This window comes from Nyctereutes procyonoides, unplaced genomic scaffold (assembly GCF_905146905.1).
Source record: "Nyctereutes procyonoides isolate TBG_1078 unplaced genomic scaffold, NYPRO_anot_genome, whole genome shotgun sequence".
NCBI lineage: Eukaryota > Metazoa > Chordata > Mammalia > Carnivora > Canidae > Nyctereutes > Nyctereutes procyonoides.
In genome coordinates this window covers 12080457-12324249 of record NW_026575046.1, presented here as the reverse complement: position 1 = coordinate 12324249, position 243793 = coordinate 12080457, and the positions used below count along the sequence as shown (strand labels likewise).

The window sequence follows — 243793 nt, the reverse complement described above, 5'->3', positions numbered from 1 at the left end:
AGTGACCCTCTGTGTTCTGGTGCCCTGTGACTTTTCCAAGCTTCTTCCCCTTCGAGGGAGCCTCAGCTAAGATCGGTGGCATTGCTTAAACATCCCTCTCTCTTCTTTCTTTCCCCTGCTATTCTTCTTTATTTCTTATCTCCCTTTATCTCAGTCCTATGAATTCCTAAACCTCCCACACACTCCTCCACCTGGGCAGAAACAGTTTCTTCTTCCTGTGAACATTTGCATCTCTCCCTCTCTGAAGACATCTCCCCACCACCTTCTGGTGGACACTATAGTTAGGAGTTTGTGGCAGCCCTTCCTCCTGGACCATGAACTTCTGAGGAGAAGGGAAAATATATCTATTTGTCTTACTGTAGAATATTTCATGGCACACAGTGGATTGCCTACTACTGAACAAATGAATGAATTAATGAAAGTCTCCTTTGCAAAGCTATGAATTCTCTCAGTTAAAAAGTTATGAAACAGCCTCTGTAAAAATTGGAGAATAGGAGACAGCTTAAAAGAGAGCAAGCATATGAAATATTATAGCTCTGAATATGCTAAAAACATTTTATTTACTCATAGTATCAGAATTCTGGAAGGATTTTATCCTTATTTCCCTCTGGTCTGGCTCTTGCTTTTTCTTTTTTAAATCAGAGATCCATAGTTTTTTTTGTTTTTTTTTCTATGGGAGTGAAATAAAGGATGGAGATTTGAGATGGGCAAAAATATAGAACTGTCTTTTTTTATCTAAAGCAATTACCATGAGGAAAAACAGCTTTCTTCTTAATACAGCAATTCCATAAATAACAGTAAAATTCTTGATGCCCCAGCAGTAAGGAGTCTGCAGGGCAGCACCAATGATGTATATTGCTGGCTGGGAGAAACTATTGTTTACAAGCTAATTATCGTATAACAAGTTGGCTTTAGTTAGCTATTTGAGAGGTTCAAACAGCAGATTTGGAAAGATAAAGTGTGTATCGGCAGGTACATTTTTTTGAAATCTCTGATTAAAAACAATAGCTTGAGAGAATTGGAAAAAAACAACTTAGAAAAAAACAGTTTATTAAGTAATATCATATAAATAACTTGTTACAAAAATTGATTTGCAAAAGGCATATTTACTCTTTGTGAGAAATCACTTTTTAAATTGCATTCTTTTCAAATTTATAGTCTAAGAAAACAAAGGAAAATAAAAGAAGCCATTTCAAGGAGCGTGTATTTGCCATTTGACTACACAAAAGGCCCGGCCACACTGCGCTTGAAGGTAATCATCTTACCTCTCCTTCTAATACAGGAAGCTTTCTCATGTAAACTGTGAAGTTATGAAAATCTCCCCAACTAGAAATGTTGATGAAAGCTGAGCAGTGGTGGTTTCTCTCAGGTGTTCTCATCGCCAGATATAGGCGATACTGAGAAAAACTGTGTGACTGAGCATTCCAGCCAGTAAATCTTCAAGGGTGGCATCAGCTTCAATTTATACTTGGGAGTATTTTTAATTAAAAACAATCAATACCAAAAAGCTTTTATTTTCTGGATTTAAAATCACAAATTACAGTAGGAGAATGCCAAATTGCCTTAGCTTGGTACTACTGAAGACGCACGTAGCATTTATTATAAGGCCTATTCTTATGCAGTTTACTTTCAAAGCAATGAAAATAATCACAAACAAAACAATATGGTGGTTTTGAAGTGTTCCTATGTTTTTGTTTTTTTTTTTTCCGAGAGCAGATCGGTTTGTTTGCTACACAGCATTCCCCCTGAATGCCTAGCAATTCTATACATCTGATTCCTTAATAAACACTAAACTAATAGATCATAGAAAACTAAAAGCTTATAGAAGGTGCCTCTAGACATATTTACATAAATAACATAGTCTCGCAAGAAAGACCAAGATCTCATTATAGTGGAATGCTTTTTCCACAACGCTGGGTCCATGCCTCATTTGTCAAATTAACCCCATTTGAAGAGAAATTTGAGTTTGTGGTCCATGGGTTTAAAAAAAAAAATGGAATTAAGCAACTTGTAAAAGCTCTTTTGAAATTAATCTAATAACCCAGTGGCTCTCAGGCTAAGTGCCTCGGTCCTGTCTGAAATACAGTGGGTAATAGGCTTTGTTTCCATTTGACCTCCTTTTGGCACTTTCATCTGCTGGCTTCTGTCGGACTAACGTTCCCCCCAAATTAAAAAACGAAAATGCATCATAAATAAGGTATTACAAAATGGGGAGTAGATTAAAGATCGTCTCAGCAATGCTTAAATTAAATTGACGATGCAGAGACCATAAACTTCTGGCTTTAAAAATGAGCTATTTCTTTATTGACTTTTAACAAGTGTGTGAGTCAATGTCTTTCCTTTCTAAGAGGGTTTTCTTTTGCACATTGAATATGATCAGGGTCTGATGATTTTTGGTAGAGAATTGCCCCTTTAGAAAACTATTCCATAAAGATGCCAAAGGGAGATGAAAAATGCTGCAAACGTAATAGTCACTGAACTTTTAAGGTGACCATACTGTAATTCTGTATTCTCTGGAAAAGAAAGCTGCTTGTTGGACTTTGGAAAATAGTTCGTCTTCCTGAAGGTCTGTACACTAAGTCTTACTCTTTCCACTTTTATAATCTGATAAAGGAGGCTGGGTTTTAGTGTTAAATGTAAATGCTTGGCTGTTTAATCCCCTGTCACAATTCAAAAAAGATTTCATCTAGATGAAATCATAAAAAATAAAATTACACTAAAATGATCCTTTTTAATAGGATATCTTTCAAAATAGTGGGGCATCATGACTTTCTAGAGTGTTCTTCCAAAGTAATTATATTGCTTCAAAACTAGTGACTAGGGTAAGATCATTGATTTGGTGGTTTGGTTCCTGGGGAAGATGAATTTGGGTGATTTAAATAGTTTGTGTCCACGAATCAACTCTGTTTTTCCCTTTCAACTGCATACTTTTATGGCCCTCAAGTATGTAGAATTGAGGAATTCTTAATTCTTAGTTTATACATGATCATCTGCAATGAAATGCCCGTTTCAAGGCAAAGTGTTTGATGGAAGGTATTGCTCGGTAAATCAGGACATCTAATATTTATGTACTTAGAAATGAAAGTAATGGAAATTTTCTGAAGTTAATTTGGTTTCGTATAATTTGGATGCTTCCAAGATAGAGATTCAACTTTTAAAGAATTTTTGTACAACTTTTTTGAAGCTAAAAATGAACACTAAGCCAACATTTTTTTTTAATGAGTTAAAATTGAATTGCCAGGTTTTGTTACATTTGAAAATGGAGTCAATTTGTATCTGAAACTCCCTGTATGCAACTAAACTTAAAGCTAAGAAAGCTCTGTAAAAAAAAAAAAAACAAAAACATTTATTTACTGTGCTCAGAGCTCCTGTCAGATGGTTCCATGGAACCATCTTTTCTTCCATTTGATTTCATTTTTTTATTTGGGGACAAATGTTTAGGTCTTTCAGCAGAAAGTGGCTATGAAGTGAAGAGGTTGTAAACTTATGCACGATAGCTTAACATTTAAAAAATCGCAGCTTGTTTTAGGGAGCATCTTGAAGAAACTCTCCCCTTTGAATGAAAGGGAAAAAATTTCAGAAGGGCCTCAGAGTCCTTGAAGCAATCCACTAAAGTGATCTGCTTATAATTAATGAATTTTAGTTTCTTATTTACCAAAGCAGATATTAAATTTTACCTCTTCCCATTTTCCCTCCATCCTTCTTGTCACTAACATCTGATATCAGGACGGGGACTTTGTGAAAACTGAGCCAAAAACTATTTTTTTTTTCGCTCCAGTAATCATTCATGTTGACTGGGGTCTTTGACTCAATATCTTGGTGAGAAGGAAGTGAGACCCACACAGAATGATGGAAGTATGGCTCTCATGATCTCCAGGATATCAGAGAGTTTTAATTATAGGAAAAATACTTATAGGACCTTGTACTAGTCTTAAATTGTCCAATTTCTTAGAGATTCACTTCATCATCAGGTTTTGTGGCAAGAGATTAGGCAGTTATTTCAAATATTTAGTCATATTAACTTGTTCTTGGTCCACTGTACCATCTTCAAGATGGGATAATATACCCTGCCAATTATATCTTGAATTCCATTACAGAACTGCTTACTTTCACTTACGGGGAAAGAATAAACCTTACCCTTAAACAGTGGAAGTTGCTAGTGTCGACCCTCAGACATTCCAATTAACCCAAAAGTTCAAAAGGAAGACTTCTGATGATACCTCTCTTTTTACAGTACTATCTTTCTTGATTCAATTTATTACATGACATGAAACATAAGGACAGAGAGCTCTTTAGTTTTACAGTAAGTCGTGTGATTAAGGTGGTTTTCTATTGCTATAAATAACTAGCTCTTACTAATTAACTTCCCTAAGCTATCTTTTTTGCAACACTTAACTGTGACTAAGATATTCATTATAGTGAAACCCTCCTGTAGTATTTTGTTTGCATTCCTGCATGTGTAGGAAGAACTAGCAAAAGTAAACCCTGAAAACATGAAATACTTGTTAGTATGTATACAGGGAAGTCTGTTATAAAAGAGGAAACCATTCGGTAAACGCAGGGAAGAATATGGTCGTAAAACCTTTTCACTCTAATTGAGTGACCCAAAAGACTACATTTCTCTTATTTTGAAAGTGCCGTCTTTACTTCCTGGGTAACACACCTATTTAAAACTTAATACAAGTGTGTTTCCAAATAGAAGGTATGTGCTCATATGACAGGATCTCCAAATGGAAATGACATTAAGATTATCTGTAGGAAATTAACATTAATTGAAAATAAATCCCTAAGACTAATAATTGAAGTCAGCATATTCTTAAGTACATAATTGTGTGTGTGTGTGTGTGTGTGTGTGTGTGTGTATATATATACACACAGAGCCTGGGTTTGGGTTTTTTTTTTTTAAAGTTTTCAAGACAACTATGTTTTCATTACAGTACTTTGGAAATTTCTGATGATTGAACAATGTAGGATTCTAATGATACAAATCATTAGAACAGCCATATGAAATAAATGACTTGAACCTGCCAAAAGGATTAGTTCAGTTCAGTTGGGTCCTCTGGATAATAACTATGATGCTAATTGCATACTTAGAGAAATAATAGATTGGATGGACTGTACATTACTTTTCCGTTGCAGTATGAGACCACTACTTTATCATTAGTTGAAAGACAAGGATGGCAGGGTGGCCATAGCAACAAAGTTAAAAACAATGAGAAAATATTAATGCTTTTGAAAGTCAACTATCATTTTAATACAATCTTAAACACTCTTACTGGAGAGAATCAAATTTGTCCCTATGTAAGCGTCTTCCAAACATGTAATATGTAGTTTTGCACTATGATCTCAACAATATATCTAGATCATGTCATATAAATATATAGATGTTCCCAGATGTGGAGGACAGGATATCAAGTTCAAGTGTGGCCGGCTCTCATTTCCCCATTAAACTCTGAGGGCGGGATTTGAGTTTTATTTAATCTATCTTTACTAATGCAACTTAATTGTGTACGAAGTATCTGAAGAATATGGATTATTGTACGTCACGCTGCTACTTTCAAGTATATTAGAGTAATACTGACAACAACTACAGACGAGGAGTTAAAATTTGTCTCAGAAGAGTTCCTTCAAGAATTTTTAACAATTAGACTTATTTGTAATTAGCCTACTGATGGTTGAAATAATTTTGAGTGATCTGTGGTACTTTTGGTGGCCCGAACTTTAAAATACGCCAAATATTTCCTTCGTTAACATCATTAGCTGTTTTCCCTTTCTCTTTATATGGTGCAAGGGCAAACTTTTGCAGGTGTCGTATATAACAAAGTATGAGTTAGTGGCAAGGAATGAGGTACTACTACATTTTGTTTGCTTGCTGTTTTTGAACGTCGCCATTTAATTTGCTTGCAGTCCTAAAGAGGACCAAGAGTCCTAAAACGTCGGTGGACTGGATGTTTGCAATAGTCGTCGGTGCCAGATAAAGTTCCTGAAGAACAAAACAGGACGGGCAAATGCCATCGTAAATCCTTTGCAACACAGCCCCAGTACACAGCCACATTCGGGGCATTCATCTCCTTGTGAGCTGGTGCACCAGGGCAGGGCCAACCTGGCCGGTGCTCCCCGCTCGCTTCTCTGTCCGAAACTGTACCTTGACCGTCGGAGCAGGCCCCTTGCCTCATGGCGCTGGCACGCGGAGTGTGCAGTCAGAGCAGCCTGCTGGCCTGGGCCCGCGGAGCGTGCAGGGGCCCAGGCCGGGGACGGCGAGCGTGTTCCAAACTCGCCCTAGGAGAGCCCGGGAAGGAAGGGTCCGACTCCTGGTTGTCTCTCCTCCTCCAGCACGGGCCGGTCGGGCCGGTCGGGCCGGTCGGGCCGACGGGCGTGGTCAGGCGGGTGCGCTAGAAAAGTAAACCTATGCCTCTGGGAAGCTCATAAAAGTGTGCTAGAAAAAGGTTGTCTAACGTGGGGCGCGCACGGGCCGCGGCCGCTGACGCCGGGGCCGGCAGCCGCGCGGGCCCCGCAGGGCCAGGGCCAGGGCCAGGGCCAGGGCCAGGGCCAGGGCCAGGGCCAGGGCCGAGCAGCGGGGCCGCCGCGGGCCACCTGGGGCGTCCTGCGGGGCGCAGGGGCCGCGCACTAGGAGTCCCGGTCGCCGTCCGCGGCCCCGTACAGGTCCGCCAGCTTGCGGAACCGCGGGCCCCACTCGCGCAGGTAGTCGTAGCTCTGGTCGCTGTCCGTGGTGGCGGACTCCAGCGAGCTGAGCGAGGCGGCCGCCGAGCCCGCGCCCTCGTAGGCGTAGGTGGCCAGCGAGTCGTAGGGCGGCGCCGCGGGGTCCCGGTCGTGCTCCTGCAGCCGCTGGCGGAGGAAGTCCCGCACGTCCGTGCTGGCGGGGGCCGCGGGCGCGCGCCGGGCCGGGAGCAGCGCCTCGGGCGCCACGTCCCTGCGCAGCTGGCTGTCCTCCAGCGCCGCGGGGTTGCGCAGGGTGCCGATGTCGAAGGCCTGGGTGTCCTCCTCCCCGCCGCCCTCGTCGTTGTAGCTCACGATGTTGTCCCTGATGTCCTCCTTGGACATGATCAGCGGTTCTTTCTTGCGCTGCCGCCTCAGAGCTGCAAACAGCACCACCGTCACTGGGGGCACAGAGAGCAGAGCGGGAGGGAGTTAAGGCCCGCGACAGGCACCGCGAGCCCGGCCAGCGCGCACCCCGGGGGCACCCGGTGCACACCCCGGAGGCGCTGCAAGCCCCAGGGGCACCCGGTGCACACCTTCGGGGCGCTGCACACCCCGGGGGCACCCGGTGCACACCCCGGAGGCGCTGCAATCCCGGGGGCACCCAGTGCACACCTTCGGGGCGCTGCAACCCCGGGGGCACCCAGTGCACACCTTCGGGGCGCTGCACACCCCGGGGGCACCCAGTGCAACCCCGGGGGCACCCAGTGCACACCCCGGAGGCGCTGCAACCCCGGGGGCACCCAGTGCACACCCCGGGGGCACCCGGTGCACACCTTCGGGGCGCTGCACACCCCGGGGGCACCCGGTGCACACCCCGGAGGCGCTGCAACCCCGGGGGCACCCGGTGCACACCCCGGGGGCACCCGGTGCACACCTTCGGGGCGCTGCAACCCCGGGGGCACCCAGTGCACACCCCGGGGGCACCCAGTGCACACCCCGGAGGCGCTGCAACCCCGGGGGCACCCAGTGCACACCCCGGGGGCACCCGGTGCACACCTTCGGGGCGCTGCACACCCCGGGGGCACCCAGTGCACACCTTCGGGGCGCTGCACACCCCGCGCCCACCCGCGCTCAACCCAGGAGCCTCCCCCCCCCCCCCCGCCCCAACGCGGGGCAAATATCTGCAAGAAAGTTACGATTTAACTAGAGGATGAACCACATTGAAACACATTCCCAGGTTGTCAGGACTTAGTTCCCTTTGGCTCTGAAACGGCAAACTAGTTTCAAAGGAAGGGAAGAAGAACAAAATGACAATAATGATCATAAAAAGGCTCAAACGCAGCGAGAGTGCAAATTATGCTGAACACCTAAAATGCTCTGAAACTGCTTACAAGCACAAGGCTGGCACCTTCGGGATGTGTTGAAGGTTTGCATAACTCCGCAGCTAAAATAACTTTTGCACCATGCCTCCCTTTTTTAAAATTTTTTTTTCCCTGAGATAACTGTAAAATTAGATTAAAACCCAAAGTAGAGATGTGAATGTCTGCACGCCTTTCTACATGGAAGAAACACTATTGCAGATAATACCTGGAGAGGCCCAGGTACAGTTCAGAAAGCCATTCTGACCTTCAAGATCAGCCCACTTGAAAGGGGGCAGGTCCTAAGACACGCAGGCACCAGGCACCAGCTTGTTTCTGTTGTAGCCAAACAAACACATGTAAGAGGGAACTTTAAAAAAGAAAAAAAAAAAGAATCTTTCAAAGGTTCACATTCTCCAAGTTTGTTGCCTGGAATGTTTGTTCTTTTGATTTTTTTCTCTTCCCCCTCCCCCCCAACTCAAATTAGAGGCCCAACAAGAATTGTGTTTAAATAACTCCTGATGGTTTTTCACAGCTGGCTGGGTCAAATGCAGTTGGCTTCCTGTAGAGAGACGCATCTACGAATGGACATAAGGGTGGGGAAATAAAAGCATAGCGACAGCTTAGAGAGGAAACAGCCATGCAGGGCAGAAAATGCGCCGTTAAACTGGGTTGGTCCAGGGCTGTTTAGTACAGGAAGTACTAGTAACTGTTTTTACTTTCTCATCCATGTCATGGTCCTGATTTTATGAGCCATAAAAATGGAAACACTGTAGTAAGAGTTACAGAATAATGTCTTTTGGTGGATATGTATATCTACCTATATAATGATGGATATATCCATACCCATATATATCTATATATTAAAATTTCAAGTGTTAATAGTATTAATAATAATTATCTATTGAGAGAGTTCTGTGTGCCAAGCACTGTGCTAAGTGCTCTATATACTGAATCTCATTTAATTATCACAGCAGACCTACAAAGTAGGTATCATCATTTTATTATATATGTTATATATTATATAATATAGTAACCATCTTTCATAGGAGAAATTGAGTTTTAGAGATGTCACATATACAAACAATTGAAATCCAAGTCAGACTAAAAAGCCAACACTCTTAATCACCATGTGTTAAAGCATGTTTGGATTATAGACTACTTTTAAAGGATATCCAATGTTGCCATTTCAAGTGCGTGGTTGTATAACATACCGTACACATCCTCTCTTGCTGCCAAAGAGCATCCTCATGCCTCATTTGTCCCAGCCATTCAGGGCATTTATATATTTATTTATTCACTAAATATTTATGTAGTTCTTACTCTGTCTGTGCCAGGGGCAGTTCTAGGCACTATCAATGGAAAACATTAATCAGGAGGTGGGCAGGAGCGGTGGGGGTGGTAGACAGAGACAAATAATGTGTATAATAAATAAGGAAATTATTAGAAGGTGATATGTATACCATAAACAAAAAGTAGAGCAGAGGAAGGAAGATAAAGAGTGCTTCTGTGTATGAGTGAGGGACTGTATATGTTTTTTAGGAGGAGATTGCATCATTGAGGAAGTGACATATGAGCAAAGGTGTGGGGAGTTATTCAAGGAGCTGTCGGGTGAAATGGACAGAGCTAGAAGAAAGGCCCTGAGATGGGAGGGTTCCTGGAGTGCTTGACAAACAGCCAAGAGATGCTACAGCTGGACCACAGGGAGCCCTGGTCAGGGGACAGGAAGGGAATAGGGAAAAGCCATGTATTTTGGGGCTTGGAAGCTGTAGGTCTTCATTTTACCCTGAGATATGGGTGGGTGGGTGGAAAACTGCAGGGCTTTGGGTGGAGGGAAGCTTAATAACCTATTCTTTATGGTGGATTCCAGTGTGACCAATGAGAAGGATTTGCAAAACAGAGGACTGTCACTAAGGATGGCCTCTGGAGTTAGTGAATAGAATCAAGATGACTGTCTCTCAAAGCATTAAACCCTATGTACAATGGTTCATACCATCATTTAAGGCAAGATAGCGGCATTTATCACTTCCTAATTCTGCCCCAGTTTAAGTTATCTGTATCTTTTGTTTTAGTCCTTTGCACACCCGAGAAAGTGTAATAATGTCTAGAAGAGAGAGGGCACATTGGATAATTCAAAGGCATTCATTCACTGCCTAATTCCTAATTCCCCTACAGCTACAACTGCCTGTATCTTTTCTTTTTAGCCCAATGTACATCTGAACAGAAATTCTAGAAGGGAGATCTTTCTTAAAGCTAACTTTTATAGACTTGAAGAAATGAGTTCTAAGCACATGGAACAACAACAACAGAAATACATTCTGAGAAAGTAATAGCTTTCTTCCCAGTAACTGATCTCTTCCCTTTTCTCTACCCGCTGAGGCCAGAGGACAGCAGTGAGATTTGGGGTGAGGGATGCTTGGACCAATTTGTGCTCAAATCCCATTGTAAAGTTAGAAGAGAGCAAGGCATTTGAAATCAGGCTGCCTAGGCTCCCTTAAAGAATTTGACCCTTTTAAGTCTTGTTTCTTTCTGTAAAAGAGAGGCAATAACACAGTGCCCCATGTTGTCATCAGGAATGAGTTAGTAGGGCAGCCCCGGTGGCCTAGTGATTTAGTGCCACCTCCAGCCTGGGGTGTGATCTTGGGGACCCAGGATCGAGTCCCACGTCAGGCTCCCAGCATGGAGCCTGCTTCTCCCTCTGCCTGTGTCTCGGCCTCTCTCTGTGTCTGTAATGAATAAATAAATAAAAAATCTTAAAAAAAAGGAATGAGTTAGTAAATGTGAAAGTTTTGTAGATTCTTAAAGCACCATAGAGACACGAGATGTAGTAGTTGTTTTCACTGTGGTTTTATTTTTGTAAATAAAACAAGAGATGCCACATGATCCACTTTATTGACTGCAGATTTCCTCCTATATCCGTGTGGCTTTCCTTCTCTTACAAAAATCTCAGGTTTGCTTCCACCTTCTTCAATTGTTTCATTTTCAGTTCGGGCTCTCTTTCAGCCTGGAAATTGCCCTGCCTTCTGTAAGCTCACAAAGAAAGTAGAGTGCAGTGTGGAAGCACCAAGGCTCAGGGGGAGAAGACCTGGGTTTGGAACTTTGTTCTACCACCTGTTGGCTGTATGACTTGACTACATACATGACTGCACATCTTGGAGCCTTGGTTTTCTTATTGGAGATGCAGATACATGTATACCAGATGGTTCTGAGGGTTAAATGAGAAGAACAGTTGTGAAGCATCTTGGCCAGTGTGTAGCCCACAGTATTAGTCTAGTAAAGGGTCAGTCCCATTTAGCTCCTTTTTAAATAGGTACAGAATTCCAAAGAGACTAGAACTGATGTAGGGAGCATGGAGACAAGTTAGGAGTAACTTAGTTACTCCTTAGTTAGGAGACAGGGAATTTATTAGAGGAAGAAAATGATAAAGAGAGGATAAAGGGAGTTGGTGAGGAGGAAAAAAAAAAACTGGGTGGTGGTGGTGGTGGTGGTGGTGGAGAAAATGGGTGAACGATGAAGGAAAGGAAGCATCACCTCTTTGAGATGAGAGTCAGCTCGCCTTCTACAGACCACAGAAGAGTCCATGGAATTCTCACTGACTACAGCCCTGCCAATTCAGCCCTTCTAAAAACAACCTTTTTTTTTTTTCTAATCAAAAAGAATATTCATATCCTCCTCTTCCAAAACAATTTTTACAGACTCACACCATTAGAAACACTGATTTGTCTTTGCATACTGTCAGCTTTTATTTATCCTCATATCTTAAAATACTTTTCCCCAAATTTTCGTTGACAAAGAGAATCACAGTTTTGTAGTTTAAGTTTCAAGACTTATAATTAGCAAAATTGATATGGAATGTGAAGCTCTTAAGCAGGGATCCCTAGGCATTCTCTTCTTGGAGAAATGTAGGTCTTGTACTCTTTATTCTTCTCAAAAGTCGCTATACTGTCATTTTTAAAAAAAGGTTTCTCCCTTGTGCAGTCCAGGTTGACGCTTAACTTCGTACCTTTCTTCCCCTTGCGTAGGCAAGCTTACTTTGATTTTTGGAAAGACTGAATTAACTAGCATTTGATTTCTTAGTTCACAACAGTCAATGGCCTATTGAGCATTTTGAGCCCAACCTGTGTATTTAATTCATGGGCTGGGGGAAAAAAATTTCATTTGAATCATTGCTGGACCTCGGTTTTTACTTTGATTGCATTCATTTCCTTTAGGTCTCAGATTTATTTCCTCAGTCACAGAAGTTGTTTATTATTCAGTCTGAGAAATAATAGACATTGTGTATGTGGCAATCAGGGAGCAATGCTAAGAAGGTAGTTATTCAAATGGGTAGAACAAAGCAAGTTGGCTGGGTGGAAGAAAATTTGATCGCTTTTTATTTCCTTATATGAGAGAGAAAAAGTCATCACATTTCTCTTTCCACTTTCCCATTGATCTTTAAACTTTACCTTCTTAGAAAGGGCCATCACCACACCCTCCATGCCAGATGACTTTCTCTCTTTAAAATTTAACAATATTTGCCAGGTTAAATAGTAAACAACAAATGAAATGAAAAGGGCATATTGACGGTGCCCTCAAGTCCCCCTGGGACTCATTCCCAGTCTGCCAGACGAGAGATTCTTTTAGTGGAATGATTCCCTGGGTAGGTAAAGACATGGGCAGGTTTCACATCTGTTCATCCTCTAAAGCTATTTTCAAGCAAAAACTAGTTCATGAGTGAACAAAACAAATTCTCAGCATATAACTCTACTCACCTAGATTGGGCTGTATGCCTTAATGGGGGAGGCGGATAAATCTAGAGTGTCACAGTAACAGTGTGTGCCCCTCAGCATGGGGAGATAGGATGCAGGGAGAAGCAGTTTACCTAGTAGGGTCACGATGCACAGAAGGATGGCAACCAGAGCCCCCGTGCTCAGTCCCGTGGGGTGGATGAGGGCCTCCGCGTGGCAGGACTGCATGTTCCCATGGTGGTCACATGCACAGACCCGGACAGTCACTGTCCCAGTGCTGCTTTGGACTGGGTAGTCGTTGTCTGAAATGACCACAGGCAGGAGATAGGTGCTCATCTCGTGTCTGTTATAGCCATTTTTCCGAGTTAAGATTCCTGCTGTGTTATCTGGAACCAGAAAGCAAAGTGGTGAATGTTATGTTCGTACCACATCATGGATTGGAACAATTGCGATGCTAATAGATAGACAGAGGTATAGATGTATCGACAGAGATGATCACTTGGACTCACCTTTGTTGTCTTGAATGGTAAAGTTTGAGCCACTGGCTGCTTCAGGGGCCAAAGAGAATGAGAACTGGTGCCCGCTGTAAGGGTCGTCTTTGTCAATGGCTCGTAGGGTCTGAATCAACTAAAATCAAAACCATAAAGCTGCTATAAAGTTTGGCTAACTCAAAAGTGTTCCTTACGGTTTTGCAGCAAATTGCTTGAGTAAATGATTTCTAATTTTAACTTAAAAACAATAGCCTCTAGAGAATTTTCAACGAATCTGCTTTACGCGATGAACTGACGGGTTTGAAACAGAGCTAGGAATAATGCTTTGTTATGGGCTGTCCTGGGTCCTGTAGGATGTTTAGCAGCAAGCCTGACCTCCTCCCACTACATACCAGTCGCACTTTACACTTTGTGACGATCAAAAATGCCCCCAAACATTGCCAAATGTCCCCTGGGGGCAAAATCATGGGAGGTGGGAAACACTGCCCTAGAGTAATACAAAGCTATAAAATATCACAATGATTTACGATAACATTTCAGCTAAAAAAAATCCAGGCATTCTTTGGGCGCAGCCTGTTTAGAAATGCAGTCTTGACAAATATGTAAGCCATTGACTTGCATAAAAGCTAAAAGAAAGTTTGCACATAAAATACAAGTTCAGCTTCCCTCTTTCACATGTACTTTAACAGTGCCCTTCTATTTCGACAAACTGTAACATAATTTTTATATCGCTGGCAGAAAAGACCTACTTCAGGTAGGGACAAATGTATAAAACAGGAAAACATTCATGAATTTGTATTACTTGTACAGATGGGCAATATAAATAAGTGAAACTATGAATTATAGGCAATTGTAAAATATGTTCTGGTTATTGCTTTCCAGTGTATATGGTAATTAAAAGTATCTGCTCACCAATTAAGATTTTTCCAATAAAGCTGTGACTAATCTATTTTAATGAAAACCTAAGACTGATTTGAATCAGCCTCAGTCTCTGAGAATGATGAACTTCCAGTTCTTAAAAACTATTTGTTCTCTTATGCAAGTTAAATATTCATTCTGGCCCTTATTTATAGTATTAATTTTGTTAGCATTTGCTTCATAGATAATTTAAAACTCACCCTCAGCTCTGCGTATTAGAAGATCTAAATTAATCTGACTAAATTAATTTACTTTTTTTTTTTAATGAAACTCACCTGATCTGCTTTTGCTTTCTCACAGACGAAGGTTTCATAGAATTCAGCAAATTCTGGGGCATTGTCATTGACATCTAGAACTTTTATATATAGAGGGACTCGGCTGCTTTGCTTCGGATTATCTGCAACATGTCAAAAAGAAATGGGCATTTATATATTGATCACCAATCCCCTTTAAGATAATAGTCACTCACTCCTTTCATACACAGTTTCCCCAAGGCTGCTCTGAGTACCACACGGCATTGTGTACCAACTTAGCCACAAAAAAGAATTAGGTACTTCTGGGGTTATATACACTTGCTGGAAATACCTGGGAGACAAAGCTACTTGTGTCAGTGTAGTGCTATTTTGTATAGCAAACCCCGGAGTCACAGAAAATGAAGAAAAGCTATCTAGGAAAGGCAGTTTAGAGGCAGATTTTAAGAGAAGCCAAAGAAGCAGGGAGATGGGGAAAATTTGGACAAGAGAAAGAGCAAGGGGAAATGAAAGAAACCAACTGGTTGTTTTGGCCTTAGTTCTTTGGTTTTTATGCTGAATACAAGCTAGATATGGGGCTCAGCCCTTTGCTATACTATCCTATTTAATCCTTGCAAACTTTTGAGGTAAATACAGTTATTGCCCCTACTGTATAGATGAGGAAACTGAAGCACAGATCTGTTAGGTAAGTTGTTCATCTTCTCAGAGATGATAAATAAGAAGTAGAACTTAGATTTCAACTTAGGTCTGTCTGACTCCAAGGCCCCAGGTGTTCATCCAGGATAATGAGAGAGCAGCATCTGTGTTTGAAGATGAGGGGTGGGGTGGGGTGTAAATGAGTATTTTGGGTAGTGTGGATGACAGATTCCTGGTCTGAGAATCAGGAGTTGGAATCTCTGAGCTCAGCGCTCTTCATTCACTTCACTTATACATCTGTTTGTTCACATCATAAATATTTAGTGAGCATCTAGTGTCTAATATATGCCAGCCACTCTTTGGGGTGCTGGGACACGTGGGGAACATGACAAAGATCCTGCATCTCAGAGCTTTATTCTACTGGGGGCAGACAAGCTGTAAACACATAAATATATAATGCATGAGATGGTAAATGCTGTGGAGAAATTAAACAGAGAAAGGGACTGGAGAGAGGTGGAGGTGCTACTTTGAGTGGGATGACCACTCGGGCTCATCTGATGGGATGCCATTTGTACAGAGACACAAATAAAGAGAAGAATTAAGCCATGTGACTATTTCTGGCTCTCCACATAGAGGGAACAGCAAGTGCCAAGGCCCTGGGATGGGAGTAGGCTGGTTTTATGTAAGCTCTGGGCTTCTGTTGCATCAAAGATAGTTAAGAAGTTTAGACAATAAGATTCTTAAGCTCCTTTGCCTCTAAAATGTTGCTCACATTATTCTTCCAAAGTTAGAGCTGCCGAAGAGGAAGTTTTAAAAGGTCTTTATCGCTAGTAATTTCAAATATATCACAGAAACATTAAATCTTAAAAAAAAATTTTTAGGCACAAAGCTTAAAATACACACAAAATGACTATTTCAATAAAATATAAAATTTCATGATGTTATAAAAAATGGTCCTTTTCAATGTGAAAAATGATTTTGTGATTTTAAAGCTTTAAGTATGCTCTGTCATTGGTATCTGCATTAGTCCCTCCACATAAATTCTGAAGAGCAAATTCCTACCTAACAAATTTGTAATTAGGAGTTCTTAATGCTATCACAAAGCGATGCTTCATTTTGTCCATATTGGTTATTTATTATTCTACTCAATATTCTTCAGACATTTCAAATCTCATGAGTAATGTTGACAAAGAATACTACTGTAATATACCATTAGATATGGAATATTTCACACTAGATACCCAACTGAGCTAAAAATATTTGAACTTTTAAAATCAAAATCAAACAAAAACTAAAAAATGAGCTATAATTTGGAAGCCTATTTTTAAACATTTAAATGTTATTTTAAAAATACTTTTTCTTTCATGTACTTAGGCCTACACATTGTGTTTACATTACACAATTTTCTCTGTGTATAATCATTTTATTTGAAGCATTCATTTGGCACTATTTTTCTTTGCCTTCAATTTCATGGGGACTTCCATAAAATTCGCTCTAAACATTTTATTGATTACTTGGTGGTTTGGATTGCTCACTTTGGTGTACAGTGGAAAAGCAAAAAATTATATCTCTTACTTTTGTAATGATTTTGAAATAGAAATTCTGTAGAAAGCTGGAGGATAGATCTCTGAAAGACTTCTAAGTAATGCCTACATTTTTAAATGTATTTAATTCCCCTCCCCTCCCAATTCTAACCATGAGCCCATGTTTTTCAGCTTCTTCTGTGGTGTTCTGATTTATAAAGCTTTGTGGAATCAAATCCAGTATGTACCAATTCAACCTCATTTGAGAGATGGATTCTCATTTCATTATTTGTGAATAACAGGTCATCCATAGGTACCTCTGCATTTGTGAATGAGTTAACACATGCCTAGAAGAAACATTACTGCAAATCGTTATGGGGCTCTTTCCTTCAATATGTATCGAGTAGGCTATCAGTACATGGTGATGAATTTCAGCCTTGCTTCACCCCGCCCTTGCCGGGACACTCACTCCGTCAATTGGGGGACAGTTGCAGTGTGAGGTTAAACTTACTGATCTCTGTTGCTATCACTGTAATGTTGTGCCACAGCAATGTTTCTCGGTCAAGAAGTTTCGACGTAAAAATTGAACCATTTCCAGAATCAATGTTGAATATTCTGTCCATATCTGTGTGTCGATCAACAGAATACCTAAAAATGCAGAGTACAATTTAGAATGGTTTTCTTTTCTTTTTAAAATGAAATATAGTTGACACACAGTTACCTTAGTTTCAGGTGTACAGCATAATGATTTGGCAAGTCTACATGTTTGCTATGCTCACCACAAGTGTAGCTACCATCTGTCCCCATACAATGCCAGAAAGGTTTTCTTTGTATTTGTTATTCTCACATCCTAAAACTATTTCCAGAATGCCTGTTACATGATTTTTTTTTCTACTTGTAGCACATATTGCATATCTATAAGTTAATATTAAGCAAAATATTCTGGGAAATTCTTTACAATTGAGGTCCTAATGGTAAACCCATTAGACAAGTTCCACGAGTTTGAGAATCACCAATAAAGTTTCTTTTATAGGTAATTTGTATCAAGTGTATATAGTAATGGTCACATATTAACTCAAATTTCTAGAACCTTAGAACTTTAATGTGTACACAAGTGTTTATGTACATAAGTAGGGTTATTGTCTAGTTTTCTGTTATTCACTTTATTTTTAAAATCATTATGTAGAAAGAAGCAAAAACTGGCTAGTGTGGCTGCAGTTAGTGAGGTTGGAAAAGGGAGAGAGATAATGAGGTTGGGAGGGACCTGAGTGGCTCAGTGGTTGAGTGTCTGCTTTGGCTCAGGTCGTGATTCTGGGGTCCTGGGATCAAGTCCCACAGGGAGCCTGCTTCTCCCTCTATCGGAGTCTCTGTCTCTCATGAATAAATAAAGAAAATGTTAAAAAAAAAAAGAATGAAAATGAGATTGGGGAGAGATTCAGAGTCTGGACTGTAGAAGAATGGGCTGACCATGGCAAGGAGTTGAAGTTTGTTCCAAGAGCAATGTGAATCTACAGTGGATTTTAAGCAGGGGAATGTTCCAATCTAAGTCACGTTTAGCAAAGATCACTGGTTTGAATTGAGGAGAATGGTTGGTTGGTGTGACCACACACTGATAGAAGAGAAGAACAGAATTTGGGGAAGATCCTAAGTTTCCATTTTGATATATTGAAGCTGATGTGTCCAAGGAAAGTCCGGGAAGGAAAAGATCTGGATTGACAACTTAGATTTCTCATTTGATTGTTTAGGAAGAAGAGGTCTAGGGAACAGAGAAAAACATTAAGGACCTGATCACTTAAAAGATGATGGGAAAATGGAGACCCACAGTGCCCAAAGCAGTGCCCAGAGCAGAGTAGGCACTTGATAACTATTTAAGGAGTTTTGAGAATTCAAAGAAAACTGAGAGGTGTCTTAGAATTCAAAGGAAGACAGAGTTTTCAACACCGAAATTGATGGAAGACTAGGAGAGTTTGAGAAATGTTATTTTCCTTATACATTTATTACCAATTTTTGGAATAGCTATATATGGGGAAAATATGTTTGCACTCTATTTTATGTAGGGGACATTAAAGAGAAAACTCAGGAGACATTTGATATGTTAAGGTCATTAGAGGAAAAAAATTGCTCATTTCAGCTGGAGTCTCAAAATTTATGTCATGATGGGAGATTTAAAAATGTTGGCTCAGTAGAAATACAATTAAGTAAATGACCTAACTAGTCATATACATGTAGACTTATTATGAATGCTATAAGAAAAATAAGCACATTACTAACTTGTAATAAATAGTGTACCATGTTCAAGGTTTTATTTCAATTGATTATTTTGCTTTAAAATGTAACTGGTAAAAAAAATAAAACTGGTAACTGGTAAATTATAATAAATATATTTTATTATTTGTATTTATAAAATATAAATATATCATAAATAATATATATTTTATATAATATATTATATTGTAATAAAATATATTTTTGTCATCTATCAGGGCAAAATAAAATATATATTTGATTATTGGAGGCTATTTGAACCTGATATTAAAGAGAATTAAGAAGTTCAAAGAAATATATTGGGCAGCTCTGGTGGCTTAGCAGTTTAGTGCTGTCTTTGGCCCAGGGTGTGATCCTGGAAACCCAGGATCGAGTCCCACGTTGGGCTCCCTGCATAGAGCCAACTTCTCCCTCTGCCTGTGTCTCTGCCTCTCTCTCTCTGTATCTCTCATGAATAAATAAATAAAATCTTAGAAAAAAAAGGATATATATGTATATATCTCAAGTTAGGTTACAATTTTAATTTTAGTTTATGTAAACCTAATATTATTATTAAGGGTTCATCTCCTGCAGATAAAACAGCTATTATTTTTGCCATTTATGTCATGAATCGACGTTTATTAAGAATTTAGGCAACTCATTGAACTTGATCACCTGCCTTCATTTTTAACTTGAGAATGATAAATATTTATAGCACATAACTAACTACCCCAAAAGAAATCTCAATATTCATAGATGTTGCAAGAAATTTAATAATTGCTACAAATATTTTTTTCCCTCATGGAAAAGTTCAAGCTTAAGATGTGCTGCTTCCTGCCTTTATAAGCTGTTACAATTATATACAGCAGTAATCTTTTCTTGTTCTTTGTTTTCTTCCTGCTATAATTTTAAGTTTTACAAGTAATCATATTTTCCTGTTTAAGCCTTTGAAATAAAGAGTATGGGGTGAGGAATTTTTAGTTGAAGCCAGCTTTTGATTTTAAAGAGAAAGTAACTATTTAGGAAATACCAAAATTGTACCTGAGTATTTCCCTTAATTGGGAGATTTAAAAATTAATAGGAAATTTCAGATGTTTACATTGTTTAGGAAAGATGTTTGCACATGAAGCCTTATCTGTTTTTTGTTTTTCTTTCCAAAGTCATTTCAATTCATATCTAGTATATTTACCGCCCAGTCACATTAATTGTGGTCATAACAGATAAGGAACAAGGTAATCAATCTTAAGATGATTATAGCAGATTATTTTGCTAGGTAGCTCTCCCCCCCCCACCCAGAAATTTATTATATTCTGTGATTCAATAATTTGTCTTCTAATGTAGCCTCTCAAGTCAGGGAGATTTGTGGGTCATGAAAGGAAGTATGTTTGCAAATAATTTTTCATAATGTCTATTCAGAGTGACATTTTATAAGACTCTTTCATGGAAGTCAAGGGCATTTGTGATAAAGTTACTTGAAGAAAATTATTTTATGTAATTAAAGAATTAAATATTTGTGTCTGCATAACAATACATCAATGTTCTGGGAAAGATTATCTAGTATTAATTATGTACTTAACATATTGTCTAGTACCTAATTGTTCAATATTTACATCTTGGATAACCAAAAACTATGTGTGGATGAACTTTCCCAATATAAGAATCACGTTTGTCCTAAAAAAAGGGCTCATTGGAATACAATTTATATACCAATATCCCTTATTAGTATTTTTATCCTTAAATCTATATCTACATATGAAATCCATATGTACCAAGAAAAGGCTGGCATAAAAAACTTCAAAATTAGCTGACAGCCAACCCAGTCTGACAAGCTAACTACTTCTTTTAATAAAACATAAAATAATGCAGTGGTATTCAGTATAAAAAATAAAATAGACAAAAATGTAGCCTGAATTCCCAGGAGGCATTATCTCTTTCAATTAAAAACATGTTGATTGATTAAAGAGGAAACAAAGCTCATATTTATATAAACTTCCAGCATTAACACTTTTAAATTGGTCTTGACATTGACTTGCTAAGATTTTTTTTTCTCCATACACTTAGGACAAACTTCAAGTGAGAGAATCATTGTGAAAGTACTTAAAATTATTTGTGTTGCACAACAAAGTCTGTTATTCATTTTCCTTATTAATAATATTAAATGTATATGGAAGAACACTTGATCCATGGAGCTTACATGTGGCCGCTTTGGGTTGACCATAGTCCAGTTCAAGGAGTCTATAGATATTCCAGTAGAATGATAAAACAACAGAGTCTATTTTCCCAATGATTTTAAACTATTCCCTGAGAATAAGCCAGCCATTTTTGTGTTTTAGATGTGGGACTTGCCATCAAGTTTCATTTGAACAAAGAGCTTATGGCTGAAAAGTTAGAAAATGATTGCCTTAGAACCTCTAACTCTTTTTATCTGCAATAATATTCTTCATGCGGCAGCCAGTGTGATCCTCTTAAAAAGTAGTTTTAGATTAGGTAATACTCCTTTTCAAAGCTTTGCAGTGGCTTCCTACCTCAGTCAAATAAAATCCAGTCTTTACCAAGAGCTACAAATGCCCACAGGACCTGCCACACTCACCACCATACCTCCCTTTTGCCTCCTACCTTACCAACCACTCCCCGCCTTGCTTATTCTTTTCTAGGTAAGCCTCCTTGCTACTCCTTCATGCCAAGCAAGCTCTGCTATCAGACCTTACCCTTTCCCCCCCCTTCTTGGAATGTTCTCTCAGGCATCATAGTGGTTCATGCCTTCAATGTTTACTCAGATGAATTCCTACCAAGGGCAGGCCTGATTACGTTATGTCAAATGGTACCCCATTTCCATGGTATGGACACCCTTTGTTTCCATATTCTGTCCTATTTTACTGCTTGCAATGTATTTTATCTGAAATACTGCATATTTGTTGCTGGCCTATTTCTGTCTGCCACAATAAGAAAGTAAGCTTCATGAGATCAGGACTTGATACTGTTCTCTGTTAGATCTCTAAAGCCTAGAGCATAACTGGCATATGGCAGGTGCCCTGATTGGAATTTATCCATGGGCTCACTGGCAAGAGTTCTGCTAGCTTGTCAGTCTGCTGCCCCCCCCCCTTTTTTTAATGGGGGCAATTGATACAATGATATTTTGATTTAGCAGTTTTCTCATCTAGTCAACTAAACTACTGACTCAAGGCTGGAAGTTGTTGACTCCGGCGCTTTCATGATAAAATTCTAGAATACTAAAGCATCTATGGGTTCAAAGAGCAATGAGGTTTTCTTGCAGTGTGATTTACAGCTAAGGTATAAGGAAAATAGAGCTTGCTTACACAGTATAAATTATGATTCAGCTCTATTAATTTCCCCAGGATTTCACAGACATAATCATGAAATGGTTCTTATTTTTATCCATGTCTGAAAAAGAAAAAAATTACGCATCCAAATGGAGCATAATTCTGCCTGTAAGTGTTACATGAGAGGTTCTTGCAAACTTGAGAAACAGACTCTCAGCTCTGTGTCTTGTTTGTTAAAAATCACAGAGCTCTCTCCATGTCACTCTTTGACAAATCTAAGACCTTAGAGAAAAATTCCAGGCCATTCTGTTGTATTTCCTTATACCATTTTTATGTGAGTAGTAAACTCCTATAGATCATTTTGTGTTTCCCCCTCAAACTTTGTGTTTTTTAGATTCACACTGCTGCCAAAATAATGTTTATGTTGAGCAAGGAGAGTGAAGATGCTGTTTAGAGTAGTTTTTCAGGAAGACACAAGTGTTTCGTTGGAAAAAAGGATTAATTTTCTAACTTGTAGATGATACTTGCACAGCAAGTGGCTAAAGCTTATGAAAGAGACGTGTCGCAGAAGTGTGCTTACTTGACAGGATTCCTGGCAGCATCTGGATCTTGGGCTGTGACTGAGCCTATTGTTGTGTTTATCTGAGCATCTTCTCTTATTTGTAGGATGTAGGCCAGTTTGCTGAAGACGGGAGGCTCATCCACATCTTCCACCATAATTCTGACTGTAGCCACATCTTTGAACGGACCCAGGTAGAGAAAGCGGGGTTCAACATGAGGATTGGAGGCTTCCACTTTGAGGGTGTACACTTTCTTCTTTTCAAAGTCTAAGAGCTTGAGGTGGGTAGGAGAAAGAGACATATTTGAAGCAACCAAGACACACAGAAAGACAACACATGAGCCATTTTTAGTGCAAATCCCACGGGTAAATGAATATGACTGTATTGCTTAGAGACATCACCCCGTAGTGTGATATTGGGCAAAGGCATGGGAGTTCAGATACTACACCATCCTGATGAAAAATGTGGGCTGAAACTGTTGCCTTACAGGTGGGTGCAAGGGTGCAAGGTATCATGCATGGACAAGGAAGGGAACCTGCAAGGGAATCTCATAAGATCTCCTTTAAACATTTTTTTTTTTTTAAGATTTTATTTACTTATTCATGAGACAGAGAGAGGCAGAGACACAGGCAGAGGGAGAAGCAGACTCCATGCAGGGAGCCCAACGTGGGACTCGATCCCGGGTCTCCAGGATCACACCCTGGGCTGAAGGTGGCGCTAAACCACTGAGTCACCAGGGCTCCCCTTAAGATCTCCTTTAAAAGGTTCTTGTAGGGACGCCTGGGTGGTTCAGTGGCCTTCGGCTCAGGGCATGATCCTGGGGTCCTGGGATCAAGGCCTTCATCAGGCTCCCTGCATGGAGCCTGCTTCTCCCTCTGCCTGTGTCTCTGCCTCTCTCTGTATCTCTCATAAATAAATAAATAAAATCTTTTTTTTTTTAAATTTGCTATGTGGAGGATTTTTTTATTTTTTTTTTAATTTTTATTTATTTATGATAGTCACACAGAGAGAGAGGCAGAGACACAGGCAGGCAGAGGGAGAAGCAGGCTCCATGCACCGGGAACCCGATGTGGGATTCGATCCCGGGTTTCCAGGATCACGCCCTGGGCCAAAGGCAGGTGCTAAACTGCTGCGCCACCCAGGGTTCCCAATAAATAAAATCTTAAAAAAAAAAAAAGTTCTTGTATTTGGAGGGAGCCATGTCAGGGTCAAGTTGGCAGATACATAGTATGTTATTCTGTGTCATATGCTGATACGTAGTATGTTATTCTGTGTCATATCTGGCTGTAATTGAACACTTAATGAGTGTTTAAAAATTTGCTAGTATATGGACCCCACCCCGGATCATTAAACTAAAATATCTGCAGTGGGGGTGGAAATCTATACCTTCAAATACCTCCCTGAATGATTCTGATGCGCACCCAGAATAGAGAACCACATGTTTGTACCATGACCCCCTCTTCCTCATTGAGATAAAATAGATTTAATATGGTTTTGGTTTTTTGTGGGTTTTTTTTGCATGTGCATGAGTTGATAAAATATTCCAAATGATATCCTGATAAGGGCATTGGGCTAATTACTTGCCAACGAAAGTAATGATCATTGCTGTCAGAGGTCTTTAGGAAAAGTATCTCTACTTCTGGAGACATAGTGAACCCAAATGTTTATTGCTGACTTTTAGTTTTAGATGATGATATGACAAGGCTCACTAGAAACACAATTAATCAAGGCATTAGTGAATGTGATTTAGTCGGCTAGGCAAAATTTCAGTTTGAATCTGATAAGGCACTAAGAAAATTAAAAAGGTTAATGCACACTAATGGGCTTCCTAATTATATTATAGTATAAAACATTGGTCTGAGTGTCGCTTAAACATGTTTTATTGTGTTTCCAGGTATTGAGACATGTAATCCAAAGTTTAAGAGGAAAGAATTTTCTTGTTATTTATGTCCACCTATGCTTATATTTACCAGCAAAGATAACAGTGTGCTAAAGGAGAGAGAAAATATTATACCACACATGATAACAGTGCAGTGATTAAAAAAAAGTGACCAAAATTAATATATTTTTATATTGAGTAAATATTTATATTGAAGCACACAGTTTATTGGTTTTAAATTTTTTTCACACTTCTGTGTACTGCTCCGTGGTGCTAGATAAATTTGAGGAGTAAATAGTGAATGAGTACATAGGGCAAAAATTGGAATTCAGAAATTAAACAAAAATGATTATTGTTGTTCTAAAAAGTAGCTACAGAGCTCATTGGAAATTTGTGTTAATTTATTTTTGTGGTCTTTTTATAGCCTCTCTCTCTCTAATTCAGGCCATCTTTATCACTGCTTGTGTTACTCTCTTCATTCAAAGCATGTAGCAGGATTTATAGCTATACATTTGTTTGTTTGTTAATTTGTTTCCTTGTCTCTTTCTGCCTTAGATTGGCAGCTCTGTGAAACCAGAGGCCATTCTGCTGAAGGTACCATTGTACCTCCAGCATCTAAAATAGTGTCTGGCACACTGTTCATTTATTATTCATTGACAATATTTATTTTATGTACTTTAATATGTATTATTTATATCATTTATTTATACTTATTAGAAGGTTCTTAACATTTATTAAAAGTATGAAATTAATGAATGCATCAGATTCTCAAGGACTTCTAAAAGCCAACCATTAGACTTGGTGTTTAAAAAAAAAATTAGTAACAGAAGAACCTAGAGGAATGTTCATGTGAGGTGTAATTGCCCCACTTACTGGGGGGGGGGCAGAGAAAAGTAAATGTCTCATTTGCATGGTATTTAACAAACAGCATTACCTTTTTGACAGTAATAACCCCTTCCTGGGTTTCCTGGTCGGTGACGACATCAAACATGTCCAGCCCCTCTCCCTCTGTAATGCTGTACTCAATTTCAGCATTTTCTCCCATGTCAGCGTCGCTGGCTTTGATCCTGCCAATTGGTGTACCCGGTGGAGAAGACTCGGGGGTCTTAAACTGGTATGTACCTATTAATCACCAGACAGATACAAGTCAAGCACCGATGAAGGATACTCTATCATAATAAAGACAAAACCTATTTTCTAACAGTTCTTGCAGACATTACTGGGATGCAGGCAGATTGGTACTTTCCTCACAATAATTAATGGTGCTCTAGCCTCCTTACATTCTTACTTTCATGATTGTTCAGAATATTTCTTCTGTCATGACCTGTCTCTTTGCAAATGGAGAACACTTTTCTTGTCCTGTAAATAGGCCTGCAGGCTCACGGTATGATGGCAGGAGAGACTAAGCAGCTAGAGGGAGGTGCAGAAGGTTTCAAAGCCCCCGTTACTCATCTAGCAGAAAGAATGGGGAAGAATTTAACCTGACCTGTGACTGAGCCAATTACGAGATAGTTCTTAAAAGGGTTCTTTTTGTCATTGCTAATAACAACTGAAGGTGAAAATAAATGACAGCGATCTGGAGGGTGTAACCAAGTACTGTCTCTCTCATACAGGGAGCTGGTCTGGCTGTAGTTAGGGATACAGATAGAGGCATGGAGAGAGAAAGCTCCTAATTGTTTCCTTACTAATCCTTTCTTTTACATTTCAATACAGTATTTTTTCTATGCGTAGGTTTCTCCCATTCTTGTATCTGTACTGCTGATTTGAAACCTGTATTTCATAGATGTACATTTTTCCTTTTTTTATGATGCACATTTTTCTGATGTCCTCATGTTGCAAAATGAGTTTAAGGAGACTGTGTGTGGGTTTCAATTTATATATGCCAGACCAGCATGTACTTAGGACAAAAGAGAGAGAGAGAACAAAATTATTTTGGAAAAGACATAGACTATGACGCCACTAGAATATAGTCATGCAGTAGTGTTAATCCATTCAGTAAGCATAGGGCTCATCCTTGGCAAAATGATAACACAAGCCAAGGTTTTCCTCTAGAGTGACTCCCTTCTGCACATTATTCAGCAATGCTCTCGGGCTCTCCAAGCAGAGCAAAGTGAGGGACAGTCCTGTGGTTTTCTAGGTGGTGGCGAATACTTTTATCCTCCCCCAGGGCATTCCCATGTTGGAAAGGAGGTTCCTGGGCAAACCTGATATTGTCATTTCAGGCCTCTGGGGGTGGGGCTGGGAATTTTAGGGCCTGTAAATTCTTTCTCCTACCCATTTAATCAGCTTGATATTCTGTTTTTTGCATTTCACTGTGACTAAGTGCTTGAAAAAAACTAAAAATTCAACAATTTCTTGTTGATCCATGTGTATCTCCATTATAAAAGAAGCCCCTGTTAGCTGACCAACTTTAAAGAAATGCCTTGATTGGGTAAGTGGGCTTTCTTTTTAATGGTGGGCAGCTATTTTCTCCTGGAAGACAGGATTCAGCTAGTTTTCTTAGATCACGGTCAGAAATGAATTTTGTTCCTGGAAGAGATATTATATTACAACCAGTACCCACTTGAAGTACTCTCTATGAAGGGCTCTAGTATACTGCTTGATACAAAGTGGGCATTTAAGAATGTTGTTTTTCCTTCTTTTTTTTCTACGTAGTCATGAGAGTTAATGATTTTAGAGATGACTTTTCATATCTCAATTAACCATAATGTAGAAAACTATTTATGATTACAAATGGATTAAGTACATGACTATTTCCCCAGTTGTATTTTTAGAAACAGTAAAATGATAAATCCTTCCCTTATAAAACTTTGTGAGGATTTAAAAGAGATTACAGGACTGATTAAATTCACAAAACATAAAGTCAGTTTTTTTCTAACTAACACCGCACGCTTGTGTACATATGTTCTGCACAAGCAAATTTATGTCTGTGGTAGTCTTTTTAATAAGGAAAAATAAAACAATTGTGTTGCCTTTACAACAATAACCATAACAGAAATTGCCCATCTAATAAAGGTATGGTTCTTACTAAGGTCACCAATATTGATAATTAATAACAATGGAAAATAAATATCATTCTTAACGTTAGAGTTTTACAAAAGTGCACTGAAGAAGTTCATTCAATCAAATGTTCCTACTCTGGGGAAACCGGGGAGGGTTGTCGTTGACGTCAGTCAGAGTGATGTTCACTGTGGTGGTCCCCGATAATCCCCCCATCTGGCCACCCATATCCTTGGCTTGAATCACCACTTGGTACTGCTCCCTGTTTTCTCGATCCATGTTGAGCAAAGCTGTCTTGATGATGCCTATAGATGTGAAATTCAGAATTAGAAAGGGATGTATTAAAAATACTTTATCAAATTATTTATTTATACAAACATGGTTTGATTGTAGATAGCCTTCATGCTGAAGGAAATTACAACCACATGGGGGAGATAGTCTATTTAAAAAAAAAAAACAAAAAACACCTATCGTACAAGGAGAGTTAAGTGCAAGTCAATTCTACAATGGGATAGATTGTAGGTAGTACAAATATCATGTGTTATAAGATAACATAGCAAAATGTAATTTGGCATGTGGTACAATGTTATCCTCCTATAGCTGCTTGGTAAAAGACATTTAAATGTACCATGAGGAAATTGTTATGCCATTTCTTTGAACTGAGCTTGAGTTTTGCTTTATCGAATCGGCTAATTGCTCATCAACTATACCAACCGTAATGAATGTTGGGAGGATTTTCTTTTTCTTTTTTTGGGGGGGGAGGATTTTCTAAACTACAAAACTATGGTCTTTAGAAAACACAGCATCAGTTCTCCCACAGTTATCATCCTGTATGATCCTAGAGAACTTAAGGTTTCCTAAAGCTGATGTGAGCATTAGTTCAATTGGTCCCAGCAGTGACCAATGTTCTTATGTTGGGTTACATTTATCTCTGTTGTCAGGTAGTTATAAAATAAGTAGTTGAAAGAACTTCTCAAAGTTTGCCTAATCTCTATGTAGGCTTTATACTTAAATTAACAACATTCTTTCAAAAATCTTTATAGGCTTTAAAGTCTTTGAAGGCTTTAAAGGCTTTATAACCTTCTCTGGTAGCACATTCCAGTGCTTAACAACTAATGAAGCTGAAAATATCTTTTTTTTTTTTTAAATTTTAAACATGAGTAGACAACAGGTTAATCTTATTCCTGTAGTCCTGGCTTCAGTGACCATGCAGCTGCACCCCCCTTCTCCAAGGACAGTACTTCTCCATTTAAACACAGGAGATTCCCCTTAGGCTTTTGTCCTTTACATTGGATATTTTTAATTTTTCATCCTTATTGTTTTTCAACTCCACATTTTCTTTTTCCTTAGGATTCTTTCCAAGTTCACTGCACCTCTTAACACATCGATTTCCAACTGGATGTAGTAATCTAGAAAAATTTTGATTTCTACTAACAGTAATGGATGCTTGAAAAATGTACAAAAGGAACCCGACTCCTATTATGGTAGCAAAAATATATGTAGAATTTACTGTACAGCACAGGCAATATTTCCTAAGAAACAATTCATCATAAGATAATATGCCGCTCTGTGGAGAAAATGCAGAAGAATGAGATGTTTAAAAAAAGGAATCCATTAAGGAAACCATTTTGTTGATTAGGATGGTATCAGTGAGGATGAGCTAGACAATGTCATAACAAACCATGCAAAATCTTACTGGCTTAACACAGCTAACATTAATTTTTTGTTCATGCTCTGAGTACACCAGCAAGAAGCTCTGCTAAGGATAACAGACATCCAGGCTGGAGACCAGTGTCAACATTGGTTTCCATTCATGATCTCTGTGGCAGGAGGATAGGAATGTGGATTGTGCACCAGGTCTAAAAGTTCTGCTTGGAATGACTTGAAATACTGCCCAAACAAATCTTGCAGCCATATCTAGCTTCAGAGGAGGAAAAAGAGATACCAAATAACTAGAAAAAGAGGAATTGGAATATTTGTAAATAGCCCTAATGGCTATCAGAAGGGATTGGTCTTTAACCTCAGCCCAAACCAGAAGGAAAAAGAACATTGTAGAAGTTTTTCTGAATCTACCCTATATAAACATAATGGATGAAACATCTATTGTCAGATTTCTTGGTTGAAATTATGTAGATATCATGTTTATAAGTATATTGTCGATATCTGGCAGATGACTAAGAAAATTTAATTACACTGACTTTTTAAATTAAGAAATATGCCAGCTCAGCTGAACATGTTGATTAACATTATAGATTGTAAAAAGAAGATAAAAAAGGAAATCTAACCTGTTTCTGATTCAACTGAAAAATAGGGCTGCCCCTGTAGGATACTATACACAACTTTAGCACTGTTCCCATAAGTTGGATCATCAGCATCAGTTGCAGTGACTTGGACAACAAATGTGCCTGTAATGACAGAAACATGAATTGAAAATGAATTAAGGGTTCGTATGGATCCTTGATGCATAGCCAGAAAGAGAAAGCATGATCTTACTTTTGTACAAAACTCTCACGGCAAGGGAATGGAGAACTTCAGGACAGTATTAGGTTAAATAGCCTTGGATTTCTCTGAAGGAGTGTGATCAACATTTCTAAATGTTGTAAAGGTTAAGTTAAAGAGAAGCATGGGGATGGTCATGACCTTGGGTGGAACCAATACCAATCAATCTCCAAAGGATGAGATTTGATTGGATTCTTGGTACAGTCATCCTTGGAAGTTATCCAGACCTAGTCAGTCAGCATCTTGCATTACTTTGTCTATAGGGATTACTTTTGGGGTTCTTCAATCAGGAAGCCACTTGTTGGGAATTCTGTGTCATAGGTGCTTTTTCTCCTATACTGTAATGTGCTGATCTAGATCCTGTCAGTGCAGCAGCTATTTTGTGACCTCAGAGATGCCTGCCTGAGGACAAAGCTGAGTAGGATACGAAAATTTCAGAGGAATAGTTGAACCCAAACCAAACCATGTCTGAAGCCCACTTTGCTTTTGACTTAAGTATGACTTAAGTCAATAAATACTTGTATTTGTTTAAACTAGTTTATTTGGGTTTTCTGTTACTTGCAAATAAAAGTACCCACTGATAATTCTAGGAGATTGAAAGACCTTAAACCTTAAAAGAGATAGTGTTGGATTAAATTAGAATACTAGAGCATTCGCATCTGGAAACTGTAATTCCAAAAAAAAAAAAAAAAAAAAGCACAAAGAAGGCTATGGTATTTTAGAAAAGCATTCTTGTTTTAAGGACCATTGTCACCTAATGATCATCAATGTATCCATAACCCCCATGAGATTCCACACAAGTTTGTATGTGTATGCTTACATGTATATTTCATTGAAGAGGAGATCTATAGATGTTACCTGATTCTCATGGGGATCTGTAACTTCCAAAAAGGGTAAGACCCTCTGATGAAGATCATTTCATGGCTGACTTTCGATATTCATATCAGAGAAACAGTAAGCTTACTGTTAGAGGTCTCCGGTCCATGGAAAGGGCAGGGAAGGTGCAATCAGGGAATATGGAAGTTTTACATGGCTTTTGTAATAGCTAAACAATCCCATTTGCTGGGCAAGTATATTGTGCTGTGTTTGGGTTGGATGCTCTGGGTTTAGCATGTTGATGCCTGAGATAGATCACCCATCCTTGTAATATGGGAAGGAAGGTGGGGAGAATGAAAGCATTTATATGATTTTAGAGCAAGAGCTAAGAGTAGAAATGAACAAACACCCACATTCTTATTTGACATCAATATTAAGTTTGAATGCTTTAGAATATGATTGTCTGGATTTTAAGCCCCTGTTAGTTGCCAGATATTATACTGGGGCTCTGCACCTGTTTTCTCATTTCATCTTCATGATAATCCTTAGGTGTTGACCTTTATTATTTTTGTACATATGGAACTGAAGCATCGGAGACATCGAGTTGCTGCTTATTAGTAGAGTTTCAAACTCAGGTCTGTTTAACATCAAAGTGCATTTATACCACCCTGTTGCTGTCCCCCAGTCATGATGTCATTTCTTTAAGATGGCTTTTTATATCATAATAATGACATGTTAATTTATGATAATGGTTAATATGAACGTAACTGTGCCTGTGTGCAAATTAGAAAGACTTTCCTTCCTCAAGACACGTTAATTCTAGCTACCCCAAATATTTGTAATACATACTTAATTCTATAATGGCTTCAGAAGTGAATGGCACCCCCATAGTTGTGCAGGGACACCTTGCACATCAAGTTTTGTTTTCTAGAAACTGTTTTTCTGGGTGGTGCTGACGATGAGACTATCTTCCATTAATGCTTCCTGCCTTTTACCGCATAGAGGAAAAATACTTTTTCCTAACAAATCTTCCTTTTAAAATCTTCCTTTTAAAAGAGTTCTAATCCCTCTTTTTTGCTTTGCTGATGGTTTGTGGTTTTTCTGAAAATACAGAGTGGCTTTAATAATGAGATGAGCAACTTCTTGATGAGAAAGATTTAGAGGGTTTACAATAATTTCCATGGATTAGGTTTTTCCAAGTCTTGGAACTGTGACCCAACACGCCTCTGATATCTGACTCATAGAATTATAGAAAAGTTATTATTATGTAATATAGCCCTTCTGAGTTTGATACTGAATGAAAATAAAAATAGCTCTTGGTTCAAGTAGCTTAAAATTTATCAATGTCTCCCATGAAGTATTTTAATGTGGCTAAGACTGATGTCAGTAGGATTTTAAAAAAAAAATTTTTTTAAATTTTTATTTATTTATGATAGTCACACAGATAGAGAAGCAGAGACACAGGCAGAGGGAGAAGCAGGCTCCATACACTGGGAGCCCGACGTGGGATTCGATCCCGGGTCTCCAGGATCACGCCCTGGGCCAAAGGCAGGCGCTAAACTGCTGCGCCACCCAGGGATCCCGGATTTTTTAAAATTTAAATTCTATTGACCTTCTCCCAATTTAAGCAAATTAGAGGCAAACTTTATTAACTTTGAAATTGGTAGAACTGTGCACAAAATATTAATTCACTGTATTAATGTCATGAAAATCTTTTAATATCCATCACTTAATAAAGGATATATCCCCTAGACATCATTATCTGCACATTGTTTATGGATTTTAAAAAAAAATTTTCTTTGGGGCTCTTTCTCAAATACATAGTTAATTAAAGCAACTGTCATTACTCTTGAGTCTGGATTGTAAATTAGGCTTTTGTTTTACACTGGGGAGATCTTCACCTCAGGCCCAGTACCAACATGTGCTAAGAGAGGTGGAGAGGGCTGCTGTCTCTCAGCGTGAGGAGCAGAGTGGGCACTTGGGGGGTAGGAAGTAGATGAGGTGATGTCTTTTTCTTCCTCCTGTTCTTGCCTGCCATTTTTCATCCCTTTATCATTAGAGGAAATGCTATTTTCTTAAAGATAATGATAAAATGAGACTAAAGTAACATTAGGAAACGCAGGTGCACTTACAAAAAGGTCATAAAGGAATTGTTTGAAATATGATAGTTTTAGAATTTAGCATCTAAATTCACTCAGCTCAGCAAATTTCACTCATAGGATCCTTTATTCAGTTGATGTACTAGAGGAGAAACATTGTGTGGTTGAAATTGCATCTCACTCACCAACATCAGACATTTCGGGAACAGTGGCTGTGTAAACATCCTTGGTAAATATTGGTTCATTGTCATTGATGTCATGGATCTTGATGATGAATTCGGATTCAGGCTCCACGGGTCTCCCTGTCCTTCTGTTTATAGCTTGAGCTCGAAGGATGTAAACAGGTTTTTCTTCCCTGTCCAGCCTCTTGGTGGCCTGTATATCCCCTGTGTTTTCATTGATAATGAAGAGATCTCCTGCTCCATCTCCTGAAAGGATATATTTAAGTGATCCATCTCCTCTATCCTGGTCTGAATGTAACTAGTGTAGAAAAAAAAATTAAAGAAAGTAAAAGTCAAGCATGTGATTCTAAACTGTTTGTCTTTATGATGCTTGCTATGTCAACTTTCATTCAATACTTTCTGAGGGATACAGGTTTGGAGGTTTTCTTTTTTCCTTTTACTGTTTAATTAAGCCCTCAATAGTAATGCCATTCATTAAAGAATATGTTTCCTTACAATTATAGAAATTTCCAGAACTGGAACAGAGCTTATAGAAAATTCAGTAATCTTTGTTTTGAAGAAGGGAATTCTAAAGGCCAGAGTAATAGCAATTGACCCAAGGACATATTAGCCTGGTTGGAACGAAACTTTTTTCACTATACTCTTATTTTCATGACAGCATTCAGATTCTACAAGTACACTCTCCTCCTCACTTTTATGTATCTGGACATACAAGAGCAGCGATACGCTCTTGAGGAAAGGATTTTGATTTCTGAAACAGAGACCTGAGTACATTCTGCCTCTATATATTCCTATCTTGGTGAATTTAGGGAAGCTACTCAGTCTCTTTGAGTATGATGGGAGTTTATAATCACTTTTCTGGGAAGATATGATATTTATTTAATTATGCATGAAATTCAACTCAAAGCACTTGAGAAACATCTTAAGTGTTGCCATGAACAGTGCTTTGAAAATCCCTTGGGTAATTTACAAGGTCACTTTGAACAAGAACATTTAATACTCAGAATTTCATTTAATATAGGTGGGGATATTCTAAAAAGTGGAGCCAGACTAAAATGGAATAGTCTGCCTTATGAAGTAGTGGGTTCCCTGCTCCTGAAGGTAATCAAGCAGAGGCTCTGATGAGATTAAGTGTCAATGAAATGGGTCTGGGTTAAAGGTTGAATTAAGCAAATGCTCATATACCATTGAAGTAGAAGCTAATGATTCTATCTTGGATCACTTGCCCACGTTGCCTATCTCAGAGATGGTTTCAAGAGTGTTGAGTTCCTGTTGTGTCCTTAAATCCCCTTTTCTCTATCTAAGCAAAAGTTTAGAAAGTATTTTTCCTAGGTCTTCAGATAAGCTAACCCTATTCACAAATTTGCAGAAGCGAAAATCAAGGAAACTATTTTAAGGTCACAATTATAAGTATCAGCTACATACAGACCAGATAATTTATTGAGAAGGCAGGTAATCCTTAAACCTTATTTTAGCTCTGTCTAAACAGAGTACGGGTTGTGTTACAAGAGCGGCAACACTAGCAACAGGTAAGCAACTGTGTCCTGTTGATTCACACTACACAAAATGCCCAGAGTAGTGTCTTTGAGACATTTGAAAACAGACTCTCAAGCCAAAAAGGGACTCTTAAAATAAGCTCATCCAGTCTTTCTAAAAGTATATTTCACGGACTATCGTTTATACAAAGTGCTAAGGAAGAGGGGTTCTTTGCTCCCATGTTTGGGAAATACTTCATTTTCTATCTTTGTCTTGGGAGTCACCCAGTGTACATTAACATATTAAAGGCAGTGAATGCCTACAGTTTAAAACTGTACTTGATTTTATTTAATCTAGGTTTCCCAACATTCTTGTGTGAAGAAACCTTTTTGGGTGTTGGCATTCCTGAGGACAGTTTTCCAACACACTTTGGGGAATGTGAGCTAACTGAATCCATCATCGTGGAGTCAAGAAAACCAAGGCTCCGGTTTATGGAGTGTTTTCAAAGTCATATACACACCTTGTGTGAAAGTCAGAATATTAGAACTTGAGCACAAGAAGAGGCCCCATAGATTACTCGGTGCAACCTTCTTGTTTTTAGAGATAGGCATACTGTGTCCAATGCCACACAGCTAATGCTGGTTAATAGCAGAGTTTGAGGAAGAGAATATTATTCATACAATTAGTAGCCTTGAAAGCAATTTGGCAGAAATAATGGAAGATAAATGGCAACGGGGAGGGAATTGCTTAGAAGTGAGACAAACGCAATAAGAAATGTAAAACAAAAGAGGACTCCATGATTTGTGTAATGTGATATGCTAAGGCAATGTTGAAACCATGATTACACAGAAAGAGCCACTGGGGAAACTTTACCTCTCAATTGTCAAATTCTAATGACTGAAGAGAGCTCTTAAAAAGCTATTTCATTAAGTCATGAGTAATGAAACCAACATCACTGCCCATTGGATCTGGCTTCCGGGCAGCCATGGTTAGCAAACCTGGCACAGTGCAGGGGGCACCGCACCAGAGTCCCAAATAGGAGTTGTGTTCATTCTCTCTCACTCACCAAGTGTAAGATCATAGCAGAGTCAATTAGCCTCCCTGAGCCAAGATCCTTATCAATAAAATGAGGTTAATAGAAGCACAGGACCAGGCTATCAGGAAGATCTAATTAGAGTCCATGGCCAAATACTATATTAATTCCTATATAAACATGCAGTAAAAGCGCATTTTAAGATATCATTCCTATTAGCCCCTCGTTCGTAATAAGAACGTTTTGGCTCTTATTTTGACTTTGAGAAGTTTGTTGTTGAGAACCCAATTTTACAAACACATGGTATCTCTAAGATAAAATCTGTCATCAAAAGCTAGTATTCTTCTACCGGGTGGCAACTGCTGTCTTCCCATGTGATATATTAGATTCCACCTTCCACAAGATTGTAGACTTCCCTTGGCCGGTTCTTTCATCACTCTCAATATTGTAATTGTTGCAACTTAGTAGGTGAATACCACATCTGGTCACAAGATTTATTCAGGTAAAAGTAATCAGAAACTTATTTTTAGCTGTCAGGAGAGACCATTTCGATGACTTATAGAACAAACATCCGAGACAGTATGAAAGGGCAGTGGAGACACCACCTAAGAGGAGGAACAGGATTGCTCTCCAGATCCCAATTCTGACTTATCAATATTTGAAAACTACTGGGAAAATGCATCTCTTTACTCAGGCATTGTCTGATAATAAAACAGTTTAACCTCATCCCCCTCGAAGTGCAGTGCCTATGTCTGATAGAGTGCAGAGAGCAGAAACCTCCAGAAGCCTTTATGTGTTCTTTCTCCTTCCACTGAATTCCCCTGGGGCCAGTTCTTGTCTCTCTTCTTGGAGAAAAGAGGAAACACAACACATCAGTGCTAGTGAACGTGGTGGTGGCAACCAGAAATTAGGGGTTTATTGAGCACTTAGATTTTAATTGGATTTTTTCTTTTGTGATGTCATTCATCATGGCCACTGTAAAAGGCAGAAGTTAAACAACAACAAATAAAAGGTTGTAGGCTGCCCAAGGCATGTTTTTACTAATTTCAGTTTAATGTGGCTGTTCCATTAAGTTTAATCATCTGGCTCACTTTTAACGATTCACCATCAAGTAAAAATTATCCACTTTCCTCAGAAAGTCACATCTCTTCTGGGGCTGGCAGGACTTTTTACTACTGTACCTGCAACATTTTGTTCCAGAAGGAGCTCGTGGTCTTTGTTTTTCTGTCGATTTATTATTATTTTAAAGTGCAGCACCTTGACAAATAAATACAAGGATTTGGGGTTGTAGACATGGCCCCACGGAGGGTAACACCAAAGCAGTGCCAGCCTCTTCTTACCCGCTACGTGTGCCAGCGCTCATCTGGATTTTGACTCCAATTCAAAAGTGTAACACTAATTGTGCAGGTTTTTCATGGTTTATGAAACTAGCTAATGCTGCCCTAGTCCTCCCATTACCTATGGGTCACCAAATAACTATCTGGCTCAGTAATCAAACTGAATCTTCTAGGCATATGAATCATCGAGACAGAAAACAGTGTAAACCGTAGCTTACCTCTGTGGTGTGCCGGGAGAACTACCCACAACAGCCCGAAAGGGGTTATGTGATTTTTTTTGCTGAAGTAAAAAATTAGATTATGGCTGATAGGCTCATAGAGCGTAGTGCCAATGTTATGTGGCCATTTAAGAAGTGTTAAAGGTTGATAATCAGGTATGTCATAGGGCAATGAGAGAACAGTTGTGAAAAGGTGTCTGAATGGGGCTGAGACAGAGAAAGGAGCTACAGCAGAGAGAGAGAGAACATCTTTCTGCTAAACAGATTGAATATTATTTTAAGTTAAGAAAATAAGTCTACAATCAAGTTAGGACAAACTGAGGCTTCACTGAATTCAATATATACACACACACACACACATATATATTGAGTATATATGTGTATAGTACATACTTCGCTCTCTGCAATGCTAGTGAATATTCTTAATTTTGTGAAGGCTGTAAAGAGCTTATACCAGGAAGAAATTCAGCCTTGCTTGAAGTACATGGTGGGGATTAGAAGTAGGTTCTGTATTAGAGATTCTAGGGTCAGGTAAATAAAAATATCTTTCAATAAAATTTTATGTTACGTACGTGTTTTAATATGCTGAATTTGCATGTTAATGACTTAGTAGGAGTTAACTACTTTATATCTGATGATTGCTTTACAAATTAAAACGCTGATGGCAGCATGTTATTGTGGCAGGTTGCTGGAACTAGTTGGAAATGGGGCAAATTCTCAGGCCCCACCAACATTCCAAATCAGAAGCTCAAGGAGTGTCATCCAGCAATCTGTGTTTTAAGAAGCCCCTCCAGGTAATTCTGATGCGTGTTCAAGTTTGCGGCTGCCTTAACTAGTATAACCACAATAGTTAAAAGCATGGACTTGGGCAAGGGAAAGGAATGGGCGTAGGGGAGCCTGGCTGGCTCAGTCGGTGGAGCATGTGACTCTTGATCTTGGAGTTGTAAGTTTGGGTCCCATGTTGGGTGTAGAGATCACTTAAAAAGATAAAATCTTAAAAAAAAAAGAGATATGGGTGGAAATGCATGCTAGGTACTAGCTGTGTAACTTTGGAGAACTTAGTTAATCTCTCCAAGTCTCAGTTTTCTCATCTCTATGTTAGGAATAATAATGACACTTAGTTTACGGGGACATTGCTCTGAAAATTAATAAAATAACATATGTAAAATGCCTCAAAGGACGGCTCAGAGAAACGCTTCAATAAATCATTTTCACATCATAAACATGAAGTATTCAGAAGGTGGAAAGATTTGGGTCTGAATTCTGACTTTCCTGCTTAATTAACTAAATTAATGACACTAGCTTAGTTTAATTCTGTCATCCATAAGATAGAACTCAGAATAAGGAACATCGCCAGCTATTCCTCCTGTACTTGCTGCTTAACAGTTGGTCACCCTTAAGCCGATGTCTTAGATCCTTGTCTTTCCTCATTTCACATATTTTTCCCCCGATGAGATCATCTCTCTATTTTTCTACATTCAAATATTATCTGTGCGCCCTCCATACCCAAACCTATAGATGACCCCAGGGCAGACCATCTTCTGGAGATCTAGAGTCAAAGATGCATCTGATTTCCAGGTGAGTCTTGTGGACAACTTGTAGACAACTTACACTCAGTACTTCCCAGCTTACTTCATCACCTGCTCTCCGAACCTGCTCCTCTGTCCCATCTCTGTAAAGGCCACCACAGTCATTCTAGACCCTCCCCTCTGCCTCCATCATCCACTTCATTAAGCCACCAAACTCTTGTCAGTTCTACCTCTTGCATCTATCTGGAGTCACCTGCTTGTCTTCATTTCCACCACCCTGGTCCAAGTTACTGCCAGTTCTCCCTGGTCTATCGCAGTGAGGCCCTCCTCACACATACTCTGTCTTGCTTCCTCTCAGTCTATTTTTCTTTTCATAACTGGCCCGACTTAAACAGTAACAACACCAACTCTGAGGATGCCATTCTAATTCAGTCCTCCAGGGTTTTCTCTTTACTCTCAGGCTAAAAGTGCCCAGCCTCACTCCTTAACATGGCCTCCAAAGTCCACAGTGGTCTCTGCCCCTTCACTAGCCTCCTCACCCACCATTCTTTTCCTGACACCCATATTCCAGCATACTCTGCTTCTTCCTGAAGGATACATTGATCTCTTTCATAACTAGGCCTCCTTGCATATGGTCCCCTTGGCATAAAGTCCTTTTGAAGAACTTCACCTGGTTGATCCCACTCCTATATCAGGTCTGCATAATCTCTATCTCCTCAGGAAAGCCTTCCCTAAGCTACTAGTCTAAGTTAGATTCCTCTGCTATACATTCTCAGTTTATTCCCCACTTAGCCATTAGTGGATTCTATCCTTTTGATGACTCGTTTTCATGTTTTAGTCAGTAAATAGCTAGATTGGAAGTTGCGTGAAGGAAGGTACCGAAACTGTCCAGTTCATTTCTATATTCTCAGCACCTGACATACTGGACATTATAGGTCCTCAATAATGAATGATTTTAAAAAATGAATGAATGAATATTGTAAAGATAAAATTCGACAAAATATCAATAACCAATGAAGGTTCTGACATATAGAAAGCAATCAATAAATCTTAGTGTCCTCCATCTCCCCATCTCGCTGGATTTTAGTGTGACTCTATGTACCAAGATTATACATTCCTGAAGTTGCCAGATCACTTAGCAATCACTACCAAACACTAGGCACAAGGTCCAATCTGAGCAGTCTGAGGGAGGAGTTCAAGTTATTGCCTTGAAATCTAAAAAGACTTCTTTAATAATCAATTAAATCTTAGTACAATAATAAAGCTAACATGTATTGGGTTTGGTGAAGAAAGTAGACTAGTTATAAATACAGTGAGTGCCCTGAACATTATAAGTACACTGAGTGTTGGGGCAGAAGTCATCTGTTAAGGGTGAAGGAGCTTCAAGACTTATGGTGCTATATTTCAAATATCCTCCTGTTGTAGAAACTAATGGATAATGAATGGAAAATGCTCCATTTCACAGAAACATTATTCCAATAATAAAACTAATTTAACTTTATGAACCAAGACCATTTGAAAACATATATGGGCCTGAAGAGCTGCATGAGACAGTGAATAAATAAACAACAACAACAACAACAACAAAAAAACGCAGCACACTTGCCTTCTGTAAACTTGCAGTTTGGCTTGGAAGTACTGACTCTGAATAAAAGCAGAAATTAGACACTTGAGTACTCTTATTAAGTATTAGGAATAATAAGATAAGTAAAAAGCTGGAGAATAGCATAGAAGGCACTTCTATATTGGACAAGTTAGAGTCAGGGAACATGTCAACCTTTGATGGTTTATGGAGACTTCCTGGACAAGGTAACATTACTGATGGAAGAGAAATGATTTAGCATCCAGCATGAGCACGTGGCATGGTTTCAAGGCTCAGTGTGGGAGAAAATCAGAGGAGGCTTTGAGAATGTGCCTGGGGTAATAAAAGCAATAAAGTCAGCTAAAATAGAAACACTGCTTCCCTTGAGTTGCTGGGCCACATATTTTCGCACACTGCACTCAGATGTGCAAGGGAAGATGCAGCTTCCTTTTTTTTTTTTTTTCAGTTTATCCCTTAAGCTCTAATCCTATTGAGTATTAGGAACTCAATATTAGGTTGCACATCGAGTCAATAATTTAGTGCAATCCAATAACGTCTACCTGATTCAATAATAGAGTCTCTTTAGATAACTCTTTTAGATAAATCTCAGTCTTTCTGGCTTCTGCTTTCTCCTCTTACCCCTGATCCAGTCCAAGATACCATCTGGGTGTATAAAGAAAAGAGACTCACATGGCCTGTTGTCAGAGGGAAACTTGGGGGCTTTTGGAGTCAAGGGCAGTCCTTGTATTGCCCTCTGGCCCACTGGTTTCTTGGAGATCTCTCTCATCCATTACTTTCCTCAGTGGCATCTGTGTTTTTTGGCAGGTGGAAGCATGATATCAGTTTTCCAAGATCAAAGCTGAGTAGCTCCATCCTGTATGCCTCATTGCCATCAAAAAAGCTCCTGATGTCTGTGACTTCCACTACCCTTGGCTCCAGTGGTCTCAGCTACTGGGTTGCTTTGTCTTTGATAGGTACCATCTATAGGATCATCCATCCCTTCCTTGCCCTGGAGAAGCCTGGGAAGTCTCCTGGGGGCTAAGAGGGGGTTCTCCTTCACCACATGATTGCCCCAAAAGGAAATGGACAAAAACCAGTGTACTTTCACCTTTAACCCATAAACCTGCCACTGCTCCCTGGGGACTTCAGATACATAATCTCAAGGCTATATATAGAAAGGACTTCAGGTCTGTGGAATCCCTCCCTTGATTTTAGAAATAGCAAAATGAGTTTTGGTGACAGGATAGCCAATTCCCAGTATAAAAAATTAAGAAGTCAGTGGGAATGGAATGGAAGCATGACCTGCAGCCAAGAGCCTGGAACCAGTAATTTTTGGTGACTATATTTATAAATGGAATTCATGAGTTTTATTCTAGTTGGTTGGGCCCATCTCATGATACATTAAATGGACTTTGAAAAATATCAAGAAAAATCTCTTTTTCTCTGACAAAACCTAGGATCAAGCTCCATCAAGCTGCCTCCATATCCCATGTTCTTTTTCAGGTGGACTATGTTGCCTTTTTATAATGACCTGAAAAATTATATTCTTCTATACAATATAAATAATTTGATTGATTTTTATAACAGTGGAAATATTTTATCTTTAAAGCATTCTCTTATATGATTCAGCTGTTTGACAACTGGTCTGACTGGGTTTTGGGAAAATAATAACAGCAGACATTTATTAAGCCTATTCTGTGCGCCAGGAAATGTGCTGAACTCATTACATAGATACATAAATTGTTACGCATTATGACACTCTTCATATTTCCTCCTAACTGCTGAGGAAATGGAGGCAAAATAAGAGTTAAGTAATTTCTTAGCATCATACAACCAACGAGCAGTATTTGAGTCCATATGATCTGATACCTCCATGTATTCTGTTAACTACAACACAAATATTATCTCTGAATGTTTGCATTCAGATCTATGAACGTTCATTAAAGGATTACTCTGTACCAAACAATATTTTGTTTATTTTTTAAAATTTTAAAAAAGTATTTCTTTATTTTAGTGGGGGGAGGGGTAGCTATAGAGAGAAACAGACTCCCCACTAAGCACGGAGCTGGACTTGGGGTTCAATCTCATGACCCTGAGCTGAAATCAAGAGTCGGATGCTTAACCGACCGAGCCACCCAGGCCCCTCCCAAACCGTATTTTAAGTGCCGAGTTACAAAGATCTATCTAATTCAGGATTTTCAACCTCTGCATTATTGACATTTTGCGCTGAGTAACTCTTTGTAATAGAACCTATCCTATGCATTATAGGATGTTTAGCAGCATTCCTGGCCCCTACCCACTAGATGCCTGTAGGACTTTTCAAGTTAAGACAATCAAAAATGTCTCCAGATGGTGCCAAATGTCCAGTGGGGGACAAATTGCCTCCATTGAGAACCACTGATTGAATTCTGTTTGTCTATCTATCCATCTGTCTGTAGTCTATTGTCTTTCTATTCTTCCATTTCTTTCTCATTTGTGTACTTTGTAAATTTAAAATACATTCAAATAATACTATACAGATTCTGCATTTGCAGAGATTCTACACGACCCCACTCAATTCAATTTTTATCTTTTGTTAGATTTAATAACCATTGAAACAGACCTTGTGTTATGTGGAGGAGAATTTCTGACAAAGTGCTAAAAGCAAAAGAATTTTAAATCTAAACTCAGGAGAAAATTTTAATTCCCTTGACATTTATCTTTTATACTCAATACCTTGAATTTAATGTCAAAAGTACCAGAGTAACTATAAAATGAACAAAACTTTAGTGCTATAATAGTTGTGGGAGGCAGGATAATAGCTCTCCCAAAGATGTCTATGTCCTAATTTCTGGAACTAGTGACTAAGTTACCTTACCTGGCAAAAAGGACTTTACAGATGTGATGAAGATAAAGGTTTTTACACAGGGAGATTACCCTAGATTATCCAGGCAAGCTTTATAAGGGAAAGAGGTAGGGGAGAGTTAGAGTCAGATGGAAATGTGATGATGGAGCAGAGTTCAGAGTGTGTGTGTGAGACACAGGGACAGACACAGGTAGGCTGCTGACTTTGAAAATGGAGGAGACTATGAACCAAGGAACACAGGCAGCCTCTAGAAGCCCAAAAAGTCAGACAGATGCTCCCAGAAGAACTTCCTGCAGACACCTTGATTTTAGCCCAGTGAAACCCATTTCAGACTTCTCACTTCCAGAATTGTAAGATAATAAGACTGTACTCTTTTAAGCCCTGAGCGTGAGGTAATTTGTTTCAGCAGCCATAGGAAACTAAGGCAGTAGTTCCTTATCCTTGGAATTCAAGGTGGTCTGAACTTGAATGTGTCCTTCAAGAATCACAGCAAAGAGTAAGAACACTCACCTTTGGTGAGCTCTTACTATGTGTCACATACTGCAAGAAAGTGTTGTGTGTTACATCAGTTAATGCTCATGACTCCAGGAGCTAACATTTACTCTCTCCATTTTTTTTTTCTTTAGGAGAAACTGAGGTCAGGGAGGTTAAGTAACTTACCCAAAGTTCAGGGCATGGGCAGGAGGGATACCAAGATCTGCCTGTCTCCAGTGTCTATGCTAATTCACACCAGAGCATACTGCCACACAGCACTCCCCAGGATGATTACAGAGGTTTCTGCATTCATTGTATTTATTATATTAGACCCCAGGCTAAGTTATTTGTAAATTCTATTGGCACAAATGATACAAACTGTAATAGATGTTATTGTTCATTTGGGATTTATCAATTAAACAAATGCCTTTTGGTTTATTCATCACATGAAGTTATTTCCCCAAAAAGGCATTGTTTACTGCCTTTAGCTTGACTCTGGATGGCCAAGGTCTTTGGCAGACTGTGACATTAGTCTCAGCTCTTGCTTAGTCTAACATTTCCATTTTCAAAAAGCCAGTGGTAAATCAAGCTGAGAGCCAGATACCCAGTCAAAAGTTGATTTAGTAAGGCACCGTAACTCACTGGTTACAATCCTACCTTTTTGCCTGATGGTATCATCTCTTTAGTAATTGTCAAATCTAAGGACACATGCCCACACAAAGGTACATGGACGCTCCCTGGGTCCCTTCTCTCTGATTTCCCCTCTCACTCTGACACAAACACTTTGGAAGAAAATATTAAAATATAAATGCAGACATTTGAGACATGATGACTCAAATGGCAGAAATTTCTTAAAAAAGGTTTCTCACTAGCTAATGGACTTTTCCTAAAATGTGTTTTTCTTCAGTGGTAAAAGATATGTAAAATAGAATATTCTTATACTGACTCTTAGAATCTAAAAAGTTCAAGTTACAATTTTTATAAAACAAGTAGTTTGTTTGAGAGAGGGACTATTTCTTGTTCAAATCTTAACTCCCAAGCATCCTGAATGTACTCAATAAATGATGACTAAATGGAATTCTGTAACCTACTCATAAAGTTCTGGTGACTGATTCTAGGAGAGAACATTATAAACACATTCTTTTATTAGTTTTCCTTGCTTGGGAACCAGTTTATAAGTTATGATTTGAACAGTTTCTTTTTCTTTTTTTGTTTTTCTTTCTTCCTTTCCTCCTTCCTTTCTTTCCTTCCTTCACGAGGCCGATGAAACAATCAGTGAAGAGAAATGTGTAGGATCTGGATGGCCAGGCTGGAGACAGTGTTCACAAGTGAGCTAATGCCATGAATTTGAGGGCTCTTCTCATACAGTTCCAACTTCTAAGCAATTATGCTTTTGTTTCATTTGTCCATCATGTCTAAAATACTTTCTGCTACTCCAATAGCTTAATAATGTGGTGTAAGGCAAGAGTATTAGACTCAAACCTATCAAAAACGCTGGACACCAGCCCCAGCTTTGGCACTCTGCAGGTAGTGACACTGGTCTCTTAACCCTTTGGGGACTGTTTTCTCACACCCAAAAGGATTTCATCCTGCTCAACTGGACTTGTGCTTGTGCATTCATTCAAGAACACTTGTACGCAGCAGTTCTTCATAAATCATAGCACCTGATAGAAGTGTAAGAAGACGTTATCACTGCTCTTTATCTCATTACAAATATTCTGGAATACGCTTTGCCTGCCTGGCACTGATTCCTTTTGTGTTGTGTTTTCTATTCTGTCTCTTTATCCCGTACCCTTCCTTTCTTTAGAAATTACTTGATGGTTTGCCATTGTAGTAAAGTTTCAACTGCTGCATTATCATTTTAAAACTGAAGTAAGTGATGTCTAGACTGTGTTGAAAGGGAGATAAAATGGAGTAAAATACTGCCACTCAAGTTGGACCAAGTCACTTAGTTTTCTTGATTTGGCTCTAAAAATATTTTCCTTAAAAAGGAAGGTGGATGGGTGATGACCAACATCAGAGCTTTTGCACAAGATAAATAGCCCCTCCCTTTTTTACTCTTTTTACATAATACCCATAGTTGGGAAGATGGATAGGACACTCACGATACAAATCGTCTCATTACAAAAAGAATTTTTTCCTTTCTTTTTTTTTTTGTCTATATGAGAAGATGAATCCTATCCAAGCCAAACCTCATGTAGTAATAGTTGTTTCACAGCATGTAAATCAAGACATCAGACCTTACACCTGAAACTTAAGTAGTGGTGTATGTCAATTATTTCTCAATGAAAGTGGAGAAAAAAGATACAGTTGGACAAGAAGGTAACTTTTTACAGTCCATTCTGCTTTACTTGACTTCTAAAGTGGAAGTTTGCTTTCCGGAAGGTATTTACCCTCACTGGGAGGTGAGGTGAGGAAGGGGGTGAGGGTGAGGAAGAAGCTGTAGGCTATAGATTAAGTAAGGAAATGAGCCAGTCTCATGCTTCACAATTTGTAGAAAGAAAACAATAAAGCATGCTAAAATTTTGCATGACTGTATGTTAAAGCCGAATTTTTGGGCATCCTTTTTCCTGTTTCTCTTCTGAATTGTGCTCATCTATAAATGGTAGAAAGAGTTAAGATGAGATTATTTTCCAGAAATGATTATTTTTCCTCTGAGAACTCAAAATATGTTGATTGGGAGAACATACAGTTGGTAAAGAAAAGAATTGGTCATTATATAGAATTTTTCTCTTCCTATATTATCACATTTTACCCCATAGTTGATTTTCTGTGTGTGAATCATTGCAATCAACATTTTCAGGTCTTAAATGATTTCTTTTTTGCCAGGCCCTTGAATTGTCTGCACAATGTAGCTTTTCTAGGAATTTTAGGACAAATGTGCTTTCTATTGGTCAACTCTCACTTTTCCCCATTTTGCTTCAAACTTTCTTATACTGAGACCCTAAATGAAGTCTGGTTTTCATTTGTAAAAGTCCTAAAGGAACGAACTTTTATGATATGATATTATTTGCTGTATATTCTCTTTTTATCTTTCTTGTTTATGCACATACAACTGTGTTGTCTTCAGTTTCTCTGGTTTGCACTAAGGTAGCTTGAGCTTTTTCCATTGTATCATAAAATATTTGTGGCATTTTGATGTGAAATTTCCAGAGGTAGCTTCCATGGAAAGACATAATAAATTTAGTTTATATGTTTACTACCTAATATATCCTTGAACTTTAAAGACTTTAGATTTTCAGTTGTCAACCCAGTGACACAAAACACTATCAGTGATATCCATATCAAACTATGCACACCAATAAACTGGGAAACACTTCTAGATTTACATGGCAGGTTTTTATCTCTTTAGTCATTGCAGCTTAATTCAAGTAATATTTGGTTGTTTCCACTGTGCATATCTGTGCCAGGCACTTTTAAGGATACAAAGATGAATAAAACATATAGTCTAGGGTCTTGCAGAGTTTACAAAGATATAAGTATGTGAAGATTCAAATTCAATATCTAAAGTACTAATTGAAAAAGGAGCCCTGGGACCTGACATAAAACACTACTCAATATATTGAAGGTCAGAGTTGAACTTTGAACAAAGAATTAATTATTTTGCTCTTAAAAAGGTGAAGCATTCAGGGCAAGAAATTAAGTCAAGAGTGATTTTCCCTCAGTAAAACTTTGGTTCAATAACACAAGAGATTATGATACTAATTCCAACCTAACAACTTAATTACGATTATTCCAACTTAAAACATGAGTATACCCTAAGTGCAATAGTATAGTCATTTCTTGCATTGTTGGATGCATTCAAGTTTGTATTGAAAAAATAATGAGACCTAATCAGACTTTTACCATTTCATAGCGATTTAAATAATATGAACTCCAAATTGTGCCGTAAGGGGATTATGTTTTAAAATGAAATAAGAAATAGCCTTACTAGGAGGATCTACAAAAGTTACCAGGATCATCAAACAAGGTGAAGAGTAGTGCACATTTTATTTTTAGTTTGGTTGGGATAATAAGGAAGACTTCATATTTTTATACATGCGTAGTTCTGTGAATTGCTGTTCTGAGTCATATCTGCAGCTGCCTTAGCGGCTTGGCACCATCTTCTGGCCCGTGATACTTGACTTCACGGAAGGAGACTGAACACTAGTGCAGTAATCCGCTGGGCACCTTTGCTTCTTCCTTCTCTTCCTTGGTCCCATTCTTTGAAGGCACACTTGATTGCAGGGTGACTTCCCTTCTTAGGTGGTCTTCCCTTTGTGAGTGCCAGACCCCGTTCTAAGCCTTTCTGTGTATTAATTTATTAAATCCTCACCTCAATAACTTTCTTACTCCCTCATGTAACAGTCGAAGAAATGGGGGGCAGGGATGTTAACTACCTTGCCCAGTATTACCCAGGTGGTCATAGTGTAGCTGGGGGCACAGACACAGGCAGCCTCCTTGGCTATTAGTTTAACTCTCTCTAGTGCATAATTGTAGAATGAATGAAAAGCATTTTCTCTCCAAACCTATTAAAAAATGTCGTAGCCGAGATAACTTCTTCAATTGCCTCCTTATCTCCAATTTCTGTGTCCTCTAGTCACCATTAAATCCCACATCCAGCCCCATTCCTGCCCTCAGGTCTTCTGAAACATATCAATTCAAATATTCATAAATTTCACACATCTAGACATTTTAATCTTTCAAAATGCCCCTCTTTAAGAAAAGAGCGTGTATGTATTCTCTGTGAATGGAAAACTGGAAGAAGCTGTGACTATTTTCCTTGTGAAATATTTTGTCATGCTGCTTTTCTTTTTTATTCCAGGTCACATAATTTCAAATTTGATTCCTCACATTGACCTTTGAGAATATCTATTCTTTCTACTTATTTATCAAAATAGCAATAAAAAAAATCTCTGTGTCTTAGGAGAATTCTGTACTTTCTTTCAACCTCTTCTTTAATTCCAGATGGAAAGATAGGTTGCAAGGAATATTGATATATTCAGCATGCTCATGAGGATTGTATCACATTGTCATTTTAATAATTGACAACATAAAAGCTTATAAGAAGGTAGAATTTGCTACTAGCAGACTACATCTACGCAACAAAAGATGCCTTCTTTAGATTCCAGTGACACATTAGCATATCAAGATAATGTCTAAATTTGATGAAGGTTATCAAAGGCAGAACCTCTACCAAAAAAACCCTGTTTATTTTGATAAAACAGGGCAGAGCATAAGGAAGACATCTTTTAATTTTGACGGGAGAGATAAGGCCTTCTGAAAGTTAAACTTCTAACTCTGGTTACAGTATATTCTTGGCTTCTCGTGTTGAAATTAATGTCATTTGAATCAGTGGAGATGAAAAAAAATCAATAAGTCAGGGATATTTATCTGAATTTTGCAATAAAATTTAGCCAAAATGATAATTAAGGATTTTGATTTGAGAAGAAATGTCAACTGGGATGTTGGCATTTTGCATATTTAAATTCCCATCTCCTATGGTGGGCTGATAATATGCCCCCAAAAAAAATTCTGGTGCAATCAAGTATTTGTATTACTTGATAATTGTACAAATAAGGTAATCAGTAAATACTTAGGAATGCCTATGGTATAGATTGGAGGAGATTTGTTATAATGAGCATGTAGAGTGCCTATAACTTTCCAACAACCTTTAGAACTGTTCAGTTTGTGGAGTTAAGAGATAATATAGCTCAGTGGGAACAAAAAGGATCTGACTCCTAAACTCTCTTTTATTCACCTTGATCCCTCCATTTTGTTCAACAAATTGAATTACAAGCAGGAGGATATGGGATTCCACAGACATAAATGACATGGAAGTTGGAGGCTTTGGGGTTGGGTCCTTCTTTGCCTTGCTATATTTTACTTTGTGTGACCTGGGCAATCGAACAGTGTTGCCTTTGGGTTTATGACCAAGGTCAGACATTCTAACCGTTTTGCTCTCCACACGAGCAGCTGTGCAGAGAGGGAACGTTTAAGACTCAGAGAACTGCCGTCACACAGGACATCTTAGCATCAAATAGCAAACTGAAGCTTACGTCATTAAGAAAGGGAACTCAGCTGGCGAGAATGGAAACACAATGAGGATTACTGCCAATACTGGCAGTTGGGAAGTTACTTTTTGAAATATTTCTTTCAAAGTACAGTCGACCAGCCATTCCACGGTCTCTTAAATGCACTAACTAATTGAAATATAAAAATGTTAAGTGGCTGAGCATTAAATTTAAATGATGAAGAAGAAAGATGTGCCCAAGGCACTTGTCCTGACTCAGGGAGAAAAGATTATTGCAGGTCACTGAACCAGAATAGAAGTTTAGAGGTTATCAAGGGAAATAAAAAGAAAAGACACACTTTCACCACGATGACCAAAAAGACTGCTAATTGCATATCTAGTTTTAAAATGCCCACATGTAACTATTTTGAATATCACTGATGTAGTCTGAAAATTAAGATCAAGATAAAGTAAAGGGAATGTGCGTAATCATAACGCAAACATATTTGTGTAGCTCTTTAACATTAGTCTTATTTTTTTTTCCCTTTCTATTTACCCTTGGGTTTCACACATCAGATTCCTAGCAGATATTTCTGGCATTGAGCCACATGCAATCACTGAATGTCAAAGCGTGTTCTAGGAATGGGTTTTCATTCGTGCCTTGCAATGGCTTTGTGAGTAGTGGACGTACAGGGGAAGGACTGTAAGTGAGCAGTTGTGAGGTCAGCCAAGCTCACTGCCAAGTCTAGCAGGCTGAGCACTTAGGCGGAAATACTTGAGTACTCTGAGCCTTGGTTTACTCATCTGTAAAATAGGGATATAAATCATATCTCGGCATTAGTGTTGCTATGAGGATCAATGAGATAAGACACTCGAAGCCTTGAACAGAGTGTCTGGAAAGAAGCAATAATGCTCAGGAAATGTTAGCCATGACAATGCTTTTAATCAGATGCTGCTGTTTGAAGTGACCGTGGTGAAATGACTCTCCGAATCACCCTTCAAATTAGTGCCAGGAGGTTTCTATACTGAAACTTAAGAGGCTCTTTTCAGAAAAAAAAAAAAAAAAAGAAAAGAAAAGAAAAAAAAAAAAGGAATACAAGAAAGCAGTATCTTAAGGATAGCATCTTTTAAGTGGCCTTCCAGGATGAATATCATATTGCTTCGTGTTTACTGAATTCAGACCATGTGATTCAAAGAACAAATAACTGTTCATTCCTAATTTTAACGGGATGTATGGGTGACAACTTTTATTTTTACACGCCGTTAAAACATTACTGTTGGGCAACCCTGTCGGGACCCCTCTCACTTTTGAGAACTTTCTGCTTCTCTGCTTAATAAACTTCTATCGCTTGGCTCAAAAAAAAAAAAAAAAAAAAAAAAAAAAAAAGAAACCAAAAACAAAAACAAAAAACAAAACAAAAAAACCAAACCCACAAAAAAAGCAAAAAACAAAACAAAACAATAAACAAAACAAATTACTGTCTATCCTTTGTTAAGTGGGGTAGACATTAATTTTAAAGACTCAGGAGACAGGCATCTTAGGAGGACGTGTACATTGCAGCCTCAAACAGAACCCAAATTTTCATGTTGTTTAAAGAAAGCACAGGGCAGCCCGGGTTTAGAAGGGAGGTTTAGTGCCTCCCTTCTGCCAGGGGCCTGATCCTGGAGACCTGGGATTGAGTCCCACATTGGGCTCCCTGCACGGAGCCTACTTTTCTCTCTGCCTGTGTCTCTGCCTCTCTCTCTCTCTCTCTCTCTCTGTCTCTCATGAATAAATAAAATCTTAAAAAAAATAAATAAAGAAAGCACAGCATCTATTTTTTTGGGGGAAAACTCCACAAGAGAAAACCATCATCAACTTCCAAAAAGGCAACATCAGAAAACATCTATGAAAATGCACAGTTTGTCAAATGAAAACAGAACTCCTGGTATGCCGGTACAAATAGAAGTATCTCGAATGCTTCTAATGGAGAGTCATCTCATGTATACATATTATGTGGAAAGAGAACAGAGAGAACATTGTAAAGAATAAAACGGAGAAGACCAGGGAATTCCACATTGCTGTGGGCAGTTTAATGAGCATGTGCAAATCTTTTGCCTAAAACTGGGCCAAGGTCTGAGGTTTTCAATATTTTCATCCTTTTTTTTTTTTTTAAGATTTTATTTATTCATGAGAGACACAGAGAGAGAGGGGGGCAGAGCCACAGGCAGAGGGAGAAGCAGGCTCCATGCAGGGAGCCCCACCTGGGACTGGATCCTGCGTCTCCAGGGTCACCACCGAGGCCGAAGGCAGGTGCTCAACCGCTGAGCCCCCCCCCCCCCCAGGCGTGCCTCGTCTTTGTATTAATGATGCCCACATGCCCAGGATCTAGTCTCTATGGACCTACGTTCTTCTTTTGGTATTGAACTTCGTCTCTACCGCAATGATCATCGAGGAACTGCGACACTGGCAGCTGGCAGGGCCCTTCTGCCAATGACGATGCTGCCCCCTTAGTCTTCTAGGAAGTCTACTCAAGCCAAAGGAAACCTGGGCGGATTTCGGATTTCGAACCAGATCCACCGGCCTTCCTGTCCCCCTTGGCGGGAGGGCAGGTGCCTCACCATCGCGGCCCCCCCTATAGGCGGCCGAGTCCATATCAGAATCCTAAACAATGGAAAACCAACCAAGATTCTCTGACGGAGGGAGGCCCCGGCCAAGGCATTAAAAAAAAAAAAAAAAAAAATCAGCGCTTTTGAGGTGTTACTGTGCGCACACACGCTTCACTGGGCCAACTTGTTGAGATGCAGGTTGCAGACCTGGGGTGGGGGCGGGGGTGGGGCTGGGGGTGGGGGCGGGGGCGAGACTCCGCATCGCCGACGCGCTCATCCGGCACCGTCCTCACTCATCAGATACTACGGGGAATCCAGGGGCAGAGGACATCAGCGAAAGGATGACGAGGTCCTTTGAAGTCGCCGAAAGTTGCCCCCAGATGGTCAGGTGTCCGGAGAAAAGAATCCCATCCCTTATCCCAGTCTGCACGTGTATCTGAGTCTTAAGCCCAGGAACTGACCCATACGGGTCAACCCTGCCTCCCTAGCTCGTTCCCTACCTGCCCCCGCCTTGTTGTTGGGGAGGCGCAGAGACTTTGCTCATAAACCAGAATCTGGACGGTCTGCGTCTCACCCGTGAGGGGCCTTCCCCACCCTCGGGCCCAGGAGGTGTACCCCCCCCCCCCCCGCTCCCCTTCCCCCCTCCCTCCCTTTCTCCTCCTCCCTCCCTCGCCCTTCCCCCCTGCCTACCCCTCTCTCTCCTTCCTCCCTCCTTACCTTCACCCCTCTCTCCCCCCTTCCTCCCTCTCCTCCCTCCCCCTCCCTTCTTCCTCCCTCCCCCTTTCCTTCCTCCTTCCCCTTTCCCCCTCCCTCCACCCCCTCCCCTCCCTCCCTCCCTTCTCCCTCCCCTTTCTACCCCCTTCCTCCCCGTCTCTACTACTCTCCCCTTTCCTTCCTTCCTCCCCTTTCCCCCTCCCTGCCCCTTCCCCTCTCCTAACCCCACTCCCTTCTCCCTCCCCCTTCCCCCTCTCCCTTCCCCCCTCCCTATCCCTCTCTCCTTCCTCCCTCCTTACCTTTGCCCCTCTCTACCCCCTCTCTCCTCCCCCCTTTACCTCTTCCCTCCCCCTCCCTCCCTCACCCTCTGCGCTCGCCTCACCGGCCACGGGACCCAGGGACAGCCCGGGGCGCCCAGGGGTCTGGTCGCCTCGCCCCATGTTCTAGGTTGTACGTGTCCCCTGGTCTCTTGGCGCCATCGTCACTCCGGCCTCGGGGGTCCCTCCCTCCCTCTTCCCACCTCAGGCCCCCGCCGCCCTCCTGCACCTGGGGAACCGGGGATCCCTCCTGCACCTGGGGAACCGGGGATCCCTCCTGCACCTCGGGAACCCGGGATCCGCCCTCCTGCACCTGGGGAACCGGGGATCCCTCCTGCACCTCGGGAACCCGGGATCCACCCTCCTGCACCTGGGGAACCCGGGAGCCGCCCTCCTGCACCTCGGGAACCCGGGATCCGCCCTCCTGCACCTCGGGAACCGGGAGCCGCAGCGCAAGGCCCCCCGCCGCCCCCAGGCGCGGCCGCACTTCTCCTCCCTTAGGGCCTCGGGCCCGGGCGCGGGTCAGTCTTCACCTTCTTCGTTCCCGGCCCCAAGGCTAGACTCTGGGGACTGCCACTTAATTCGGTCCACAGCAGGGCTTAAGGTTCCCCTGGCCCCGGGACGCCCCTTCCCGCCGACCGAGCGCGCTGAGCCAAGGGGAGCCCACCGGGCCGGAGGCATTTTCGGATTTCTTTGGATTTCGAGCAAAACAGCGACACTTGGGCTCCGTCGGGCTCCGGGTGGTTCACTGGGTAGTTCACCGTTTCAACAGTAGGTGGTGCTACCTTCCTTTCGGTGATGTCAGCTGTCCCCGGATGCCCCAGAGTGTTTGTGCTAAGCGGGGACAGTGCAAGATCAATGTGGAAAGGAAGTAAGGGGCAGGGTCTACCCTTAGAAGTTGTGCAGTGCCCAGGAGATGCCCGCATCCTGTAAGTAAGGAACTCTGATTATTTCACAATGAGATCAAAATATCGTTTTTTCTGTTAATTGCTGTGTATTCCCCCCCCCCCCCCCCCATAGCTACTTATTTGTTAGAACAAAAATACCTATTAAGTTGTTTGGATCTGTTTCTTGTGTCCTGAGCACCCTGTGAAACCAATTATTCAAATAATAGGGGTACCGTGAACCAAGAATGTTTTGGAACCTCTGCTATAGTCTGATCCTATTTTTTTCTTGTTCTTTTCCAAAAGTTTCTTAACATCAGGTATATGCTTTGTTCCAGATCTACTTAAAAGTAGACCAACCTGTTGCCACATGAGGAACAGACTTTTTTTTTCGGTCTATTTTTAATTAGTAAAAGTATGTTATACTGAAATCCTTTCATGTGTTGATAAAACATAACCCCAAAGGTAGATTTGGGGGGAAATGCCCTGCTAATGGAGCAAGAAAACCTCTTAAACACATCTGACATAGCAATGCTGGGGACCACAGCAACCTCAGTGATTTGCCCTGGCCTTTTTTTCTTTCCCCCCAACAGATATTCTCTTATGTGTCACAAGGAGGTGGAACGAGGTAAGGATGATGGTGAGGTAGGGAAATATGTCTAGCTGCCAAAAGAAATATCCACCTCTGACTAGTTCCGTTGAAGTTGTGATTGGGAAGGGATTTTGCCACCATCCTCTACGTTGCCCACCCACTGAGAGATCCCTTAATTACCTCATTTTACTTCTGCAGTGATATAAAAATCAATATCCCACTTCAATGCATTACAGATAATCATTAATAGAGTGTAGACATGGATTTTGTCACCAATAATAAGAAGATCCTTATGCACCTATGTGCCAGCCACTAGTTCTCTTAGTTTAACGACACTGCGACTCCATGACGTAAGGCACTGCCTCCTGCATCTTCTCGACGAAGAAACTAAAGCCTGGGAAGGTTAACAACCTGGCTGGGGCCACACAAATGGCAGTGCAGTGACGCAGCCTCAGATCTGCTAGAGTCCACAGCTCAAAACTTTTCCCTGTGGCAATATTACCTCTCACAATGATCATGGTAAACTGATTCCTATGCAGTTTCCTCCATTTCGGCTTCTCGCATCCTGAAATATCCTAGCCTTTCTTTAAAAATACGTAGTATTTTTGCTATAAAATGGCATCACGATTTTAGAAGAAAAAAATGGAAAGAAAGGGGAATCGATTACTTAGATAAAGCATTTAAAACGACTTAATCTTCTATGACAATGTTATTTGTACTATAGAAAATGCTTTAAAGATTGCAAGATGATGATGATTATTATTTACAACCATTGCTCTGTTGATATAGTGCTTGCCAGTCAGATTTCACAAGGAAACGGAGTGAGGTACAGGTAAGGGGACTGTCTTTCTCCAGCAGTCACACAGCGTGTGAGTTTCACATCAAACACAAGGCTAAACCCTTGGGGAATCTGTGTTGACGTTCACCCCTTCACTGAATACTTCCTCTCCTACTTTATTCCACATTAATAATTCATCCATTGGAACAATGCCTGGTTACCTCAGCCCAAGCCATGGGTGGCTTTCCTTCATTTATAGTGGTAAATACTTAAAGAGAATATTTGCACCTCCTTATTTAGGGATATCTGATAACAGATTGGAATGTGAACATGCAGCCCTTGGAATCTGCAAAATTTATGCTATTTGCATGATATCCCAACACAGTCGTTTCAAAATCATAGCTGCAATCATAAACAAAGACATTTTATCATTTCTATTATGTTCATCCTCTGTTTACATAAAGGGTATGTGACAATTACATTTCCTATCAATACCATATTGTGGGACACAGAACCCTGCAAAAGTGCAAATCCGTGTCTCTATTTTTTCCCCCATCTTTGCAGTATGCAGATACTCTGCAACAAGAATGTAGCTGATGATAAAATTTCAGTGAAACTCACGATGACAGCCTAACCGAGCTGTTTCCCTGACTCAGCTCCAGTAACCTCGAAGGGCTATGATAAGTGATGCCTCCTCATTCTACTTTCTAGAGTCAATAAAATGGTCAGATGATATTTGGAACTAGCACCTTTACATAACCATTTGTCTCTTTTGTGAACCTTGCCACAATTAAATCACAAGTTCGCGAAATGCCTGGCTCTTGCCAATTATTTGAGACAAGACAAACCCAGCGGCGGTAGCAACAGTAACGGCAACCAAATCTGAGGCAGTGGTGGATTTTGAGGACAAAGGGCTCCGTTTGGTCAGAGAATGGATGGCACTGTCGGGAGCAGTGTTAAGAAGTAGTTAATTTTGAACCTGGCCAAAGGACTGACGCTCAGAATGTTTGCTTTCAGAATGAGAAAAAGGAGCCTTCCTTCCCTTACAGCTTAATCGCTCTATTCCTATTTTTAATACCGTCCTACTTTATAGAATAGCCGGACCACATTTTTCAAGCTAAAGTAAAAATTAAAGGATTTATGATAATCCTATGTGGATGGTTGTGGGCGTTTCTTTTTCAACTGAAGCATTTCTTTCTTTGTCGCATTGCTAACATTTCCCAGCTTCTTGCTACAGTCTTCTTCCCGAAACTACTCAAGTGAAGGGGAAAAAAAAAAGGTCTTACCAGATAAGCAACAATTCTTACTGTATTGGGGGAACAGTTCACATCCTCCCCATCTATTTATTAGGAGTAACTTCTTCAGGCTTTAAAACCAGAACGTCAAAGCGCCCAATGGAATCCTACCTTGCCCACATACTGATAATCGGATCCCGTATATTCCTCCAGGAGAAAGAACTGATTCCACATCCAGCTCCTTTTCGAACGGTTCAGCTCATTTTTGCTGTTTCCAGAGAGCTCCAGGGCCCGTTTCTTTGCCGGGAAACCACTAGTCCTCTTGGATAACGGGGTTGAGAAAGTTGGGTAGGGCTGACCAACCCAAAAGAGTAGCAAGAAGTACCGGTAAGTTCTCATTCTGATGACACAGTCCAGTCTCTGGGTAGTGGGTACCCTGCTCCTTGAATGTCTTTTTTCACTGCACTGTTTCCAGCATCATTCCTCCTTTCTTCCTTAATGTTCTTTGCTTGGCTCTCAGAGGATATCTGGAAAGAATAATAACATATCAAACATTTTTAGAGATGCTTAAAATTCAGTGTTAGAGCAAATAAGCTCTGGAAAAAGAGGACAGAAATTTGAATAGCAAAACAACAAAAATAAGTTGGCTATCAATTTTGAAGTGAGGAAACCGTTCTTTCAGATATGCTAAATGGAAGGCATGTGCCGAGTCGGAAGCTGCTGCTTTCCTTTCTCCTTTTCTATCACTTAAAAATCCTATTTTAAGGCATAGCGTTGCTGTAGGTCAACATGCCAGAGTCGATTATTTCACTACTCTTTTTCCTCTCGCGTATGTGGGCCGAGATCTAGTTAGAAGGAACGAGTCTGTGTTTCTGATTCCATTTGCATATTTATCCCCATGAACAAGTCTGAGGCAAAGAATATCACAGACAATTTCGGTTCGATTGAAAGTGGATAACGTTGAAGTTTCACTAGAGTGTACTGAGTACCTGTGATGCATCAGCCTAAGTCAAGACAGAGCCTGTTCTTCAGACTCTTGGCTTCAGAGATGTGTTGGGTGGGAATACACCGGCCTGTAGGGTCTATCCCAGATCAAGTAAGGTTGGAAAAAAAAAAAAAAAAACAAAACCACACACCATCTTCTCTTCGGAATGCATGCTAGCATACTGAAGTTTCTGAAGGAAAGTTTTATAACAATGATGCAAGCCTCCATTTAATAAAGGGTTTCCCAAACTTGACCAGGAGGCTTTTCTCCCCCTCATATGACCTAATAACACTATAGGATGGGTTACTGAACAACCTATAGAATTTGTATATAGCAGAATATAGGAGTTAAGTGAGCAATTCTGTTTAAGTTTCTGTAGGAAATCCTGGGCTTTCATCTCTAAATTTTACTTGTATCATAAGTCATCAAGGATATATAAAAAAACTAGTCAAATAATTTCTAGGTAATTTTCACAGGTACATTAAATATATGTCTGTATCACAGTGAGGAGAGTCGACTACAAGATCTCCAGAAAAGTCAGCTCTTATACTGGTGTATAATGATTTTCCATGACAAATATTAATTTTCAAGATCATAACCTCGCATTAAAAAAATCCTTGGGGAAAAAAAAATCCTTGGGCCAGACTGTCTAGCAAAGATGTTACAGTGTGGTTTACTATTTCTTGTAATTAGAGCAATACATACCTATATTTCCATCCTAAACTTTTCCACATTTCTTGGAAATCCAACAAATTACTCCTTCATTGTACTATTCGATGTGAGAAAACTATTTTCTTAGATAATACTAGCACTAAAAATGAAGCGCTTAGTAATGTAGAACGTAATAGTAATTAACTTGGTAGCTTCACTGAATAAATGCAGATAAAGAAACCTGTTTTAGGTAATCTGATGAGAATTGTTTTTTTCTCTATGTTTTTTTCTAGTGAACAAAAAAGATTTGTTCACTTGTCTCCTATTATTCTACCAAGTAAATGTATATATGACCAGTGTTCTGATTTTTTTTTTTTTTACTCCAGCAATGAGTAATTATAGTCAACCGAACATGCGGTTTAGTGAAAGCTTTCTATTGGAATATCAGTGAAGAATTTCATGGTGTTCAGCATTTTTAAACCTTTATTCCATTACTATGCATCTTCCTGACAGCAGGCGGGGGGTGGGGGGGGGGAGTTGAAAATTCCACAGGTGAGTAAATGAGTACTGTGACAATTAGTCATCCTGGAAAAATGCCAGGCAATCGTATACTTGTCATTAGATAGCCTTGGTACAGGTGTGGAATAACTGATGATCAATTAGGCCATGACAATTCTTCTCTTCTCCTGGATAGTATATAAAGGGGATTGGGAGAGCATATGGAGAAAAGCCCTCTGAAGACATCTATTCATTTTTAGTAGTAGAGATTACACTGAGGTCGATTCAGTGGAAATTACATTTTTCTTAATTTCTCATATTCTCCATTATTTGCATAGACAAATCCTGCAGTGAAGAATTACATGTCTGCGGCTGCACTCAGTGTGTGCCCCATGGTGCTGGCAGGAAAGAGGGATTCAGAGAATGGAGGTGTCAGCTGTTTAAAAGACAGACTCCTAAAGACCATTTTAAAGAAAAATCGATCCCTGTGGGCGTTGTGTGGAAACTCTACAAGCTGTTGCCACTTGAATATTAAATATTAGTTCTTTTTAATATCACAGATACAAAATGTCAAATATTTCTTTTCTTTTTTTTATTTTCCTTTTCTTTTCTTTCTTTCTTTGTTTCTTTCTTTTTTTGCTTATTTGGTAATGAGCTTTTAAAGTGATGCAAATTTAAGCAGTGTTTCTAAGTGTGTTAGAACATCGAGATTTGCCATCACCCAGCTCATTTTGTATCAGCTTGGCAGGGTGTGTCCTTGTTAAAAACTCAATATGCAAAATTACTAAAATTACTGTGATCCACTCATATTTAGTGTTAGCTTTTTAGAGGGATAGACTTCTGTGTGAAAATCATGGTTTAAAAAACTCCAACGAACTCTGGACTATTGAATGTATAACTTAGCAATTCTTATTTAATACTTCGTGATAGGCAGGATTGCCAGTGGTGAAGATTGTCAGTGCTGGAGCCAGACTGCCTGGGTTTAAATCCAGGCTCCGTTAGTTGCTGTGAACTGCTTAATCTCAACATACCTTAGTTTCTTCTGTAAATGAGGATAATGACAGTGACTACCTCATAGGGTGTTGTAGGGATTAAGTCATCACGCGCACAGCACTTATAACAGTGCCTGGCATTTAGTAAGGTATTAATAGGTATCAGCTGCTATTATTATTATAACTATTGTTATCACTATTGTTATTGTTACTGTGATGCATGAAGAATCCATCTACAGCACACCACAAAAGTCTGCAAAAGATAGCATAGGCTTCCCTCTTCTGCTTGAATATTTTTCTAGAAGCATTTCTGAGCGAGACAAATTATTTTAAAATTAAAAAATAGAAGCACTTTAAAAATCAGAATTATGCCATTTGTTGATCTTTTTCCTCTGTGTAGACTTCAATTCGGGATTTCACAGTCATAGTGTAAAAACAGAGAAGGTGGAAGCTTTATGCCTGCTGGCTGCATGAAGAATGTGGGCAAAAAGGAAAGTTCACTGGAGGATGGATTCATTCATAGAATCTGTGTTTTTTTTCCCTTTCCATTTTGTTATGTTAAGATTTTAAAAATCATCTTTACTTCATTCACATGAAAAAAAAAATCAGAACCATGGGACGCCTGGGTGGCTCAGTGGTTGAGCCTCTGCCTACAGCTCAGGGTGTGATCCTGGAGTCCCAGGATCGAGTCCCACATCGGGCTCCCTGCATGGAGACGACTTCTCTCTCTGCCTATGTCTCTTTCTGTGTCTCTCATGAATAAATAAATAAAATCTTAAAAAATCAGAACCAGTTTCAAGGTAGTAATTTTGACCTTGTAAAAATGGTACTGGACAAATGTGTCTTCTTATAATTAACATGCTGTTATTATTCTAATGCTATATGGGATAAGAATTTGATAAAGTTTAAGTGAATGAGGGATGAATGATGTATATATATTTTAGACTTTACTTAATCTAAAAAATATGATGAAAAAAATATTACAAGCAAAACCTCAGATGCAAAATACAGGATTCTTAGGAGGCAAAATGGCCAGAGGTCAAGGAGGGAAAGGGCCCCGTGTAGCATAACTTTGAGAAATATGGTGAAGCTGCTGAATTCTGAGCAGTCCAAATACAGGGGAACTACATGGCAGGTAGTAATCAACTGTGCTGGGTCATTTTGTGGATGTCAAGAAGTAAATCAAAAGGACAAAGAAGTAGGGCACACATAGACAGTGAATTTTAAAATAGCAGGTGTGGTATTCAATCAGGAAAGAACTAGAAGATTAGAGAGTGGGAGGGGAAAGAACGCAAAACAAAGTGGATATTGGACCTTGACGCCACCATCCCCTCATGGCACTCAGAGCAAGTCATTTAGAAATATCAAAAACTCTATAAAAATAAAACCTGAGCTGCCTAATTGCAGCCTAATGATCATTTAGCAACAGACTTAAAAGATTACTTAATAGATCACACCTCTACTTCTTATTTTCTTTTTTGCTGGCATCTGGCTTTTTGGAGGGAACTTCTGTTTCTTCTAGGCAGTCATTTGTATACTCTGAAATCCGATGTGCAAAAGTGACTGATCCAGAAAAAATAGTTTGCATCTTTACAGTAGCCCCTTTTCAGTGATGTGTAGAAGGTAATTAAGATGTTTATGGATAGGGGGTAAGGCCCACACAGGGTTAATCGCATACTTCGTAACTTTATTTCCCTGGCAGCCAATATGCACATATACTTCCATCTTCACTAGAATACATACATGGTCAAGTCCAGCTCTTTTTTAATCCATGTCATTTAGGAGGAGCCTAGACCTCATTAATTCATGATCTACCAGTTTAGAATATGTGATAATTAATGCAGAAGCTGGGGTAAAGTTTTCCTTTGATTAGCAAAACCTTTTCCCTTAGATTGTTGGAAAGTAACAATGTAAAAATATTTCATAGGGATATATAGAATAAAAAGACAAACTGCAATGTATTCAAGTTCCCTGGAGTACTCTGAAACCACCTTTTATTTGCAAATAATTAATATGCTAATTAGAAAACTTCTCTATTGATTGAATCGCTTCTCTAGTGACTTATGTTTGATAATAGTCTAAATGACTCAACTGTGTTATCTAGGTTTGAGATACTGATTTTATTATACTTTTTACAGACAAACAAATAAGTAAATACTAGGCAGATTTAAAAGCAATATAATTACTTTGAAGTTTTAGAATTCAGATTTAGCATACATTTGTTCTAGTATTCTTGATTAATTCTAATCAGTGCAATGATACTATAATACTATCTAGGCTTACAAATTAAACCAAGCACATTCATTCTTTGGTATGCAGAACTTTAACCTGGGCATTGAAAGCACAGTAAGCATTTAATAAGCAACATTATTAATATACTTTAACCATTTACAATAGTAAGAGAATGTTTTAAAATCTGGTAGGAAATTGTTTCTTCAAATAAATGGTGTTGCATATAAATGCTGTAGGATGGAATTTTTGCATGATGCTGCTCACAAAAAAAATCTCTGAAAATATCGTCTACACAGAAGTCATCCTAACCATTGGCATACCCCATTAATAATATGATGCCCTTATTAAGGGAATATAAGTATTATAATTCTCTTATTAAGTTTTGGTATATTTTCTCACATTATATCATTAAAGAAGTAGAAAACAACTGGTTATTTACAACTTTTGAACATTTCTCATTCCAACTCTAAACCTGAAATTGCTCTAGTCCCACAGTCTTTGGGTGCAGTGGGCATGAAGAAAATATTTACTCCATTAAAACCCAGCAAATTCAAGAAGCAGAACTGTGAAATCAGAGCGAAGCCAAAGGTATACATGCCTTTCTACAAGTAAATCTTTAAAAATATATATGTTCTTTATTCTGAGAGAAGAGTTTTACAATCAAGTTTGTTCAAGATCAATTATCTGATCTTCCAAGAAACTTTGTTTTAAGTAAGTTGCCACCTGCTGTGAATAAAAAATCTATAGAACATGGCTGATCTAGAAGTGGTGGCATAAGGACAGAACCAATTTGCAATTTTTGGTAGAGATTTCACATGAAGTCTTCATTTCTAAACCTCCATTTCATTTTTCTGTAAATGTCAAAGTCACTGTTGAGTAAAATTGGTTCTGTTTCATGTGTGTAATGAACTCCATTGAAATGTGTCAAACAGCTTTGGCATCTCTCATCACGTAGCGTTTCTCTTGTGCCAATGAATCATTATGGCAACAGCCATCAAATGATGCCTGATTTTTTTTTTGTAAATGTTTATATTTGTGGATAATATGCCAATCTGTTTGCAAACTGATGTATTTCCAGATGAAGCTATTTTAACAGTATTACCCTCGTTCTAAAATCATATTCCACACATTGCATTAATGAAGATAAAATCAAATGTGTTACAGCACATAAAATGGTATTTTATGTGTAGTCCAGGCTCAAGGAATATTTGTGGATTGGAGATACTCATTTGGGACAAAAAAAAAAAAAAAAAAAAAAGCAACAATAACAACAACAAAAACCAAAACCCAAAACTTGAATCAGAGAATAAAGATGAAGGTCTTTTTCCACATATTGGGAAAAAATTCCAAAGTATTTTATCATGAGAGAAAGTATCAGAGTGTGGTTAGGAACAGACTCTGGCACGCCACACATTTGCATTAGAAGCTCAACCCTACTCAACACTGGCTGGGGATCAATGCGTGTCTCAATTTGTCTGTCTATAAAATGGAACGATATTAACAGTACCTACCCGATAGGATGGCTGTGAGGATAAAAAGAATGAATTTATGTGAGATCCTAACATTAAGATGGCCAGGATGACCTAAACTGTAAAAAAAAAAAAAAAAAAAGGCCTTAGCAGAGGACACACATTGGCCACCCAAGGCACAGAGTTTGCGTCTTATGTGTTTCTCATTTTGCCTTTCACAATTAAACTGAAATCAGCTATCCATCCTTAAAGATCAGGGCTTGCTCATTTTTGGATCAACTGGAAACATCAGAAGTTCTGGTGACTTTTTTTTTATTTCTGGAGCGGATGGAGCTCCCTCCCAAAGCACTGCAGGTATTTCCCCACCAGTCCCTCATGATGCCATTCAATTGCTCTCTTCATTCCTTTATGCATATTGCCTGGTCCCCGAGGGTGTCTGGGCTTGTGGATGCTGTCTTTTCCCAAAAGATTTACTCAGGGAAACAGAGAAGAGAATGCACTTTACACCTTTAATTAGATAGTCATAGCATGAATTTCAAACAATTTCTGTAGCAAACTATACATCTAGGTTGCAGAAATATGTGAAGGACTTGGTTTCATACTACTTCCTGCTTGTAAGTCAGGCTCCTTGGCAGCTCCACTAATTCTTTTAGATGCATAACCATTTAAGACAATGAAGCTTCGATAAGACTTCAAGATGTCAAAACCCACTGGCACAGTAGTGTGAGTGATTTCAGTGAGTTTGCTCTTTCAAGAGCTCAATGAAAGGGCAGCCTCAGAGTACTGGCTGGGAGCTATGGGCTGGCAGGAGGCTAGGGTTCCTTAGTGGTGTGAGAAGTTCAAAACGATTTAAAATCATTTATTTATTTATTTATTTATTTATTTATTTATTTATTTATTTATTTTCAGATTTAAGTTTATTAAACCCTAAAAGAAGTCACGTGGTTGGGTTTATCAACATGTCATTGCAAAACCTGGCATATCGCAGATGATTTTTAAAGGCTCATTCTGGTACAAAGTGTTATGACAAGCGGAGATGTTGTATTCATTTCTCCTGATACAATGTCTAAGCCTTTTATCACCTACATGAAGTCTAACTCATAAATGATAACACTGGTGAGTCTGCCCTGTTCCATCCCTGACCTTACCCTGTGCCAGCACCATGTTAAACATACCACAAACACGTCTTATTTTAATTCTCATGCCCATTCTGTGAGGTGGGTAATCTTCTTATAATTTCTGCGGATGAGAAACCGAAGCTTGGAGAAATGGAGTGACTGGTTCAAGGTCACACCACGAGTGTGTAATAAAGCGAGGTCTGAGCCTCGGCACCACAACCCTCAGTCCTTGCTCTGAACACACCCTGAGGAGTCACAGCCCAAGATCAGAGCTCAGTGTGGCTGTGACCTTAGACTCGAGTCTTCATGACTTCCCTAAAGTGGTAACAGCAGTCCAGATTTCTAGAGGTAAAAATAGTTGTCACAGATATATAAAGCTTAATAAGAACAAAGGTTTGCTTTGTGCCCTGTAATGGGATAAATGCTCTATCTATATGTAAGTCTTAACAATCCTCTGAGCTGGAGACTGTCTTCCTCTTTTTCTGCCTTAGAGAGGAGAAGTCCAGGTTTAGAGGGACTGGATCCTTTGCCCAAGGGCACGTTAGCTACTGGTTGGCAGAAGCTGGATAAAGCCCAGCTAATCTGGAGGCTCCTTCTTAACTATAACATTCACTGTCTCATTTGTATTTCACTCATGGAAGCAGCATCTAGGTTTTATTTACTCTCATTTCAGACAAAATTTGAACAAATGTATCAGCAGGTTTCTAAATCCCCAACACATTAAAGGGATGGTTTCAGGAGAGCTGGAAGCTGGTGTAGCCATATGAGTAGGAGGGAGCGCTGAAAGGGGCAGAGGGTGGCTGTAAACGGGCAGCAGAACTAGACGAAAGGATGGAGTCAGGGGCTGGCCTGGTGGGTTAGTGATGCTCTGTGTGCCTAGGCCAAGAGCAGCACCTGTGCCCTGTGACCGTAGGTAGGCATTTGTAAAGTAAGGGCTATGGATGAGGGCACAGGTGACCCAGTAGAAGTGCCTGAATTAATGACAGGATGACTCATGGCCATCAGGGTGAGCGTATGAATTCTTCACAGCACTTGTGGGTATTACCGTGTTGCAAATCCAGCAACGAATATTCATAATGATGACCTCGGATCGTTAAGAAAGGGTCCACATTCTCTTTTTTATTTTTGGGTTCACATTGTCTTGAATGTTTGTGAAGGCATAGATCCGTGGAGTTCCTCTGAACCCCATGACTGTCAAAAGTTGTTATGAGGGTATTTAGAAGGGCTGGGTTTTGGGCCTCATTGTTGTTTCTTTCGCTTCCTATTTTATCTCGGGCAAGCTGCTCCATCCCTCTGAGCTTAGGTCTGAAATTAGGGCCGGTGTGCTATCACAGGGTTAGAAGGCATTGTGGTTGGAAGCACAGCCGCTTCACCCATGTGTATCCTGGCGTCAATACTCATTGTCTTGAGTAGTTGTCAAGTGAGTTGACATGATGTGCTTCAACTTTCTCATCTTCAAATTGGGAATAGTAAACTTTGGGGTCTAGGTAGAGGCACTTGATAAAGAGCACCCAAAATTCCAAAGAAATTAAGAAATAAAGCAGTGCTAGATGGGGAGTCAGCTATCACATTTATGACTAAAATAATAAAAGGCAGATTGGAAAGGTAGCTCAGTGTGAGCACAGAGCAGACTTGCTGAGTAACCCCCCCCCCCCCCCGCCACCCTCCGCATTAGTCAGATGCCCTCTGGAGTCAGGGTTACATCTTATTCCACTTTTTCTTTTACAGAAACCCACAGAGTGGCTCCGGTTCTATGGTGCAGAGCCAGAGGGGATGACTTTCTGCTCCCACCTGCGGATGGCTAAGGTACAGAGCCCTGGGGTCTGAAGAAATGATCCCGAGAAATCGGTTTTAATCCTCGCTAATTAAAAAAGATCATTAGAGACATTCGTGATCTTGAGGGCCAGTAAGTCACTTATTAATTACCAACAATTCTTGTATTTAGAGATTTGCTTTTTGGAGTTTACAGCATCACTAAAAGGAAAATGTATGAATAATTTACAGATAGGGAGTTTGAAGCTTCCCTTAAAATATCTTTCACTTCAGGACAATCAATGCATTCCTGCAAAATGAATTCTTTTTCCATCTCTCTTCAGCTTTCCCACTGCGCGGGCGCAGACACACACACACACACACACACACACACACACACACTCACACACACTCACACACACATACATAGTGGGGAGAGGACAGAGGGAGAGAGAGGGCGCGAGCAAGCAAAAAGGGATAATGATCTAGATGTTTTTATGTGCTTTGGACGTTTGCCTGTTAGCACTGAAACTACATGCTATTCTCACCCAGAGGGGTAGCACCATTTACAGAGGTGTAACCCTTTACATCAAGTTATAATGGGAAAAAATAATCGAACCCCGACTTGATGTTTGGGTAGCTTCGCTCATTCAATGAGTTTTATGTAACACTTGGTTTGTAGAGGATTCATAACCTAAATTAGATGCTTCTCATAATATCCTGGTGTAATAACTTAGGAGACATGTAATTAAATAAATACTATATAACAACCTGAAGGGGGTACTGCAACGTTTAGAGGTTTGCTCCCTGAGCCTGACTACAGTGGAAGGAGGTCTGTGCAGGTAATGGCATCTTAACTAATCCCTAATGTTAACTGACCATCAAATTAAGCTTGCACAGACAGGGAGACAATGTGCTTGAATGGGCTGCTGGGTGTTTTATCAATTTTGATTGCCTTTATTTAAAAACTTTAATTAGAACCTCTGTTTACTTGAGTCAAATTGCGCATAAAATATCATGCAAAACATTTTAAAAGGGAGTTTTAATTATACCACTAAAGAAATGCCCTCGTTCAATGTTTACTAAACACTTGCCAGAACGAGTTAATTAATACATGTTTAAATAAGTGAAAGAAGGGAAACAAACAAACAAAAAAAATCACATTCATCTTTTGTCAAGTTTTCCTGCAGTTGTCAAAGAAGTTCAATTTCTAATTTAACAACTGTGCTGTTACAGTGTACATGTGTAATTATAAACAATGGGGCACCAGAATGCGATGAAGGCCGGTGGAAAGCTAATTCCCACTGGAAGTTGTTGTTCAAAATAATTGTGCATTGTTACTTGATGTTCTGCAGTCTGCAGTCATCAAATCAAACACTTTTCGATTTTGTGCATCTATTTATTTACTCCATGGTAGACGATCGGAATGTTCAGATGGTACTAAGGTGGCCTTTTAATTGTTTAAAGCTACAGAAAAATGCTTTTTAATAGAAACAGCATAATGGGCAGACAAAGAAAAAATTTAATAGTATTGAGTTTTTAGTTCCTACTTTAATATACCACCAACTCTTTTACTTTATTTATCTTTTTAGAATCCCAATCTTTCCTGTTACTGTAAACCATGCTTGCGTTAGTAAAGACCGATATGGGAAAGCATTTGATAATTTACTAGAAAAGCCAAATGAAATCAGTCTTTCTGGGATATGCCCTATATTCGTAGCTTTGTGAAAAATCAGAGGAAGTACGCGAAGTAATTTTGAAAATCTTCAGGGATAGAAAATGCACATATCCCATTAATGATCTCTACCATAGTTAAGAAACTTATTCTTTTAAATAGCATAACCCACACTATTATCGTTGACTCCCATATTGCTGAAATGGATCACCAAATTTCTCAAATCCTGTAAGAAGCCACCCTGTGCTCACAGTGTGGGAGATGACAGAGACTTAGGATCAGGTCTCCCTTGGGTGTGTTATTTGAAGTTCCACTGATGGGCCTGGCCAGGCAGTCGAGATGGTTGAATTAAGCCTGACTGGTTTGTTATAAAAATTAAATATGATACAGTATGCAAAACGCTCAGCATGTTGCCATGTAAATGGGCAGTGAATATGAGCTAGCATCCTTTTTGGTAAGCTCACTCATTGCTTACAGAAAGCCAATCTTATGCAGTGCAAGAATGGCACATGTAATAATCTGCAGTCTTTGGGCCATTTAATATTAGTAAAGAGCATGAAGTCAAGATGTCGTAAAAGGCAGCCTACTTAAAAAGCAAAACAAAAAACGTTTTCTTCTATATGTTATTTTTCTTTTAAAGAAGAAAACTTTATTTCTAGGAAGAGGCGTGTTTGATACTTAAACATGCCATTGACTTGCTCTGTAATTTCAGCTGGCAGGGGAAATAGAATGTCCTAATGAATTTTTCCTAATAAAATAAGAACCTGAAGTGCCAGCATGTTTGCTCACCTACTAATTATGAAATGAGTTTCCCTGGATATTAAAACTAAGCCAAAATATAATTTAGTCCTATAAACTACTGTCACACTCAGCTCTAGTTCCATTTGAAGGATTAGAAATTATTTGATTAGCAAATGATTAACGGACTTTAATGTGACTGATTTTTTTCCAAAACATAGTAGAAATTCTTTTTGTAAAATGAATATATGTACATACACATATATGTATAGATGTATACTTAAACACTTTAAAAGTGTCTTTGAGATTTGAGAGTCAAGTGCTTCTGACATCCTGACCTTAGAAGATGTTGCAACTCTGTCACTGATGTGTAATTTATTTCAGATGACTGTAAATAAAAATCAAGTGTCCACGGTTATAAATACTCTAGTTCCACATTTTCTTTTAGCAACAGCAAAAAATTTCAATTAATTGAATCTCAGCCAACTACAAATAATGCCAGAAGTGCAATACTTGGTGCACCAGGTCACGGGCAACCATTAATTAAGATGCAAAGGATCAGCATTAAAGGTCCCCCAATACAGGATTTTTGTCCCAGAATTTTTTTTGATGGGTATGGACTGAAATATCTATAAAATGCAGTTTCAGCTATATGGGAAAAGAGGGAATTGGGTACAATCTTTATTTTGCTTGCTCTGGAATTTTTGATAAAGTTCTGAAGTGTCATTCTTGAAAATGAAGATGAAAATAATCTTACTTAAGGATTTTTATTTATAGAAAAGAAAAGCCCTTAACGTTCCATGTTATCTTTATTTTAAAGGAGCACCGATTCAGTGATTTCCCTTTGGAGAGATGGAGGGGGAAGGCAAAACATCTTTTTGAAATGGTTAAAGCCACCAAATGTTAAATTTGTAAACTATGACATACTTTATTTCGAAATTTTTCCCCAAATCATTTACCAAGAGGCCAATAGAAATTAACTATTTTCAAGAGACAAACTACAATCTGTCATGATATCTAGATTCGGGGTGGGAGGGAGGCAGTGTAAGTGTGTGTGTGTGTGTGTGTGTGTGTGTGTGTTGCTTTCCAGAATGTAGATATTTCATGTTGCTTTATGGTGGTTGAGTTCAAACAAGAAGAATTCTCAGAAAAAGATAAGTACAACTTGTTAGCCTCCAATTTATCACCTACCTATCCAAGATTTAATGGTTGTGTTAACCCGGAGTCTCAAGAATAATTATAGTCTAAAACAAGTCCTTAAAGTAAGGAGATGAAAAGAATCGTATAAAGTGAAGGCTGTCATGAAATAGAAATTGGACAAGCAAGGGAACTTTCATCGTGTTGAGTAAGTACTTTACTATGGGATTCTTTTTTAAATTAAGGTGCCGGGTAAGCTGGGTGAAAATAAAATATGTATGATTAGCAGGGAATACCTGGGCCCAGAGAAGTTGCATAGGAGTGGAAAAAGGACAGAGAGGTGTTTCCCCCCCCTCCAAAGTCATTACCAGCTTAGTTCACAGAAAAGTTATTTCAAATACTTTCTTTGAAAGACTGCTTTGAGGTCTGCTTTTAATTTGAACAGTTAAATATCATATTCATGCCAATGAATCTTTTTCCTCGTTTTAATATCATTAAGAAGAAAGCCTCGCAGGCCAGAGTGAATAGTGTAATTGCTTAAAAGAAGAGATATTTGGCATACATATTTAATTCAGACCTTTAAAACAATTTCCTTATGGTTGGCTAGGTACCTTTGTTTATGTAAGACAGTCTTTTAGTTTTTAAAGTAACTAAACTACATCGAACCATATGGAAAAGTCTCTAAAATAAGATTTTAGCAAAATAATCTCTCACGACTCTTTCTCTGGTTGTATCTGACTTCCCTGGTTATATCTGTTTAGGCTGCAGGTCAGTTTTATAGGATCCTTAATTTTTCTAATACAATTAGAGTAAGCCACACTCTATAAATTTGAAAAACTCCTAAGAGCAAGATAGGAGGCACCACGAAACTTAGGTCATAAATTCTATAAGCAAGTGCTTTGAAATCTCCCATGTCTTGAAATGCTCCCACCAACTGAAGAATATTTGTTTTTGTGAAAACTTTCTAAAAAAATAGAATGAACCGCCACTTTTCATAGCTCAACAGATTGCTGTCTGCACGCACGACATTTCCCACTGCTTATAACTAAAGAGAAATGACTTTGGCACTTTATCTGTTTGATGAAAGACTGTTATTGCAATTGCCCTGTGAGACACCAAGCCACCTGCCACAGCATCCCTGGCTATCTGAGGCAGTCCTCTCCGGTTGGTGTGGGAATAGCAAACCAATATGCCACCAGATAGAAGTAGCCAGAGCATTCCAGCTAAGAGAATGGACTTTGGAATCAGCCAGGTAGACGCTGAAATTTTTATTTACTTACATGACTTTGGACCCGTTAGATAACCTTTTTAAGTTTTAGCCTTTTAACTGTTAAACTGAGAATGATCATGCTCAGGTCCTAGGGTATTAACGTGGGGATGAAATGACAGGGTGTACAGAGGGAGTAGATACACGGTAGCTATTACGAGGTCATATTTGGGTAAAGACCTAAGGGACTGATAGCTTTAGAGATGCTTTGCTTTTCCATCATAACCTTTCAGAGATGGTAGCAACTTGCTCCTCAACCTCCTCTGCAGACATGTACTGAGGAAAGGTCCCTCGGAGGTATGCAGTCAGGACCCAATGTATTCATGTCTTCAACTTTATTTTAAATACTTAAGCATGTTTTGCATTCTACTCAATAATAGATCTAAATTGTTTTCTTACCCAAATTATTATTTGCCCCTCAAATCTTATAAATCCGAGGTTCTGGTGTTACCTTCACACTGTGGCTTTGCCCAGCCTCTGGGACCTTGTGGGGCATGAGAATGGCCGGCCTGGGGCACATAGGAGAAAAATCAGACAACCTAGACTTCTATAAACTCTGCTTTCTAGTGCCCTTGTACCAATGGTAGGTGGAGCTCCCTCCTTCTGACCACTCCATCTCATTCTGAATTGAAACATAGGCAGCGTAGGTTCTCTCTTATGGGATATCCTTGCCACTTTAATGTAAAATTTTGGCTGATTTGGCTGAGAAATAGGTGCATTGGGGTGGGGAAAGGGCATGGTGAGAACAACTTTTCATTTCTTAGTGAAAAAAAAATAAGACCAAGATATTAAATAGTAAAACATATGCCCACTGTACATTGGCCCCTTACCCATCCCTGTTTTGGTGTCCTTTTAGAAAATACTAAGATAGCCTTAGAGTCAGAGGAGTGTCGCTCTAGAAATTATGACATATGCCGAATTTCATCCTCTCGGAAAAACTAGTGGGTAGTTTTACAGATTAAGTGGGAAGGAAGATTAAAAACATGCTTTGGGTGGCTGGCAGTATAGATAACTGAGTCTTTGCTGAGGCTAAATAACATTTCCTGTAAGTAAAAATGGGAGATGAAAATAAATCATAGTTTCATTCATGAATAAATAAATCCTTGTTATAAATTATAAAATCATTGTTTATATTAGTTCTCAACCTTCTGTCACTCTGACAGATTAAACCACTATCCAACTTTTTTTTTCCTTTTTCAAGTTTCGATTTAAATTCCAGTTAGTTAACATATAGTGTAGTATTAGTTTCAGGGTAGAATTTAGTGATTCATCACTTACGTACAACACTCAGTGCTCATCACAACGAGTGCCCTCCTTAATATCCATCACCCATGTAGCCCATCATCCTGCCCACTCCCCCTCCAGTCACCCTCAGTTTGTTCTCTTTAGTTAAGAGGCAGTTTCCTGGCTTTCCTCTCTGTTTCACACACTCCCCCTCTCCCCCCATTTTGTTTTTTAAATTCCACATTTGAGTGAATTTGTATTTATCTCTCTCTGATTGGCTGATTTTGTCTGGCATAATACTCTCTAGCTCCAACCATGTCATTGCAAATGACAAGATCTCATTCTTTTTTAATGGCTGAGTAATATTCCATTGTGTGTGTGTGTGTGTGTGTGTATACCACATTTGCTTTATCCATTCATCAGTTGATGGACATTTGGACCCTTGCCATAAATTGGCTGTTTGTCAACAAAACTAAAAAGCAGCCTATGGAGTAGAAGTGGATATTTGCAAGTGATATACCTGATAAAGGGTTAGTACCCAAAATATATAAAGAATTTATAAAACCGAATACCCACAAAACAAATAATCCAGTTAAAAAATGTACAGAAGACATGAACAGACATTTCTCCAAAGAAGACATACAGGTGGTCAACAGACACATGAAGTGATCACTCATCATCAAGGAAATACAAATCAAATGTACAATGAGATATCACCTCACACCAGTCAGGATGGCTAAAATAAACAAGGAAACAACAGATGTTGGCGAGGATGAAGAGAAAGGGGACCCCTCTTGCGCTGTTGGTGGGAATACAAAGTGGTGCAGCCACTGGAGAAGACAGTATGGAGGTTCCTCAAAAAGGTAAAAATAGAACTTCCCTATTATCCAGCAATTGCACTACTGGGTATTTACCCACAGGATACAAGAATACAGATTTGAAGGGGCATAGGTACCCTGATGTTTAAAACAACTATCCAACTTAAAAATAAAACCCCATAGTGTCCTCTGTGCTCCATCAGCCTTTTTAACCATGTGTTGCTGGGGCATATAGGTTGAAGAAATTATGGAGGTAACAATGGTACTTGTTGACATTGCATCCTGGATAAAGGCCCATAAGGTAGATAGAAGAGAGAGGGAGAGAAAGACAGGAAGAATAAGGGCAAATTTTGTGATGGCTCAACTCACCTCCCGCTGTTTGTTTACATTTTATGCAGTGAAAGTAATATTGACTTGTTGGGGCTTATGACCTATTTGGCCTTTCTTACTTCATAGATGGGCTGTTGTCTCAATTCAGTGACGAGACTGTGTCATACACATGTGAAGATCAAACCAAACTTGTCTTAGTGTAAATCTTCCTTTCTCAGCGCAGGCTTGCTTCCTGCTGGAAGTGTGTGGTGGAGATAGGGACATGGCTCTTCTGCTCCCGGTCTCCCAGCCCCGAGCCCCCAATTCATTAGCTTCAGTGTCTGCCTCCTGTCAGTGTCCAAGGTGCTAGTAGGGAGGAAGGGTAAGGTAATGGGACGGTCGGCCTGTCAAATTGTTCAACCTGATGTTTCTGGGCGGCTCAGGTATATGATTATAATGGACTTTCCTCTTTTGGGGGACTTTGTTGGGCTCCTCAGAGGTCCCTTGCTCCAGGCATATATGGTCTATTCAGGATGGCCTAAAAGGACCATTCACAGCCCTGAACACTTTTACACTCTTCTTGCTGAGGTCACCTTGATCCTCCAGGTAGCTCTATTGTATGGAGCCCAATGACTGTCGCCTCACCAGTTCTTTCCCCTTAGGCTCACATGTATCCCCAGGAAGCACTCACATCCATATCTTGATAAACTCCTTGGCATGACCCAGCTCTGTTGCCTAAAGAGTGAGGCAGCCCCTTCTGAGACCTCAGTTGACAGCCTGCTCTCCCTCCCACCAGCATAAGTCAGGAACTAGCCTTAGCCTTCCTTATGTTTCGCTGCTGCAGGGGCACCTCTTACAACAATCTGGGGGGCCTGGTGGATGTTTCTTTTAATGCCAAAGTCTCTCTTGATTAGGTTTAGGATTGGAAGATGGCAGCCTGTCTTACAAAGGAGGGTGGGGACTCAGGCAACCACAGAATCTGCCAGTAATATCCTGCCAGGCCCTCACTCTGATCCCCTTTTATCTTCTCTCCCTGGTGAGGCTGGCCTTTGAGCCATCTATGAGTTTAGCACCTGATGCGAGTTGAATCCACATCCTTATTGCCCATGTTATCTTGGTAGCTGAGTTTTTACTGGGTCAGGAAGAGTCCTCTTCCTTCCTAGACACAAATCTGGCTTAATTCAGTTAGGAAAAATAAGCAGGCTCTCCGTGATAACTACAATTAAAAAATGTATAAATACGTCATTAAAATTAAGTCACCGCAACACGTTTAACTTCTCTGGCAGGTAACCCAGTACTTAAGAGTTTGATTTGACCATAAAACAAGTCTGCACAAAATCAGTCTGAAACTGTCATAAAAAGAAATGAACTTTAAAACTGTATCAAATTCACATCGTGAACTTTTCCTTTAAAAGTGGTATTTATAGGCTTGGTGCCAACCCTGTAAGTGCCATCTGAGCAAACATTTCCCTTGCACATTTTTGTGAGGTGCCTTTGATTATGTTGAACAGAGGATGGGTAAGATGCTGGTTTGTTTTAAAGTCATGCAGCAGAGCCCCAGGTTTGAGCGTGAGCCGTGGTTACCTCTGGGATTCTAACTGGTCTACGTGTGCCTGGCAGGCCCTTGGGGTCAGCCTGCCCAGAGTCTGTGGGCATGAGACACCGTGATGCCTCCCAGGAGGGAGAGTGTCTTCAGGGAGGCAAGTGTCAAGCAGACAAGCTTAAACCTGTAATGAAGCCTCAGCCATCACACGAGAAGAACGATCCTGAGCACGGCATGATGCTGCCATTTGGATTTGTCCCCTAAGGGACTCAGGTCTGAGTCCTAGGAAGGAGGGAGCTGCGAAGAAACTGAAAGAGCTATTTTCACTAAAATCTTCTGAGACACTGAGGATTTGGATGACCTGAATATCCCCAAACCTCATTTGCCCCTGTGCCTCCCTGGCTAGAAGAAGCAGCAGCTCCTCTGTCTGGTTGAGACTGAAACAATCTTGCCTGAAGACAGCCTAGTAACCCCAAATTGGGATAGTTAGCCTGCAAGGGGATGACAATTCTCCTCATGTCCCCACCTTACCAAGCGTCATTGCCTCTAGACCTGTATCCAGTGGTAGACCTCAGTGGCTTCCATGGGACCAATTACAAAATCAGATCCAGCATAAGAAATCTCTCACAGAAAAGAACTGCAAGATTTTGAGGAATATGTACTTGAATGGATCCTAAGGGTGTTATGGCAGGTAAGGAGGCACACAAGTGTAGATTGGGCCTGTGTGCACTTATCAGATACTCTTGGTTCTCTTTGCTTGGTTGGTTGACTCACAACTGGCTTCAGCAGTTACCAGTGTTGAAAGAAGTTGAAAGGCCAGAGTCACTGGTAAAACACAGTAGAAGGAACCCAAAGATTTAGGGAGATAGGAAGTCAAAATGGATTTGTATTTTGTTACTGTTGATCCTCCTTAACTAGACAGCTTCCCAGCCACCTCCAGCTATCCCGGAAAATTATTCCTTTCCTTAATATATCGAGAAAATATTATACCAGCATTGTTGCAGAGCGCCAAGGAGTTGTTCTCTGTAGGTTGGTGATGCATATGGTGATGCTACTCTTGCCGTAGTGATTATATGCTGCCAGGATGGCAGAGGCAATGCGCAAGAGACAAGGTGGGAATGGCATCATAACAGACACTTGGGCCAGAGTGATGATCAAAGAGGGGTGACCTGCAGAAATCTTTGGTGGTGGCTAAAGGATCATAGAGATCTTAGGACTGAAATAGTTTACTAAGATCTTCCTTGATCTGTAGAGCTGAAAAACTCCAGATTTAGCAAGCAGAGTCACTCCATATAGAGACCAAGCCACGAACAAAATTCTAAGACTTAAGGCAATTCCTAAACCTAGTAACTGTGAAAGAAGAGGTTTGAAATCTTTGAGATCAGGCCTTCTATTGACCCCAGCATTCCCCGAGGGTTCTTGTAGCCATTTACCAGAGTTACTTTGTACAAAGAAAGAGAGAGATCCCAAATTCTTTACACTTTTAGTGGTGGCCTATCTCTGAAATCCCTCTGGCCACAGTATTGCTTTTGGTTTACTTTGTTAGAGAGAGGGGTCTACACTGACTTCCACTTGACTCCTTCTCTTACAATGCTCCCCTTCCAGGAATCAGGGAGCTAATGTAGAGGTTCAGTTCTTGAGTTTCTCTCTTCCAACTATATACTCAGTAACTGAATTGTGGTGGGCATGTGGACACTGGCTCTAAGCTGAAGTTAACACTGGGGTCACGATGTGGGGTTTAACAAAGTCAATGAGAAAGTGGAATTAGCCCACGTTCAGTGGACCCGTTGGGTCCATAGGTCTGGGAACACACACTGTGGTTATTTTCTCAGTGAGAGTAGCAGGTAAACTTGAATCATCCTGCAAACTGATAGGAGTAGAGAGGTTTTGCTGGCCTTGAACTTCTTCAAAGCTTTACAGCTTCAGCAGAGAATGAATTGGAGCATTATGTTGAAATATGGTATATATTGTCAACAAAATCCAAAAAACTCTCTTTCCATTCCGTAAGGAGGACCAGGAAGCATCTTGGTTGCAGTTCAATTCTATCGACTGTCTTCCCTCCAGTCACTTATCCTGGCTGTGGCTCTGCTTTCCCTGCATGCCATGATTCCGCCGCTACCACCGTCACCATCCGTGGACTTACATTGCCGTATTTGCTGTCATCATAGTAATCCACCCAATACTGCTCTGAGTAAGAAACTTCTACAGGAACAACAACAACAACAACAAAAAGCCAAGCGCTGGGTGAATGCCCATGGGATTCTCTGATGGTACCATGTATCTCATTATCCTGAAGCAGCGGGCCTTAAAGAAGGGCGGATTGGCCAATTGAAAACTCCGTTACAGACACAATTGGGAGACATCATTGTGAGACTGGGTTACGTCCTACAGGATGCTCTGATCTAGTGAATAATATAGGGTGGTTTCTCCATAAACAGAATTCCTGGAGTAGGATGATAGCTCTCATTATGATGTCTAAATCTCACTTACATATTATTTTATAATATTTATTATATTTTACAGCCTCACAGATTTGAACTTTGCTGGTTCAAAGATCTCAGGATGCAAAAACAAGTTGCCTCTACTAAGGGACATAATGATAGGTCGATTTAACTGAATGTTGAGACCGCCACCTTGTTATTGGGCTCTATATACCACCGGGCCAACAGGGGAAAAAGATGTCACTGTGTTGTGGGATAATGCCTGATATTCTAGGGGGAAATAGGTTGGTGCTCTTTAAGAGAGGCTTAGAGTGTTCCAGGGATTCTCTTAAATGATCCTCAGTACTGCCATGGAAGGTGGTAAAAGAAGTAAAGGAAGAGTGGAACAACCCTATAGCAGAGACTGTGGTATCACGAGAACACTTTTCCTTTTTCCTCCTAGGCCCTTGGCTAGATTATAGTTTCCAGCCTGCTTTGAAGCTCGATGTGAACATGTGACTGGGATCTTTCAGTGGGTTGTGAGGAAAGCATTATATGCTACTCGCAGGCCTAGCCTATAAAAACCTCCCGTGGGATCTTCTGTGCCCTCTCTCCTCCAAAGCTGAATGCTGAGAATGGAAGGGCTGTAGAGGAGGGCAGAGCTCTAAGATAGAAGGAGCTAAGATACCAGTTGACATCATCATCAGTCCAAGGGCAGTCTCTTTGGACTTTATTTTAAAAAGGAATAAACGTCTTCGGGGTTAAACCAATGAAAATTTCAGATGTATCTGTTATAGCAGCTGGCATTACCCCAACTAAGTACGCATGATTGTCCCATGAGTTAATGGCACACTTCAGAAGAAAGCCTGACCACAGGCCTTTATGCCTGTATTCTACCCAAGGGGAATGCTTTCTGGATGAGGGGATCCAAACAGCAAGAACCACAAGGAGATCTAAACACACTTGGAAGAGGTTGAGCTGGAGTACATCTCTCACCTGAGGAAACTGCAATTGAAGAACCCTTGTTGGACACTTGAAGCACCCCCACTTGGTTCTTATGGGAGAGCTTTATTTGAATGTCTGCCCTACAGACAGTATTGATGGTCAAGGGGCACCGTGGCCAGTAAGACCAGAGATGCATGCTTCATCCATCTCTCTCTTCTCTGCACTCGGTGTTGACGATTGAGAGCCAGAAGACTGGTGAGAATGAGGAGAAAGGAAATAGCTTGGGTCCAACCCATGTTCAGCCTGACTGAGGGCAAAGCAGTAGGAGAGGGGTTGAGGTCAGATTTGATATTGGAGCTTCCGATTGGACAGGACTAGCCCGGACCGTAAAATAGCAAGGCGACCAGAAAGTTATGGAAGGTGCCCAAGATAAATAGGGTGAGGGAGAAAGATTCAAGAGAGCATGAAAGAATGTAGAAATTGAAGAAAAAGAAAATAATTTCCTACTGTTCGACTCTATTAAACACGAGTTAGACTGACGCAATCGTTCCACACTCTCTACTTTGCACTGTGTGTTGCCAGATGAGCGTGGAGAATAATCAGAACGAATCATACCATTATGCTTTCTAATTGTGGGAGAAACTAGTTCATATTAGTAAACAAAAATTGGTGTATTTTTTATCTGGCAGTTGGTGGGCTGAGAAGATTGAGGTTTTCATCAGGGAAAGAGGGAGGGAGGAGTTCTTGATGGAGCGTCATGGGATATAAGGTGAAGGTGTCTTCCATTCAGCATCATATTTTCTACTCTCAGAAAGACCTACATGATCTGGTTGTGTCCTTCCACACTTTATCTCTAAGTGAAGGTCAAGATGCCTCAGGCGCTGATGTTGGTGAATATATTCCCTCACTGCCCTCCCTGAACCATTGTTTCTGGTCTGGCCCACCGCGTTTGCTTCTCCCCCTTTCCTCAGGTTGAAGAAAGAATACACAAAGCTGGCATTTCCTAAAAGAGCATTCCATAGGGCTCTAGTTCCATGGGATGTTTAGAGATGCTGCAGAGGAAAACAGTTCTCTATGATCAGTTCACTTGGGTAAATCTGAATTTAACAAAGGGGAAGAGTGTTTTTCTTTCTTTTTAACCACAGAACTTCTCTCTTAGCCTTTATGAGGCTAACGTGTGTGGTGGAGCCTAGGACAGAGATCCCAAGAGCACCATTTCACGGACTTCTACATCTGGGGACCCCTTTTTTTACCCCAGAGGACTGAATGTTCATCAGCCCATACTTTGAGATCCGCTGCTCCAATTCATTTCCCTTTTTGCAGGAAAATTCACAAGTAATGAATTGATGTGAATAAAAAGAGAAAGGGTGAAATTCTATTCATTTATCTAAGAGACCATTTGAAGAACTGTCTGTGTTAAAATCATGTGCTTTTTTTCCTGAACTAGAGAGAGGGCAGACCGTCCCTTGATAAAGTGAATTTCCAGTGAAACAGGAATGCATGTTTCATCCCAACGCCAAAGAGCTATGGATTCCTCTGTGACTCTTCTAATATATATCTTTTGTGCAGGTGAGTTTTAAAATGAATACTATGCATTTCCCTTGTCAGATTTTTCACTTTTCATCACATGCACCGCCTTTAAACTGCCCATGTGGACAAGAGAAGCAGCACCCGCAAGTCACACATTTTGTTATAATCAGAGCAGACCCTAAATTCACCTTGCTTTAATTTTTAAAAAGAGACTTACTGAGCACGGGGTCTGACGTAGGGCTCGATCTCAAGACCCTGAGATTAGGACCTCAGCCAAAACCAAGAGTTGGATGCTTCATCGACTGTGCCACCCAGGTGCCCCGCACCTTGCTTTTAAAGCTGGGTTTATTAACCATTCATTTATAAATATTTATTTCCATATACTTCAGGGGATGCTCTTCTTTACAATTTCACATCTTTATATCAATGATTTCTGATGAGCTAAATTTTATTTAAAAATTCTGAATATAAGTGGAGTGATCATCTTCTTCTGAAGTAGTATGGGGATTAGAAATATGGATTTGGTAATTACTTAAAATACGGGAGCAATAACTAAGTCAATTCTCATTTTTCAAAAAATAAAATAACTCTGAACTTGGGAGTCAGGAAATCTAGTTTCCATTTCTTCTGTGTTTCTAATAAGTTCTGTGGCCGTTGGTATGTTTCTTTACTTTTCTAGGCCTCAGTTTCTTCGACTGTAAAATACTGGAGATGATATCCTCTAGGGATCTTTCAAGCTACAACATTCTATGATTCTGATACTATTTTTTCCTCCAGATTTCCACATTTAGCAAATTTCAATATGTATCTGTCACTGTGATGCCCTGCAGAGGAACAGTTATGATTTCTAGAACCACAGATCCATGGTATGTTGAAATAGATGACCTAACTGGAAACATCCTACCCCATTATTTTATAAAGGATGGAGCCAGCATGGTTCTTTTAACCATCGGTCAAAAGTGTGTTTGGATGTTTGGCTACTGAAGTATGTCCATTTTTTCCCCCTATATGTAGATAGAGAAATAAATTGGTGGCTCAAAAATCTGACTAACTTTTAACTTTTGAATATGCTACAATGCAATTAAGAACAAAATTAGGGACAAACTGATATATTCATAGCACAGGGAAGGGGCAAAAATTTCTAGAGCTGTGCTGTCCAATACAGGAGCCATTAGTTACATGTGTCCACTGAGCACTTGAGATGTCACTAGTTTGAATTGAGATGTGACTAAAATACATACCAGATTTTGAAGACTTTGGTTAAAAAAAGAGAATAAAATACATCACAATTAATTTTTTAAAAATACTGATTGCATGTTGAAATGATAGTACTTTGGATTAAATAAGTAATCTTATTTGTTTCCTTTTATTTTTTTTTTAAATATGGCTGTTAGAAAACATAAAATTATACATGTGGCTCTTATTATATTTCAGGTGGACAGCACTGTTCTAAGGGATTCTGTTATGCTAATGAAGGGAAAGGTGCTTTAGATACCAACAATGAATTCTACTTTATCCCCATAGAAACATGAATCAATATAAGTAGCTTCACACTTTTAAGTAGGCTCTGTTTCAAATTTTTATGTCACTCTTCTCTCAATTATAATGATTTAAAAAAAATCAAAACATTATTATGAAAGACTGGTTAGTTTCCCAGCTTAGTTCTAAAATTTATTTTACCTTTAATGCAACTAAAATATTACATATAAGTAATGAAAATATTAGGATAGTAAATAAATAAATAAATAAATAAATAAATAAATAAATAAATAAATCTTTGTTGGTTATTTTTTTTAGCTTTTTTAAAATAAGATTTTATTTATTTATTCATGGTGACACAGAGAGAAAGGCAAAGACATAGGCAGAGGGAGAAGCAGGCTCCCTGTGGGAAGCCTGATGTGGGACTTGATTCCAGGACCCCAGGGTCATGACCTGAACCAAAGGGAGACACGCAACCACTGAGCCACCCAGTTAATTGGTTATTTAGGCTGAAATTAATTCTGTTCAGCTGAGAGAGAATACAAGGAGATGGAAAATTTCATCATGGTCCTTCAGAGGACTGTTGGGCATTTTCAGAGATTTAAATCTTTTATGTTTCTCGTTACTTCAACAGTTGCCATTTTTTCTCTTTAAGACATATGTAATTCTTTCACTTCTTTTTTACTTCTTGCCAATAAACAAGTACAGTGATTGTTTTGATATGCAACATTAAAACAAAAGAGAAATAGAGACAGAATTTGGAGAGACTCCTTTCCACTTTCGAAAGGACCAAGGGAGCTTGCTCTGAGGTTGGATGTAAGTAGAACAACTTTGGGGTGTTAAGGTGTGGGGACAGACAGGGGTTGAAAGCCACTCCTCTAGATGGCCTTTCTTTCTTTTGTTTTTTCTTCCCTTTTTCAAGTTTTTATTAAATTCCAGTTAGTTAACACAGTATAATACTGGTTTCAGGATAGAATTTAGTGATTCATCACTTACATAGAATACCCGGTGCTCATCACAACTGTGTATGGCTTTTCTTTAAAATGGTACTTTGCAATGAGTTCATTTCAGTTCTTAATCAATTATGCCTATGTAATGAAGCCTCCATTAAAAAAATCAATTGGTTACTTATTTAAAAAATCAAATACAGGAATATTTGAATAAAGATTCAGGTGGCCCTAAGTTCAGAGTATATCTTTCTCTCTGCCTTCAAGTTTTTAGGGAGGGGAAGAGCCTGAGAAAAGGAAAGAATTAGCACCTATTGAGCACCTTCTCTGTACCAGGCATTGTGCAAGGAGATTGAGAATCTTCGGAATTTTTAACTATTTCAGCAATCCTGCAGGGCAGACATTCTCATCTCCCTTGACTCATGAGGAAACTAAGACTTGGGGGTTTTCTAGAAGTTGCATAAGCTGCTCATGTTTGCACAGTGAGCAAACTGAGAGTCAGAAATGGATTTGGTATCTTGTGCCTTAAGAGCCCATTTAACTTTGTTGCTTCTTCTGCAGAAGAGAAAATGTGAGAGGAAGAACACTGCATGGAAGAGAAGAATTGCAGGTGCGGAACATATTTCACATGCAAAGAAATATCGGGAAAAAAAGGTCGAATCCATTCTTTTACCTCTGTCTCAGGAATGAAAAGTCAATTTTTAATTATATGGGTAAGGTTGACCAGGGGCCAACTTATCAAAAATGCTGAGTTTAGGGTTGGAGATTAAATGTAAAAAAAGGTTCAATTTATTACTGTTTGGAAGAAATAAACATCCGTTTGTAAGAAAGGCTGGAATCTGTCTGCCTCCAGCCTGCCTTCGGCCCTGAGGTGAACAGCATGATCTCTGGGGACAATAAATGAATAGTGAGTGGAGAGCATGATCCAAACTTTCTGCCATATATTCTGAGGTGATATCAAGTGTGGGAAATCATGTGGCTATCACCATCTGCTGACACCATCCTTTTTGGGGGCATAGATGTGCTCGGGTCATATAACATCCTTGGGAGCCTACTGACGGGTCCTTTTTGCCTTGTGATAACAGAGACCCTAAACCCTTGCCTTGATTCATGCCTTTCCAACATGTTTCTGATTGCTAACCATTTATTAAACGTTATTCAATATGTTCACCTACCTTGTTCAGCTGCCTTTAATCCTCTCCAGAACAAGACGAGATTTAAACAAACAAACTGGGTTCATTTATACTTAAACATACTACCTTGCCAAACAGGTATTTTTCTGTGTCTTGAAATATGTAAGATGGCTAAATGGCAATGTATTCTTAAACAATACAAATCTAAGTGGATTTCCTTCGAAAATGAGATAAATTTTGTTCTTTATCATCTTATCAGCATGATTCCACAGTACTCCCCATGCATCTGAAATCACATTGAATAAGGTACTAACTATGATGAAAGACAGTTAGGGGAGAGAACGGTGCACTGGGACCCTCACTCTATTCAGATGTTGGGCACAAATATTGACGTGAAGTCTCAGCCCAGAGAGGCCAGATTTGCAAATCCTGCTTATCAAAACAGGTTTATTGCCAGCACATTCAAGTGTAGATAGAGGACAAAATGACACTAGGAGGCAGGGGGAGAGGGGAGGGGATTCCTTCCAAGCAGAGCCTTTGTCTTTATCCACAAAGTGTCCCAGTAGATGAAAAGCAGCAAGGCTGGCCGAAGAAGCTGGGAGGGGCTATAATGGTGTTTGCGGTTGGACAGAGCATGTGGCCATGAGTTCACCACATGGCTGAGCCTGGGCAGGGTTGTGTGCCCCTGAATACTAAGTAGATCAGATGGAAATTTGCCTCTTTCCCCCCTGCTTCACATCAGCCTCATTCACACTGTGTTCACATCATTTCTTAATTAGGGGAGTATATTATACTTCAATGGGTCATTACAAACTATAACTGAAATAAAGTTGAGTGATTTGTTTCAGTGAAAGACACCTTGATTGAGGTGGTTATTAGTAAACTATAGAGTACAGTGAGGATAATTGGTGTGAGCGCTATCATTATTTAGCAGTGTCTCAAATTTTCCCATTAATTTTCCGACGATTAAAGAAACTACACTTAGCCAATTAAATATAGAAAAGGAAAATCATTTGCCAAAATATAAACTTGCTATTTATACTTAAACCGTTAATAAAATTTATACTTCATAATAAATTGTTACATATTTTAAGACACATGCTTCTTATGCAAAAGCCTGGCAACTGTTTTCTATTGTTCAAAACATGAATGGCAAAAAAAAAATGCTTAGCAATTAAAAGCAAATAAACTGAAAATATCAATTCTGTTAGTATAAACAGTAGGCATAAATTAATACAAATAAGGTAGACTAATGTTGCAAAATGTCAACAGATTCCCTTTTTCTGATCAAAGAAATACAAAACCTGTAAAGCAGGTATTTATAACAAATCTAACATGTAATTTTCTTAATTTTTTAAAATGTCACTAGCGTGTAACTTCTTGCATGTGTTACAGTATCTTCTTGGCCTTTCATTTTGGATTGAAAAAAGAAAATATGTTTGGAAATGAGATTGTCTTTCATTTGTTCCTTGAAAACAAGATATTATTTATTTGGTTTTCATTTCTATAAATAAATTACTCATTTGAGGCTTGTTTCTCTAAAATGAAGGGTTTATGCAATCAGTCATGCATAAAATGTGTTATTTCCCCCACTCAGTCCAGTAGCTGCTTGAGAGAAATTGTATGAGTAGTTAGTTCTCACTGTCATTACAGCAAACCAGAGACAGAGGAAGGGGGGGGGAGAAGAGTAGAAATCAGATACAGGAAAACTCTAAATGTACCATGATGGCAGATAGCAATAAAACTGTCGACTTTGAAATGAAATCACAGGACAATATCTCCTTATGAATATATGAGCACAGAGAAAAGCCACTCAATCACAAAATTATTCTTTTGTTGTTGTTGTCTTTGATACAATGTATTGGCTAAAAAAGTGGAATTTTTCTAACTTTTCAGTAGAGCCAGAATATACTTGTTATGTAACTTCAAAACTATAAAGAGTACATATAACTATAACTATATATGTAGTTATAAATATACATAAAGACAATATATGTGTGTATGCAGGTCTATATACATATGTGGGTATCTCTACGCACACATATATATGTGTATGCATATATGCATGTGTTACAGATCTGTGTGTGTGTGTGTGTGTGTGTATAAAATGTGGGTTAGTCATTGTGATACTGGAGGTCTAAGCAAGAAGGCCTGGGGCCTAGAAGAGAAGACAGGTTTATATGTATAAACTCTGACTGAACACGTGGGGGGTGTTGAGGAGAGGGTTGCCACAGAAGAAGTGAAACAAAGAAGCAGAAATGAAGGAATGCCAATGTTCAGTGATTTATGGTGAGATCCCCAAGCAGACAGGGAACACAAGTGCTGGATGGGAATGTGATTCCCCATCCACTTTCCCTTTGCTTCCAGATAAGATTCTTAATGGCAGACATTAGGAAAATAGCGTCTCAGCTCCTATTATTTGGTGTCATTACTCTGTGGATACTTTCCCATTCTCAACCTGTAATAGTTTTACTATTACTAAGTTTAAAGACGTAATTAGCAGACACATATGCAATCAATATATGTGATAAGACTCTGAAGTCATTACACAATCCATTAAAAAATATAGTCACAGCCCTCGAGTTTTCTCCCAGTGTATAGAAACATACAAATTAAAGCATTTCCTTTTCTGGTATTATTTTAGTATAATCTTTGTGTGTATTTAGAAACCTAACGTATCATAAGTTTTTGTTACAACATCAGACAAGGTAACATTAACAAAGAACAAAAATATACTCTTAAATATAATTATTATTAGATTGGAGGCTTATATTTTTCTAGACTCTATTTTATTTTATTTTTTTAAAGATTTTATTTATTTATTCATGAGAGACACAGAGAGAGAGAGGCAGAGACACAGACAGAGGGAGAAGCAGGCTCCCCGCAGGGAGCCCGATGCGGGACTCAATCCCAGGACCCTGGGATCATGACCTGAGCCAAGGGAGACACTCAGCCACTGAGCCACCCAGGTGCCCCTCCCCTACATCTAGACTTTAAAATATAATATTCTGTCAAAATATTTATTAAGCACACACATAAAAAGAATAGCATTACAAAAAAGAGGTTTTGAGATACTGACTATAACCATAATTTCCCATTTACCTAAAAGCCATCAAAATTGAATTTTATAATTCAATCATTTATTGAGAATTATTTTTGAGTTCTATTATGCCTGTGTAGACACAAAGTCCAACCTTGTGGGGTTTACATTCTGGTGTAGGAGACAGACTATGAACAAGTGGATGGAGGTAAATAACACATTTTGAATCATTGATAAGACCCATAGAGATAAAATGGACAGAATAAAAGGGATACTGAGTTACAGACAGTGAAGGGTGACTATTTCACAAGAGCAAGGAGGGCCTCTTTGTGAAGAAACTGGAATCATGATGAGCCGCTCATGGGAAAAACTGGTGGAAGTTTCTTGTAGAGGAAACAGCAACTGCCATGGCCAGAGGAGGAAACAAAATTCCAAAATTTTAATAAAAAAGGTCACTAGAAGGTGAGATAACCAGAAACTATAATGAGTAACAATAAGTAATAATAAGGAAACAGGATAAGCAGAGTTTGATAATTTTACAACACATTTCTCCTCTCTTCGCTTTTATACTTTAAAAGATTACATTTTTCATATAAAATATACTCCTTAAAATATACAGTCTCTTGAGGTGCCTGGGTGGCTCAGTCAGTTAAGCATCTGCCTTCAGCTCAGGTCACGATCCTGGGGTCCTGGGATCGAGTCACACGTTGGGCTCCTTGCTCAGTGGGGCGCCTACTTCTCCCTCTCCCTCTGACCTTCCCCTCCCCACCCTGCTCATGCTCTCACTCCCTCTCTCTCAAATGAATAAATTAAAAAAATATTCGAAAAAATATAGTCTCTGTATGTTTGCATATATGTATTTAAATGTGTGTGCAGCATGTGCATATATGTGTGTGCACGTATATATATATATATAAATATATCTACGTATGCATGTATGTGTATTTTCATCTGTTCGTTTCATGTTAGGAGGATGGCATAGTGGACTTTGGGTTGCCTGGGTTTGCGTCCTGTCTCTTCTGTGTTCTGGCTCTGTGATCTTTATTTAACTTCTTTGTGCCTTTGTTTGCACATCTGTACCATAGAGATTATTAAAGGACCCGCTTCAGAGGGATGTGGTGAGAATTAAATGAACTAATATATGTAAAGCTCTTAAAACAGTGCCGGGCACATAGTATATGTAGCAATCGCATGACTGCAATATTCAGGATTACTCTGATAATTTCCTCAACAGCTGACATTTTATCCAAATAAGTAGAATATATTGTAACTATTAATTCCAATTTACACTCCCACAGGCAAAATCGAGAGTGAAAGAGCTTGACTTGATATTTCTTCATTGGCCACTCATGTTCATATAGTTGGCAAACTAGTTCAAACTTTATTTTTAGAATATTTCAAGCTTAAAGTGGAAACTTCTTCTGCTTCTAAACTGGGGCAGTTCCATGTTTCTGGCTTGACCAGAAGGTGCAGCCAAACAGGTTTTCTAGAGGGTAAGGGTGCATTAAACATGTGCCCACCTGAGGGAGCTCCAAGATCTCTGCGAAGCCCGCGTCTTAGTTTCTTCAGGCCTGCAACCTGGTGCCCATGACGCTGGGCTTGGGTGACATTCATGGTGGAAGGAAAAATGTGTGCGTCCAGAGTTGAAGTTTGGGGGGAAAAAGAGCCAGGTAATAAAACTGATAATTATTTTTACTGTTTTCCAGTTATGTATTTAATTGAGGGGAACAGAAACACTTTTTTGAGAACTTCAAACAGCTCAGCTAGAAGCACAGGAATTAGCATAAAGTGAAATATTTATGGGAGCTTAATACTGTTTAAGACTCATTTTCTCCTTGCCTTAAGACACGGAGTCAAATTAACCATTTCTAATTAAAGAGTTGGAAACAAAGTAGTGGAAGACCAGAAGTAGAAGCTAAATGGTAATGTCTAAGCTGTGGAAAAGTCATTTGACATAGAGGTCAAGAACAGGAAGATACAAAAGAATTCCTGTAGAACGAGAGAAATAATCAGAGTGATTTAAAAATATATATAATTATGGCAGGCTTGGGATGCCTGGGTGACTCAGCGGATGAGCATCTGCCTTCAGCTCAGGCCATGATCCTGGGGCCTTGGGATCGAGTCCCGCATTGGGCTCCCCACAGGGAGTCTGCTTCTCCCTCTGCCTGTGTCTCTGCCTCTCTCTCTCTGCGTCTCTCATGATAAATAAATGAAATCTTAAAATTATATAATTATGGTAGGCCTACTGCCACTCCTTTCTGCACGAATGTTCTTCCCTTGAGGGCAGAGTTCTAAAACTGGACATGATAATGCCCCTTTGTCTCTCTTTGTTAGTAGTTCAGCTACAAAGGAAGCACACACGCAATATTCAAAACAAAGTGGGGATTGCTTTGAATATGATTTATGGGAATTCTGGACCAAAGGAGCAGCCAATTATTAAGGATACTGAAAAGATAAGAAATTCACCAAATCCAATGACGCAGTCTGGCAGGCTCCAGGCCTCTCTTTCTCTCTCTCTCCTTATTTCTAAACCACTGTATAGATACACAATGATTTACCTAAAATATCAATTTTATGCGTGGATTTTAATTTTTATTGCATCACAAGTAAACTATTAAAAGTTTTTGAACATTTGGCCCTTAAATCACCATAGGCTGTCATCAAAAGATGAAAATAAGGCAATAGAGACTATTACCCAGAAGAAAAGGAAAATATTCATTAGAATATACTTTCAACAAATGAAAACTATAATTAAAATATAATCATGTGATTAGAAATAAATTACAAAGAACATATCATGCTTCTAGCATATTCTCTATATGCTTAGATCTTAAATTTTGAAGTTTGTTTGTCTTAATGTGGCTTTAAGCATTTCATAGAGATTCATATCAATCTTTTCATTCATAGTTCCTGAAATTTCCTACAGTTGTTTCTCCATTAATTAATGTATAACATTTTTACCTGAATGGTATGCTAACTGTATTGTTAAGCTACTTTTGTATACATCTCAAACATTCTGATTTTGACTAAACTGAAAGGATCTGTTGTGCTACTTGGGAACAGAATCAGGATTATCCTGCAGATGGTTTCTTAAATCTTTTTTTTCATAAAAATAATTTCCATTTCTCATGGAGCATTTGCTTCTTTTTGCTTTGCCTATAAGTTTCTCCTCTTGTTTCCATAAGTACATTACCTCATGTCTTAACCACCTTGTGTTGCCTCTTGAAAATGAAACAAGACAGCATGCCTGTCGAGCAAGCCTAATGCTTCTGTAGTCTTTCTTAAAAAATAAATTGGAAGTGTATTTTAACGGTATTTAACGCAAAGAGTTTAATACATACACACAGAGAATGTTTCTCTGGCAAGTGAGTGGAAATGAGCCAGGCTTTTTGGAGATTTTCTCTGTCTGTGATGGCTACACAGACAAGCCTGTGCACAATCTGTTTACACAATATCCGACATCCCTTAGGCACATTCCCTACGTCTTCTTGGAGAAGTTATCAATTGGTCAGACAGGACTTTCTCTCTACATATGTTGAGTTGATCTTTTAATTTGCAATGGAGAGTCTAAATGTTACCCTGAATGAGGACTTCGAGGACTACAGAGGCCCTAGGCTTCGTAACCACTGGTTCTACATTGGGACTTCAGTGCTTTCTGTGTGAGAGAAAAAGCAAATTCTTTTCAACTGGGCTATTCTGCAATGAGTGAGAGGACTGTTATCTTGACTTTGTTGTGGAGACAAGCCACAGTGGCATCAGAGATATAGCATCAGTCAATTAAACTCCAATACAGTGTTAAAAGGATATGGAAGATAGATTTTAATTATGAAACAGATGACACCACTCAATCCTAATTGTCATACCAGGATCCAAGTCAAGGGCCTGTTAATCACCAGCCAGGAGAATGGATAACAAAACATCTTACGTCACCGAGGGCAAAAAGCATCAGGCCATAGTTACACTGCACCTTAAAATATCTACTAGGAACAAAACAACAAAAACAAATAAAAACTTCTCTTTATTTTCTGTAACATTAAGTACTGGGAAATAATTATGCCATTACTAAGATGGTAAGCAATTAAGTTTCTTTCTCATAGTTAATTCTTTCACTAAGAAATCCTTAGGTGAAACTCTGGAGTTTCTTTAATTCTCACAAGTATTTTGAGAGTTATGATTCTTTTTACATCAAAAATTAACCACACTTATTGGTTTAGCCAATAATATCAGGGGAACTAGAGACCTATAAAAGCTTCCAAACTGGCACCAGCCATACACTCATAAGAGCCAAGCTGCCTTAACAACTTGTTACAAATGCCTAACAGCTCCAGAGAGAAAATATTTTCCTGAGCCCACAGTTTCTCATCTGTTTTGCTTTTCCACAAACTTCCCAAAGATACTGGGCAATATGCCTCACTTGCCATACACCAATCTATTTTGGCCAAATATCTAATCTCTAACCAGTATGACGACCAGAAGTTGAGAACAAGAAGTATGCTATATAGAATAGAAAAACACAGGACTTGGGAGTGAAAATGGTTGGTTTTCAGTTCCTGCCTTGACACTTCTTCCTTTTTCACTGAGTAAGACCCTGAACCTTCCTTAGATTCCAGTTTTGGAGATGGAGTAGAGCTCATGGATTGTTGTGTGGGTTAAGAAAGATGATTTGGAAATGCCATACAATTGCTAGTTAGCATTACATGAGACTGGAGCTGTAACATCAGAATGCACAGAACACCTACTAAAGGTCTATCATTAGGTCCTTCTGCATTTTAATGCCCTAGTCGAGGTCTGGTTTTCTCCATGATACACGCAAAGAAGCAATTACAAGGAGATTAAATAACATGCCTAAGATCATACAGCTTTGTTATTGGCAAAACTGGAGTGGGAATCAAGGTTTCTCTAACTCTGGGATTATACTTTTTTCCATTCCTCCCAGTTTGGGATCAAGGTGAATAGTGCTTCCTTCTTTAGCTGATTTAACTCATGAGTCCTGGCAGAGAGAGAATCTATGTTGGCAGAATCATGGCCCCCAACGGTTTCACTTTCCAATCCTCAGAACCTGTGAATATGTTGCTTACGTGGCAAAGAGACTTTGCAGATGTGGTTAAGTTAAGGATCCCGAGATAGGGAGATTTTCTGGATGGGTCCAATGTAATCACAAGGGTCCTTATAAGAGGGAGACAGGAGGGCAGGGGGGACGTGACAGAGAGTCAAAAGTTGGAGAATTTTGAAGGTGCTACACTGAAGGCTTTTAAGTTAGAGGAAGGAGCTCTGAGCCAAGGAATGCTGGTGACCTCTCGAAGTTGAAGAGTTGAGGAAGCGAATCGTCCCCTAGTCTCCAAAAGAAACCAGCCTTACTGACATGACTTCAGTCCAGGGAAATTTCTGATCTTCGAAATTGTAATATAATAAGCTTGTATTGTTTTAAGCCACTGAGTTGTGATAATATTTGTCACAGCAGCAATAGGCAACGAATGCAGGATTCCTATCTTTCCTGGGGCTGTCAAGCTTTGCTTACCTAGATGGAGGGTGGCTTAGCTTGAGTCCCTTACCTCGGGAGGTGGATGGGTCATGGAGGCAGGGCAGTTGATAGGTAAGGAGTGTCTGAGGAGTACAACCACATCTTGTGGCTGGGATGGGACCTATACTTGCCTTAAAAAAAAATAAAGTTGGGGTCGGAAGCCACAGAGATGTAAATTCTGGAGGAAACCTCAGCCTTTGAGGTTTAGCAAGAGGTGAAGGAACCAAGGTGTTGACTTCTGATGTTCTGTTGGGGCAGGGAGGTGGTCTGGTCTGCATTCTAGAACCTTGGGAAAGAGAAAATGCTCCTGCTCCTTAACACATAGACTGGCAACTTCCAAAAATTGTAAAGCACATAGCCTCCAAACACACACACACACAACCACACACACACAATCTATGTACTTCTGTACATAGCATACAGTATATGGTATTGAGCAAACAAAAAATATAAATTGAAAGTATATATGACAAAAATAATTAATACAGAAGTTCAAATATCTTCTTCCCAAACTGCAATAGATTATCTTCCTTGGTCACCATGGAGTGATGTAGAGCATGAGGGAGGTTTCGAAATGTGATTTGATGGGTGGTGGGTGCCCCCTTCATATTTCTCTTTCCTCATCTCTTGCTCGATTTAGTTTAAGAAAGGAGATGAAGATGGAAAGGACTAGAAGAAACCTCCACTATTTTCTGAGTTAGCAGACCCCCTACATAGATTGTGAACTTTGAAGACTGGGGAGTCTTGCTTTAAGGGAAACGTGTCTGCAGGTAATATGCTCTGTTGGGAGAACAGGCACAGTTCCCCAGGAGGAGGACTTTTTAGGCTTTGAAATTATGTAGTTTGAACAGACTCGCCATTTTTTATGAACGTCATGAGATCATATTTCTTCACATTTGATTCTGAGGAGCATACAATACTGCAAAATCCTTAATTAGTTTTACGGAGTGATTTGACTGCATAATAATGAGGATTGTGGGATTTTACCGTTGTCATCTTTCTTCTTCAAAGGACTAATTTTCTGCAACATGTTTGTGGTCCTACACAATTTATGAAAATAATGAAGATAATGAGTTTGTGTCCCTAGTTTGTAAAAGCATTTTACCAGTTCAAGAGGAGGACAAACCAACAGGTCTCCTACCATCAGCCCCACTGCAGGGGGAGGCAGGTCAAGGAGGTGGGCATATGCAGGAAAAAGCAAAAAGAGACTGCAGGTAGGTGAGCTGGGCTTGGGCACACACTTCCCCCAACTTGCTGTGTGAGCAGAATCAAGTTGCACAACCTCTCTGTTGCCTTGGTTTCTTTTCCCAGGAAGGGAAGCATCTGATGAGAAGAGATGATCATTCATACGCCATTCTAAACACTCTATCTTTATATGCTGTTTTTGAGATAGCAGAGTGTATTTTTTTGGTGAAACGAGAATATTTCTTCTCAAATTCTTATATCCAGTGGGCTACTCAAGTATCTCTAAACTGAAAAGTGTTAGTGTTTATTTGAGAAAAAAAAAAATCCCACCTTAGTATAGTAAAGAATTAGGGCAGAACTCAAGAGCTCGGCATTTCTCTTGCTAACATATCTGGAATATAGTGAACAGAGTTGGTATCTGAGATGTGAATCCCGGTCCATCTACTTACGAGCTTATACAACTTTAGCAGAGTTACTTAACCTCTGTACAGGTTCCTTATATCCAACATGGGGAAAATCATACCTGCCATGCAATGCCGTCATGAGCACCTGAATATATAACATAGTGGGACAGCGTATGTCTAGAATGGGCTCTCATGTTGTGTCTATAGCAACAATAGTATCAAGCCCGAAGGCTATATTACTTCTATTCTCCATGATTCTAAGGGATGATGTAAGCCTTCTACATTTGTGTTATCAGTCTCTCCTACAAGATCCAGTCATTTATGGATTAAAACAGAACAGTTAGAACAGAAATCAAGCCATATAAAGACATGATTACCAGAAAACCCTTCACTGGGCAGCTCCTTAAAACAGGATTTTACAACCTCAGCACTGCTAACTTTTGGGGCAGATAATTCTTTGTTGTGGGGGCTGTCCTGTGAAAGGCAGGCTGTTTAACTGTACCCCTGGCTTCTACTCACTAGGTGCCAGCTGGACCTTCTAGTTGTCGTAGTCCAAATGCCTCCAGACATTGCCAAACGTCACCTGGAGGGCAAAGCCCACTCTCCTCTCCCTTGAGAACCACTGCCTTAAAATTATGAGCTAAACAATACAGAGAACTACAATGCAATATAAATGTCATGAGATTACTTTTTATATTCATGAAGACTGAAAATACTAGCAAGATTGGTTAAAAGTTTGTCTCTGGAAACTTTCACTCTGCCACTAGCTATCTATGTGACTTTAGAGAATTTGCTGAACCTCTCAAAGTTTAAGCTCTCTCATTTGTGAAATGGAGACAATGATCATATACGTCTAACAGGTCGATGTGAGGATTAAACAAGATAATGTTGTGATGTCCGGCCCATAGAAGCAATTAGTAAATGTTGGCATTTGTTTTCATTAGTAGTCATCACCACTACCATCACCACCATTACATTATGGGTAGATCCCTCTCCAAGCAGCACTGAAGTGTTTCTTAACAGGAGACTACATATAGTTTTAAAAAATAATTATTTCAGAAAATACATTTTTAACTTCTTTATAGGATTTCAAATGTCAGCCTTCTAAATGAAAGGCTCATCAAAATATCTATTCTTTTTCCTTATGACTCATTCATTCATTATGAATCATTATACTGGACACTGTTAAATATGCATTTCATCCAGTGAGACCCACAGGGAACCCAATGCAACATACACCACCAAAACCAAAATGTAATGTTAATGGAAATTAACAAAAGACAAATCATTCCATAGCACACTAATTAGTTTTTTAAGAATTAAATCACCGGGAGCCGCACATTCTACAAATAATTACAAAAAAGAATAAAATAAGAATCTCATTAAACTATTTAAACAAAGTACTGGATTTATAAAACTCCTAAGTTCCACATTAGAGAGCACAAGTATGTTTCCCAGAAGGAGGGATAATGTTACAAAGCTTCCGTTTTTCTGAAATCCTAATTTTATTAGCAGCAAAGTAATTAATTTTTGTGACAACAAATTCTTCAAGGAGAAATAAATAGTAAGAGCAATGTGAGCAAAGCAGTTAAAGAAAGGAAGATGAAAATACATCAAGGAAGCCTTAAGAGCAACTTTTATCCTCTACTGTGAAACTATGTCCCTAAATTCTGGTTCATTTTCAGAAGGGCTTCTAAACAAATCTCCACTACTCAAAAGATAAAGATGGCATCAATGAGCTTGCAGAAAAGTCAACTGGGAAGGAAAATGGGGGATATTTTTTTCTCAGGTACTGAAAGACACTATATAGATTGAAGGAGTGAAGAGATTGGTAAAAAGAAAGCTGTGTGTGTGTGTGTGTGTGTGTGTGTGTGTGTGTGCGAGAGAGAGAGAGAGAGAGAGAGAGAGAGAGAGAGAAAGAGGGAGTGAAAGAGTGAGAGATTGAGTTGAAGCTGTCGCAGAAGGACAAAAGATTTTATCTAAAAAAAAAAAATGAGGACTTTGTAGGGCATTTGGGTGGCTTAGTTGGTTAAGTGTCCGACTCTTGATTTTGGCTCAGGTCACGATCTCAGGGTTGTGAGATCGAGCCCAGCACCAGGCTCTGTGCTGGGCATGGAGCTTGCTTGGAATTCTCTGCCCCTACCCCTGCTTGCTCACACACACACTCTCTCTCTCTCTTTCTAAAAAAAAAAAGGACTTCACAAAACGATATAGTCTCTCAAAATAAGTAATGATCATGACATTAATCAGGTTAATTTACTAAAACTACTAAAAACAGAAGATGACGTCAATTTATATTAGATTGGCTTAATTTTATTTTTGCCATGTGCAATTAATGATTGGAGGTTATGTGGAAGTAAGTAGACTTTAATTTAAGTTATAACACCTTCATTAACTAATTGTTCCACCTTAAGTAAGTTTCTTCTTTGCATCTCAATTTTCTCATCATTGTACAGATGATGAGAAATCTAAATACTTATATATTTATACCTTATAAATATTGAGAGGATTAAGTAAGATAAAAGTGTACTAAAGTCTTAGCATTGAACTTGGCACCCAAGAGGTGATTCTTATGGTATTGATGTTTGAGTCATCAGAAGAAAACACTTTCATGTTAACCTCAACCTAATAGACCCTTTTGGAAATTTCTTTAATTAAAAGACGTTCTGTAGTATTATCCCAGGCAAAATACAAATTCATAAAGTTTGATATGTGTGACAAATAGAAGAATAAGGGACTTAAGATACTTACATCTAATTTGCTCTGTCTGATTTATGTGCAGGCCTAACTTTTCTATCTGTATCAAATCACTTTTACAAGATGGTGGGATTGCATTCTCAGAGTAAGGAAAATTGGTTTTAAAGAATGTTCGCGGGTGGTATCAGTTTGGTTGTACTGTATATCATATATCAGAAGCTATATATTTCAAATATTAAAACAGCAGTGTATATTTCTGTCCAAAAAAAGTTATTTGGGTCATTTTAAGATTTATTTCTCTCTCTTTTTAAAAAATATTTTATATATTCATGAGAGACAGAGTGAGAGAGAGTGAGAGAGAGAGGCAGAGACACAGGCAGAGGGAGAAGCAGGCTCCATGCAGGGAGCCCAATGTGGGACTCGATCCCGGGTCTCCAGGATCATGCCCTAGGCTGAAGACGGCGCTAAACCGCTGAGCCACCCGGGCTGCCCAAAATTTGTTTCTCTTAAAATAGAGATAGAAAATCTGATTTGGGAAGTTTTTCCTATTCCTAAAAATACAATGAGAAAGATATTTCATAGTTTTACTGAAAATGTTAATAGGTAAAAGAAAGGCAAAGTAAAATATACTGAGAGCTTACTTTTTGAGAGCAAGTGTCCCTGATGGTCTTGCATATGGCTTCTCATATACTCCATACAACAGAGATAGAACTTTTGGTCCCTATTTTTATAGATGAAAAAAAGTGAAGTTTAAGGACTTGAGGAACCATTTATCTCAAAGACTCAAACTAATAATGGCCAAGTTGGAGGTTTAACTGTTTGTCGTATAATCCTCTACAACCCAAGCTTTTCCTACTACATCATGCTGCCTTTCCTTCACATCCCTCCCCTTAAACACCTCAAATATTCAGGTTGATTAACATGCCCGAATCTGTTAACTCATACTTTTCATAAGAGATATGACATACTGTATTTTACAATGAACAAATGAGGAGTAGAAGAAATCAAATGCAAGATGGCACACAGTCATCAAGTTCTGTTACTACACTAGATTGGGTCTTTTGATTTCTTCCAGTTCTTCTGTGAGTCACCAATCTTTGATGGCAGCCTTCTCTCAGGTATATTTAATAAAATGTTCAATAAAGGTCAATAAAAATACATTCAAAAAGGTAAAGTATTAATTAGTGAGATGAATTTTCTAAAAGTCTGGAGGACCATTCTCACTGAATTCTAAGATTCTATGACTTGGAGGTGTGATACCTTAATTCTTTCAGAATAGAATTAAAGCTGATTTCAGATCATCTGAAATGCAAGTGGGCTGAGTGCAAGACCGATAATAGGTTTCTGACTTTGGCTTCCAAAAGTGTTCCACAATCAACACTATTGGTATGTAAGGAAGAGAACTAGTGATGCAACCCCTCCAGTCGGAAGTGTTTACTTCCTAAAGGGTTCTGGCAGTGAGTTGGAATGCTTGACTAGGGAGTGAAGAGTGGCCAGGGACAAACTGAATTGTTGCCATTGACAAAGGGCTTCCTCAAAGCACAGCCAGGCTATGCTTGTGGGATGGACAACCAAGACATCTAGTAAATTGAATTTTGTTGAAGAGATTCAATTTACATGGCAAACTACATGGTTGGGTTTTTTTTTTTTTTTAAGATTTTATTTATTCATGAGAGACACACACAGAGAGAGAGAGAGAGAGAGAGAGAGAGAGAGAGAGAGGCAGAGACACACACAGGCAGAGGGAGAAGCAGGCTCCATGCAGGGAGCCCGACGTGGGACTCAATCCCGGGTCTCCAGGATCGCGCCCTGGACCGAAGGCAGAGCTAAACCTCTGAGCCACCCAGGCTGCCTTACATGGTTTTTATTTACATGTTTCCCACACCAGCCTGCATACCTTGTGTCCAGGGTAGGGTAATATAGGGAAAGATCTTGCCGAAGATTAAAGGAAAGAAAAATCGTGATGATTTTAAGGATGATGTCCCATGGAAAAAGACCCCTTAGATTCCTAAGCTGGATCAAACATATTCGTCCCTTTAGTCCTTACCCATACTGCCCTCTCTTCCTGGTACCCTTTCTCCATCTCCATCTCCCCACCCTCTTTTCTCTTGGCTTCCTTCTCTTTGTTCTTCAGGGTGGGGAATAAACTATCAAAGAGATTTTCAAAGAAGACTTTCATAACTTTCCAATCAGACTGTATTCTCTATCATCCCACCCAAGTCTGTCTCCTTCATAGCACATATTATAGTACTTAAATAACATGTCTATATGTCAAATTATGTATTCACTTGTATTTTCTTTCCTCTATCACAATGTAAGTTTCTGAAGGTCAAGGACTATGTCTATTTTATTCACCAAGGTATACTTCTCACCTAGCTCACTACCTGATACTCAGCGGTGCTTTATAATGCAACAAATGAACAGATGAAGGAATAAATGAATGATCAGAGAATTTGGCCACCCTCACAGTAATCAACTACATTAAGTTGATAAGATATGAGATCCAAGGTGTGTGGTGGAATATATTTATAAAGCAAAAATATTCTAAACACTTGTAAAATGATTTAGCATATCTGCTGGAGTTGGTCCTGCTTCCTGAGTTCTCATGCTTTAAAAAAAAATCAGTATTTGCTTTCGTTTTGGCAATATAGGAAACACCATCTCATTAATTCAAAAAAGAAAAAAAAGAAAGTAGTGATTTCAGTCTTTGGTACTAGGTCCACACTCTGACAAGACCCTTTAGTGCTCTCCAGTAGGATGATTTGCCATGGGAAATATAAAGAACTGCTTTTAGTTGTGGAAGTTTACAAAGGAAGAATAAAATTATTGACTCAATTTAATCAGATTTATTAGATGAACCTATGCCAAAAAAAAAAAAAAAGAGAGATTTAGGACAAGTTTGGCATAGAGTTGAGTTTTCCCATTTAAGACTTAAGTACTACAACGATGTGTGGAAATTAACAGAGGAACTACAACTTTTTCATGAGATATTTAATTAGTTTTCTACTTCATTATGTGGACTCTAGATGCAGAATGACCTCCTGGACTAAATAGAACCTGATGCTTGATCAACGGTGCCAAGAAAGCAATTTGAACTTTAACAAGGATGCTTTCTTTATTAATTTGTTCACTCATTTACTCAATAAATACAGCACGCTTACTATGTTACTATGTCCCAGGCATTGTTCTAAGTGCCGGGGACCCAACAGGGAACAAGATGTAACACGTGTTTTCCTTGACAGAATAGAATCAGTCAGGGAGAAATAGATGATATACAAGCAAACAAATGAGTAAGGATCATTTCAGGTTGAGTACTAGAGAGGAAATGAAATGAGGTGATATAATGGAGTGTCTCGGAGAGCTATGTTACGCTGAGACATGAATGAGGAGGCAGTTATATGTTGAGCCTGGGAAGAGAGTTCCAGAGACAAAGAACAGCAAGAGCAAAGGTGTTCTCGTGAGAAAAGGTGTTCCAGTATTATAGGTGTTGAAGGTATTATAGGGAGAAAAGGTTTGGTGTTTGATGTGTTAGTCAGGATTCTCCAGAAAGAAAGAGCCAATGGGATATCTAGCTAGCTAGCTAGTTATCACCATCTCTAGATTTATTTTTTTAAGGAATTGGTTCATGTAATTGTGGGAACCTAGTGAATCCAAAATCTGGGGTAGGCTGACAGCCTGGAGACTCTGGAGGAGCTGCAGTGCATGTCCGAAGATCATCTGCTGGCAAGCTACCTTTTGCTGGGAGCAGATGCGTGTATTAGTTTTTGTTCTCTTAAGGCCTTCGAGTGATTGGATGAGGCCCACCCACCTGGTGGAGGGTAATCTGCTTTACTCAAAGTCCACCAACTTAAAAGGCCATCTCATCTAAAAATCGCTTTCATAGAAAATTCAGAGTCATGGGTTTGGTTAGGAAATATGGCATAAAATTAACCATCGCATACATGAAATTAACCATCCCATTTGGGGAAGAAAAAGAAGTGAAATGTGATTGAAGTGCAGTGTACAGGAAAAGAGGTGGTGGTGGAAAAGGAGAGCAGGTAAGTGCAGTGGGAACCACTGGAGCTTTGGAAGCAGTATGTTTAACATGTTCTGTTTTAAATTTTACAGGAATTTCTGTATGTAGAGTCTGATTTCACAGAAGCAGGAGAGAGAACTCAGAGGGACAAGTTTGCTGGTTTCTGTGGTAGTCTGGGCAAGAAGAAATGGTGGTTTGGATTTGGGTTCTGGTAGTGGAGGGAGAGAGAGAAAAGGAGAAGGATTCTGGGCATATCTGGGAAGCAGACAGACTAGATGTGGGCTAATCCCAAGGAGCCTCGTGCCTACTTCTGGGGCCTAAGTAAGATGGGGAAGAGTGGGAAGCACATAGTTAGGAGTTTCTGAAAATGGGAGTGAGTGTAATGTCTTTAGAACAACAACAACAACAAAACCCCTGTGTTTTGTTATATCTACAATTTATATCAGTAAAATAGGTTCTTTGTTAAATGGATGAAGCTGCAGTGCATTTGGAATTACCTACCCATGTTTTTCTTTAATTAACTATAAATCTTTAAGACATGTGAGATAAACCTCTTTCAGATATAGTTTTCTTTTAGCTAGGATTTCAAATGCAACAATTGAGTATCGTGTACCTTTTTTTTGCTTTTTTTGTGTGAATTTTTCTGCTTATAAAATGTCTAATTGCATCATTGGATAATATAGTGTAATTAAACTTAAAATAGTAACGGTTAGAAAAAGATATTGCAGGTATATTTCAAGTTAGTATTTCCACAATTACAAATGCTCTGCAATTTCGAATGTATAATAATAATATTATTATTATTTTTCATAATTTGGTTATAAAAACGAACTTAAAAGATTTTAATGATGATGGGAAAAACAAATGCCTTCTCTGCTACTGATGCAAACAAACTTCTAAATGCTTGTTCCAGTATCATCTATACTTACACTCAAATTATGTCTATATTTAAGCTAAATATATCTTAAAGTTTTTTCTGCTTTCAAAAGCTGGTTTAAATTTTGGGGGAGTGATTAGATCCATCTGAATAGCAGAACAGGAAGTCATGTCCTAAATCCAGTTAATTAAAATATTAGCGAAATAGAAGCAAAGCTGGGCCTGGGAGTTGGATTTCTTTACTTGCTTCTGGGAATTTGATGCTGTAATCTGGATATATCCTGGTTAAACTGAGCAGTGTTCCAACTCCAAATCATTTATTCTTTACTGGTTACTTTCCTAACCAAACATTCAGCCCTTTGAGGTGAGGAAGGACATCTTTTCGATCATAATATCTCAGTGTCTGGCATGTGTCTAGTCCAGGCAGTTATTATGGTGCTCAATTAACAGTTCTCAAAGAACTGATTCATTCAATTCACTTGTGAGTATTCAGCTATTTATTTTGAAATACTGTAGACTCAGCTTTTCAAACCGTGGATTCTGACCCATTAGTCAGTCATGAAACCAATTTAGTAAGTCTGATGAGAATTTAAAAATAATTAAATGGAGTAGAATATAATAGAACAGACAACTATGCATGCAGAAAACTTTTAAGTCATAAATATATATAGGAATATGTGCATTAGGTCAATATATAAAATGTATTTTTCACTGTGGTTTGAAATAAAAACATTGAAAAGTTGCTCTCGGTTTTAAAGTTAAAATGACCATGCTTTAAAAAAATCCGAAATTTATAAAAATTGTGCCTAATAATAAGAGACAAAGAGGGGACTATACATAATTGAGGTTATCCTGACTATTTAACATACATTAACATAGAATTAGTGGATCTCACCTCATTTAACAAGTATGCAGTATGCACTTTAAGTGCTCTTGGCTGAATATTGTGAGGAAGATAAAAAATACCAGTATCAGGTCCCTCTGCTCGAAGACTGTGGGAGCACCCAGCGAGAAGAGCTGCATGTTTTCAGTCAGGAAAAGATCTTCTCTGCAACTTATGGCTACCTATTTCCAAACTTCGTAACTCAGGATCTTAAATAAAGTTAAAATACATTTTAAGTTAATCAGCATTTGTGGGTTAGCCCAGGAATCAAATTGCCATTATTATTTAATTCTCATGGACAACTGACTTCCAAATGAAATTTATGGTCTAAAACCTGTTTCTGAAGAACCTGAGTGGCTCAGTCGGTTGAGTGTCAGATTCTTGGTTTCAGCTCAGGTCAAGGTCTCAGGGTTGTGGCACAGAGCCCTGCATTGGACTCCTCCCCCAACAGGGAATCTGCTTCCCCCTCTTCCTCTCCTTTTGCTCCTTCCCCTGCTCATGCACACACTCTTAAGTAAATACATCGTAAAAAAAACAAAACAAAACAAAACAAAAAACAAACAAAAAAAAAAACAAAGAAAAAAACCTGTTCCTGAGTTGGATGTTGCTTCAACAACTTTTTTTTTTTTTTTTTGGTAGCAGGGCTTGCTAATGAGACTTGCTCTCTGGCCCTTTTTTAGGCTTTGTGGGCTATCCATGGATTCTGCGGTAACTACTCAACTCTGCTATTGTAGTGTGAAAGCAGCCATAGATAATACCCAAACAATCTGTTCCAATAAAATTTTACTTATGGACACTGACATTTGAATTTTATATATTTGTCATGAAATACTACTCTATAGATTTTTTTCAACCATTTAAAAATGTGAAAAATGTTCTTAGCTTGCAGGCCATACACAAACTGGCAGTGGCTGGATTCGAACCAAGCTACAGATTGCGAACCTTGTATTAGAGCAACAACATATTTTTTCCCAAGAGATTTACTGTAATGGTTTTGTACGACTGAATCAACAAAATAAGGCATTAGAAACTGTCTTAAGCCCAGAAACTGTCTCATTTATTTTTTAAAAACCTTAAGCTTAAAAAAAATGTCAGATGATATATTTTAAGTTCTAAAAATGTACTGAATGTTTGCATAAATAAGTGATTTAAAAAATATAGTAGACTATCGGGTAGAATTTGCAACCACGTAAAATCCACACATCCCTGGTGTAGGAAGGCAGAGATTTTGAAAAAATCAAAAGCTTGCCTCCTGTTTTACAGTGGGAATTGTGTTTTATAGTATAGTCATTGTCAGGAAAAACAGCTTTTAAAGTCATCTGTCTCTTGGTCCTCATGTGGAGCTTCTTCCTCCACCATCAAATTGGGACTTGGAGGATTCAGAAATCACAATTTTATTTGCATATAATATGCAATAATAAAAATATAATAATAATATTAATCAAAATGGCCAAGATTTATCGAGTACCTACTGTGAGCCAAGGATTGTTCTATGGCTTTATAATACATCTCACTTAATCCTCACGATAATATAAAGAGGTAGGAAATAGATGAAAAATGATTGTGATTGATTTAGTCAAGGTCACACGACTGGTGAGAATCCAGATAAGGTTCTGACTTGATCACCACCTGAAACTGCTTCCATACGACAATGCTCTTCAGTTGAGACGTGAAGCATTAAAATCACTGTTTTGGAATGAGTAATGCGTCCTCTATACACCATACACAGAATTCACAATTTACCTAACTTTATTAGAGCTATAGTATATTAGACTAAGTCTTCAAAGCATTGATTTGCTCCAATCAGCATGATTTTACATAGTAGAACTGAATTGGCCCCAAGCTATTTGGTTTTACATTTTCTATTACCTAAATATTGATGGTTTCCCCCAAGTCTATCACTTTCACTGTCTTCTTAAAAGCATGTTTTTACTAACAGAGAATGTTTTACATTATCTCAGGGAGCCAGTGTAGGAAGTATATTGAAACATGAGTTGGATAATATTCACATCCATAAAAGTTTATTATAATTCAAGAACTATAGTATCTAATTCTGTGTGATATTTCTATTTAAATATAAATATATAAACATATAAATATATTTATATTTAAAGGATTTAAAGATTCCGGGGTGCCTGCGTGGCACAGTCGGTTAAACGTCTGACTTTTGGTTTTTGGCTCAAGTCATCTCAGGGTCGTGAGACTGAGCCCTGAGTCGGGCTCCATTCTCAGGGCAGTTTGCTTAAGATTCTCTCTCTCTCTTTCTTGTTCTCTCAAATAAGTAAGTAAGTAAGTAAGTAAATAAATAAATCTTTAAAAAAAAAAACCTTCACTGAATATTTTCAGTAAAAAAGTATTATATAAAGAATGCATCATTAAGCAGTATGATTTGTGCTTACTGAACAACTTTTTTTGTGATTATAGTTAAAATATATTAAAGTTAAGGATAGACATCATTGAGAAGAGTATTCTGAGAGAGTTATAGTAGAAAGGAGTTTCTAGTTCTCCTTTTTGCCAATTTGTCCTAAATTGGGTAAGATATCTCTTTATCAGTGGGACTATAATTTCAATTGTAGCAACTAGAGAAAAAAACAATTAAATCTAATAATTCATATTGTGACGATTCATTTCTATTAGATTTCATGAGCAAGTTAATATGAATTGTAATGCTTTTTACATTAAAATGTCAAACTTTTTATTTTTTTTTCTTAAGTAGCCTCCACGCCCAACGTGAAGCCGCATGTGGGGCATGAACTCACGACCCTGACATCACGACATGAGTTGAGATCAAGCATCAGCTTAACCTACTGAACCATCCAGGTAACCCCAAATTTCAAACTTTTTGAAATTAGACATTCTGAAACTAAGAAAAGGAAAGTCATAGTATAAAATCATTTAAAGTTGGTAGTTCATAGGAGTTCCTAAAACTTTACTAGGATATGTTCACATTTTTCATTAATTTCAGGTCAGGACTCCTCTGTAATCAGTAAATAAAAGCTTACAGAAATGTAGTTCCATTGCCAAATGCTTTAGCTTCAAATGTGATTTTCTTTCAACGTGATTTCTTTTAGATACAACACAATTTCTTTCTGATCCTGAGCATATGTGTCTATGCTAATATGAAATGGTGTCTTAGAAAGGTTATTTTTGTTTTCTGCAGGGAGTAGTCATCCTTTGACCTATATTCAATACATGACACAGATCTGATTGTGCAACAACCATTAGCCTCATCTGAAATCCCTAGTTGGAGGTCGGGGCCCAGGTCAGGGACCATTACTCCTGGGTGTCAGAGCTAAACTTAATTAATGCCTTTTAAAAATATATGGATGATATTTTGTTCTCCTTAGGATGTATGAAAATGGCCTGCAGAATTTAATCCTGAAAAATGCTGAAAACAAGACTGGTTTAGTTGTTTGACATGTCCCCATGATCTCTTTCTCAAATCATCAACATTGCCCAGTGCATTTGGCTTTTTACATGCCTCCTGACCAGTTCTTTTCTTTTCTTTTCTTTCTTTTCTTTCTTTCTTTCTTTCTTTCTTTCTTTCTTTCTTTCTTTCTTTCTTTCTTTCTTTCTGGCACAAATTCCTCTGTGCACCTTTATCATCCTCAAGGCACCCTCTGGTAAGCCATGGTCCATTAAAGATGGGCCCTAGCCCCTTGAGTTGTTCCAGAACCCAGGAATGTTTAGCAATCATTTTCCAATGAGAATTGGCAGTTGCCTGCCAGGACAGGATGTTATGTCAGCACAAGTGTCAGCCAAGGAGGGAGGTTTCTGAGAAAGTAACTGGCACATCAGTTAGGGTCGGGAGAAAATGAAAGATGCCAGTGCAGGCGGGAGGAAGAGGGCAAGGTGCTCTCCAGCAGATAGCTTTAAAAGTAATTTTTAACCAACATTCTTTAGGAGCCTTTTGGAAAGCAGATCCCCCTTTCCAGAGGCATCTGCCAACTGACAGTACAACAGGAAAAGAGGAAACTACTTCCGAAAAGGCTTTAAAAAGAGACTTTTAGAGGCTGTTAAAAAGACATACAATCACATTCTGCGTAAGTCTGTTTAAGCAGCAGCTTACTGCTCAGGCTGGGCTTCTTTCACTTTACAGCCTGCTGTTTTCCCTTTACCCCCCAAATCAACACCCACTCTCCAGAGCCCTTCACCCAGGAGCTAAGCAGCACAGCACCTCTCTTTTCTGCCTATACTCCACACAGGATGGGGACCCCAATAGCTGTTCCCTTATGTGTGGCCTGGAGATGTGGTCTCAAATTTTACTCTTTCATTTTTACCGTAAAATGTATCTGTCCCACCTCTGAGTATCTGCGACGTGTACTGCTTGGGAGATTTTGCGATGGTGTATTGCAGCCTTCGTTCTGCGCGTTCACTGTTTGCATTCTAATGACCTTTCCCACCATCCACTGTCCAGCCGGCGAAGTAGCTTGCATCTGTGTTTTTAGATTTAAGGATGCGTTCAAAGTAGACCCTATCAGTCCTTTTTGAGACAAAGTTCTCAGTGATGGCAACAGGAATTATGTTCACCGTTGTATCTGCTGTAATTAGCATTTCGTCAGCAAGCAGTCAGTACTTGCTGAAAATAAGAATGAATACAGGAATGAGTGAATATGAATATCACAAGAATACGAGCTGGGAATAGTGAGGGGAGGTGTTCAGGAGCACATACTTGGGCTAGAAAAATAGCTCCAGCCAACCGGTAGCATTGATTTTAGACTTGTAACTCCCTCATTTATTTTTCATATGCAAATACCTTACTGGGGAGTGTTTTCCCAAAGAGAATTTTGGGGCAGCAAAGCAAGAAAGAAGGAGAACCAGTTCAAGGAAGTGTTATCAAGTTGGCTACCACTTCATGAAATCACCCTAGAAACCCTATGAAATGCATCACGGGACAAACTGCCAGCACTTCAGGATTGTATATGGTTTTCGCATGAAACAAGTTCCTGTGGTGTCTCGCTCTGTGCCATCAACAGAGAAGCCCCAGGGTGGAAGGCAGGGTGTGCATGACCCAGGTCCGACACAAAGCACCATCAGGTTGCACCTGCAGAAGTGTGTCAGAACCTGTGAAGAGCTGGTCATCATGGCAGTGGCTGGAATGAGAGACAGGTGAAGCCAACCAGATGTGAAGTGGTACCTGGGCGATATCTGATACAGTCCCCCATATACTAACATACTACATGGAGCTGCTCATTTTTAGGAAAAAAGATGTAAAACATTTGAATTCATAGGTTGAAAACTAGAATTTTAAGTATGGTGTTTAGGAGTGTAAGTTGTGCTATTAGTAAAACCGTATCATTATAGAGGGAGAGAAATAGAGAATTAGACTCATCTGGCTCTGTGTGTGTCTTCGTCTACTCTTATTTTTGAGCGATATATTTTCAGGAGACCTTACAACCGGAAACTTGCCTGGAGGGACCTGTGGGCCTTATGTTTTCCCCACTCATGTTAGGGGAATGACTGCAAAGGAATTATCCTGGGCTTGGTGCAGAGTTACCTGGATTATATTTCTGGGAAATCTTAATGTCGGCTTCTGAGATGTCCCAACTGATGAATTTAGGGATGAACCAGAGCCTCGGAGCAAAATCACGTCAGCTACGCTGGTACCATGAATACATACGCATTAGTCTTCTGTGGTCTACCATAGCCTACCTCTGACTTTGTGCTTGCATGTCAATGAAAATAATACTGAAAAATTTATGTATTTCTTCCATTAACGGCTAAAATATTTCACTCTAAATTTGTTGTTAAAAAATAATGCACCTCCTGGCCAATTGTGAATATTAACATTAAAACAAACGATCAAATCCCTTAAAAAAGATTCCAGTGGAATCTTAATGCAGTAGCAATCCAATAGCCACAATGTCTCATTTAAAAATATGTGAATAAGATCATCTTAATAGTCTGAAATTTTACACCATTGCTCTTCATGAATTCATTTCCATTCAACTTCCCCCACATATTTTAATGTAATGTAGTTTTTTTTTTTCTTTTTATGCTGGAACATCTCATATTGATCACATACGCCTTGCAAAAATTATGTACATGAATTAAAATCTGAAATTAATATATTTTTCCTGGAAGTCTAATAATTTTGTTCTGAGCAGATTTAACTTTATCACGACACAAAGCAACTCTGCAAATTTTTTTGTAGTTATGTAATTCTATCTATACACATAAAAGTAACTTTATATGAAAAAGGCTCATGGGGACACCTGCCTGGGTGGCTCAGCGGCTGAGCATCTATCTGCCTTCGGCTCAGGGAGAGATCTGGGAGTCCCAGGATCGAGTCCCCCATCGGGCTCCTTGCAGGGAGCCTGCTTTTGCCTCTGCCTCTCTCATGAATAAATAAATAAAATTCTAAAGAAAAAAAGAAAAAAGAAAAAGGCTCATGCAAATGTATACAGTGCACAGGGGCTGCAAGCCTGGGTCCCGCCAGGCACCAGGCCGGTGCAAAGACCTGACCCCGGCCGAGCTGTAGCAGCTCCGTCGGGGCCCCGCGTGTGGCCCCCGAGGGCGCGCCCTAGGCCCTGGGTCTGCGCCAAGCACCCCCCCCCCAGGGTGGCCCCCAGGCCGGGGTGCCCGGCAGGCCGCGTGGAGGGGGGGGGTCTGTGCCGCACCCTAGGGCCCCGCCCGCAGAGCCCTCCCACCCCCAGGGTGGCCCCCAGGCATGCAAAGCGCGGGGGCCGCCAGAGCCGGGGGTCACGGCGCTCACGGGCCCAGGGCGCGCGCCGGGTGAGCGCCAGAGCTCCCACGCGGGGACCCCGCGGCCCGGCCGGGGGGCTACGGGGCTTGGGCGCGGGTGGCGGGGCTGGGGGGCCCGGCGAGGCCCCCGCGCCTCCTGACCTGGGCGGCGGGGGGCGGGCGGGCGGGGCTGGCGCGCCAGGGCTCCCCCGGAGGCACCCAGCCGGGGTGCCGGGGCCCTTCCCAGGCCGCTGGGCCACGTGCGGCTGTGGATTTGGGGGGTTGGTGCCGCCGGGGCCTCCTTATCACCGCTGTACTTGAGGGGTCTCTGCTGCTGGAGCTGAGGCGTGTGCACGTGCCCGCGCCGGTGCGTTCCCGAGGGCAGGCGGGCGACCAGGAGAGAGGGAGACGCGCAGGCCGGCGCTTGCTGGTGCCAGAGAAGCCGCGTCTTTCGTTTTTTCTTTTTTTCTTTTTAAAGATATTTATTTATTCACGAGGGACCCAGAGAGAGAGGCAGAGACCCAGGCCGAGGGAGCAGCAGGCCCCACGCAGGGAGCCCGGCGCGGGCCTCGATCCCGGGTCTCCAGGGTCACGCCCCGGGCTGCAGGCGGCGCTAACCGCTGAGCCCCCCGGGCTGCCCCTTGTCTCCTTCGGACCCTAGTTAGTTGGCACCTTTTGCAGCCTGAATGAGGAGCCCAGCTCAGGTTGCAGGGTTTTCTGGGGAACAATGCTGAAGAGGCTCTGAGGAAATTCCGAATTTAAGCCACATTTGGCACGTTCACTGTGTCAGCCACAACACGATTCAGTGCGTAGAATTACGGGCACATTGCCCCCAGTGGCACATTACATTTGTGACATAAAAAATGTGCTTCATTCCAATCAGTGAAATTAAGAAAAAAAAAATAGCTTGCAGCATGTTAACAATAACCCCCAAACCTCGATTTGATTGGAAATTTGGAAGAAATAGTGGTAACAACAGTAGTAACAGCAACAGAAACCCCTAACACATGGGGGGGGGGGCACCTCCTACACGCTGAGCGCTCTGCTGTGGTTCTTCTCAGCCTTCCCTTGGCAACTCCTCCCCACACCCTTATGGACTTGAAACTATCATTATCCTCATTTTATTGGAGTAAACTGTGCTATGAGAAATGTCCAACAGGGTTATCCGTCTGGCGTACAACACAGTCAACCTGGGATTCTTTCTGTTAGGCAGAAGTAGGGCAGCTTAGAGGTTCCAAGATAAAGATGCCCCCTTTCCTTGATATTTCATTCACTACTCATCTCCTGATTAAATACAAAGCTGTTATGGTCTTAGTCCCTTAATTCTGCCCCCAAATTGCTAGGGGAAGAAAAGAGAGTGAGACATTTTCGTCATAAACATTTGCAGATAGGTGGACTCACACTGTGGCAAGGTCAGCTCTAAGGGAATACAAATAAGATTAGGAAAAAAATATAAGATTTTAGACTTTAGACTTTATTACAGGATGTTTCAGAACATCCTGTTGTGTGGCATACATCACATCCACATTAATGCATTTGGAAAAAAAACAAAACAAAAACACAACACAATCTCAGAACCTTTTGCCTAAAATTATCCAGACAACAGGGGCAGAGCTCTGTTGGGTTTTCATTTTATGTTTTATAATTATTTCTTACTGTTTTGAGTTGGATTTAGATAAACATCTGCATTTCAGCTTATTTGCCTTTCAAATAAAACCTAAAAAAAAAAAAAGGGTTCTTAAGGAAGGATTCAGGTTATTTTTAGCAATAAAGAGACAAGAAAATTGTTTTGTGATGCTATTTTTAAACACTTTTAAAATTTTTCTTAAAGCTCCAGTGGTCAGGACAGTGCTAAAGGCAAAAATGTTGCTTTAGAAAACACTTCAGAACATGCTAGAAAAGTTAAAGTCCGAGTCAAGCCACTGGAGAGGAAAGAAAGTGCTCACATGGCATGATGTCTTTTGAATCTCTTAAGATTATTTTCTAAATGAGACTGTAGGAACAAAATGAAATTATACTTTCCTTGCAGCTAGTTAAGCCTCAAATGGCTAGATGAAAAAAATGTTTTCTTTTTTGGACAGTGATGAATTTCTAGTGTATTCCCAAAACAAATACACCAAAAACCTGCTTTATGCACAGAGTAAACTGAGATAGGAATAGAGGTCATTCAAATGGTTTAAGTATCATTCTGATTGCCATTTTGCAGGTAACTCTCTCTTGGAATGGAGGATTTTGGTCTTATTTATTTTATTACCTTTAAAGCTATAGTTTGTGAAACTGAATCCCATTGAAGTGCTCACTTATATAATATAGTACGTGAATCAAGGGAAGCTGATCCCAAGAATGGCTCTTTAGTCTAAAAAGCCAATTAGCATATGGGATTTCCATGCAGTTAATGTATTAAGAGTGGTTGCATGACCTAAACTGGCTTAATCGGACTGTCAGACCAAAGGGCATTACCCTTAATTCCTGATTGTGAGAGAGGTTTCTCTGTCTTCTGCTACACAAGAATAAGGAAGTATGTGGCCCCACTTGTCACCAGCAACCATGTTAAAGGCTGAGATTTTAAAATCCCCGGTTGAGTGATTTTGATGCCCCAGGTAGGGGGATGAAGAGACAGAAAGATCCTGAGTTTTTGATCACACCACCACTTAGGCGTGTGAGTCACTTGAAGCCTGCTTTCCTATGGACTGTCATGTAAAATGTAATTTTATTTATTTCTTAATGCAGTTTGAAATGGGATTTACTCTTTCCCATAACCCAAAGCATCCTAACACAGGCTGAAAACACTTAGTGAGAAAGCGTACGAAGTAATCAGATCTTTAGGATGCTGAACATGAATTAGCATAGCTTGCTTTTCTGATCGCCTTTCCTCTGTTAATAGGCTTACTTATTGGCTTCCCCTTTACCCCCACTAGCTTAATCACTCCTGAAAATCCTTTAATTCTCTACTTAACCATTCTCAGGTTGGGGATGTGAGTACAGGAGAGGACTGCCCCTAAGCGGTGCAGATTATTTGTGTTAATGAGTGATGTTACTGATTGGAAGGTGTTAATCAAGAGAATGGTTGAGAGGCAGAGAAGAATCTTGGGAGCCACTGCTTTAATTTTGCTGAAACCTTAATTTCTACTCTGTTTCCTCAGAAGTTACAATGTCCCACAGTTTTGAGATGTAATAGAAAAATTTGATAGGATATACCACCATATCTATCCTAGTCTAGAAAATCCACTTCTATAAAACAAATCATTGTATTGTATTGATTAATAAGTTTAAAATTCTCTATGTATCTTTGACTTCAGGCTGATGGATATCACATTAAAAGGGAAAGTATAAAGAACATCATCCAAACCTCTCCCACTTCATCTCACAACTTTACAAAACATTTGGCATGCTCAGATAGAGCTGGGCTAAGTGCATATTTCATTGCCAAGCAATATTCATGAAGATTCTATCCCATGCATTGACTGCCACTTAAGGAATGAAACAGGACTACATAATCAGTTGAATTTAATTCAATCTATTTTGTGCAGCCATGTTCAAGGTTATAACAAGGTATGTAGAATCTTGTATTAAGCTTCGTCATAGAACCTCAAGGCACATTTCCAGGGTAGAAATTTAAGGGAAAAACTATTTTGCTCACAAAACATGTACACAAGAATGTTCCACAGATTGTTTTGTAGATTCAGTTTGATGTACTACTATGGGTGGATTATAAGCCAAAAGATAATCAAGGTTTATCATACTAGCCTACACAAAAGAGAGAAAATATATGGCCACAGTTTTCAACCTGAACACATAAATAAAAACTATAAATGATTCTATGCCTTGGTGTAGAGTGACCAAATGTCAACTTGTAGATAAGAAAACATCCTAAATAAAAACAACCTCAAGTGTTGTACTGGGAAACCTACCAGTTACAGGGTCTGTAACTATTTCACATATTGGGCCAAAGTCACCAAGGTTGTCCTAGGGATATCACCCTTCTATTGGGTGTATCCCTTTGGTCTGGACAGTCTGGAAGGCTGGCACTGACTTTCTTGCTGCTTAAGTGTATTCCTACAATGTGGGTCCAAAAAGAAATCTGATCATAAGTAAAGAAAACGAACATCCAACATGAATAATATAAAAACACATTAATGTAGTCTAGAATAATGTGTTCTTGCCAAAAGTCAAAAACAGTGCTAGGCCTTAGTGGTAAAAGTAAGACCCAGAGGCCTCTCTCTCCAGAAGCTCACAGGTGATGCTTATAGGTGAGACCCAGATGATCATGCAGAGACTTTGGGAAAGATGCGTTTACAGTTGCATTGAGGTGAAGTAAGGGCTATTAGAGAATCATACAGTGAGAAGTCTAAGCCGAGAGCAGGTCAGCTGAATGAAGGTCAGGGAAAGCTTCTGGGAAAAATAGACTCTTGCCCTTTTTTCCTGAAGATCCAATAAGATTTGGCCACGTGAAGACGATGAGTGGGGCTGCCAGAGGCAGCAACCCGAATGGTTGTCCCAGTGTGCACCAGCTGAATACTCTACAGAGTTTAGGCGTCAACCATTGAGCAAAAGGAGACCCTAATCTGTTGCGTGACTAAAAGACTCAAGACTAAAAGACTCAATCCTGACAGAACATCTGTCTGTTCATTAGGTAAGTTTCTAAAATGGCATTTTTTGAGCAGTCATATTTTATATTAAATACATATTGGAACCAACCAGACATCCTAGTGTAGTATTACCCATGGCACTGGAGACAACGCCTTGCACAAAAGTGTTAGTAAATGCTTCTTGAATTGAATTGAAATTCTATCATCTGAACCTTAATTTCAGCTGGTCTTCCTCTGTAAAGTGACTTCTTGCTGAATATATTTCTACTGGTCAATCTATGTAAGGCTTTCTGCTGCACACCAAGCTCATTGGTGAAATTGCCGGGATTGGGGGAAGAAACACTGTGAACATACTCTAGGGCATACCATCAAGAGTAAAACTCTAATAAGCTTTTGGTATGAGTGGCTTTGGCTGTGTGGCTGTTTCTGCGCTGGGGTGGAAGGTCAGAAGCCAAACCTAAAAAAATGATTAGATTTTCTCCATTTCTCCCTACAAATCATGATGTAACCCGAAATTAGTGGCTAGTTTCTATATTCATGTAAACTGTAACTTGGGAGAAGACAAGACATAATCAACTCTGAAAGTCCCATTCATTATCGACCAAGCTGGTCCTACTGGCCTACCATTAGTAGAGCATGCATTCTAATGGTGCTGTGTTCCTTCACTTTGTTTTTAAGTTCTGGCTTCATGCTTAGCAATTCTATTACTCTCTCAACATTGTGGATAGAGATTTACCTAATTGTTGGCTAGTAAAGTTCCAGTTTTATTTTGTACTCCTAAATCTGTAGTCCCTATAGGATTTATCTGGTATAGAGTATGAAGAAAGCATCTATTCCCCCCAAATTGCCAGTGTGTGTCTGTCTTGTCAACCGCTGGCTCTTCTTTCTGCATGGGACACAGGAGGTCTTCGGTAAATATTATAGAATGAAAAAATTAATGAATGATGAATCTGAACCTCCCAAATACTCTTGCTGGGTTCCCTTTGGGGACCAGCATTAAGTGGTTGCAAGACTAACTCAAAATACAGTGAATAACCAGGCCTAAAACTAAAATGGGGCTGATGATATCTGGTGTTCTGGGCTATCATTAATGGATGATTAATTGTTATGCAAACGTACTGATATAATCATTGAGGGATGAAAAGGAAGGATGTGTTTTCTTGTTTTCTTCCTAGTTGTATTTCTGAATTCTGAGAAATGTGTACATGTTACATATATTATATACATTGCATATCCCCACACTTTATTTTTGGATTTGAGATACATACATTTGAATCTATCCACCCACCTATCTGTATCTATCATCTGAGTATATATACATGTACATATATACGTACATACATATTAAGCATAAAAAGCATAAGAAAGAGTATTGGCCATCAAAACTGGATTTAACTTTAGCTCTCATAGGTACAGCTGACCCTTGAACAACATGGGTTTGAACTGTGTGGGTCCACTTATACGTGGAGCTTTTGATAAGTAACGTACAGTACTGTGAATGTATTTTCTCTTCCCTAAAATTTTCTTTTTTTTTTTTTAATTTATTTAGGATAGTCACACACACACACACAAAGAGAGAGAGAGAGAGGCAGAGACATAGGCAGAGGGAGAAGCAGGCTCCATGCACTGGGAGCCCGATGTGGGATTCGATCCCGGGCCTCCAGGATCGCGCCCTGGGCCAAAGGCAGGCGCTAAACTGCTGCGCCACCCAGGGATCCCCCTAAAATTTTCTTAACAACATATTCTTTTCCATAGCTTACTTTATTAGAGGAATACAGTATATAATACATATAACATATAAAATATGTGCTAATTGACTCTTTATGTTATGAGTAGGTCAGCAGTAGGCTATTAGCAGTTAAGTTTTGGGGGACTCAAAAGTTATACCCAGATTTTCAACTTTGTGGGGATGGTGCCCCTGATCCTTAAGTTATTCAAGGGTTCAACTGTACTAGCTGTGTGTCCTTGGGTAAGTTGCTTAACGGCTCTGTTTTCCAGTCTTTAAAATCAAGAGGATTGGTCAGAGTATTGATGTGAACGTTACATCCCTATAAGACACTTAGAACAGTGTCTAGAATATTCTAAGTGCTAAGTGTTAGTTTCTATTGTTACCCTACTCTGTTTTCCCAATCATCTTTCTTATTTTCTTATTTCACAATATTTTTAAAAGAACATAAAGGATTATTTGAATGCAAGCTGAAAAAAAAATCACTCAGCAAAAAAGCAACTGCTTTATTTATTATAGAAAACATACAGTAACACGCATAGATACTAAGACTGTAAAAGAAAAAAAAACTCAGAATAACAATGTTTAGTTTATGCTTGAATTTTTAAAAATAAAATATATTGAAAGTGTAAACTCAGAGCCACTTCCTGTTTCCAGACAGAAATTAAGAATTAAAAAATCAAAATGACAGACTTCTTGCTAATCTGCTTAGGAAGGCATAAATTGTTAATCAGGCTCCAGGCAACATTGTTTCATACCAAGTTTAATAAAAAGTCTGCCTGAAGGAAGAAGAGGTCTGGTGGCCCGATTTTGAAGCTGGGCAGCTCTGTTTACATGCTTAGCCCTTCTAGCTCTTGGGACACCATGGATAGGGTTTCCTTTGAAATCAGCTCCTTTTGTAGGAGTCAGAATTACTAAGAATGATTAGCGTGGGATAGAAAAGTTATATTTTTTTTCCACTGGTGTGAATGAATTTGAAAATGAAATAAATTGGAAAAATATTTATTTAAGAGAATCTTTGGCTGCTTGTATGACAATTCCACTAAGTAAGCTTATTGAGCCCTCACTATGTGCTTATGTTTGCTAGTGATGGTTTCATCTAAGACTGTGATCTGGGGATGGAGAAGTGATATTTTAAAGCCATTTCTCCTTTCTCCCCAGCCTGGATTTATCTATTCCATAAGGCATCTTACATGTGGATCAGGTGGGCTCTTGCTGTGCAGAGAATCAAGTAAAGAATTTTCTAAAAGTCTTGGCATTGTTTTTAGGAGCACTTGTCAATCAGGTAAAACCTAAATTGGAAAGTATTTGACAAGCACAGTATCTTTTTAGCAGTTGGAGCCTCATGGCTGCTTCTTTGGATGGTTGAATTTAAAAGCCTAAATTTCGCTGCTTGCTTTAAAGTCTTTCTTAATAGCATTATAGATATTAGTGTGTATTTCTCAATTACAAAGCAGGGCAAGTTTGGCTCTTGTTTTCTGTGATTAGTTTCTCTAATCAGCTATGATGAAAAGATTGTCATATAGAGAAAAAAAAAAGAAGAAAAAATAAGCCTTTTAAAAATCCATTTTAATTTACTGACAAATTGGGAAGGAAACATATGTTCTATAAATGTTTGAAACATTCAGGGTGCAAAGCAAACTTCTTGTTCTTCAGGGCCCAATTAATCCAGCATAGCGTTTCAATGATTTCTCCTCTCTCTGTCCACTATGTAAAACTCTTCCATTACATCATGTTAAACTCCATCGCTTGAGAGCATTTTACTCTTAGGTAGCTGTGTTCACCTTCCTATCTTTTTTTTTTTTTAATTTATTTATTTATTTATGATAGTCACACAGAGAGAGAGAGAGAGGCAGAGACACAGGCAGAGGGAGAAGCAGGCTCCATGCACCGGGAGCCCGACGTGGGACTCGATCCCGGGTCTCCAGGATCGCGCCCTGGGCCAAAGGCAGGCGCCAAACCGCTGCGCCACCCAGGGATCCCCTCACCTTCCTATCTTAAATAAAGTAACAGTCCTATAGAGTGTTCTGTTTGGTGAGAAAGTGGATGTTCACATGATCACCAGACATCTTGCAGTGTCCTTCCTTCTATTGTGGTCATCTCTAATTTAATTCCATTGTTTTTTAGAACATAAGGTACACACACATTTAAATTCAGTGGGGAGAGATTTTAAGAAAAACAAACCATGGTGCTATTTGGAGAGATATTTTGGAATGTGGCATCTGAGAATTAAAAGCAAACTTGAGGAAGAAAAGCAGGTCTCGTGAGATAAAATTTTTAAATATGAGATCTGTATTTGGCATGCCTGTACTTCTTTCAAAGATAGTTGACCTGCAGGTAAATATACTTCCTCTGAATACTGCAGAGATCTGGAGGTTTGGGATCACCTCCTCCTGGTGACACTAAGCAGTAATGGGCTCCTTGGTTCTGCTGCTTTAATTAGGGCCTGCCCCAAATATTTTTTTTTTTTTTTTTTGTATAAAAAGGCAGATAAGAGAAAGAGAGTGAAACTGTGGTACTGAAATTTATCATTAGGTCTCCATCATAGAATTCATTCTTTATGAAACGCTGACAAAAATCCCAACTAGATACTTTTAAACAAGCAGTTTAATATGAGAATAATTGTTGGGAGATACAGTAGCTTGACTTGGCTCAAATTAGGATTCAGCAGTAATACTCCAGTCTTGGTGGGTTTTATCATTTTGCATTGGTGATTACTTAGTCTGACCACACCATTTTGATCTGTGTTAAATTAGAACCTGTTGCTAAGGAGAGCTTAGAATATTTTAGTTGAATGTGAAATTGAGCAGTTTCAAACATTTTATAAAATGGATGATAGTAGATTAATGAAACTCTCTTTTTTTAATCCTGCAAAAGAGGTTTAAGCTTTGCAGCTAAAAATACGATAAGCTCATTTTCATGACTGAAATCTACACTATAAGCTAGAAGGCAATTGCTTTTTGAAGTAAAAATGCAAACCTTAAAATACAATGCAGCACCTTAGAAAATTTGTGTTTGTCCACAATTATGTAAAGTGCACTTTTATGGAAAAAAAATAGGTATCTTTTTTTGTAATGTGAATGGTTAAATTGAGCTGGGTTTTCTTCAAGTTATCAAATTAGATACGAATTTAAAACTTCATTTTGTTTTCCACGGAATAATCCACTATGTAATTGAGTAGACAAATTCATTGTTGATGACACATTCTGGCCATGAGCTCAGCAAAGCATACTTTTGGAGGACTTATATATAATCAAGGACTGTATTAGCATTGCAAACATTAGTATTAATCTCTATAAGGTTTAATTAAGGGATCCAAGGATACCTTTTGATTGAATGACTTTTGTTTAGTTTGTCTTTTTGGCTGTCTATTTGGCTTTTAAATATCATTATAAGTCCCCTTTACTTTTTATTCATCCAAATAAGGAAGAGAAGTAGGTCAATCATTTTTCAACATGATGTTATTCATTATCTAACTCAGTGGTCCTCAGATTTTTGGATTTCATGGAACATTAACAGTTTCTTTCTTTCTTTCTTTTTTTAAGGGGGTAGAGTTGACATTGGTTTTCTTGCCAGGTTTTAATTTTGCTAAGGGAAGAAACCCCAACATAATCTATCCATACACTTTCATGAAAGAATTGACATTTGAACTCCAAAGAAGTGGGAAGGTCACTGAGTACTTAAATTAAATAAATTGAGATATATAAAAAAAAACACAATAGGTTGTCATAATTTCTCATATCCAATCACTGACCAATAAACTATTGCTTTCAAAGATGGATACTTTGGCTAGTCTGGAGAATCACTGACTTCTTTTTTTTTAAAGATTTTATTTACTCATGAGACACACACACACCCACACCCCCCCCCCCCCCCCACACACACACAGAGGCAGAGATACAGGCAGGGGGCAAAGCAGGCTCCATGCAGGGAGCTCCATGTAAGACTCCATCCCTGGTCTCCAGGATTATGCCCTGGGCTGAAGGCGGCTCTAAACCGCTGAACCCCCCGGGGCTGCCCAGAATCACTGACTTAGATGGAGCTCACTCAAAACAACCATCAGACCATTAAAAATAAAATGAAAACCTAAGTTTTATAATGTGCCCCCCGCCCCAATAGCGATCAAAATTTTGAAGGAAAAAAATAATTCTTTACAACAGGAGCTTTACAAAATGGTACGAAGACACGAAATTTCTAAAGAAGTCTAAATCCTCATTTTCTCCATAAGTTTCCATGTCTGTTCCTTCACAGCATATTTGTAAAAAATAATATTATAAAGTTCCTCTTTAATTTTTAATGCCATAATTAAGTGGTGATGATAAAAAGCAATATTGCCCAGCAACTAGAAGTTATAAAAGAGAGCGATAGAGATAACTCATTTACTTCTCTGGTCATCATGTATCTCAAATGCAAATGATGGGTGTTGGGTAAAGTTATTTCTGAGCTCCTGTCTGTCTCACATTCTCTGATTTTATTTGTAATTATCACATTGTTCATGAAAGCTAGATTAACCGTGTGACTTTCTCAATGTTGGCAATAGAAAGAATAGAGAATGGCTCATCAAAGTCAACCATATATGATATTATTATATTGTTAATAGGATGTCTTCTGTCTCTACCTCAACTTTTTTTTAAAAAGATATATTTATTTATGTTAGAGAGCGAGATGGTGAGAGAAAGCATAGAGAAAGGGGCAGAGAGAGAGGGAGAATCTCCAGCAGACTTTACACTTGAGCATGGAACCAGACAGGGGGCTTAATCTCACAACCCTGAGATCATGACCTGAGCTGAAACCAAGAGCTGGGCACCCAGCCACCTGTGTTCCCTAGGCACCCCCCGCCTTTTTTTCTGGTGTGAAATTTCACTGGGTAAAGAAATCATTCAGAACAGATATTAAACTGTGATGGTAATGAAATAACAAAATTATGATCATAAAAGAAGAAAGTCATTATTTTTACTCATCACATATGACCTTACTGGGCTCTACCCACAGTCCTAAATGCTATGTACAGAGTGAGCATATCGAATGCACTGAGAAAGGACTCAAACCTTCAGAGGGTACGGTGCAGGTGGGATGCCCCATCAATGAAATGAGTTGTTGTCACTTTTAGCTACCTTCCTCAAATACTCCTCCAACACCTGGCTATTTCTGAAGGCCGGAGAAGATCATCTATTCTCTTACAAAAAGTACCGTTATGCTCAAATGGCTCACACGGTACTTTTTACTACAATTACAAACTGTAAGCATACTTTCAAGTAGTTTCTCAAAACTGAATAACCTACAAACATTTTCCTTAGCCTTAAAATCTGCATCGCTTTGGTCAAAATAGTCAAATCATTCCCATGTACTCTTCTGCTATGCATGTCTCAGAGTGTCACACTAAATTCTAAGAGATCACAAGTGTTTGTAAATAGCACATTCATTAAATGCTTAGCTCAAGCAGGAATTCCCTGGAAATTCAAACCAAAAAAGGGATAACTGGAAAGGACAGAAGTATAGCATTTTCCTTTGGATTTAGTGTGTAATCGTTACTGTACAGAATGCTATAAAATACTTAGAACAGCATGTAACATGCAGAAAAGCTCATGAAAAGTTTATTGTCATTTACTTTATAATCACCATTATTTTTTGAATGTATAAAAATTCTGAGCATAATGGTCAGAATTTTTTATCTTGGCTATCGTATATGTATATTATATATGTGTGTGTGTATGTATAGACATATATATATATACACACACATATATATGACATACTTGTTAACAGGCATTATGGGGTGGGGGCGGACTCTCTTGCTAGTCTTTCATGATGTACCACATACAGAATCCAAATGGGTGACTTATATTTGATGTGTATCAGTATTTTAGACTTTGGTTTGCAGGTGCCCAAAGATCACACAGTATGTCTATTTGGCTTGCAAGACAATAAAGATAATAGAAGGAAAAGAGTCTGTATTCTTCAAAGCACTAAGAAAACCTCTTTCTTTGATTCTCCTGAGATTTCAGATCACTTTTTAAAAAATGTACTTCTTTGGTTATTTTATGACTCATGCAGGATCATTTCCTTTAGATGGTGATTTTTTAAAGGATAATTTTCAAATTTGCATTCCGTAATAGAGAAGGATAGTGTTTATAAACATGTTAATGATGTTGCGCTTATAAAGTTGAGTTTAATAGTAGCAGGATTTATAAAGTGCAAAATGCACACTGTGTGAAATCAGCAATTTTGATTCTATTTCTATTCTTATGTTTCCTTTTTTTGTACAAATTCACCTCCTCCTCTCTTTTCATTTTACTCGTACACCTCCTCAATTTATTTTTTTCTTGCTGTCTTCTATTCCTGGAACTTATTAGGCCTCCTGAACATCTTTTGGACAGATCTACCAATTTAGGAAATTATAGAAAGAGAAAAACACAGTGCTCTTTCAATATGAACTATGAAGACAAATCGTACCCTGTGGTGGCTACCTTTATACTCCTCATCTTCATGAGATGCTCTCTTCCACAAGATGCATATGGTAGGTGAAGCTTGGGACCCATGCTGCCCATTTATACTGCACATCAAATTTAATAGTAACATTCTGGCTTTAATTAAACCCTTCCTCTTATAAATCTCAGCAAGGTGATCTGATTAATAGAGGAAATAAGCACCCAACAGTGTTAATATGAAGATATTAAACAGATGAAACAAGGTGATATAATCTGGAATCTGTGGGGATGGGGGACACAGCACCCTCTGCATATGCATCTAATTTACATATATGCACGTGTGCTCAGCATTCTTTCTTCAGTGAGTTTTATTTGTTGGAAGAGTTAAAAATTTCCAGGACAGTACAACTAGATGCTGGCTGTTTCTGGTCCCCTCTGCCCCAACCGTTTTGGCTTTAGTCCATTTTACCTTTTGTAGTAAATGAAGGTGTACCAGCTTCTTGAATGGTTATTTGTACAAATTTCCCCCTCTTATCTTCCTACTTTGCGAGTGATGCGGTTACAAGGACTGTATACACTTGGCTCTACAGTTAATTAGGGACAAGCTGAAGTTCCTCATATGACTGCTTTCAAAAAGGGAGCATTCCTTAGGAATAGGACTTTTAAAATGTAGGCCAGTTATCTTCATAAGAGGAAAGCTCAAACAAAAATATTACTGTTCAGATCCAGGGAAGTGCCTCAACCTCATCTGTCTTCAAAGTAAAATAAAATTCCCATTGGAGAACAAAAAGAGAAATAGAGGAATGAAGAGGAAAAAAACCAACCCAAGTCCTACATTTCTGAAATATTTCCTCACTGCTATTATTGGAACAGTGTCACAACTGGGTGCTTGTACGCTCTCTCGCTCTGTGTATGTGTGTGTGTGTGTGCGTGCGTGCGTGCAAGTTTTACTATTTTTCTTTCAGCAGTGTCCCTATTAGCATGATGTTCTTGGGTCTTTGTATTTAGAATTATTATTCAGAAAAAAAAATTTTAGACCAGAGGAGGTTTGATTATCTACATTTTCACCTTTTTGTGAAGCAAATAAGGTAAGCTCAGTAGACACTAGCTAGGCTGAAACACTATTAAAAATGCCATTCAGACTGAGTCACTGTTCGTTATTTTTATAAGCGAGACCCTAATTCTGATCAACCCCAAAGAATGGGCTGCAGTGACTAAGCAAGCAGCACAAGGCAACCGGCTTCTGCCGGATGTTATCTCATTTGGAACACATTTCAAACTTTAGAACAGATTTTTAAATTGGAAGTTGAAACCTGCAGACTGTCAGCAGAAGAAGCTGATTCACCCCTAGAGAACTTACTTTAAGTCCCAGGCAGAGTTTTCCAAGGAGTAGGTTACCGAACAGGTGTTGTGGTGCATCAAAGAGAGAAACAAAAACACCTCACGGAATAAGGGTGATACATGCGTCCAAACAAGATTTGGACTTCTAATATATTCTTATTTGAATGGGGGATTCCCTTAATTTAGAAGTCTTTAAGTTCAATACACTTGTGAATGTTTATGGATCTCAGAAAGGCTAATTAAATTTTTTTCAGCAAATATTTCTTCGGTGCTGGTGGGGGTTCTTTGCATGGAACTTTTTGCGTCATGACAATAATGCTTATTCTGATTATTGGATACATTTGAAGGAAGGCAATACAGTCTTGGTAAGGCCAGGAATAAGGGAAATCTTATACTGATGGTGGTGAATTCTTCATTAATTGGCTAATGCTTTCGTTTGGAATCATAGAAAAGTTACCGAAAGCCTAGATAACCAGAGAACTGTGCGGATACTCCTGAGTTCCTCAAATTAGAGGAACTACACGCTTGGTAGCAAAAATAAGGATTTTTAACCTGGCATAGAGGTCAAGGTAGTACTTGGAGGACATTCACTCATCTATGAAGAAAAAGCTGTTATACACACGTATTATCTTAGATCACAAAATCCGTGATGCCACGGAGCTACAGGGAGAAATGCATGGAGTGACCCACTAGAGGTCCCTTCCAACTAAAAAAAGTTTCCATAGTTCAAAGGATGCAGCCTTCGTGAGTTGGCATTCATGACTGCAAAGCAAGTAAGGGCCAGAAGGGGGGACCACACGTTTCATTTCCTTAGGAAGACACAGGGTTTTATCCAGAATATTTGTCACATTTTCTTTTTAAAATCCCTATGTGGGACACTCACTTAGTTAGCTTTAATTAGATATTCAGAACTTGTTCTAGCTTATTGATACATTTGCCATAAGGAAGTATCTTTTGATGTCCTGGAACTGTACTTGCGCTTTCTAGAAATTTTCTCTGTGTCAGGTTTCTCAGAGCAGTATTTTGCAAGACAGACTTTTTTTTTTTTCTTAAAAAATGAAGAGTGCCTTAAAGTGAGTTTTTACTCGCAAAGCTGATGGAAGTGGTGGGTGGAGGAGGTAAGGTGCATGTTTTCTGATAGCAGGCAACTTGGTTGAAAATGATTTTGTTTCTATACATTATCTTTGCAAAGTTAGCATTAAGAAACGTAATTGCAATAAATTGATTTAAAAGCCGGATAGTAAAGGGACTCAAAGTCCCTATAGAGAATCCAGTCTGTCACTTATAATGGCAGTAAAAGATAATTATTTTTAGACAAGTACAGTAGAACTAAACCATTGCCATTTTCCTTAAAAAATGTGCTGCTGCTTCTCATGTTTTTCTGAAGAAACTGGTTACTTCCTCTGCTTCAAAAGTATGCCATGAACCATCAAAATAGGTAGAAAAGATATGCCTTTTATTTTCCCCCAATACCATTTTAATTGGAACACACCAAAGAACAAAAGGGAGATACAATCCCTGTGCAATTCTATTTTCCAGTAAATTGTTGGATTTCTTTTAAGTCTCTGAGCTCTGCATTGAAAACCTGGCCTCTGGCATAAACTTTGCCCTCTTCCTTTTGACATAATGAAGACATCTGCTTGATCATATCCCCTGTCTTCACACAACTTAACTCTCCGAGTCTCTCCAATAAGCAAACACAGAGCCATGCAAGTGCTATTACACAAAGGATGACACTCGAGCTAAACTGGAGGAAATATATATATTTTTTTTCCTTCAGAGTAGAATCCCAAAGGTTTTCCTTTTCAGGTAAACGTGTCAGCAAGAAAAAAAAAAAAAAAAAGGAAATAAGCAATCCTTGGCTTCCATGTGTTATTCATTCTTAGAAGAGTTGAACATTTTCTAGGTATATCTCTGTGCTCCTTTTCTGACACAGAGAGGAGTTTATTATCCCCCCCCCCCAGATAATAAGCAGAAAGCCCATATTTCGGGTGTGCGCCCCTCCAGAGCCCCCATACGTGTACACAACCAGCCACTCCAGCAATATTCCAGATGGGAAAACAAAAACAAAAACAAAAAAACCCTCCTCTTTCCCATTTTAGGGGCTTCAGCACGTGAAAGTGAAGACTGGCAGGGACAACACAGGGGTGATGTACTTCTACAGTGGGAAGATCATAGTTAAGATGGCTTGACCAAAAAAAAAAAAAAAGAAAGAAAGAAAGAAAAAAGAAAAGAAAACGAAAGAGACAGAGAGAAACGTGTGACTGTTCCACACGATCAAACTTCTTGGTACTTGCGTTTTCTCAGTAGTTAACTCCGGTGAACAGCCCTTTGCACTAACAAGGACCAGCGTGTAACTCCCCATAAAATATGGATTTTATTGCAGCAGCGACAGCGCCTCGGAGCAGCGAGCGGACCTCCCGGGCAGCCTCCGCCGCCGGAGCCCCCGCAACCCTGCGGGAGAACACCCGAGCACAGGAGCGCCCCCAGCTCTCGGCTGCCGCAGAGCCCCCCGCAGCGCTGGATGCTGGAGCCACCCCTGGGGCGGGGGGTCCCCTCCGCCGGCCTCGGACCCTGCAGCGCGGCACGGCTCAGCTCCCCAAGCGGCGGGGCGGGGCGGGGGCGGGGGCGGGGGCGGGGGCGCCCGGGTTGGTGCCCTGTGCCGGGCCGGCCGCCGCGGCGCCCCAGGAGCTGCGCCCCCCGCAGGACCCTGCCCGGGCAGCGCGCTCCATTCGCGGGGTCGAGCCTCCCTCTCCCCGCGCGCGCCCACTGCGCCCCGCGCCCCGCGCCCCGCTCCGGCTCCGCGCCGGGTCGCCCCCGCAGCTCAAGTTTCCCCGCTCGCGAGCGCTCAGGAGTTCGCAGCTGCCTGATTTTCTGCCCTCCCGCCCCCCGCCCCCGCCCCCACCCCGCACCCCGCACCCCGCACCGCAAAACCCACAAAGGCAAGAAACGTAGCTCAGCCGAGCGGCCTCCGCGCCGACCCTCGGGAGGGGGCAGGTGGGGACCCACCGAGCCCCGCGCGGCCCCGCGGGTCCTGCACGCCCAGCGCCCCGGGGGCGGCGCCGCCAACTCGGCAGACGCGGGGGCTCCGCGGCCCGGCCCCGGCCCCGAGGCCGAGCTCCCCGGGACCCGCGCCCGCCCCGACCCGCGCCGCCGGGCTGAGCATCCCCGCGACGCCCGCGCCCGGCGGCGGACGGGCTCCCGCCTGATTGGCTTCCAGCGACGCTACAGAATTAGAAAGAAAGAAAAGAAAAAGAAAGAAAGAAAGAAAAAGAAAGAAAAGGGGGGAAAAAAGAGAGAGAGAGAGCGAGAGAGCGAGCGAGCGAGCGAGGCATGCAGCAGCCGCAGCCCCGAGCGCCGGCGGGGACCCACCTGGCTCGCCCCGGCCCGGGCCCGCCGCCGCCGCCGCCGCCGCCGCCGCCGCCTCGCTGCTCCCGCGGCCCCGGGCTCCGTCCGCCGTCCCCGCCGCCGCGCCCCGAACTGCAGCTCGCGGGCTGGAAGGTGACGGGCTCGGGAGAGCGGAGCCGGCCCGCGCGGGCACACGCTGATTTGCAAGTGAATGAAGTGGGAGGGAGCGCGGAGGGGAGGGCTCCGCCGGAGAGGCCCTGCCCCTCCCCCCACAGAAGGGCTCCCTGTGTCTCCAGTCCCGAGCCAGGGCGCCCGGGAACGCCCCCCGGGCCGCGGCTTCCCTTTCCTTCCTTTTTCTTATTTTAGGGGGTGAGGGGGGGGGTTTAAAACAGAACTTGTGCGACTCCGTCTGCCTCCTCCTTTATGCACCTTGTGCTATTGCAGGAGTCGGATGTTCTTTTTTTTTTTCCCCCTTTTTTTTTACCGACCGAGCACTTGCAATTTCCAGGGACACAGGAGCTCTGCTCAGGGCTTGCACCCTGCACAGCACCCCGGCCTCCCGAGACCCGGGGCCCTTCCGCACAACCTGAGCAGGCTTCCCCGGACACGTCTGACTGTGTCTTGCCTTCTCTCCTGCCAGGGAGACCGTTTTATTTTTTATTTCATTTCATTTCATTTCATTTCATTTCATTTCATTTCTATTTATTTATTTATTTATTTTTTATTTTTTATTTTTTATTTTTTATTTTTTATTTTTTTCCACGATCCTGTGATCCCTGTTACTCTCCCCCGGAGTGAGCATCCTCCAGATGTTGTAGTAGCACGAAGCCCTGCTTCCCCGGGGCTCGCAGGAACACTGGAAGCCCAAACCCCCCAGGCTGGCCGAGGACCCGGGGCTGGTTGCATCTTTCTAAAGGAATTAATCCAAGGATACAAAAGACTTGCGGAAGAGGGGCGTGTGTGATGATATTCAAGGTCTGCCTAAGGGTTGAAGATCTTTCAGGAAAGTTCCTGCGGCAGGGTGACCTCTAAATTAGACTCATTGGTACACCTAGCAGTCGGAACAGCTCTATTCACAGTTGCAGAAAAGTGATTTCTGGTATTAGCTGTAAAAATCTTTAAGCATGCCAAAGGACTATTAAGCGAGAGTTAACGGTTCTCTACATAGGAGATGTAGACATGAGAAAGCCAGGGACTGTCGGATTAGGAAAATTAAATCTAATTACCACAGTGATTGCACCCAGAGTCAGCAGCATCCCAAGCCAGCTGTTTGTGTAAGCTGCAAGTTCAAGGGTGGGGGTGGGGTGGGGTGGGGGGATTTCCATTGCATGGTGCTCTAAAAACAAAATCCGGGGGGCTACTTTGGCTCCTGAGTAATTACACTGTTTGCAGGCCGGTCTCCTTCCCAACTGAGCTCTTACTAGAAAATCTTTTGTTTCACTAATAGAAGTTCAGGCATTTGGATAAAGCCAAAATCAAAGTACTTCCTCTAGGCAGCCAGTGCTTCAAAGAAGTATGCATGGAATGGTTTTAGCACAGATGTTCCACACATGGAAGATGGAAAGACTCTGAATTTCTTTCTTGAAAAGATCTTCCCTTAACGAAGAATTGCCACCAATTTACAAAGAAAGACTGAACATTTTCTCTTCATGCAGCTATTTAAATTCTAGTGGAGAAAGGATAGGCGAGAGGAAATCTGCTTTTGATTCATGGTTCATTCCTCAGATTATGAATTTCTTATATATTTAATGGGAAATACCAGCTCTTTATGTTCGTATAGTCCTTTATAGATTACAGAGTGCTTTCATAGACTATTTTATTTAATTCTTCTTTCTACAAGTGGTATGATTTTTCCTCATCAGGACGGAGGAAATAGATTGATGAAGAGATCACACAGGTTAAGTAACACGTCTAAGGCAATATAACTGGCAAGCAGAAGAGGAAGGCATATTCCTGGTGAAATTGTGCGCAGGTGTATATGTATGCGTATAAGATACGCATCCTGTCTTTAATTTCTATGTAATATAGAGGATTATGTGCTCATAAGTATGCCAACAAAAATAAGTCATATTTTAAGGCTATCCTTTACGGAAAGATATGCAAATTAACTAATTTTTATGGTAAAAGTGGGGTAATAGTGGGGTTGATGTTCTACTCGTTGAACAAGTTAATATCTCACAAAGGAAATCTCTAATTGTTTGCAATATTCTATTCTTCAAACCCCATTAAGCTACATGTCAAAAGTGGTTAAAACAACTATTTTTTAACTTTAGAATGGATAAATAATCAACTTGCTTCTGAACACTTTAAGTGGCAGCTTTGAGTCACATGAAGGATGGTATTTTTATACTAAAAAGGGTTTTTGTGTGATTCTTGAGGATCTCTAGTCACATTTATCACAATCATCATTAACTTTCAATTACTGATATTAATATGGATGTAAATATCCATAATTTATCCCAATTTCAGAGATGAAAGAACTAAGGTTAAATGGTTAGTTACCTGGTGTCATATAAGTGCTGTTTCCGATTCATTCTCGGGCACACCAAAGCATGGTGACAAGTCACAGAAGCTAACTAGAGATAGTTAAACAAACGTGGGGAGCGTCTCTGCTATCATCATGTGGGCTCTTTTTCTGAAATGTGAGTGGCAATTCTGCAGGGCCCCTGGAAAGGCCTCGACGCAGACGCTAAGGAGCTACCAGCACTCTGCTTCTACCGCTACTTTTTTCTCCTCACTGCATTCTATACTTCTGGATGCGTGGCCTGGCGCTGGGGCAGGGGGAGGCACCAGGGTTACCTACACGCTGGGTCCCCTCGCAGCTAGGGAATGTCCTCGTGAACTGGAAGACATCCCTAAAAATGTCTTCTTTCTTTTTTTTTTTTTTTTTAAGATTTTATTTATTCATTCACGAGAGACACACAGAGAGGCAGAGACACAGGCAGAGGGAGAAGCAGGCTCCCTGCAGGGAGCCCGATGTGGGACTCGATCCCAGAATCCTGGGATCACAACCTGAGCCAAAGGCAGATGCTCAACCACTGAGCCACCCAGGCGTCCCTAAAAATGTCCCATTTCACATACTCTCTTGTTTAGTAATTCGGAACAGCTGAAGTATCTCATCAGCTTTTAGGTTACTTCATTATTTTATATGCTTCAGTCAAAATTGCTTGTACTTCTTCCCTTTACAGCTTGCAAAGTTTCAATTTAAAAAAAAGAAAACTCCTTCATAGACCATTACTAGGGATATTAATTTTGATGACGGATTTTTCAACTTCCACTAAATCTCTCTTCAGATGATTAAGAGGCCATCTTATCCTTATAATGGGGATGCATATAAATAAATAATTACACGTTCTCTGACTTTCTTTTCAATAATATACATCTGTATGCAATGATTATCTGGGAAAAACATTTTCATGATCATCAACAATTATTCTTGATTAGAAGAAAAAGTTCACTTTTAAAACCATGCGCCTAATTAAGAACCTTGGCATGAGTGGATGTGTTTCAACCAATCCAAATCTTCCATCTAAAATTTACCTTGAGTGTGTTGCTACTAGAAAAAATGCACATGTTATAATGCTTATTACTTAATACCATGGTGTGCATAAGTGAAGAGATTTCACTGAGGAACGAATACCTAGGCCTCCGCTCTGCCCTGTGTGTATATGTGCACACGAGCGTGCACAGAGGCCGCTCCCCCATTCCCCGCCCCAGCAGTGTTTAAGGGGGATAAAAGATTTAACCACTCTGGGTATTATTGAACTGAAACAAGGAGACAGGAAACCTCAGTGGAATTCCCCTTTTGTAAGAGCCATAGACATCTCAATACAAGCTAAAATAAATTCACACAAATTTCATGTGCTTATCCAGGTTTTCTACTCCTGGGAGAGGTTCCAATACTGTATTTAAAATGGGTTGGATCCCAGGGTGCATTAAGACATTTCCCTCTTGATCATTATATTTGACTCATCACTATAGGTAGATTACACTAGCCGGGAGACTTCCAAATGTGATAAATGCACAGCGACACAGTGTTATTGACCTACCCAAGGTGTTTTAGTGCTCTGGGAATTTCAGGGCCAGTAGAGTGGACTTCAACTTTTTGCTAAATTCTTTTTACATCTTATTCATGGCTTTGTGGCAGAGTCTAAACTTGCCTGATCAGATGTGTACAATCCAAGTTTGGTGGACTGTACCACGTCAATGAAGGGACATGTCCTTGTTTCAAAAAAAAAAAAAAAAAGACCCATTAAGAGAGTAAGTCACAGTGTATTTTCTTAAATAATTGTTGTAGACCAGGATGAATTGAAAATCCTATACTTGCATCCTGAGGGTAAAATAATTTCTTTCTCTTGCTAATTCTTCTCTCAAATATAGAAGCACTTGATGGGAGTAGTGGCAGGCTGGAGTAGGAAAAACAATATAATAACATATGTTCAAAAATATTTTGGGATTTTATAGATCTTTGAGAGCATTAAAATTTTATAAAGTTTGTCAAAAAGAAGACAAGGACAAAGACCAGAAGATGATTATCCTCTGTACTGGTATAAATGTTCTTTTTAGAATAGATCAGACTTCACCTAGAGCCTTCTTCTCCCCCTTAGGTACCACACTTAAATCCCCTCTTTCTCTTTTTGCCCCTTCTCGTGTGTTTCTGTTGTCCTCTGTAAAATACCTGTAGTACTTTAGCTCGACCTCATTGTTTACATATTCTTTTCATCTACGAGACTGGATGTCATTGAATTAATGAAAGTAGAGCTCTTGTCTGTTTTGGTCATCATTTTATCTCCTGGAGCTTGATAGAGTGCTTGGTACCTGCATGTGTAAATAAGTTAGCGATACAGACAAAGTAAAATGGATTTGGTGGACAGAATCTAGAGGCGACAGATGGACTTTAGACCATGTTTATGAACAAAAGGTAGTAAGACTGGAAAAGGGAAGGTTCGAGCAGGCCATGAGCACTCTTCAAGTACTTGAACGGTGCTGTGGGAGAAAAGTAGACTGGCTTTTCTGTGATGGAAGCTTCCATTAATATCAACTGGTGGAGCCACTGGAAGATACTGCATTTCACTGATGATAAGACACCCATATTTTCATATGTTAACACGTCTGAAATTATGATGCTTCTTACAATCGACACGATAAGGAAGCATCATGTCATGGTATAATTGGCAGTATCTTTTCTTTCTTAATGACACATAAAATAATGGTGCAACTTACTACCATTGGCATCTTAGATCTGATGACATGCAGATGGTAGGTTTCAGCTTAACATATGGAAGAATTTTCAAACTATTAGTGCTGTTCAAGATGAAAGGTACTGGCAGCTTCCAGATAGAGATGAAGGCATTCAATCACAGACTACACAAACACTTGTCATAAATGAGCTCAAGCATCAAATTTGGGTTTGTATGATCTTCTACATCTCTGGTAAACTTGAGTTGCTTGAATTTTGATCCAGCTCTCTTAGATTATAGATGAGAAAATAAGATCACAAAGATGAGAAAATAAGATCACAGAGGTTACATGCTTTGTCCAAAGTCACACATCTCTTTAGAGGCCAAGACTGGACTATCCATGCCTCCCACTTTCTAATATGACTATATTTTCATTTAATGCTTATCCTTGTTTTCTCTTCAGGCTTAATGTATAGAAAATGAGATATAATATTTTGATAAAAGCAGCGATTAACACTTACTACATGCATATGATATGACATTTCTTTGCAAGTATTATTTCATTTAATCCATCTGATACCCTATGTGCTAGGTATCATCATTCTCGTTTTCAGATGAGGAAATTGAGCAATGGGAGGTAGAAAAATTTGTTCAAGGTCACATAGCTAAAATGAGTCAGATTGAGATTCAAACACACATTTAAAGTGAGTTCCTGTACTCTGAATCACTATATAGGGACTTAACAGATTCACAGAATTTACTGCGTAATCTATATGCAGTGATGTGCAAATCAAAATCTGCCATAGTCCAAAATTTTTTATTTTAAGATAAACATGGTTTGGATGTTACACTATTATCTTCTTTATTATTTGCCTGAAGATATCTGGATAATGGTTTCAGTTCTCTACTGCATTTATGTACAAAACAAAACCTTAAGTGCTTTCGTTAAATTTTAGGGCCAGCAGGAAGCAAAGAAAATGTGGTTTTATTCTTTGCCATGTGTGTACCCAACCCATGCCTACTTCTACTCTCTTCCTATCTGGAAGTACCCTAACGCTGAGGAAAATCAGTGTTTAACTGATTTCCTGACCTCTATTTCTTATTCATTGTGGGCTCTTGGCCATCTGTAAAGATGTGTTGAATCTTATGGGTCTTTTCTGTGGAGAGCTCTCTTTGTGTGCCTCAGGATCAGTCTTTATTTCTCAAAAAGGCATTCTTCATAGAGGATGCAAGCAGAATTCTTGGTCACAGCTGAGGTCTTCTCATTGCCCCCTGGGAATCTATACTTACTAGCTCTCTTATAAGGAAAAATAAAACGAGAAAAAGCTGCCCAGTGTCAACTGATGAAGAAAAATTTTAAAGGACCTTAGTTAGGTTCATTTTGAGGGTACCTTTTTAGACTTCGTAATATTCAAAATTGTAAAAGAAAATTCTCATATATTTATGAGTTACTGAGACATTATGTAGTCTTGACCAACCCTTTGTCTCTTGGCCTTACTTTATTTATCTGTAAGATGAAGGTGTTGATACAGTTTTCTACTCTAGTGGTTTCTGCAGTCGTTTCTCTACATGTTGCTGTTTTGTTTGTGGCCACTAGGGGGACAGAGAACAGACCTTTCTTTTGAAAAACTTTACTAATTTATGATAATGGCCTCGCAGAACAACCATAGGGAAAGCGGATTTTTTTTTTTTAGTGAGACATCGAATGTTTTAAAATGCCTTTTATTGATTGTTATTAAACTGTGTTATGAACTAGTAGTTCTTTGTAAAATCCGGGGATTTTTGGAAAACCATTTTAGTAGTCTCTCCTTACCTGTGGGAGCTGTGTTCCAAGATCCTCAGTGGATGCCTAAAGCCACAGATTGTACAGAACCCTAAATATACTATGTTTTTCCTATACATACACACCTATGGTAAAGTTTAATTACTAAATTTGGCACAGTAAGAAAATAGTAGCTGGTAATAGTTACTAATAATAACAATAGTACCTAATAATAAAATAGAACAAATATAAAAGTATCCTGTAATAAAAGTTACGTGAATGTGGTCTTTCTCTCAAAATATCTTATTGTACTGTATCCATCCTTCTTCTTGTGACGATATGAAAAGAGAGGATGCCTATGTGATGAGATGAAGTGAGGTGAATGACTCGGCATTGTGACATAGTGTTAGGCTACTATTGACTTTCTGGCAGTATGTCAGAAGGAGGATCATCTGCTTCTGGACTGCGTTGACTGTGGGTAAGTGAAACCATGGAAAGCAAAAATCTCAGATAAGGGAGAAACTACTGTATTACTATTTCTGTAACCAGTAAAGTCTTTTAAGAATAATCATGTATCTCCATGAACATTATCACGTAGGAGATTTCACTAAGTTCATTAAAACTATGAGCTTTTTGAGAAGTATCACAAGCCACAATATTGTAAGAATGGAGATACAGACACTTAAAGGATATTTAAAAAAAATTTTCTTTCACTTAAAGGATATTTTGAAAAATTTTAGTAGTTATCAGAGTTGGTAGTAATTAATTAATATTTTCAGAAACTAAAACAACACAAATAAGAAATTCCTAATTGCAAAGTTGAAAGGAAACTCAATGTTTTGTAACTGAAAAGGTCCGTAGTATATAATAATCTTTAAAAGCAATTTAGTAGCTAATATTTATTGAACACTTACTACACGTCACCCAATGCATTAAAAGCTTTTATTTGTCCATTTTTTTGGGGGTGCCACATACAAGTGAAATCACATGGTATTTGTCTCTCTCTGTTTGACTTCACTTAGCATAGTACCTTCTAGATACATCCATGTTATCACAAATATCAAGATTTCATTTTTTATGGCTAATATTCCATTGTATATATACTGCATCTTCTTTGTCCATCCATCTATTGATGATCATGTGGTTTGCTTCCCTACCGTGGCTTTCCAGAGAACAGACTGGGAGTTGCCAGAGGGGAGGTGAGTTGGAAGGAGGGGTGGTGAAATAGGTGAAGAGGATTAAGAAGTACAAATTTCCAGTTATAAAATAAATAAGCCAGAGAAGTACAGCACAGGGAATATAGTCACTAATATTGTTATGATGTTATATGGTGACAGATGGTGACGACACTTACTCTGGTGCACACTGAGTAATGTATAGAACTGGCAAATCACTGTTGTACACCCGAAATTAATATAACCTTGTTTGCCAACTATACTTCAATAATAATAATTATAAATAAAGCTTTTGGCTATACTCTTTTGATTCTCCCCACAAATCTGTGAAGTGGTTACTTGATCATGCCCGCGAGAAAATGGTGATTTAGGGTTTCATTACCATGCCTGTTACACTGCTGGCCCGTCCTCTTATACTCCTGGACGTGCTCTTACCCACCAACTATATCACTGCCCATTGGTAATAGCCGATGCAAATTGTCCTTTCTTAATTATAAAATGCTTCATGTTAATTACTGCTTTGCATGTTTACTACAGTTCTTTTTAACAGAGGGTGCCTGTGTTGTTAGCCTTTGTGTTTTCTGGCAGAGCAGGCCAACTCAGGAAGGTTAAGAGTCCTAAACAAAAATCTACAGTTTGACTTCAACAGAATGCATTTAGCAACGAGAGTATTTTATCTCCAACTGTTAGAACCAGAATCCGGAATGGAAGGAAACTTCTCCTTTCTGAGCTCTTGATTTTGAAAAGCTTATGCTTAGAGTCTGGTTGTCTCTAACTTGAAAGACAAGACCCTAAAATCCTCAGAAAGCTTGCAATTCCCATTTTTGAACGTCGGTAATCACCCCGTTAATCAAATGCCTGTCATGCCCGTCAGTGCTTTTTAAGCTGCCTTGTTTGATTGCTCATGGCAACTTTCCAAGGTCAGTATTTATCCCATTTTACAGAGGAGGAACACGAACCTCAGAGAGATTAAGTGACTTACCTGCAGTCACACAGCCAGCAAACGGTTGAATTTGAACCCAGATCTTAAGTATGACTTGAACTCAACACACATAATGAGGGTCAAGATAATCATATTTGTTTGAGATGGTGTGGTGACACCTTCTATTCTTAACTATACATATGATCCAAGTTGCAGATGGTAAGCCAGGAAGCCTGCGGCTTTATGTGGTTATGAAGAAGTATGTGAGGTAGAAGGGGAGGAGAAGGTTTCTGTCAGTTTATTTTGCAAAATACGATCATTTTTTTAGTGAAGAATAAGACAGAGCTGTCCTGTCCCTGGAATGATTGGTTCTGAGCAGTGAATCACGTAGCTGGAATGCAGGACTGTCTACTGGTGTGATAATATCTACTTAATGTTCCCTCCACCCCCAGAACTAGGTGGTAGGATCTTCCTGTCTCCTGCTTGAACCCCCACAGCTCAGCCTTTTATTTTTAAAAGTTCATTTTACTTTTCGTTCATTTGAATATAATAATTGTTTAAAGTGGGAGGAAGGAAGCACAAAGCCTGTCTTCTTCAATCCCTGTAGCCTCTTTGAGATGCTTCTGGAAGACCAGGTGGGGTGGGGAGGGGAGAGTTCTGATTATGTCTTGTTGGTATTTTTCATCTGTGACAATTTGTCCATGAAGGTTTTGGATAAGTGCATGCAAATTATATTGTGAGCTTAAAGATTGTAGGTACTTTGGTCATTTTTATTTGTGCAGTTATTTACACATGTATGTAGCTTTCATCGAAGCTGTATCGAAACTTACTTGAAACAACATTTTTGCACTGAAAACTTGCCCTTTCTTTCTTTCTTTCTTTCTTTCTTTCTTTCTTTCTTTCTTTCGCAAAAGAGGCCAGGAGCAGAGGGAGAGAGAGAATCTCAAAGAGGCTCCAGGCTCTGATGCAGGCTCAGTCTCACGACCCTGAGATCATGACCTGAGCCGAAATCAAGAGTCGGACACTTAACCAATGGAGCCACCCAGGTACCCCGAAAACGTGTAGATTCTTGAAATGTGACTGACTTGTTTCATGCCTATCTGTAATCAGACTCCACTGCATGTCACTCCCTTGCTTCTGCACTTGGGACTGTCCCATGAAATTCTAAATATGGCAAAATGATTGGAAGAACTTGAATTATCTGCATAAGTATTGCAAGACTACATCTAACTGTGATGTTCTAGTTTGTCTCCTTACTGCCCCTTCCTCCCTTTTCCTCCCTCTGCTTGGAGAATCTAGGCTACTCAAAAAGAAAATGATTATGTGATTATGATGCCAGAGAAAAGTCGTTATGGTGTATCTTACTAGACCAATTTTGGTACATATCTTATTCCCCTAGCGTTCATATGGCCCGTGATTACAAACATACAGAGTTCTTGAAGATTGATTAAATGTGAAAAATACAGCATCCTTTTGCATTTCTAAATGAAAATCATTAGAACAGGCTATTAAAAATGGCAGGAAAGTACATAGCCTATCGGAGGAAACGTTTGAATCCAGATTTTTCTGGTGCAAGTTTTTATGGTCGAAACCGTGTGAGAAATATGACTTAGTTCACACCTCCTTTGAATCCCTCTGCATGTTGCTGCCTCTGCAGCGTTTTACTAAAAAGTTACAGTGACTTCAGTGAGATTCTGTGATAAGCTGAACTCCTCACAGCTTGATCCTTTTCTGACTTTGTAGTGAAAACCACTGTTGTTGAGTGGAACACAGGTTGCTGGTTGCTCTGCTGGACCTGGCATTCGACCCAAATGCCTCATGTTTATTCCTTGCTGCCTTGTGTCTCCATTTGATTGCCCTTCTGATGCATGCTTCTGAATATATACTTGGGTGGGATACTGTTTTGAGGCTCAATACCTAAAAACAGAGCTTAGTGGTTTGGATCTTTCCATAGAGCCGATTTCCTGGTTTGTGGTTCGCCCTCTCAGAGTTGAGACTGATGCAAAGATGCTGATGGGTTTTAGAGGCTGGCCTCTTGGGATGTGGCAACTTGCCACGATGCCATCAGTTGAGACTAATGATTGTACAGGATTCTCATGAAGCAGATGGCTACTAACCACAATATTAATATTATTTTGCTTTGTACATTTAGGAAAAAAATCATTTTCACAGTTGCAAAGGAAAACCTCGTTTGGATTTTATAAAGAATGATCTGCAACAGAAATAACATGCTGTCAGGACCTGTTTTATATGCTTTCATTATCAGTGACAAATTGTGATATTAATTCTATAGCAAATTTGTGCTTGGGATTTTAGCATTTCTCTCAGCCATTTCCTTCTTCTGCATAGCTAGCTGTAGAATGAAATGCTGTGAATTTTACCTTGGAGGGATCGACAGCTGGATTTAAATGTTACCTTCGTAATTTGCTTAGAGATACTATTGTTTATAAATTTGAAGAGTGGATATTCTTTGACAGGATTCAGAATGAAGTCTGGGTTTGAGGTAATTGCTTAGATAATCCAGGTAGCAGAGACACTTCTGCCTGGATTCCCCCATAACGTAGCCAAAACAAAACAAATTTATTTCTGTTTGAATTAGTCAGGTAATTACTTTCGTGCTCTGCTCTGCTTTGCTGATGACATTCTGGTTCGTACGTGTTGGGAGAGGTGATGGTAAAGTCAAGTTCATGTTGATGAAATAGCTGTCCTGCGACCTGTGTATTTCAGCCATGGGGTGCCAATCACGATTTTATTTTGATCAGTGATCTGGACCTTCTGTAGTGCTATTTTCAGGATAACTCACAAGCAAAGGTAACTCAGGAATGCCTCATATGAGGGCATTAGGGAATTTAGCATGACTTTGCCTCAAGCACAAGAATTTTAAAATTTGGAACAGAGTGAAATGGGACACTTGGCAGTGGTATACACCAGTTTCCTGTTCATCTCTCAAACAATCATGAAGCCCAGCATACACAGACGCGATTCGTGGCGTGGTTTTTTTTTTTTTTTTTTGAATACATCAGGTGTTTGGAAATGGTTCTTTACCTGTTTGATTTTTTGACTTTCTTATTCTTGTGAAGTTCTTAAAACATAAGGTAAAAAAAGGAAGGGGAGAAAACCCCTATTTTTTGGATCTAGTAGACTAATAAGAGAGACATAAAAAGGTAAACAGATAGGAAATGACTAATGCATAAGAAAACAAGAAATTACATCTTTTTTTTTTTCCCCAGATAGAGTTGGAAAGCAGACATAGTAAGGGATGAGAGTCATATTCCACTTAGAAGGTCTATTTTGAACTCCTGGTAATTTGTTCCAAATCCAAAACAAGAAAAGTAAAGGCTTACTCAGTATCCAAGTGACTGTTTCTTAACAAACCATCCTTAATTATACTCGACATCTAGTTTTTGATCACTTAGCAGTTTTGCGGCAATAAATTAAAAGGACAGAGGGTGACATGATATTAGATGGAAGTTTAATGGCAGTGGAAATGACAGCTGACCTTGAGTGGAAAGATAACAACCAGCCCCGCAAAAAAGCAGACATTGAGGGTATTATAGCAGAAATACAATGATACATCCTCAGGAAGATGGCTCTGCAGTTCAAGAAAAGTTAAATTATAGCCACTTTCCCTTAGAAAGCTAGGAATGGTTTCTTTTAGAGGCTGATGAATGAGTTGGTGATGACATTTGGCATATGAATAGGTATGCTTCAGTAATTTGGAAAATTCATTTATGTGGAATAGTGGATTCCCAGTGATGCAGTTCATTAGGTGTCTTTGCATTTGAGTTGGGTCATATCAAATCAAATACTCTATCCCTCCCTGGGTAGTAATGATTCGAGGAATACCGGTGTGGGTCAAATATCTGAAATTATTCACTTGGTGATTCATTCCTTTGGGCCTTGAAGGCATTTTCATTTCCATTAACCTCCTTATTTAAATTAAAATGCCTGTAGGTCAAATAACTGTACCCTGGAAATCCATGGGAATTACATTTATTAGATTACTCTGGCAGCTAGATACTTGTGAGAATTTTACACAGGATGGGCACCTAGTTGTTTCCTGAGCTAAAACTGTCTCCCTGTTTTGGATACTGAGGAAAACACTTTGAAGTAAACTCAGCTTCTTCCATTCTATAACACAACTGTGCAACATTCCTTTTCACCTTCCGAGGGGATAGACATCTAGGTCTGATGAACTGGAAAATCCATCCACGGCGCTCACTGTAGCTGACGAATTACCTGGTCGCTCTTTTTGACAACGTGACAACTTAGTGGGTTAATGATAACTACAATGGCAAAACCAAACTTCGCAATTGAATGGCATTTAGTTATGTGCAAGGAAAGCTCAAGGAGGATTGGCAATATTGCAGAAGTTAGGTGGGAAAATATTAAACACATGCAGTTCCACCCCATACCTCTATGGGCCACGATGCTTCTGGTGAGTAATAACAAGGGAGAGGCGATGGAAGCTGCAGAAGGGGTGAAGGAGAAGCTGTGGCTGTAGCAAGTGTGGAAATCAAGCAAACAACTGGCCAGGGTGGTCCACTGGTTGGAGGTGATCAGCACTACCAACTTCCCTTCCAACTGGAAAAGCATTTTGTAGGAGGATTGCTTAGCTAAAGTGTTATCACCCATCCTAGTTTGCCTTGGACAATTCCAGCGTATGCCTGTTGTACTGGTTTAATTATTGATAGGGCTTTATTTTGCTGTTCAGAACGTTCTGGATGGGACATTAAATAATTACGTGGTTACTACACTTAATTTTGAATGAAACAGAAGAGAAAACATGGAGCTTGCTTTGGAACTGATCATTTACAGATATCCTTACTCACAACCTCTTACTTCCTTACAAGTGAAATAAAAATGCACCTGACAGTCGTAAGTCTAGTTTCCTACCTAGTAAAGAAATGACATCAAACTACAGTGCCTACAGCCTTCTCCACCTACTGCCTTTATGTTTTATGGAGCCACCTATGTTCACTGTGAAATTGAGAATAACTAGGCAAAGATGAACCTTTCGGATGAGAAATGTAGAAAAAAACAATGCTGCACTTCTGTGTTTTTTTCCACGGTGTATTCCAAGTTTATTCCAAAAGGAATAGGAGGGGAAGAAATGAAATCCTTAGAATCTGTCCGGAGGAATGTTAGTATCCCCAAACTATAGCCTGCTGTTTCTACCTGAGTAGTGTTCCTCCCCTGGCAGCCCACCCCATACTACTAGCTGGGGAGGTTATTTTTTTTTAAATTTTATTTATTTATTCATCACACACACACACACACACACACACACACAGGCACAGACACAGGCAGAGGGAGAAGCAGGCTCAATTCCATGCAGGGAGCCTGAAGTGGGACTCGATCCCGGGTCTCCAGGACCACACCCAGGACTGAAGGTGGCACTAAGCCACTGAACCACCCGGGCTGCCCTGGGGAGATTATTAGAATGAATTTGTCATCCTATGGCAGTCATTAACACCAACCAGAGTGGACAGTACATTTTTTACACTCTTTATGAATGAGTCTGGAAAGCAGTTTCAGAATTTTTCAAAGTGACTTTTGGGGCAATATTCATTATACCAGGGCTATCCTTACAAACAAGAACATGAAGGTCTGTCTCTCAACAGTCACAGAGTTGCTTTTAGGGGGTTTCTATTGTTAAAAATCCCTACTTATTGATTTTATGTTCACTATCTGCCATAACGCATATTCTTTTACCATTCACTCTTGGAATATGCTGGTTATGTGCCTTACCCTTGGTGGAGGCCATTAAGAAATTTCTGGACGTCATGCTTGCCTAATCAGACCACATCTTACATTTTTGGTATCTGTTCATTACCTTCTTTCTCTATGCTTTCTTTTTGTCCCTACCATGAAAACACTCTTGGGGCACCTGAGTGGCTTATTCGGTTAAGCATTTGCCTTCAGCCCAGGTCATGATCCTGGTGTCCTGGGATCGAGCCCCATGATGGGCTCCCTGCTCCACAAGGAGTCTACTTTCTTCTCTCCCTCTGCCTCTCCTGCAGCGTGTGCTGTCTCTCTCTTTCTCTCAAATAAATAAAATCCTTTAAAAAAAAAGGAGGAAAATTTGAGGGTCAAACAGGAAGATTCCACAGGCCATAGTACAAACAGGGAAATGTGACAGGTGTGAGGAGGGCGCATGAAATGTGGGGTGAAGTGTAAAGGAAGAACTTAAGACAGTGGAAGGAAGAAATGCTGTTTTTAGGACCCCAATACTGGGAAGTAGGCATAGAGAGACCAGTAAGCAAGAGGTGAGCATGAGCCCTCATCGGAAGTGATACGGTAGCAGGGATCTGAAGACAGATGTAGTGCAGGATTCTGGGTCTAAATTCTAGCTTCTCTTCCTAATAGCCATGTGACTTTAATAAATTTCTTAATGTCTCTCTGCTTTAGTTCCACCTTAAACTGGAGGTGAGGGTACTATTTAACAGGGTTACTTAAGGATGGTGTGAATCAATCTATGTAAAGAGCTTGGAAAAGTCACAGGTACGTTGTGAGCCCCCATACTATTAGTAAATGTTAGTTCCCTAAAAAGACTCCTGGTTGTTGGCTTTTGTCCTCTCTCCCTGCAGCTGTGTATAGTGTAACCAAACATGCCTGAGCCAGGAAGGACTTAGCCAAGAAGTCTGGGAGCAACATAGCCAGGTAACACCAGCAGCATTTTTCTGTAGCAGTGCAGATTTTCACCCAACTGGCTTGAACTCACAATTCCCTTCTGGGCCAAAGAAGAAAACAATTCTGGATGATTACCACATAAAATGGGACAATTATGACCACAAGTCTAGATGTCCATTGGGGAGTATCAGTTGGTCCTAAAACAATAATCTCCCTTTGGTAATAAGTGCTAGGAAAACAGAAAGTATCTCATCTCTTCTTGTTTTCTTATAATTGTGTCCTTGAGTTGGTGTTTAGCACTGGGAAGAGTCTATTACCCCTTTGCAGTCGAGGACAAATCATGCTGTATGACTGAGGTGTCTAAAAATCCTGTTTGATTATATCCTTAAATTTAAGACATGTTGAGTATTGGTTATCCAAATATACCAGTCTCTCCTATTTCTGATATCAATAGTCAATAAACTGGCCTTTATTGAGTATATCTGTGACTGTGCTGGGGATAATGGACTTATAAGACATGATCTTGCCTTCCGAGAACTTATGATCCAGTTGAGAAATAAAACTACAGTTTGGAAAAACAAAACAAAGCCACTCAATCCATTCTTTGTATGTGTTCTGACAGCACAACCCTTCCTCTCTTACTTGTCTTAACTCACCGTTGTAGTAACACAATACTTAACACTGCACTTGGGCTGTTTGGCATGTAGTAGGTTACCAAAAAATGTAAACTAATCACTCCCTACTTAGTCTTGCCTGAAAAAGAGACCTTGCTTTTTTTTTTAATTTATTTATTTATTCATGAGAGATGGGGGTGGTGGTGGAGCATAGACACAGGCAGAGGAAGAAGCATGCTCCACGCAGGGAGCCCGATGCGGGACTGGATCCTGGGTCTCCAGGATCACACCCTGGGCCAAAGCCGGCACTAAACCACTGAGCCACCCGGGCTGCCCGAGACCTTGCTTTCTATGTGCATGTGTGATTTGTCCTGCCCTTACATACCATTTTCATATCTGAAATCTTTGCTTAAGCACTTTTTTCATCCCCTTGATTTAGTTGTAATGTTTAAAATCTTTTAAAAAAGTTAAATTGAGGTCATCTAATGTAAGGTGCCTATAGTATGCAGGGCGTAGAAAGTGGTCAATGAAAGTTAATTCAACCTGGTAATACTTTTTTGTTCTGCATTTCCAAATCATTCTTCTCAATCCTGTAACGCAGTCAAGTCCATTTCCATTTTATGCATTTATTCTTACATTATGGAAGATGAAAACAAACATGTACAACACAAGGAGGACGGTCATCTCTCTCTACTGGGACAGGAACATGGACTGGAGTAATATATTCTGTGGAGCAGGAGTAAAAACAATAAATGTCCTGAATAGACTTCCCATTAAGCAGGTAAAATTATTTTCCTATTTTCATAGCTTTGTATTTGAAGCTCTGTAGTTTATTTACAGTGTAAATTCTGTGCTCTTTTCAGTAGATGCTGCTGCTTGTACTGAGCAATGGTTACTAAAGACTATTCTTCACCCACCCCCATGTAATGTGCTCCTGATACACAACCAAGGCTTTCCTTCACTTAACCTGCTTGCTCCTTTCATAGCAGCATGGAGCAGTATTTTAAAACCTTGGAAACCTCGGGCTTATACGTGGTATCATTTATTTGTGTAGTCTTTGAAAATATCCTTCCCGCACAAAGTAACTTTTGGTTATTTCTTTGAACTTAATTTTATAAAAATACAGCATGGCTGAGTTTGGATTTTCATGATTCTTTCTCAAATTTGACCTTTCTTGTCACTGACAGATTTTTTTTCTCTTGGAAGATTAAGTGCATTGTATCAGTAACCTCAGAGGGCTCCTTTGAGATGAGCAAAGGAAATAATAAACACGGTTCTACACTTTTTTTTTTTTTTGGAGAGAGAGAGAAAGAGTGAGTGTGAGCAGGGGTTTGGGAAAGAGTGGAAGGAGAGAGAGAGAGAGAGAGAATCTTAAGCCGATTTGGTGCTGGCTGGGGAGCCCAGCACTGGGCTCAATCTTAGGACTCTGAGATCATGACCTGAGCCAAAGTCAAGAGAGGGTTGCTTAACTGACCGAGCCACCCTGGCCTCCTCATGGTTCTACATTTTTAAATGGGTGATTTGTTCTAAGACTATGACCATAATGGAGAAAATGCTAGCCATTCATTCCTTGGAGGTTTCTGGTTTTGGATTCTATACACTGAATTTCATCAAGGTGTTACTGGCTGGTGGAAGCTCAGGGCCACTTCCCCTCCCTACCATGGTCTTTACCAGTTTTGATTCTCTTGGTGCATCCACTTGGCTGCTTTGGATGGTACATTGACAACTGATACACAGGTGCTTTGGCCCTTTCTATTATGGCGCCCACTGGGGATACGAGAGAACTACTACTTATGATTTCATTTAGAACTTGTACTGAATGTTACAATATCTTTTAATCTCCTCAGAGAATGAAATTAATTCAAAATTTTAAAATATTAATCTGAAAAGATGATGAAGATACATGACAAATATTCTCTTCCCACTTCAAAACTTGCTTTCCATTCAAGATTAAAGATTAACTCTGGCTACCAACCAACAAACAAACCAAAAACCCAGAAGATTTTGTTCTTTTCTTTTACCTAGAGGATTGGTTTATCTTCATTTGTGTTGGTTGGCAGTAAAACTCAATGCCCGGCAAGATGAAACACTGGTAGATATTCCTCAGAAATGGTTCAGAAAATTTATCCTATTCAGACCTCGTATCTTATTTAGAAGTGCAGCCAGTATTCCAAATACATATTCTTTGAGCACAGCACAGTGTCTGAGACTTTTCGGGTTTCTATTATTTTATACAACCACCATTTTTACTGTCCATTCTGGATGGACAATTAACCACTTCACTGAACTTTTATTTAGATCTGAAGAAGAGAAAAAAGATGAGTTCTAAAACTTTTGTAACTTGGACCTTTGGTTATTATAACCATCTATCTTTTATAAGACAGTCATGGTAGGCTTTTTAACTCCGAATCTTTTTTTTTCCCCTATGCCTTATTTATGGGAAATTGGCAACATAAGGTCCAAGAGAAACTGAGATAGAATAGAAGAAGTTAAAGATTATCTGTGATTTGAGCTTTATACCTGCATACATTAAATAATGACACATTTAATAAGAGAGATTAGAATAAGAAGACAGGAGACATAAAAATATCTATGTATCTATTCTGTGCAAATTTTTTTCCATATTCAAGACATAGACTTATATTTAGAGGAGAACTTATAAATCATCTTGGAGGATATTGCATTTAATGCAATGTCTGTATGGGTGACCCGTTGGCTTGGCAATGATAGATGGACTCACACAACTGGGTCCAGTGGTTCAAATGTAGTTCATTTTGGCAGTGACTAAAAGTCTTTATGATCCAGTGATTGTTCAGCGACCTGAATGAAATGAATTGGTCTCTTTCCTAGTGAATAGCTGTCCATGTCACAAGACTAGAATGTAACCGGTACTAATTGTCTCCCTGGTTGATACTCTCAGAAACAGGGTTAAAGAGGTCATAAGGAAGGGTGACAAAATGCTCTGTCTTTTCACACCATCGCTCATTTATTGAGCTCATTGTACCAGGTCATCCCATTGGCTAGGCAAAGAGGGATGCATTCATTGTTGCAACCTGAGTTAAACTGAGCCTATCTTAAATGACATTTCTTTAATTCTCTTGATTATCTCTGTGACAAAATCTTTGTAATATGCCAAATTTAGTCCAACACCTTCACCCCTGGTGGGGGGGACAAAAGCAAAAGCAGTGTCAGAAAAGAAAAATAGTCTTTAAAATGACAGATGCTTCTGATCATTTAGAGCAAAGTCCAGATTTGAAAAAGTCATGGAATTAGCTTCATAGTTTCTTTATAATTATATCCTACTGTGTTGGAGAGTTGATTTAAAATTTACTCTCATCAGTGCTTGTCCTTCAGGACCCATTAGAGTATTTTTTAACATTTTTGTTCTACATAAAATGAAGTCCAGAAGAATTTTCCCTGGATGGGAAGAATTAATAATGTGAAGATGTCAGTCTTTACTAAATGAATATAAAAATATAATTCAATCCCAATCAGCATCCAAAAAGTTGATATTAAAATCCATAGGGAAAAATTCCAAGAGAATTAATAATAATGAGGTACACACAATAATATTGAAAGAGACAAAAGAGTTACTGCAGTAAAATCATATGAGCCTGGAAGTTAAACAGACAAGCAGATCAGTGGAACCCAATGGGACTGTGGACACATACACACATCCCCACATATGGAAACTTGGTATTTGTTAGGCATGGTATTTCAAATCCATGAGATGTTTGGACAATTAAGTATTCAAAAGCAAAACACAAAATTGGATTCCCTCCTCACACTATACACAAAAGATAAACTACAGATGGATCAGAAATTTAAATGTAAAAATCATAAAAGTATTCGAAGAAAATGTAAGTTTGGAGTGGTATTCCTAAGTAAGATTTGGAAACCAGAACCCATAAAGAAAACACCATGGGCAGATTGGAGTATATTAAAATTCTAATTTCTGTAAAGGATAGCAAATCCAAAGTTAAAATATAGACAGGTAACGTGAAAACATTTGTACCATACGTAACAGGTGTATGTAACAAATATTCTTCATATATGAAGGGTTCTTCCAGCAAGTGGAGAAGAAATATTAACCTCTTAATAGAAAACTTAACTAAGACTATGAACAGACAACTCAGAGATGAAGAACTAGAAAGGACTGATAAACATATAAAAAGTCATTCAATGTAAGTACTAATTAAAGGAATGAAAACAAAAATAGGGATACTCTTTTTTGACTGTTAGATTTGGACAATATAAAGAAAATTGAAGACATTTGTGCTGTGCTATGCTAAGCAATGCTGTGGCATGAAAATGACCTTTTCTCACATTATTGTGTTAAAGGAAATTTAGACAACTTTTGGAGGTTAGTTTGGTAATAGCCATTAAAAATTCAAATGCACACTTTCTATAACCTAGAAATACCATTCTGAGGGATCTCATCTATAGCTGTGCGTTCAAAAGCATACATTTGTGCCCATCACAAACATAAATGTCTATTAATAAGAAAATTGTAAAATAGATTACATCATGTCTTTACAACAGTTTCTATGGGACCATTGAAAAGAATGGAGTAGAATTATACGTGCTAACATGAAAAAATATTTGTGCTATAAAAGTCAAGTGAAAAAACATGCGATATGACAGACAGTTCTTGTGTGTGTGTGTTTGTGTACGTGTATTTCGGTATAACCTTAGGAAAATATTGAGAAGTCTGTGTCCCCAATTGTTAAAAGCAGCTAAAATTTCAAAGCAGTTGGAAGGGTGAGTGGAATTGAAGAAGGCATGGTGAGACTTTTGCTTCCTTAAATAACTTTAGAAGGATGGAAACATGGGTGGTTTTCTGGCCATGAGATTTCGGGCTTTTCAGTGAGATAGGCTTGTGCCTGCATGGCCATACTGCATGCATATCATGTCAATTCCCGTTGCTCCAATAAGGCCAAAGCAAGAATGATCATCAGCCCATTGAAGAAGCAATTCGGACGTGGCAAGGAAGGCCGTTGTGAGTGTACAAAGCACCAACATGGCTTTGAGAGGTGCCTGCTGGAATATGGGCAGAAGGAACGTGACTATTAAGTGTCTGTGGGGAGAAGGACTTCTTGTCGCTGATGCTTAATCTCAGAGTTCTTTGTGTTAGGTTTCTTTTTTGTTGGTGGTGGTGACATATGATGCCGTCAAGTGACTCTCAGCAAATATCAACATTGTGATGTGATTGTCAGTTGGAAAACAATATTTTTTTAAATGTTTGGGTTTTTAGTTCTGCGTTTTAATAACTTGTGAAGATTTTTAAATTTTTCCTTAATTTTTATTTTTTCAAAGATTTTATTTATTTATTCGTGAGAGACAGAGAGAGAGGAGAGACACAGGCAGAGGGGAGAAGCAGGCTCCCCATGGGGAGCTCGACGTAGGACTCGATCCTGGGACACCGGGATCATGACCTGAGCCAAAGGCAGACAACCACTGAGTCACCCGGCTGCCCAATAAGTTGTGAAAATTTTTTTAAAATGGGAGCATCATTTCTCTTTCTGTCTGTCTTTTTTTGTACTTTCTTCCATAAACAGTTTTAGTAGTTCATGTTGTCAAATTGGCATTTGAATCAAGAAGAGAATCAGTGGCCTCCTCAAAGAGGTATAGCAAAGATTTCAATTACTAAAATGCAAAACTTGTTCTCTCTACTCATGTTTTTATAACACAGCATGGAAATATGTCTTCTGATGTCTTAGAGTAAAGAATTAGTTTCTAAAGTACCAAATTGTTTTTAAAGGCACTTCTTTCTCATTTCCACTCCTTTTTCTTTTGTGTAACATTTTTCAGCTATTGGCTCTGGAACAGATTTGTTCTTTACTTTTATGTAGTGTACATCAAAACAGACATTCATATTTTCATATTTAAATGAAGTTTTTTTTTACCATGATTGCTATTCTAATTTATAGTTATAATGTCAAGGTGATATCCCCTATGTGGGAGATATTTTATTGCTAGATTGGATGTGAGCTTTTCTTCTGTTTATATCAAACTTTTCTATTATCATTTCTTCTAAGAAATATTCCTATATAGAAAAATTGTAAGTGAAAATCCGAATTTAAACAATCAGTATTGGGAAGTGATTATGGCATTTGCCCAATACTAGGTTAGAAATAAAACCTAGAGAGAAGAAATTATGGAGATCAATTTTTCTGAGATGCTGCTTTTGACTTGTCAATCTGGTATTCAAAATTCTTTAGTACTTTAATTCTATAGCATCTCTTGGCTTTCGTAAAGTAAAATAAAACATATGCCCCAAATCTTCTCTAATAATCTGTTACCATCCTCTTAATACCTGAAAGGGCCAGAGAATGATGAAGAGAAGGTTTCATCTGGTGCAGGACAGGCCTTGAGAGAGCTCACCTATTGCTCAAGGAGAAACCGCAAGGAAAAATGATCCTTACATCAGTAATGTTCTTGATATTTCCCCTAAAAAAAAGGAGAGAAGACAAAAACAGACATTAAAAAGCTAACAAAAACGAAGTAAAAACCAAGGCAAATTTCAGGAGACATTGACCCTAAGTGGATATTTGTATACAAATTTTATACATGAGAGTAAAAATTAGTCGTTTTAAAAGCACTTTGGGGATCAGATTTAGTAGTGGTAATTCAGATTCTAGGCAGGAAGGTCCTTGATGTCAGCTCTGGATGTAGGACAGTTTTTTTGGCTAGAAATCCGGAGATGGGGGAAAATGGCACAAAATTGTTGGAGTAACATTGAAGTGATACCACTGAATGAACTTGAGATAAAAATAATTTATATGTGGTTCAGTAGTGAAATGATGCAGACATTATTTTAAGTGAAAAGCAATACAATAAAGTTTATGGAAACATTTAGATCCAGGCTAAGGGGATGTATGTGCAGAATGGCCTAGTGACAAATGGAGGCACAGTAAATCACTCATTATGTAGGGACTGAGGGTGACAGCCACTGATGCAAAGGGACAGCTCTGTGCCTGCTTACCAGGGTTTGCACAGCACAGAGTGAGCTTAAATGACTCAAGTATTCAGAGGAGTAATAGAGCCGTGAGCAAAGAAGTTGCTGTGTACCTGGTGTAGTGGATGAGAAAGGGCATACGCCATCCACGTTCTTGTGCATGCTCAGGAATCAGGCTTCTCTTGTCTGGTTTGCATGTTTATTGGGCAGGAAATGATCCGTCAGCTTAATTCAGAGCTTGTATTTTCAACGGAGCTGACATTGGGTTAAAAAAATCAATACAAGACTTACAAGATAAAATAATGTTATCTTATTGACAGCTATCAATAATGGGTAATGAGGCCTTAGCTTGAACCTCCTTGAACAAACAAGGACTTGAGGCCATTAATAGGTTATAAATGAAATCCTAATTATGTAGAATAGTTAGCTTGAATTCTAGTCTAAGACATTAATGTAATTAATTTATGGAAAGGTGGCAGTTTGAGTGTGAGAATTCAAGTGCATATTTTGTTTTTTTTTAATAAACAAATAGACTTTTAGAGAAAAATACCTTTCATCTTTGCAAGTGGAACTATTGCAGATGTATATTTGACGTGTAAACACATGTGTGTATGAGACCGATTTGTTTGCAGTTTATGGGATGTCATTATAAATTTCCTATGTAGAAAGGAAATATGAATTGCTCAGGCAATCTAATAAAACTCAGAAATAATTGAGTTCAAGTTCCTCAAGTTCCTCAGTATCAGCTCAAAATTAAAATAAATTTTTGTATTCTGTGACTGTAGGGTCACTTAAAATTTCCTGTTTTTTCTTTGCCATGGTTTAAAATACCAGAACAAAAGCACAACTCCAGAGAGCTTTCCATTAGGTTGGCTTTTCTAGAAAGGTAAGATCCTTAGAAAGAGAGAGAGATTTAAAAAAAATCTCTCTTCTGCAGTTTTATCCATAATGGCTGAAACTTGTAAGCAGCCAAGATATCCTTCAGTAGGTGGATGGATAAACAAACTGGTATATCCATGCAGTGAAATATTATTCAGTGATAAAAAGAATGAGTTACCAAACTACGAAAAGACATGGAGAACACTTAAATGCATGTTGCTAAGTGAAAGAAGTCAGTCTGAAAAGGTTACACACTGTATGATTCCAAATATTTGACATTCTGAGAAAGGCATAACTATAGAGACAGAAAAAGATCAGCAGTTTCCAGGGACCGGAGCAGTGACGGGTGTGAGTTAGAGGTGGGGATTTAATAGATGAAGCACAGGAGATTTTTGAGGGCAGTGACAGTACTCTGTATGATACTGTGATGGTGGGTATGTGACATTATGTCTTTGGCAAAATTCATAGAATGTACAACACCAAGAGTGAACCGTAATGTAAACTATGGATTTGGAGCGATAATGACTTGTCGGTGTAGGTTCATTGATTGTAACAAACATATCACACTAATACAAGGTGTTAATAATAAGGGAAACTGTGTGTTTATGTGAAGAGGAGGTGGTGGGCAGAGAGGTAGGTAGGTGGACGAGAACTCCTATTTTGTTCAGTTTTTCTGTAAACCTAAAGACTCTCTAACAAATACGGTCTATTAATTTTTAAAAAATTCTCTTCAAAATTAGACTTTGAAATAGAAACTTCCAATTTACAAGATTAAGGCTGCTCTGGGTGAACACAACCCATAAATCATCAGGGTCTATCTTATATTGACTTTCCATTTGGCTCAAAGCATTAATCTAGATACAGCAGGATGAATTAGTGATTATATAGACTTTGCCCTGCCCCACTAAGATGGTATCTAGGCTAAGTCTATCATTACTAACAGCCCTAGCCAGTGAGTTGACGCTGACCCAAATGCAATCCAGGTTGAAGTGGTGACATTGATCCCTTAAGTCAAGGACAGATTTTGTGCAAAGTTTTCTAATGAGATGGCTCCCACTGTAGGCATAACTGCTCATAGGTGCATAAATGATAAGTTGGTTATTCCTCCAGGAAACTCCCTAGAGTAACCAAGACCCTGCTCATCTTGGAACGATCTTCACAGTCATCTTTGGCTACATAGTCCGCTGATAGTGTTTTCCCAACATTTGTAAATCTTTTATACTCACTCCCAAGGTGCAAGTCAAGGTATTTTGGAGATGGAGGTATGTAAATGTTTGACTTTCCAACAAGCAGTATAGTCCTGGGGGCACGAGTGGTGTCTTTGGAAAGAAAGTACCATTTCTACTGTTGTGCCCTCCCACATGAGATTTACCATGGGTCACAGAGACCAGGATGACAGCGCCTCCAGTGTGGTGTTGCGCCTGACTGCTAAGCCTTAGGCTTCCCAGTTTATTTTGAATAATTGAATCGGGACTTTGATTTCAGAAGGAATAACTGAGGACAGCTAGTTCAATCTTTTCTGTCTACACCACTAGCCAGGAGGCGTTTTTCTGTTGTATGGAATGACTTAGACTGGGAAGTGGAGAGGCAAGAACATCGAGATGTGTTAGTAGATATTTTGTGTGGGGAGTTGGGGAGCTGAGGCCATCCTGCTCTTTCTCTTGGACTTATCAGTAAGGCGAACGGTGAGGAAATTGTAGGCGGGGTCACCTAGTGGGGGATGAAACACCCTGCCAGTCCGCTGAACTTAGGTGCTTACAATAGTTTAAAGAGTTGTGCTGCATTTCCTTTCATAAGGAAGGTTCCATGTGTGAAACTCCTCCTTCCTTTAAACCATCCAAGGATCTAAGATGCTCCCTATCTAGGTGTCTGAGTTGTTGTGTGCTCTCTCTCTCCATTGTCACAAAATTGTAGTCTTTAAGTAACTTTATGTTTTTTTCTAGTGATACCCTACTTACTCTCAAACTTTTTTTCTAGAAATATGAGGTGTGAGAGGGACAGAACATCATTATAAAGCTTATTGAGACCCTAAATTGTGCCAACGTCAGCCAACGGAACCCTTGTAGGGGTTCTTATGAGGTCATTATAATGATCTAAGGTCATTGGACGATACTGGTCATTATTCTTATGACCTAAGACCATGTCATTCTAACAAAAGAATACAGGCAGCTGAACTGGAATCAAGTTAGAATCCCCCAGCATCATTTTTGATTGGGTTGTCATCCAGAGTGTTTGAACCAGATTGGCCTGGAGTCAGTGTCAGGGGAAGGTGATGCATCATGCCCAGGACTAGTCAAGGTAGGATTCTGAATTTTCAAAATTGGTCTATATAAATCCCACTATCCCTTTGTCTCCTGATCATTATCTAGGGATTAATTATCCTTTGTTGTATATTACTCCAATCTTACTTGTACTTTTTCATAAGTCATATTGGTTATCTCTCTACATGTCTGTTTTTCCTAAAAATCGTAAGTTCTTTAAGGCAAGGAATTTTGACCTTCACCTCTGTATTCCTAGGGCTTAAGAGGGTACCTGGTACTGTAGAAGGACTTAAAAAAGTGTTTCTTGGGGTACCTTGGAAGCTCAGTCTTGATCTCAGGGTCATGAGTTCAAGTCCCATATTCCATGCTGGGCATGGAGCTTATTTCAAACACACACACACAAACACACACACACACACGCGCGTGTTCAGTGTTTTTGAACTAGATTCAATGGTGAAAGATGGACTAGGATAACATTATTCAAATCAACTGTGGCTTGTATCAAATCTACAGAATCTGATTAAAAGGAAATGATTATTGATTCGTTATGTGTAGAGGAAAACAATACATTTGGGGATAAATATTACATATTTCTTTAAAAATTCTATAATTGCATATAACCAGGAAAAAGTCAATAAAAATTTAGGAGATTAGTATATGTTTCTTGTGTTTTTCTTTCTCCCATTGCATTAAACTATTTAGTAATGTTTTGACATTTAATAGCTATCTATAGAATTATTTGATTGGATTATATTAATTTTTTGGTCTTAATGATGCTTATCAAATTAGTTCATTAAAGTAGAAAAATCAGACTAAATTTCAGAATGCCTGCTTGAGATAAATACCAACTTCATGAAACTAAAAAAGAGCCAAGCACTTAATTAGATTTCTTCAAGTTTTGTTCAGATATCTTGGGCTGAGTTTGGGCAACAATGGGGAAAGGGTTCTCTGGTTTAAGTACCGATGCGCTTATAGTTGGAGAAGTTCAGCCAGCCTGTTTTATAAAGGCAACATGAGAAGAGAAATTGCTGTAGATTAGTGAATGGTCTATGAGTGGCATGGGTAATCACAGACTGGTCTCCGAGGCCATGGTGACTCAGTGGCATGCTTTACTTGTCGACTTTCAAGTCTGAGTTACTGCTTTACTGCTGGCCTACAGGCTCACTTTTCCTTTTTGTTCTTCTCATTTCTTCTGAATGCACTCCCCAGGAAGTGAAAGTTACAACTTGCCTTGATGGACATTCCAGAGCCTTTAGACTTTATGGACATAGAGAATGTATTCAGAAACTTCCTGCTTGGTGATCACACCCTTTGTTCTTTTCTGCATATCCTAAGTGAACTTTGCTCCAGACAAATTAGCCTAGGGCGAGGCGTTAAAAAGAGGAGATTCCAAGAAAGACACAAAACACAGGAAAAGGGAGTCCTCATTCATTTCCATTTATGTTCCTATTTTTAGCCAAACATTTATCATTTTCATCTTTAATTCCTCCTAAGAATGTGAGTAATTCATGGTTTCCTTTTGTTAGGAGCATAAAATTGCTTCTGTCCCTGAAAGTTTTTAAGCATTGGTTAACTAAGGGACAAGAAATCCTTACATTAAATGAGGAAACAACTTGACCAACATGTGGGCTTGAGGGTTTTACTCTCTGGAATTTGAGATGTTACAGATGAATTGAATTATGCCCAATCACAATATCCCACCTTGTGCAAATCTTAATATCATTAAGCAAAATGTTACCCTTCTAGTGTTTGATTCAGCAGAATATCGGTGTCACTTTTTTTTTTCCTAGGATGTATTACCTGACCGCTGGGACATTATTAGAAAAACATATCACACGTGTTATGGTAGATTGTGTGTATGTTGAGCATGCATCTGGCTTATTAGTGACTTGATGGGGAAAGAAGAAATTTCTTGTTGTACCTCAGTCTATCCATTATCTAGCCCTGTACTTGGTAGAGAGGAAACACATTGTCCATTGCTTGTTGAACTGAAGTAAATCCTAGTCTCATCTAAAAACTTACTATGGTTGCTTAATTTTAATAGGGACATGAAGATGAATTGTCATAATGATTTCATTCATGAGCAAGAATTTCTCTTCTTAAATTAAGATTGTAGTACAGGCTTTCCTTTCCTTGTTTTGTAATACTATGGTCGTGCTCTAAGTTACCACTTTTGGTATTTTTGTGGAATCTTACTGGATTCCTCAGTCAGGCTTCTCTTTCAGAACTGCTTCTTCTATTACATCTTTGCTCAAAATCCTTGGAAACATCCCCATTAGGAAGGGGTGAAGGGGGCTACTTTGCATCCCTTGCAGTGGCTGGCATGGCGCTTTGTGCAGTTACTCAGTGGATGCTGATTAACTGGGAGATGTCAGCCTGGAGGTGGTTCTGACACTGGGCTGCTGAGCTCTGCTTTTAGCCACATCTTGTTAAATTCATGTATCAATGATGTGTATGAATACATAGAATGTATGCTTATCAGATTTGCAAATGACCTGAGGCTGAGATGGATAGCAAATATATTAGATGACAGAATCAGAATCTGAAAACATTTTGACAGGCTTCCTTTAACAGGATGAAATTTAATAGGGATAAAGGTAAAAGCTTACCTTAAAAGAAAAGCAAAAAACAGAAAACTTCTGCTGAGGAACTGCATGTAGAAATGTGGAAGATTCTCAGAATGCACCATTAGTGGTACAGAAGCCACAGGCCAATGGAGTCATAGATTACTTGGAGAATAGAAGGAAGGAGGTGAAGGTTGCTGCATTGGCATTGGTTAGACCCCATCTGAAGCCTTGTGGGCAGTTCTGGGTTCATTACTGTCACAGACATATAGACAACTTGGAATCTAGGTAGGGGATGTCACTGGTTCTGAAATCTATGCTGTGAAATGAATATTTTTTGATGATAAGAGAAATTTTATAGGAAATATGCTGGTATTTGTTTTTTTTTTTAGCAGTGGAAGTACCATCACAACGAAAAGAGATTTGTCTGGTATTGCATGTTCTCAAAGGTTTGACTAGCATTTAGCTATCTGTCAGTTATAGGGAAAACAAGTATGGTTAACTCTCAGGAAAAACTTTTGAATAACCAGCTTTTAATTAAATCACAAATTGCCCAGGAAAACATCAAGTTGTCCAATTTCTTTCCAAGATAGGGAAAAATCCAGTAGGAAAAGGCTGCATGAAAACAACAGATACCACTACATACTTATTAGAATGGCTAAAATCCAAAACTCTGACAACACCAAATGCTGGCAAGGATGTAGAACAACGAGAACTCCTACTCAGTTCTGGTGGGAATGCAAAATGGTATAACCACTTTGGAAGACAGCTTGGCAGTGTCTTGCAAAACTAAATATACTCTTATCATACCACGCAGTAACCATGTTCTTTGATATTTACCCACATGAGTTGAAAACTTATGTCCACACAAAAACATGCACTCAGATGTTTATAGCAGCTCTATTCATAATTGCCAAAACTCAGATCCAACCAAGATGTACTTCTGAAGGTGAATGGATAAACAAACTGTGGCACATCCAGTTTTTATTTATTATTCAGTAATAAAAAGAAATGAGCTAATCAGGCCATGAAAAGACACAGAAGAACCTTAAGTGCATTTTGTTAAGTGACAAAAATCAATCTGAAAGGGTCACATGATGAATGACTCGGAGTATATCACAGTTTGGAAATGACAAAACTGTGAAACACTAAGAAGATCAGTGGTTGGCAGAGGTTGAATGGGAAGTGGGGAGGGATGACTAGGTGGGATACAGGGGACTTTCAAGCAATGGTTTCTGCATATTATGATTTCGCTTTTTCTGCATGATATTATACTGGTGGGTACATATAATTATATTTGTTAAAACCAACAGAATATACAACAGCAAGAATGAGGTCTAATGTGAACTATGGACTTTGGGTGACAGTGGCATGTCAATGTAGGTTCACGGATTGTAACAAATGTACCACACTAGTGCAGGATACTAATAATAGGGGAACCTGTGTATGGGGTTGGTGGGGCATATGGGAACTCTCTGTACTTTCTGTGCACCTAAAATGACTCTTTCATAAAAGGATCCATGAGCTAGTGATGGGGTAGGGCATAGTGACTGGGGTCTACTGGGCTGAGGCTTTTCCTATGGTATCTGATAAAGGTTCATAGAGATTGCAGTGGAGGAAGACACCTCAGTAGCAGAGGAGCAGTGCCCAGTGTCAGGTCCAAAGGACACTTAGAGATCACAGATGGGAACTGCAAATAAAGAGGAATTTATATGGAAGAGTATCAGGCAACAGGAGAGGAAGCCTCCAAGATAGAAAACAAAAGCATAGCAAGTTGTTAAATTGTCATAGCTTCAGGACTCTGAGGTGGGACAGCTGGTTCAAAGGCATGTAGAATGGCTGGCTGGCCTTGAACTTCCTGTCTCTGGGCAATTCACAATAAACTAGGGGACTCCTTTCTGGATATGCTACACACATGGACACTGACACACACACATATCACACACACATATACATACCCACTTGTACACACACGTGTGTGTATATAGACACACATACAACATATATACACACACACAGATATGTTTATATGTAAATGCATAGGCACATATATAAATAGGATAATTTTAGATACTGATAAGCACTATTCAGAAAATAAAATAGATCCATCAATGGAAATGACACAAGCAGGGTGCTTCATCAAGGGGGGTCAGGCAAGGTCTCTATGGAGTAGACAGACATTGGAGCTAATGCTGGAAAGATGCAAAGAAAGCAATGGGAGAAGAGCTGAAGAAATAACACGGCAGCCAAACTACATATTTTTGTACTTAATTATTAATATTCTATTAGTTTCCTTTGGGAGAGAGAGAGAGTGAGCGAGCGAGCGAATGTGTTATGCAGGTAGTAAGGGAGAAGGGGGATTATTTAGAAAGCAAAGGAAGAAAAGAAAAATAGAAACCAAGTCATTTCAAGGGTTGAACCTAAGAATTTTGCAAAAAGTGTTTAGAAAGACATGGAACTCTAGTATTTACCAAGAATGACAGTAGATCATTTTTCTTGTAATGGATCTGAAGAATAGTTTCCTATCCAGCCTGGGAAAATTTGATTACTTTCCCAAGTTAAAAAAGATAAGCAAGGATTGCGATAATAGCTTCGGATCAAAATTTCTAGAATTAAAAAAACATTTTTTTGGATGAATTATCTAGCACAAACTGTATACCTCTCAGTGCAGAACATTTATCTGTGAGTGTGGCATTTTTTTTTCTTTTAAAAGAGGTAACAGGAAAAGAGCAGGGTAAGAAGGACTGTGAAATGACCACGCTGTGCACACCGTGGAGGACGTGTCTTCTGCTTCGTGTGGCCCGGGGGGAGATGTGAAGAGATGAAACACGTTCAGTCGTGCACACACGCTTTGCAAGTGTGCACGAAGAGCCGGAACAGCTAAGAGGGGAGACCGGAGTGGGGACAGGGAGTGGCAGGAGAGAAGTGGGGCGAATATGATGGCCAAGCAGCAACATACCGAAGAGAAAGAGGAGAGGGAGGAGAAAGACCCATGACTCCCTGTGATATGACCTGGGCAAGAACGTTTAGGCCACGAACTCACGAAGAGATTCACGAGCGGGTCACAGATGATCTGGTGACGCCGACCAGTGCCAAGCTGCAGTTGTCTGAGTAAGGTTACCTGTAAGAAATCAAAGGTGTCATGTTCTCTTGTCTTTTTGAGTATATGTGTCCTCCCCATGTTCCTGTCCTGTGAAAAGGCAGGTACTCGTCAGGCTTGGTCACACCTGTTTTAAGGTCTCACCCATGATTTTGGTGGGTGGCCCTCAAAATGCTCGCCCACCACTGTTCACATCTCTAGGCTGCAGTGGGGAATCGGGGAAGGGCTGTCGTGCATGCTGCTCCTCCGACTTCCACCCCTGCAACTGCTGTCAAACAGTTGCTCTCAAGGTCACACATCTGCAAATTCACATTCAAGGGAACCCATTCAACACAGTGAAATTAAGTAATAATTTAAGTGGATATACTTCAGCACAAAAGGATTTATTCTGGTGTGTTTTTAGGGCTTGGTATGACACACTGATACAAAAATACTAAATCACCAGGAGAAAAAAAAACACCAAAAAAGTAGTATCGTAGAGGATGTGAGAAGGGGGAAAAAAAGAACAAAGGACTTTTCTCCAATCAAATGCAAATGAAAATGACCCGCAAGATTCTGAAAACACTCTTTTTCCTGACAATGAACATTTTCATGCAGTGAAATCCATTTTTGAGACTCATTAGCAAACGCTGTGATCTTGCTTATTTTGTATAGCAGCGTCTGGTTATTTCAAATTGATTAGGAGACCTCTGATGTGGGAGAGCGAATCGCTGAACTACCCCAGGTATTTCTGTAATTGGTTATCATGCTTAATTACAAATGTTTCAGCACAGCCAATTTATTCTGGAGCAGATTTTCCCTGCCTTTCCGCTGCTGCTCCTGCCAGTGCTGTTTTCTGTTTGCAGGGAGAGAAGGGAGAGAGAGAGAGAGAGAGAGAGCATGTGCACGCAAATTAACCTTCTCCTGGGCATGTTTTGGTCCTAAAAAAAGCAGATTAATGGATTGATAGATTCATTCAAGGTATTTCATCAATAGCAGTGGTTGAAAAGGAAAGAAATGGAAACATGTATGTATTGGTTTGTAGTGGGAGGTCACTCATTGCAAACTGTTACCAATCTTCCTTGGTTCTATTATTTCCATTAACTAGTGCTGAGAGCTGGAAGTTCAGTGCTCTCATCTCTCTCACCCTGCCACGGTGCTGGCTGACCTTCCTGTATTCAATACACTTGCTCCCGAGCTCATCAGAAATAAATGGACTAGAATAGAACAGAATATGGCTCCACATTGCGCTATTCATCGTCTGGCGATCCTGAAGATCTGAGCAACTGGCTAGTTGTGCTGGTGTCCTGGGCTGCAGACGGAGCACGCATTACATTCTCCACAGTCGCTCATTCACAGTCTGGGGCATTCCAGAACCCAGTGATGGGAGGTGGGATTCTGGCCAGGGTCCTGCCTTGTGCCTCCTGCCTTGGCCCTTCTGTGAAGATCTGCATGAACTTTGCAGCACCAAAGATTGCTGCCAAGACCCCGAGTTTGACATCTTATGATTAGAATGAGACTTAGGGAAATGTGGACATTTTCCCCCAGGCCATCCCTGCTGGAGACTATACAGCACCTGTTAAGAAGTGTCTTCTTACCTGTGATACGACAGATTTTTTGGGGGTACAAAAGCAGAACATGTGTTGTCAGTCCACTTTGATTTCTGTCTAAACTTTCCAATTTAAAGAGTGTTGCCATCATTATATTAAGAATTAAAGTAAACTTTCCTATTTACTTTAGGAAAAAAATCCTATTGCTAAAGATCCTGTTGCTAAAGAATGGGAGGGGGTTAGATTCGATCTAGTGTAATTTCCCATTGGTGAAATTCCCTGGATATCTGTGGGAAATTATTTAAAAAGTGGTGCTGGGAGGGCTTCTTGAAATAAGAGGCTAATTTGCCTTCCAGATGACAAAGATCAAGACAAGGCAAGTGACTTTTCAAGGTCAATAGTGGCGGAGCTGAAATCAGAATCTAGCTTTACTTTAGATGATGAGGAAAAGAAAAAGTTTTCTGTTTTCTCTGTAATCACCCAAACTAGCATCCTCCCTATGTCAGGAATTTTCTATCCTTAGAGAGTGATTTCATTTTGCTTTTATGCTAATATATAGGCATTATTGATGATAATATGATTAATTATAAGGAATGACATTTCAAATTGAAAATTTCACTTTTTAATTCTTATTTCAGAATCTAGTGAAATTGTGTTGTTTGGTTTTTTTTTTTTTTAGTATTTGAGTACATAGAGAAAGTACTTCTCTTCTGTGGTGAAGAGATCTATTTTATAGTTTCTGCTATTTACTATCAGCACTTTAGTAAACTTATGTAAATCATTATCGAGGGTGAGAATTAATTTTAAGAAAAGTAGCCATTGGCAACATTCACATAAATGTGTGAGAAAAACATTCCAAATGGGGATTTTATAGTCACTGAAGGAAAAGCTCTTCTGTTATATTAGAGCTGCCAAAGAATTCAGAACTCGAAAGATCCAAATGACAGCAAAGCAGATTGAAGCCACTCTTCCCTCTACATTCTCCTTTCTTTATGCATTCAGGGCTCTGCATCAAGAAAACTTATATGCAAGGGGTGCAGAACAGATCCAATTATACAGAGCTCTAGCTAATGTCTGATGCTTTAAGTACTTTTCAAAATTTCTGTGGATCACCATAGAGCCACCTCTCAATTTCTCAAAGTAATGAGGAAATTACCCCAAAACCCATAGAATGAAGTAATTAGTACTCATTACCAATTTTATTTTGATGCCTAATTGCACTTCATACCCACATATTGATTAAAAAAACTGGACAGTCAAGTAGCATTTACTATCATTTATTATATGGCTATGGAGAGAACATTTGAAAGGAAGTTTTTGCTGCTCCAAAAATTCTGCAAGAATTTGCACACGGTTTGATAGAGTGCTATGATTCATTGAAAACCAGACCTGACACCAGTGAGTGGAATGGGCCTTGGGAGGTTCTTGATCAGTAGGAAGGATGCCATTGCATTTGAGGAGCGGCCCTGGGTGAAGGTGGTGATGTATGTGTCTTCTGACACCTATTATGGGCCTGAATGAGCATGGACAAAAGTTTGAGAGACTTTGGCATGAGAGTCCACTGAGAATGATGAACTAGGCAAATTTTTGTTTGAGGGGCATACTTTAGATTTTCTGCTCTGTTTTAGGAAGGGGAAGACCCCACTAATCTTTGTTAGAAAACACCAGAGGGCTGCAAATGTCCATAAAATTAGCTCATTTCATTCTGGCTTCCTTTAGATTACCACATTAACAAAATAGAAAAAAAATGTACATTTGACATTTTCACTCATGGGAAATTTCTGGAGCCCTCTTATAAGCCAAGCAATGTACCAGGAGCTTTTGCTTGCCTATTGGGGCCCAAGCAACAGAAAACACCCTAAAAATAGGAAATTTGGGAAGGATATAATAATAGGACAATTAAAAAAATATGTAGGTTTTGTGTAGAAGAACTCTGAGAGCTGGTGAGTTACTTTAGGGCTAAGAAGTATAGAATTAGAATGTCTTCATTTTAATGAAGTTGGAAGTCAGGAAGGACTGACCCTCAGGAGTTCTATCAGGAGGGATACTGAACAGTAAGCCTTTAGAGAAAAAGCTGGAAGAGTAAGCACTTTCCTCCAATTCTCCTTCCTCCATCACATCTCATGCTGGGGCTTTCTATTGGCTGAACTCCATTGGAAATGGGAGGAACAGGGAGCTCTGCTGATGCAGTCCATTGTGGGTGCACGTTTTGGTGGAAGATCAGGGTGTAGAGGGAGGTCAGTAGAAAGGGAATGTCCTGAGAATGCCGAGGATGCACGTTTTCTCTCAGTTCATTGCGGAGTAGTGTGTAGTTGTAAGGGCACGGTTTTTAGGTGCAAACAACAGAAACCCAACTTTGGTTGGCTTAAAGCAGGAAAGGATTTAGAGAGCCTTCTGGAAGCCCTGGGACACCTGGAAAGCCAGGTTCTGGGGGGACACCACTGCTTCTTACTCTGTTTTCGTCAGAGACACTGTTGCTGCTGCTACTCCGGTAACTGCTAGTTTTGCTTTCACAGCCAGTGATTCTTTCTCATGGACCCTTTTCCTCGTTTTACCAGCTGCTGATTTAGAACGAGTGTGTGCCTAAGACTGGCAGACTTTAGGTCTCTTGATTGAACTTTGCTTCAAAAGAAGGTGGAAGAGTGAGTACTTGGCATCATTAGCTTTCTAGAGAGGGACAGCGCGTCTTAGAAGAATTTTTAGGTAAAGAATTCTCCAAATTTAGAGATGACAGTCCAGTGATGGGTGGCCAAAGTGCATGTCAGATGTCACCACATGTGGATTTTATTAATGCCTTTTTGCAGTTGAAGATCAGGTTCAGAGAGGCTAAAAAACTTGCCAAATTTATAGCTTTAGTTGAGAATCAAACCTTAAGAGCAGGTTTTGGCTCTTTCTACTATGTCAAAATTTCTCTCAACTCTTTCCGATAATTCAATCTGATTTCCACTTTAGTGAATTCGTTTGCTTTTTAAGACAGCACTGAGTATTTTTTTTGAAAGTGCAAATGATTCTCAAGTTAACTTGGATGAAGAAATGTATGAGAAAAACATAAAAAAATAAGGAAGAGTGAGAGGAGATACGTGTTCTGAGTATTGAAATGTAATAGAATGCTGTAGTAATAGGAATAGTGTGGTATAGGTACAGAGACATACAGATTAATAGGCAACTCGAAGTTCCAAAAATAGATCCACCTAAGTGTAATACTGAGAGTGTGACAAAAGTGGAATTTTAATACAGCAGAGGAAGGGGTAGATGTTACCAATTTGTGGGGGTCACCTGCGGACCATTTGATTAAAAAAATTACATCCTACACTAATTGAGTTCCAAAGGCATTAAATGTTTTAAAATGAAAAGTGGAAAAGAACAAAAGAAAATGTAGGTGAATAGTTACGTGATCTTGATCTGTATAAAATGTTTTTAAGTATGGCACCAAAGTGAAAAAGACAGAGAAAACTATTACTAGACTAGTATGTAAAAAGTAAACATTTCTTCGTAGCAATCACAATACAATACATTGCCACCTGGAAAAACACTTGCAAAATATATAAAATAAAAGAGCTAACATTCTTAGTATGTATAGAGAAAAATTCACAGAAGAAGACAGGATATAGCCAATTAACATATGAAAGGAAGTTAATCTCATTTGTAAAGTAATCAAATGAATTCATGTTTCAACAAAGTTAGCAGAAATTAAAGCAATTAACAATATCAAAATTGGATTAGTGTTTTTGGAGAGTTATTTGACATTATGAACCAAAACTCTTTAAAATGCAAGTACTCTTTATTCAAAAAATTTTACTTCCAGGAATTTTTCGTCTTGAAATAGTTCAAGACACACATAATTTATATGGAGATGAATATTACAATGTTATTTTTAACTGAAAAAATTAGGAAAGGAATTACTCATTATTCATAAACTGAGGATGCTAAATGATCCATGTAGATTTATAAAGTGGAATAGTATTTAGTCATGAGAAGGCACCTATCTATCTTTGGATATCAAAAGAGATCCATGATATATTTTTAGTTGAAAAAAAAAAGGCATAAAATACTATGAATAGCATATGTAATATTTGTAAGAAAAAAGCATTTTATTTAGAAATAACTGGGAAGTTTATGCTCTAAATTATAAACAGTGATTTTTATCTCACTAGTAGCATCGAAATAGCATTTAGTTTTCCTTTACCCATTTTGACATTTTCTAATTGTCTTATGATTAAACATTAAAAAGCACAATAAAAAACAAGCCATTTCTGTTTTGAAAAGTGAAGTAATAGATATGTATCATCATGAAGTAACATATAAAGACTAGTTTCCATTTCTCATTTTACATGATTTTTCTAGCATAATTGTGTGTGTGCATGAGAGAGAGAGATTGAGAGAGAAAGAAAAAGGTAGAGAGAGACAAGGAGGAGAGAATGATTTGTCCTAATTTTCAATCCTCGGATGATGGGGAGGGGAGAACTGAGGACTGTCACCTACGCCTAAATCCTATTTCTATCACAAAACCTTTCTTAATTCTAAAGGCCCCCTCGGTAGGTGAGGTTAGGTTTGATATCAGTTCTGGAGGGAGCCTATAGGGCCTCAACTCTGAGAACTAAGCGACTTCGCTCTTCTGGGCTGCTGCTCTGAAACCCAACTCCTAGAGAGTGGGCTTTTCTGTGGATGGGCTGTGGATAGAGAGAAGGAAGACAGGGGCTTACAAAGAAGAAATAAAAGAGGAAAAGGGAAAGGAAAGACCGTGTATAGAGAGGAACAGGAAACAGAGCCCATAAAAAAATAAAGGAGAGAGTCAGACAGTTAAATAAAGGAGAAGCTCGTTTAAACTTCTTCCTAGATCAGTGATCTTCTCCATCCTGTTCTTAGAACAGATAAGGTCGCCGAGGCCCCAAGAATTTAGGTGATGTGCTCAGAGCCATTCGATTAATCAACACAGATCTAAGACTGAATTCAGGTCCAACCCAGTGATGTTTCCACTGCACATAGTTCTTTCAGGAGGTGTTAGAGCAGCAAGATCATCATTAATTAATGAAATTAGTGTAGAACAGTTACAGACATTGGTACAGCAAGATGACTAATAATCTCAAGGGTTTGAGACTGCTTCTTTTATAGGGATTTTGCTACTTTTTATTTTGTCTAGTTCATAAAGTTTAGTAGTTTTTTTTTTCTAAAACAGAATATTGTGTTTAGGAAAGTGCCTTTCAATATGAGAGGGCTCACATGAGACACATAGAGCTAATTTTCCAAATAGTTGAATAATAATCTGCGAAGGTCCCAAAGAATAGAGACCTGATGATAGTAACACTTATTTTTCTTGAGCAAGTATGTTCATGTTTTCTGTTGGAAAAGATCAAAGGACCGATACTCAAGAGACAACTTCAAAAGGCAAGTCAGCGTTTTTGACCAAGTTTTCTCTCTTTGCATATAGGCAATACACGGCAAGAACAGCAGCAAAGGGATTTGCCAAGTGAAAGGAAAGAACATTTGAAGCAAGAGAGAAATAATTTCCTAGCAAGAAGGGCTATGTGATGATGGTTCAGCTGGTGATCCATTATGCCTGTTAAGAGGCCAAAGAGAACTGTAGATCTCTCAGGTCCATGGGGGCAGAGGCAAGGGAATAAGTTGAAGGGAACACCGGAATAAATGAAGTGCCTTAACAGCTGAAAAAGGCTGATGGATGTGCTCTGCACCTCAGAAGACAGAGCTCCCAGCAGGAGAATAAAGAGTGCAACAGAGCAGAGCCTGCTAGAACCACACAGTTAGGGAACTGATCCTCTAATAACCTCCCGTTTCAGGAGTTTATAATGTGCTATAAAAACCCCCTGTCTCTAGACTAAAACCTGGCACGACCACACTTAACTGCATTTTACTGCCATCACACAAATCCCCGATTTGCTGTTACTTTCTCTTAAATAGGGCTGGATCTATTTTCAGCATTGCAGGTGCCAAGATGTTTTGTAAAAATTCTCCATGGAGAATGGATTTGATTTTTAAAATGCAGAAACTGGATTTCAATTCTTAAATTGAGATGCTGGACTAGGCACCAAGGACATTTTGATTAAATCATGCCTATGTTCAGGCTATTAATTCCAACGTGGATGGTGTCTGTAGATACAGAAAACTACTTGAAAAGCAGAGATAGTCAGAGTCTCCAGTGGGTGAAGGTCACTCAATAGCTAACCCTCTTCAGTGGCCTTCATGACAAAATTTCGAGAAGCTTTTACTTCTCACACATATCTGCAGTTCCATTTATGATCAGGGAAGACGAAATGAAATCTTTTACTTTGTAGAAGAGTCTACCCATCCTTAAAAAATTGACCCAATAATAGACCTGGTGCTTACATGTGTGTTTCAAATATTGCAATCACCAGTAATGAATATTCTTATACTCATCATCAGACACAGTTTTATTTCAGTGGTTGGTTATGGGTCATGATCTGTCCATTCTATGCTAACTAGAATGTTCTGCGCTAACTAAAACAGGCTAACTAGAATCCTAGTTAAATGAAAGGGTTGTACGCGGTCAAATTCAGAATTGGAAATAAAAGTCAGGTCATCGTATCTCTCCTTTTCTACATCATGCTCTATAATCAGAGTACATGATAACATATTGTCATTATTCACTATTTTCCAAATACCTCTTCCCGGGCACATAGGATATGCTTACAAAGTAGAGGAGGAAAAAAGGCTGCTGTCATGGATGCATAAGAGACTGAAGTAAAAAATCACACTTAACTGTTTAGAGAACCAAAAGCCTAAGCAAACAATTTATAATATTTTATATTTTCTCAGATTCGTTCCTGAAGAAAGGTTCACTTTGATAATCCAGCTGTTCCAGCTAATTATTTTCAAAGTGAACTGCTGTTTGCTCTTGCCTCTATTGGTTTATTTACTTTGAAGTTAGAGGCCCAGCTTCAAGCCGATATTTTGAATTCAAAGGTCAAGATAATCCCCTTCTTCCTACTTTGAGGACCTAGTTGGCTAAATATGCTCTTGTAGGGAAGAAAAGTTTTGAACAATGGGTGGAAAAACCTTATAGTTTTCCCACCTTTAAGCTACATGCTGTGTTTTTCTTTCTCTTGCCACCGAGGCCGGTGTATGGAGTATTAAAAAGCCCCCTTACATTTACCCACAGATTATTATTTTAACTGATCAAGGCCGAGTTCCGGAAATAGACTAAGAACTTTCACAGGGTCTCTCTCTTGTACGTGGGTCCTTTGCAAGCATTTTGATTCTGTTTTTAAGGTTGAACTCTTTTACTTTAATTACCCGGATTATGGAATGATGTATTGCTTTTTATCAAAACTTCTTCAGTTCTTCTTGTGTTTTTGGAACTCTGTGAGTCCATTGGTGCAGTGATTAGAGTGTAACTGTCTGTAGTTGTTCTTGTCCAATTTTCTGAAGTAGCCTGTATGATAAAGTTCTAACTGGGATCTGTCTGTATGTGGTGCGCTTGGAATGTGTAAAAGAAACACATTGTCTAGCCTGGGCGATGGCTTCCTGGAAGAATGTCTTGAGTTGAATCTTGAACAATCAGTATAAGCTGCCAAATGCGTGTTGTTGGTTTTTTTTTTTTTTTTTAACACATGAAGGCGGAAGGAACTGTGGGTGAATTTCTAGAGATAAGAAAATATGGTGAATTCATAAAATTTAGTGTGACTGAAATGTGGGGGGTATGTGTAGAAGGAAGGGAGATTAATGCGGAGGAGAAAGCTAGGACCTGAAGTCTGGAAGGTAGGCCGGTGTATAATGGCCTCGGTGGCCAATTGTATACAGTTAGACCAACTACTTACCATGCTGCGCTGGAGCCCTTTGAGAGCTTTAGAATTCATCACTGTGCCACCTAGCATGCTGTTTTCCAGGCTTCATAAATGGACGGTCTCTCAGCTGAGTAGAGCAGTTTGCTGAGCTTCCCAGTGGCAGGGCTTACCCTTTCCAGGGGCAGTAAATTCCTTTGGATCTCTTCGTTCCTTTTTTCCCTCCTGTGCTTTTACAGTTCCTGATTCTTTCCCAGATACAAACTCTTGTATTAATGGGTAAATCTAGATTAAAGTTATCCCTCCCTTGTCACATATTTGCATTTGAGCCAGGAATCCTCAGAAATGGCTTTCCTGGCCATCTCAGCCCTGGTGTCAGGCACCAAGAGATGCGAGCTCTCAGCTCATCTCAAGCGAGGCCATGCAAGGGACTGTCTACACTGACTTCAAAGACATTTAGTTTTGGTGCTTAATCTGCCTGTGAGAGGCTCACCATTACACCTTCTGAAGCTAAACCGAGTATGTGCGGGTGTGTATTTAGATTGAGCATAATGGTGTGTGTATGATTTTTTAAATTTAAATTTCTTTCTTTTTTTTCTTCTTCTTCTTCTTTTTTTTTTTTTTTTTAGTTTGTGCTTTCAAGAATCAACTAAGAAAGTTCTGTTATTTGATCCTGCTGATGTTCCCTTTCAGACAGCTGCCACCAGCACCGCTTGGCCACTTCCTTTTTATTTCCTATTCCCTTTTAACTGTCTAGCTTACTTTGATATGATTTCATCTCTCTCTGTAATGGCAATGAGAGAGGATGTTTTTTCCCAAGGCCATGGCATGATATGCCTTTTAATTCATTTTAGGCTTATTACCTTGCAAATGTAAGAATGAATTAGGGCTCTATTTGCCTGGGCCAAGCATGCTTTAGACATGTGGAAAGGTGAAAGTGTGCATCAGACCCCACGTACGCTTGACAGACTTTTACTATGACAGAACTGGTTGTTAGAGGTTTGGTTCTTGGATCTGCCACTTTTCTACATTGTGACTTTGGATAACCCACATAATCTATCTGTGAGCTGCCTCTTTCTTTATAAAATGGTAAAAAGAATATAATTTTACCTTCCTTTCAGATCAGGTGTGAAAGTTGCTTTGAATTCCATGAATTCCACGTAAGAATGCTTTTAAAATAGCTTAATACAAAAATGTTAAGTAAGAGAGTGTATTTTGTTTTGGAAAACAATGTATTTTTTTAGAAATAATATTTCCATTACACAATTACAGTAAAAAATTTTTTTTTACTGTGACTTCTGGATCTTATTTTAACACATGATTTAACAATATGCTGTGCTTTTGACAGCATTATACATCTTTCTCTAGAAATCTGTAAGACTGTGCTGTTAATTTGATCCTAGGGAGTGAATCTGGTCCCCAGTGAATATTGCCACCACTGGAACCTGATGTCCTGTTAACAATCCACAAAATAAACATCACAGGTAATGCTGCTATGTTGTGGAACAACTCTTTTCAGTAGACCATAGTGCCTATTTTGCAATGCATTTTTTTTCTTGGTCATTTCCTTTTGGCTGACCTATTGGCAACTCTGAAGATAGGATACATTACTCTATAACTTTAGGGGGAAGAAAGCTTTGTAATTAACATGGAGACCATACATTTATATTAAGTAATATGCATAATGAGGTGCCCTTATATTTATATTTATATTTATATTTATATTTATAATTCCTCGTAATTATATACCTTCGGTTCTTTCCGTGTTGCATGGTGGCAATTTGCCACTATTTTTTTTTTTTTTTCAGAGGAGAGGGAGCATATGGTCAGTTCCCTAGATCTGAAAATTCAGACCATACATACCCACTAATGAAATGATTTTGGAATTATGGAAATTACTTCTTTCTCTCTAAAGACTAAAGCTGTGATTCCCAGCTCTGGTTTTACTGCCCTCCAGGGCAGCTTCAAACATCCCAGAAAGTGGCATGAAAATTTTAAGACAAAATTAATTTAAACTCACTCTAAATTAAAAACAAATGCATGCCAAATGGTGCTGTTAAAGAAATATTATCTTGATGTCTGATAAATGTAATTTCTAACCTGAAAGTGTTCCATTCAATGCATACTGTGTACAGATGGGGACTAACTATATGGAGGCATGGTGTGGAAAAGAGCAGACCAGGAGGGAGAATTTCATTATTCTACAGAAAGCTCTTTTAACAGATTTTCTGATTAAGGCTTAACATAATTTCAGGACAATGTGAAAGAGGCAAAATTACAGTTTAAGGTTGACCCCTCTTTCCTGAGTTCCATTTGAACTATAGATACACCTCCGTGCAAGGATGAAAAATGTTTTGTCTCATATTCCTTTCACTTTTTGTTGTCTGTCCCATTAGTGCTTGAGTTGCTATTCAGTCCTTACCTGATGTCATCTACCAGCTGCCTATTAAAGTGCTCATAAGAAACTTACTTCACTGCATCATTACCATACTTTTAAAAGAGTTATTGTGCCAATTAACTGGCCTTCGGGAGTAAAGACATTCTTTGGTAATCATGGCAGTCTAGGGGCACCTGGGTGGCTCAGTGGTTGAGTGTCTGCCTTTGGCTTAGGGTATGATCCTGGGATCCTGGGATCGAGTCCTGCACTAGGGAGCCTGCTTCTCCCTCTGTCTATGTCTCTGCCTCTCTCTGTTTGTCGCTCATGAATAAATAAATAAAATCTTAAAAAAAATCTTGGCAGTCTGATCATAAATATTTTTGCATTATTTCTTCTATTCTGATCCCTCTGCTGAAGTTCAGCATAATTTCTTTTGAACCCAAAGGCATGTTCTTTCCTTTCCTATGGCTCTATAAGTTCTTTGCCTCATTTTTTTAAAAGATTTTATTTATTTATTCATGACAGAGAGAGAGAGAGAGAGAGAGGCAGAGACACAGGTAGAGGGAAAAGCAGGCTCCATGCAGGGAGCCCAACGTGGGACTCGATCCCAGGTCTCCAGGATCACACCCCAGGCTGAGGGCAGCACTAAACTGCCGAGCCATCCGGGCTGCCCATCTTTGCCTCATCTTAAATGGGACTTTTTTTTTCTTTACTTAAAATATCTTTAGGATTGTTTCAAAGTAATTTTTATGTTTATAGTTCACACAAATCTTATATTCACTGTTCCATTTATTTGAAATCAAAGTATAACCACTTACTTTCCTTGACTCATGAGTAATTTCTCTAGCAGTGGGGAAAAAAAAGCTAAGATTTATTTAAATTTTTTCCTGCTTCATTGATATATAATTCATATATAACTGTGTATTAGTTTGAGGTATACGGAAAGGCTAAGATTTAGATTTCACAACTGCTTAAAGTTGTATTTAGAGCAAATTGGTGATGTTTGGAACAGTGGAGCCTGGGTATGTCAGTATGAACCTCAGTTAACAATTTGATTAAGATGTGAAAAAATGTAAGTAAACAAGGTCATTATGCTTCTGTACCTCAGCCGACTAGATGCTGAGGCCCTGGTGGATCAAAGACTCTTCTAGCAGTACATTTCTATGCTTTTTGTTTTAGAAAATAGGGAAACAGGTTTCATCATAAACCTAAAACTTTCAAGGAGAGTAAAGAATGGAGTGATAAAGGATGAATACTCTTTATAAATGCTGAAATTTTTTTCTCATCCCAATTTTAAAGTATTCTTATTATTAGCACTATTTGATATAAACATCTTGATGCAATTGAAGTCTACTTTAGTATTATGGAAGGGGCATAACAGATATTTCCGTTCTTTTTTTTTTCTTTACGATTTTATTTATTTAAGAGAGAGAGAGAGATGGGGAGAGTAAGCAAGCACAGTAGCTCCCCTGTGTAGTATTATGGAAGGGGCAGCCAGAGAGGGAGAAGTAGGCTCCCCACTGAGAAGGAAGCCCCACATGCGGCTCCATCCCAGGACTGGGATCATGACCTGAGCCAGTGTCAGACACTTATCTGACCGAGCCACCCAGGTGCCCCAATATTTCTGTTCTATAACAAAAAAGATTCATTGCATATGGAATTGTGTGTGATGATTTGACTCCCCCTGTAACCAAGATTTAAAGGAAAAAACATTGAGAAGAAATGCAAATGACACGTGAGCTAGAGACACTTGGTTGAATGGTCTGTGGAAACTGCCCAGTGGAATGATGCAGCTGCATTTCCCAGTTCCTTTGCCCTCAGAGGTGGGCCTCTGTGACTAGTTCTCAATAGTGAAACATAAGAGAAGTGACTTCCAGACCCGTGTGATTGAGAAACAGATGGGTCATGGCCATAGTCTCTTTCAGTATCCACCAGGTGAATGAAGAGAACTCCTGGCACCTAGAAGAGGGCAGCATCCTAAGGGAGACAGAAGAAGTATGGGCACTGAGTGGCCGTGTGGAAAACTCCCCAACCAAGACCACCCTCACTAATTGTCCTGCGAAAAATAAACTTTTGTTGTGTTAGGCCACAGAAAAGTTGAGGTTTATCTATTACAGCAGCTAGCATTTACCTTGACAAATATGATATGAAAAATATATTCTAGTTATGAGACACTCCGCACAAATCATTTGTAGGATGGTCAACAGTAGGAGGAATAGAAATGAATATACACTTACTGTATATCTCCTCAATTCTAGCACTTGGAAAATATTCTAACATAATTCCCAAATCTCTAATTTCATTGATCTTCTTTTTAAGTGAGTGTATCTGAAAGGTTTTAATAAACTTGTTGGAAGACTAAGAGTTTTGAAGGCCTTTTATTTAGAGGATTATAGTACAGTGGGTTATCCAAGTGTGTGCTTATCATTTATGTAATACCTCAAGCACACGGTTCAAATGCACAGCATGGAAAGGTTTACCTTTGGCCATATATTAGCATTAATTGTTTGGATATTGCACAGCACAATATAATGTCATTATTATTATGAGATACTTAAGGTTATTTACATGTCATAAGAACTAGGGATGCCAATGCACTGGACATCAATGTGTAATAGAGAAAAGGACTTAACATGCTCTAATATTCTAAAGTTCACCGTTTTCAAGCATGGACATTTCTCTCTCTCCCTTCTCTTCTCTCATATAATTCTATGGAGACTTGATAAGACTTCAAATTCCAAAATGTTCCATCTGCAATATGACATGATAGTAAATATTAAGAAGCATAATTCTTATTTTACTTACCTGCATTCAAATGTGTGATAGTTTTGAATACTTCTGGAGGTTTCGGATAAATTTTACTTTAGACACTACATCAGGAAAATTTTGATGTTGATCACAGATGGGACTATCATATTTATAACTCAATTGTAATTCAATCATTACTTAGGGGACAGAAAGTCCTCCAGGGAGAGTCACACGTTTACATGATGTATCCCAGTGCTCAGCTGGGTATTTGTAACGCTGTTTCTATCAAGAGATGTGTAAAATCACAAATGACTGGTCAACTCCCTATTGGATGCAACTGAGAGGCCTTATGAATTCCATTTTCCACTTATTAAAATTTAATGCTCTAATATTAATAGAGGCTGTGAACTAGGGTTTTGCTAAGATTTTCAGATGAGAATCTGAAATTGGGTGAGGCTTAAGCTGGTACCCAGGATTTTGAAGTTGGATCCTTCTTTTTTTATTTCTAGTATGCACTTTTTTCCCTCTTAAACTTCACTGTTCCTTTTTCACTGTATCCCTCTTACATCCTGTCTTGGTGACCAGTCTTTATGTCGTGTGTGGTTCTGTTTTCTGTTATCGCAGAGGGAGACAGTTTATATCTTTATCCGTAGCTTCCTATTCTATTCCTCTCTCATCATCACTTCTTGCCTGGATTACTGCAATAGCCCTCTGACCTGGTCTCTCCTCAAATTCAATCTTCTTTCTTTCTAGTTTGTTCTCCAGATCGTATCTAGAATGATGCTCTAGAATTTCACATCTCTTCATGGCTTTCCCTACTTATAACTTTTCAATTTTTTGCCACTGCTCTCAGGATAAAGTCCAAAGTCCTTGCATTGTTACAGGGTTTGGATTTGAGGTCGAGCCTGCTAGTTATGACTTCGTGACCTGACCTAGTTATATCTCAGTTTCTTTTTTCTTTTTTTAATTTTTATTTATTTATGATAGTCACACACACACACACACAGAGAGAGAGAGAGAGAGAGAGGCAGAGACATAGGCAGAGGGCGAAGCAGGCTCCATGCACCGGGAGCCCGATGTGGGATTCGATCCCGGGTCTCCAGGATCGTGCCCTGGGCCAAAGGCAGGCGCCAAACCGCTGCGCCACTCAGGGATCCCCTATATCTCAGTTTCATTACACAGCTAGTCCCCATTATTTGCAGTAGTTCTGTTCTGGCAAGTCGTTGTGAACACTGCATTAGTGAATACTGAACCATCGCTCACAGGGAGAGTGCAGGGTTAGGTTCCTGTGAGCCTCTGGTCATATATTTCCATCAAAGGATCAATATATAACCTTGTTTTATGTTTATTTCTACTTAAAGACGGCTTGCTTAATACATATTATTGATTGATTAACATTGAACTCCTGGCCAGCAGCATTCTAACTTGCCTAAATGAAGCTTACCTAACACATGTATTTTTCTCTGTATGGCACATCACAGCCTTCTTGCACTGGACACTAGACAGCATTTCAGCACTATTCCTGAAGGCCATTTAAAATAGTGAAATAACCAACATAGCACAAAATGCAGAAAACAGGGCACTAAATAGACTTGAGAAGGATACTTGTTTATAGAGCTGAGACATCACCTTGTTTGACTTCAGCTGGGAACGGGCTCCTGTCAGGTGACTCAAAATTTTCACTACTCCACACATGTCTGTGAATGACCACAAAAGTACGTAAGCATTGATTTAGGGGCTACAGATAAATGTTAGTGAGTAGGGAAATGTACAAATAAGGAATATGTGAATAATAGGATTAGCTGTGCATTAAAAAGAATATTCTATAGCAAACACTTAGTTTCTTGCCCTCCGTACTCAGTTGGCTGATTTCTAATTTTGAAGGAGTTGTGTTCGCTGTTTCTTCTGTGGCCATGTGCTCAGGGAGGAGGCCCTAGACCCCTACTAATTCATAACCATCTGAACCAGTCACTTTGCCAGTGAAAGGTATGGAGGGGGGCATGTGATCCAGTGTAGCTAATGAGCTCTGAGGGACGGGGAAGGAGCAGTGAGCTGCAAAGCTCCTCAGAGAGATTTTCCTGCTGACAAAAGGACACAGACACCTCTTCTCCTTTTCTGTTGGAAGTTTTTGTGCCTTCCTGGAACAGCAGATAACAGGGATGGCCTCTAAAACTGTGAAGACAAAGTTGATATACTAAGTATAACTCAAAGAAAATTTCAACGAAATCTAGGTTTTGGAGGACATTGCTGAAAAACAGAATTAGCCAATGAAGCTTTCTTGATACGTGAGCTAATTAACTTTATGCCAGTTTGAGTAGGTTTTGTGTATTAATTATTTGAAACCTAAAACATCCTGGTAATGTGCTTTATCTTTCATAAGGCTGAGGTTAGGAATGAGTGGGATAAAAAATAAATAATATACATGTATGTGTATATACACATGCCTTCTTTGTTGTATTTCTATAGGTATGGAAGGAGAGTGTGAGTTAAAGACTAAATTATCAAATATTTTTTGTCACTGTTTCAAATTAATAGTGAAATGAGCTGATTCAAAACCTTTTAAGGTATTTTATTTCAAGGTTTTTGCTTAGAATTACGATTCCCTTAGTTCTCTTTTCCCTCTTGGCCATTTGTAACTCAGCTGTTCACTTTTCTATTATATAAGGCATTGGTCAATACTTTATTTTTTATTTCTTTAAAGATTTTATTCTAAGTAATCTCTACACCTAATGTGGAGCTTGAACTCCTGAGATCAAGAGTCGCACACTGCATCGACTGAACCAGTCAGGCAACCCGGTGAACACTTTAAATTGCTGTATCATGATTATTATAAAATTGTCACAATATTTCTGTAACAAATCCATCATGCTGTGAGTTAGAGAGGCCCCATATTGCAGGGGGCTTTCTGAATCTACCAAGTGAAGAGTAGCAAGTTTTCAGAAATTGAAATTTATGCATAAAAACATTGACAGACTTCATCTTCAGCCATTTTTTTATTCATTCAACTAAGTATTTATTAAATCTACAGTAAGCAGAGCATGGGCTGGGTTGCAAAGTGCTGTAGCAGATATGCATTATGCGTCTAAGACATAAAATACTTGGCATGGCCTAGGCTGTAAAGTTTTGGAGACCACAGGATGCTTTTCAACCATCGTTGTGTTGTCCATGCCACCAAATCTAGAAACTTTAATACAATAAGCCCTCAATAAATACTTGTCCAGTAATGGTCAGTTGTTATGTAGAACGTGTGTGCTTGCATCTGCTCTCTCTCTCTCTCTCTCTCTCTTTCTCTCTCTCTCACACACACACACACTCACTCTTATGTAGAACTACTATTTGCCAAAAGAATATATGAGCCTTTCCTCTACCCAATTTTTAAATAATATTGATTTCTCTGCGTTCTAGTATTTCCTCAAGCTTACACACTTCTCCATTAATTACACACCCCAAACCATCTAAGAAGTGTCATTTGTCCAGCTTCATAGAGTGCTCAGTCACTTCATGACACTGTCATATCTAGTGGTTCATAGGTGATGGCATTTGGTGACTTTATGATTTCACTTTCCCAAGAGGCCTGATGAAGCCACACCATTCAGCGAGGATTTGCAGTGCTGTCATCTCTTGTGAGTGTACACTGGGACCTTGAGCTAATGTTCTTTAACTTCCAAATGATTTCTCTGAGATATTTCTAGAATTCTGACAAGTAGTCTAATATGCAGTTATTTTTTTCTTATAGATAATGCATTCAAGCGTCTAAAAAATAAAACCATTTTCCCTCTTAAATGTATGTAGTATTTAGTTTTCTTTTAAACATTTAAGCCTAATATTTTCACTTTGCCATTTTCAAAGTGCATTGCAATCAGTATTGACACAGGAATTGTCATGTTATTCTCTGTAAACCATGTACAATAAAACTAAGAAAATTCTATTCAGACCTCCCTCAATCATAATGATCTTAACGTAAAATGTGAATTTATTTAAACTGTTTTAGGGTGCTATGTAAATGTTGTTACTATTAACTACTATGTCAAATCCTCATGATTGCTGAAAATTTCACTATAATAATAAATAGCCATTTTTAATGGAAAAGTCCATCTTTTAAAATACACACAGCAAAAAATAAATAAATAAATAAATAAATAAATAAATAAATAAATAAATTACACACAGCTTAGATTTTAAAATGAAAGAATAAGTGGCCTTTTAGAGATTTGTAGGGGTAGTTGATTTATGTTATTTTGAATAAGCATGCAGTGGTGATGGCTGACTTTGCTGCCTCCTTTAGGATGCTCATGTTTCTCTGTGAGATGATGTGTTAGGGTACTCTAAGTTAGGTGGCAGTAAAAAAAAAAAAATCTAAAATCTCAGTAGACTAATACCACGGGAGTTTATTTCTCCCCTAGGCTATATGTTCATTTTGGATTGACAGAGGGAGGCACTGCTCAGTGTGGTCACTCAGGAGTCAAACTAATGAAGGCTCCATCTGACCATCAGCTTCCCAGGGAAAAGAGAATGCAGCCTTAAAACTCCTCCAGAGAAGTGACACTTGTCCTTTGTACTTACCTCTCATTGTCCAAAGGAAGTCATATGACACAATAAACAGCCAGGTGGGCAGGAAGGACAGCCCTCCCACAGACTGGACAGAGAATTGGGAATAGCCCTAATTCATCTGTGAATAGCCTTAACTCATCATCATTGTTGATAACATTCACTGGAAATGCAATTGGAAAGAGGAGTTTGGGGCCATTTCCTGAATCTGTGTTTGCAAAGCAGACAAATGACTTTTATGTTTTTGTGGGTTGATATTTTTAATTGGGGGCATTGATGGGAAGACATTAAGAGAGAGAAGCTTTAGGTGATACAAGCTACTTTGCCCCATCTGTGTATTTCTTTGGGAAGCATAAATAATGCCTAACTGTTTCAGGGCAGTACATGAAGTATTGCATGCAAAACAGTGAGGTATCTGCGCACATCAAGTTAATCGTTTCCTTTACTTATATGTGTGAAGTTTAAAATAATCAAATGGTGATTTTTTTTTTTACATCAGCATCTACTGCTTTTATTGTCTGTGATGGAATGATGCAGTAAGATCCTTAACCTTGTTATAAGAAATAAGATACAGCACCCCCCCCCCTTAGGTGCTCTCTTGACTTCTTTTGAAGACACATAACACTCTTTCACTTCTGAACTGAGTACCATAAAAAAATCCTAATGGCAAGTCAACAATCATATAATGTTAAGTGTGTTTAATGATCACTTGATGTACTTGTATTTTTCTATTGGTGTCAGTTTTCTGACAGACTTCAAAAATTTAGAATAGGAAAAAGAAAAAAAAAACAGAAACTAAAACAACGTCATGGCTACAAGTAAGAGTGGTTTTGGGGAAGGAATTAGAATGACCCTGTGTGGTAGGTAGGTTTTATTGTCCTGAGTACACATCAAAAGGCTATTTTCAAAACTGGTTTAGAGAAATATCAGGCAAAATAAAATAATTTTAATTTAGTATGAATTAAAAAAAAAAAGAAACCCAAAACATGTGCATATGCTTTCTTGAACAGAGAAGCTTAGCATTAAATTGACCAATATGCCAATTGGAAAATAATGCCCTTAATGGAAGTATAATGACTAATGAGGTCAAGAAATGGATGTACTCTAATTATTTTCTTAATAAAGAACAGACCTTTATTCTCTAATTTCTTTTAATTTCAACAATAAAGATTTTTATACAGTAGACAAAGGGCACTAGGCTAGGCTTCTGTTTTATAAAATGTCATTAAAAAGTCTTAAAAAGTTTTTAATAAGACTGTCTCCTACGTGCTGCATTTGTTTTTCAGCAACTTTGAAGCTTCAGAGGTGTTCTCTTTTGTTAGTGAGTTAGCTCCCCTGTTTGTTTATCACCACTTTATTAAGGCTTGTTCCTGACAGGAGCAGACTTCCTCCTAGTTGCACAAAGCAGGACCTGCACATGTTTGGTCCAAGGAGATAATCGCTGGGACCAACAAGCTTCTACAGAGATGTGTCTCTGCTCACAGCAAGAGAGGAAATAGGAAATGACTTGGGGCCAGTCTTGCTAAGCTGGAAAAATGAATTCGACACACTCCCAAATGGAATCTAAAAGCATTATAGTCAGAAAAAGGAGAAAGGGTATGTAAAAGATTGCTTAGCATTCCCACCTGGGAACTGAAAAAAAAAAAACATTTATGGCTGTACAGTACCTCCTGACAGTGCCAGGTTTCTTTTCAGTGATGTTAACCAGAAAGGGGTGTCACCACCGAATAGATGTTTTCATTATTTTGGTGGATTCTGTCTTTAAAATTTTAAAAATAGTTTAAATTATGAGATAAGGCCAGTATACTGGAGATCAAAATTAGTGAGCTTCACTGAAACCAGCATTTCCCCCTTAAAAATTTGTGAAATAAAACTGTACCAATAGCTCTGACCTCAGAGGCACTAGCCTTCTTAATATGTAGAGTAGTTTCATCTCACATGAGGTCTAGGAAAACAGAAATTACTACAATTGAGTTGCAAGCTTTATGTTCTTAAATCCTGTCATTATTTTGTCAAGTCATTGGAAGGGAAGCTGGAAAAGCAAATTTTATCTCCCAGAAAAAAGTAAATCTCCAACAATAGCTTCTGCGGGTCTTCATGTTACTCTAGTGTGTTCGGTCATTTCATGTTTCTGTTTTCGTGGTAATGAATTAAGAGTTTGAAAGTCTGAAACTTAGTGCCAGGCACACATCCTCTCATTGGATGAACGCTTAGTTTGTGTTTATTTTTAATCATATTCGGTAAGGATATTTAGGAAATTACTTCCTTAGCCTGTTTGGATATTTATTTTTATTGATTCTGAATACCAGAAATTCAAAAAACAGGATGAAATGCTTATTCTCAGGAAGGTGTAGAGTCTATAATCAAATAAAGTGTAGACTAAACAACAACACAACCAAGGAAAACAGAATATGAGATGAGAGAGACACCTTCCCCGCCCCAAATCCAGCATCTCAGGATAAAGCAGTCATTAGTGTTTACATCAGTTGATTAGGGTATGTAAGTAGGAGAGTTTTATGGGCCATTTACTTCCTCTATCTTCATCTCTTCTCCTCCTTCTCTTGCTTTTTCTCCTCCTTCTCCATAATGATAATTGCTAGTAATTCATGCAGAAAAGAAAGTTGATAAACAAAACCTAAATGAATATTAATCACCTTAATAGAAAATAATATTTTTGGACACACTAGAGATACAGGCATCGAGGGAACATTCTCCTGGGGAGCACTCTCAATGACCTTGCTTTGGGAGGGGGGATATAATTAGCACTGGTGTCCTAGCTTTGTGTTAGGCTTATATTTTATTCTCTGTACTTATATTTTAGAAGGCAGGCTGACCACTGTACATTTGGTGTCTGAACATGAGTTCTAATAAGGTTTAGAGTTTAAAAAATCAGTTTCTCAGCAAAATTACCATTTTCATTATTGAACATTATTATTATTTTTTTAAATCCTGTTTCTACCGCAGTCAGGCTTCCAAAGGAATGAATAAATCAGTGCTGTGTTGTAACGCATACATTCTTTAGCTCCTATAATAGGTTTTTTTTTTTTTTTTTTTTTTTTTTTTTTTTTTTTTTTTTTTTTTTTTTTTTTTTTTGTCCTTAAAAGGTTTAAAGGTTTTTTGTTTCCACATCTTGGGTTGAAAAGTATTATCTAATCTTTACGCACGTCTTTGTTGACTCTCCTTAATTGAGTCAGTTTTAACACCTGAGATATGAGACATTTGTGTGGTCATGACTCTCAGGCAGTCAAATGTGTTCTTTCCCTTAGGTGATAACTCAGTGAGTGATGAGGGTTTCGACTCCAAATACAATGGTTGACAGCACAACATGTTTCAGCACCATTGCTCTTAAAAACCATTTCGGTCAAGGGTAGAACTTTTTAAAGATTAAAACAGATAATGTGGTATCAAAAGGCATTTTGCTGGTCAGCTAAAGTTCTTTGAGGATAGAATTATGCACCATAAACCTTATCCTCCTTTCCTGATGATTTTAAGATATGATTTTTACAGATGGATTAAATGTGGATTCCCTTTGTATTTGTAATACATATTCCAAATTACCACAGTAGATTTACTGTGCAATTTTTCCTGAACTCCAGGGATCTGAAGGCTGGCGTGGTCAAAGAGTGCTCTGATTATTAACATGCTTAATGTTGTAAGCCAGATGAAATAAGGAGGCTAGCAGAAAAGCCCAGCTTTCTTTGGAGACAGTGCACTATATCTTGCTTTAATTTGCTCCTTGGAGTCTTTGCATGCTATTGGTGATATAGGTAAGACAAGGTTACAAAAAGGTCTTTGTACTCTTTCTCCAAGGCAGGATTTCTGCTTTATACTGAATTCCATAAATTTGGACTTCATTAAATGCTTAAGTAGTCTGAAATTCACGAAGATATTACAGTCTGTTTATACTAAAGGTTTATAATCTGCCATTTAAAACTCTTAGGGCCAGAAATGCTTAAGAATTCAAGTTCCCACCTGCTCCTCAATTTTGGAAAGGTAATATTGTTCATATACATACTATGTAATACTTATAGCAAGATCTGGGGCAAAACCTCACAATCCAACAGATTAATATTTTCCCAGCAAAATTTAACATCCACAGTAAGATAAAGAGACTATGAATAACCTATCTTCAGTTCAGGTCAGATCTTTTTCACCAAAATTTATGGATGACTCCATTTTTTCAGAGTGTTTTAGATTTTGGGATTTCAGATAAGAGATTCTAGGTCTGTATAATTTTGTTTTCTGCTACAACTTGGCAGACTTTGTGAAGCTTTTAACTATTTATCAGTAAAAGGAGGCATTGTAAAATTGTTTTATTTATTTTTTAGGTTTTATTTATTTATTCATGAGAGGCAGAGAGAGAGAGAGAGAGAGAGAGAGAGAGAGAGAGGCAGAGACACAGGCAGGGGGAGAAGCAGGCTCCATGCAGGGAGCCTGATGTGGGACTCGATCCCGGGACCCTGGGATCACACCCTGAGCCAAAGGCCGACAGTCAACCGCTGAGCCACCCAGGCATCCTGTAAATTGTTTTAAAACCTCAAATGCTTATAATATCTAAAATATCTGGAAGCCTTTGGTATTCTAGTGTTGTTGATATAAACACAGTGAAGTATTGCTGATAACTAATTTAAACCAGATCAATATTTGCTTCAGTTATAAAGATGAGATCAACTTATATTTTTAGATTTTACAAAATTTTCATTAGAAACATTGAATACTGGTATACACATAATCGAGATACACATAATCACATCCCTCCCCCAGCTCTCTTGATTCCATCCCCACTTCCCTACTCCAGGAATTTCCCTTCCGTAGTTACTCTCTTTCCTTCTTGGATTGTTTTGGGTCATTCTGTTCTTGATCATTCATATCAACTTATGGGCTTGCTTTAGATTATTCTGCGTTAAAAAAAATCTGCAATGAGATTTAAAGTTGCAATTTCAGTTGAGGACCATAATGAAATAGATGCTGCATTCCAAAGCAGGTGCTAAACCATACGCAGAATCTAGAGGAGTTTTAGGGAAGTGGTTATGTGACCCTTGAATACTACACTCAAAATGTGAGTATAAAAAAGTCAGATATAAAAGCAGGGATTTGGAGAAGATTTCTTTGAAGAGCAGCCCATGTGAGATGAATCTTTCTCCTTCTACTGTCCCTCATCTAAGATGTGTGAAAAGACATTCAGAGAGTTGGCTTGGAGAATGTGATGATTTCTTAATGAACCTAGTGTGTGACCCCAAACTGAAAAAAAAAAAAAAAAAAACACTTAACAGGCAGAGATGGAATGGTTTAGAAAACCAAAGTGAAAAAACTTTGATGCTGCCTAAATTCTTTTTTTTTTTTTAAGATTTAATTATTTGAAAGAGAGAGATTGCGGGGTCAGGGGGAGGAGCAGGAGCAGAGGGAGAGAGAAACTCAGGCAGATTCCCTGCTGAGCAGGAAGCCCAACGTGGGGCTCAATCTCAGGACTCTGAGATCACGACCCTGGGAACATGACCTGAGCCAAAATCAAGAGCCAGACGCTTAACCGACTGAGCCACTCAGGCACCCCAATGCTGCCCAAACTCCAAGTATAATCCCAGGGTCTATTTGGGCAAAGAATTCAGGAGAGTCTCTTGTGGGTTTGTTGGGGTCATAAGTGAGAAGAGGCTGCTCTGGAATCGCTGCAGATTTGACCTAATAGAATCATCTTTAGAGGATTGAAAAAGTTTCACCAGATAAGAAGCTGGAGATGGTCTGAGGTGAGATGAAGGAACTGCTAGAAATGGAGTATGTGTTCCTCTGATCTAGGGAAATACAGGTCAGAGGCCACAAGTATTGTGAGGTCACCCAGGAACCCATGAAAAAGTTCCACAGAGGAGACAACTTTAAACTTCCATTGAGCCAAAGAGCACAAAGCCAGCTGATAATAGCACTGGCATGTGGGCTCTTTCCTGTGCTCCTCATCCGCCTTCCTTTCTGTCTCCTTCTTCCACCCTCCAACCCCAGAAAGGATGAGAAAGAACAGCCAGCCATGAGAGGGGGAGGTAAGTAAGAGAGAATAAACTCATTTAATTCCCTAATATTTCTTATATCACCCAAGGAATTTACAGGTTGTTATTTCTATGGACATGACTGGATTTAAGCTTAGATCTCTATTTACAAAATTTCCACAAAACTGTAATTTATAAATGTCTTTCCTTTTTTTTTTTTTTTTAAGAATTTATTTTTTTTTTAAATTTTTTATTTTATTTATGATAGTCACAGAGAGAAAGAGAGGCAGAGACACAGGCAGAGGGAGAAGCAGGCTTCATGCACCGGAAGCCTGATGTGGGATTCGATCCCGGGTCTCCAGGATCGCGCCCTGGGCCAAAGGCAGGCGCCAAACCGCTGCGCCACCCAGGGATCCCTAAATGTCTTTCCTTTGAATGAAATTGGAGGCTTTGACTCTTATATGGTATAGGACATTTTGACTACCAAGCTGACGTCAAGGTTAGTGATTAAAGGTAGGAGTTGGGAATTACTAAGAATAGTTAGAAAAGTCATGGGATTGCCTGAATTTTCATCCAGGGAAAGGAGAAGCAAGTAATCCCTGAGTAGATTTTAGGTAAAATCTATAAATAGGTGAAAAAATAATTTTGATCCTGTTTACCTCCTCTGAATCTTTTTTGGATGAATTCAATGGTTTCAGATTTTATCACTTCTCTATTTCCTTCCTGTCGGTGCCCAATTTTTTCTATTTCCTATAGAACAAAACTCTGCTTCCTTATTGAAGAAACATTTACCTAGACGCGCTGCTTTTCCTTCCACACCTCTCATTCATAATGCGGTTCCTTCAAAAAACTGTGGTCATTTCTGTCACTCCAGGGAAATATCACCAATGACTTACCTCTTGCTAAATCCAACATACACTTTTCCCTTTATTCTTTCTTACTGAACCTCTTAGCAGTGTTAGACCTAGCCGATTACCCTATCTTTTCGGAAATAGATAGACTTGGTTTCTGTGACACACATTAACCTGATTTCCTTTTTCTCCTTGCGACATCTTTTTTTCAGGCTCCTTATTGACTCCTCCACTCTCCACTTCTATGTTGATGTAGCCCATGGCTCGGCTACGGGGTCTATCTCTTCTCTGCACATCAGATGACTGCTTTAGGGCCATTGCTTTGTATCATTTATAGGCTGATGACATACAAGTTTATATTATCAAACCTGACCTTTCCCTTGAACTATGGACTGTGTATTGTTATTATCTGGATGTCTAATGGATGCTCCAAATTTGTCCATCAGGCAGTTTTCCCTCAAATCTCTTCTCTCTGTCTTGCCCATCTTAGTAAACGGCACCACCATTCACTCATTGTCTTGGACCAGAAACTTAGGAGTTGTTACTGTCCCCTTTTCTTTTCCCACATCTAAGCCGCCACCATCATGCCTTACCAGTTTTACTTTCAGTATTCATTATGAATAGAGAATCTATCTCTACTGCAACAATCCAGGTGAGGGATTATATTTTTAGATTATTCTGACAGATGTATGAAAAATAGATGGTTGAGGACAAGAATGAAATATTCCCAGCGTACTCTTAGAGGGGTCTGAACCCTACCTCAAACACTGATGCAAAGTACACTCCCCTTAGCTGACCGTGACCTAGGTAGACTTGCCTCCTCTTGTTCTTGACACATGCCAAACTCTTTCCTAACTCGAGGCCTTTGTATTTGTTGGTCCTCCTGTCTAGACATTTTTTTGTTTATATATTAGTTTACTTGCTTATTTCTTTTTTTTTGCTCTTTTCAACTAGGGTGTAATATATGCTGTCTTTCCTGTTCAGCTCTATATTCCTAAAGCTTTGGAAAACCAGTATGCAGTAATTGCATGTCAATATTTTTGAGTGAATGAAAGAATGTAAGTATTTAAGGCTTATAATATAACTAGGGAAAAAAAATCATGCTGTGATAGAAAGAGGCTGGGAGACCCGTGTCTACTCCTGAGTCCTGACTCAGCTACTCTGACGAACAGAATGAAAAAAACTTCTCCGTGTATTTTTTCTTTACTCCTAAACATGCAGCTTCTTGTGTCCATTAACACAAATGACAGCCCACGGAAATAAAAATGTAGGACATGCATTTCCACATTGAGTTCAATACAGCAAAAAACACTTATAATTTTAAGCAAATGGTCTCTCCTCAGTAACAGTGCCCTTTTGATAAAATTTTACTCCACAGGAAATCCATTACAATAAATATCTGTTCCAGTATCTGTCCATTTAGCAATAATTCTCTTTATGCTTGATGCCTCTTCCCTGATGAACTGTCCTAGGGACCCTCCTCTGCTTCCCTCTGAGATTTCCAGAGTTTCAACTCTGCTTCTGAGTACTTGCTGTTGTCATGGTAGCTTGCTAATTTTGCTTATATTTTTTTCCCCATATTTTCCCACAACCTTTGAAAAGACCAAGCTAAAGATGTGCCAAAGGCTATTTCTGACTTAATGTTGTAGGCATGAAAATATTTCTTTTCTTAGCCTGTTGAAAAATGTTAAATGGTTGTCTCAGCGTCATTGATTGAGACTATTTGTTTATTCCCAGGGCTGAAAGTTAAGGCCATTCTATTTTGATAGAACTATTTATTTAAAACAAGCTTGAAATCAAAGCCATCTCATACAGTATGCAGGGAATGCTGTTTAACCCAAGTAATCCCAAAGTAAATAATTTATTGGATTACTCGGTGGGTTGAGAAATGAAGGTAGGATTTGGGTGTATTTGGTTTGCCTTTTTCGTTTTAATTACTCACTAAATAACTGCATGTGTTGTGTGAGTTTAGAAAAAAAAAACCAACAAAATCTTATTGGAGGAAGACGTTATCCCAGTGGTGACTTTGAGTGGTCCCGAGAAAGAACAGATCCCCTGGAGCAGGGGCAGCCCCGCTATCCATGGCAACATCTTGGCCACACTAGGATCTAATACCTAGCTTTGCCATCAACATCTGTGTGGCTGCAAGAAACCATTTAACCTCTCGGTGCTCCAGTTTCTTTATAAAGCAAGAAAAAAAAATCTCTCAGGTCTCTACTGGCTCTGAGATTGAGCCATTCTCTCTGAGACCAACCAAAATTTACAGGATTGAGGCAACTACATGGCAGTTTAGCCAGGGCTAAGAGACCATAATGTGGACTTTTCTGCAACTCATGACATTGATGGCTCTTCCCTTCCTTTTTTATATCAAGCATTTGCTTCATTTTAAGCTGAAAAAAAAAAGTCATTTGTGTGTGTGTGTGTGTGTGTGTGTGTGTTTTCTTTTATGGGGAATATGCTACAGATCTTGTACCAAAGTTGTTTTAGTCTTGTGGATAAAAGAATACAATACAAATTCTTATTCCTTATTCTTGCTTTTTCAATGAGTTTTTGGATCGCTAATATTTTGTTGTCAATTAAAAGTACATCTCTCCAGGCCCAGATGTTCATGGACCCATGCTGGTTACACACCCTGCTTCTTTGGTGGTCAGGCTCCTGTTGTTATGCCCTGAGAAACAAGGCTGGCTTATTTATTTATTTATTTATTTATTTATTTATTTATTTATTTAAGAATCCTGATCATTTGCTCTTTCTAATAAAAAGAAAGAAATAGCCTAACTAACAGAAAAGACTTAAGTAGACTATAAGAAGGAGCTTATTGACCCTGGGTAATAAAGAGCTGGCATGAAATGCTAGGTGTTGTAGATGGACCGTCAGGAACCACCTGTTTGGGAGGATTTAAATATTTAATCAACTCAATGTAGAGACTTCAATTAGAGTGTACAGGAGCACAGTTACTGGTCTACCAACTCCCAGCCTACTTCAGTCTGGAAACCCTTGGAAATGTATGTGAAGCAGGTAGTTTAGGTCAAATTAAAGGCAATAGATTTATAGAGCTCGTTACACAAAAAGCACACGGTTAAAGTATTGTCAGATGAGTTTAAATGAATTTATGGGTGAAGATGCATTACACATTAATAAAGGGAACCATGGACATTTGAAAGAGAGAGATACCTGATCTAAGAAACGCTCCTGATTATGGCCTCAAATATTTTGAAATTGACAACATGCACAAAATGTACCTTGTTGCCACTCTCAGAGAGAGCACATCAGACTAACTGGCTCATTAATTTGACCTATTATGGCATTTCTTATGATCTTACATTCCTGTGACCTCCTTGAAGGCTCGTTTGGCCTTGAAGCACCACAAGGTGAAAAAAAAAATCTCAAAATTAATCGAGAAGTTACCCAGAGTGCTTTTACATAGGCTTAGCAAATTGTCAGCTTATCCTTGAAAGAATGGCTTCTCCCAGAATCTTTTTCCCTGACAGTGGCAAAGGGGAAGAGAAGGGTTTGTGAAATTGCTGCCAGAGGCTGGGCTTCCTCCCTAATTCTTGTCTACCCTTGAGCCAGACACAGGAAACTGTTGAGTTCAAATATTTAGATAAACTCAGATGACGGAACACGAATCTACTCATTCCTTAGGGTTTCAAGGTAAGGCTTGATTAACTGGACACAATGGGCAAATCAGGTGTTTTTCATTACTAGTCAGAAAATGAAAACTGACTCAGCCTAAAGTAAGGAAATCCACCCGAGGCAACGAAGGCAGTGGAAAATGTATGTTATTTCAAAATTTTATAATCTTAAAGGTGTGGTCTCTTGAATGTGTGTGATCTAATGAGAAAGTAATTAGTTACCTAGGAGTGTTTACTTTGACTTACGTCTCAGGTACAGAACGTTTTACAGCCAAAATAAATAAATTGAAACAGTAGTAACGTTCACTGTGAATAGACCTGTTTTGATGAAAAGCACCAGTATACAAACTGTTTTCTTAGAAGGTGGACACTTCCTCTTGAGGTGGTGGATTCTTTCACCTAGTCTTTATGTCTGAAAAATTAATACTCGTTCTGCAACTATAAACCAGCCTGTACATGACGGCAGCTCTGCCAACATTGTTTGAGTCATTAGAGGAGTCGGCCAGTTGTTCTCCTGTCCTTTCTGCGTGGCTGAATTTTCTTAATGACCAATTCATTGTGTGTCTTCAAGCATGACACCTGAAAAGCTGTGATCTCTTTAATGAAGGATCCATTAGTCTTTCAAGAATGTGAACATGTGAAGTTGAAAAACCTATTCAATAAGGTATCTCCTTGAAAGAACTCTAATCATGCTGTGAAGTACATTTACACAAAATATAACTTCTTCATGCATGTTTAACTGAGGAGAATGGTTTTTGGAGTCACATTAACTGACCCTGAGAACACGGGCTCAGTTTCTCTAAATACTTTCCACTTTCATAAAATTGCTAAAATGCCACTTCTCTCTTCCATCTGCATCTATATATAGCAGAGCGTTCTATCTTAGAACATAGGCCATTGTACAGTCCTCTTTCTGTGTTCTTTGAACCTTGGCAGCACACTATCTCCAAGATTCCACGGTCATAGACAGTCCCCCTGCTGTTGTGGGCAATGTACTGCTTTATACAAATCTTTCTGGTGCCATTGGAAGTGACTCCCAGGAGACAAAGCCCAAGAATGACCCTGAGTATTACCTTTTTGTATATTCACTTCCGCATTTCATCTTTGCAGTTCTAAACCTATTCAAAGGTCTTTCTGTTTGAGCTTCTACAATTTAGCATATCCTCTGCTGAATCTAGACAGAAAAAGATGTAATTATAATACACGAACCATTCTTGCTCTGCACATTAACACAGTAATAGAAAATAGAAGTTTTTCAATACAAAAAATAGGTTTTTGCTCTTATTTCACATATTTAAAAATAATGCAATATATCAGGAATTAATTTTAAGGTAGTCAAGTGTGATTCATCACCATTAAGTCACTTTTACCAAGGAAAATAACTCGATATACTTTCTATATCATAGGAGAAGAAATAAAGTATATTTCATTTTAACACCGAAATACAATTTTGTCCTGCAGTATAATTGGATTAGTGATATAGGAAGGTATCTCCTAATAGGGTTTTATTATATTTTTCCCTAAAGTTGCATAGTAAGTATCAGCTTCCACAAAGGCACTTACCTGCAAAATCATCTGAATAGTTCCTTCTCTGAGTATAGCCCGTAGTTTCCCTTGAATATGTTCACTTGGGAGATTCCTCGTCTACTGTTAACTTTTACGGAATATTTGGATATTGATTATTTGAAAAGAATTGGAGTTAATAAAGAATTCAGTAAGCAAAGACGTGGTCTATTAACTAATTTCTCCTAGTCAGGAAAGGTTGAAGCTAATGGTTTTGATTACATGTCAGGTGAAAGTACTACAAATGCTCCTAGAGCTAGGGTCTTGCATGAGCTGATCACCTTGGATGCAGACATGTCTGGGCACGTCTGCAACCCTGCAGAGTCCTGCCCACTCACTGCATGAGGCACAGAGGAAGTTTCCTGGGAGAGAATGCCTTCTGAGGTCAGAAGAAGGGAAGCAGTCAAGCTTAACTCAATAACAAAGACTTAATCTTCAGAAGGAAGCAGGGAGTTTGAATTCAGCATGGAGTCTTGTTTGCAGCTGGTGTGTTTTCCAGTCTAGACCCCTGTGGACTCCTTCCTGTGGGTTGTGAGTCCTGTGAGGTGCGTGTGTGAGGAACCTGGGTGGGCCTGTGAGGAAGGATGATTTTGAATAAAACCTGAAAGAATTGAATGACTAGGGATTCCCTCAGACACTGTTTTGGTACCAACACTAATAGATGTAATACAGAAGTAGGAAGAGGAATATCCACCTGCTTTGCAAAACAAACACAAAAACAAAACCCCCAAAAACAAAAACCCTAATCAAAAACAAACAAGTCCTCAAACCAAAAACGTTGCTCTTTTGAGGGACTGCCAAAGGATCCATTCATCGGTAGTGTGCGAAATTGTGTGGCTAAGTGGGAAGTGATGTAGCGCAGCAGAAATGCAGAAGTGTGGTACAGGATTTAGGGGAAGAGGCCACTGGGAGTGGTGTGTGAGATGGGGAAGAAGATAAAGTGAATCAATGAGGCCACTAGTGATGAATTTTTGTGATGACAAACAGCGTGCTTTCTTACTCTCTTCCATTTTTACATTATTAAAATGGATTAGTACTGTTTGCTCACTTTCATATAGAATGGGTGGTGAAACTCTTAAACAACGTTTATTTACTTAGAATTTAAAAACAATTGTTTTAAGGACTTGCCTGGTTATAAAAAATCTTTTTTTGTTACATTTGAAATGTTAGGAAAGATACTCTTCACCCTCCACGTGGCATGAAGTTCTCCTCTAAACTGGAGAGCATGAGGAAATATAAAGTTGGCTACACTCCTCACTCTTCTGAGCCCCCCCAAAAAGTTAGTCCAAAAACCTAATTCAGGGTTTTTCAACCTTGGCATTATTGACACTGTAGACTGGAAAATTCTGTTGTGGGGGACTGTCCTGTGTGCTGTACTATGTTAGGAGCTTCCTTGACTCTACGCACTAGATGCCTGTAGCACACTTTCCCTCCCCTTGAGTGGATACAATCAAAAGTGTCTCTCAGCATTGCCAGGGCAGGGGAGGCAAAATTGGCCCACACTGAGTGTCATTGATCTAAGGTCACACAGTGTACTAATTTGAAATAAAAGAACTCTGATAAAATAATGTTGGTAGAATTGACCATAAACTTATTAAAGTAATACTTGCATTCCTATGCATTCCTCAATTTTTGACACACTTGTTTCTTTTTTTTTTTAAAGATTTTATTTATTCATGAGAGACACACAGAAAGAGAAGGGCAGAGACACAAGCAGAGGGAGAATCAGGCTCCATGCAGGGAGCCCAATGTGGGACTCAATCCTGGGTGTCCAGGATCACACCCTGGGCTGAAGGCGGCGCTAAACCACTGAGCCACCAGGGCTGCCCTGACACACTTGTTTCTTGATATGTATGATAGATGCTTAAAACTAAAAACAATAACAGCTGCCATTTCCTGAGGACTTCCTGAGTGCCAGATACTGTGCTAAGCAGTTTATCAACATCAAATTCTCTTTGTACTTGGGCACAGCCTTTGGAGGGTTACTTTATGAGTCAGTTGGGGGCTCACTCTAATCAGGTAACCCGATGAGACTTTAACGAAGCTCAGACGTACATTTGAGGGTGACGACATCAACAAGGAAGGAGGAAAATCCCCTGTGTAAGTAAGAACTGGTAGATCTTAGGCTAGGTCTGAGGGGGTCAGAGGAGGGGGTGTTTACAGAACCCAGAAAAGAATGGCTGTAGTTTGAGATGGTTGCAGACAGCAGCACAGAGTGGGTATAGCCAATTCAACAGCTGCCAGGCAGGAAGGCATCTGGGGGAGGTAACATGTTAAAGCACATCCCACCTTCCACCCTTTGACCCCTCACTGATGACTCCCAGATCCAACAGGAAGCGAAGGAGCCTGTTACTGTTGCATCTATAGAGATCATCTCCTGGGGCTCAGAGCTGGGGAAGGGTTAGAGAATGAATCTGGAGGGGCAGAGGGCAAAATTCTGGATTGCTCTAACCTTAATATACCTTTATATAATTAGGATATTTTATTAAGTGGTCTTGAGCATTTACACAGACCATGACAATAACTACTAGTAATAATGTGTTAAAAGATAAACTGAGGCATATTAGGATTTTTTTTGACTTTGAGTATCCATTTGAATGGGGCAGTGTCAAACCAGAAATGGTAAGGCGCACGTGACCAGCAGGAGCCAGGGTAAAAGTATGGAAGCAAAGAAAGGAAATTATTGATAGGTTATAGCTTAAAGCCTAGTTGGCTGTTTGTGACTGTCCTTAGCGTTTTGATTTTGCAACCTTGAGGTATTTATAGGCTTGGATTTTGGTTTGCTTGCATAAGCCCTCGTGGCATTAGAACCATCTCCGTCTAGTGGCCTCCCTATTTGTTAACTTAAAAGGGCTGTAGTAGGTGTGGGGAAATTTCTTTTTTGAAGGGCCAGAGAGCAATATTTCAGCCTGTATGGGCCATATCATCTCTACTGCAACTATTCAACTCTGTGGCTATAGAGCAAATGAATAAATGAGTTGGCCATATTCCCATAAAATGATTATTTTTTGGTTCAAAGGACTGCAGTTTGCCAGCTTCTCTGCTATAGGAAAACAAAAACTACATATCGTGCATACTAAATGGTGTCAAGTTATTGATCCCCCTTAACTCCAAAAGCTAATAGAAAAAAAAAGAAAAATATAGCACATTTCATATATATATACAATTACCCTATCTAGGCTTAGAACATCAAAATCATCTTGCAATAGGATTTGTGAATTTTATTTTTTGTCATTTCAACACTATTGTTGTAAAAACAGGCTGAATGAAGTGAATGACTTTGTATTTAACATCCTCTAAAGCCCAATGCAGTGTTTACTTAAAAGTGAGAAAACCAAGCAGAATGAACAGAATTGTGTTTATGAAGTCAGTAAATAGGTGGAAAGAAATAGACATGTGTGAATAATAGTATATGGAAAAAAATAAAAAATTATAATGTTTACCTAAATAATTCTTATTAAACGGAACCAATTAAAAAGGTCAGGCCATTGAAACTCTTATGTTGATGCCGTATGAGGGATTATTGAGCTTGTTGTGCCACAGAGGTCATACTTTATAAGGGGACTAACAGCATATAAAGATCCTAGAGAGAAATCCATAATCCTAATTACAGAAAGGTACCCTTGATCCTCTTTTCCTTCCTTCCTTCCTTCCTTCCTTCCTTCCTTCCTTCCTTCCTTCCTTCCTTCCTTCCTTCCTTCCTCATATATAGATTGAAATTGGCTTGATTAACCCCAACCCATATATCACTAAATTGTAACATCTTTCTGAGGTGTCTGGGGATTCTGAGGGATGGCTTATGTTTCTCTAGTCGTCTCTGCCTTCAACTGTAGCTATCAATTTTATGAGTCATTTCACCATTCCTAGGGTGCTGCCTTGGTGTTCTGTCTATGACAAGGTTCCCTTTTCTTGATTCCTCAACACTTCTCCCCTCTTAACAAGGTCACATGTATTGTGTCTTATATTGATGATTTGAACAGATGTAGGAGGCGTAGTAACACAAACAATTTGTGATTGAGAGACAATTCTTATATTCTGTAAAATCTTTCTTTGTAGTCTCTAGTCTCCAAGATGTTTGCTTCTCACCCAATCTCTCTTTTCTCCTGGCCCTAGAAACAGCTCCTCCACCTCCCATCCCCAAACCTCTTCCATTTTATTAAGGGGAACATTCTGGGTTGCCAAGCTTCCACATGAATATGGAAAACTTGCCCATATCCTGTGGTTGGTAGTAGATCATCTGCTGTGACTCTTATCCATTTCATCTCCTTTACTACCTGTAAAGGAAAAGAAGGAATCAGGTGGGTTGTTTTTCCCTGGCATGAATTAACCTACCCTAGCGGGCAGAAGCAAAGGGTCTTGTTTAGTTAAAAAAAAAAAAAAGAAAGGCTGAATTTCCATTGTGCATTGTAAACTATAGCACTTAAGAAATTGAGATTTTATCCATTAATTTTTGTTTTATTTTATTTTATTATTTTTCTGGCTGCCACTAGTCAAGTACACAAAGATGATAAGGTCCTACTGACCACAAAATGGGAGAGGATGGCCATAGGTTAGCTAGGAAACCCTTTTCCAAAATTTTTGTTTGGGGTTATGTTCTTGGCAAGATACAGACACAATTAAAATTTTTGGATTTATTTTTGAAACTACTCATTTAGGCTTTTAAAAAATAGCATTTTATTTATAGGACTTTCCCCTTTGCTTCTCCCTCTTCTTTTGTCACCTCCTCAAGTTGAAAGTGGTCAATTAATGTACTTAATTGGATAATTTAGGTCTCAAATCCCCTTTATTTTAAATGATACATATAAGATCATTTATGTCCTATTTAATTTTACCTTCAGAAGATCCAATCATAAAGAACAGGTATAGAAAGTTTTTTTCTAAGAATAATTACATAGCTAGAAAGCTGAAACTAGCATGTTTAATTCCTGAGATACTGATTGAGATGATCACAGCGTAATTGAGAAGAACCAGAGGTTGGCTCTTGGTAATACAGGAAACCTTTTTTTTTTTTTTAACAGTTTTGTTATTATTCCTAGGAACAAGCCAAGAGCAATGAATCAGGCTGAAGTTGGCAAGAAATACATAGCTATGTCAATGGTATTAGACCTGAAAGTATTTATACAATTTGATCAAGTGAGTTCTGGAAAAAAAAAAAAACATCTATGTTGCATAGAATATTTTGCCTTTTATAAAAGCTTATTTTAAGGAAATTATGTACTTCATGGCCTAAGGAATCTTAACTACAATCCTTTTTGGAATAAAACTCTACATTACTACAATGTTGATGTTATGGAAACCTGTAGAGGAGAAAGTCTGATTAAAATTAATTCCTGTTCCTATGAAGGTAAAAGGCAGCCAGCCAAAGTAAGGGCAAAATGAAGTATATGCCTTAAGGAAGAACAGTTTTAGACTATAAAATTGTGAGTCTAGAAGAGGAGGGAATTGGGATGATTTATTTAACTCAGTAATGAAACCTAAACGTAATCTAAGTAATGGTTTCTAAAGTAACCTAAGGTGCAAAACCCTCCAACTGTGAAAATTTAACTCTGAATGTATTGTAATTCATAATAAGAAGGCATATCTTCACATATTGACTAACAAAAGAAGTTCACAAACAAGAGATTTCCAGAGTATAAGTCCATAGAGAGAAATGGATGGCAGATACATATTCCAAGGCACTTCTAAAATTAGATTATTATTTGAATGCTTCAAATTTTGTGATTAGCATAGAATTGGAAATCTCCAATAAAACTCTTAGCAGGGATAAAGGCAAAGATTCTTTCTTTGTAAAATTCAATTCAAATCCTCAAATATTTTTGAGGGCCAGATGATCTCTGGGGGCCTTTCACAGTAACATTCTGAATTGTAGGAGCAATAGATTGATTTGCTACTTGGTTGAGGGAAGGTTTGACCAGAGCATTGAATACATTTTTGATTTCTTGCTGTCTCTTTCCTTTCCCCGCACCCCAATTTTTCTCATTCAGCTCTCCTGCTTTCTTTATGACATTTTAATCTTGTTCTATTGTAGTGAAAGTGTTCCTCATGAGACTAAGTCTCTTTCATGAAAGAGTCTTATCCTGAGTCATAGCATGTACGATGCCCTGTTTTAACAAGGATCCCAAGGACAGTGGTGGCTTTTGAGGCTTTCACTGCGAAGACAGTGCCTGGATTTCAATTATTCATTATCTTTAAAATATACACAGGAGTGAGAGGGGATATCTCCTGTACCCCTGTGTTTGTTTTCTGCTTTATTCCTAATGCATTTACATGAAGACATGCTGCACACATCACTTTTTATGTGGCATCATTTTACCTTCACCTTCAGACCAGCTGTATCATCCATTATCACCAAGTAATAAAGCTATCACCACTGTCACCCTAGTCTAAACTAATGTCATCTCTCTCCTGGCTACCAAAGTAGCTTTCCGATTGGTCTCCCTGCTTCCACTCATTTCTCTGCAGTTCGCTATCCACATGTCATTCAGAGTGTCTGTTGAAAGCATGAGTTAGATTTGCCCAAAACACAGCAAAGGCTTTCCATAATATTTAAAGTAAAATTCAAACATGATTTTGCCCCTGCGTCATCCTTAAACTTAGCTTACCCTGTTCCCCCTCTGGTCTACTGTACCCCAGGATCACTAGTTTTCTTTAGGTTCTTCCTGCAGGTTTGTTCCTTGGTGGACAGTGTTCTTTCCTCATTCCAGACTGCTATCTGGAGCCACTCAGCTATTGGTCACAATGTGTCATTTGGAGATAGGCCCTCTCAACAAATTCACTGGAAGTAGCCACACAATACCATCATAACACCTCTTCTGATTCTTCACATACACTTACCACTATCCGATGCTCATTGCTTTTATTATTGGGGTTTGATCACCTTCAACCAATAAAACACAAGTCTTTGTGACTGAGAACCATACCTGTTTCCTCAGAGCCTAGGATAGTATTTGCTATGTGGTGAATGCTCAGTAAATATTTATTGAATGGAAAATAACCATCTTTACATTTTTCACCTGGGTTGCAAGACCGTAAACAAATGATAACAAATGTAGTTCTGTTGTAAATTCAGTGGGTTAATTGTGTTCTTTATGTAAATAGTGATAAATGTAACTTTCCTATAATAATACAGAGTATATCTAATGTGCTTCTGTTTTTTGAATTTCTACTGCCCTTGAACAGAAAGCAATTTGATAGCTTTTTCATTAGGAATTTTATACATTTAATTTGAATATTGTATTCAGTCTTCAACATCAAAACAGATTATCTTATCTTTCCCTTCTATCTCTCCTTTTAATTTCAATCATAGATAGCTGTAATTTTAGGATCCAAAGGCCAAATGTTTTAATGATCATTCTACTTTGGAGAAGTGTACTGAAGAAGTCTGTCCTTGAGTTTGTGGTACCTGACAAGGAAGCCAGCAGAGATTGTTCATGGCCAGGAGCACTTATTTTAAAAAATTGACCCTAAAAAACACTGGGACTGTAGAAGAAGTCAGATATCAAAATTCACTTTGCCTAATGAAGCTTCAATTTTAATATTAGAAGTTGGAAGTAGTACCCAAAAGGTAGTGAGGCTGGGAAAACAAATTTATGACCCACTCAAACTGAAAGTAGAGGGTATATATGGATTTAGGATTGATTCAAGCAAATACTTATCACCCATACTTATAGGCGCTGATGAAAACAACTCATGTTTTTAAAACCCTTTTTGGAAAGCCAGATTTAATTTATTTAGGGAGTGTGTGATCCTTAAATCCACGACACATTTCAATAGATCCATTCAAAATAAAGATCTAGACTCAAGTGATATCATTCAAACTATGGCAAAATGACCCATTAGTAGATTGTGAAATCAATTAGTGTGTCATGATTGGTAAATTCTTTTTTAAAAAAGGACATATAATAGATCGAATCAAATATAGAAGGTATCATAGGGCATCACACATTATAAAACTTACAACAATTTCATTAACATTTCCTGTCAGTTATATGATTGTAGTGAGTATGGCATCATCATGTAAAATACATTTCTCACTGTGAAAGGGGTCAAAAATCTATAAAAGCCACCAGAGAATATTAAATTCATTTGGATTGGGTTCATCTGACATAAAATGAAGAATAATTTCAGAGAGAGTTTTCCCAAGGGTATAAGGACTAGTCCCAAAATAAGGACAAAGTCAAGTTGTCACTGATATCCATGAAGTAGGACATTATTGAAATATAGAAGAGAATGTGTTGGAGTCCATTATTCATAATTCCCACAAACATGGCCTCATATGCTTTGCTTGCTGACGGTTCATAACTTGCTTAATCAGGTTTTGAGTTTCCCACCCAGAAGTTAAGCTCCTTGAAGTAGAAGTGGTCATATAATTCTTCTATGTGTCTTGTAATGCTGAGAATGTAGTAGTTACATAAAACATGTGTTAGTTGACCAACTGGAAAAAATGTGAGTAGCTAAAGAAGATCATACATGATTTGCATAATTTTGGCTGGCCCAGTAGTTATGCCCACTGTCCCTGTCATTAGCATACATATCAGTTTTCAAGTCAAGTCTGTTTTGAATTGATTAAAAATAGGACATGTGATAATTATCAAATATCAAAACACCTTTCAAAAATTCCAAATAGCTTATCACAGTCAGTTCTATTTTTTTGAACTTTCGAATCTGTGGTTCTATCGAAAGAAGATCGCATTCTCCTGGCATGATTTGTTTTTCATTATAACGGTAAGCTTGGAATCCAGAAGAGGTTAGAAATGGTTTCAGATTCCTATTTGGAGTCTTTTATCTAATTCAGGTTTAGAGTCTGCTCCTCCTGCACAATCCAAAGTCGTTGAGTTAAATTAAACAAGAGATTCCTGAGAAGATGAAGCCAAGCATGACTAACGTCTTGTCTCAGACACATGTCAAGCTTGGTTAAGAATTAGACTCCCCTTCGTTATTGCCTGGACAGAGGGAAGTCTCTTTTTTAGTATGACCCAGCATGAGTGAGCAGGTCTCATGTTCATTTGAAGCAATTTACTTTTGTATTCCTCTTTTGTAGTTCACAGCAGGTCTTTTTAGAAGGAATAGAAGGGCTTGCTCTGCAATCTACCTTTATTGTTTCACTGAAGAGTAGAGGCAAAACATATTTTAATCAAAAGAATTATACCTGAGTGCTATAAGTGTTTCCAGAGCCAACAGAGAAGGCCCTGCTTACATTTAAGGCCAGGGATGATGTTTTAAGAGGAAAATGTTGATGGTAAACTCATGGGGAAATAAAATCTTAGACTATTCTCAGTGACCTATCTCCTTGGGTAGTAATCAGGAGAGAAGGCCAGAAATTCCAGAGATTAGCTCCAGTAGATAAGATTCTCAGACTCCTAAAGAAAAAAAGACATTGCTAGGATACGCAATGAGTTCCACGGAACTTGAGTGCCACTGTTTTACAGCAGAGCCACCTTTCTATTGATTAGTGTTAATGAGATGAGGGGGTCCCACACTGATGGATTATCAAAGTCTACCTAATCTTGTTTTTTGCTATTTATCCTTTCTTGTTGCTATGGTTAGAAATATGTGCAAACTAAATCCTTGTTTCTTCTTTCACTTGACCTTATTCTGATTCATCAAAGTGATTCTCTTACACTCTGAACTATGCCAATTATTGTGTCTGTCAAGCCACACATTCATTAGAGTATTGGGACTAATGGACATGCTGTAAGAGCACATTCATCTTTAGAAATACGGTAAAAGCTAATTCTTTTGGCTCAGCAAAGCTCAGGTTGACATCTTGCCACTCTTCTGCTGCCAGGAATATCTGGTGACTTAATGAAGCAAAGATCTTAAACACACAACTCAGTGGATTATTCAATATCAAGGTTTGCACTAGCGTCGGTGAAAAAGGATTAACACTTTCAGTTCTACGAAAGCACAGGCAATGAATTAAAACACAAGAGGACTACCAGAATGGACAGTGCATCGGAAGGATTACAGAGTAACTTGTACTTCAAGAGCCCATTGATCTGCCTTTTCATATGGATTTTAAAAAATAATCTTTTATATGCCGGTGGTAATACAATGGGATTAGTGAAGCCAATGGGCTGTGACTGTTTAAATATTAATTGGGACAGCAATGTCTAAATCAGTTGTTCTCAACCCTGACTGCATATTAGAATCACCGAGGGAGCTTTTAAAATTTGCCGATGATGCCAAGTCCTCCCCCCCTCCCCCCAGAGAGACCGCTTAAGTTGGTCAGGGGCAGTGCCCTGGCATCAGAATATTTTAAGAGCTCCCTTGGTGATTTGGATGTACAGTCAGCTTTGAGGACCACGAGTAAATAAATGCTAAAATAGAATAGTTTTTTGTTACCAGGATGCCTGATTCAAATATCCCATTTTTGAAAAAGATTCTCCATGGTGTATCTTTTGTTAAAACAATAGAACAAGCATCTTGTTTCATTCAATTCCAGTCACTTTGGTCTTTGCCCTGTGATAGCATATTATGAGTTGAATGCAATTAAAATATTTTGGCCATTTTCAGGAAGGCTTTTGAAATTTTCCAAATATATTCAATATGAAATTGATGCTCTAGAAAAGTCTCTTACTTTTTGAAGCATCATGGAATTTGTTCACTAGACCAAAAAAAAAAATGCAAAATATACCCAAAGATTATTTGCCAGTTCAATAAAAAAGCAAACAAAACCCTTAAAACCTGTTTTTGTTTAGTTAGTTCAATTGACTAAAAAAAGGAGACAATTATTCATTAATTTGTGCCAGAAAAAAAAGTGTCATTATGAGAGGTAGTGATACACACACACACAGAGAAATGCTATGAAACCCTCTTCCCACCATTATTTTTTTTTAAAAGATTTTATTTACTTATTCATGAGAGACACAGAAAGAGAGAGGCAGAGACACAGGCAGAGGGAGAAGCAGGCTCCATGCAAGGAGCCCGATGCGGGACTCAAACCCAGGAACCCAGGATCACACCCTGAGCCAAAGGCAGGCACTCAAGCACCGAGCCACTCAGGCATCCCCCACCATTAATTATCTATGGAGTTTTGATCAAGTCACCTCAGCCTTCCTTGGTCTCAAGGTCACAAGTTCGTGGTGGAGCTGAGATGAACATCCACGATTTTTGTCTCACACTCTGTATTCTGCTGCTTGGGAAAAGAACAGTGAAGGCCAAGAAGGTAAAGAAGGTGATGATGGGGGTACTGGCGGGGGGGTGCTTTCTTAGGGATTAGACAGTTTCTTCATTTCTCTACAGGCTACCCCCCCTACCCACATGTATCTCAGTGTGCCTGTGTGCCACTAGCGTGAGTTCTTGTGGAAAGGCTGATGTGAAGCCTGAATTCCTTTCTGGAGTCCAATGTGTGGCTGCTTGCGGGGTGGGGATCTTCCGCAGCAGTGCAGAGCACAGACCCACAGCCACGACCCTCCTCTCGGCTCCCTGTGACCTTTTGTTTTGCCACACATCCCTGCTAATGATTTCTCTGAACTTCCTCTAAGCTGGCCTCAACTACAAGTACTTCTGTGCCTTGGATAATGACTTACCCCCTTTCAGGTGGCTTCTTACTTAAATGCCATGGAAAGGGGAGCAACCCAGCCAGGGCAAGCAGGAGAGATGTCACAGGTACAGCACAGCCTTTGGGGAGACTGGAACCTGATTTGGTTGGACTCCTACAGTCTTGTCCTACTTTCGTGTTTTGCCTCTTTTTTTTTTTTTGGTTGCAAAAATGCAAAGCATTCACACTTCTTTGCTTTCTCTCCATGTCTTTGTTTTCCTAAAGATCTATATACTTTTCTCTGAATTCACTAACTACACATTTATATTCTAGTAATTCTGATACGTTTCTCTCTAATCTGAATTTCCTCTCCAATCAGTCTACCTGTGCAACATCTAACTTACATGTCTTCCTGATTTGATGCCATTTAGGACATATTTTTTGATTAGTCCTTTTTTTCTTATTTTATAATGTATTTTATAATATAACACTAAAAAAAGAATGGTATGACAGTGCAGTTCTTTCATTGTATTCTTATAAAAGTGACATCTTTATCAGGTGTAATTGCTAAACTTAGAAGCAGTATTTATTGACCATCATCATTTACTTTTTTCTGCTTCTTGCCCCAATTTAAAAATACGTTCCTATCTTCCACTTCGATCTTCTCTACTCCAACACACGTACTGTTTTCTGGCATTTTTTTTTATAGCATGTTTTGTATGTGTTAGTGTGTGTATGCTGAATTTTGTCAAATGCATTTCCTGCATCAACCAATGACATCAGGTGACTTTTCACCTTAGTTTGTTGACATGATGATGGATTGCACCATTTGATTTCAAATGTTGAACCAGCCTTGCATCCCTGGAATAACTCCAACTTGGTCATGGTGTATAATTCCTTTTATACACTGGTAGATTCAATTGCTAATATTTTTTGATTTTTTTTTTTGCATCTAAATTCATGAGAGACATTGGTTTGTAGTTTTATTTTGTTTTGTTTTAATGCTTTTTCAGTCTGGTTTTGAAATCAGAGTAATACTGGCTTCATGAAATGAGTTGGGAAATGCTGTTTCCTCTGCTGTTTTCTGAAATAGAGTGTAATTTAAAAAAAAATCAGTTTATTTAAACAAAAAGAATATATCATTCATTTCTCCTATCCCTCCAACCTGCACCCCCCCACCCCGACCCCTCCTCTGGCAACCACCAACACCTGTTTTCTGGATCTATGAGTTTGGCATATGATTTAATGATTGTGTTTAATGATTCTACATAAAAGAGAGATCATACAGCATTTGTCTTTCTCTTATTCAGTTTGCATAATGCCCTTGAAGTCCATCCATGTTTTTAAAAATGGCAAGACCTCATTGTTTTTTACAACTAATATTCCATTGTGTGTGTGCTCATACACACACACACACACACATCTTCTTTATATTCATCCATAATTGGACACTTAGGTTGTTTCCGTATTTGGCTACGTGAATAATGCTGCAATGAACATTGGGTGCGTGTATCTTTTTGAGTTAGTCCTTCTGTTTTCTTTGGGCAAATACCCAGAAGTGAAATTGTTGGATCATAGGGTAGTTCTATTTTTAATTTTTAAGGAGATTCCATACTGTTTTTCATAGTAACTGCACAAATTTATATCCCCACCAATAGTGCACAAGAGTTCTCTTTTTTCCATATTCTTTTTTTAAAAATATTTTATTTATTTATTCATGAGAAATGCAGAGAGAGAGGCAGAGACATAGGCAGAGGGAGAAGGAGGCTCCCTGCTGGGAGCATGATGTGGGACTCGATACCATGACCCTGGGATTATGCCCTGAGCCGAAGGCAGATGCCAACCACTGAGCCACGCGGGTGTCTCGCTTTTTTCCATATTCTTGCCAACACTTGTTATTTCTAATCTTTTTTGGTAATAGCCATTCTAACAGGAATGAGCTGATATCTCACTGTGGTTTTGATTTGCATTTCCCTGATGATTAATGATATAGAACATCTTTTCCTATATACCTGTTGGCCATATGTATGTCTTCTTTGGAAAAATGTCTACTTAGGTCTTCTGTCCATTTTTTACTCAAATTGTTTGGAGTTTTTTGGTATTGAATTGTATGAATTCTTATATATTTGGATATTAAGTCCTTATCAGATATGTGATTTATAAATATTTTCTATGATTCAGTAGGTTGCCTTTTCATTTTGTTGTGCAAAAGTTTTTTAGTTTGATGTAGTCCCACTTATTTATTTTTGATTTTGTTGCTTTTGTTTTTTGTATTAGATTAAAAAAAACTCATTACTGAAACTTATGTCAAGGAATTTACTACCTATGTTTTCTTCTAGGGTTTTTATGGTTTCAGGTTTTATATTCAAGTCTTTAATCCATTTTGAGTGATTTTTTGTGTATGGTGTAAGATAGTGGTCCAGCTTTATCCTGGCTCTCTCATTTTTTAGCCCCATTTACAGAAGAGACTATCCTTTCCACAGTGTATATTCTTGGCTCCTTTGTTGTCAATTCATTGACCATATAGGCACGAGATTATTTCTAGGCTTTCTATTCTGTTCCATCAATCTATCTGCTTATTTTTATGCTAATACCATGTTGTTTTAATTACTGTAGCTTTGTAATATGTTTGAAATCAGGGACTAGGATGATTACAGCTTTCTCAAGATTGCTTTGGCTATTCAGGATCTTTTATGGTTCTATACTAATTTAAGGATGGCTTGTTCTATTTTTGTGAAAAATGCTACTGGAATTTTGATAAGAATTGCATTGAATTTGTACATTGCTTTGGGCAGTGTGGCCATTTTAGCAGTATCAATTCTTTCAATCCACGTGCATGGAATATCTTTTCATTTATTCATATTGTCTTCAATTTCTATAATGTCTAATAGTTTTCAATATACAGGTCTTTCACCTCCTTTGTTAAATTTATTCCTAGATATTTTATTTTTTTTTGATGCAGTTGCAAATGAGACTGTTTTCTTAATTTCTCTTTGATAGTTCATTATTGGTGTATAGAACACAACAGGTTTTTGTGTATTTGAATCCTGCAACTTTACTGAATTTGCTTGCTAGTTCTAACAGTTTTTTTTGGTGGACTCTTTAGGGGTTTTTATGTATGTCCTCTGCAAATGGTGACAGTTATGCTTCTTTTCCAATTTGGATGCTTTCTAATATCTTTTCTTGCCTTATTGTTATGTTGAATAAAAGTGGCAAGAGAGAGCATCCATGTCTTGTTATTGACCTTAGAATGAAATGCTTTCAGCCTTTTACCATTGAGTATGATGTTAGCTGTGAGTTTGTCATATATAAGCCTTTATTATGTTGAGGTTTGTTCCCTCTACCTGCTTTATTGAGAGTTTTTATTATAAATGGATGTTGAATATTGTAAAACTTTTTTTGTATCTGTTGAGATGATCATATCATTTTTATTCATTTTGTTAATGTGGTGTATCATATTATTGACACTTTGCAGATTTTTAGCTGTCTTTGCATCTTTGCAATGGTTCCTTCTTGATCATGGCGTACGAACCATTTAATATATTGTTGTTAAATTCAGTTTGCTAATAGTTTTTTGCAGATTTTTGTATCTCTGGTTCTCAGGGATATTGGCCTGTATTTTTTTTTTCAGTGGCATCCTTTCTTGGTTTTGGTGTTGGGGTAATGTTCGTCTTGTAAAATGAGTTTGAAGGAGTTCCCTCTTCTTTTATTTTTTGGAAGAGTCTGAGAAGGATTAGTGTTAATTCTTCCTTGAATGTTTGGTAGAATTCACTGTGAGGCCCTTTAGTTCTGGACTTATGTTTGCTGGGAGATTTTGGTTACTGATTCAGTCTCCTTACTAGTAATCAGTCTGTACAGATTTTCTATTTCATCATAATTTAGTTTTGGTAGGTTGTATGTTTCCTAGAATTTAACCATTTTTTCCAGGTTGTCCATTTTTTTGGCATATAATTTTCATAGTAGTCTCCTATGATTCTTTGTATTTCTCTGTTTTCAGTTATAACATTTCTTTAATTTCTGATTTTATTTATTTGATTTTTTTTTCTTGGAGAGTGCAGTTAAGTGTTGGTCAATTTCATTTATCTTTCCAAAGAACCAGTTCTTAGTTTCATTGACCTTTTCTACTGTCTTTTTAGTCTCTATTTCATTTATTTCTTCGCTAATTTTTGTTATTTTCTGTCTTTTATTAATTTTGGGCTTTGTTCTTTTTCTAGTTTCTTGAGGTATAAAGTTAGTTTGAGACTTTTTTGTTTCTTGAAGTAGGTTTGTATCACAATAAGCTTCCCTCCGAGAACTGTTTTTGTTTTGTTGCATCTCCTAAGTTTTGATATGTTACATTTCCATTTTCATTTGTCTCAATGTATTTTTTTGATTTTTGTTTTAATTTCTTCTTTGACTCATTATTGCTCAGTGGCATGTATATTGTTTAGTTTTCATGTATTAGTTAATTTTCTAGTTATTGTGTAATTAATTTCTAGTTTTGTACCATTGTGGTTTGAGAAGATGCTTGATAACATTTTAATCATTCTAAATTTATTTGTGGCCTAATATGTGATCTGTCTTGAAAAATGTTCCAGTACACTTGAGGAAAATGTGTATTCTCTTACTTTTGGATGGAATATTCTGTAAATATTTGTTAAGTCCATTTGGTGTAATGTATCACTTAAAGCCAATGTTTCCCTATTGATTTTCTGTCTAGGTAATCTATCCATTGATTTAAATTGGATAGTAAAGTTTCCTTCTATTATTTATTGCTGTCTATTTTTTTAGGTCTGTAATACAGAATATTTTGAACATGTAGAACAGTATGAAAATAGTAGTGAGTACCTACTTGCTTCTTGACACTTTCCCCAAAACCATTTCTGTTAATTTGAGGGAATAAAACACTGCAGAAACATATAAATTAACCTGCATACCCTTTTTTCTTTCTTCCATTTTATCTCCTGGCCTCCTCCAGGATAAGCTCTGTCTTAACTTTATTATCATCTCCATGCATGCTTTTTATCATTAAAAGCATATATCCATAAATATAACATTTTATTCAAGTGACATTTTATGAAGTGCTATTCTGCAGCTTCTTTTTTTGGCTCGGTATTAAGATTTTTGAAATACATGGCTCAAATTTATATATTTTAACTCTTATATCATGTTCTGTTGAATATTCATACAATGTATTTAGCTAGTTGAGGGGCAATTAGTGTCTTTCCAGTCCTGAATTATTATAGACGGTGTTTCAGTGAACATTTCTGTTAACTGTGTCCTTGTGTAAACAGGTTGGTTTTTTTCTGTGTCCCTAATGCATTGTTGGTTGTGTAACAGCTCCTCTAAAATTAAACTCTCTTACCATTTACTACCAGGGGGCTGTAAGGCAAATTTCCTGGTTTCCATTTCATTTTAGTGCACTCTAGGAGTGTCAGTAGTAAGGTTCTGATCAGGACAATTAAAGAGGTTGAGCTACCTGGCTAGAGTAAAAGCAGCCTGTGGTGTGAACTCTTTGTAATTTATTGGTTCCTCTAACTGTAAATTTGCACTGCTCTTGCAGTAGATCATTTCTGATATGCCTCTTCCCCTTTATTTTCTCTAATTTACCTTCTACTTGGAGCTTGGAGGAAATTGTTCTGTTCACCCTTCTAGGATGAGAGGATTTTCTGTGAGGTCTTTCAGATATGTGCAATATGAGCCTCCTAGAGCAATCAGAGATTTAATGTTTGAGGTCACTGTTCTAACTTCCCATAAGATGAGCTGCTGCTCCTCTTGATGAAACTGGAATCACAATCACACATTTCTTTTTATTTTTTTTTTAATTTTTTTAAAGAAAGATTTTATTTATTTATTCATTATTTTGAATCTTTAAAATAAAGATTTTATTTATTTATTTATGAGAGAGAGAGAGAGAGAGAGAGAGAGACAGACAGACAGACAGGCAGTAGGAGAAGCGGGCTCCCTGCAGGAAGCCTGGTGTGGGGACTCGATTCCGGGATCCCGGGATCATGACCTGAGCCAAGGCAGATGCTCAACCACTGAGCAACCTAGGTGCCCCTCAATCACACATTTCTGATAATTGCACTCAGCATTGGGCTACACTTTACCCCAACTCTACCTTGGGCTTGTTTCTGTAATAATAGGGAAGTATTTTCTGCAAAGCCACATCAGATAATTTTAACAATTGAGTAAACATAAGGGTTGTGTAATACTGCATTTTTAAGTGATGTCACTGAGCTCCATGCTTCATGGAATTGCTTCCTTCTTTTCTTCTCTCATGTCTGGGTAGATGTAGGTCAAATTTTGCTTCTTCCTGTAACCTGAGCTGCTTCCAGTTGGGAAAGGATGCTGGTTTACATTACACTGTTCTCCTTGTACTCCAATGAACTCAAGAAAAGTTGACTAAGCTAGATTGCATAGACCACCACTCCCCTCACCCAATTTTTTGTTCTGGAGACAGCCTCATATTTGATGCTTATAATATCCTGTAGAGCTATCAATTTCTGTCTCATATGCAACTTTCATATTTTTGCAGCAGAGTTTTTCTACTATCATATTGTTCCCAAATACTTTCAACTTGAGCCACATTAGTTCTATTAGAGTAAACAGAACAAGGGCCAACATTAAAAAATAGAGAGGATCAATTCCTTGGATCAGTATCCTGATTGAACAGGACTCATGGCTCCTCCACTTTCAATAAACCATATGTTATTTGAAACCAGGAAAATTATAGGTGATGTTGCCTACTCCAGGTGAGTTACAGTCTTTATTTGAGCTTTCATCAGCTGAGCTGAGCTCTGATTATTCCAATATGTTAGGAGTTAGGATGGCATGAATGGGTAATGTTATTTTGACACCAAAGTCTGTATTTATCATAGGAAGAAAGATGAACATGCCTTCCATTGTCAGATTTCCCTTGAAAGAAGGGCTACCCTCTACATTCCCAATCTTTTGCTTCTGGCTGGTACCTATAAGCTGGTGCCATCATTATTAGAAAAAAATCATATTAATTTTCCACAGAAATGGGAAATCTTTTAAGTATTCTAATTCTCATAGGTAAAAACATGGGTCAGATCAAACCAAACCAAACTAAACCAACCAACCAACCAACCAACCAACCAAACAAACAAACAAAAACTCACACAAAATAAAGTAAGAGATAGTGTTAGGCCTAAGAGTTTAGTTACCTCACATCATTGGCTTGTGTTTTTATCTAAACCCATACACAGGCCTAACATGGTATATGAAAACAAAGTGGCCCTCCCATCTTGGCTAAGGAGAAAGGATATGACTGGGTCTGTTTACCATAATTACTTGATTTTTCGCCTTAAGCTGTGCAGCTTGTTGTGTTGGCATGCCCATGTGTGAGCATGTACTATTGCCACTCTCCATGATGCTAATTTATTTAAATCCAGACAATCTGCTACAGATTCTTCCTAAACTGAGCTGTCAGTTTACCCTCCCTTGGGGTGACATGGTGATGTCTGGGATCCCAACACTGGGCCTTCCATTCCTTTATCCTAGTTCTGATCTGAGGGGAAGGAGTGACTGAGCTTTGCTTGCCCAGAGCAAGAAAGAATCTCCTAAAATTAATCATTTGTTGCTTGTGAACTTCTAGTCTTTTGCCCATTATTCAAATTTCACTGCTTGAGGATTTTGATTTTGAGCTCTTACTGATAGTAGATGATCGGAATACACAGACTTTAATCAGTCAACTAGTGTATATTAGAAATGTACTGTAGGTCTCTATTTAGGGTAGGCAATAAGCACTTATATGGCTCTTGCCTTTGATAGTAAGTAACTTAGATGGATTAATAGTCCATGGATGATTTGGAAAGTGTGTGTAATTCATATCAGTGGATAGTATTCAGATGAAACATACTAGGAGGGCCAATGCCATGCACTGAGCGGGACAGTACTGTAGCACTGGAGTGCCAATAGCCAGCCTTGATCAACTGTGGAAGCTGCCTTGATTACTGTCATAGATCACAGGAACTGTTTTTTTTTAAATAATAAATTTATTTTTCATTGGCGTTCAATTTGCCAACACACAGAATAACACCCAGTGCTCATCCCGTCAGGTGCCCCCTCAGTGCCCATCACCCATTCACCCCCACCCCCCGCCCTCCTCCCCTTCCACCACCCCTAGTTCATTTCCCAGAGTTAGGGGTCTTTATGTTCTGTCTCCCTTTTTGATATTTCCCACACATTTCTTCTCCCTTCCCTTCTATTCCCTTTCACTATTATTTATATTCCCCAAATGAATGAGAACATACACTGTCCTTCTCCGATTGACTTACTTCCCTCAGCATAATACCCTCCAGTTCCATCCACGTTGAAGCAAATGGTGGGTATTTGTCGTTTCTAATGGCTGAAGAATATTCCATTGTATACATAAACCACAGCTTCTTTATCCATTCATCTTTCGATGAACACCGAGGTTCCTTCCACAGTTTGTCTATTGTGGACATTGCTGCTAGAAACATCGGGGTGCAGGTGTCCCGGCGTTTCATTGTATCTGTATCTTTGGGGTAAATCCCCAGCAGTGCAATTACTGGGTCGTAGGGCTGGTCTATTTTTATCTCTTTGAGGAACCTCCACACAGTTTTCCAGAGTGGCTGCACCAGTTCACATTCCCACCAACAGTGTAAGAGGGTTGGTTCCCTTTTCTCCGCATCCTCTCCAACATTTGTTGTTTCCTGCCTTGTTAATTTTCCCTATTCTCACTGGTGTGAGGTGGCATCTCATTGGGATTTGATTTGTATTTCCCTGACGGCAAGTGATGCGGAGCATTTTCTCATGTGCGTGTTGGCCATGTCTATGTCTTCCTCTGTGAGATTTCTCTTCATGTCTTTTGCCAATTTCATGATTGGATTGTTTGTTTCTTTGCTGTTGAGTTTAATAAGTTCTTTATAGATCTTGGAAACTAGCCCTTTATCTGATACGTCATTTGCAAATATCTTCTCCCATTCTGTAGGTTGTCTTTTAGTTTTGTGGACTGTATCCTTTGCTGTGCAAAAGCTTCTTATCTTGTTCGATAAAGGAGGAAAGACTATCCATTGGAAGAAAGACAGTCTCTTCAATGAATGGTGCTGGGAAAATTGGACATCCACATGCAGAAGAATGAAACTAGATCACTCTCTTTCACCATACAGAAAGATAAACTCAAAATGGATAAAAGATCTAAATGTGAGACAAGATTCCATCAAAATCCTAGAGGAGAACACAGGCAACACCCTTTTTGAACTCAGCCACAGTAACTTCTTGCAAGATACATCCACGAAGGCAAAAGAAACAAAAGCAAAAATGAACTATTGGGACTTCATCAAGATGAGGAACTGTTTTCCTACAAATAAATGCAGATGCCAAAAATGGTTTACATGAATGAAGATCATGAGCTTTTACATCTTTGTTAGCTTGATGGCTGGATGGGATCTGGTTAGTTAGGAGTTTCTTACTACTCTCTGCCCCTCAAAACCACCACACCATCTCCAGCCTCCAGCAGTCTTTCAGGTTTACTCAGTGTGTTTCACAAATACCATTATCATATGTAAAGTGATGTGGAAATATTTGTAAAGCTCTCTTTAGATCAGTATTCTTAGGCCTAGCTGTACTTCAGGATCACCTGAGAGCTTTTTTTTTTTTTTCTTCACCTGAGAGCTTTAAACTAAAAAGACCCACTACTGGGCCCAATAGATAATTAAATGAGAATTTCTGGAAAGAACAGGGCAGTGGCATTTTAAAAGTCTCCCTAGATGATTTGAAAGTGATGCTAGGGCTGAGTACTATTGCTTTGGACTGAAATTCAGACTAGAGGAATGCATATTGGAGGTCAAAGTGGGAAAAAGAAATACATAGGAAGGAGGTGGGGTAAGGCTTTGTGATTTGATTGAGGCTAGAAGTTGAGAAGCCAGGTTGGGACTGAGTGATGCCCAAAGAGTACTCACTCTGAAAGATATACCTTCTTTATTTTTAACTCTCAGATTCTTGGAATACTCACCTTTGTGCCCCAGCATTACATTTCTAAATCCTATACTGCAGTTCCTTTTAATTGCCGGAGGACAGAGCTTATAGAGGGAAGTGCTGGCTGCCCCACACAAATTCTCTGTTCTCTCAGAAAAGAGGTTTGCTGGGAGATCTAGGAAGTTCTAGGTCTAGGAATTTCCAGTGGTGATCAACAGTGAGGTGAACCATGATCCAAGGTGAATCTGGGCATGGTGGGGAAGTGCACGTGTTTGTAGGAGCCACTTTGAAGTGGACAACTAGTAAAAAAAATGATAGAAATTTGCTTTCATAGTGTTCTAGAGAAAGGTCATACTTGAAACTAGGGGTGAATAGTTGAATTGCATAGATAATGAAATAGAGCTCATTGCCTGTGTATGTGTTTGTGTGTGTAGAATGGTTACATCATCTGTTTTACTCTTCACTACAAATACCTGGTCTGGTGAAGTAGGCCAATTTGCCCAAAACCAGCCCAACAAATGATTATTTAACTGAATTGCCAATTCTTCAAATAGCCAGTTTGTCATTTTCCCACTTATTTCCATTTACAAGAAAGTTAGGTATTCAAATGTGAGTAAAAATAATCATATCACATTGAAATTTAAAAATTTATTGCTAGAAACACTAATGCTTGCATGTTAATTTCAGGAATTGACACAGGAGTTTTAAGTATATGTAAGATTTTTAAAAAATAGAAAAGTAAGTAACTTTTAAACACAACTGATAGAAGTAAGAAGGAGCCAAAATAATCAACTCACAAAAAAATTTTGATTTCTAACAAATGGAATATGTTGATCTGGCAATGGTTTGAAAAGGTATTTGATGCAAAACCTGAAGACCATTCAAAATAGTGGAGAGGAAGTGAGAATGCATGGAAGGTATATGTGTCACTACCATTTTTGATGACAGTGATGAGACAGTAAGTATAAATGAAGAAAGAACAATAAAAGAACAAAAAAGCATAAATTTATTAAATCTTACAAATACTAAAACCTTAAAGATGCTAAAAGATGGGTAAGTGTAAACAAGACAGAGACGAGCAATCACATTACTTGTTAAATTTTGACAACTAATTGCTAGAGATCACATATTAAAGTTGATGTACTTATTGATAGAAGAGAATTGGAAAGACATCTGCATAAACTGCAAAGTGTCCTTAAGAAATTCTGAGATCAGTCAACCAAGACTTTGCAAAAATCTTCAAAATGTCATAAGCCATCCTGTCTTATATAACTCACTATGAGCTTTATAACTAGTTGCTTTTAAAAAATATTTTCAGAAATAGATACATTAGTAAATATGCCAGTTGGCCACTTAGCATGTTGATTTTTTTGTGAACTGACTAGAATGGTAAGGTACATAGTGACAGCAGAATTTTCCCCATTTTCCAAAGAGACTAAGTTTCATAGATAAAGGAGCAAAATTCATGTCTGTTTTATGTGCACCAAGGTATGGTTGGATGTTTCTTAGAAACCTGAAGACTGTAGAGTGGATGATTCAAGCTCATGTCTGACATTTGAGAGGTACAATAAAAATAGTGCATAAAGCATACTAATTAAAAGATATCAGATAAAGAATATGAAATATAAAATAGCTAATTGCAAGAAAACCTCCTACCAAGCTTTTTAGAAACACACATAGTGTCACTTGAGCTCTTATGGAGAAGAAATAAATCCAAAGCTAGAGAGCTCCAAGTGCCAGTATATATAAGAAAATTGTCACTTCCAGATCTAGGATGGTATTTGGCACATGGTATGACATATGTCATCTTCACTGCAAGCACTTTCTTATGCATATGGTCCCTGCAGCTAGAGAAGCCCATCTACAGTCTATTTTATCAATAGTGAAGACACCCAGACTGAAAATAATCTTGCATTAAATAAAATCAACTTATATTTGACCAAGAAAGCAGTATATATTTTATAGATACACTTTTTTCCTTAAACCATTATTGCAGAAAATACTGTGTACCAATGGTATAGAATAATTCCATGCCTTCATACTAAACATTAATTGTATTATAACAAGAATTTAAGAGCGTTCATTAAGTATAAAGGATTTGCTGTGGGTTCTGTGAGTCTCATACCTGACTAATTTGGAAAAAAAAAACACCTTTCTTTTTTCAATTAAAAATGGCTTATGGCTTTTATATCCATTTTTTTCTGATATGTAGTATTGGGAATACTATTAGTCAATAAAACTTAAAGATGTAACTTTCAAAAGGGAGTCTTGACACAAATTCCTTGATTATATCTGACCATTCTCATAAAGTGAAATTGTTAAGTAGCTAATATGAAAATGCAGTATGTTAAAGGCAAACTCGTAAGGTTTTTAGAAGAAGAGAATGGTGCACATCATTTATGAGTTCCGTATTGATTCTTTGCTGTCTTTAAAAATGCAGGAAAGTAATTTTAGAAACTAAAATAGACCATAATTTAAGTGCTGTTTTTAATAGTGAGAAACAATATTTTAAAAAATACATTTTACTCGATGTGGCAAGTAAATTTCTATAGACATTAAAAGAACTCACAGCTAAACGTCAGCTGCTATTTTTAAATGTTGGAAAGGACCAAGGGATTATTTTGAATATCAAATAAATGGAATTCGGAAATGCCCAGGAGTTCAGAAAACTAAAACTAACACTGTAGTTGAAGAAAAACACCACACTGCTAAAGAAATCTTTGTCATACGACTTGCAAAAATGGCTTAGCACTTTTCCACTACTCCGTGGATTAGAGCCAGAGGATCTAGACTTTGGTAAATTACAGTGGAATTTTAGTGTCATGCTTTTTATGGTGGTGCCATATTTGATGCAGAGTCTCCACAGGCAAAAAACATTTAACTCCATCTCTCTTTCAAATTATTTTTGGCAGCTACAATGACTGTCATAAGAGCCTGTCTAGATATTTTAGCTCAACTTCTGGTCCTGTGGTAGAAGTACTGTTCCACTCTCCTTGAAATGGGACATGACCACGTGACTTACTTTGTAGAATGAAAGGTGATTGGAAGGGGCGTATCATTTCTGGGTGGAAGCTTTAAGAGGCCTGTGCCATTTACTATATTCTCTTTCCCTCTGTCACAGTAATGGACACCTGTCTGAATGGAAGAGTCTTTGTCAGCTTGATGCCTGGAGAAAGGGTACATGGGGGCCTTTTTTTTTTTCTAAATAAGTCCACTTTATTTGAAACTTTCCACATGCCACAAGTTTACATGAAAATACCCATTCAAAATGTCATTTGAACACAAAATTCAGGAGTCGGCATCGCTAGTCGGGAAAGGAGATCTGTGTGGAAAGGCAGGTGACACATATTTGGTCACTTAGCACCTGGTCACCACATATCGACACAGTGGATATGAGAAATAAGCCTTTGGTGTTACAAGGCATTAAAATTTGGGGCATTGTTTATTACTGTAACATAATGTTGTGTATCTTAACTCAATTTAATAATAATAAAAGCAGCAAATTAGCTACGATCCCAGAAGAGAAAACCAACTGAAAGAAATATAACGCAAACTACTTGCAAAGGAGACAGTACTTAGCATATAACATGTGAAGAAATATAGACAGTGAGAAAATTAAGAATTAAGACAGTGTGTTAAAATTTTTTATTTGATTTTAACATGTGACACGGAATTTGCCAGTAGTCTTGTGTCACTTTATTTTATTAGATGGAGGCCAGGAAATTCTTTTTTCTCTATGTGGACTGATAATAAATATTTTATACGGTTTGCAGGCCATATGATCTCTATTATAACTATTCAACTCTGTCACTATAGCCAGAAATTAGTCATAGACTGTAGTGTAAATGAGTGCGCATAGCTGTGTTCCAATAATACTTCATTTATAAAAATAAGTGATAGGCCTGATTTGACCTAGTGGCTGTAGTTCTATGTCTGTTACTAGATGACATATTTATTAGACCTAGTACATTTATATTGGCATCTCCTATATTTTCCCACATGACCAACAAACAGGTGTATTTTCTAAAAATGGATTCCATTTTTTTTATCATGTTCCAACTCTTTATGGTATAGGTGGTATAACTGACATCAATGGAGAAATCATATTTACCATACAGTGAAGAGGATGCATATTCAATTTCTGATTTACTAAGTAAAACGATTTTTACCAACTTAAATATTTTACTTTAGCAGATGAAGCTGTTGAGGCACATGGAGACAAGAAGGTTGTTTGAAGTCATGGAAGCAGTTTGCAGAAGTGCTAGGCCTATAACCCTGGTCTTTTGGAATCTACCTATTACCATATTATTTCCATTATTACACACTGACTTCCAAATGATTAGAGCAAGTTCAGAAGCCTTGGACCCAAGAATTTTAAGCAAGTTTCCTAATTTTATTTAAAGACTATAGAAACTGCTTTTAATATTGAATAGAGCAGGTGTTATATGAGTATATGTGAATATATACAGAGTGTATTAAGCTTCAGTTTAAGTTTTTTTTTTTTCCAGGTAGAGGAAAAGGAAGATTTAAAGTCCTGCTATTAACCTAATTTATGATGTTTACTTATTCCTACCTATCTGACTAATGCTCCTTTTGTTCTCTTTATAATTCTTAGTTTCTATCTACTACCGCTTTCCCCCCAAGAGCTGCAAACATTGGCTGATTAATACTCAGTCTTCTTAGCTGCTGTGATCAGTGGAGGTAATCTCTCATAGCATGTTGATATCTAAATCACCTTTGCTAATCTGCTGGAATTTGCTTAGTATTTCCTGAGCTTCTATCTCCACTACAACAGTGTGTTTAGAAAAAGAAATATCCAGGACATAAAGATATGAGAATTCAATTCTATAAAAAAGAATAAGTTTCATTTTTGCAGTTTGAAGCATTTCATTAAAGTTCTGAAAAAAGTTTCCTTCCTTCCTTCCTTCCTTCCTTCCTTCCTTCCTTCTCCATCTCTCCCTCCCTCCATCTCTCCCTCTTTTCCTCCTCCTTTCCCTCCTTCCTTTCTTTCTGGTTTAGGTCATCCTGAAGAGAATTTTCCCACATACAAACCATCACCTTAGATGATCATTTCCCTTTATATTTCATAGTCTGTTTCTCTGTTCCTAACTAATGTATGAGAAAAAAAAAAAGAAAAATAAGGAGAGTATGTTAGAAATCTGCAGTCCAGCTGCATGTTATCTTGCAACTTAAAGTGTCATTTAATTTACTTTCTTGAAGACCTAGATTGCTAATTATAGCCAAATCTTGATTACTTGTATGCTATATGGATTCTCTGTACTTATGCTTGATCACAGATTGAAAGTGGTTACTGTGGTAGCCTGAAAAATTACCCATCAAAGGCAGCCACATCACAATCCTGGATGCTGTGAATATGTTATTTTACATGCCAGCAGAGATTTTGCAGATGTGATTAACTTAAGGCTCTTGAGATGGAGAGAATATATTGGACTGTCCAGATGAGTCCAAAGTGATGACCAGGGTTCTCATAGGACGGAGGTGGTAGCGTTAGAATCAGAGAGAGAAGGATGTGATGATGGCACCAGAGGTCGGAATGATGTGCTCTGAGGATAGAAGAAGGGACTGTGAGCCAAGGAACGCAGGCAGCCTCTCCAAGCTGGAAAAGATAAGGAAACCGAATCTTGTCGAAAGCCTCCAGAAGGAAGGCAGCCCTGCCAATGCCTTGAGTTTTTTTAGTTCTCCAAAACTGTGAGAGAATACATTTGTGGTGTTCTGAGCCCCTCCATTTGTGGCGATGTGTTATAGTGGCTATCAAACTATTATAGTCACCTTCCTGGGTTATCAAAGATGCAAGCAGGTTTGACTTTCACCCATGAGCACCCCCAGGGGAAATAATCAGCTTCTCTTTCTCAACGAGTAGAACCCTTGTTTTAGTAAAATATAAATCTGTTTTACATTATTTGTCATTTTATCTGTTTTTCTTTCCCCTTTTTGGGATAACTGAGCTCTTAGAAACGTGACTGACTTCAGACTAGACTTCTGGTTGTTACAATCTCTCTGCGTTTGTTCTGGTTATCTTGTTTATTTTCTTCTTGCTTTCTATGAAATTTAAGGAACACGGTGAGGAAGTGGAAAGCTGGCCTCCACTGGCTGGTGTTAGCAAAGCCTAGAGGAGTGAGTATGTGGGCTTACTTCCAATTAGGCACAGAAAGTGTCTTATTTTTTCCCAAGGCCATTTCACCTGCATGGCCTGAGGTGGGGCCAGGGGCCAAAACACAAAAAGGGAGACAAAAATCTCTTGTTACAAATTAATTGGAAGAGAGGACAAAAAACAAAACAAAACAAAATAAAACAAAAAAACCCACTTCTTTACTTTTTCTCTTTACTCAAGTGGCTTGTGAACTCTAGTTTTAAAGGTAAAATTAAACTCCATTTTATAATCAAGCAATTTTTAGAGCTGGCCAGAGCCAAGCCTCAGAGGCCCTTTACAGACACAATAGTCCTAGCATTTTCTAGGACTTTTAATAATAAACCGGGAAAAATGCTCAGTCACTTGCACAGACCCCACACCTTGTTGCCATGCATAGTCAGTGCTCTTTGAAGAATCAGCCTGCAATTCCTGTGGTTTTATTGTACCTGTTACTCGTAGCTGGTTTCAGTTTTTATTAAGCCCAGAAGGAATACCTTTCCTAAAATATTGAAAGTTGTGAAGTTTAAAATGTAGATTCCAATAAACGCTCCATTTTTGTATGTGATCCTTCTGTCTTCTGCCCATTGGGGGTTGATTTGTTCCGTTTTCCCATCTGATTATAGAAAATATTTGTTTTATAAAGTGGTTATCTGATTTATGGCCCAAGAGAAAAATAATCTTTACGTTGGTGTTGCATTAAAAAACTTTATAGTTGGTTCTTTATAAATTGATGTGTTCTCAGGAAAGAGATTAAGAAGTTGAGCAGATAGTCCTCATTGGGTTCTTGGTATTGTACACAATAAGATGAGATGCTATTATTTCCCTCAAACTATTTCAGACCTTACCGGGGAGGCAAAATATAAATGCTTTGGAAAGGCTAGTTCATAAAGCACAACTACATGTGGGTCTCTCTCGAATGTGGTGAACAACGAAAAATTAAAGGAGCAAGAAAAGAGAGTAGGCTGGATGGAGGGATTGATACAAAATCTCCAGATGGGATGGGGTTGAGTTAGGTTGTGAAACATGGGGAGAATTTAAGAATGTGAAGAGAAGGAAGGAGAGGGGAGAGAGTCCAAGACTCCAGGAGATGCCAACAGCAATTATGAACACATCATGTCCCAGAGATTGAGTGGAGTCCTGATTTGTGCCGCTGAAAATGTGCACTTATAATCTAATTTGAAGGAAGGTCAGTGCAGTATTTTTTTCTTTGAGTTTCTAAAGAGAAACACACTCTTCATTCCAGGTGGGGTACAGCTTTTCCTCTTTCGTGCCAACCTCAGCTGGTGAAGTGCTGTCTTAGCGGTAATAGCAGACTCTTCTCCAACAGGCGCAGACTTATCTTAGAAGGCGCAGCATCCTGTCACTTTTCACTTAGCATTTGCTTCAAATAGATGAAAAAAAAAAAAACGTTCTAGCGATTGGAAGTTTTGCAGTATCAACAAAACCTGTGTTAGAGCTAGTCCTTAAATGCATATTTTCCCTGTTAAGGCTCAGAGGTATTTTGGGTTCCCATCCCTCATCGTAATCAATAATAAGGCATAATTCTGACATTATCGAAACTTTGTCTTTCTCTCTTTCATTTATTCATGAGTAGTTTTGAGCAAGGTGCCATGAGAAATAAAATGTCTTACCATTCCTAGTCTCTACCCTGAGATTTGAAAATTATTTTTTTGTCCTGTTTGAAAATATGGCAAACTCTGGAAAACCATGCTTTGGAAGTGAAAACAAAGTGGGTTATGTCAGATTTTGTTTTGAGGCATGGCTTTCTGATTATCTTGTAGGACTCAAAAGGCTTTTAGATGAAAAACCTAATTTTGGAAATAAAACTTCTTTCCAAGAATGAAGACATGCCGCACAGCTGAATTATGTTATTATAACCAAGAAGGGAACCCGCAGGCTGTGCATGAGGCCAGCAGCCACGGCACCTTCTGTACTGGTTTTAATATGCATACTCGCAGATCACTCCCCAGCCCACCTTCTCCTAGCTCTTAGTGTTGGCTTGGTCTCCAACCATCGCTGCTAAATACTGCGTTCGGTGTCTCCCTGTAATAACAATATAAACTTCTGAGAACAACAAAGAATGCTTTACATTCAAATAAAGCTTTCAATAAGATTTTCCAGAGCTCTCCCTCTGTGGATCAATTTTAGAGCCAAATATGTTACTCCCTGTTGCCTGTGCGTAACACCTCCATGTGGTAATGGATCTAGAATGTATCTATTCACATTTGATCCGTGGGTTCCATTTTCATATTTCCAACAACCAACTGGGATGAAGTTCCCTAATTCAGTAAGTCCAAAGCCAAACTGAGTAATCTTCACTCCTATTTGCTTAAATTCCCTACTTCAGCTAATTACATTGCCATTCATTCTGATGCCTAAGCTCATTCATGATCTCCTCTTCTTTACTATCCTTCCTTTCTTGCATCTCCATTTCAGCAGGGACTCTGGTTCGTTTCAGACTCTTTAATTTCTTATCCAATTAACACCACAGACACCTCATTCTTTCTGCTATCTCCAACATATTCTTTGCACTGCCTCAAATAAAACATCTTCCCCAAACACAAATCTGTTCGTTATACTGTCCTTTCAAAATCCTTTACCCAAAGAAAAATATCCAAATTTCTTGGCACGGATCATGTGCTCCTTCGTAATCTGGCCTCAAACTACTTTATTTTACAAATTTTCCACCCAACATTTTCATATACAATATGCTGTAGAAGCATTGAACTTGTCAGTTCCTTCTTAAATACATTGCTCTGTTAAGCCTTTTTGTTTTTCTTCATTTTTACTTGGCATTCTTTCCACACGTTAAAATTCTATCTATCCTTTAAGATAGTTCAAATGCTGCCACTCAACTTATTTCCGATCTTACCCTCGCAACTCCCATTACCTTTTATTTCTTTCTCTACTCTGGCACACATCAAGTTCTACCTTAAAACATAATTTAATAGAAGACAGCTTGGAATTGTCATCACATGTTTAGGTTCAAGTCTGAGTTTTTCCTTATCTCTGATCTTGGGCAGGATATTTAATTCCTTCTTGATTAGCAAGGAATGGAGACTATTCCTCACTTTTAAGAGATAAGGTAGGTAGATATCCTTATTAAATTATGAAGTTCTACAAATGTGATTTGTTAGTATTTGAGGAATCGGAAAAGGGATATGATACTAAGGTGATGCCTGAAGGTTCAATGGGACAAGAAGATTGAAATAATAACTTGTACTTGAACTAGTCAGTAGCACCATTGGCAGTGGTCAAAAGAATCTTTGAATTGACAATGTCTACTTCTAAGTTCATAGACGTCTGGTTGCTATCACTTGTAAGTACATTTGTATGGTGTTTGGAGATGGGCAAATCTGGGTTTAAACACCGAGCCCGCGTTTAAGCTACCTTACTTCTTTAAGATTCCACTCCTTACCTGTAAAAAATAATTCACCGGTAAAGATTTGCACGGACCTGTTATAAAAGGCACCAGTGCTGTGAAGAATCAATCACTCCTTTTAGATGACACAATTGTAGGAAATTTAAAAGAAAAGGATATTGATTCCTGTAAGAAATGAAGGAGAAACTATTTCCTGGGTACCCTGAAGAAGTGTTTTCAGCTGTTAGCCCAGTTCTAGAACTGGGGTTTCTCATTTTAGAGCAATTTCAGCCAGTAGTCTGTGCATCATTGAAGCCGGGCTCCTCAGGAATGGTGCAGTGCTAATAGAGGGGGGCTTCTGAGAAAAAAAGTGGGGTCTGTCATTTAAGGGTTGGAAGGCTTAGGAGGCAAACACATTAGTTGGCTATTTTCTTTCTTCCTCATTGTCTTTAGCTCTGTCCTTGGCGCCTGGACTGAGTGCAGGTGGTGGTGTTTATCCCATCTTTGTTGAATACTTCTCAAAAAACCTTCCTTATCTTGTCAGCTTTTCGATATCTGAGATAACTTCTAAGGGACATGATATTCTTTTAAAAATCATGTTTCAAAGCATCTCTTCCTCTCATATGGTAATAAAACTAATTTAATATTATAATCACATGACTTAATGGTGGAGGGTTGCTTAGGTGTATGCATACATAGGTGAGGAGGGTGGAGGACATGACTTTGAGTTACGACTGATTCCTGGCTTTTGACCTGTTGGTAAAATGAGAATAAAAAGATTGCCATAAGAGTTAGATAACATTATTTAAAAAACATTATTGTTAATGCATGGTAAGGAAGCCTTTATTCAAGTTGGGGGGCCCAAGGCAATGTGTTTAGTGGCTTCTACAATGGAATTTTGCAGTGAGGGAAAGAGATTGGGCTCAATTTGGAACAGAGCATGGGCAAGTGTGGATTTATAGCCAAGGATTAGGGTGAGGATCAGTGGATGGAAAATTACTAAGATGAAATATCAGGGGTTAGAGAGCTACTTAGGCTAAACCAACCTAATAGGATTCTTGCTGAATCACAAGTCAAACATCACCTAGAAGATGGTGGAGGATGAAGAACTTGGCAGGTAATGAGGGTAGGGGTTCTGGTTAACCTGACTTGGAGGGGTTCTTGCTAAAACTGGATTTCACAAGGAAATATGCAGATGGCCCTAAGAGAAGGGTTAGATGCCTAATTAAATTTTGGTCAAGCAAAGAATCTTTGTCAACATATACAAAGTATATACTCCCTGCCTAACAGGCAGTAAATAATAATTCCTTCCTTTCTTCCCTCTTGCCTAAAATATTTTCTCTGGAACTTAAAATATCTCCGGCAAGAATCCTATATAGGATGTCAAATAGGTTCAACTCACCTCCCAAGACAATGATTAGAAGTGGCGGTGTTAAGAAGGATTGCAAAGCTCTGTCTGAACTCATTGGGAAATAGTGCTGCAGTCAATTAATAAAATTTGCCATGGTTGTGCCATGGGGACAGTGGCAGCAGGCAAGCAATGTGTCTTCCATCGTCGTCGTGTATAGATGACATGTGGCTATTCACTTTCAACAAATGTTCCTGGAATGGTTCAGAGGCTCCACTTGTTAAATACATGCACAAGCGTTTAAGGTCTAATCTCAAGCCCAAGGATACTTGCCTAATTTTGCAATCGTGGGATTTTGATTGTGTAAATGAAGTTGTATTGTTGTCATTGTTTAGACTAGAGATGCTGATAACTAAACTCTTTGAAAACAAACAAAACCACCAAATTTATTTTATTTTATTTTTTATTTATTTTTTAATTTTTTAAATAATAAATTTATTTTTTATTGGTGTTCAATTTGCCAACATACAGAATAACACCCAGTGCTCATCCTGTCAGGTGCCCCCCTCAGTGCCCTGCAGTGGATTGTCATTACCCCTAATAGGATGAACTCTCTTTTTCAAAATATACATAGGCTTACATTCTGTACTTCTTCAGTCCTCAGTCTGAAAAAAAACCTAACAGATAAGGCTTTTGAAACTCAATTATATCGTGATGAATAAAGGGACTTACCACTAAACACGACTGTAGCATTAATTTTTGGAAATGTTAAATATACTTCTTAGAAATGGATTTTCCTGATTTGGGTCACTTCCCTTTGACCTGAAGGAATATTTGCAATACATCTCAACTTTTCCTCTCTATCTGAATAAAAGCTTCTCTACCCTTCCTGTACTCTTCTCTGTCTGTAGAGCTGGCTGAAAGGGTTCTTTTTGCCAATCTACTCCACAGGAGCCCTGTGACAATTTATGGCTTCTTTGTGGTCAAGAGCAGATTTCTGGTATCTGAGTAACTCAGGCAGAAGCACATGCTCTCTCTCTCTCTTTTTATTTGGTGGGGCAAAGCGGAGTATTTAAATTTTCAGATCAGTTACCTTAATCCTTTTCTATGTTTGCCCTAAAAACTAGTCTGTGGTTGTTGCTTGAGAGTGATGGTGTGTGAATGTTTCAGTTGCTGCCAGGTGAGACTCAATCTCATCTCATTCTTTCAGGACCTCAGGGGATCTTTTGCTACATTGCTCAAATCCCCCCTCAGTTCCCCTACATTTGTTAAACTGAGGCTCAGAGATTACACTTAAGCCTAGCAGTGCATGCTGCTCTAATGCTGATCATTAACTGCCTGTCCAGATGGTCCCTGCTCTCACTGACAGATAGTAAGTCTAAATTGTTCATCTCCAGTGTTTCTTGTAGACTGCCCAATATGTTTACTGTGGTCCAATTACAGGAGGGTGACATTAAGCAGATCTGATGCTAACATTCTGGCACTAGTCCTGATGAGCCAAGTGGCAGATCTGGGGAGGAATGTGGAGGATGCAGCAAATGAGTGAGTTACACCCGAAAGCACCAGCATTCCGAGGGCAGCCGACTATTTTAGACATCTGTCAAAGACAGGTAGGAATTTAGGCTTAGTGCTCCATTCCTGCTGGCCTGGAGAAGATTGGCAGTGCAGCAACTGACACCTCAAACTACTTTCCTTTAAGTCATGGAAATAGCAAGCAAGCAACAACAACAACAACAAAAAACCCCACCAGCCTCACACCTACCTTAAGGTCATTCTCATAAATGTCAATCATGCTGAGATCAGTGGGGCTTCTGGAGACACGCAGCACGCAGGAGACTTAGAACTCATTCACCCGCATGCTGCTTAAAAGTTGCATTCTCCTTTTCAAGTTTTGTGTTAATGTCCACTTGATCTCACCGTTCCTTCAGCCTCACCTCTCTCCGGGCTCAGCTACCAACTCGGTTCATGCCAATCTTTATTTTCTGGCTCTGGGAGCTGTAAACGCTAACCGTCAGAACCATCTTTCCTCATTTTCCTTTTGTTGTTGTTGTTTCAAATAATTGGGTGAGACTACCTGACTGTGCAGGATGCCTAATGAAGAGTGCAGAGCCATGTTTTGAGTGGTGATGTTAAACCTCTTTAAAAGATGGATGAGTGTCAATTATGTGCGAGGCACTTGGCTTCACGATATCAAGGATCTCAGGAACTACAAGTAAATTCCTGCTGTCAAACAATTTACATGAATATCACCAGGCCTTGGGACACTGGGTGGCTCAGCGGTTGAGCGTCTGCCTTCAGCCCAGGGTGTGATCCTGGAGACCCGGGATCGAGTCCCAAGTCGGGATCCCTGCATGGAGCCTGCTTCTCCCTCTGCCTGTGTCTCTGCCTCTCTCTCTCTTGGTGTCTCTCATGAATAAATAAATAAAGTCTTTAAAAAAAAAAAGAAAAAAAAGAAAACCACCAGGGCTGCTAATCAAATACATGGTAGGTAATTCTTCTGAAACCCTACCATGGGTTGCACAGTTTCCAAAAAACCATTTATTGTTTGATAGTCAATTTTTAAGTATTATTACTATTATTATTTTTAAAGATCTATTTATTCATGAGAGACACACAGAGAGAGAGGCAGAGACATAGGCAGAGGCAGAAGCAGGCTCCCTGCAGGGAGCCTGATGCGGGACTCAATCCCCAGGACCCTGGGATCACGCCCTGAGCCAAAGGCAGATGCTCAGCCATTGACCCAGGCAGGCACCCAATTTTTAACCATTATTTATAAAGATGTGTAACTCGAATACTTCTGATTGCCTTTAAAAAGATGGCTGGAGAGTGTAAGAGGAGAGACAGGACAGCCTGGTAATAACCTGACGCAGGGTATTGGGTGTGAAGCATACAAGCCAGTGCCTTGCTTGCTGGGGAAAAGGGTAACTGCAGGTCGATGCTGTTACTGTGGTCTCCTGTAACATTACCTGTAACTTGTACCTCTCTAGATCCCTTGGGCTTAAAATATACATATTTATTTTCCTGTTGGAAACAAAACTACACAAAATATTTCAGCCTCTCCAGATATAAGGAATAACAGTGTTTGGCACTTACTCATTTTTATGAACTTAAATATGTTTTAGGCAATGAAAATAGGTCTTATATGTTAGAGAAGAATTATAATTTGAGAGGAAGCAAATCTAGATATGAAAGCAGCAAGATAATTTTCCTCTAAGGTTTTTAAAGTTCCATTCAACTTCGCTCTTTGATAGCAGTGGTGATGGAAAGAAAGAGTGTTTGGTGTGTGTGCTTCAAGCCCCTGAAATGATCCTCCTTTCTCTGGACTTCAAAGTATAGAAATTGTTCCATCCTACTTTTCTACTTCAAACCACACTGTCTGGTGGTCAGACTTTGAACTCTGGGTGAGAATAGAATTAGCCTCAGGAACTTTGGGGGAGATTTATAAAATAAGCAATGAACATTCTCTGCTCTCTAAAGACTTTTTTGCTACCATTCCAATAACATCCCTGGTGGGCTATAATAAGCATACTTAAAAAAATTTTTTTCCTCTTGGATCTCTACTGCCCCACTTTCTGGTTTTGAACAGCTACCCAGGAAACTATTATCTCTAAAACTGTTTCTAGTTTTATGTGGAGAAGGCAGATATGGGAAGGCTCCGTTAGTCTTCTCTAAAGGTAGGATTAGAATTGAAGAATAGAAGAATGAAGAGACATTTTAGGACATTTCACTCAACTTCATCTTTGTAACTTGACTCAGTATTTAGATAGCATTATTTTCTTTAATGGTAAGGAACATCCACTTCTGTTTTTTTTTTCTTTTAGCATCTTGGAATTTTGGGATGATTAAGGTGCATTTATGTTTTGCGGCACTCCTTAATAATCAATTTTTTAAAATAGGGTGATTGGAAAAGCTCACCAATATAGTAGGAGTTTTTGAAGGAAACGGTTTTTATTGAAAGGGACTTCAACCTTAACCCCTTCTGGGAAATTGAAACTTCCTGGAGTTGCCACCCGAGTATCTGTAACAACGTCAAATTTAACAGATTTAAAGATGAATTTTGACTATTATACAACCTTCTCTACTTTTACCACCATTCCTGTTGGGTGGCATACATCTGCTTAATCTTAGAAGGAGAAGCATGCAGAATAGTCTTTGTTTCCCCCTCTTCTTACCCTCCATGTCTAATAGATCAACATGTCCTATTGATTCTGTTTTCTGGGTGTTTATATCCTTTTTTCAAAACCCTTTACAAATTGCTTAGCTTAAACTTTTACATTGATGGAGCTACTGATGTAGGTTTGTTATTTCACCAGGCTTCCCTGCTACCTCTCACCCTGTGCATGGTACCCAGAATGATCCAAACATGCACATTTGATTATGTTACCCAGCAATTTAGGGTCCTCTATTACCTAGAGTCTCTAGTCCACAAGTGCTGGTATGTGGCATAACTCATAGAGCTGGACCCTGACTTCGGTTCGATTCATTTTTCTCCAGTCATTCTTCATGACTAACACTCTAACTATAATGAACTAGGCAAGGTTGCCTTAAAAAGTCAAGCTGTTTTATTTTTAATATTCTTCGCACAGGCTGTTCCTCTGTCTGAGAAACATACTTCAGGCACTGTGCTAAAAGATAGTATTATTATACCCATTTTATAGATAAATAGACTGAAGCTTAGTGAGGTTATTTTTCCTGTTGTTGTTATCCTACTAATCATTTTTGTGTCTCTGATCACCATATGTTTCTGATTCTACTTATAAATATATTTCTATAATCTACTTTTCTGTTTCTTTTGCTATTTCCGTAAGCATTCGTGTTTTTTTTTCATTTATTCAACAAATGTTTACTCATGATGCACTTAATGTGTGCCAGATACTTGAAGGTAATCTAGTGGTGCTCTCTCAACATCAGTTATGCGCTGAAGCTGGCTTGTCCAACAGTGAACCTTTCTTCCCTATTTACTGTTCAGTGACATCATTTTGGAGCTGAAGAATGGCCAGAGATCAGAGTTTTGGAGAGCCAGATGTTGAATATCTGCCAGTCTCCTCATCCCATCTCTTAATCTTTCACCTCTTAGGTTAGCCTCGTGGTTGGATCTCTTATTTCATGATCACTTCTTAAGCAAGAATAATAAGACAAGAATAATAAGACTGTCCCCATTTTAAAACACAGACTTGATATGTCTCTTGCTTTTTTTCCACTGTTAACAGCTTATAATCAAAATTCCTTATTGTGGTACATATAACCCATCTTAAACTGGCTGCCTTTCCATATTTATTTCCTATCGCCATTGCATTTTATACTCTGGCAATACTAAGTAGTTTACTGATTCTGAACGAGCCCTCTTGTTTCTGATCTTCTAGTTTTTGTACATACTGCTTCCTGTGCTTAGAATGTCTTCTTTATTTTTTCCTTCTGGTAAATTCTGTTCCTCAAAATTTAACAACTAGCTCAGTGTTTGGCACAAAGCAAGTGAACATCACATTTTACCATTTTATTGAATAAACATTTATTTAGTATTACTTGTTTTAGTAAGCTTTTCTGGAATCTCTCCCTTTCATCAGTATAGAGAAAGTTAAATGCTTTCTCATAGAACTTCTCTGGTTACCATATGTATATATCCATGGTCACATATAACTTTGCATGATCAATCCATTAATTTATAAATCTGTCTCCTCTATTAGCCTATATTCTTAAGGACAAACATCAAGCTATTCATTTCTGTTAAAGTTTTGAAGTTGAGTAGATTGCAGAATAACATAGTTAACTGAAAATTTGTGTAGGGCCTATTCTCTTAGTGAGGATAGCAAAGGTTATGCTGTGATTATAAATATATCCCTAAATTTAGTGAATTTGCATGATAAAGTGTATTTCCCACTCACACACAAGTCAGTGATGTTGGGGGCAGTTTTCTAGGGCATCTCTCCTCTGTGCAGATGTCCAGGCTCCATTCTGCTTCTATATTTTCAGAGAATTCCATCTGTGCCTTCCAGGGCTTATCAGAGGAAGAGAGAAGAGGAGGAGACATAATATCCCACATATCACCTCTTCGTAGAGTTCATTGACTCTAACTCTGAGGAAGATTTGGAAATATAGGGCCAAATGCTGATATTTGGAGAACATTAACAACCTGAGCCACAAAACATTAAAGAACTTAGTAAAAAGAAAATGGTATTATCAGGTGGCAGAGTTGTGGGAAGCTTTATGGCAGAAATGGGGCTTAAGCTGAATTTAAAACAAGGTTAGAATTTAGATAATGAGAGAAAGAAGAGATTCCAGTCATTTCTTGATCTAAAATATAATTAAGCTCTGACTTCATATAAGATTATTTTCTAGCTTCTATATAACTTTCAAATTCATAATTTTACTTATGCTGTTTGATATTTTTAAAAAATCTAGAGTATACTGAAAATTCATTTATTTAGTTTAGTGTAGAATTTTCATTACAAACTCAGCAGGGGCTTATGGTTACTAATCAAAGACTGTTAGAACAGTTTAGGCAACATTTAGGCCTGGAAGTTTGGGAAAAAATGTCATGTTGTGGAAGACCAGTTGTGTTAGTAATGAAAAGGACTGGATCTTCTACATAAATAGTCCAATAGTCCATTAGTGCATTTTGCTAGATATAATCTTCCACCATAGAGAAAATGTGTCTGTCTCCTTGTGCAGTCTTGATTCTCTACTTCTGAATAAGCTAATTAAGCTTTGGTTAGCTCAACTAGACCATTTTCCAAATGGTAACAAATAATGATACCTCATCTTGTATTGTGCTTTCAAATTGCAGAGCAATTTCATATTCACCACTTTCTTTGATTTTTATTGTGGATTGGGTAGATATCATTAAATCTCATCTTGAGATGGAATAAATTGAGGTTAATTGACTTTCCCAAAGTAACAAGACAGACTACTAGTATTGGAAACAGGACTGAAATCTATATTTTGGGATCCAAGCAGGGTCATTTTCCATATCATCTATCTACCACTTTCATTATCTTTTGATGTTGGTAAAATCAAACTGTGTCCTGGTTCAAATTATTATTGAAGCTTCACAAGGAAAACTGACTTCTCTAGAGTCAAATATTACACTCAAATAAATGATTTTTTGAATGCTGACTGAATTTAAAAAATATAGCAAAACAGCGAATTGTTAGAGGGAAAAAACAACAGATTAAAATGCTTAAATGAAGTCATTATTTCCTCTAATCCTAGAGTTTCTGAAAACAGTTTATATAACTTTTACTGTACCTGAACTGTAAATCTCATGACTACATGTGCTTGCTTATATATCAACATTTATTCATTATCATATACTGACCACTTGTAATATGTTAAGCATTACAGTAGACATTAGAGATTCAGTGGGGAGCAATACAGAGTTTGTACCATTACAGAGAAATTATTAGGAATTGCAGTAATTGCCAAGATGGGGTTAGTACAAGAGTGGTGAGAGAATGTGGGGGGAAGGGACCCCACAGAGTCCACCGGGCATAAGGACTTTTCTTTGGAAGTGCCCTGAAAGACGGGCAGGATTTAGGTATGCCACAGGACTGCCCCTGAGATGCAGCATCATGAGGAAGGTGCTGTGTTGGTTCTGCCTGGAACCCAGAGAAATATGTAGACTCTTAAACAGTTCAATTCTGATAAGTCTGCAAGTGTATTTGTCATGTAGATATAGGGATATTAAGAAAAAGAAACAAATGCTTTTTATAAGGAAAAGACTCTTAGAGCAATAGTTCTAAAGTTCTAGTGTGAAATTCTGAAATTCAAAATCACTGAAGGCTTTATTATAGCAGATTGCTTGACCCTAACCTTAGAGGTTTCCCTTTTTGTTGTTGTTGTTGTTTTGTTTTTGTTTGTTTTTCATTCAGTGGATCTGGGCTTGGTCCTTGGAATTTGCATTTCTGACAAGTCCCCAGATGATTCCGATGCTGGGATTCCAAGGACCACACTTAAGCAGTCATGGAACAAAGGATTAGGATTTGTATGTTAGTGACTTTCAGCTTTACGTTTGCCATTTGCCCTTAGCATACACTCTGAAAGCAATTAGTATTTGTTACAAAGGTTTTTCACATGGTACTGAATGAATAAATCAATGAATCTAATTAATTATCCTCCATTGGTTACAGCATTTATGTGGATTTATGATTAATTCAGATTCATGAGGAATACATAAGGTATAAACTATAAAAAATGACTTTTCTGAAAAACTGCAACTGGAAGAATTTACTAGATTTGCTGGCTTTGTATCTTGACTATATTTTTAGGGCAACTGATTGAAAAAAATTTATTTAAAAATAGGGAAGAGCTCACTTGGATATTTATAACCTGACAGGTTAAAACTAGCACAACAACTGAATGGGAAATTGTGACTCTCAAAACCTACACAGTTTCTAAGAACTCAATGAGCTAATTTTTAGGAAATTGTACTAAGAAATCTGTGGTTCTGGACAAGAACTCTTATAGTTGAGATATCTTCCTAAAAGGATTAACATATTAAATTATCTACCCCCTGAAAAAAATTCTATTAAAGGGAAGCTATATTTTCATCACTATAACCTGCAGATACTCCGTCCCCTAGGTGTTTCCTGGCAACAACTGGAAGCAGATGGAGGGAGGGAAAATAAGAAGTCTTGGCCTTTACCCAGACTCTGATGCCTTTAGTACCTTCTCCCTAGCTTCACTTGTTTAAAGGGCCTAATTGGGCTGGGAGGAGTAGAAAGAAAGAGCCATCATCCCACTTGATTCAAAGGTGGAGTTGTAGTTCACAGAGGCTGGCTGGTTGTGCTGGGAAGGGAATGTCTGTGATTCTAAGGTTCTGATCCATTTAACTGAACAAAGCCTTATGGACTGGAAGGCATGTCATTTAGGGGATTGTTTTAAACATGGGAGGGCAAGTCTAGAAAGATGTTGAAATGTAGAAAATCCTAACTCAGTACAAGGATAGGGACACCAAAGTGATAAACCAGATAAAGGAGGGAAGAAAAAGTACCTGGGTACTTTCACCATCTGCTGGAGAGATTGCTCTCATTTAATTCCACCAGCAATCCCGTGAGATCGATGTTAGTATCCCCACTCTACACAGGACAGTAGTGACACCCTGAGTCTCAACAGAGCACGTAAAGGAGCAGGGCTGGGGTGAGACTCCAGGATGTTGGAGCCCAAAGTCTGGCCTTATTTCACCATACCAACCTAAAACTTTTCAAGTAAAGGCAGGCATCACCATTGTATAGCTCATAGAAGATGATTATCAGAGAGTGCGGATAGCTAAAATACCGGAAGGGATTTGAGCAGTTTTCATGAGAGCCAGGACCTTTGACTTAAACCAGAAAAATAATTAAACCACTTCTACACAAGACTCATACTTCGCTGGTCTCTTGGAAACTCCTTCAGTTATTTCCTCTGCTTCAGACCTAGGTTTGTAGTAATATCCTAGATTTATTTATTACCATGAAGGCCTGCGCTTAAGTGATCAATTCCCCATCTGTTACTGATTTTCTAAAACACACTCATGACTGAGTCTTATTGCCAGCCACCAATGGCCTGTCATACTCTCACTTGGGACCTCTCCTCCCCAGAGTTTGCCTCATAGGATTGCTCTTTTAGGATCCTTCCTGAACTTCCAACAAAATATCATTACTAGCTCATCTCTAAAGTCTAGTGCAGAGTGACAAGACCATCTCAGATGGCCATTTTTTTAGGGCAAAATTATGAACAATATACTAAAAGAGTAACATGAGCCTTTCCTTTTTTTTTTTTTTTTTTTGCATGAGCCTTTCCTAATTAGCTAGTTCTTTCTCTTACTTACCCTTTACTGCCTTGGACTCTGTTTAAATACAAGATTTTTTTGACCCACATTCCATATTGACTTGCATCCCACATGCCACTGTGCCTTATGGAATAAAAATCTTTGACATTTTTCCAAGGGAGCATCTCTCTTAAGCAATTAACCTTCTAATTCAGGAGGACTCTTATTACTCCAGTTTCCATATCACTAGTTTTAAGAAACATTTTAAAAAGAATGTCACCATAATATAAAGCATGCAGCTTTGTGAATAAGCATGTAAATCATTTTTGTAAATAGCTATTTACTAAGGATGAGCAGCAATTTGTGCTGGGTGGGAGGTAAAGAATGAGATTTCATCATTTAGTGGTGAGATACACATACTTCTCAATTATCTGTGCTAATGGGGACAATGATAACAAGGGTAATGGAGTCCATAAGAAATCCATGGTGGAATTTAAATCAGTCCTTTTTGCTGCTTCTTAGTAGTGATAGAAAACATTTTGCTAGAGTGAAAATTTAGATTGTTTATAGATTTCAATTACTATGCTATTCCAGTTCCCATTTTTTTTCTCAACAACTAAAAGTTGGATACATAAACAGATAAGGGCCTTGCTGCATTTTGAAAATAAAGGTCCTTTAATCAGGCTGTCTATGAATATATAATACCCAAACAATGGCCTGTTTTTTCCCTCTGTAGAGTTGAATAAATGTTGGCATTTGGCAAACAAAGCAAATCAAACACTTTTACTAAAATTAGCAGGGCATTTACTAGAGAAAATTCAGTGATGTTATCCAGAAATGAAATGGATTGAATTTGTTACAACTTCCCTTAAACTCATATAAAGAATTATAGCTGCAGGTGGTAGGTATTCGCCAGTAGTTGGCTCTTTTCCTATTTATGTCAAGAATTTCGAATGAAAGACTCAACATCCTCCAGATAAAACCACCCCATGCTTTTAATTTTTGCTTTTCGTATACAAAGGTATGACTTTACTGGATAGCATAAGTGTTTCAAAATATTACCATGAAAATGTTATAGAAATTAACAATTTAAAATAAGAACAATAAAGTAAAAACCAAGACACAAATGAGCCTTCTCCCCTAATATCGCATCTGCCTTCTATTCCATTCATATGTAATTAAAACATTAAACACATTTATTTTAATTAGAATACCTTTACCTCCTGAGCCCAGAGGTTCAAAGAGCTTCACTCATATAACCTGGGCAAGAACAACCTTGTAGCCTCAAACAACTTTAAATTTGAGAAGCCTTAATGCATCTCTTGAAAAATCCCATGTGTTCAAAGGCTCTTGTGTGAACTCCAGTCTGTTCCCTCTGGCAGCAGATCTGTAATTAGGAGCTTACCCCACACATGAGCTAACACCTTTCTGGAGAACTGTCTTCTGCTAATTCCAGCAAGATTTCTAATTTGCTACATATTTTTGCCAACCACATCAGTAAATTTTCTTCCTCTTCCAAGTCAGAACAGAAAGATATAGAAAAACAATACAGCCTCCTATCTCTTTTGAGCAGACCAACCCTCTCAGTGTTCTGAATGTTTTGCAACAGAGTTTTCTGAGTGGGAAAGATACCATATTAGCCTGATTTTGTTCTTTGCTATTTTTCTTTTGGATTTCTCTCACTTTTTTCCCCTGTGAATGACTTAATTAACACTGAATCAGGATTCTTTCCTGGAACTAGAACTCCTAGAAGTGTTTAATAATTCACCCAGATTTGTAACTTTTTTTTCAAAGAAACTTTTCTTTACACTTCATTCTGTAAACATGTTCTGATTGTTTATGGTGCTAATCAAGCTTCCAAAGACTCTACCACAGAGAGACTTAGCTGTCTAGTATGGTAGCCATTAGTCTCACGTAGCTATTGAGCCCTTGAAAGGTGGTAAGCCTGAATGGAGATATGCTATACATGTCAATACATACTGGATTCTGGAGATTTGAAAGCTCCCAAAATCTCACTCACAATTTCTAATGATTACCTGTTGAGATGGTAATGTTTTTAAAAAGATTTTATTTATTTATTTATTTATTTATTTATTTATTTATTTATTTATTTATGAGAGAGAACATGCATGTGCATGAATGTGCAAATGGGGAGATGGGCAAAGGGAGAGGGAGGGAAAGAATCTCAAAAGACTGCTGAGCAAGGAGCCCAGTGTGGGGCTCAATCTCACATCCCTGAGATCCTGACCTGAGCTGAAATCAAGAGTCATCTGCTTAACCGACTGAGCCGCCCATGCACCCAAGATGATAATATTTTTGATATATTGTGTTAAATAAAATATATTATTAAAATTAATTCACCTATTGCTTTGTAATTAAAAAATGGCTATTAGAAAATGTAAAATTAGATATGCAGCTATGATTTGTGGCTTGTCTTACATTTCTAATGCTTGGCATTGATATAGACAACAGCCCCACCAATGTGAGAGCAAAGTTCAGGATGCTTTGACTGGAGCTGGTATTCTAGCATGGACAAAGAAAGAAAAGTTATCTGGGGGCAGGGGGATCCTCTTCAGATGTGTCTCAGAGGACAGGGAAGAATCACTTAGGTGGGAAAATGAGCCAGGTATATTCCAAGAAGGGGGAAAACGAGCAAAAGTCAAGGTTTAAGGTGGCTGGAACTTAGAGCATGCATTGAAAGATGATAGCTATAACAAGGACAATTTTAGAACAATCTGTTAATCTAAAGCCTGTTTCCCTTAAATAGGATGTTCATATCACAGAGTTTTTTTCTGTTCTAGAAAAAGAACTAATGATACCAAAGAGGAAGCTTACCTTTAGCCTACCCAATTTTGAAAATTGTGGTGAGAAAAACCCAGAAATAAGGGGAGCTCAGGTTCTCAGATCCCCCACTTTACTTCACTTATGGGGGTGCTTAATATTTCCAAAAGCATGAGGGAAGCAAAGACTCTTCGGGGCTGGAGAGGCCAATGACATGTTTTCTCAACAAGAGCCCCCCCATCCTTAATAGCTCTCAAGCATCTCAGGAAGACAATAGGCTGGTGTTCTGGAAGGGGAACGGTGAGACAGATGAGCCTGAGAAGATCCAGGGGCCCAACATGACCTGGCATAGGATTGAAGGTTCCAGAATGTGGGCAACTTGCACAGGGCAGACAGCCAGGTCCATGTGGACCAGACACCTTGTTGATCCTTTAAGCAGACCTGACTAGATATTCTCCAACAGGCGCCAGTGAAGATCCCTCAACACACCCTCCCCAAATGCCTTGGTGTCATGTCAAACAAGAACAGAGGAAACGGAGTGGGGAACAGAAACCTAGAACCTTCAGCATTTATCCTAACGGGTACCAATGGAGGTAAAGTTTGTCCCTAGACCTAACTATCTAGCAGCTTGTGGGGATGATCAAATACAGTTGTCTCCCCTTAGTCAAGATTTATTTATGAGAGAGAGAGAGGTAGAGACACAGGCTGAGGGAGAAGCAGGCTTCATGCAGGGAGCCTGATGTGGGACTCGATTCCAAGTCTCCAGGATCACGCCCTAGGCTGAAGCAGGCACTAAACCGCCAGAGCCACTCAGGGAGCCCCAAGGAGTATACATTTTAAACCTCTAGTGGATGCCTAAAACTGTGGATAGTATCAAACCCCATATATACTATGTTTTTCCCTGTACATACATACTTATGATAAAGTTTATTTTATAAATTAGGCACAGAGATTAATAACAATAATTATGAAATAAAATAATTATGACAATATACTGTGATAAAAGTTATATGTGTCTTCTCTGTCAAAATATCTTACTGTACTCATCCTTCTTCTTGTGATGACATGGGATGATAAAATGTCTACTTGATGTGTGGTGAATAATGTAGGCATTGTGAGGTAGCCTGTGACCATCAGCTTCCAGGCAGTGGTTGACCATAGGTAATGAAAAGTGAAATCAAGGATAAGAAAGAAACTACATTTTCTTTGGACATCTGAGTATAGCTCATAGCTGCTGCATGTAGCAGAAGTTAGAGAGAATAGTTTCTCTTTTATTTTTTATTAGAGAATAACAGAAAAGTGCTAAATACAAATGTATGTGATATGTACATTTTTATATTGTTATAAGTATACATACCATTTGAAGAAAGACATTAACTAAAACACATAGAAGAGAAAATATTTAGTGGGAGTAAAATGAGGAAAGAAGAATAAATTTATGGAGCATAAATAGCATATTTATCTTACTATGTGGATTTTTATTTCCTTAGTATTTGTGTTAAATCAGACAAAATTTCCTTTAATATTTGCCTCTGTACAAATTTGTACAATATAGAGTGGGGGAGAAAGAGGGGGTATGGAAAGAAGGATGGATTATTTCTCTGTCTTCTAAATATGTGTATGTTTTTGGTTTTTGTCCCTCCAAAATTTGAAGTAACAAAGGAAAACGTCATCAGAAAATAGTAACTAGGATATGAAGAGACCTATAGTGCATACATCCAGGGTGACTTTCCACTTCGTAGCAGTTTGAATGGCTCTTTACAGGATCATGCACTTGGTGGCAAATGCGCTTTTGTTATTTGGAGTATATGAGGGATGTTCTCCTATCGTGTATCTCTTCCTTTGATTCAGAAAGCTATCTTACTATCTTTCCAGTGATTCCTCTTTACTTTAGTTAATTCAAATTGGTTTATGATTAGTTGTAGCCAAAAAAGTCCTGACTAATGCTTGGAGTACTTAATAACCAAAACAAATACATTTTTAAGTATTTTAGAAGGATAGACTCACGTATAGGCAACGCAACTGACAGATGCATAGTAGTCAACAATGCTTTAGATTGTGCTATTATATAGGAAATGTTATTCATGCATTATCCCCATACTTTAGCCAGGAAACATATTAGTAACCTAGATCAAGTTACTAAATAAATATGAACATAATAAAACAATTTAGTTTTATACCCCAAGACTGCCAATGAAATTGGATGATAAGTATCAGTGAGATTTTATTAAGCTCCATTCCTTCTCTAATGTCTTTATCATATAAAGCAGCATCTCAACTTTGGTGGTTTTTGCTTCTTTCCTTTTTCATTGTCTGTCTATATGAAGAAGGCAGGGGTGGAGATTGAGAGGTTATGTATAGATGTATCTGATTAAAAAAGTTTTGAAGAGAAATCTCAAATGTGGTCCAGTTTAGATAATCACTTGCACATCTCCTCTGGAAACTTGTCTCTAGTTTAATATATAAGAATTCTAAGCTTGGGCAGTGCAAGGGCTGTAAGTATTTTAAAACAGTTTTGTTTTTTATGTAATTTTCAGCTCAAGGATCTGCAGCAGCTTTCTCTCTTATTTATGCTACCCTTCATTTAGTCATTTAAATAACTATGCTGCAGACTGTTGTGTTTTCATTTTCATTTGTCTCCCTATATTTTTTGTTTCTTCTTTAATTTCTTCATTTGCCTCAATATTCACAAATCAATCAACATGATACAGCACAGTAACAAAAATGAAGGGAAAAAATCAGATGAACTTTCAATAAATGTAGAAAAAGCATATGACAAAAGTCAACATCTGTTCATGATAAAAATTCTTAACAAAGTGGGTATAGAGGGAACATACCTAACATAAAAAAAGCTGTATATGAAAAATCCACACAAACATCATGCTCAATGGTGAAAAACTGAGAACTTTTCTTCTAAGATCAGGAAAAACACAAGGATATGCACTCTTGCTGCTTTTATTCAACAGTCTTAGTCACAGCAATCAGACAAGAAAAAGAAATAAAAACATCCATATTGGTAAGGAGGTAAAACTATCACTATTTGCAGATAACATGATACTGTACATATAAAACTCTAAGGACTCCACCAAAAAACTATTAGAAGTAATACACGAATTTGACAAAGTTGTAGTGTACAAAATTAAAAAATCAATTGTGTTTCTATACACTAATAGCAAAGTAGCAGAAAGAGAAATTAAGAAAACAGTTCCATTTACAATTGCACCAAAAAGGATAAGATACCTAGAAATTAACTTAACCAAAGTGGTTAAGAGTATGGACCCATACTCTGAAAACCATTGATGAAAGAAATATTCCATGCTCAAGGATTGAAAGAATTAAATGTTGTTAAAATGTCCATCCTACCCAACGCAATCTGCAGATTCAGTGCAATTCCTATCAAAATACTAATAGCATTTTCACAGAACTAGAACAAATAATATTAAAATTTGTATAATGCCACAAAATACCCCAAACGGCCAAGCAACATCAAGAAAGAAGAACAAAGCTGGAGGTATCACAATTCCATATTTCAAAATATACTACAAAGCTGTGGTAATCAAAGCAGTATGGTGCTGGCACAAAAATAGACACATCACATACATTAATGGAACAGGATAGAGAGTCCAGAAATAAACCTACACTTATAGGGTCAATCAATCTTTGACAGAGGAGGAAAGAATATACAATGGGGAAAAAGACAGTCTCTTCAATAAATGGTTCTGGGAAAACTGAACAACAATATGCAAAAGGATGAGACTGAACTACTTTATTACACTACATACAAAAATAAACTCAAAATGGACTAAAGATCTAAATATGAGACCTGAAACCATAAGATTTCTAGAACAGAACTGGAAGAGAACATAGGCAATATTTTTTTTTGACATCAGCTGTAACATTTTTCTAAATATGTTTCTTATGACAAGGAAAACATAAGCAAAAATAAACCCTGGAACTACACCAAAATAAAAACATTTGCATAGCAAAGAAAACCATCAACAAGGTAAAAAAGCTGAATTGGATATTTGCTAATGATATATCTGGTAAAAAGTAAATGTCCAAAATATGTAAAGAACTTATACAACTCAACATAAAAACACCCCCACATAATCTGATTAGAAATGGGCAGAGCATCTGAACAGATATTTTTCCAGAGAAGACATACATGGCCAACAGGCACATGAAGAGATATGCAATAACACTAATCATCAGGGAAATGCAAATCAAAACCACAATGAGATATCACCTTACATCTGTCAAAATGGCTAGAATCAAAAAGACAAGAAATAACAAGTATCGGCGAGGATTTGGAGAAGGAACACTTATGCACTGTCGGTGGGAATGTAAATTGGTACAGTTGCTGTGGAAAACAGTATGGAAATTTCTTAAAAAATTTAAAATAGAATGATATGATAATTCCATTACTGGGGTATTTACCCAAAGAGAATGAAAACACTAATTTGAAGATACATGCAGCTCCATGTTTATTGCAGGATTATTTACAGTAGTTATGATAATTACGATACAAATTTACAATTACAAGTTTACAATGATTGTTTACAATGTATGGAAACAACCTAAGTGTTCATTGATTGATGAATGGATAAAGAAGATATGGTACATATACAACAGAATATTACTCAGCCACAGAAAAGCATGAGATCTTGCCATATGTGACAACTTGGCTGGGCCTAGAGGCTATTATGCTAAGTTAAATAAATAAGAGAAAGACAAATACCATATGATTTTACTTACATGTGGGATCTTAAAAAACCAAACAAATGATTTAACAAACAAACAAAAAGCAGAATCATACTCCTGAATACAGAGAACAAACTGATGGTTGCCAGGGGGGAGGGAGTAGAGGGTTGGCAAAGTCAGCAGGCGGGGGGGGGGGCACAATAGACTTCCAGTTATGAAATGAATAAATCATAAGAATAAAAGATACAATGGGGCAGAGAACCAATGATATTGTAATAGCATCGTTTGGTGACAGATGGTAGCTATACATGTGGTGAACACAGCATGGTATATAAACTTGTTGAATCACTATGTCGTATACCTGAAACTACTATAACATTGTATGTCAACTATATTTCAATTAAAAAAAAACAGAAACTATGCTATAGATGTTGGCTTGTCTACCAAGGGAGGGGGGTGATGAACGTTGGGTGCAACTAGACAGGCTTGTTGGAACTGTCAACCTCTCTCAGTGCTTCCCTCATACGCCCTGTCTTCCATGCTCCTTTACCACATGTGCATTATCCTGCTGGGATAATCCAGGGCTTATTTTTCCACTGTTCCTTTCAATGGTACTATCAGTTCATCAGTTCTTGACTTTCAACAAGGATAATTTTATACATTTTAATTTCTAGATAGCTAGGTTATTGATGAGGATAAAATTGGTTTTAGAAAGATCACTCTGTCCCTTGTTGCCAAATAGCTATTATGATACACTGCCTGGGCCCCCACGTTGCTAACATTATCCCCAGCAAAATTCTAGATTTTGTAATCATGCTTTTCAGAGTGTCCATGTGACACTGATTCAAGTGTTTGGAAATAGTACTGGAAAATAAATGGCCATAACAAGCTCTTATGGTCAAAATGTCCCAACATCTTTGGGGATTTAACTGAATAACAAACATATTGCAAATTGTTATTTAAGCAGTGCTTAAAGAACTGCACATTTTTAATAGTAGTTGGTCTTGGGATCTATGTTTCCAAGTCACTAAAACATCTTCGTGTTCACAGCTACTGTTTCACTGCAGTTTTCTGTCAAAATATTTAGAAATAACAAAATTCATCTTTATTATAGCTTAATTTAGAAGGTTTGGCTCCTTACCCCTTCTCTCTACTTTTTTGAAAGAGAAAGGATTATCTTAAAACTACTGACTACACTCATGGCAAGATATTAACATATACAGTTATATTAACACCTATCCTTAAAAGTTTGCCAAATAACAATCACAGGTGAATGAGATTTTAAAGAAATTGAGTACTCAAAGTTGTGATCTTCAATTATCTTTAAAAGCTTTGATGTAAACCTCAGTTGACTAAGAAGGAAAATGAATAGACAACTTCTGACCACCTGTCAATTATACCGTCAATATAGTAAATATCGTAAAAGTGGTACGTGACATAAAAATGAAGAAATTTGTTTTGTCCTTGAATTGAAATTGACATGGAAACTTTTATATTTGTGTTAGGGAATGGAACTAATTTATCTTCTACCCCAACTAAAATAGGAGACATAGAAAGGGTAAATGTGACTTGCAGTCTGCTGGCTAAAAAAGAAATGGCCAATTCACTGAAAATTTATTTGTGTCAACCTAATTATTTACCATGTGTATGTAATATCAAGAAGTGGATTGGTTACTATAATTTCTATTCTTTAATACATTGAGGGAATAGTGTGAAGACATACTTATCCATTTAGATGTTTAAATTAACCGAGGCAGAGGTGCGTGGGTGGCTCAGTAGGCTAAGTGTCTGACTTTGGCTCAGGTCATGATCTCAGGTCCTAGGATCAAGCCCCATGTCCAGCTCCCCACTGAGTGAGGAGTTTGCTTGTCCCTCTCCCTTTGCCCCTCCCCTTGCTCCTGCTTGCTCTTTCTCTCATATAAATAAATAAAATCTTAAATAAATGAACAGAGGCATATTATCTTAACTCTGCAAGAATAAAAACATTGTATTACAGCAAAAAGCCCAAGGTAGCCAAGAGGCTGTTCAACTTAGGATGTTGATCCCATTTATTTCCTAACATTCTGAGGACAATGCATAGGGAACTTTCTAATAAAATCTCCAAAACTACATTATTGGTATATTTAATGGCATTGATGTTTATTCATTCAAGCAGTGAACTTAAATACAGTGCCTGGTATGCACATACTGCATTAAACAATTGGAAGTGGTATAAATATGAGTAAGATATGATGCCCGCTGTCAAGGAGTTTATGGCATAATAGCACTAGAACTCAGTCCAGTGTTTGGGACTCAGTAAATATTCATCAAAAACATTTGGGCAATAAAAAAGGTGCCCAAAATATTGCTGACAAACTACATGGAAGATTTGAGTAAGGGTTTAAAGAGTTGATCTTGAAGGATGAGTGAATGTGTGCAAAGATTTTAAGGAAATAAGGTTTTTTAGAAACAAGAACAGACTTGCCATGATACAAACTTACACAGTGTTTGTTCACTTGAAGAAGGAATGGAGATCGGTTTATGATGTTGGACTTAAGACTCTGAGTGGGAACAATCATAGATGATGATGGTAAATATGGTGAATCTAGAGAGTGTGGTCCTGTTTGGCTCTATTTAAAGGAGCTTTGGAACTACTCTTTGGAATGTAGAAATCCAGAGTAGGTTTTAAAAATAGGAATTGTAGAAGCAGATTTGTGAACTTTAGAAGCAGTGTGGATATAGACTAGAGGGGAAGGTTGGTGTCAGGAAGAAGGATAGAGAATTTTTCAGGAGATTAGAAGGAATATATTAAAGCAGTGACATGATAAAGTTGGGAAGAAAAATGGACAGTTTTGAGTGGCTGACTTGGTGGTTGATTATATATGGGGTACAGGAGAGGGGAGTTGAATTTACCACTATAGCTTTTCTAGGCATGCATTCTTGAGCATAACTGCATAAAATAAATTGGATTAAATGGAAACTATTTTACAATTCAACCTCATGTTTGTTGTTGTTAAAAAATGAATTTGACAGGGCACATTCAACTAAGGACTAATGAGTCATAAATCATTAAGCAATAACCTTGGGACCTTGGTGAATTTTTCACAATTCTTCAGCACCTACTGGAATTCCAGGCTAACATCAAAAGCTTTTTAGGGTTAAGGAAGCGATGCTTCCTATGCTGTAAACATTACATAAGTGCAGGAGTACTTCACACAGTAATTGAAATCACATTTTTTCTCCCTTTTATGTGGGGGCAGTTAGCATCTTCCTCCATAATTTAGCACAGAGTAGGGGTTAAGAATATTTGTTAATTTGTGCATATTGCTTATATCTTTGACAATTAATGGCAGAAGCTTTTAATGATCTCTTAACCAATCTACTGGTTAAATAACACTTAATTCCTTCTTAAAGCAGGCCCACTATTGCCCAAAAAACTTTGAGTGCCTTGGCTAAGACTACTCTCTAGGCTACTTGCTCACATTGAATCCTTATGAAAAACGAATTGGGCTTGGTCCCAAACCTGATAATGTCATTTTAAGTGGTTGTAATGGTTTTGAAAATTAATTACATAGTATTAATAAAATATAAATATAAAATGTAAGGGAGATGATTTCTCTGAAAATCATGTCAAATGCATTTGAAAGACTCAGTAGATATGAGTTGCTAAAAATTACTATACAAATAGATGTGAATAAAACTTATGTGAAATAAATAGTGAAACTAGAGGTTTACTTCAAATTCTTATTTTGTAGTGTTTGTATATTTTTGTTCTGTTTTAAAGAAAACTAAACCAGAAATCATCGATGATGCATTATGGATGAATTTGTTGATGAAAGACAACGGGGAAATCTAATCACTAGTCATATACACACTAAAAATAGTCTTGGCCTTGTATCAAAATAATAGCAAAAGATCTTTGGTTTTGGATTAAATAAAATGTTTATGAAGAATATGCACTATTTAGAAAATTTCTGGTTTATGAAAAATATTCACTATTTAGAAAATTTCTGATTTAACAATTTTAGTTTTGAACTAACTGTCAGGTGATAGTTTCAATGTCACGGACAAGAGATCCAGTGAGAGCAACACATATTAGGGAAGTGTACATTAGCAATTAAACAGAGGCATGGACATTCCTTAATAACTGTTCAAGCACACCACTGGGCTCTAGGCTTTACCATCCTGGCCCTAGATAGAGACATTAACTTCCTCTTAAGATTGTTTAATTGCATGTTTACAGCTCTGTTCACATAATAAACCATTCCTATCAGAGAAAGGAAACATTAGGGAGGCATTTTGAGTAATCTTGGAATAATATCAAACAGAAGTGATTTGGAAACACAGTTATCACCTAGGTTCACACCATTGTTTAGTAATGTTACACCATGGTGAACAGCTACATTCAATTGGCTACTAAAATACTTCTCATTTTGTTTTGAGAAGTGGTCAGAACAAGAAATAAGTTATTTTTGTGGGACTGATTTGACCTTTAAATGGAAGGTTGCTTGCCAGGAAAAGACTCCTTGGACAATTAGGAATCTTAGGAATCCTCTCTGTAGTATGAGCTTATGGAAAATTCTTTTCATAGGTGTGGCAGATAGACCTTGGAAATGCTCTGTATAATCTCCTATCCTTGAGTGTGGACAGGACCTGTGACTTGCTTCTTACCAACAGAATATGGCAAAAGTGAGGGGATGTTTCTCCCGTAATTAGATTTATCTATCTATCTCTTCCTTCCACATATAATTGTGTCTTGTTGGCATGCAGTAAAGAGACTCTTCTGGCTCTTTTCTCCCTGGCTGCTTGAAGCTCGGCCGCCATCATGAACGACACAGTAACTATCTGGACCAGGAAGTTCATGACCAACCTACTGCTTCAGTGGAAACAGATGGTCATTGATGTTCTTCACCCCGGGAAGGCAACAGTACCTAAGACGGAAATTCGGGAAAAA

General features: G+C 38.8%; 2 protein-coding genes across 3 annotated transcripts in view; one reads left to right on the top strand and one right to left on the bottom strand.

Moving 5' to 3' along the window:
- Positions 1 to 1065: 1065 nt before the first annotated feature.
- On the bottom strand, positions 1066 to 126445 carry CDH6 (cadherin 6). Of its 2 annotated transcripts, none has more exons than XM_055325721.1 (12): positions 126343 to 126445; positions 56891 to 57246; positions 33128 to 33422; positions 29814 to 29933; positions 27666 to 27833; positions 25463 to 25650; positions 22670 to 22923; positions 17076 to 17212; positions 14430 to 14551; positions 13255 to 13372; positions 12880 to 13131; positions 1066 to 7118 (listed from the first exon to the last, which is right to left on the bottom strand). In XM_055325721.1, the coding sequence occupies exons 2-12, from the start codon at positions 57116 to 57118 to the stop codon at positions 6628 to 6630; spliced, it is 2373 nt and encodes a 790-aa protein (XP_055181696.1). In that variant the 5' UTR covers positions 57119 to 57246; positions 126343 to 126445; the 3' UTR covers positions 1066 to 6627. The 2 variants fall into 2 exon arrangements, with proteins under 2 accessions (XP_055181696.1, XP_055181697.1); XM_055325722.1 differs by lacking the exon at positions 126343 to 126445 and adding an exon at positions 102215 to 102348.
- A 117205-nt stretch (positions 126446 to 243650) lies between these two features.
- The window catches only part of LOC129509755 (40S ribosomal protein S24-like), a 484-nt gene continuing 341 nt past the window's right edge, over positions 243651 to 243793 (top strand). Inside the window, exon 1 of the mRNA XM_055325592.1 lies at positions 243651 to 243793. This exon is cut by the window's right edge and continues 341 nt beyond it. Coding sequence (XP_055181567.1) covers positions 243665 to 243793 — 129 coding nt within the window. The 5' untranslated portion in view covers positions 243651 to 243664.

Excerpts from the sequence above, each read along its gene's own strand:
- CDH6 (XM_055325721.1), bottom strand. The coding sequence starts at position 57,118 with ATGAGAACTTACCGGTACTTCTTGCTACTCTTTTGGGTTGGTCAGCCC. Across the intron at positions 14,552-17,075 it reads AGTGATAGCAACAGAGATCA|ATAATCCGAAGCAAAGCAGC; the intron begins GTAAGTTTAACC and ends GACATGTTGCAG. Across the intron at positions 13,132-13,254 it reads TACCATTCAAGACAACAAAG|ATAACACAGCAGGAATCTTA; the intron begins GTGAGTCCAAGT and ends TTCTGGTTCCAG.